Genomic DNA, 288358 nt, shown 5'->3' on the forward strand with positions numbered 1-288358 from the left:
GTGACATTTCTGTACAATGAACCAGTGGTAGAGTTTGCAGAATATGCCACACTACTATGTGAATGACACAAAAACCTTGTCATGTTTTCCCCCAACCCAGCATATTCAATACGTGGTTTATGGTAATACAAACGTACACATAAACAAACATACAAAAAATGGCAAAACCAATGGTGTATCTGCCTTAGGAGAGTACATCATAGGGTACCATAGGTTTGTCGGAATGTGTAGAGTGCTTTCTGACACAAAAACCATGGTACTAATTTTTGACAAAATGAGTACCATGTGAAAGACGATGGATTTAACTATCTGTCCATACCCGATGCATACATTCAGGTATGGATGCTTTCAGTTGTTATTGTGACCCTTGGAATTACAATTTCACAAAGAATGTTGGATTGGTATTGGTCTCAATGGAACACTCACAACTCATGGTAAAATGGCTGGCTGGAAAGATGTTTGATTGACAGAAATGTCAGCACGATCATTCCCATGAAGAGGGTGTTCAAACTCTCTTCTATAACATTTATTAACAAAGTCCTCATCTGGAAAACCACTCTGAGCACCTCTTTAGTCAGACCTTTGAAATCATCTTCACAGGGAATCTAAATCTGGGAAACAGAAAGCAAAAGTAAACACAGTGAATAGGTTTACATTTTCTACTCAGTAAAACACGAACTAGACTTTGAGCTAAACATGAAATCATATTTTTATAGACCTTAATTAAAATTACCTTAAGAGACATACAAATGCTCATCAAATTATCGTCATGATATATTATACAATGACTACAATTCAGAAAATATCAACAGCCAACGTATTTTAACTGACCTTTATTATTAGTTCTGAAACCAACCAATGACATAGGAACAGATGCCTTGAAGTGACTGCCAACAATACTCTTGTGCAATCTTTTTGGCATTGCTCTTGACAGTGGGCTTGGTTGGTTTTGGAGTGGTTGGTTTGGGTGTCAGAAGCTTTTTCAGTACTGCTGTCTTGTTCACTGCTGGTTTTGCTCCTGCGGGTTTTGCTCCTGCTGGTTTTGCAGCTGCTGGTCTTGCCTGCTCTGGTTTTGCCTGCACAGGTCTGGATTGCACTGGCTTTGTAGGTGCTGGTCTTGCTTCTGGTTTTGCTGGCTCAGGTCTTGGCTGCTCAGGCTTGGTTGCGGCTGGCTTAGCCTGCTTGACGATCGGTGTCTTGGGGGTCTCTGGTTTCGCCTGGGTTGACTCTTGGGTTTTCTCCGGCTTTTGGGGGGTGGCTGCTGATGCTGCCTCTGGCGTGGAGGAAACGGAGAACAACATCTGGGCGTCTTCCGGTGCCCTCTTGCACATCTGAGGCTTGATAGCCTTGGGTGCCTGGCAGGCGTTCTGGAGTTTCCTCAGGTCCCACATGATCTGGGTGAAATAATGGCGAGGGTTGTTGTTGTAGGCACGGCACATCTGGGGCTTGCCCGTGTACTCGCACCAGTAGGTTCTCTCTGCACCCTGGCACGATATCCTCAGCCTGGTGACATCTCCCTGGCCGGTGACGCTCATGGTGCACAAGTCCTTTGCTTTGTTGTTGAACTGGATGGGGTCCTCCCAGACACTCTTCCTGTTCTCTGCAGTAGCAGCAGCACCACCACCATTGCCTGCCCTCGTGTTGCCATTGCCGTTTTCGTTCTGACCCTCCACTGCCCAGAGGCAGCAGGTGAGGAGCAGCAGTGCACTAGCCCGAGTCCACATTGTTATGCCAGATGATTAAGTGTGAGAGAGGGAGTGAGAGAGGGACTGCAGAAGCTGAGGGTCCCTCCTGCTATTTATGGGCTCAGCACACAAAGAGGGCATTCAGGTGAAAAAATCCTGGGTTACAAGAGCCATCCTGAAGAGGGGAGGAGTGTAGTGCAATGTAACTATAATTTATGGCTGTCTGGAAACTGTCAATGAAAGCCAGGACCACATGCGAAACCAATTGGGAGGGAGACGAAGGAAGTAGTCAGAGAACATTGATGCCCTCAAGTTTAACCAGGTGTTATATAATCGCCCATACTAGTATAGTATATAAGTGTTTCATTGACAAATATGTCAAGCACAACTTTGTGGATTTTATCGCTTTAAAAAAATTCCAGACTGCCATTCATTTTGAGAAGCTTGGCACACTGATGCCAACATAAGATTTCTGTAATGGTTCACCACGCCACTTACATTTTTTTCCTCAGTTTTACATACCGTTGGTATGTGTGGTAAGTACATTTCAATTCAATACCACAAAGTGTCTTAAAATGTTATTCTATAAGGACATGTCGAACTGTTCAAGGCTCACTGCTGTTTTAAAGTGAGACGTTTACAACCATACAGCACAGCCTATAATTTCCTTCCAAACTAAACACAATCAAATCTGAAACAGAAGTGTGGAGAAACTTGAGGAAATAAATCAGAGAAGAACAAGAATAACCCATAATAGAGTTGCTGACTCGAGACAACGGCATGTTTAGTATGTAACAGCGAGTGTGTGTCTGTGCGATAGAGAGGGGGGTAGCAGCACGTGCCTCTGGCAACTTTATTTTCCTAGCAATCAATCATAACGGGGGAGAAAGGGCTCCTTGTGAGTGACGCGGGATCTGTAATGTAAACTCCCGGAGCAGGTTCGCTTCGCTTTGTAGAATCAGGAATCGCACTCCGTGGACGCAAGCCAAACGAGGGGCCGGGCATTTTTTCCTCTCTCTCTCTCTCCCTGTGCATGTCAGTGGCTACACAGGGTTTGCAGGGAGTACAAAGAGCTGCAAAGGTGGTGAACCAAAATATATCACTGCAGACAGCCTGAGGAACGATGAGTTAAGAATCGAAATACAATTACCTAGGATTTGAAATAAAATCAGCTCTCTATAAAGTTTAAACTCATTACCCAATCTTCAACCAGTTGTACATTTAGGGTGAGGGAGAAGTGGTCATGTGCTATGTGCAGGTCAGAAAATGTCTATCTGGGCAGCACAGATGTGGGTGTGGGTGCCAAATGACTGTGGAAACCTAGCCCATAGCAAAATATAATCATCTCATATCCAAAACAGCAGGTACATAATGGGGTACGGCATGTTCTATGTCCGACAACGGCAACATTATATAAGACTATGTGGTCTTAAGGTAATAGCTAACACATCTGTAAGTCCACTGTCTCATGTCAAATGTTCCTGATCATGTGTAGATAATAATTTACATAAAACAAAGGACATGGTGTCCAAAATAGCGACCCCCTTGCCTTTGAAAACTTGTAACGATTGGTTTCTCCAGTGGTTTCTCCAGCTGTCACTGAGACACACCGCTAACAGGAACATGAATAAAAAAGATTTGTGTACAAGAATGCAACTGAAAGTTTATTCACATTTGTACACTTTCAAAAAAACATCATACAAGGACACACATTTCCAATGGGCACCATCAGTGTCCCCCCACTATCCAGTGCCACCATTACAGTTACACCCTTAAAACAACCAGTAAACATTGCACCCACTATCTAACCAGATGGTGCATATAAAATGTCTGTCATTAGATCTCAGTAAAATAGCGTGTTATGTGATAATTATACATTTCATAAGGTAAGCAGTCTGCAGGCATGGAGTACTTAAGTAGTAATAGTTATTGGGAAGTGACGTTTCTTTCCGAGACTCAATGGGCAAGATCAGTTATACCAATAAGATGTCCTCGCTCCTCTCATCAACAAGCCTCTATTGGATTGGCTTAATGCTATTTGATTGACAGCACATGGTAGTTAAGTAGGCTAATGTCCCCATCTTTGTGAGGCAAACAGTGGGGAAGAAGGAACATGTAAACAAGTGAGAACAGATGGGTTATATTATTGGGGGTGGCACATTTTTACAGTATGTTAACGTTGTTCAGCATAGTCCACACGGGTGTCATAATTCACTTTAAGCAATACATCTCTTATATACAAATGACTATTCAATACATTCACCCTTCCATAGTTCCATAGGTACCAAAAGCTACTGTGGGATTAAATAAAAAATTGAAACAATATATTATGCATAACTGTTATACAACTAAAGACCTGAGACCTACAGTAAAAATAGGAGTTGGCTTCAAATAGCAGTTCTCCAATTGAAAGTTTGACCACTACAATAGCCCCGAAAATATCTTTATTAACGTGCCGTGTTAGTATACTCAACATGATACTTTGCATTTACTGTTAATCAATTAATCAACTAAGGAATGTTATGGTCTCTTGACATTTCTGTCCAGGTTCATGTGACATTCCACCTGTTATACACTGATATGAGATACAGTATTTCCTCATATCCAACAAGATGGTGGACACCAGTCAAAATGCTACGGTAAAACTGGTCTGAAAGGCAACCGTCTGTAGTTTGCCTCAACCCTGTTTGTTTCACGTGATACGTCTCGAACGGCTCTCCTCGTCAGTTCGTAAAACATCATTGCAAAAGACCCCTCAAATATGAGCAGCAATGGCAATGTTTTAGTAGCAGCTCTACATGACATTTCAAAAGATCTTTTCAGTCACCGTTTAGACAACGCGAAAGACGTACAAACGGTTTGAGAGTACACAGCCATGTAACTGTTGCTGTGTCCTCAATTTGAACTCAGCCTCGGCTCTGATATTGTGGCCAGACTAATGTAAACACATTAGACAGCTGTGTGAGGTGACGGATGAAGGTCGACCGACACTGGCTCAGATGTATGGCTTCCGTAGAGTTTCCCCGGGGAAGATCAAAGAAAGGGTTGATGGCCAGCGCCTTCTGTAGTGTCTGAGGGGGGTCCTATTGGACAGCAGATATCCAGAACAGGCTGTGACTGGTCATTAAGATCTTGTCAGTAAAATGATCCGTGCAGACAGACGAAGAGAGGACCAGCTGAACACACACAAAATACATCAGGTAAGGACCTCTTTTTGGAACTTTGTCTTGTCCAAGGGGTGGGAAATTGATGGTGTCCTAAACATAGACGAAATGCAATTTAACACCGCATTCAACATCTGAGTAATAACGCACTGATGTTAAATAGTCTAAGTGGAAAGCATATAAGTGGTATATTTCTATGCTAAAATGCATCATAGAAAATAGAAACAGTATCTACAAGTATAGTGGAAACTCACAATCTGGTGTTTCAGTTCCAGTTTCCGATGGCACTGTAGAAAAGACGATACTGCATCAGAAAATATTGACATTTAATTGCATCAGATTTGATTAGATATTTCAGAAGCTTATTGCGTTTGCTATTGTGAGACTCAGGGGGGAAATGAAAGCAATGAAATGTGAGTTTTGAAATGAGAGAAGGAAGACTTTCATCTTAAACTGTATAAGTCATTAGTAATAGCAAACACACACAGCGGGCCTGGTCTATTGTAAATTTATAGAGCAGTTACACGTGGTTAGACACAAATACCATCGAACCATTTACGGTTTATTAGTGATTCCAAAAACAGCAATCCTCCCCGTGAAGACTTTCTACAAAGTCATTGAAGCAGACATGCAAGTGCTAAAACAAGCTGTTGAAGAAGGGTGAATTGGGGGGGTTACATAAGAAAATACGGTGTCAAGCAAAGGATGAGACAAGAGAGAAAAGACTGTCGCAGTTCTGGAGGTTTTTCAGTGTGGCAATGGCATGCAGACAAACAGCAGGAGAAGATGGCATGTAGGCACGGAAATGGCATGAAGAGAGAACAAAGGAAGGGAAGACAACGCTGATGAGGCGGAGGGAGAGATGTCGTCCTGAGTATTCAGTGGTTCTCAGTACCTTTCTGGAGTCGGTCAAAAAGCCTGGGCCTCTCTCACCAGTCAATATGCCTGGGGGGAGCTGAGGCCCGTGGGAACCTAGTCATAGTGTCATAGGCAAGGATGCTACTGGCACAGGGGTACAGAAAGGGGGACAACATCAATGTCAGGAAAAGGGAACATTCGAGGGTCAACCATTTTGTTAGTCCAGTCTCTTGCGTTCAGATCCTGCACTTGAAGGGAGCAGCAGGCGTTTTCCCAAAACACAGAGAGCAGAACCACTCCATCGACACTCGCTGAGGGCTTGAGGCCAACAAGGGATGGTATGATGCCAGGGTGAATGTATGCAGTACATTTGTCTGTGTGTAACCATACACATGTTGCATATGCACAGAACTGAGAGAATAATATCCACTCTATCCAAACTGATTTTCTATTGACTTTTAGAGGGAAGTAGAGGGTGACACCATGGTCAAGGTGAATTGACGACGATAGATTGTAATGAAAGACAAGCCATAGGTGGTAGTCTTAGCATGTTTGTTATTGTCATGTTCCCTTGTCTGTCATTCTGCGGTGATGCGCTCTGTGTTTGGTTCACATTGCTTGGCCGTCCAAATGCACATTTCAACGAAAAACATGCAGTTAGAGGTCGTTAGAAGTTAGTCACATGAGCAGTTGTCTCAGTAGCACCACACCAAAGCAGACATGCTTGCCTCTCTTTTTGCCTCTCTCTGAGCAAAATGATCACGTGTACATTCACAGCAGTTTGCCCAATTCTAAAGAAGAGGAGACATGCAAGGAGTTTCATTTCACTTGGTCAAGTCATTGTGCACAGAGCATGCAGTGGGTTAGTAACGCTCCAAAGATCATGTGAAACCCAAACCCAAAACACACAAGCGGTAAACAGTGGACTAGCTGGCTTGTGTGCGACCTCCCAATGCTGGAGCAGCAACCAGTGTAGCCTCCAGCGGAAAAATCCAGCTGACCTCCAGATGTGTCTGAGGGGCTAGCCAACCCCTTGGGCATGCACGGTGTCCCAGCCACCTTATTTAACCACCCCACTGAGTGACTGACTGCCCCCTAGCCAACATGCCGCACCTGCCCCAATCCCTCCCTGAAACAGGCCATGCAAATTGATTATTTCCGTCCGTCGGGCTGCTTTATATCTTGTTAATTACCTTGTCATTACAGGGTTTTGGATACCTTGTAAATGCTCAATATGATAACCATTATTACCAATTTCCATACTGAAACAAAACATTGCATACCAAAAAAACATGATGTAAAAATATGACGTGAGTGACATGGCATGCTATCAACCCTCGGCAATAAAAGTGTTTCTCTAAATAGGAAAACGTGGGAAAATGCTAGCGTCTATTCTAAACGTAAACAAATGTATGGTTCTATATAGAAAGTCTAGAATGCATAAACCACAGTATTTTATCTTACACCTTAACTTACAAAAACAAAGGTGGGCTGTAAGAATCAAATCAAAGTGTATTAGTCGCATTAGTCGCAGTTTAGCAGATGTTATAGCATCGTCCAGGTTTGGTCGGGGTAGGCCGTCATTGTAAATAAGAATTTGCTTTTTACTGACTTGCCTAGTTAGGTTAAATGAAAATAAAATAAAATAGCGGGTGCAGTGAAATGCTTGTGTTACTAGCTCCTAACGGCGCAGTAAAATGTCAAACAAGTACACAAATACACAAAACAAGAAATCAGAGCCCTTAATGATCAACAAGGGGCACTTTTTCAAGATCGCACGCAAAGGAAAGCCAAAACGATAAACCAATAGATGCATTTCAAAGCTACAAAAACACCAAGAACCAGCACCAAGAAATCAGCAATTCAATCTATGTACAAAATCCACAGCAAAGCGCAGATGTACGGATGAGTTATACTGGAAGGAGAAAGGAGAGGTAAAATGGGTCAAATTGATCTTACGTTTTCATGGGAATTGTCTCAATGCTACAAAGATAGAAAAAAGAAAAAAAATGTATGAAATGCTCGGCAATAGAAATGCACCAGAAGGTTTCGGGCACCGATCAGATTACGTCGATACACGTCTTTGATCAAGACACTTGGTGACTTCGTCTATCGCATTCATTCACTACTCTAAGTGCATGGGAGAGGTGAGGGCTACTGAAGGATGCATAAAACAATAGGAATAGTACTTAATACGCTGTTTTTTTCCCTTCTACATAAAGTGCAAAGTGCTCGACAGAGAGAAATTAAATGAAAAGTAAGGATGGAAGAAGATGGAAATAGTAGGAATGGTTATCACAAAGTAAAATGCCAAGTCCCAGAAACAGAGGAACTGAAAAGAGAGAGAGAGAAAGAGAATTAAGTAGAAAGAGTTAAGTTACTGTTGCTTACAACGAGTTACTACTGCAAATGAACTGTAATAGACAGAAGAGGGGAAGGCAGAGATAGGGGAAGGACAGTAAAGGCAAGATAGAAAAAGGGCAGGAATGAAGCAATGCTATTACCTCATACTGAACTTGTCTGTTGTGGATTGAGTCAAATTGTGTTAATTACCATTTTGTAATCCTGGCACATGAGAACTAATCAGACTCAGACCCAATTTCAGTCGTGTTAATGCATATCATAGGGTCTAATAAGGAAGTGTTCCCCAAGATGACTTTCCAGTCTCAAATCAACATCGACTGTATGGCCTCTTTAACCAAATAGGCACGGGGAAAGCGCTAGGTGGGGTAGACCAATTGTAGGGGTAAATTTGTAAGCAGGATCACCATACATCAAACTAATCACTGGGTTGCACTACAAATTCACAGTAGGGGACGTCCAAACCTCAGCTATAGTTCACTTAAGAGGATGATCAAAGGACCGGCTCGATTCGGTCTTATGTAGCAAAATTTGAAATTGTGTTTTTTACAATGGATAAAAGTAGACTCAGAGCTAGAAAATGGTATATCATACACTACAATTGAGGAACACTGGGAAAGTAATTCTGCTTTGAAAGTTGATAAACTTGTAACCACACTTTTGAGAAAATGGCCCTTGAATGTTTTGGTAAACCTACTGGAGAGCTCTTCTTTGTCTACACCCATTCAGCATCCTTCACACCCTCTTAAGCCTTAGCTCCACCCATCTCTTTAACGATTCAAATGTAAGGCAATGTGCTAAACAGAGTGAGTACGACGGTCCTGTACTAAACAACCAAAGACATCAAGACTAAAGGCTGGTTTATACTACGTCTAGCGACATGTCTGTAGACAGTTGTTGCAGTGACATCATGAACATTCTATTGTCGTCCGACATCAAACTTGCTGTCGTTATCAAAAAGTATAAACACTAAAACAACAGGCTGCATGACTTCAGCAACCTGGTGGTCCAAAACAGCATAACTGGTGTATTTTTAACACCAATAAACCCACCCGTTTAAAAATGAATTTAGTTTATGTCAATCGAGCAAACCAGGCAACTAAAAGCAACTTTCTAAACAATGTTTTGGTTCGTTTCTAGCTTGTTAGCTAGCTAGCTAATGTTAAGTTAGCTGGCTAACGAGTTCAAATAATGACAATATCATATAGCTGACAACGTCTTAATTTGAGCTAATTTGTATTCAATACTACAGGAAAATAAACTCACAACAAGATCATTATTTATAAGTTAATGGCGAGCTAATTACAGAAAATAGCTTACGGTTGTGTGTGTGACGAAATAAAAACAGGCCATTCTACTGGAGAATTTAAGAACTGAGATACTGTCTCGTTGGCCTAACGTTATATCCTAATTTGACTTTGGTGCAGGTCATGTTCTTCACATTACTGTCTCTGGTAAACACAAACTAGATCAAATATTATCAAAGTTTACAGGATACAGAAGGTGTAAACGGTACAGTGAAATGGTTACTTGCATAGTGGAATCTTATGTTTAGACATTTAGCTAGCTAGCTAAACAGTTAACCATAATCCTAACTTATAACGTTATTACCCTGCATGAATCTGAAGGTAGCTAAAGCTAACCAACTAAGTTTGACGTTCGCTAACTAGACAGGTGTTTTATACAACAGCCTTCTGTGTGTTCTCTTTGCAATCAAACGCCAGAATTTTCTCCATCTCCTTAGATGCTTCCACTGGACATTCCACTGATTTCAAAACTCGGTCCTCCAGAAAGTGGAGAGCATTACAAACACTTTTGCAGTTCTTCGTGATATCTTTCAAAATAGCCGCGTTAGAAAGGATTATCTACACATACTGAGCAGCTCATGTTATAGACAGAAGCATGCTACATGGCAGACCAATCCAAACGAATTTCTCGGCATGTCCAGCCCAACCATTATCTCAGCCAATCATGGCTAGCTGGAAGTTTCCTGTCTTTTTCCGTGGCTAAACAAACTAGGCACGTAATTCAACAATTTTATTCGTAATTACAGATGCACACACATTTGTTATTAAGGTACATAAAAGTTCACATGCTCCAGAAGGCATTTCTGCCAAAAAAACTAATTTTGATTAAAAAAAAATCTGTTTACGTTCAAATGCCTCTCCTGTGAAGTAGTGACATACGACTAGTTTCCTGAAAGGAGTGACATATGACAAACTGTATGTGACGACATAGTATTTAAAGTAACTGTTCAGTGTTCATAGGTTTCTATGAAAGATGACCTATAATTAATTCCAATATGAGTTAAATAGTTTTCCTTTCAAAAAATGGTAATTAAGTATGTTAAATAGCATGTGTGGGCACACACCAACAACAGAATGGTGTGGGCGTATACCGTCATTAAAATACTAATGCGAGTAGACTGCTGATTGGCCAGCTCAGCCAATGAGCCAACATGACATCATGCTCTATGAGGAAATAACAAGCATTTTTTAAGATATAAGATATGTTTAAGATATAAGTTTGAGGTGGTTTTTTTAAAGTGTTTTTTCCCCCTACAATTTATGCTTTGGCCACAAATACTAGTACAGGACGAGTCAACAACATCTGGGTATGAGTTAACAGAATATGAACTTTTAAAAGCGAGATTTTCACTGGACAGTTTAAGATTAGAGATACTCACTCATCGTAAACATCCTCTGTGTCCATTCTACGGTAGAACTTTGCCAGTTTTACTGACAGGATGATGCTAGGAAGGAGGAATAGGGCACAGCAGCCTAGGCCAAACCAGAATGTGTTCTGAGAGACAGGGAAAACAGAGAGAATGCAGTAATCAGTCAAAAGCAGTCCTAGGTTTGGTATACTTTCTCTTGATCATACATTTTTTAATACATGATATATATATATTTTAAAAAATTACATGATAAATATATTTATGGTTTTATGACAGATAGCCATGGAAAATAGCCATGGAACATAATATATAATTTAATATCTCATTACTGGGACGTTTTTCAACACTGGAACCTGAGGTATGAAGTATAGCACCATAAACTGGCTACACTTCTCTGCACTGTCAACCGTGCATATTTATCTTTCGTAGAGGACTTTCCATCAAGTTGGACACAAAGTTCTGCACAGTATCTGTACCTGTTTGTGACTGTGCATGTTCTTGCAGAGGGGCCAGCACAGTTTACCCAAATCTAAAGGTGGAAAACACTGAGTCATAAAGTCTACATGAAGCAGAGTATGTGAGCGGAGTGGAGCTGGAGCTTTGACTGGAGCGTGGAGCGAGATTCCCAGAGGCTGGGGCGTCGGCCTTATCGACTGCTCCATTTTCGCTCCAATAGCCTTCCAGTAGCACTGACTTCACGAGCTTAGTCGCATGCCCGGCCCAGCATGCATTTGTAGTCTACTTGTGTGCTGCTATCTATAGGCCCTTGCTTTAGTTATTGTCATGGAGTTCGCTAACTATTTTCATGAAGAAATTAATAAAACACACAGGTGATAAATCAAGGTGACTTATAAAGATGAGGACCAAAGAGCAAGAGAGGGATCCAGTGTCCACAACTAAAGAACAACTGTGGAATCTGAAAAGACACGTATCCCAAAAGCATGCTACATGCACATGCTAAAGGAAAGGAATGAGGTGGGTAGATAGGTAAATGTGTCATTGTAGCAAAGTATTTATAAACCAAAAATCTGATCTCCTAAACGTTTAGTTCATTTTCATTATATTATCTATACAATAGACCAATAAGCCTGGCATATTCACACGTTCAAGGAGCTTTCTGTTTTGACTGGGTTATTTTGCCTAAAAACCTTTAGGCCTACTGTACCCATATAAAAATTAAACATCTCTGCCCAGCCTGGCAAGAGTGGCTAAAAGTGTGTTTAGCATCCCCAGTGGCTCTGCAAGTGTGGAGAGGGTATTTTTCGCTGCTGGCCGGCTCTCCAGGCTCTCGCATGAGCCTTAAGCCACAGACTGGCCAAACTCGTGTTTCTAAAAATGGATTTTAAAAATGGATTCAAAGGCACTAATAAGTCATTTTTTTGTCTAATTTGCATTTAATTATAAGTAAGTCACAGCCTATATGTGCAATTTATAGACTATAACGATTTAATACAATGACCAACTGTCACGGATCCCTCCGGAACTTTCATTACGCACACCTGTCCCCTACTCCCACTGATTAGTACTTGTATAAGTGTGTCCTTTGGTTTCCATGGTGCTGTCCATTATTGTTACAATGTCTGTTGGTGCGTGTGAGTACCTGTGCTGTGTTTTGGGCTTTCGTGCCCTTGTGGATTGCGCAGATGATTACGGGTCTCGTCCCGTGTGCTAATCATTGTGCGCGTATGTTATTTATTCGAGGTACTCCTCGCTCTTTTGTTTTGGGTTTCTACCCTGTGTTTTGTATAGTGTTTGTTTGGTCTTCGTCCCCGTGCCTTTACACGGCACGCCGTATTTTGGGTACAAAAAAAATACTATTAAGCATTCCTGTGTCTGTCTCCCGAATCATTTATACCAGCGTGACACCAGCCTACTGTGTCACACTCGCAAATGCTTCACAATGCATTTTTTTGTAGGCTATAGCCTTGAAATAATAAAAAACCCTAAATAATTCATTTTCATTCCTTCTTAGGCTCCCTGTTTGGCTCCTGACCTATTAAGAGTGTGTATATGCTGTTTAATATGACATGTAGTCTATTTGAAATGATGTTTGCTTCTTACAATCACCTTTTCATGTTCATTCAAATACTTTTCATTAAAATCCATATGGTTAGGTTTCAATGCGTAAAAAACAATTGCTAGGTCCAGGTAGTCAAAGAAATAGATAGGTGTTGGTTAAATTGTTTGATTTGAATGAATGGAGTGAATTTGGAGCGGCAGTTTCTTTTCTTGTGAGCACAGGGCGGTTTTTAGGGGAGCGGTAGGAAAGCACCGGGAGCGGTGAGCGAGATTTCTAACCACTCAACTCTGCTCACATGATCTGACATGAAGTAATCATAGCCGTGGCATAACAGCCCGTAACAGCCCTGCGGTCCGTTTACGAGAATGAACACTGTCGTGATTAATTCAATCACACTGATAGTCCAAGTGCCACAGCTGTACTCTGTCACCATGTTAGGTAAGTAGTTCCATTCCTCCATCCCTGCCAGACACACTGTGCTGTTGACCCTTCTCTACTGTATCAACTTTTAGTGTGGAAACCCAGTTGTGTGTAGCTACTGTACAGAGGAAAGCCTAGAAGCACTATTGGAGCACTTACAGGCTCTTTCCTGTGTTGCTGCACCTTTGCTCTGTTGCTCCGGGACACTAGTAAAATTACCCATTGAGCTTTAACAAGCGCTTTGGTCCGTACGGTGTGTCCAGAAACATCCTGTTAGCAGTCCAAGTCAATTAGCTGACGCTGGAACCTATGTGGGCTCTAAGTGGCGGAGGGGGGGGCTAGTTGTTTCATTTAATAAAGATGGCTTCCTGCCATTGGGACCGTGTTGGTAACAAGGCCCCATGCGGACTGGACAGATGGGCAGATGTCGAGATTATGTAAGGCTGGCTTTCATCTCCTTCTAGTCTCTTCGTCTCTCTCTCTCTCATTCTGGACTCTTCGTCTTTGCAGCACTCTGTAGGGTGCCTCACTGTGCACTGCCGGGTCTAACTACCTCTCACTGATCATGTGCTGGATTCCAGGGCCTGACTTGTATGTTCTAAATCAGGCGAGGTTGGGGGTGACGTGTCTATGAGTGTGATTGGAGGGGTTTGATGGGGTGATCAGGGGGGGGAAAGAGGGCCTCATTTGTCTGATGGAGCTCTGTTGAGGGTCACGGCACCCCACTTACCTCCCAAACCCCCAAACTCCCTACCCCCACCCATCTCCACTACAGACCCTTCACCTTACACACACATAGACCCTGTATCTCTCCCGAGCCTTCATTATATCATGCCATTAGAGTCCGCTAAAACCTGGGGCCCTCAGAAAGAACCCGCCTTGTCTTCTGGGCCTGGCGGGCTAGGGGGTTTTGGAGGAGAACACTGAGGGAGCTGTGTGAACCCATGCCAGTAGAATGTACCGTGTGTGCCCCTACACATCACATATTTTAGCAGAGTGCAGCACATGGCTGTGTGAACACACTGTACTGGTACAATGACACGTGAACCCTCTCAAGAGACCAACCTCCAACCCCCTCACCCCTTTCAAGTTAGGCTCTGCATGCCTTCCTGTCTGCAACCCAACGGCCCAACAGACGTTTCAGGCATGTTTTAAAAGGATCCCTTATATTGCGTTTTTAGTTACCAGCGAGTCAACCAAGAAGCTGCAGGCTACAATCTCCACTGTGTCCACGATGTTGCTGAAGGGTTTGCAGGCCGCTACCTCCATGGTCAGCTGGGTAAATCATGCAAACCAAGAGCACATGTTACAGTTATACCATTGGCAAAACAATTATGAGAGTTGTCGGTTGGAATTTCTGGGAAATGAAGGGACGTTATAGCTTTACACTTGGACAATTCGCGATTGATGACTAAGTTGATTGAAAACGAGTCAGCAGCACGGTCACTTTTGGCACAATTCAATTAAGTTGTGAAAAGCATTCTGTTCAAACAGTAAGACTGTAATTTACGACAAGAGATGCAATATTTCTGCTATATCTAATTTCCTTCTTATGCTACAGGGGGGAAAACCAAGGCATTAACAAACTGTTGAGACACAAATACTTACAGAAGTCCTGACCCACTCTATGTATTGTCTGAAATAACCAACAATGGTTTGCTTGTACTTTTCCGTTTCCTAATGGAGAGAGGAATAATATGTTAGCTACTGAGTTTTATTGTAGCATTGAAATGTAAACAATTACTGGGAAGCCATAGTAATCACCTGGTTGACGACATGTGTTGCATTCTGGGAGATGAGATACTGCGCTGCTTCGATGGTCGCCAGTACATCGGCGACTTTGTTCTGGAAAAGAACAGAGCAAAAATAATGCTCAAGAAGCTTTCATAAGAGTCTATGGAGCTGCTACGGAGTCGTTGTTGAGTGTTTATAGGTGTACTACGAATGCTTGATGTTGATTGAGTCAGCGCGAACTGTTGGGGTACGTGGTTCGCAGGAGGCCCACTTACCGGTAGGTCTGAGGCCGTCCTCTCCAGTAGTCTGATGGTCTGGTTCAGCATACTCTTTAAAGGGGAAATGCACAACACATGTTAACACCCCAGAGGTTTAAAGGTCAGGGTTTAGAGACATGAGGTCATTAATAACCCCTAAAACACACACCACTGAAACACGAGACAGGCACAAGCATCACCGTGATGCTTGACAATATGGTTCTGCTGTTACAACACACATGGGGGGGGGGGGGGGGGGAGAAGAGCAGCATGCTTCCCACTGGGAGGATACTCCCAACAACGCCATCTCATGTGGATTTTGGTCATGAGAAATGTGCTGCAAAACATGTCAAAACCCCAATTAAAGTGCTTTCACATGAATTCGTAATACATTTTTTCAATACTATTTCAACACGTGAAGACCACTCGTGATGACTGATACTGTACGTGCAACACGTAAAAAGTGACAAACTCCATGCTGGTCCCAGTATACAGTACGTACATTGTCATTAGTCAGCACATGCACCAGAATATTGAAGAATAATTACAGGATTAACAATTACAGACAGACTAATCTACATATCCTGAAGACTGATTCATTTTTTAGGCATGTAACGGACCCAATCTTGCTCATGCTAAATCAATCATGTCCTACAGGTCTGAATCAGCATGCTGTACTACATATCCTGACCTGAAAAGAGAATGAACGTTCATGGTAATGGTCAGGGCATGCAGGGAAAGCCCCTTGGATTCGAGGTACAAGGAACATGGACAACTCACACTAGTGGTGGGCACCAATATCAATTATTCGATATGATATCAATAATTTGATATGATGTCGATATGAGCAAGGCATGTCATCAACCTCAACATTACAAGACGAACACAGGTCCCATTGTGGAGACACACGCTTACCCTCGCTCTAACATATTTCTTGGTAGCCATTAGTTGAAGTAAAAAGAGTTAAAGGGGAAATATAAAAAAAAAAAGATAAGACAGACCTCTAAAACTCAGCCTTTCTTGGTAACAAGATTGCAGTTCGTGGAATTACTTTGAAGTACACTGACTATTAATGGGTATATTATCATATTCTGGGAAAAGCACATTATATGTGGCCTACAGTGATGTCATGTAAGTATATGTTGTTGGGTCCTTTTAACATATGCCTTTTAAAGAGTAAAATACTTGTGTGAGGTGTAGCAAAATATATGATTGATTTGCCCATGTGAATGTAACAGTCAACTACTTCAATATTCTAGCTTTGCGTGTCGTTCAGGGTTCTAATATCCTGACTGCACAACCATTGATACCTGGGTCAAATACATATGTCAGATGTGCTGCACTTGGTTTGGATTGCCCGTTACAATGCAACCAATGGAATAGTCCCAAAAGAGCAAACCATTTTATACGTACTCCCAAAAGCGTACAAATAAATCAAGCTCACCGCATACATTTTCAACTATTTGAAAGTATCTGACCTACGTGTTTGACCCGGGTCTGATTCTTGTAGGTCAATAATACCTATATGTCTCTCTAGCTCTATAGTCTACAGAATTTGAGTGATATAGTCAATACAGACCCACAGAATAACCCTTTTTGGTTCCAGGTAGAAACCTTTGTGGAAAGGATTCTACATGGAACCCAAAAGGGTTCTACCTGAAACAAAAAAGGGTTCTTCAAAGGGTTCACCTATGAGGACAGCCGAAGAAACGTATTACGTTCTAGATATAGCACCTTTTTGTCTAAAAGGGTAGATAGAGCACGACTACGGGCCATGGCCATTTCTGCCAGTCTAGCGAAGCCGAGCACTGATGGGCCCAGACTTGGATGTTAATCTAAAAAAAAATGGATTGAAGATAGATTGTTGATTACCATGGCCTGCTCCATAGGGATGACCTGCTGACTGTGGATCTGCCGGAGACTGTTGGCGTGGCCCTTTAGAGAGGTCTGGAGGGGCCCCTTGGGCTGTGGACACACACACAGACAAAGGTTAAGAGTAGACACACATAAACACATACAAAGAGGTAATAATAATAGTACCCGAAAGGTCACCATTGTTCAGCACCCCTAGACAATGTGCCTTGCTCAAGGGCACAGCAACAGATTCTTCACTTTGTTGGCTCCAGGACTCAAACCAGTGACTTTTCGGATACTGTCCCAATGCTCTAACCTCGAGGCTACCTACTCATTCAAGGGTTTTTCTTAATTTTTATTAGACATCAAAACTGAAATAACACATATGGAATCATGTAGTAACCAAAAAAAGTGTTAAGCAAATCAAAATATATTTTATGTTTGAGATTCTTCAAAGTAGCCACCCCTTGTCTTGATGACAGCTTTGCACACTCTTGGCATTCTCACATCTCAACATCAACTTTTCAGAGGAGACTGCGTGAATCAGGCCTTCGTGGTCGAATTGCTGCAAATAAACCACTACTAAAGGACACCAATAATAAGAAGAGACTTGCTTGGGCCAAGAAACACGAGTAATGGACATTAGAAAATCAGTCTTTTGGTCTGATGAGTCCAAATAGTATTTTGTTTTGTAGTTTTTTTTATTTTTATATTTAAAACATACAACATACTTGCAGTGAAGCTGCTCAACAACTACATCACACTAGTCATCTAACAGACTCCCATCCAGAGCGACACACAGAAGCAACCAGGGTCAACGCCCTGCTCAAGGGCACGTCGACAGATCTCCCACAAGGTCAAAAACAGGGACCCGAACCATCGATCCACCAGCCACCGGCCCAAGCTTCCAACCACCAGGCCACCAGCCCTCCAAGATCCCCCCCACAGTTCCCCAAGAGCTGCCCCTCAACCATCCGAAACCCCCACAGAAAATAAATAATAATAATCCCGCCCCAGACACCCCCGCCATGCACCAAAACCAACAAAATGAACAAAAGAGAAAAAATATAAAGACAAAGGAAAACAGAAAACAACCATGTAAAAAAACAAAAGACATGAAGGACAACAAAAATCATAACAGCAAGGCCAACTGAATATGTTCGAGTGCATGTATGGCACTATTTACGCATTTGTCCATGTATGTGCACGTGTGTGCATTTGAATGAGAGTGTGTGTATATGCACGTGTACAAACACTTGTACGGCATCAACCTCAGGCAAACCAGCATTAACTGTAACAACACTGCCCCTCAGTGTCATTCAAAGTTTTATTTGGGCTTTTTTTTAAACTTTGATCTGTCATTCTATCCCCCGCCCAGCAACTCCACTCCCACTTGTCTCCAATTCCACATCCCAACCCTCAGCTTCCCTCAGCCCATCCCACCTCCCATCCCATCTCTACTGACAACCCTCTTCAGTTTTCTACGCACCACACATCTTTCAACTGTGCTGTGATGTTTAACATACAATTTGTATCTATCTAATCGAATAGAATCCACAGATTGCAAGTTGAAGATAAATACTTTTACTAAGAGTATTAGTATATTAGTAATTGACTGACCCGGTCTCTCCAGATCTCCCAACAGTACTATTTCAAGGGTGAATTTTAGACCAATGCTATGCATTTTCAGCTAATCCTGAACCTGAACCTGAGACCAGAAACAGGCTATCTGAGAGCAATAGCAAAATAAATGGTCTATTGATTCTGTATCATCACAACAACAACATCTGCAGAGATTCGATGATTGTATGCCCCAAATATTCAACATTTTGTTGGTGGCAAGAATTCAATATAATAATTTTCGCTGACAAGCACAAAGCCTTGAATCTTTTTTCTTTTTTACCCCTTTTTCATGGTATCCAATTGGTTACAGTCTTGTCTCATCGCTACAACTCCTGTACAGACTCGGGAGAAGCAAAGGTCAAGAGCCGTGCGTCCTCCAAAACACAACCCAACTGCTTCTTGACACAATGCCCACTTTACCCAGAAGCCAGCCGCACCAATGTGTCAGAGGAAACACTGTACACCTGGCGGGCGTCTCAGCATGCACTGCGCCTGGCCCGCCACAGGAGTCGCTAGTGCGCGGTGGGACAAGGACATGCCAGCCAAACCCTCCTCTAACCCGGACGACACTGGGCCAATTGTGCACCGCCCCGTGGGTCTCCCGGTTGCCTCCTGTTGCGACAGAGCCTGGACTCTAACCCAGAATCTCTAGTGGCACAGCTAGCACTGCGATGCAGTGCCTTAGACCACTGCGCCACCCGGGAGGCCCTGAAGTCTTGAATCTTGCATCGTTTTATATATCAACTCATACACCCTGTGTCATGGCATCGGTTCATCAAAAATCTCTTCCCAACTATTTTGCAATCAGTATGGCACCGCTGTCAACATCCTGGTCCTCAAATGAAACTGGTATACTTTCCTATTTATGCTATTTTCATTCCCCCACCAGTTTTGATCCTTTATATTGGGCAGACAGACCAGTTCCCTACCTCCTCCCGCTGCGACCCGCCTCCTCCATTTTTGGGGTAATGCTGTATTCAATTGTTTGTAATCTTGGATTGAGCAGACCTTCCCATACAATTCTGATAACTCCATGAAAGACATAACTCTACCATTCTAATTTACAATATAATTTAAAAACAAAATGCCCTTTCCAAACATCTTTCCCATAAATACAGGTGTTTTATCAACCAGCACATTTGAGTTCAGCCATAATATTTGTTGTAATATTTGTTCTATCTTTTCAGGGGGATGAAATTGAAATTGTAGCCAGATCTGCAATGCTTGTTTGAAAAAGAGAGATACTTTGAAAATAGTATCATTTTCAATTAATTGAAAATGAGACATGGCAATCTGCACAAAAGCAAAAAGGCAATTTTTAAACAATAGATGAGCTTTTCTTAGTAATCTACTTGAGAACCATTTAGGGTTCAAGTAAAACTTTTGAATAAGTGAAGCTTTTAGAGATATGACTAGGGCAATTTTTCCATAAATAGACAGGTATTTACCTCTCCGTGGTTGCAGGATCTTGTCTATTTTTTACAAGTTTTCTATTGAAATTCATTGTGGAGAGCTCATTTATATATTTTGTGATATAAATACCAAGAATGTCTACTTCACCGTCAGCCCATTTTACAGGTAAACTGCAGGGTAATGTAAAAGTTCTATTTTTTTAAAGATCCAATACGCAATATTGTACACTTATCATAAATAGGTTTTAGTCCAGAGAGTCCAGAAAAGTTATCTAGATCTTCAATGAGACATTGCAGGGATCTAGCTTGCGGACTTAATATAAAACTTGAGACATCGGCGTACATTGACACCTTTGTTTTTAAGCTTAAACCTTGGATTTTTAATCCACTAATGTTGTTATTTGATCTGATTTTAATAGCTAGCATTTCGATGGCCATAACGAATAGATATGGTGACCACGGACACCCTTGTTTAACTCCTCTTGATAATTCAAAACTCTCTGAGAAGTAGCTGCTATGTACTATTTTACACTGGGGTTGCTATACATTACTTTTACCCATTTTATAAGATAATCACCGAAATTGAAAAAAATCCAGGCATTTATGAATAATATACAGTCTTACTTAATCAAAGGCCTTTTAAAAATCTGCTATAAATACCAGGCCTGGCTTCTTAAATGTTTCATGATGCATTATTTCTAGTAGTTGTCGTATATTATCTCCAATGTATCGTCCATGTAAAAAACCTGTCTAATCAGGATGAACAATACCTGGTAAAACCTTTTTAATTATGAGTGCTATGCATTTCGCATCACAACATTGAAGAGAAAGAGGCCTCCAGTTTTTAAGATAGACTGGATCTTTATATTTACCATCTGGGTCTTGTTTTAACAATAGTGAAATCAGACCATCCTGCTGAGTACCCGACAGACTACCATTTCTATAGGAGTAGTTCAAACAAGCTAACAATTGAGCTTTGAGTATATCAAAAAAGGCTTGATATACCTCTACCGGTAAGCCATCAAGCCCTGGGGGTTTTCCAGACTGAAAGGATTTAATTGCCTCAAAAAGTTATTCCTCCTTAATTTGTCCTTCGCACTGAGCTTTCTGTACTGGTTAAAATATTTAGCTTCCTCTTTTAAAATGTGTTCCTGTGTTGGAGATTCTGGAAGAATTTGATGCATTGTTCTCCATATTCCATCCAGTTTGCTTTATTTTTGTAATAGATTACATTAGATCATTCTTGAATAAGTTCCTCCAGTTGTTTTTGTTTTTCCACTAAGTTATTTTGTATCTCTGTGGTATCATTTTTATTCCTATCTAACTGTATTAGTTCATGTATTTCCCTTGTTAGTCTTGTTTGTTTAGTCAGAAACTGCTCTTTTATTATTGATGAACATTGAATTGAATGACCTCTGATATCCCAAACAATAAGGGGATTTGCTGAACCTATTATGACTCCAAATTTGAGACTTTTGGTTCCAACCGCCGTGTCTTTGTGAGACGCAGAGTAGGTGAACGGATGATCTCAACATGTGTGGTTCCCACCGTGAAGCATGGGGGAGGAGGTGAGATGGTGTGTGGGTTCTTTGCTGGTGACACTGTCAGTGATTTATTTAGAATTCAAGGGACACTTAACCAGCATGGCTACCACATCATTCTGCAGCGATACGCCATCCCATCTGGTTTGCGCTTAGTGGGACTATCATTTGTTTTTCAACAGGACAATGACCCAACACACCTCCAGGCTGTGTAAGGGCTATTTTACCAAGAAGAAGAGTGATGGAGTGCTGCATCAGATCACCTGGCCTCCACAATCACCCGACCTCATCCCAATTGAGATGGTTTGGGATGAGTTTGACTGCAGAGTGAAAAAAAAGGGAAGGGAAAAGCAGCCAACAAGTGCTCAGCATATGTGGGAACTCCTTCAAGACTGTTGGAAAAGCATTCCAGGTGAAGCTGGTTGAGAGAATGCCAAGAGTGTGCAAAGCTGTCATCAAGGGAAAGGGTGGCTACTTTGAAGAATCTAAAATCTAAAATATATTTTGATTTAACACTTTTTTGGTTACTACATGATTCCATGTGTGTTATTTCAGTTTTGATGTCTAATAAAAATAAAGAAAAACCCTTGAATGAGTAGGTATGTCCAAACCTTTGACTGGTACTGTATATAAACACACAGGTTCCCGATAAACAAACACATACGCACACACACACGTGCTCACACACAGATGTTGTCATTCATGTACGTATAGATTTATAAATATTTAGAGCAATATGCAATCTGCGCAAAACTCTACAATACACAGACCTACACAGACCTACTTAGCATAAGAGACTGCCTAAATCAATGAATGAAATGCAGCATAAAAACTACATAGTCAACCCACAGAATTACATACAGAATCAAGTAATTTATAGGATCTCTATGGGTGAACCATTCTCAGTGTCCAGCGAGTGTGTGTTTTCTATGCCAACAGGAAAAACGAGTACCAGAATAGATGGGCACCAAATGAATACTAGGGGGCACAGGCATAAGCACATATCACCCCACAGAACACCACTTTACACTAGCTCCATTGCCCCCGAGCACATGGCAGGCATAGGAGGACCCAGAGTTGGACTCGGCAACATTTTGGGCCATGAATGGGAAGCTTGTGTGAGCCTCCAACCCCTCAAAGGCAAGGCAGAACATTAAAAAGTGCTTCCACAGACTGCTTCAGTGTGTGTGTGTGTTTGTCGACAGCAAACCGCCCGCGAGCCTGTGCCGTTGATAAAGACACATGGAGCTTTCACAGTTTTAGATCTGAACTTCCATTCCATTTGATCCCGGTCTTGGGTCGTGGCGTAAAATCAAATGAAGTGCCTTGCAACTGGTACACTGAGAAAATATTGTGCGGATGGTTGGAGCCGTGTTGATTTTTTGGCAGTGTGTTGTATGTTCCTCTCACCATAAGGTCTGTTTGTGCCTCGAGCTCATTGGCGTACGACAGTAGGTCCACCTGAGTCACCCCTTTGTTAACCTGCAAATGAACAGACATAGGATTATAATGCATTATGATGCTGTTATTATGCATAATAACACTTGCCATAAACATGTATGACCCCCCCCCTTATAATGTATTCTCGTCTTACAATTGCATAACAGGCATATAGAGTCAGTTGTGCAACATAGAGATGCATAACATGTTACAAGCCTGATAATAACGCACTATAAAAGGCTCATGCACGCTTATAACAAGTCATAAAGCATTATAGCTGTCGGTTTTAAGTAAAGAGTTAGACATGCTGCAGTAAGAGGCCATAAGGCCATAAGACGACTGTGTTCCTTGGTAACTTAATGTTCTCCTGAATTCAACAGATTATTCAACAGATTCTGATAGAGAAGACATATACTGAACAAAAATAGAAACGCAAAGTGTTGGTCCCATGTTTCATAAAAGGCCACTCTAAAATGTACAGTTTTGTCACGCAACACAATGCCACAGATGTCTCAAGTTTTGAGGGAAATGCAATTGGCATGCTGACTGCAGGATTGTCCACCAGGGCTGTTGCCAGGGAGTGTAATGTTTATTCCTACCATAAGCCACCTCCAACATAATTTTTGAGAATTTGTCAGTACGTCCAACCGGCTTCACAACACATGTGTATGGTGTCGTGTGGGCGAGCGGTTTGCTGATGTCAACGTTGTGAACAGAGTGCCCCATGGTGGCGGTGGTGTTATGGTAGGGGCAGTCAGAAGCTACAGACAACGAACACAATTGCATTTTATCGATGGCAATTTTAATGCACAGAGAAACCGTGACGAGATCCTGAGGCCCATTGTCGTGCCATTCATCCACCTCCATCACCTCATGTTTCAGCATGACATGATCCTTGTCACAAGGATCTGTATACAATTCCTAGAAGCTGAAAATGTCCCAATTCTTCCATGGCCTGCATACTCACTAGTCATGTCACCCATCGAGCATGTTTGGGATGCTCTGGATCGACGTGTACGACTGCGTGTTCCAGTTCCCGACAATATCCAGCAACTTTGCACAGCCATTGAAGAGGAGTGGGACAACATTCCACAATCAACAGCTTGATCAACTCTATGCAAAGGAGATGTGTCGCGCTGCACGAGGCAAATGGTGGTCACACCAGATACCGACTGGTGTTCTGATCCACACCCTTACCTTTTTTTAAGGTATCTGTGACCAACAGATGCACATCTGTATTCCCAGTCATGTGAAATTCATAGATTAGGGCCTAATGAATTTATTTCAATCGACTGATTTCCTTACACGAACTGTAACTCAGTAAAATCGTTGAAAATGTTGCATGTTGCGTTTATATTTTTGTTCGGTATAAATAGTCTGAGGTATAGGGGTGGAAAACTGCCAAGTCTATAGATTATGTAACACTGATTTTGGCAAGTGTAGCTATAAACTATTCAATCTCTAGAGATACATCAGTATTTCCACAATATTCCCTTAACAGCCGCTGTGAAATCGTTGCCTTCACCGCTAAATAAATACAAAAATGATTACCTAGCTTGTAATCCTGGAAATGTAGCCAACTCTATTAACAGATGTAAAGCTGTATGTCCAAGCAAGACCCCAGGAAGACCCCAGTTGCCGCCCGCTCCCTGGTAAAAGATCCCAAATCTGTATCTGCATATGTAGTGTCTTGGCCCTCATTCGGTACTGTACAGCCAAGAAGGGATGTCTGTAGTATGTTACATGAAGTCATTGGAGCAGTAATACAGTATAACCACAGAGGCAGATTGTAAATGAGTACATCAGACTTTTTAAACCATCTTGCTGGTGTTCCTCGCAATTCATCATACTCTTTGCATTTGTGTTATTTAAACCTGTTAGATATCACCATAATCAAAGTCAGGGGCGTATTACAGAACAAAACCCTGTCATTCTTATCTTATCTCAAAAGTAAAAGATGGGATAAATCCTAGTTTCCCATTACAGATGCAAAATCCTAAATCCATTCTGTTATCCCGTCGTAAATGTACGTCCTAAAATGAGATAAGACATGATTTGACAGTTAAGTTAGGATGTTTCTGTAATACCTACCGTGGTTACTATTTTATAAATTCTTCTTGCATTCGGGAACTTAAGTTTTCTTGCCAAGATAAGTCACTACTGTAGGATGCTTTTAAGCAGGTTAGCATCTGAAATGATAACTATCTTTCGGTTGAGTTGTGTGTTGTACGAGTACGCTAGTGGGCCTCTTGAAGGTACAGTGCCCTCGAAAAGTATTCAGACCACTTGACTTTTTCCACATTTTGTTACGTTACAGCCTTATTCTAAAATGGATAAAATACAAAAATGTACCTTATTTAAGTATTCAGACCCTTTGCTATGAGACTTGAAATTGAGCTCAGGTGCATCCTGTTTCCATTGACCACTTCTATATGTTGACATACCCTACATTACTCATCTCATATGTATATACTCTACTCGATACCATCTACTGCATCTCGCCTATGCTGTTCTGTACCATCACTCATTCATATATTTTTATGTACATATTCTTCATCCCTTTACACTTAGTAGTTGATGTGAATTGTTAGGTAAGATTACTTGTTGGTTATTACTGCATTGTCGGAACTAGAAGCACAAGCATTTCGTTACACTTGCATTAACATCTGCTAACCATGTGAATGTGACAAATACAATTTGATTTGATTTGATCCTTCAGATGTTTCTACAACTTGATTGGAGTCCACCAGTGGTAAATTCAATTGATTGAACATGATTTAGAGGCACGCACCTGTTTATATAAGGTCCCACAGTTGACAGTGCATTTCAGAGCGGCGGCCTCCATCATTCTTAAATGGAAGAAGTTTGGAACCACCAAGACTCTTCCTAGAGCTGGCCGCCCGGCCACACTGAGCAAATGGGGGAGTAGGGCCTTGGTCAGGGAGGTGACCAAGAACCTGATGGTCACTCTGACAGTGCTCTTGAAGCCACTCCTCAGTAAAATGCACATGACAGCCCACTTGGAGTTTGCCAAAAGACACCTAAAGACTCTCAGACCACGAGAAACAAGATTCTCTGGTCTGATGAAACCAAGATCGAACTCTTTGGCCTGAATGCCTACGGTGAAGTGTGGAGGTGGTAGCATGATGCTGTGGGGATGTTTTTCAGCAGCAGGGACTGGGAGACTAGTCAGGATCAAGGCAAAGATGAAGGGAGAAAAGTACAGAGAGATCCTTGATGAAAACCTGCTCCAAAGCACTCAGGACCTCAGACTGGGGCGAAGATTCACCTTCCAACAGGACAACGACCCTAAGCACACAGCCAAGACAACACAGGAGTGGCTTCGGGACAGGTCTCTGAATGTCCTTGAGTGGCCCAGCTAGAGCCCGGACTTGAACCCGATCGAACATCTCTGGAGAGACCTGAAAATAGCTGTGCAGCAACGCTCCCCATCCAACCTGACAGAGCTTGAGAGGATCTGCAGAGTGTGCCAAGCTTGTAGCGTAATTTCCCAAGAAGACTCGAGGCTGTAATTGCTGCCAAAGGTACTTCAACAAAGTACTGAATAAAGGGTCTGAATACTTATGTAAATATGATATTTAAATTTTTTTAGGAGAGGAAGCCAAAGTAGACTATTATTTATTTACCCTTATTTTACTAGGTAAGTTGACTGAGAACATAATATATTTTACAGCAACGACCTGGGGAAGAGTAACAGGGGGAGGAGAGGGGTGAGCCAATTAGAAGCTGGGGATGATTAGGTGGCCATGATGGTATGAGGGCCAGATAGCCAGGACACGATAAGTGTCATGGGATCTTTACTGACCACAGAGAGTCAGGACACCCATTTAACGTCCCACCCGAAAGACGGCACCTTACGCAGGGCAATGTCCCCTTCACTGCCCTGGGGCATTGGGATGTCCTTAGACCAGAGGGAAGAGTGCCCCTCCCTGGCCCTCCAACACCACTCACTATTAAGACGAAAGAGAGGAGGACACCATACTTTTGACATAAAGGAGAGTGGAGGAAGCCACGTTCAACGATAGAAATGAATGCTAGGAGACCAGGAAAGAAAGTCATTTTAGATTGAGATGCCCCCCCAATGCCAGTATAATACCTCCTCCAGATAGGCTGCGTAGTTGATCCTGTCGACGCCCGTCTCAGAGAAGCCAATGAGGTTCTGCTTCCCTTCAGACTCCAGCAGGACGATAACTCTCAGGTCAATCTTCACACCGTTAAACATCTTCCCCACCTCCTTGGTGTACTGGAAACAGAGAGGGAGAACAGTCAGTTTACAAAAAGGATAAGCAATAGCTATGAATGCAGTATGTATTGGCGACACGTGTTATGAAGCAGGCGCTAGTCTGTTTGTTTACGCCATATAAATAGACCATAGAAATTGAATAGAAATAGACTTCTATGGTCGAGACCACTATTTCAGAGACAAGCCTAGAACAAAATGGTGCTAAAAACAAACTTGTTTACACGTTAGACCAGCCAGTGTCACGCAAACCCCTTTGTTTTTGATTTGTGTGTGTTGGGGTAAAGGACTCTGTTACTCTGGCAACATAAACTTTACATTGAGCCCCATTCAAATTCTTAATTCGCAGAGGGTCCTCCTAGGCAACCCCATTCATTGATACAGAGTACAGATTAGGACGGCCTGTTTTCGTTTCATTTTGTTTTTTAAACTGGTATAATTGGACCCAAAAAATACAGTGAGGAGTTGTTTTTTAGCCACAAGCGACACAAATCTTCAGCAGCAAAGAACCTCATTAAAAACCAGAGGGTGTAGCATTCACATAGAAAAATATGTGCTCTATGTAAAAATATGCAAGTGAAATCAGTTTTAAAAAAAGACACGAAAATGAACATAGGGAGAACTGTAAATACAGCCAATTTGTGCAATGTACTGTAACTTAGGCTACACTAGCCAGCTCTGTTAGGCTACACTAGCCAGCTCTGTTAGGCTACACTAGCCAGCTCTGTTAGGCTACACTAGCCAGCTCTGTTAGGCTACACTAGCCAGCTCTGTTAGGCTACACTAGCCAGCTCTGTTAGGCTACACTAGCCAGCTCTGTTAGGCTACACTAGCCAGCTCTGTTAGGCTACACTAGCCAGCTCTGTTAGGCTACACTAGCCAGCTCTGTTAGGCTACACTAGCCAGCTCTGTTAGGCTACACTAGCCAGCTATGTTAGGCTACACTAGCCAACTCTGTTAGGCTACACTAGCCAACTCTGTTAGGCTACACTAGCCAACTCTGTTAGGCTACACTAGCCAACTCTGTTAGGCTACACTAGCCAACTCAGCTCTATTGCTAGTCCGTACAATAACAGAAGAAAGATAATCCTGCCAGCTGGCTGACTAATACAGAATGGTCCGCTTGGTTGACACTAGACAGGACTGGCATCACGTCAAGGAAGTCCAATGATACAAGCTGAGGTAATGGTGAAGGAATCCTAACGCTACAGATCACTAGCCTGCTCTTCGTTTTGGCAAGGATAACTCATTTAGCTAATGTTAATGAATCACCATTAGGAAATAGAGAGTGTTAGCCTGTTTGTAATCGCCTGGGTCTGCTGCACACCGCAAGACTGCGTTTGCCTGCTGAGCTAAAGCCTAGGCATTGAATTCACTCAACGAGCTGACATAACTCTTCAGGCCTCAGTGTTTTCATTTTGACTATTGCGTTGGTGTACATTGTACCCGGCAAGCTAAACCAAGCGCAAGTATTAGAAAGTATTTAAACCCAGGGCGGACTATGTGTGAGTTTGACTATAGTGCGTGGCTTTCATGCACAGGTATATAGAATACAGTACAGTGAGTGCACACTGCATGTGAATACTGACCAGGCTAGAGTTTAGGAAGGTTGTGACATTGAAGACTTTGTCCAGGCGCATGGCAGAGTAAATGCCTCTGTTCTCCTTGCAATTACTGAGAGAGGAGAACGAGAGAGGGAGAAAAGAGAGAGAATTCAACATCATCACATGTCCATTCATTCATACATTTTTTTTGGTTAGCTTGCTCTCTCGGCCGCCATCCGGTGAATACGTTTGGAACCTCATACACTCTCCTTAACTCTGTATTGCTGCCTTCCAGTCATGTTATAAGCAGTGTACTCACAAGTCACTCATAGTGTCACGCCCTGATTTTTGTTATATTTGCTTTCTTTATTATTTGGTTAGGTCAGGGAGTGACAAGGGGTGGTTTGTTTAGTTTTTGTATTGTCTAGGGGGTTTTGTCTTGTCTAGGGTTTTTTGTTATCTATGGGGATTTTGTATTGTCTAGGGGTTGTAGGTTTATGGTGGCCTGAGTGGGTTCCCAATCAGAGACATTACATATTTACATTTAAGTCATTTAGCAGACGCTCTTATCCAGAGCGACTTACAAATTGGTGCATTCACCTTATGATATCCAGTGGAACAACCACTTTACAATAGTGCATCTAACTCTTTTAAGGGGGGGGGGGTTAGAAGGATTACTTTATCCTATCCTAGGTATTCCTTAAAGAGGTGGGGTTTCAGGTGTCTCCGGAAGGTGGTGATTGACTCCGCTGACCTGGCGTCGTGAGGGAGTTTGTTCCACCATTGGGGTGCCAGAGCAGCGAACAGTTTTGACTGGGCTGAGCGGGAACTGTACTTCCTCAGAGGTAGGGAGGCGAGCAGGCCAGAGGTGGATGAACGCAGTGCCCTTGTTTGGGTGTAGGGCCTGATCAGAGCCTGAAGGTACGGAGGTGCCGTTCCCCTCACAGCTCCGTAGGCAAGCACCATGGTCTTGTAGCGGATGCGAGCTTCAACTGGAAGCCAGTGGAGAGAGCGGAGGAGCGGGGTGACGTGAGAGAACTTGGGAAAGTTGAACACCAGACGGGCTGCGGCGTTCTGGATGAGTTGTAGGGGTTTAATGGCACAGGCAGGGAGCCCAGCCAACAGCGAGTTGCAGTAATCCAGACGGGAGATGACTGATGATGAGATGAGCTGTTTATCATTGTCTCTGATTGGGGAGCCTATTTAGGTTGACATTTTCCATGTTGGTTTGGTGGGTAGTTGTCCATGTTTAGTTGTCTGTGAGCACTGCGTTGGCGGGACGTTTCGTTTGTTCATTTGTTAGTTTGTTAAGTGTTCTTCGTTGAATTAAATGATGTATTCCAATCGCGCTACACCTTGGTCCACTCCTTTAAACGGCCGTGACACATAGAGAGCTTTTCCATAGCAATAAATCAAGTCAGCATGGCCAACGTTTCCCATTTGTACACATTCAAGTGTCACACGCAAGGGTAAAGTAAGAGTAAAGGAATTTCTAAGGTCATGTCTGTACACATTATCTCATGGGTCACTTTTTGACTAGGCAGGAGTAGCTGAGGCAACTATACTATATTTAAGCAAATATAGTATAGTAAGTATATACAGTAGTATAGAACAAGGCAGTTAACCGACTGTTCCTAAGCCATAATTGAAAATAAGAATTTGTTCTTAACTGACTTGCCTCAAATAAATATTGTCATATATCCTATGGCTTTCAGCCAATCGGCAACTTGGGCTCGAACAACCCTGTTTCTAATAGAGAATACAACGTGATGCTCTTACAACACAGATTTGCTGCCTGTTCTAATCGAGAGATGATGAAAGTTGATGAAATCATTAAATCCCTCTCCCTAGTTTCAATCTTCTAAATCATTTACCAAGCAATGTCAGAGAGAATGTGAGGAGACAGAATATTGACACGGGCATCCTGTGACATTTATTCCAGTCAAACAATACCACAAAACAGAAATAGCTAGTGTTATCATCTAGTTCTATTCATAAGTAATCAATATAGTTCTCCAGCAGGTCTACGTAAAACATAAACCATCACTAGAACACACAGATGAATCCTCAACAGGAAGTGGCACATACATCCTGTAAAGTATTACCTGTAGAGACTCTCCACTGTGAGATCCAGGTCTGAGTCGTTGTACATGTACCCTGGGATGAAGTTCCTCCACTCAGGGTTCACCAGGTGAGGAGTGTCCAAAACCTGGGACACAAATGACTAGTAAGACCATCATTCAGTTTCTCAACCATTATTATACAGCAATACAATACCTAGACAGTCTCACATGAAGAGTTATCACATCATAACTTGCCTTGAAGAGCTGCTTGGTGTGGAAGGGCTCGCAGACCAGCTTCTCCACGTTGCCCCCGACCAGAAAGGTGGCGGTCACCACTCCCATCAGTATCCAGGAGAAGAGGAAGCTGAAGCCCACACCGCTGTGGAGAGACACGCACAGATATAGATAGACAGATACATAGGCAACCAGCCAGTCAGCCAGCCAGCCAGAGACAGCCTGTCAGCTGGCCAGAATTTAAATGTATTTTTATTTTACCAAGTAAGTTAACTGAGAACACATTCTCATTTACAGCAACGACCTGGGGAATAGTTACAGGGGAGAGGAGGGTGGATGAATGAGCCAATTGTACAGCCTGCCAGCCTACTACTCACGCCATGAGCAGGGTGCCGCCGGTGTTGGAGACACAGCCCCGTGTGGTGGGGGAGGCGTGCTTGTCATATCCTATGGTGCCACACAGTATGGCCAGGAAGTTGAAGGCAAGGATGAGAACCACCATGCAGCACAGGCCAATACAGCAAATCCACCTGTAGAGGAACCCTGGAGTCAGTACACCATAACAAGTAACAACCAACCACTACATTAGGATAACGATGGAGCTACAGACTATGTCTATGTCGCCGGGTAGAGGTCTGCACGGGACTGATTTCTTCATCCCGCTCCAGAAGCTTTTCATACCGCACCTGCCGGCTCCTGCTAACTTCTTGTCCGACTCCCATCCGCTCCCACAAGAGCTGGTCCCAAACCTGACCGTAGTCCCGCAATGTTATTTTAGGTGTATGTGATGCTGCGAGCTTTGCAGCCCCGGTCTCAGCAATTTTGCCACCTTAAGCCAGATCAAAATGCAAAAATTGCCTAATAAATAGGTTAAATTACCAGAGATTCACACTAGGCCAATTATATTACGCTATTGGTATTATTGGGCGATATCAGCCAATAGGCTAGACCTACAGTAGTTTGAAAGAGAGCAGAGTTGGGGTGAAATAAGAATAGGAGCGCACCAGACTTAAGCATAACTTTTAGGAGCGGCACGATTTGCAGACAGAGTAAAAATAAATGTGTTGTCAATGTTTATTTCCAGTCAATGTCGGAGCATAAACTATAGCCTATCCTATTTAGGAAGGTCATTTCCTTGGAACGACAACTGCCCCGTGGCCCGTACTTCTCCGGCCCATGCAGCCTACAGGCTATTTATTGAGACCACACATTGGGTATACACGCAGTTGATCTCGCACACACAACAAAAGAGAGGAGGGGTAGGCTATTGAACTTGAAGCAACAAAAATTTGACTATTAATTTGTGAATATTGCGACCAATAGGTGCTCTTAATATGCTACATTGCCAACAAAGGGTATATAACAAAGTATTGAGATAAACTTTTGTTATTGACCAAATACTTATTTTCCACCATAATTTGCAAATAAATTCATAAAAAATCCTACAATGTGATTTTCTGGATTTTTTTTTCTCATTTTGTCTGTCATATTTGAAGTGTACCTATGATGAAAATTACAGGCCTCTCTCATCTTTTTAAGTGGGAGAACTTGCACAATTGGTGGCTGACTAAATACTTTTTTGCCCCACTGTATACAGATTTGCAGGAATAGACAAATGTGTTATCAATAGGGTATTTATTTCCAGTCAACGTCGGACCTACAGCCTACGATTAGGAAGTACATTTCTCCGCACATGCAGCCTACTTCATTGGTACCACACATAGGCACATTCCATCTCGCACGCCCAACAAAAGAGAGGAGAGGTAGGCTGAACTTGAAGCAGCAACAAAAATATTTTCATCCCTAGTTGTCTGTCTGACCGCCCGCGGCATGAAAAACGCTGGCTGCATCACAATGCTCTCTGTCGCGGCCTGAAGGTTCCACGGGCAACCCGCGGCAGCGCGGCTCCCTATCTCAGGGCTCAATCAAATGTAAAGTGTGTAATAATCACAGCTGGTCAAAGAGGGCAACACAGGAGGCCATGTATGGGTGGCCAGGTCCAGAGTATACTTAACAGATAACTGACTGAACAAACTCCTGACTCATTATTACATTATGTCACAGTGACCTCTGCTGCTTGAAATTATGAAATAACCCCAAATGATAATCAGTAAAAACAGACCTTTATTTGTTCTAAACTCTTGAGCACATCATGGGCCCTGGCCAAAAGTAGTACACTATATAGGGAATAGGGTGCCGATTGGGACACCCAGTTTGTGAATCGAGGCCCAGTTCCTGATTGTACCTGTAGAAGTCCATCTGGTCGATCTCGGGGTAGGAGTCTTCTATCTTGGAGTGTGTGTGACTAATGAAGTTGGTGAAGTTGGCCATAGTGCTGTGTACAGGGAACACCTTGGAGAAGCTGCTGATGTTGGTGCCGATGATGTCCAACATGCCCCGGGCTCCTGGGAGAGAGGGAGGGAGAGGCATTGGTGTAATAATGGAGTAATACAACCTTATATTTTGGGGTACTGGGGTAAGACAGTTCAGGTGTAGGTCATTAATTGGAATATGGCAATTGGTCTTATTGGGCTTTACCTTCAATGAGTATTCATACCATACTGAACATGACTGACTTGGTAATGCAAAGTTGAACACTCAAAATTATATAACCCTTAATTATAGTGCACTACTTTGACCAGGGCCCCATAGGGTTAGAAAAGTTAGAAACTTTTTTAGGAGCATTACATGAGGTTAAAGAGATGCCACTCACCCTCGACTACGTTCCTCATCTGGTCACTCACCATGCCTGGAGTGTCATTGAATGAGGAGTAGCCCTGTTTGGAGAAGAAAGTACAGGTGTGGGATCTTAATTTGATGAAAAATGCAAACTTGTAGTGTATTTGAGGTTTAAAAAGGCTTCTAAAGTTTGTAATTTCCACTTTAAAATGTTAGACTTGACTTGCCCTAACTAAAAATGTATCAACCCCAACAAAAATGTAAATTCATTATAATCCACACAATACTTCACATTTCCTGTTGCTGCAGGATTATTTTCCTGCTGTGAGAAACTGGTCATTAAGATCCCCCATCCATAGAAAGGCACCTTTGCGTTGATGATACAGTATCACAAATACTATTTAAAAAACTTCAAATTTTAACCGAAAGCTTTTTGCGACATTTCTAGGCTCACCTTTTGAATGATATTGCTGAGGTCCGTTTTCATCAATTGATTCACACTTTCCAGCTGATTGTTCACATCAGGTAACTGCAGCACATCACAGACAGCACACGCTTACAACGTGATTTTCCTCAGGCAGCGCAGCACACACAATGCGCAAAAACACATTTTAAATAGACCGGATGGCAAATTGTATATTGCTATATAAATCAAAATATTACTGTATGACTATTATTATCGTCTTCAATAAAGTGTGCCAGCATACCCGGGTGAAGTTGGCGCTGACGTGGAGCTGTGCCAGGGAGCTGCGGATGGAGCGGCAGAGCTGGGCGGTGGTGGCGTCTGAGTCCTCGTCGCTGCAGCCCGGGTCGTTGAGGGTTCTATTGAGGCTGAAGCGCACCAGGCTCAGGTTGAAGTGGAGCTTCCCTGTCGCCTCCTGGAGAACCTCCAGAGACATACTCACGTTCTCCAGGGCGTCTTTGGTCTCCCGCATGGCTTGGGATGGGGTAGGATGGAGAGGTGGTAAGTGTGTGTGACAGTGCAGTATAGACACACACAAATGTACATGGCATATTCACAAAAACACTCAATGTACGCACACGCAAGTACACACACACAAACCAAATACACACACACATGCACAGCCATACCCTAGCCGTGATTATACACAACAAAACACACACACATTCACACAGGGGCAGCAATTACAATTGAACAGCTGAACAATAGTTGCAGGTTCAATCCACTGTTGGAGCAAGATTGGAACTTGGAAGGCCATAAACTTAATATATTCATATTGAGTCATAATTAAGATGGCACGCAAGGTAAGTTTGTACAGTTCCAAATACAGTGGCAAGAAAAAGTATGTGAACACTTTGGAAATACTTGGATTTCTGCATAAATTGGTCATAACATTGGATCTGATCTTCATCTAGGTCACAACAATAGACAAACAGTGTCTGCTTAAACTAATAACACACAAACAATTATAAGTTGTCATGTCTTTATTGAACACACTGTGTAAACATTCACAGTGCAGGGTGGGAAAAGTATGTGAACCCTTTATTTAATAATTAATAACTGGTTGATCCTCCTTTGGCAGCAATAACCTCAACCAAACGTTTTCTGTAGTTGAGGATCAGACCTGCACAACGATCAGGAGGAATTTTGGACCATTCCTCTTTACAAAACTGTTTCAGTTCAGCAATATTCTTGGGATGCCTGGTGTGAACTGCTCTCTTGAGATCATGCCACAGCATCTCAAATCGGGTTGAGGTCAGGACTCTTGACTGGGCCACCACTCCAGAAGGCGTATTTTCTTCTGTTGAAGCCATTCTGTTGTTGTTTTACTTCTGTGTTTTGGGTCGTTGTCCTGTTGCATCACCCAACTTCTGTTGAGCTTCAATTGGCGGACAGATAGCCTAACATTCTCCTGCAAAATGTCTTGAAAAGCTTGGGAATTTATTTTTCCGTCGATGATAGCAAGCTGTCCAGGCCCTGAGGCAGCAAAGCAGCCCCAAACCATGATGCTCCCTCCACCATACTTTATAGTTGGGATGAGGTTTTGATGTTGGAGTACTGTGCCTTTTTTCTCCACACATAGTGTTGTGTGATCCTTCCAAACAACTCAACTGTAGTTTCATCTGTGCACAGAATAGTTTGCCAGTAGCCCTGTGGAACATCCAGGTGCACTTTTGCAAACTTCAGACTTTTTTTGGACAGCAGTGGCTTCTTCCATGGTGTCCTCCCATGAACACAATTCTTGTTTAGTGTTTTACGTATCGTAAATCCGTCAATAGAGATGTTAGCATGTTCCTGAGATTTCTGTAAGTCTTTAGCTGACACTAGGATTTTTCTTAACCTCATTGAGCATTCTGCGCTGTGCTCTTGCAGTCATCTTTGCAGGACGACCACTCCTAGGGAGAGTAGCAACAGTGCTGAACTTTCTCCATTTGTAGACAATTTGTCTTACCGTGGACTGATGAACATCAAGGCTTTTAGAGATACTTTTGTAACCCTTTCCAGTTTTATGCAAGTCAACAATTTTTCTGAGATCTCTTTTGTTCGAGGCATGGTTCACATCAGGCAATGCTTCTTGTGAATAGCAAACTCAAATTTTGTGAGTGTTTTTTATAGGGCTCTAAACAAACAATATCTCCAATCTCATCTCATTGATTGGACTCCAGGTTAGCTGACCCCTGACTCCAATTAGCTTTTGGAGAAGTCATTAGCCTATGGGTTCACATACTTTTTCCAACTTACACTGTGAATGTTTAAATGATATATTCAATAAAGACAAGAAAAATACAATAATGCGTGTGTTATTAGTTTAAGCACACTATGTTTGTCTATTGTTGTGACTTAGATGAAGATCAGTTCAAATTTGATGACCAATTTATGCAGAAATCCAGGTAATTCCAAACTTTTTCTTGGCACTGTACACAGGCTTGGCACAGGCTAAATCACAAGGATGTCTTGTGATTTAGCCTGGTCCCAGATCTGTTTGTGCTGTCTTGCCATCTCCTATGGCCATTGTCATACCAATGGTACAAACTGATCTTGGACCAGGCTACAATTGGCTCAAGAGCCAGGAATACCACAAGGGGACCAATCACAAGAGTGACACCAGGTCGACGACTCAAGGTTACAAGGTCAGGGATCACAAGGTCAGGGTTTATTTACTGTTACCTTTAATGGCCCTCTCCACTTTGACTTTATGACAAAAAGTAAAAAGGAAAGAAAAGGATGTCTACTTAAGCGATTAAAGTCGTAGTACGCCATGTTACGAGCTAAGTAACAAGATCTTTCTATAAGAACTACAATACTACTCTATATTGTATATATACAGTGCATTCGGAAAGTATTCAGACACCTTGATTTTTTCTGTTACAGCCTTATTCTAAAATGGATTTTTTTAAATTACCCTCAATCTAAACACAATACCCCATAATGACGAAACGAAAACAGGTTTTTAGAAACTTCTGCAAATATATTAAAAATAAAAAACAGAAATACCTTATTTGCACAAGTACTCAGACTCTTTGCTATGAGACTCGAAATTGAGCTCAGGTGCATCCTGTTTCCATTGATCATCTTTGAGATGTTTCTACAACTTAATTGGAGTCCACTTGTGGTAAATTCAATTGAATGGACATGATTTGGAAAGGCACACACTTGTCTATATAAGTCCCAAAGTTGACAGTGCATGTCAGAGCAAAAACCAAGCCATGAGGTCGAAGGAATTGTCCGTAGAACTCAGAGACAGGATTGTGTCGAGGCACAGATCTGGGGAAGGGTACCAAAACATTTCAGCAGCATTGAAGGTCCCCAAGAACACAGTGTCCTCCATCATTCTTAAATGGAAGAAGTTTGGAACCACCAAGACTCTTCCTAGAGCTGGCCGCCCGGCCAGACTGAGCAATCGTGACCGGTCACTCTGACAGATCTTCAGAGTTCCTCTGTGGAGATGAGAAAACCTTCCAGAAGGACAACCATCTCTGCAGCACTCCATCAATCATGCCTTTATGGTAGAGTGGCCAGACAGTAAAAGGCACATGACAGCCCACTTGGAGTTTGCCAAAAGGCACCTAAAGGACTCTCAGACCATGAGAAACAAGATTCTCTGGTCTTATGAAACCAAGATTGAACTCTTTGGCCTGAATGCCAAGCGTCACATCTGGAGGAAACCTGGCATCATCCCTACGGTGAAGCATGGTCATGGCAGCATCATGCTGTGGGGATGTTTTTCAGCGGCATGGTCTGGGAGACTAGTCAGGTTTGAGGGAAAGATGAACAGAGTGATCCTTGTCTGAAGAGATCTGAAAACAGCTGTGCAGTGACACTCCCCATCCAACCTGACAGAGCTTGAGAGAACCTGCAGAGAAGAATGGGAGAAACTCCCCAAATAAAGGTGTGCCAAGCTTGTAGCGTCATACCCAATAAGACTCAAGGCTGTAATCGCTGCCAAACGTGATTCAACAAAGTACTGAGTAAAGGGTCAGAATACTTATGTAAATGTGATAATTCATTTTTTTTGTTTTTTTGTAATACATTTAAAAATTAAAACGCTGTTTTTGCTTTGTCATTATGGGGTATTGTGTGTAGATTGATGAGGGGGAAAAACAAATTAATCAATTTTAGAATAAGGCTGTAACATAACAAAATGTGGAAAAAGTCAAGGGGTCTGCATACTTTCCGAATACACTGTATATATACACTGAGTGTACAAAACCTTAGGAACACCTTCCTAATACTGAGTTGCACCCCCTTTTGCCCTCAGAACAGCCTCAGTTCGTCAGGGCATGTCCTCTAAAATGTGTCGAAAGCGTTCCACAGGGATGCTGGATTTCTTTATAATAACAGCTTCATCTCAATTCTAGTCAGGTTTTAGAGCCAAGCATAGTACAATTACTGTGGTAACTAAAGCTGTAGGTGATATTGTAGATGCTCAGGACTGTGTTTCCCTTTTTATTGATTTGTCGAAGGTCTTCGACACTGTTGACCATGCCCTGCTGTTGTATAGACTAAGAACGGTTGGTTTACGTGTTGAAGCATTGGATTGGTTCTGACAGAACACAATGTGTAGCACAGCAGGGTATGAAAGGAGATTACGAAAGGAGTTGTCCAGGGCTCAATTTGTGGTCCGATCCTTTTTACGGTGTATATCAATTATATAGGGAAGACTGTTGACTGCATTGATAACTTGACCAAGAAACGGAAGTTGAAATTAGATTTTTATTTTAGGAACAAATCTTGTTCTTTAATGTCAGGCAGAAATGATCTTGTTCAGAGCATTTTTATATTGGTGCTGGGTTATGGTGATATTGTCTATACGCAGGCATCAGCAAGTACCTTAAAAACTCTGGACACAGTGTATCATGGTGCTTTAGATCACTCACCCATCACTGTGAATTGCATGCTATGGTGCAATGGACCTTTCTCTCCACCAGGAGGCTAAAGCCCTGGTGTACCTTTGTATACAGACCATTGATGGGACAACTCCCTTTGTATCTCTGTTCCTTACTGACCAGATCAGTCACTCGATACAGTCTTTGTTCACAGTCGCTGTTGTCCTTGTCTGTTCCTAAGGCTAGAACTGAGACGAGGAAGCCTTATTTTTCCCATAATGCCCCTTCATCCTGGCGCATGCTTCAAAAGATATTCAAGTTAAGGAGTTAGTGTCCTTGCCTGTTTTTAAGACTCTGATCGAAGCGACTTGTTTTTGATAGTTGCAGTTATTTTGAATCTTCTACAGTATCTGCAACTTGTGACACTTTGTCTTCTGTGTGTATTTGCATTTTTTTGTAATATTTTATGTACATGCTGCTATTTCCCTGTTTGGCTTTCTTGCATGTCGCCCTCGCAAAATAGTTTTTTTTAACCTCAATTGGTCTTACCTGGTTAAATAAAGGTTAAATAATATAAAATAAAATTATGTTTTGTACACTCAGGCTATTCTTAAAAGATCCTCATAACTTGTGTCCAATTAGAGGACAGCATTTTCAGTGTGGTAGAGAATAACAACAATTACAGCATCGGTCTGAAAGAGGAAATGATATCATAAGTACAGGACGTACCACCAGCCATTCTGAACGCTCCGTCCATTGCAGGAGAGACCTCTTTACCCAATTCCTCATGAATCTTCCCTCCAAGCAGAGGACCCACATCTGAGGATGGGGAAATAGAATCATTATGTATTAGGGTTAGGGTCAATTCCATTTTAATTCAGGAAGTAAATAGAAGTTAAAATTCCAATTTCTCTCACAGAAAAGCAACGGAGAAGAATTGGAATTGCAGTTGACTTCCTCAATCGACAGAATTGAAATGAAATTGACCACAACTCTGTTATGCATCTACTTCACGTTCAATATGTTGTTAACTTGATATGGCCATAGATTCATCGTTTTGTGCTGTAGACTGAACAGAGACAATATGGAGACGTGGCCTCAGGCACTGTACTTACTATCTAAGTCAGAAATGACTTTGTTCTTGGCAGTGGCGTATTGTGCTATTAGGTAATCAATTTGCTGTGAAAAGAAGAGCAGAATAAAGTTACAGAAATTGAGACACATGAGTCTCAACATTTTTTGTCTGAGATTATGTGTTGTTTTTTTGGCCGAGATTGTGTTACTCTGTCAGTCTCTCTCTATCTCACACATACACATGCACATATTACTGTATGTACGCACGCACCCCTTGAGAAGCATACAATATACATTTAATATAATCATCTCTTACATTCTCTACTTTGTGTGCACACCTACAGAAATACTGTCATTGCAGCTATGGTAAAAAAGCTGTACCGTTGGCGTCTCGTTGGTAAAACTCTGCAGGTCCCTCAGGTTGCTACTGACCAATCTCCTCATGCCTTTGAGCTGAGAGCTCAGGTTCTGGTTAGCTGCATATGCACACAGTACTCCAGCCCTGCGGACAAACAACAAATACAACCACACAGAATGTTAAAAGAGATATAGGCTAGCACACAGTAAAATAAGAGCGTTTTAAATATTGTAATCCAGATATTCTAAGCTTTATGGCTGCAATTAAATCTAGAATCGGCTTCCTATTTCGCAACAAAGCCTCCTTCACTCATGCTGCCAAACATACCCTTGTAAAACTGACCATCCTACCGATCCTCGACTTCGGCGATGTCATTTACAAAATAGCCTCCAACACTCTACTTAGCAAATTGGATGTAGTCTACCACAGTGCCATCTGTTTTGTCACCAAAGCCCCATATACTGCCAACCACTGCGATCTGGATGCTCTCGTTGGCTGGCCCTCACTACATATTCGTCGCCAAACCCACTGGCTCCAGGTCATCTATAAGTCTATGCTAGGTAAAGCCCCACCTTATCTCAGCTCACTGGTCACCACAGAAACACCCACCTGTAGCACGCGCTCCAGCAGGTATATTTCACTGGTCACCCCCAAAGCCAACACTTCCTTTGGCCGCCTTTCCCTCCAGTTCTCTGCTGCCAATGACAGGAACGAATTGCAAAAATCACTGAAACTGGAGTCTTATATCTCCCTCTTTAACTTTAAGCATCAGCTGTCAGAGCAGCTTACCGATCACTGTACCTGTACACAGCCAATCTGTAAGTAGCACACCCAACTACCTCATCCCCATATTGTTACTTATCCTCTTGCTCTTTTGCACCCCAGTATCTCTACTTGCATATCATCATCTGCACTCCAGTGTTAATGCTAAATTGTAATTATTTAGCCTATTTATGGCCTATTCGCCTATTCATGGCCTATACATGTACATCGATTTTTATATTGTGTTATTGACTGTACGTTTGTTTATGTGTAACTCTGTGTTGTTGTTTTTGTCAAACTGCTTTGCTTTATCTTGGCCAGGTCGCAGTTGTAAATGAGAACTTGTTCTCAACTGGCCTACCTGGTTAAATAAAGGTGAAATAAATTAAAAAGAATAAAAAAAGAATAAAAAATTACACACATTATATTTTTCCACTAATTGGTCTTTCGTCCCATCAGATCAGCTCTTTTTCCATTAATTGGGCAAAAGATCAGAATTGGGTTGCCTGTGTAAACGCAGTCTTCATATGCGTATGATTTTAAGGCAATTCATGTCAAACTTTTGTTCACACCTTCTGTCTATACAGTTATGAATCCTGTACAGACCTCTAATCAGTTTACAAATACCACAAATAATCAATGGAGTTGAAACATACTTTGAACTAGGGCATGGAGCCAGCTAATGACTGTACATGATGTCCTGTCATCTATTGCCTTTATTGCTTATGATTATTTGTATGTGTTTTATTGTATGCACCACTCCACACAGAAGTTTGAGGGTGGGGGGCAATTAAGTTGTTTGGATATGAATGTCCATCTCTCCTTGGCCACATAGCCAACCATTATGACATCACCTGCTTCAGAATGCCGGTTCGCCAAATCAAGCTTCGTTCGCCATAGAAACCATCAATAACATTCTAAAATCCACAACATTCTAGAAACAGAATCAACATTCCCCCCATAAACACTTTCACCTTCTGAGAAGACAGGTCGTTTTGAGACAATCTGTGTAACTTTTTATTGCTAAAATGTCGCTGCATCTGTATAATGATGGCTACGAGTCTGACTCCAACTATCAGTCTGACCAGGGCTACGACTCAGGCTTTGAATCTGAATTGGAGTCAGAAGACGCGTTAGAAGAGTCCAGACAAGTGGGCCTCTTCATAGAGCCCACACCCTCCTCATCCTCAGATCCAGATCAGGTCCGTGAAGTCCCAGTGGCCAGGACCCATGCCCTGAGGGCTGAGGTGGACCAGGCAGTGGCCCTGCCCACAGCCCCTGTGGACCTGGAGGTCATGGTGGGTGAGCACAATGAGAGTCTCCAGAGCTCCAGCCCTGAGATCACCAGAGCACCTGTCTGTCTCATACTTGCCCCTCAGGTGGTTCCATCATGGGTCACCTGGTTTAGAAGCAGAGAGGCAGAACCAGAAAGCACTCACTCAGCCAGTTCTTTGAGTAAGGGTGAGTATCAAATTCCAAGTTTATTAGGAAAACATCATCACATAGAACGTTTTTGAAGACAAATGGTGTCTTTTAGTGTTTTACTGATTGTGTGTATTGTCTTTCATTTCGTAGATTATAATGGTTTAGACGTGAAGCATCAAGAGTCTCCCATAAGTAATCCAGAGGACCAGAGGGTCCCGCTCACCAAGAGAATGAGAGGATCAGAGGACTCTGACAGTTTCCTGATCCCTAGGTTGCCACCATGGGTCACATTTAAGAGGACCAGGGAGTCCGGCCCTTCTAGCAGCCCAGGCTGTTTCCAGCTAGAAGGCTCATCATGGAAGAAATGGAAGAGGTAGTCTATCTTTTGATCTCTTTATTTTTTTATCTTGTGTTTTTTTATTTTATATAAACAGTACCAGTCAAATGTTTGGACACACCTACTCATTCAAGGGGTTTTCTTCATTGTTCTATTTTCTACATTGTAGAAAAACTATCAAAACTATGAAATAGCACATATGGAATCATGTAGTAACCAAGAAAGTGTTAAACAAATAAAAATATATTTAATATTTTAGATTCTTCAAAGTAGCCACCCTTTGCCTTGGTGACAGCTTTGCACACTCTTGGCATTCACTCAACGAGCTTCACCTAGAAAGATTTTCCAACAGTCTTGAAGGAGTTCCCACATATGCTGAGCACTTGTTGGCTGCTTTTCCTTCACTCTGCGGTCCAACTCATCCCAAACCATCTCAATTGGGTTGAGGTCGGGTGATTGTGGAGGCCAGGTCATCTGATGCAGCACTCCATCATTCGCCTTCTTGGTCAAATAGCCCTTACACAGCCTGGAGGTGTGTTTCAGATCATTGTCCTGTTGAAAAACAAATGATAGTCCCACTAAGCGCGAACCAGATGGGATGGCGTATATCGCTGCAGAATGGTGTGGTAGCCATGCTGGTTAAGTATGCCTTGAATTCTAAATAAATCACTGACAGTGTCACCAGCAAAGCACTTCATACTTCACGGTAGGAACTACACATGTTGAGATCATCCGTTCACCTACTCTGCATCTCACAAAGGCACGTCGGTTGGAACCAAAAATGTTGGACTCATCAGACCAAAGGACAGGTTTCCACCGGTCTAATGTCCATATTGCTCATTCCATTGCTAATTTCTTGGCCCAAGCTGTCATGGTTCCACCGGGGCCCTAGAGAATTTCTTTGTTACTCAGGTGTTGCTTATCATTTCATTTCAGCACCTGGGTCCAACCCCACCTCATCACAGCATGTTTCTGCCACAACATTGACCCAGCAGAGATCAACCAGATTAGAGGTCATAACCTATCAAGGAGCACTGTTGGGAAGACGGCAAGAACACATCTACGAGACCCTCCGGGCACTCACCGATTCATTCCGTCCACGGCACGCCCCCAATTCAGGAGGAGCCAATGCCCAAGTCTCATCGCCCAGTGCTACAGGCGTCGCCGTAGTTCCTCCAGGGAACCTGCACCAGGAACCCAAGATCCCAACCCCCGAGCGGTATGACGGCCACCCGGGAGGATGCAAGGGGTTCCTCACTCAGTGCTCTCTGGTGTTCGAGCTACAGTCCTCCTCGTTCCAAACTGATCCGGCCATGATTGCCTACATCATCTCTCTGCTCTCGAGCACGGCCCTGGCGTGGGCAACAGCTTTGTGGGAACAGCAGCCACCATCCTGCAGCTACATATTAGCCTTTACTGCCGAGCTGCGTCAAGTCTTTGACCACCCAGTAGATGGACGAGAAGCAGCAAGGCGACTGTTCAGACTCTGCCAAGGGGCCCGATCTCCATTCAAGAAGCCAAGAGGTTGAACGCTCGCCAGGCTAGGTGGGCTCTGTTTTTTAACCAGTTCGATTTCACACTAGCCTATCGCCCGGGATCCAAGAATCATAAAGCAGACGCCCTGTCCCGCCAACACGATGTCTCTAATGAGGAGAGGGACCCCGATAACCTGACCCTGGCGGGGGACACACTAACAGACTTTACATTCCGCGATCAACCTGGTCCCGACTACTACAATGGGGACACTCCTCTAAATTAACTGGGCATCCAGGGGTTAATCGGACACTGGAGTTCCTGAGGTGAAAATTCTGGTGGCCCAACATGATTGAGGATGTGAGATCCTTTGCAGCCTTTTCCATCTGTGCCCAAAGCAAGTCTTCACATCAGCAACCAGCCGGGTTGCTCCAACCTCTACCCATCCCCAGCCGCTCCTGGTCTCATCTGTTGGTAGACTTTATCATTGGCCTACCTCCATCTCAGGGGCTTACCACTATCCTGATGGTCGTCAATCAGTTCTCCAAGGCAGCCCATTTCATCATCTTACCCAAGTTGCCATCAGCGAAAGAGACCGCTGATCATATGATTAACCATGTCTTTCGACTACACAGACTTCCCCAGGATATTGTCTCAGGTCGGGGGCCCCATTTAGTCGCACGGTATTGGAAGGCCTTCTGCTCTCTGTTGGGGGCATCAGTGAATCTCTCCCCGGGGTTCACCCACAGTCAAACTGAGTGGGCCAACCAGGAGCTCGGGAAGTTCTTTCGCTGCTTCGTCTCCACTCAGGCCAGCAACTAGAGCAGGTTCCTTGTCTGGACAGAGTATGCTCATAACCCCCCCCGAACAAGAAGCTGAAGAGGGGGTACCATCAGCCGAGGCGTTCCTTCGATGATGTCGTCGCACCTGGATCAGAGCGCGATCCTCCCTGCTCCACTCCTCTGCCCGACATCATCAGGCAAACTGGCATGAAGACCTTTTCGGCTCCTCCGACCAGGTCAACGGGTGTGGCTGTCCACCCGTGATCTTCCCTTAAACGTGGATTCGCAGAAGCTCGCTCCTCGCTACATAGGACCCTTCAAAATCCTGAGTCGCATCAACTTGGTTACCTATCGTCTCCAGCTTCCCAGGTCCATGAGGGTCTGTCCGTCCTTCCATCTCAAGCTGGGAATGACTAATCTTCTCCTCTCACACCTGCTCCTCCGCCACCTCGACTTGTAGATGGCCCCCCGGCCTACACTGTCCGGCGTCTGTTGGAGGCTCGCCGGGTCCAGCGGACCCTGCAGTACCTGGTGGACTGGGAGGGCTACGGTCCCGAGGAGCAGGCGTGGGTGCCGTCCCGGGACATCCTGGATCCGGGTCTGGTGATTACGTGGAGGTCGTCAGGGCTCCGCGGCTGGAGCCACTCCTAGAGGGGGCGGGTGTACTGTCATGATTCCTCCTGGGTGCAGAGACCGCCCTAGATACTTCGCTACTCAGGTGTTGCTTATCATTTCATTATGATTTCCCTTTTAAAAGAGGTGTGTTTTCTGTCCTTGTTTACAGAAGCTTGATTTTGGTTGCCCTGTGTGTTTGTCGCCTGAGTAAGTTTCTAGTCCTAGTGTTTGTTGTTTTTTCAGTATTAATGTGATCCTTCTGTTACCTTATTTTTTTTCAGTAAAGTATGTACGTTATCCTAAACCATTGATTCCTTGTCTGGTCCATTTGCTGCACCTGGGTCCAACCCCACCTCATCACACAAGCAAGTCTCTTTATTATTGGTGTCCTTTAGTAGTGGTTTCTTTGCAGCAATTCGACCATGAAGGCCTCCTCTGAACAGTTGATGTTGATGTGTCTGTTACTTGAACTGTGACGCATTTATTTGGGCTGCAATTTCTCAGGCTGGTAACTCTAATGAACTTATCATCTGCAGCAGAGGTAACTTTGGGTCTTCCTTTCCTGTGGCGGTCCTCATGAGAGCCAGTTCCATCATAGCGCTTGATGGTTTTTGCGACTGCACTTGAAGAAACTTTCAAAGTTCTTGACATTTTCTGGATTGACTGACCTTCATGTCTTAAAGTAATGATGGGCTGTCATTTCTCTTTATATTTGAGCTGTTCTTGCCATAATATGGACTTGGTCATTTATCAAATAGGGCTATCTTCTGTATACCACCCTTACCTTGTCACAACACAACTGATTGGCTCAAATGCGTTAAGAAGGAAATAAATCCCACAAATTAACTTTTAATTGAAATGCATTCCAGGTGACTACCTCATGAAGCTGGTTGAGAGAATGCCAAGCGTGTGCAAAGCTGTCATCAAGGCAAAGGGTGGCTATTTTGAAGAATCTCAAATCTCAAATATATTTTTATTTGTTTAACACTTTTTTGGGTTACATGAATCCATATGTGTTATTTCATAGTTTTGATGTCTTCACTATTCTACAATGTAGAAAATAGTAAAAATAAAGAAACCCTTGAATGAGTAGGTGTGTCCACTTTCGACTGGTACTGTATATCTTTTTTTGTGTCCTAGGGAGACTTGAAAGGTACTTAAAATCAAATGTATTATTAGGTCAGTTGAGGAGAGTGACATTGCCATTGTCCCAAATGTGACAAGGCCCAAGTATAGGAGAACATGGGAATCAAACCTTTGTCCAGGACGTTCTGAGTCCGAGGGAACCAATCAGAAGAGACAGAGGGTCTGATGAGGACACTGACTCAACTCAACTGATGTCAACCAATCTCAACTGACCTTTAATTGCATTTTGTATCAGTTATAAAATAAATGTACTGTTTTTTTCTATATTAATAGAAAATAAAAATGTTTTAGATCTGCGATCTGATTTGTCCTTATCTGTCTTATCTGTCTTACTTAAGATTTCAAAACATATATAAACAACATGTAAAGTGTTGGTCTCATGTTTCAAGACCTGAAAGAAAAAATCCCAGAAATGTTCCATATGCACAAAAAGCTTATTTTTCTTCAATTCTGTGCAAAAATGTGTTTACATCCCTGTTATTGAGCATTTCTCCTTTGCCAAGATTATCCATCCACCTGACAGGTGTGGCATATCAAGAAGCTGATTAAACAACATGATCGTAACACAGGTACACCTTGTGCTGGGGACAATAAAAGGCCACTCTAAAATGTGCCGTTTTTTCACAGCCATTGAGTGGGACAACATTACACAGGCCACAATCAACAGCCTGATAAAGTCGATGCGAAGGAGATGTGTTGCGCTGCATGAGGCAAATGGTGGTCACACCAGATACTGACTGGTCTTCTGATCCACGCCCCTACCTTTTCTTTTAAGGTATATGTGACCAACAGATGCATATTTGTATTCCCAGTCATATGACATCCATAGATTAGGGCCTAATACATTTATTTCAATCGACTGATTTCCTCATATTAACTCAGTAAAATCTTTGAAATTGTTGCATGTTGCGTTTATATTTCTGTACAGTGTAAACAACACCAAATTGTACCTAATAAATGTATCTTTATACTTGAGCTGTTCTTGCCATAATATGGAATGCATTCCAGGTGACGACGATCTGCCCATCTCTGCCAATTCACGAAAATGGTTCGCTCCTACAGACAAATCATATTCAAATCAAATCAAGCTTTATTTATACAGCACATTTTAGACTTGGAATGCAACGCCATGTGCTTTACAGGAAAAAACAAAAAAACAATGAAAATAAAAGCTGAAATATTGACTACACAAAAAACACAAAATAAAAAACTAAAGAATGACAAACTGAACAACTAAAAAGCACTCTAAGGAAAAGCAAAGCTAGAAATGTGTTTTAAGATAAACATTTTAAATATGTCCACAGTTTCAGCCCCCCTCAGGTTCTCTGGCAGGCTATTCCAGAGGCTGGGGGCATAATAACTAAAGGTTGCCTCTCCATGCCTCTTGGTCCTAGGCTTTGGGACAGTTAAAAGGCCAGCGCCAGAGGACCTGAGTGAGTCACGTGGCCGTGGCTTGCTATATAAAGCAGGCAGACAAGCATCAAGGCATTCAGTTACTGTTCGATTAAACGTTAGAATGGGCAAAACCAGTGACCTAAGCGACTTTGAGTGTGGTATGATCGTCGGTGCCAGGTGCACCGGTTCCAGTATCTCAGAAACGGCCGTCCTCGTAGTCTTTTAACGAAAGAGAGTGTCTAGGGTTTACCGAGAATGGTGCGACAAACAAAAAACATAAAGTCAGGGGCAGTCCTGTGGGCGAAAACAGCTCTTTGACAAGAGGTCGAAGGAGAATGGCAAGAATTGTGCAAGCTAACAGGCGGGCCACAAACAGGCAAATAACGGCAACAGTGGTGTGCAGAACGGCATCTCGGAACGCACAACTGGTCGGTTCTTGTCACGGATGGTCTATTGCAACTCCTATCAGCCAAAAAAAGAAGAAGCGGCTCCAGTGGGCACGCGATCACCAACGCTGGACAATTGAGGAGTGGAAAAACATTTCCTGGTCCAACGAATCTCGGTTCCTGTTGCGTCATGCTGATGATGGCAGAGTCAGGATTTGGCCAAAGCAAAACAGGCAAACTGCCTGGTGGCGGTGGTATAATGGTGTAGGGAATGTTTTCTTGGCACACGTTAGGTCCCTTGATATCAATTGAGCAACATTTCCATGACCTGAAGAATTCAGGCTGTTCTGGAGGAACTAGATGGGTGTACCTAATAAATAAACATTTTCAGATAATTGACAAAAATTGAATCCTTGTATAAGCACAGCAATAACATATAAATGCCAGCAGGTGGCAGTACAAGTCCTTACAGCAAAACCACTACCTGTTCCACCATCATTATAGGAATAGTGTACAGGGCCTACAACTGAATACAGTAACTGACCAACATAATCTGCTTATGTCCCCCCCCCTCCTCTGGGAAAGTTAACTCATTTAATATGAAAAATACATACTTGAAATGGTTGAAGGTGATATGCTGTGGCTCACTCAACTGAAATGATTTGAGATCTAGGCTTTACACTCTGTCATGTAACCTTTCAGGCAGTAAACATTCTGTAAAGTACATGCTAAACACATTACTGCATATTGTGAATAACTTACACATCTAAAAGAGTCACTTCCGTACTTAAAACAGTCCATACTGTGGCTCTGTGTGTTGTGCTTCTAGTGTTAATTAGCTCCAGGAACATCAAGGGGAACCTTGTCCATATATTACGTTTTAATTTCCATGATTCCTTCTATCCCTCCTGAATAGTAACCCTAGTTTCTAAAATGGTCCGAATTGCTAGGTCAGGGGTTCCCAAACTTTCTTGGCCCACGACCCCATTTTGAAATTAGAAAATTATTGCGACGTAAAATTATTATTATTTTTTATTTCCCCAAAATATTTTACCCCCTTTTTTGATCATGTCTCATCGCTGCAACTCCCCAACGGGCTCGGGAGGCGAAGGTCTAGTCATGCGTCCTCTGTTAAACATGACCCGCCTTTACTGCCCTTCTTTACACCCGCCCGCTTAACGCGGAAGCCAGCCGCACCAATGTGTCGGAGTAAACACAGTTCAACTGACGACAGCCTGCAGGCGCCCGGCACGCCACAAGGAGTCGCTATAGCATGATGAGCCAAGTAAAGCCCCCCTGGCCAAACCCTCCCCTAACCCGGACAATGCTGGGCCAATTGTGTGCCGCCCAATGGGACTCCCGATCACAGCCGGATCAAACCTGGGTCTGTAGTGATGCCTCTATCGCTGCGATGCAGTGCCTTAGAAGGCTGTGCCACTCGGGAGGCCCCCTAATGTTTACTTTTAATGTGGGGATATGGCAGTCAATTGCAAATTATTCTGACATAATGTCTCTTCTGGGTGTGCTTGATGCATGGCGTGTCAGAGCTTCTCAAAGTCAAGGGGCGTGGTCGACAGTGCGCACCTCATCTCTGCTGTCACATCCAACCTGGGTCGATATTTGGTTTTAGTGCCGATGAGAGCACCGAATCCAGCTTCACACAGATATGTGATGGCAAAGGGTAGCCTACCATGAGTTTCATGGTGCTTTCAAGACAACTGGGACCTCTGAAAAATACGAGGTCAAATCATGACGTCAGTGATCTTCAGGTTGGAATGTCAGAGCTCTAGAAAGAGGCCCGAGTTCCCGAGTTGGAATTCCGAGTTTAATGACCATTCAAAACAATTTTTCCCAGTTGGAGCTTGTTTTTTCCCCAGTTTCCAGTTGTCTTGAACATACTGAAGTCAGAAGTCAGAGATTTCCGAGTCCCCAGTTGTTTTGAACGCAACATTAATGCTCAGAGGGCGACGGCAGGGTATTCCCTTTGAGTCAGGAACCAAAACCCCTCCGTAGTGACCCGTGAACGTATTGTCTGTAGCATTAGGTCACATGACAGCTCGATCAGCTGTTCGATTTCACTTACCGGCATGTCACCTGAGCCAGGATCACAGTCAAACGGATTGGGAAGTAGGTCCCAAAGTGTTCTTCCAAGCGTTGGAGGTGAGCAGTCATCACTCGTGTGGGACACTTACTGATGCTGTTTCCTGTTATTTTATTTGACATCCATTGTGAATGACAACAGTTCCTCTCTCAATGCAAAAAATCTTTCCAACACTCCCCCTCGATACCCAGCAAGCCTCGGTGTGAAATAGAAGATTGTCATGATCAGATCCCATATCTCCACATAGTTTTGTGAACAGGCGCGAGCGCAGTGGATGTGGTTTGATGTAGTTTAAAATCAAAGTTACCTGCATCTCTGATATCTGTGGCTCAGCTCTTTTTCGGCCAGTTGCTCTCGGCCGAAACAATGCGCCTATATGGCTGAGGGAGACACATTCATAACTAGAGTGAAGAGGCTTTCCCGCCGTCCCGCCAAAGACGGAGCCCCATCTGTGCAAAAGCCCACCATTCAATCCCATACGGAATCTGTTTTTCATCAATATAGCCACGCTGCACACTGAACATCCCAAAGCCGTTTCATGCTTGGGAATCACGAGACAGAACAATATGTCCTCAGGAATAGCATCCCCTGACATCTATAGTGAACAAAAGTCAACGCGTGGGCATCTCGGCCCTCACAGCTAACGTCCATTTGGAGAGTTGTCTGAGTCGATCAGTCAGAGTTTCCTCTTGAGGCTAGCAATAGCATAAATTCTTCGTTTAACAGTGTTATCTGACAAAGATATTGATGTGAGTTTCTGTGCCTCTGCCTCCCCACACATTGTTTTCACCATATCAGTTGCGGCCGGTAATATCAAAGTCTCTGCAATAGCGTGTGGTTTCATAGCGAAGCGAGCCTAGCCATTCACTGTGGGAATTATTCAAGTGCAACTGAGCCAGAAATTATATAATTCTTTTCAGGATTTTGGAAATGATCCGCGACCCCATGTTCATATCAGGCGACCCCACAGGGGGTCGCGACCCCTAGTTTGGGAACCGCCCTGCTAGGTACGGTAGTGAGAGAGGGGCTTATAAGTAAAGGATTTGAGAAAAGACGGTGGAAGTGTCTATGGAGGTTGAGGTACGCAACCAGCAGTATGTGCTTTTGGGCAAAATGTTAACATTGGTTATGTCCCAAATGGCACTCTATTCCCTATATACTGTAGTGCAAAGTAGTGCACTGTATAGAGAATAGGGTGCATTTGGGATGCCTGGTCAAAGTGCAGTACACAAACAATATTGTACTGCATTTGTCATCTATAGAAATATGAAATGTTTTTAAATAGTTAGCAAGCAGTTAAATAAAGAGATAGGATGACTCACTATAAGAATGAGTCAGAATGTCTGTTTTCCTATGGGGTTTTGAATGTTTTGATCAATTGAGATGGAGTGTGTGCATTTGGAGTGTGTGCTTTATGTCTGTGTTAGGAAAATGAGGTAAATTATTATTAGCATGGATTCCGATCTATTTTGAGTCACTCATGAGTCATTCATCCCAGATGTGTGTGTCTGTGTGTGTGGGGAGGGGGGGGGGGGGGGAGTACTATGTACTGTACAGTGTGTTTGTGTGTGTGCATGTGTCTTCTGTGTGTGTGTGTATGAACAGTGTCAGCCTCGCAGGGGCATCGTGGAGATAAAGTGGAGAGACGTGACCTGGGTAGGTGAATATAATGAGCGTTGCCATTCATGCTCACTCCATCACTCTCCCGCTTATGCTAACGGAATGTTAGCTCTAACGCTTGAGTGTTTACCACCGATGAGAGATACCCAGCTGTCTCTCTGCTCTGTCTCTCAGGCTGCTGTTCATTCATACTGCACCCTGGGACTGGAGCTGGTCTCACAGTGTGTGAGAGTGCTCTGTGTGCTCAATGTGTGTGTGTGTGTGTGCGTGCTCAGTGTGTGCTCATCATGCATTGAAATTATGAATCATCATGTGTATGTCATTGGCAGCTGTATCAGAAAGCATGCAGCCCTAACTGAGATTGCCCGTTTGTGTGTGGTATGTGTGCCTAGTCCTGAGGTTTTGTGCTGATGCTCATATAGATACAAGCTCTTGGGAGAGCAAAATGGAAATCATTATGGTGGCTATTGGCTGACATGTATGTTGCATGGACATGATGCTACTTAAGCTAGGCAGTAGGCACTGAGGCAGGCGGATCAAGGGAGATTCAAAATGGCTACCAGACGACAAAGGCCTTTTGTGCAACTATCTCCCTCTCCCTCATTCTCTCACTTTAATGTCCCATCTCCCATAATTTTTTCTCTCTCTCTCTTTCTGTACCTAACCCATTCATTCTTTCATTCTAATTATTTCTCTCTCCCTCTCTCCCTCTGTGTCAGCATTGTCCAGCAAGGTCAGCGGAATCTCTACCGAACAAAGGGGCTTGGAAGATGGCAGGAACTGTGGAAGAGAATGTACCCTGATCTAGTGACTACATTCTGATCTGAAACCGTAGCTCTCACCTGAGCAGGGAAACTGTCAACAGACTACAGCGTGTGCTACCCCCATTCAACGAGTCAACAAAACAAAATGTTTCAGTCGGAACGAGAAAAACAGCGACTCATCTTGCGATAGTATAGCAACTTGACGAAATACGCTGTATGAAATGAAGACCTACAAGAGCAACAAAGTCAATGAGACATGATATCATAACTCGATAACAAGTCATGATAACTGTAAACACAGTGTATCACAAACTGTTGGCCTATAGCAAATAATATAGGCCAGTACTGCAGTGTAGCATTACACGGTCTAGTGGCTCCATGGCTTTGCTTGGGCTAACAATGGCCTGTATTCAGCTGTGTTGTGCTAGGACAGGACAGTGCTTTCCCAGTCCTCCTCGCTTTCACTCTCTCCAGTCTCTAGAGAGCCCCGTTTCTGTTTTCTATGAATGACAGGAGGGGGGGTCAACACTCTATTCAGGGTATGCAGGACTATTACAGCCCTGCTCCAACACACCCGATTCAGCCAAACAAGATACGAAAGATACTGACGAGTAGCTGATCAACAGAATCAGGTGTATTAGAGCAGGGCTGGAGCAAAAGACTGCATACCCGGTAGCTTTACAGGAGGAGGGTTGGCCATTGCTACTCTAGATGTACAACTTCCTAACAGGAACTGACCCACAGTCTCACAATCTGGTCTGCAAGATGCAGCACGCAGTAAGATGGAGCCTTATATATTTTGCTCAAAGGTAGAGTACCCACTAATTATAGGCCTTTAAATAACAGCTGTGTAACGCAACACAAGCTAGATTGAAATCAACAGGTCTTGGTTTTGTTGACGGAGTGATGCCTGGTATTTTGAAGCCGGATCACATGTATAATAAATGGACAATAAAGTATGCTTCTCCTTTCACGTCACATTCACTGATATGATCTTTAGCACCATGCTTTGTGCGAAGACTGAACAATGCCATGAGTGTACGGTCTAAAATTAGGTGTAAAATGTAAAGTAAATGGATATTAAGATACACATGTAGCCTACATACCACAGAACTGTTTTTAGCACTGAGGCTAAGGAAAGAAAACGACTGCCATCATCTTTCTAACCATTTAACATACAGGATTATTTTCATCTGGCGGTAAGGCGGCGCTTTTGTCAAACTCACACTCATTGGCAATTTCAACTTGCAAAAGCTCTGCTATTTTCCAACTCTGGCGCCAGGATTGGTCATTTACCTGTCTTATGTTAGCTCACTTGGGCTGAGGAGAGGTGGAAATATTTGAGGTGTGTACTGTGTCCTTAAGACTCACCAAAAAGATGGCCTTAGCGGTAACGCATTAGATTATGGCATCGATTTGGCCAGCGGAGGCACACGGTAGCCTAATCAGTAGCCTATAACCAATGCTATATTAAAATATCAGAAGCAGCAAAACAGTCAACAGAAACTCTGTTTCTGTCCCTTCCCTTAAAACGTCCCTTTTTCAGGACCCTGTCATTCAAAGATCATTCGTAAAAATCCCAAAACTTCACAGATCTTCATGTTAAAGGGTTTAAACACTGTTTCCCACGCTTGTTCAATGAACCGTAAACAATTCATGAACGGTCGTTAAGACACTAACAGCTTACAGACGGTAGGCAACTAAGGTCACAGTTGTAAAAACTTAGGACACTAGAGGCCTTTCTGCGTCTGTCTCCCGATCCTTCATGCCAACGTGACACCCCGCGAACCTATAACGCTACCGCCGACGCTAAGATTTACCATCACGTTACGTTGGTTAAAATAGAGCCCATAATGTCATTATTCATTTTCTTTTCAAGCATACAGCATACTACTTGAAAAGTGGTAATATACTTCAAGAGCACAGCAAAGCTTGTGAATGACACGGTATGTCACTATTCTTACTAAAGACAACTATTAAGGCAACAACCACACACACAATATAAACTACATCAAAAACATTTAGAAAACATTCATCCATTTATTCTCAGGATATAACTTTGGAAGGATTCTCCCATTTTTCAAATCACAGACGGTCACGCTCAAAACCTGAATTTAGCTCAGCAACATCTCCCATGAAGAATGAACCAAAGTGAATACATAATTCAGTGCTACGCTAACTAAAAGGGCTTTGGCATTGCGAGACACTAACACACGACTTAGCCCCCCAGGGTCCTGTCGTGTAAGGACACGGTGTCAGTTCCGAGCACCTAACACAAAGCACACAGTAACATAGCCCTTCCCCTCCAAGTTAGCTGTACGATGGAGGACAACAGGTATTTTTGTGTTTGTGGGTGTATGTGTGTGTTTGTGGGTGCGTGTGTGTGTGTGTGTTTGTGGGTGCGTGTGCGCGTGTGTGTGTGTGTGTGTTTGTTTGTGGGTGCGTGTGTTTGTGGGTGCGTGTGTGTGTGTGTTTGTGGTGTGTGTGTGTGTGTGTGTGTTTGTGGGTGCGTGTGTTTGTGGGTGCGTGTGTGTGTGTGTTTGTGGGTGCGTGCGTGCGTGCGTGCGTGCGTGCGTGCGTGCGTGCAGTGCACCTACAGGAAACAGCACAGTCCTTCCCCTCCATGAACCCTGGGTAGTCATACTGTATGTATGTAGACAACAGGCGTTTCAGACCTTGATTTGTTGCCTTACGACTGCAAGACTGACAACAATGCTAGCGTCATTGACTCCATGACAAGTAACCATGGTGGTTGGCTGCTCAGGGTTGTATAAACTACTCAGGGTTTGCCATATCAACTCCGGTCCTAATTAAGAACCCAATATTGCATATTGGCACCATCATAAGCATACCTTGATAGATTTGTCATAAGCACCTATGGTCCCCTTGTAATGTCTTACTATCATAGTGAAAAAGGACGTTACACGGAACCCAAACCGGCCAAACTGGCAATTTAGCTAGCTAGCTTGCACTTGCCAGCTAATTTGTCTTATTTAGCTAGCTTGCTGTTGCTGTTTACCTGAAATGCACAAGGTCCTCTACTCCACCAATTAATCCACACATAAAACGGTCAACCGAATCGTTTCTAGTCATCTCTCATCCTTCCAGGTTTTTTCTCCTCTTGACTTTATATTGCGATTGGCAACTTTCATAAATTAGGTGCATTACCGCCACTGACCTCGTCCGTCTTTCAGTCACCCATGTGGGTATAACCAATGAGGAGATGGCACGTGGGTATCTGCTTCTATAAACCAATGAGGAGATGGGAGAGGCAGGACTTGCAGCGCGATCTGCGTCAGAAATAGAACTGATTCTATTTTAGCCCTTGGCAAAGTAGCCACCCTTTGCCTTGATGACAGCTTTGCACACTCTTGGCATTCTCTCAACCAGCTTAATGAGGTAGTCACCAATTTCTTTCTTTCTTAATGCGTTTGAGCCAATCAGTTGTGTGTGACAAGGTAGGGGTGGTATACAGAAGATAGCCCTATTTGGTAAAAGACCAAGTCCATATTATGACAAGAACAGCTCAAATAAGCAAAGAGAAATGGCAGTCCATCATAAACTTAAGACATGAAGGTCAGTCAATCTGGAAAATTTCAAGAACTTTTCAAGAAAGGTTTTTCAAGTGCAGTCTCAAAAACCATCAAGCGCTATGACGAAACTGGATCTCATGAGGACTGCCAGAGGAAAGTAAGACCCAGAATTACAAGTGCTGCAGAGGATAAGTTCATTAGAGTTAACTGCACCTCAGATTGCAGCCCAAATAAATGCTTCACAGAGTTCAAGTAACAGACACAGCTCAACATCAACTGTTCAGAGGAGACTGCGTGAATCAGGCCTTCATGGTCGAATTGCTGCAAAGAAACCACTACTAAAGGACACCAATAAGAAGAAGATACTTATTTGGGCCAAGAAACATGAGCAATGGACGACATTAAACCGGTGGAAATCTGTACTTTGGTCTGATGAGTCTAAATTGGAGATTTTTGGTTCCAACCGCCGTGTCTTTGTGAGACGCAGAGTAGGTGAACGGATGATCTCCACATGTGTGGTTCCCGTGCATGGAGGAGGAGGTGTGATGTGTGGGGGTGCGTTGCTGGTGACACTGTCTGTGATTCTTTTTGAATTCATGGCATACTTAACCAGCATGGCTACGACAGCATTCTGCAGCGATACGCCATCCCATCTGGTTTGCGCTTAGTGGGACTATAATTTGTTTTTCAACAGGAGAATGACCCAAAACACACCTCCAGGCTGTGTAAGGGTTATTTAACCAAGGAGAGTAATGCCCACCCGTTTAACTAGCTAAAAGGCTGCTCTTAGTGAAACTATGTTTGGAGTCACTTTTTGTAGCTAATAGGATATGTTAAGAGTTAATGTGGCGAGGTCAAAATAATGAAATAAAACCCAAATCTATTCCTTTAAAAATGTTGCTTACTACTCCTTGCCATTATTTCTTACCTGATGATAAGACAACATACTGTACATTTGTTTATTTCTATATGCTATGGTATGATGGGGTCCTTAGCCATCTAACCAACGCTCAAGACAATTCTATTGCTGTGATTTCAGGGTCCCTTAGATTCTCTCTCTCCAGTGAGAAGTCCCTCCAAGCTGCCACTGGACACAAATATCCCCAGTCAAGCGGAGGACTGGCATCACTGTGATGTTGCCTATGGTCATTCACTGGGCCAGCCAGTGCCCAGTGTAGCTGCACGCAACCACACACACACACGCAACCACACACACACACACGCAACCACACACACACACACGCAACCACACACACACACACGCAACCACACACACACACACACAGGGGAACATGCAGGTTTGTAAACATAATACATTAAAGTCAGGAAATTCCTAACACGTGTTTGTGTGTGCATGCATGCATATGTGTGTGTGTGTGTGTGTGTGTGTGTGTGTGTGGTGTTGTGTGGTGTCTTGTCTGTGTGCAATAATGTGTGTGTAACACATTCATGTCAGGGAATTGCTGCCACATGTTTGTTTGTGCATGTGCATGAATGTGTCCATTCACATGTGTGAGTGTATGTGCCGGTGTCTGCGTGTGCGTGACATAGCTTTTCTATCTCCTAACCAGAAAGATAACGCCGTTCCCCCCTATAGGGCCTGACCTATAGCCTATCATATTCACGTTAATAAATTGGGGGGGGGGGGTGGTATGGTTGGAGAGTAATAAAGGAAATATATAAAAATAAAACATTTGGTTATAACAAACTCCAAACACAGTAATGTTGACAGTAAAACGGAAGCGGAGGATATGAAAAATAAACTCGAAACGGGCAAATATTTACTGGTTGCTCAGGAGGGAAAGGGGAAGTCAGATTTGTCGAAGACATTTGACTTAGTTGTGGAAACTACTGGAGATCTAGAAAAAGAAGGGTATAGGAGCAAGCGTTGCGTGAATATTGTGTGCCAAACAGTTGCTGTTAGATTACAATATTTCTTCTGACCATTTGGAACAGTGTAAACAACACTAATTAAATAAGTGTACCAGAGTCTGTTCTATATAAAGCCTTTATTACAGCAGACTAAAAACAGTTGAATGCATTCGTGAATTGCGGTTTATTTATTGTTTACGCTAATTATTCAAAGCTCCATTTGTTATTGAATTAAAAGTCAAATGCGTGATTGCATTTCAAAGCAGGAATGTCTCGTGTGGCATGAACAAATGAATGGTTGATTGATTGATTCAGTAGCCTAAACATAGGCCTTAGTAAATGACGGTAGACTAAACAGGACACACTCTTAGGCCTACTACAGCTTAATGGTGGTTATACACGATTACTATACAAAGCCTACTAATGATATTGACATGATTTATTATTATAATGATGATCATAACAATAACTCTAATAATAACAATAAGAAGGAGATTTTAAAAAATGCAGCGAGAGCTGCGTGTATATTATATGTGACAAACAGGTGCTGCTAGATTACAATATCATTTTTCTGCCTGTTTACAGTGTAAACAACAATACATAAATAATAAGTAATACCCCATCTGTTTGAACAAAAAAACAATCGTAAAGGCTTTGTTACAGCATGGCAAAGATGAAAAACAGCCAAATCTGTGAAATTGCTTCATCCGACATTTGGCCATCGCATGAGGCTTGGTGGTCACAGAATCAGTAGGCTATTAAACAAACACTCAAACAGGCAACAGAAGCAAGATCTGGCACATTTATCCAGGCACATTTAACAGTTAGGCTATTGATTATAGACCTAATTAAGTTCGAGTCTGCTCCGTCAATTTTCAAAGACAATTAGGCTAAGCCCTATTTGCACGGTACTATAATTACTAGAGAACGTTGGTTATGTAATTATGACCACAGAACGTCCGTTATTCCAGAGGACGATTCGGACGATCCAAACTTCCCCCTGTAATTCTTAATTTTTTTCAAATGGATTGACAGATATGACATAAGGCTGGAATACAGGCGATAACAGGGCTACACTGATAACACGAGCTTGGGTTCCCAAGTTTCTAAACCATACCAAACCATTTTGGTATAGTGTCGCCATAATATTTGAATTGAGGAAGTGTGATCATAATCATTAGGATGTTTTAGCGATCCGCAGTAGACGCCCTAAATGCCCCCAAGCCTTCAGATGTGAGCTAAACAGTGCACTTGCACTTGGGAGGAGTTTTAAGGCTATGGATGCGAAAGTGAACTTATAATTTCCAAATCTTTAGGTCAGTTGTATGCTGCTTTGCGATCTATTAACAGCAGAGGGTTACATTAAATAGGCGTAATATTTTTTTACTGATGCATTTGGCAATATTCAATTCATACACACAAAACATATGAACACAAGCATTCGCTGTGAAAGTTAATATGCAGTGCATTTGAAAAGTGTTCAGACCACTTTACTTTTCCCACTTTGTTACGTTACAGCCTTATTCTAAAATGGATTAAATAGTTTTCCCCCCTCATCACACAATACCCCATAATGACAAAGCAAAAAATGATTTTTGTATTAAAAATACAAAACTCAAATATACCATTTACATAAGTATTCAGACCCTTTGCTCAGTACTTTGTTGAAGCACCTTTGGCAGTGATTACAACCTTGAGTCCACTTGGGTATAACACTACAAGCTTGTCACACCTGTATTTGGGGAGTTTCTCACATTCTTCTCTGCAGATCCTCTCAAGCTCTGTCAGGTTGGATGGGGAGCGTCGCTGCACAGCTATTTTCAGGTCTCTCCAGAGATGTTTAATCGGGTTCAAGTCCGGGCTCTGGCTGGGCAACTCAAGGACATTCAGAGACCCGAAGCCACTCCTGTGTTGTCTTGGCTGTGTGCTTAGAGTCGTTGTCCTGTTGGAAGGTGAACATTCACCCCAGTCTGCGGTCCTGAGCGCTCTGTGGCAGGTTTTCATCAAGGATCTTTCTGTACTTTGCTCCGTTCATCTTTCCCTCAATCCTGACTAGTCTCCCAGTCTCTGCCCCTGAAAAACATCCCCATAGCATGCTTCACAGTAGGGATGGTGCCAGGTTCCCTCCAGACGTGCCGCTTGGCATTCAGACCAAAGAGTTGAATACTGGTTTCACAGACCAGAGAATTTTGTTTCTCATGGTCTGAGAGTCTTTAGTTGCCTTTTAGCTACAAGCCGGCTGTCATGTGCCTTTTACTGAGAAGTGGTTTCCACTCTACCATAAAGGCCTGATTGGTGGAGTGCTGCAGAGATGGTTGTCCTTCTGGAACGTTCTCCCATCTCCACAGAGGAACTTTGGAGCTCTGTCAGAGTGACCATTGGGTTCTTGGTCACCTCCCTGACCAAGGCCTTTTTACTACGATTGCTCAGTTTGGCCAGGCGGCCAGCTCTAGGAAGAGTCTTGGTGGTTCCAAACTTCTTCCATTTAAGAATGATGGAGGCCACTATGTTCTTGGGGACCGTCAATGGTGCAGACATTCTGTGCCTCGAAACTATCCTGTCTCGGAGCTCTACGGTCAATTCCTTCGACCTCATGGCTTGGTTTTTGCTCTGACATGCACTGTCAACCGTTGTACCTTATATAAACAGGTGTATGCCTTTCCAAACCATGTCCAATCAATTGAATTTACCACAGACAAACTCCAACCAAGTTGTAGAAACATCTCAAGGATGATCAATGGAAACAGTATGCACCTGAGCTCAATTTCGAGTCTCAGAGGAAAGGGTCTGAATACTTAACCTGTTGGGGATGAGGGCGCTGTTGTGGCTATTTATGCTAATCGTGTAATTTTTTGAAACGGCTTCCCACAAAGTTCTTGATCGTACAATATGCATATTATTATTATTATTGGATAGAAAACAGTCTATAGTTTCTATAGGAGTTGAAATTTTGTCTCTAAGTGGAACAGAGCCCATTCTACAGCAATTTCCCTGACATGGAGTCAGATTCCAGAAATTTTGGCCACTGATCTGGAGTCAGTTAAAAGGCCACTGTTATTGCTATGACTATACGGACACTGCTTACGTCTTCCCCTGGATGTCTTTACGTGATGACGATTTGAATCGGGTCGATTGCACGTTCACAGGCACTATAAATTAAAAAACCCTGAGGCTAGTCAGTCTTTTGGAGCTGCGTCATGCGCATAGAGGGCACCGACCCGCACCTGTTCCAAGCATTAGTGGAGGGAGTAATATTACTCGGGTCATGTTTCTACTCGTTATGGGAGTTAAAAACATCATAAGGTAGTTAATTTAAAGCGTTTTATAGCAATTTATATCCGTTTAGTGCGATTTTGGGACATTTATTTCTGAAAGGCTGTGAATTGCTGGGCACGCTTCCAGTTCATCCCGAACGCAGTTGGCATTTCCACATGGCAAGAGGACAGCTTTCCACCAAAAGACGATTGGACCCAAGAAAGGATCCTTTGCCCAAGATACCGATGGAAGAACAGCTCAAAGTAGGACATTTTTATTATGATAAATCGTGTTTCTGTCGAAAAGTTTTAGTGGCTTCGGACGCCATGTTTTTTGACGTAGCTTCGCTCGGCGCAAGCTGTATTGAAAAGTAAGGATAATTTAAAAAATGTAATTCCGCGATTGTATTAAGAATTAAATTGTCTATCAATCCCTGTCCACCCTATATTTTTTAGTCACGTTTATGAGTATTTATGTATAAGAGTAGATCACTGTCTAAGTGGCGCACAGACTTTTTCTGACCAGCTGAGCTACATTCCACATTGTCTAACCATGATTTTGGTGGCTAAATATAAACATTTTCGATCAAACTCTATATGGATTGTGTAATATGATGTTACAGGAGTGTCATCTGAAGAATTCTGAGAAGGTTAGTGAAAAAATTAATATATTTTGGCGATGTTTACTTTTATCGCTCACTTTGGCTAGAATCAATGCTGGGCTGCTATGTGCTATGTGCTATGCTAATATAACGATTTATTGTGTTTTCGCTGTAAGACACTTAGAAAATCTGAAATATTGTCTGTATTCACAGGATCTGTGTCTTTCGATTCGTGTATGCTGTGTATTTTTACGAAATGTTTGATGATTAGTAAGTAGGTAAACACGTTGCTCTAAGTAGTTTTTCTATTCCATTTGTGACGGTGGGTGCAGTTGTAACCTATGCCATCTACCTGAAATATGCACTTTTCTCTAACAAAACCTATCCCATACCATAAATATGTTATCAGACTGTCATCTGATGAGTTTTTTTATTGGTTAGGGGCTATAAATATCTTAGTTTAGCCGAATTGGTGATAGCTACTGGTGTTGGTGGACAAATAAAAGATGGTGGATTATGCTAATGTGTTTTTAGGTAATAGATGTACATCTTTACATATTGTGTCTTCCCTGTAAAACATTTAAAAAATCGGACATGTTGACTGGATTCACAAGATCTGTGTCTTTCATTAGCTGTATTGGACTTTAATGTGTGAAAGTTAAATATTTAAAAAAAAAATTTTTTTTGAATTTCGCGGCACTGGTTTTTCAGTGGGGGTGGGGGGGGAGTGCCGCTAGCGCCACTCTCATCCTAGACAGGTTAAGTAAATAAGGTATTTCTGTTTTTTATTTGTAGTACATTTGCAAAAATTTATAAAAACCTGTTTAGCTTTGTCATTATGGGGTATTGTGTGTAGATTGCGCCTCCCGGGTGGCGCAGTGGTCTAGGGCACTGCATCGCAGTGCTAGCTGCGCCACCAGAGTCTCTGGGTTCGCGCCCAGGCTCTGTCGCAGCCGGCCGCAACCGGGAGATCCGTGGGGCGACGCACAATTGGCATAGCGTCGTCCGGGTTAGGGAGGGTTTGGCCGGTAGGGGTAGGGATCCTTGTCTCAGTATGTAAAAAAAAAAAAAAAATGTAATAAAATGTATGCACTCTACTGTAAGTCGCTCTGGATAAGAGCGTCTGCTAAATGACTAAAATGTAAATGTAAAATGATTGACGAAGAAAAACATGTATTTAATCAATTTTAGAATAAGGCTGTAACGTACCAAAATGTGGAAAGGTCAAGGGGTCTGAATACTTCCTGAATGCACTGTATGTAGGCCCTTCATATATAGGTCATGAGCAGCACTTCGTTACATTTATGTAGAATCAGTTATTCCACGGGACTAGCATTATCAGAGGACCTTGGAGTTCGCCAAAAAACATTATTCTGGCTGGAATTCTTACTCTCCTGCCATGTACAAATTACTGACATGGCAGATTCAGACTGGACAAAAATTACAGAGGTGCTGTTTTTTGTGCTTGTGCACATAATTACATTACCTGACCACCCCCAGTAAAACTAATCCCGTCCGAATAGGGCTTAAGGCCAGGGCTGTTTCCTCGTCTCTGCAGCTGCTGCCTCCGCTGCATTGTTCTCAATCCCAATATGCTGGTTCATTTTGCTATTATGCACACAGCAACATAGGGAAAGGCACCAATTCTACGGCGCACTGAAGATTATGTTTCAGAACAGCGGACAGCGACCATATCCAAAGCGCATTTGTTATAAAATAATATTCAGTTTATTAGTGTTGCACCATTATTTTTACATAATATAACCAAATACAATGTCAGTATCACATGTCTTAGAGTGATGGACTGTGCCATCCCCGTGGCCTCCGCAACTGATTAGTCCGCTGAGACGAATCAGACAGGTGTCTTGTGCACCATGAAAAAACAAATTATTGCGACTGCTCGACAAAAGAAATCTCAGTCAACCAAACAATCAGTCGACTAAATGGAGTCAGCCCTACAATCATCTATAATGTTCAGCCCTTTTTCTCCATTCCCTCAACTTAAGATTGTAAACGAGCGAACATTAAGCCACAATGCTTTTTAAAACCCGCAAAAATTTGTCAGGGCGTGACTGCCTCATTACTGAATTTACCCTGAGAAAGTTCAATAGTTCAACAGCTAATGATGCTACAGTAATCATCATTTACACCATAGTACGCTTTCATTAACAGGGGTAATAATATCTCTCCTCAGTCACCTGTCTGGGGCTCATCTTTTCAGAGAGCCTGATATTATTAGCTTGGGCTTCGATGACTCAAAATCTGCGCTAAGATGTAAGATGGGCCCTCCCCTGTCTGTCTGTGGGACGGTCGATCTGTCTCCCCCGTCAGTCGGTCGGTCTGTATTGTCTGTCTGTGTGGTCTGTCTGTCTGTGTGCCCGCTTGCCAGTTTGTACTGTCCCTCCGTCCGTTCGTCCATCTGCCGTCCGTCTGTCCGTCCCTCTGCCTCTGTCTTGTCTATCTGTATCGTGCTAAAGCAGATGCTTTGCTCTCAGAGCTACAGTACAGCGGTGCCACCCTTTCATATCGCTCTCAAATGACAACAAGGCCCAACGGCAGGAGTTTAGTGCCTTGGCAACAGCTTCTGGGGAGCTCACTGTTGGCTGAGAGAGGTGGCTGTGGAGGGATATAATCATCTGACAATAATGATGTGCAGGGAAAGGTAGTGTGTGTAAGATCCATACAGTATTCATATACAGGTTAAGTACTGTATGGCTCTATACTGTAGTGTGTGCTTATGTGAAGAAGCAAAAACAATCCATCTCATATGTCTCATACATCACATTATATTAAGGTCAGCTCAGCCAAAATGCCACGAATGGTGTATTATTTGTGAACAAGAGTGTAAGACAAGTACCAGCTTGTGAGGTGATAACAATGTAATACCTGGAAGATTAAAGGTTGATTTGAAGGTTTCATCTGATACAGTAACACATGCAGAGTATACAAAGTCGAAGTCAAAACAATACAGCCCCCAAGTCTACTGATTGAAGAATACCATGGCTATTCCTTTAAATCCTACAACTCTCTGAAGTCATTTCTGATTCCTTTGTGACAGATTTAACTTAATACTCAACCCAATATCAAAGGAATCTACTAAAAATAGCAATGCGCATGATGTGTCCCTGTGGTGTGCGAGTGTGTGTTGAGGTGTGTGAGAGCGTGTGAAAGTGTGTGTGTCTATGTGTTTGTATGTAGGCATGTGCCTGAGTTTGTGTGCGTGCATTTGTGCATGCGCTTATGCGTCTATGTGTGAGTCTGCGCCTATGAGTGTGTATGTGTGTTCAGCTCACCATGGCGTGTAACACCACACTGACAGTGTTCTGTGCACCCGGAGAAAGCAGGGCAGTGATGAGAATTTGTTTCAACACACTAATTGGGTCACGTCGTTAATTATTAATCAAGCACATCTTGTGTTGTTAAAGACATAAGGCAGAACGGAGCCCCCAATACATCATACAGTGCCTTCAGAAAGTACTCATACCTCTTGACATTTTCCATATTTTGTTGTGTTACAAACTGGGATTCAAATGTAGTTAATTGTAATTTTTTGATCAATGAGCAACAGAAAATACTCTGTAATGTCAAAGCGGAAGAAATATTCTAACATTTGTACAAAAAAATAAAAGTAAAAAAAAAGCAAAAAAAAGTATATATATACTGTATATATCTTGATTACATAAGTATTCAACCCCTGAGTCAATACATATTAGAATCACATTTGGCAGGGATTACAGTTGAGTCTTTCAGGGTAAGTCTCTAAGAGCTTTGCACACCTGGATTGTACAATATTTGCACATTATTCTTTTTTAAATTCTTCAAACTGTGAAGTTGGTTGTTGAGCATTGCTAGACAGCCATTTTCATGTCTTGCCATAGATTTTCAAGCCGATTTAAGTCAAAGCTGTAACTAGGCCACTCAGGAACATCCAATAGGCGCTTTCACACTGCGCCTTAGCCCTGGGCTAAGGGAGACTTTAGCCTGGGGCTAAGCGAGTGTTCACACTTGCACATTGTAAAGTGGGCTAGCACCAACTTTAGCCCAGGGCTAGCTGGCCCTGCTCCGGAGCAGGGTCGGCACCTGCTTTTCAGGGTTAGCCCCAGAAACACGGTGCCAAAATAGCCCGTTGTGAAACGGATTCAAGAACAACGCCTACAATGCTCACTGTCCATCACAAAAGCGGCACTTTCATGCTCGTGACGCCTGTAATGTACATTTATACTATTTAAACCAAAATAATTTAATCCGTGCAAAAACATTGGTTGCTCTGCCTAACAAAAATGTTTGCTATGCAGGCTGCCTAACCTCTTCTCACTTAGCCAACTAAAGCTACAAACTCTACAGCTGGAAGGGCAGCAAACGCTACATTTCCCTCTGTTTTCATTGCTTTTCTATTGACATTTAATTGCATATATCCATGCTAATAATATTGTTGCCTGATTTCGCCTGGATCAGAAAAGTTGATGTATTGATCGTTTGCACGCATTTGCTGTACAGGGGTGAGATCGAATTTCAAAAGTTAAACATTGTTCCCCATCAAATGCTGGGCTAGAAGCAAGAGGAAATAATGTGTTAATAAATGTCGTATTGCTTATAACATTGGTCGTGTGTCAGAGGTAGAATGTCGGTCGCATGTGTTTGTCCGCGTTATCCCTGGGATTTGGAATACAAGTGTGAATCCTTAGCTCAGGGCTAAAGCACAGACCAGGGTTAGCCTGTGTGAACACAGGCTAAGCTAGCACAGGGACAGTCTAGCCTGGAGCTAAGATAGCCCAGGACTAAAAACAATGCCATTGTGAAAAGGCCTAATGTAGACCTGGTAAGCAACTACAGTGTATATTTGGCATGTGTTTTAGGTTATTGTCCGGCTGAAATGTGAATTTGTCTCCCGGTGTCTGTTGGAAAGCAGACTGAACCAGGTTTTCCTCTAGAATTTTGCCTGTGCTTAGATCAATTCTGTTTCTTTTAATACCCCCAAAAACATATTCATAACATGATGCAGCCACCACCATGCTTGAAAATATATTGAGTGGTACTCAGTGATGTGTTGTGTTGGATTTGCCCCAAACATAACACTTTGTATTCAGGACATGAAGTTAATTTATTTGCCCCATTTTTTTGCAGTTTTACTTTAGTGCCTTAACGCAAACAGGATGCATGTTTTGGAATATTTCCATTCTGCACAGGCTTCCTTCTTTTCACTCTGTCATTTATGTTAGTATTGTGGATTAACTACAATGTCGTCGATCCATTCTAAATGTCCTCCTATCACAGCCATTAAACTCTGCAACTTTTTTAAAGTCACCATTGGCCTCATGGTGAAATTCCTGAACGGTTTCCTTCCTCTCTGGCAAATGAGTAAAGAAGGACACCTGTATCTTGGTAGTGACTTTGTGTATTGATACACCATCCAAAGTGTAATTAATAACTTCACCATGCTCAAAGGGATTTATTCAATGTCTGTTATTATAATTTTTTTACCCATCTACCAATAGGTGCCCTTCTTTGCGAGGCATTGGAAAATCTCTCTGGTCTTTGTGGTTGAATGTGTGTTTGAAATTCACTGCTTGACGGAGGGTCCTTACAGATTACTGTATGTGTGGGATACAGAGATGAGGGAGTCATTCACACAGAGTTTATGCAACTTATGTGACATGTTAAGCACATTTTTACGCGTTAACTTATTTAGGCTTGGCATAACATAGGGGTTGAAAACGTATTGACTCAAGACATTTTAGCTTTTCATCTTTAATAAATTTGTAAGTAACATAATTCCACTTCGACATTATGGGATATTGTGTGTAGGCCAGTGACAAAAAAATCGAAATGTACTCAATTTGAAATTGAGGCTGTAACACAACAAAATGTGGAAAAATGGGTGTGAATATTTTCTGAAGGCACTGTATATTTGTATACCTTTTCTGTATCTCATGTTAATACTTCTAGACAGGGACAGATATAACATACTTGGGTCAACTACATTGGCAAATACTAGTTTGCAACTTGGTTCTGTAGTACTGGGCAAACTAAATGGTCTAGAAATAGACTGGTCTGGAAATTGACCAGTGGATCACATCATGGGTCCATTACGAGACAAGGGAACCTCTACTTACTGCAAGCCATATAGGTCTAGCATGTCGTGATACTGATTATTCTACTGTGGTCCAAACATAATCAGTAGTACCCATCCATTTTTTGAAGAATTGTATTTATTTGTTTTTTAGTATCTTGCATCAATCAGAGAATAAATGTATTCATTCAAAAACATTAGAAAGTCATGTGGTGGCTGGGACTGACATTTACAAAGTGATTAAGAATGTATGGTGAAGGCTTGACTGTGCTGCTCTATTTCAAGCCTGAGCTAAATATGAAATGGATGAGAGAGTACAGAGAGGACAAGCTGTCTTATCTTCCCTATCCTCTAGCATCTTTACCTCGACTGCAGTCAGTGCACCTGTCTGTCTGGTCAGATGTGTGACTTTAGACGAGACATTCAGCTCACTGTCCCTTCAAATATTTTATATCTAAAAGTGTTGTTTTTTCCGAGGGGTTCTGAACCAGTCGAACCTCATATCAGTGACACAACTAAAGGCAAATAGGACATACCTTAAAAAACACGATTTCATGCTACACCAGCTTTTCAAAGACATCTTTGGCATACCAACCTACAATACGTGTACAAAACATTAAGAACACATTCCCCTTTGCCCTCAGAACACCCTGGAAGAACCAGTGACTCGGTCAATAAAAAAGTAGTCAGATGAAGCAGATGCTAAGCTACAGGACTGTTTTGCTAGCACAGACTGGAATAGGTTCTGGGATTCTTCCGATGGCATACAACAGCTCATCAGGCATTGGCTTCATCAATAAGTGCATCGATGACGTCGTCCCCAGTGACAGTACGTGCATACCTCAACCAGAAGCCATGGATTACAGGCAACATCCGCACTGAGCTAAAGGCTGCCGCTTTCAAGGAGCAGAACTCTAACCCGGAAGCTTGCAAGAAATCCTGCTATTCCCTGCGACAAACCATCAAACAGGCAAAGCGTCAATAAAGGACTAAGATTGAATGGTACTACACCGGCTCCGAAGCTCATCGGATGTGGCAGGGCTTGTAAACCATTACAGATTACAAAGGGAAGCACAGCTGAAAGCTGCCCAGTGACATGAGCCTACGAGACAAGCTAAACTACTTATACGCTCGCTTTGAGGCAAATAACACTGAAACATGCATGAGAGCACCAGCTGTTCTGGACGACTGTGTGATCACGCTCTCCGCAGCCGATGTAAGTAAGACCTTTAAACAGGTCAACATTTACCAGGCCGCAGGGCCAGACGGATTACCAGGACGTGTCAAGCGAGCATGCGTTGACCAACTGGCAAGTGTCTTCACTGACATTATCAACCTCTCCCTGTCCGAGTCTGTAATAGCAACATGTTTTAAGCAGACCACCATAGTCCCTGTGCCCAAGAACACCAAGGTAACCTGCCTAAATAACTTCTGACTTGTAGCACTCACATCTGAAGTTCTTCGAAAGGCTGGTCATAGCTCACATCAATACCATTATCCCAGAAACCCTAGACCCACTCCAATTTGCATACCGCCCTAACAGATCCACAGATGATTCAACCTCTATTGCACTCCACATGGCCCTTTCCCACCTGGACAAAAGGAACACATATGTGAGAATGCTATTCATTGACTACAGCTCAGCGTTCAACACCATAGTGTCCTCAAAGCTCATCAATAAGCTAAGAACCCTGGGACTAAACACCTCCCTCTGCAACAGCATCCTGGACTTCCTGACGGGCCCCCCAACACACATCCGCCATGCTGATCCTCAACACAGGGGCCCCTCGGGCTGTGTGCTCAGTCCCCTCCTGTACTCCCTGTTCACTCATGACTGTATGGCAAGGCACGACTCCTACACCATCATTAAGTTTGCCGATGACACAACAGTGGTAGGCCTGATCACCGACAACGACAAGACAGCCTATAGGGAGGAGATCAGAGACCTGGTCGTGTGGTGCCAGGACAACAACCTCTCCCTCAACGTGATCAAGAAAAAGGAGATGATTGTGGACTACAGGAAAAGGAGGACCGGGGACGCCCCCATTCTAATCGACGGGGCTGTAGTGGAGCAGGTTGAGAGCTTCAAGTTCCTTGGTGTCCACATTCCCAAGAAACTAACATGGGGACATTAAAGACAGTCGTGAAGAGGGCACAACAAAACCTATTCCCCCTCAGGAAACTGAAAAGGTTTGGCATGGGGCCTCAGATCCTCAAAATGTTCTACAGCATCACCATCGAGAGCATCCTGACAGGTTGCATCACTGCCTGGTATGGCAACTGCTCGGCCTCCGACAGACGGTAGTGCGTACGGCCCAGTACATCACTGGGGCCAAGCTTCCTGCCATTCAGGACCTCTATACCAGGCGGTGTCAGAGGAAGGCCCTAAAATTTTTCAAAGACTCCAGCCACCCTAGTCATAGACTGTTCTCTCTTCTCCCGCATGGTAAGAGGTACCGGAGCACCACGTCTAGGTCCAAGATGCTTCTAAACAGCTGCTACCCCCAAGCCATAAGACTCCTGAACATCTAATCAAATGGCTACCCCCCCCCCCCACACACACACACACACACTCTTTTACGAGCTACTCTCTGTTATTATCTATGCATAGTCACTTTAATAACTCTACCAACATGTACATATTACCTCAATTACCTAGACTAACCGGTACCCCCGCACATTGACTCTGTACCGGTACACCCTGTATATAGTCTTGCTATTTTTATTTTACTGCTGCTCTTTATCTACTTGTTACTTTTATTTCTTATTCATATTTTTTAAACTGCATTGTTGGTTAGGGTCCTGTAAGTAAGCATTTCACTGTAAGGTCTACACCTGTTGTATTTGGCGCATGTGACTAATACAATTAGATTTGATTTGATTTGAATGGCAGACATACACAATCCATGTCTCAGTCTCAAGGCGTAAATATCTTTCTTTAACCTGTCTCCTCCCCTTCATCTACACTGATTGAAGTGGATTTAACAAGTGACATCGATAAGGGATCAGAGCTCTCACCTGGATTCACCTGGTCAGTCTATGTCATGGAAGGAGCAGGTGTTCTTAATGTTTTGTACACTCAGCGTATACTCCACACCTGAAAGCCTTATAGGCCTACACCTTCAAATAAGCATTTCACATTCAATCAAACAGTTCTTGGAAATAATGTAAAATACACCACCCCTGTCCTTTTTTATGCCTCATCCTCGCTCTCCCTCTCTAGTAATATTCCTGCAAGCCTTACACAAATCAAAACTCTTCTTGGAAATACCACCCCCCTGTCCTCAATGTAAAACATCCCTCAGCTCGAGAGGCAGTGTCCTCCTTCCTGTGCCCAGTGTAATTGCTTCATTAGAATCGGCGAGGAGTCTTTGTCTGGTGGCCCGGGGAGATTTAATACGGGCTCTGGGTGGTTTTTCTCTCTCAGACACTTGTCTCTGGGCAGCTAGGATTCCACTCTGGAATTTCTAATCATGCCCGCACTCTCTCTCTCCAAGTCAAGAACATCAAACAGAGAAAAGAAGCCTGGTGAATCCTCTCTCCTCCACCGTAGAGCCAGAGGCAAGCCACAGATACTGTCTGTATTGTTTCCATATTTGGCTATTTCTACTGCCTAGGCAATAATGTGCTGCAAGTACATTTGGCCGTTTGTTTCTCACAATCACCACTGGATATCTCATGTTCTGAGGTTTTTAAGGTGATGCAAGCCACTAGGTGATGTACTGTGTTCGCAAAAGCTTGTGAGGGAGAGCACTGAAGCAGGAAATGCACAAATGAGGTCAAAAGACTGTTGAGAATGAGACTGAGTGAGAACGAGAACGAGTAAAAATGTGTAGTATATCTCCATGTAAAATGTCAAACTCTACCTTGCTTATAAATGCAGTAGTGGGCCTTTTGAGGAAGATTTCCAGGGGGTCTCTTGATGTAAGCCATTATTAATATAAGACATGATTAATGTGTGGTATTATAGTGTTACATTTACAGCACTGAGGTAGACCAGGTGGCTTCAAACCTTCTAGAGCAGCCTTCAAAGTTACCCAGTGTTTTCCCTAGATTATAATCCAGACGAGGCACAAAATACCCCCTAAAACAACACCCAGGGCCTGTTTAAATAACATTTTCAATTTAAACCCATTGAAGTCAAATGCTTTTCAGCAGAAGGAGAATAGAACTAAGTGAACCCTCCTCGCCTATACAAAGGCAGGGGAAACGCTTTGAGTTGACTGCCGCCAGTGATGCATGGCGTGAAGATATCAACGCATGTGGACTCACGTGATGACGAGCGAGGTGGCGAAGAGCAGTGTGGTGAGCAGGCCCCGTTGGCAGTCTGCGTTCTTCCGTTGGCGCTGGTGCATCTCGCCGCCACAGTTGTCGCAGCAGCGGCACAGGCAGAAGAAGAGGCCGACCAGGGGCAGCAGGACAGCGAAGAGCAGGCCGAGCACGGCGCACACCACGAAACCTGTCTCGTAGTAGATGGCCTGGAGAGAAAAGGAGGAGTGGAGGGGGAGAGAGGGGGATGAGGGGAGAGGGGGAAGGAGAGAGAGGGAGTGAGGAGAGGGGTAGAAGTAGAGAGGGAGGAGTAGATGAGTCTAGAATGATGATGAGAGGCCACAGGTGGCATTGACAACACTTTACATGACTGCTAAGATGAACGTTTTTTAAATCTATATTAATTAACACAGTACATAGAACTCCGTAGCCTTGTTTGACAGTTTTTGCAATTTGGCCACAAAGCTGGACAACAGCGACGGCTGTGGAGATGTTATCCTCAAAATCAATGCCAAATGTGTGACGTGTCAAGCCAGTGGACACAGCACAGTGATGCCATTTGACGTAATTTCTGCGTCAGTGTGATTTGGATACTATTACATTCTATGCAGCAAACATGCAAATGATAGCAGGAATAATGCCATAAACAATGTCAAATCAATAGAAACATAAATTGAATTACATTTAGCATCAAAACAGCTTTAAATGAGGGCAGATCAACACAAAGGACACGCATTTAATCCAAAATAAAAAGGAGACAGAAATCTTTAGTTCAATAGGTACAATTTGTCTAAGGAATTTGGGACAAATTCTAGTGAAGGGGAAACTAAGAATTAGTGCTACTAATGCTACTTCAGAAGTAGCAATGCTTCTTCGGTTAGCTAGGGGTGGGTTAGCTAGGTGAGATGGGATAGGGGTAATGACCATATGTGACCTGATTCATGAAACTAGGCGTATGTCGCAAGTCACGATTTCACAGGAGAGCCGTTTGAACCTAAAAAATATTTTTTTATCAAAATGCGTTTTTTTTGGCAGAAATGCCTTCTAGAACATGTGAACTTTCATGTGCCTTAATAACAAACCTGTATGCCATCTGTAAATACGAAGAAAACTGTTAAGTTACGAGTCTTGTTGGTTAAGCCAGAGAAAAAGTGGGGCAACCTTCCTACTAGCCATGATTGGCTGAGATAATGAGTGGGCTGGAGTTCGGATTGGTCTGCCATATTGAAGGCTTCTGTCTATTTGTGCTCGTCAATCTGTGTTGGTAATCCTGTCGAGCGCGGCTTTTTTAAAATTGTATTGTGTAGTGGAGCTGTTTAAGTGTTGCTCTCCACTATGTAGAGGATCAAGTTTTGAAATCAGTGGAATTAGAGTATGATAGCTAAAGAGATGGAGAAAAAACCTGTCTCAGGATTACATCTTCAAACTAAGGGCAACTGTGGTATGGCATTCCTGACAGGGAAACGCGTCCATCATGCATGATGATGTATACAGGTACGATAGTCTAGCGTTAGCTAGCTACATTTTCAGATATTTCACGTGTCTAATTTTGACAAAGTGGTTTCATTTCAAGCTAAAGTGAACTGTTAGCTAGCTAGCTAACGTTAGCTGGCTGGCTCCCTAGCTGACGTCATTATTTGTTTCCCAGTTTGCTTCTCTAGTTAGAGCCTAATGTTAGCTAGCTAACATTGGACCTGGTTGGTTAGCTCCCAGCACTGTGGTATTGTTGGCACTTTGTTCATTGTTGTTTAACTAGCTAACGTTAGCTGGCTGGCTCATTAGCTAACGTTACGTGATGTGTGGGATCTTAAACGCTGTTTACCTAGCTAGGTTCATTGTTTACCTAGCCAGCTAGCTATATGTCTTAAGCTAAAGTGTACTGTTAGCTAGCTAGCTAACGTTAGCTGACTGGCTCCCTAGCAGACGTTATTATAAATTTCCCAGAGCTGTTTGCTTTTCTAGTTAGAGCCTAATGTTAGGCATTGTTGGCACTTTGTTCATTGTTGTTTAACTAGCTAACGTTAGCTGGCTGGCTCGTTAGCTAACGTTACGTGACGTGTGTACAACACCCGTTGAATATTGCTGGTGTCAGTAAACATCTGCAAAAATGCATAATGAAATTGTTACCAGCTGAGCTGGTTAGGCTGTTTTCATGTAATCGGGAGGTAAACAAATCATCGGCCAGAGCGTCAAGTGTGCCCTCCGAGAGCGAAACGAGATGGGTGGGGATAAAGCTTAAGAGGGTGTGAACGGTGCTGAATGGGTGTAGACAAAGAAGAGCTCTTCACTAAATACCAAAACATTCAAAGGTGATTTCTTCAAAAGTGAGGTTACAATTTGATCAACTTTCATAGCAGAATTACTTCCCCATTGTTCCTCAAATGCAGTGTATGATATACCATTTTGTAGCTCTGAGTCTCTACTTTAATCCAATGTATAAAACATAATTTCACATTTTGTTACCTGAGACCGAATCCAGGTGGTGAGTCACATATAGGCTTGAGCACATGGGCCGAACTTGAGAGCACTCAAATGATCCCGTTGGTTATCGTGAAACACTGTCTCCCATCTCCCCTTGTTATGTAAGGCTGCCGTCCCACTGATCTCCTCCTATGTCAACTGAAGTAAGCTAGGGCTTTGAAAATTGGAAAAATCAATAGGGATCTGTAGTTCCTGCACCGTATGTAACTTGTCACAATGATGTTCAATGGGTTGCTTCGTTATGAAAGGATCAAAGGGGCCGCTATCAAAACGTCTGAATGACTTGGCCTCTTCTCATGGCTTTCCCTACTGATTCACTCTAATCTTAATATTTTTAAAGGGCAACTGCACTTCCTGATTTGGTTTATTAAGAAATGCTAGTGGCCAACACTGAAATCAAACGCGAGTTGGTTTTGGGGTGTGGTTTGATGTGGGTGTCTCTTGTGTGTGTTCACAGGTGGGAAGTGTTAGCCAGATTATTCTACCAATTAGCTTCAGATAGGCGACTGAGGCAAAGTAGGTTTGACTTTGGATAGCCAATCTCCGGGGCTTGTTAGACACAATGTAAATTAGACAATATTTTCATGTAGCACAACTTTTAGTTTTCTCATTAAATGCTTTCAATATTTGTTCCCGTATACGGGTTGAAAATGGCAAATTTAGACACTAATAGGCATCTAAATTGGAACATAGTGGCTGTACAGTAACCTGCTAAACATGACATTAGAGCTCTGGCTGTGCGCTTCTCAGTGCTGTATGGGTTTTGACTGACAGACGTTCAGAACTTGAGCACTGCGCGCAACAAGAAGTCCCCCCCCCCCCATCTCTACCGATAATCTGTGCAATTTAAGCAAATGTTTTGTTGTCTGAGTGAGGGAAGTGCTGTAAATGAAGATGACTCAATGTACTGTACTTTGAAAGATGAGATTATAATAAGGATTATAATAAATACCGCATTGATGTCATACAAGTATGCCAAACACGTCATATTACCAAATCATAAAAGTCATGTCATATACAGTGTCAACGTTTATGATCACTATGTTTGATGTACAGTTACAAGATGACATGGCGTCATACCCTGGCTTGTTCTGAACAGAATGAGCCTATGTTTGTTTATTGAGAAGAAAATGTGCCATGGCACACACACCTGAATGCACTCATGTCTCCATTCTATGCCCACCAAAATCAACATCCGTTTCTCTGAATTGCCTTGTAAAAGCCTAACACTTTAAGATCATATTTTATAACTTAGCTAGTCATGTTGGCAATAGAACAAGCTTTCAAATCATGCCCACCTGAACCAGATTGGGATTGATAATGGACAGTTTTTGAATTGCGAAAACAACAACAGTAATTGTGTGATGGCGGGGATGCAGAGTTGTGTTCCAAAGTAAACAACTATAGGTGTGTTTGCTCTAGTTCATCAACGGCACAGCTAGGAGAGCTCAAAAAAAGTACCTCATAGTTGGAGACACTTCTTTGAGTCATAAAAGTGCATTGAAATTGCTTACGTACTGTGCAAGCTTTGGAGAGGTGTGTGGCCACTTGGAGACACCAGTTAGTCCTCTCACTCAAACCCTTGTAATTGTTTTGTCTTATCTTGCATCTACCCCACATTTGACATGAATAATCTTATCATGTTACAGAATGTAAAATCTATTTTTAGATGTTGTTATCAACAAATGCGGTGAAAAGTACAAATTTTACGTGTAAAATGCACGTAAAATAAACAGTGTAATGTTTGGACTCAGTCTTGTGTCAGGTGAACTGTTGTGTACAGTCGTGGCCAGAGGTTTTGAGAATGACACAAATAATAATTTCCACAACGTTTGCTGCTTCAGTGTCTTTAGATATTTTTGTCAGATGTTACTATGGAATACTGAAGTATAATTACAAGCATTTCATAAGTGTCAAACACTTTTATTGACAATTACATGAAGTTGATGCAAAGAGTCAATATTTTCAGTGTTGACCCTTCTTTTTCAAGACCTCTGCTATGCTGTCAATTAACTTCTGGGCCACATCCTGACTGATGGTAGCCCATTCTTGCATAATCAATGCTTGGAGTTTGTCAGAATTTGTTCTCAATGGGATTAAGGTCTGGGGAGTTTCCTGGACATGGACCCAAAATATTGATGTTTTGTTCCCCGAGCCACTTAGTTATCACTTTTGGTGCTCCATCATGCTGGAAAAGGCATTGTTTGTCACCAAACTGTTCCTGGATGGTTGGAAGAAGTTGCTCTCGGAGGATGTGTTGGTACCATTCTTTATTCATGGCTGTGTTCTTAGGCAAAATTGTGAGTGAGCCCACTCCCTTGGCTGAGAAGCAACCCCACACATGAATGGTCTCAGGATTCTTTACTGTTGGCATGACACAGGACTGATGGTAGCACTCACCTTGTCTTCTCCGGACAAGCTTTTTTCCGGATGCCCCAAACAATCAGAGAAAATGACTTTACCCCAGTCCTCAGCAGTCCAATCCCTGTACTTTTTGCAGAATATCAGTCTGTCACTGATGTTTTTCCTAGAGAGAAGTAGCTTCTTTGCTGCCCTTCTTGACACCAGGCCATCCTCCAAAAGTCTTTGCATCACTGTGCGTGCAGATGCACTCACACCTGCCTGCTGCCATTCCTGAGCAAGCTCTGTACTGGTGGTGCCCCGATCCCGCAGCTGAATCAACTTTAGGAGACGGTCCTGGCGCTTGCTGGACTTTCTTGGGCACCCTTAAGCATTCTTCACAACAATTGAACCGCTCTCCTTGAAGTTCTTGATGATCCGATAAATGGTTGATTTAGGTGCAATCTTATCCTTGCCTGTGAAGCCCTTTTTGTGCAAAGCAATGATGACGGCACGTGTTTCCTTACAGGTAACCATGGATGACAGAGGAAGAACAATGATTCCAAGCACCACCCTCCTTTTGAAGCTTCCAGTCTGTTATTCGAACTCAATCAGCATGACAGAGTGAGTTCCAGCGTTGTCCTCGTCAACACTCACACCTGTGTTAACGAGAGAATCACTGACATGATGTCAGCTGGTCCTTTTGTGACAGGGCTGAAATGTAGTGGAAATGGGTATTTTGGGATTCAGTTCATTTGCATGGCAAAGAGGGACATTGCAATTAATTGCAATTCATCTGATCACTCTTCATAACATTCTGGAATATATGCAAATTGCCATCATACAAACTGATGCAGCAGACTTTGTGAAAATTAATATTTGTGTCATTCTCAAAACATTTGGCCATGACTGTACTCACCTTCGGTCTAATAATTTTCCCATTATCTCCAAACTGTTCCATTTCAATTGCTACCATGGTTATGCATATTTTTGGGATATTTCTTCTGTATTAAACATTTCAATTGAACTCTACCCATATAGGCAAATTCGCCACGTGGTTTACACCTGACTTGAAAATGGAGTTGCGAGAAAAGAAATAAGCAATTGCACTTGTTTGATAGAACCGGTGTTGCGTCAGTAACCTCCATTAGCCACTAGATGCGGTTATAATGAACAGATTGGTTTCTGTTTTCTTCCTACAAATGTGACTATTCTTTGGAAAAAATATTACGACCCCGTCACTGAAAGATAACAATCTCAGCAACACGTATGTGTCTTCTGTTTCCCTCAAGCCGCACAGGACTCATTAGACCAGAGTGAACAAGACCAGGCACTAAAATCAGACTGGTGGGAAAAGAACATCGTCAATTATGATGTTATTTTCTACACAGAATATAATAACAAATTATTGCCTGATGATCTTCTGAAATTCCCAATAACTTTCTGATGCATTTCAGTCACTTCAAACCATACTTCCTTCAGATTGAAATTCTGTCAAAAGTACTCTCAGACTGATTTGTAATTGACTGTCATAGCCCCAATTAAAAAAGTAAACATTCGGCTTTGATTACAGTGATCCCTCGCCACTTCGCGGTTCACTTATCGCGGATTCGCTATTTCGCGGATTTTCATAATGCATTTTTTATTTTTTTTTGGTGCATTGTGCTCTGCATTCTGATTCGCTAAAAACTCACTCCCGCTTCTTGTATCAAAACATGCTACGAATTGTGCTATCATTTTGTCGTCTCGTGCAGTTATGTGTACGTACATAAAACAGCTTGGCAAATTTACATTAAGTTGGCCAGGAAGGAAGGAAGGACTAACGCTTGGTCGCTTAGCAACCATGGTGCGAATGGCCACTGAACTTAAGCGAGTAGCTGAGGAATGGGACCCTTTGATGAGCCGTTCATTACAGTTCTCAAACGTAATCGATGGTGGCATGTCGGTGTACAAGGATCTTTTTGCAAAGAAGAAAAAAGAGCGACAACAGCTGCCTATCACTATGCTCTTCTCCCGAACAAACACACCTGCACCGCGGGCTTCAGAAGAAGAGAACACTGCAGAGCGCAGTCAGGATGCAGCGGCCCAGTCTGAAGAGCAGTGAAACGGCCTACACGTGAGTCACTGTATTTGTATACATGTAATAGTTGCTAATTGTAAAAAAAAAAAGAAGTTTTCTATTTCGCGGATTTCACTTATCGCGGGTCATTTTCGGAACGTAACCCCCGCGATAAACGAGGGATTACTGTACATCCATTTTTTTTTTTACACGGTGGATCGCAATTTTTTGTAAAAATCTAAATGGGTCGCTGATCCCAAAAAGTTGGGGTACCCCTGGGTGAACATATTGTCCCATGTACATTGTGTAATTTACCGATGGTCCCTAACTAGCCCCATAGGGATATCCAAAGTCAACCCAAATTGACCACGAGCATTACGATTGGGTTGCGTGTAGCTGCCTCTGAATTGATAATGACTTGTGTGCTGCCAGATGTGGGCAGGGTTGAAACAAACCCAACCTTCATTTACACTGTGATGCAGTCACGGCCACAAGTTTCACAAAATTCCAAAATGATCCTAATTACATTTTGTAGTCAATTTTGACAGTAGAATAAATGTTTTTCTGACTCATATCAAATGCCACATTGGCTGTTTTCTAAATGAGAAGTTGTATTTTTAGTGGCAGTTGCTTGCTGCTTTGCCATTTAGCGCTTGGGCTCAAATCTATTCGGAACTTTTTCCACCTCTTCTCCTTTCCTCTTCTGCTAATTTCGAAATCTTTGGGGACAGTTTCTAAATCTCCAGCTGCTCAGTTAATCCAACTTCCAAAGCCACTATTTGGCTGAGTAAGGCTCACTGGGTATCAGTCAGGTAGTTCCTGGAGGCTATGGATAAAGAAAAATCCTGTCTTACCTAAAGCCCCCTTCGCCCTGGCTTCTTTTTCTCCACATTATCAGACGTGGTAAATCTCAGAGCTGGAGGGAATGTGTGACTTTTACTATAATGAACGAAGCAGCCACGTCTGACCAGCTCTGACGGTTTGGCCTCATCATTTGCCCATGGACGGTTTTGTTTGTCTTTGTTGAGGGTTCTGCACGTCCACTACAGTCGCGTTTAGATGGATTTTTCTGTCAAATGCTTCCCACGGCTGTTTGAACTGGGTGGCAACTGGCAAGGGCACTTTGTGTTACTCAACGCTATGTGATCTGATTCATTTTCAAGGTTAAGATCCCAGGTGGGCTGTCCGCTACTCACTTGCTACTGGCATTTGTCCAATTAGGGATGAAAACACACACACAGCCATTCTCTCAGTGCATAACAAGGAGAGAAAAAGTGACTTAGACAAATGTTCTCTCCAGAATAACTGTCCGATTGCGAGAGAGTGTATCACAGGATGGTAATGGTAGCAGTAAACTGTCATCTCTGTCCGATCCTTACCAACAACCCTTTACATGGTTAAACCGGCGCTCTAAAGACTGCCCTTGACATAATGGTAAGAGATATGATGATAAGCGTCACCTAACCTCTCCAGTCTCCAGCAGGTTCGCCTACCGCATGGGAATGTGATATATGAGGGTCTTTATGGACTAGGACTGTACTGAATATGGGGTGGAGGGGGGTCAGTGTCTTAGGAATTAACTGGAGTTCTGGCCACATCAGCACATCTAGGGCTCAAGTGAGGCTCGGCATGGCAATGGTTTGACTGGCTGTCTGGGAGAGACGAGGGAAAAACACACTGCGGAGGATTCAGGAAACTACACGGCCTGACTGAATGGTTGCCATCGAAATCCCTGGTCCGAAACAAATCTGACTCTTTAGGAAATTGCTCGTACACAGATATGAATTGTGCCTGTTATTGTATGACTTGCATGATCATATTAATGAAGGCACTTAACATGGTATAGTACAAACCCATATAAACCCATTGGGTATACAGTGACTGTCATATAACTTTGAATGGATTTCCAATGATGAACATAACCAAAGGTAGTTTCCAAGACCCCCAGCCCAGCTGGCAAAATTTGTCATGGGAAGTGCCAAGTAATGACATCATTTTCTAATTGAAATCTGTTTTTCTGGTTGAAGAGATGCCAGATAACCACATCACAATCAGTTAAAGAGGTATTAGTCTAGTATGCTAAAAAGACGTGTGAACAAAATGTCCTTTTGCCACAAGTGTACAACCTGACGTTAATCGTTGCAAAGTCTGACGTCATTGCAACCAGTTTTGCCCGCTGGGTCAGTTCAACAGATGGGAGAGCTAAAGGGATGCTAGATGGGTGAGGGGTAGGTGGGGAAGGACATGGCCCATACAGGTGAATGAAGGTAAAGGTAGCTAGGTAGTGTGCAGACTTTACCTGGAGCGTCAGAACAATGTTCTCTGGCTGAGGGTTGCCAAGTCAGATGAAGAAGGCATGCAGAAGACAAAGCCAACACAGAGTCAAAGAAAGGGCAAAGCCATACAAACCAAATAATGAAGCAGAAAAACAAACTTAAAATTGACATGCATATCCAGACATTTGCACACAGACAAAGAGCACCGATAGACTTCAATATATTGTACACTCCATCTTTGAAGTCGTTTCAACATTTTGGCACGCCATTGACTGTGGGGGCTTCAAAACAGTTTAATCCTGATTAATAAATAAATCATTAAAGTTCTGTCTGGAAACTTTCTAACACTTTTCTTCTGAAGATTCAGGAGAAACCTAGATCTTCAAAGAAAACAAGTTGTTAATTAAAGCTATTTATTAGACAAAAACACAACTGATTTCTCCCTCTGTTTGTTTTCATACACAGTGCCAGAGGCAATTACTGTTTTTCCAGTGTACTAACACAAAGGACGGCCATACCTTGGCTTCCACAAGCAATTAACACATTGCTTTAGAACAGAAAGGGAGGTGCCATTTTCGCAACATCTGAAATATGCGTAATTTCCGTATTATAAGAAAAACTGTGACACTAATGTGAAATCATAACAACGTATAAACAACCACAGGCAAACATAAAACAGAGTGTGTGTACACAAACACACACTTACCTTCTGATACTCCGACTGAATGGCTCCAAATTTATCCTTGGCGACTTTGATGACGAGATCTGAAACAACATGGAGGAAACAGACACAGCGTGAAGCCCTATTGTCACAGCTCAGCACTGGCATAGTTGGTAACGCAACATCATGTTCCCCCCATAAGTACAGTACAGAAACGTTTACAACACAACCCCCTGAGGACCACCTTCACCCTCTAAATTGTACAGTAGTAAATGATATATCATATCCATAGGGGTTCAGCCAAAAAGATACAAAATAATAGTGTTCTATTTAATTATGTGTGTTCAGCAAAGCTATCCACTGATCTAGAAAACAAAAGGCTATTGCATCTTCACTAGCGGTGGATGAAACCTTATAGTAAGTGTAGAAATCCACTTTTACTATGGACATGTTGAAGTAAAAATGTATTGTGCAGGTCAAATCTAAACACCTAACAAAGCTATAAAAAAATATATAAAAAACATACGAAAGCTGTTCAGATTACGAAGCAAAAAAATCCAAAAGAACCCTTCAGTTCAATGTGAGGACAACATAGCCACTGATGTTATTTTGTTAGGAGTCAAACTGACATGAGGCGGAATCAAAGTCATGGGGTGAAGGGGTCAAGCACCACGCTTTCGTGAAGTGAAAGGGTCAAGCACCACGCTTTCGTGAAGTGAAAGGGTCAAGCACAACGCTTTCGTGAAGTGAAAGGGTCAAGCACCACACTTTCCGCGGACGTCATATTACTGAGACACACTGCTGAGGACAAAAATACTGCGACAACATTCTCCAAGATTGCCTCTCCTCCAACCCACTCGATGCCCTCTCTATGTGGCATATTGGGGGCATGAGCTTGATAGAGCATGGAGTGGGGTACTCTTCCCACAGCTATTTGACCTGCAGCGGGGTTGTTCATTTCTCACAAATGATGACAGCGTAGAGCAATGCTTCTCAGAGGCTTAAAGCGCCCTGGAATGAGATGGAAAAAGAAAGACAAGGGGCTTTCCTTTGCTGCAATGCAGGGTTTTTATCACAGGCAGAAATGGACAAAAATGCTAATAAAGACACGCTAAGGAAGGGAGGGAATCGTTGACAGGCACTTTTTTAGCAAAGATGGGCCATCTATTATTCAAAGGATGGGCTGTGTTTTAAGAGAGGAGGTCGCTTCGGGCTTCTCTTTCACCCAATTATTCTTGCTTTTATGAAGATCTGAGTGGCAAACTAACACGTGTTCCATGGAAAACCTACTTCATTGTCTTTGTCTTGACATTAAATTGTGTTGAAATTAGGACGTGTTCGCATATGATTGGCGCGTACATCCCTGTCCTTTCCAGAAAATAGTCATTAGTAAAAATTATTTTGACACATTGCTCACGTTTCCCCCACTGGTTTCCCCCCAGGGTTGAAAAGTGAATCTAAGAAAGACCTCTGGTTTCACTTTTCTGACCGTTCAATTTGACATTGAATCGACCACTGTCAATATCCCCTCACATTCTGATAAAGGGGGAAATCCATTAACCAGGTCAGTGGGTTTGCTCATCAGAAGATAACTTACACGCTGACCAAACCGGCCGCGTTGCGAGTGTTGCAAAAAAAAATTACAGACGTTTTTCCATTTTAGAGCTTGATGCGATGCAAGTCTCGCCTCTCCCATCTACTGATTGTTTTTTACGAACATATACCCTCGTGGGTGACTGAAAGATGAACGAGGTCCACCAATTTGTAAGTCGCTCTGGATAAGAGCGTCTGCTAAATGACTTAAATGTAAATGTAATGTCCACACTCCACTCCAGTTCACTTCACTCCAGTTGCACCTTAAAGTCGGTTGCCAACCGCCATATCAAATCCACAGAAAAAGAAAGATGAACGAGGAGAGATTAAGAAAATTAACAAAAAACTAACTAGGTTTCCCCTTTTTATCTTTAGATTAATTGTCGGAGTAGGGAACACACAATTTTGTATGACTCAAAATGGGTAAAAATTCTAAAAAGATCCAGCTAAAAAAAGGACCATATGCATTTCAGGTAAAACAACCCAATGTTTACCTCCCTGGACAAATTAGCTAGGAATGTTATTAATATAGTTGGTTCACAGTTGATTTTGGTATCTTAACCTGCGTGTCATGAATGTGTCTGGTGGGGTAGACAGAGCCGGTTTGGTCAGCCTGTTACAGATACCTTCTGTGTAATCACATTAGCTAGCTACCTACAGTACATATCAGGGTAGAGGGGCTGGCCTGCATAGCAAGCAGCAGCAGCTTAAAAGTAGTAATCTTATGGAGAAAAAAATGAATCTTAAAATATATATTTTTTATATACTTTTTTTTTTTGGATTCATGTGAAATATAAAAAGAAATTGGCCAAATAAGGTATTTCAAAAACATTTTAAATACATTCCAACATATACTACAGAATGTATATAGAAATGTATGTAACATGAAACTCACAATATATGTTAAATGCATTGGGAGAAGTATTTAATGTATTTCAAAATACATTCTGAAATAAATTAAACAATATTTTCACATGTATTTATCAATATATTTAGAAAATAAATGTTAAAATGCATTTGGAAATGTTTTGTGAAATATATTACATTTGATTGTATTTGTAAGAAATGCAGTATATGTTTACATAAAATGTATGGCTAATAAAACACATTTGGCAAATCATATTGTAATGAAATGGTGACTGTCTTAACAATGGAGCTCTTTAGTATCACATGCATTGGATGTCAGTCTCATTAAGACTGTAGTACTGGCAGTGTACAAGCTCAAACTTCATTGACAGAGTACCACATAGCACATGAACTGGGATGACACTTTTGCCCATGGGTGGCAAAAAGAAAGCTAACCCAAGGCCACAACTCCAACAAGCCATGCCTCCAGATCCTCTAATAGGCTGCAATATACAGTGCATTCGGTTAGAATTCAGACACGTTGACATTTTCCAATTTATTTTACGCTACAGCCTTATTCTAAATTGATTAAATGTTTCCCCCCCATCAAACTACACACAATACACCATAATGACAAATGAAAGAAATAAAAATGAAATAAATCATTCTCTCTACTATTATTCTGACATTTCACATTCTTAAAATAAAGTGGTGATCCTAACTGACCTAAGACAGATAATTCTTACTAGGACTAAATGTCAGGAATTGTGAAAAACTGAGTTTAAATGTATTTGGCTAAGGTGTATGTATGTAAACTTCTGACTTCAACTGTACATGATGAGATTATTATGGATAACGGTGAGATTATTTTATTTGTCAAAAGGCAGCCGAGCATTGATCATCATGTCACCAGAATAAGACCCTCAATATTTATTGGAAAGGAACATCAAGCCAATCACAGTGCACTTTCACCACCTTGTGCTTTCCTGAGTCATTGCGTGACTCCAAGTTTACTTCGATATAACGGTTATTATATAAATATTTGTCCATAAAGGTGTTTCCACTGCCATATCTGGCATAATTAATTTTACAGACACAAAAATATCCCACCATGTCGAACGGACAAATTGTCTGTCAGCATTTATTCATTTGTAGCGGCATTTCCTGTTTCCATCAGCCCGGTCGTGACTTTTTCCATGCATCAGGTAATTCATCCGCATGAAATGGTTGGATGGTTAACCTGGGTATTGATCAATACGTAATGGGTAATTTAAGTGCCGCCCGAGTAGCGCACCAGTCTAAGACACTCGATCCCAGGCTGTGTCACAGCCGGGCCACAACCAGGAGACTCATGAGACGGTGCACAATTGGCCCAGCGTCATCCGGGTTAGGGGAGGGTTTGGCCGGTCGGGATGTCCTTATCCCATCGTACGCTAGCGACTCCTTGTGGCGGGCCGGGGCGCATGCATGCTGACTTCGGTAGCCAGTTGTACGTTGTTTCCTCCGACACATTGGTGCAGCAGGCGTTAACTGTCATAACAGTTTACGCCTGTCACTCCAAATGAACGCTGCCATTATCTGCCACACGGGTTGCTACTAGCTACCTACAGTCGACATGATTTGACTGAAAATCTGAGTCAAGTGTTACTATTATCCCTGTGCTTCATTGAAACTCATGCTGTGTGGAGAAGAGGAGGCAAGCAATGAACAAAGGTGAGATTACTATTATGTTCACACAATTAATTCCAATTAGCATGTGTACACCCATGTCAGCTGCCGTGCTGCTAGCTGATTTGCTAATGGGATTAGCCCGAGGAGACTCTCTCACGCTAATGGAGAGAAACTGGCCTGCGACCTTTACCTCACTAACAGTGTTGTTAAGCGAATGAGACACAGGGCCATCTGTCCCAACTATGTGACAGTTCTTAATTTATTTCCTGTTCCACTTTGTGTGATGGACAATAGCCTCTTTTGGCAATCCACACAGAGACAGGCAGGTATTGGAGGGCCTTGTATGAGATTCTCTTGTCTTCATTTTGAGCTAATAACATTGTACTGGTCTGCTCTGTACTTAATACTGAGTTGGAGTTTAATTTTAGGATGTAAACCCCTTGTGTAACAATAGTTGTTTTTTTGGTCAGTCAAAGATGGCGGGTGGGTGAGAGAAGAGTGAGAGAGAGACTTCACTTCAAAGCTGGAAAGCCTCACGGCATAGGTAACACATTCTGCAGCTAGTGTTGACAGTGGTAGTGACAACCTCAAACTGACCACTCAGAAGTGATACAGTCTGCCCCGACCTCCCACTGAACCCAAAAAGAGTTAGACGCTTTGTAAACGCAAAAACGTAAACTCACAGCACATGGTACCGCAGCTGTTTGAAAAGCTTACATCTACATTGGAATTGTTATGTCTGGTTAAATATCCCAAAGCAACATCGTTTTTTAAAAATACAATAATTAGGCATAATTGGGTTTTATTTCATTCATGCTTATAATAAGCCAAAGCAAAAATTGTCGGCAAGCTAGTTCACTGACCTAAAACGCTGCTCGTGTGTCAGTACCTGCACTCACCATAATCTGACTCATGACGACATCAAATTGTGCCCGACTTACTGTGACAACAATTATAAAGGCTGAAATGTAGATGACATGCAGTCGTAATATTCAGGGTAAAGCATAGCCGGGAGAAGAGATCCAATGGGTTTTGGAGTCAGGGGGGGATATAGTGATAGTAGGGCTTTAGAAACAGACACACAATGGAGGTCAGACGTTTGCTGTGCTATCACCCTCCTATTCTGCCAGCCCTAAACCCAGCTGACATGGTTTGAATATGGTGCATGAATTCCCATTCCTCAGGCGGATGTAAACAGTCCCTTAGGCCCAGTGGTAAACAAAAGAGCCGTGTCTCTTACTGTGTGACTCCAAGAGGTAGTAGAGCAAGGGGGGGGGGGGGTTAAATTACATAATAAGACAGGTAGGACTCAATGCCAGTGGGAGACTAGATACTGTAACAGTACGGTAGGGTTCCCCATCCACTACTTCTGTACTAGCCTGGGCAGCTACTAGTGATCTTTATGGATGGATCTCCACTATAGTCTGGGCTTGATCCACACAAGTCCCCTGGCGAACGGTTCGTACATAAAACATTCTCCATTCAGGCTGGATTTCATGGCGAGAAGGCAAAAAAAAACAAAGGAAAATATGGCTACTTTCATTGTGAAACACCATTTTCCAACACCATGCTAGTGTGGCTAATGCCTAGGAATGTTAGCCTTCTCGCCATTAAATCTAGTTAAGGAGGACATCGAAGCCTTTTCCAGCCTGAGTGGAGAATGTTTTATGTAAGACCCGGGTCACCAGGGGACACGAGTGTATTACCGGCTGTGCACATCAAGCCCAGGCGACAGTGGAGATCCATAAAGTGGCTGCCCAAGCTACTTCTCTGCCGGCCTAAACTCGGAACTCAATGTGCTTCTGATTCATCTGATGGCTGACACCTACTCTGGGTCTGATATCACCTGACTCGAGACAGGGGTTGCTCCTTTTGATTTCAAAAGATCTGAAGGAATATAATAAATCAGTGATGGGAAAACACAGCAACGCAGGTCTCTTTTGATAGCAAGATGATACCCAACTCTATGGTATTCACGTAATCGTGTAAGCCCAAGCAATGTTTTCTACACAAACAAATGTTCTGAAATCTCATCCGAACACTCAGGTGCGTTTCACAGTTTGTTCCATGTACTGGAAAACTTCCTTTGCTGTCTCCCAGAGGACTTAAGACTGCTTTGATGTGACAAGGCGGAGGAGGTATTTGGACAACCTGTTGTGTCTTTGAGATGGATGGGATCCCCTGTGGGTATCGACCTCACTATTTTCAGAGGCGAAGGAAAATGTTTTACGGAGGCATAGATTAGAAGCACCTGTACAAAGGCAAACATTCCAGTGAATTACTCGCCTGATGACTAACCTTTCCTTCGACCTGAGGACGAGGCATCTAGGAGAGGTTTATGAATGTGTAGGTCTGAGGAGTGAATGAGTGAGTGTATGTGAGTGCGCTTGTGTATCGGGAGGCACTAATGACGAGCAGCTCTGGAAGGAGAGAAAGAAAAGAGAGTGCGAGAGAGATATGGACGTGGATGGGATCCAAGCTCGGGCTCAGTGAATAGAATCGTCTAATCCTCCTCCATCAATGGCAGCGCAGCTCACATTTGCCTCTGATTAGGTTTCCCACCCACGCCACTTCTCTCCGTCTCCGTAACTCTATCTGTGGTAGCGTGGGGGAGCCAGCTAGCATCTCACCACCTCCGAGCCTGAGTGGTGGATTTTACCGCAGCAGCATCTATATTCTCTATACCAGCCTTTGAGTGGAGATAAAGAAGAAAGAAGAAAAACCTTGCTTGATAAATATTTCATTGGAGTTTTCCCAGAGGTAGCCCATTTTGCTTAGGACGGGTGTGCAGCATCAACTGATTAGATAGATACCCACTGGGCACAGAAGTCAGTTCAACGTCTAGTTTTGATTTACATTTGGTTGAGTTGTCGACTAACGTGAATTCAACATGAAATTAATAAACAAATTCACCATGTCATTGGACATAAAAAGAAATGCCTTTACTTTGAGGGCTTTTTGCAAATCCAATTCGTTTCCACGTTGATTCAACGTCACTACATAGATTTGGGGGTTTAAATGACATGGAAACAATGTTGATTCAACCAGTTTTGCCCAGTAGGTAGGCTCTTACGAACAAAGAGCCCCTATAGGTTTCTACTGCATCCATATCTTTGCCTGTGTTAAACAGGATATCCTGCCTGCAGCACACCCTGCAAGAAAGTAGCAAGTGGGCAACCTCTGGGGTTGAGTTACCTGGGCTAATTCAAGTTCAAGTTTATTACTTTTCCTAAGAGGAAAAGAGGAAACAGAACTGATGAATGGGTGAGATTTTCATATACTGCCCATCATTGACAGATTTATATGGAAGTACTTCCATATATACTTTGAGAACAGGCTACCTTCAGAAGAGTCTTGTGAGGCATGTGGGCGTCCTAGAGCAAAACAACCGACATGTAGGCCTATGTGTCCGTGAGAGTCTCACCTTTCGATGGTGGGTGGAATCAGTGTGTAGCCCAAACTGTTTGGACAGATTGGAGGTTGTCAGATTGGCGGTACCGACTTCAGACAAGTTCCATGACACTTGTGGGGATCGTAGAGTAAAACGGAGGACACAATCGTGTCCGTAAGAGTCTCATCTTTCCATAAAGGGGTCATATTAGTTTGTAGTTGGATGCTACAGACATTTTCTTGGGATGTCTCCTTGTCTGACAAACACCGCTGTAGCTCTGCCACCTTCTACCGCAGATGCGGAAGGCCAACATTGGCAGATGTTTTATTTTAAATGTAACCTTTATTTAACAAGACAAGTCAGTTAAGAACAAATTCTTATTTACAATGACGGCCTACCCCTGTCAAACCAGGACGACGCTGGGCCAATTGTGCGCCACCCTATGGGACTCCCAATCACAGCCGAATGTGATGCAGCCTGGATTCGAGCCAGGTACTGCAGTGACGACTCTTGCGCTGAGATGCAGTGTCTTAGACCACTGCGCCACTCGGGAGCCCGATGGATGCAGTGGATTGAGACGCAGCCCATCCCAAAACGATAACTCTTGCTTAAACATAAATATTTTTGTATTATGCTAATTAAATTTCCATGGGGGCACGAACATTTAATCTAGGGATTAACGAGATACTGTCTAATGCAGGGGTGGGCAACTACAGTCCTCAAGGGCCTGAATGGTGTCACACTTTTTCTCCATCCCTAGCAAACACAGCTGATTAATAAAATTGCATTCTAAACTGAAGATCATGATTAGGTGATTATTGGAGTCAGGTGTGTTAGCTGGGGCTGGGGAAAAACTGTGACACCAATCAGGCTCTCGAGGATTGGAATTGCCCACCCCTGGTCTAATGGTACCAATAGAGGATGACTATGCCATCTAAACTATAATCACAACTTTTTTATATATACATACCGGATAGGTGCAGTGAAATGTGTTGTTTTACAGGGTCAGCTATAGTACTACGGCACCCCTGGAGCAAATTAGGGTTAAGTGCCTTGCTCAAGGACACACCGCAGGTTTTTCACCTTGACGGCTCGGGTAATCAAACCAGCAACCTTTCGATTTCTTGCCCAATGCTCCAACCACTACGCTACCTCCCGCCCTACATCTCTCCAAACACCCACAGTGTGATGCTAATCCTCAGTCTTAGCCCCCTGGGTGTCCATGTAAAACAAGAGTGATTAGCACAGCACTTTAATTGATTTGAGTGAACGTCTAAGCCCACTCACTGGGGCACACAATACATGTACCCAGTTCAGTGGCGCATTAATCATCTCTAAAGATGATCTGAATCTGAAGGGAGCCTAGGTTGGTGATACAAAGAATGACGTAAACACTCATTCCTAATCAGTCTTTCTCATTTGAATGAACTGTAATAACCATGGGGAGTGTCCACAAAATGGACTCCGAATATCACCCAACTGTGAACCATAAGGTGAGTGAACCTTGTAATTATGCACTTTGGGATGCAAGGCACTGGATCGACACAGTATTATCTTCATCATCATGATCACTGCTGTAGGATATTTTGAGGGATTTTCCTATAGCAGTATTTTTTATGCCATTGAAATCCTTGGGCGGGACAGTGTATGGTTTTAATTTTTTTCGGGATGGAAAAGTGCTTTCAGTGTACACTTAAACGACTAAAACCAGACAGAGTATGTACAAAAGATAATGGACTTTTTAAAAAGTATTTTTAAAATAATATGATCTTTGAGAACTAACATTCACCGAAATAAAAGCTAATAAAAGCTAAAAACAATGATTTTGTGTAATGTGTATAATTGCAGGAAATTGGCTTAAAAATGCAAACATTTCTCTACACCGCCAAGATGGGGGCCTCTAAAATATTATCTTAAATTCAACCAAGCCGACGGGCAGACCGCACCCCCTGTCACACCCCTTCCATGCCCCCTGCCACCCCTGCCACGCCTACCACCTAAACCCCTTTAAGATCCAGAAGAAACCCCGTATAGTCTAAATTATAATGAGGAGAGTAGCAAAAATGAAAGTGAAACACATTCTGTGGTAGTTTCTGCAGTCCAAAATGTTATACGATTCCTATACAACCTAGTATTAGCGCAGCATGCCATTTTTTCTTTTACAACTGTGCAAGACCCGGGCCTTGGCCACCAAAATGAGGTGATAATCCAAAATCTGTTATTCTGTAGCTGCTCAACTGAGCAGAGTATAACTGAAGAGGCAGGAGGCCGACACAGATATTTAAAAAAAAAATGCATCGCTTCATCAATGTCTCAGAGAAGCGTACCCAGGTAAAGTGTGTGAGAGGTAGGGAGAGAAAGAGAGAGGGACATATTGTGTGTGTCTGTTTGGGAGAGAGGGAGGGAGAGAAAGAGACTGTTAAGTCAAGCCCCATGCACTCATTCTTCCTTCACTCGCATTTACCCATGAAGGCACTGTGACTGATGAGACCTTGGGTTGGAATGAAAAATACTAATCAACGGGCAAAAGAAAAAAAGCCAGTGGCACCGTCAAAATTCGAATATCACCCCAGCTTAAACCTTCTCACCCGTATAGGGGGACATCCATATAACAGGCTTACTGGTGGAAACGGTATAAAAACTGCATATCTTTGAGATACATTTCCAAGGTATTGTTCAATTCACTCAACCCCTCCCTGCTTGTAAAGGCAGAGTAGAATGCAATGTTATTTTCTGGGTCAGGGATTGCATTGACAAACTTCTGCGTTTTCCCCAACAAAGCTACTCTATCTGTGGAAAAGCAGAGCCCAGTTCAGTGAAGTAAGCACAACCTGACGAGTGTTGAATGGGGATCATCTTGGCAGGGACTGTCACAAAATGGGATTTTATTTGAAGTCTGGTATAACGATGTCACTTCATCTTCCTCTGAGGAAATGGAGATATAGTCTGTGAAATTAAATATTATTGACATAGCGAAATTTGGTCACTAATAGATGGGTTAGCGAACAACTTCACGAAAACGGTGAGCACGCTTCAAAGATGCAGAAGGCCATGTGTTGTTGTGATTCTGGATTGCTATATAGCTAGCAATAATGGCAAGAAGCTGCCATGTTGGGAATCATGGCGGCTCGTTTGAGCTAATTTTATCTTGTTCTTGATAACATGCCTTGTTTTGAGGTGTTGACTAGAGGTCGACCGATTAATCGGCATGGCCGATTTAATTAGGGCCGATTTCAAGTTTTCATAACAATCGGAAATCGGTATTTTTGGACACCGATATTTTTTTACACCTTTATTTAACTAGGCAAGTCAGTTAAGAACACATTCTTATTTTCAATGACGGCCTAGGAACGGTGGGTTAACTGCCTTGTTCAGGGGCAGAACGACAGATTTTTACCATGTCAGCTCGGGGATTCGTTTTTGCAACCTTCCGGTTACCAGTCCAACGCTCTAACCACCTGCCTTACATTGCACTCCACGAGGAGCCTGTGTGGCAGGCTGACTACCTGTTACGCAGCAAGAAGCCAAGGTAAGTTGCTAGCTAGCATTAAACTTATCTTATAAAAAACAATCAATCTTAACATAATCACTAGTTAACTACACATGGTTGATGATATTACTAGTTTATCTAGCATGTCCTGCGTTGCATATAATCGATGCGGTGCCTGTTAATTTCTCATCGAATCACAGCCTACTTCGCCAAACGGGTGATGATTTAGCACTGTCGTTGCACCAAACCTAACCATAAACATCAATGCCTTTCTTTAAAATCAATACACAAGTATATATTTTTTAAACCTGCATATTTTGTTAATATTGCCTGCTAACATGAATTTCTTATAATTAGGGAAATTGTGTCACTTCTCTTGCGTTCCATGCAAGCAGTCAGGGTATATGCAGCAGTTTGGGCCGCCTGGCTCGTTGCGAACTGTGTGAAGTTCATTTATTCCTAACAAAGACCATGATTAATTTGCCAGAATTGTACATAATTATGATATAACATTGAAGGTTGTACAATGTAACAGCAATATTTAGACTTAGGGATGCCACCCGTTAGATAAAATACGGAACGGTTCCGTATTTCACTGAAAGAATAAACGTTTTGTTTTCGAAATGATAGTTTCCGGATTCGACCATATTAATGACCAAAGGCTCGTATTTATGTGTGTTATTATGTTATAATTAAGTCTATGATTTGATATTTGATAGAGCAGTCTGACTGAGCGATGGTAGGTAGCAGCAGGCTCGTAAGCATTCATACAAACAGCACTTTCGTGCGTTTGCATGCAGCTCTTCGCTGTGCTTCAAGCATTGAGCTGTTTATGACTTCAAGCCTATCAACTCCCGAGATTAGGCTGGTGTAACCGATGTGAAATGGCTAGCTAGTTAGCGGGGTGCGCGCTAATAGCGTTTCAATCGGTGACGTCACTCGCTCTGAGACTTGGAGTAGTTGTTCCCCTTGCTCTGCAAGGGCCGCGGCTTTTGTGGAGCGATGTGTAACGCTGCTTCGAGGGTGGCTGTTGTCGATGTGTCCCTGGTTCGAGCCCAGGCAGGAGCGAGGAGAGGGACGGAAGCTATACTGTTACACTGGCAATACTAAAGTGCCTATAAGAACATCCAATAGTCAAAGGTATATGAAATACAAATGGTATAGAGAGAGATAGTCCTATAATTTCTATTATAACTACAACCTAAAACTTCTTACCTGGGAATATTGAAGCCTCATGTTAAAAAGAACCACCAGCTTTCATATGTTCTCATGTTCTGAGCAAGGAACTTAAACGTTAGCTTTTTTACATGGCACATATTGCACTTTTACTTTCTTCTTCAAAACTTTGTTTTTGCATTATTTAAACCAAATTGAACATGTTTCATTATTTATTTGAGGCTAAATTGATTTTATTGATGTATTATATTAAGTTAAAATAAGTGTTCATTCAGTATTGTTGTAATTGTCATTATTAAAATATATTTTTTTAAATCGGACGATTAATCGGTATCGGCTTTTTTTGGTCCTCCAATAATCGGTATCGGTATCGGCGTTGAAAAATCATAATCGGTCGACCTCTAGTTTTGACTGATGTCATGTCTATGATAATATGACAAAAATTCACTAGCTTCCTAACCAACAACTGTAACAATGCATTTCAGAGACTGTGCTCATTTAGCAAATGTATTTATGTTTTCAATAAACATTGGAGACGAATGTTGTCAACAATCTTAGCCAATTACCCTAAAGCTGAGCACTTGTCGGTTTTGTTGCTTAACAACAAACCCGTCTTTTGTGCATTAATGAAATAATACATAAAAGGCTATATACAGTATTACATTTTTAATTAACCTACAACATAAACATTTATAAACGCATAGGTAATCCTGCAGTAGTAAATACTGATGGTTTACGTGGTGGTTATGAGCTATGAATTCCATTCGTTTTTCAACAGAACAATGATCCAAAAGACACCTCCAGGATGTACAAGGGCTATTTGACCCCGAAGGAGAGTGATGGAGTGCTGCATCAGATGACCTGACTTCCAAATGATAGACATCCTAAGAGCAAACCAGATGGGATGGCGTATCGCTGCAGAATGCTGTGGTAGCCATACTGGTTAAGTGTGCCTTGAATTCTAAATAAATCACAGACAGTGTCACCAGCAAAACACCCCCACACCATCACACCTCCTCCTCCATGCTTCACGTTTGGAACCACACATGCAGAGATCATCCGTTCACCTACTCTGCGTCTCACAAAGACACGGCGCTTGAACCAAAATTCTCAAATTTGGACTCATCAGACCAAAGGACATATTTCCATTGGTCTAATGTCCATGGCTTGTCCTCTGCAGTAGAGGTAACTCTAGGTCTTCCTTTCCTGTGGTGGTCCTCATGAGAGCCAGATTCATTATAGCACCTGAAGAAACTTTCAAAGTTCTTGACATTTTCTGGGTTGACTGACATGTCTTTTTATTATTATATTTTTTTTTAGTGGGTAGATCAGCTTTAATATTGCAGATAGATTTAAGCTTCCATCAATGTAATTGGCTGCATCACTTCCAATCACCCATATATTTTTGGCATATATACAGTCACGCCCTGACCTTATAGAGGTTTTTATGTCTCTATTTTGGTTTGGTCAGGGTGTGATTTGGGTGGGTATTCTATGTTCATTTTTCTATGTTTTGTATTTCTTTGTTTTGGCCGGGTGTGGTTCTCAAATCAGGGACAGCTGTCTATCGTTGTCTGAGATTGGGAACCATACTTAGGTAGCCTTTTCCCACCTGTGTTTTGTGGGTAGTTATTTTCTGTTTTGTGTTTCTGCACCTGACAGAACTGTTCGTTGTCGTTTTGCTCTTTGTTATTTTGTTCAAGTGTTTTTTGAGAATAAATCATGAACACTTACCACGCTGTGCTTTGGTCCACTTCTTCATGCAACGATGACCGTGACACATACATACACATACCCTTCATATACAGTGGGGAGAACAAGTATTTGATACACTGCCGATTTTGCAGGTTTTCCTACTTACAAAGCATGTAGAGGTCTGTAATTTTTATCATAGGTACACTTTAACTGTGAGAGACGGAATCTAAAACAAAAATCCAGAAAATCACATTGTATGATTTTTAAGTAATTAATTTGCATTTTATTGCATGACATAAGTATTTGATCACCTACCAACCAGTAAGAATTCCGGCTCTCACAGACCTGTTAGTTTTTCTTTAAGAAGCCCTCCTGTTCTCCACTCATTACCTGTATTAACTGCAACTGTTTGAACTCGTTACCTGTATAAAAGACACCTGTCCACACACTCAATCAAACAGACTCCAACCTCTCCACAATGGCCAAGACCAGAGAGCTGTGTAAGGACATCAGGGATAAAATTGTAGACCTACACAAGGCTGGGATGGGCTACAGGACAATAGGCAAGCAGCTTGGTGAGAAGGCAACAACTGTTGGTGCAATTATTAGAAAATGGAAGAAGTTCAAGATGACGGTCAATCACCCTCGGTCTGGGGCTCCATGCAAGATCTCACCTCGTGGGGCATCAATGATCATGAGGAAGGTGAGGGATCAGCCCAGAACTACACGGCAGGACCTGGTCAATGACCGGAAGAGAGCTGGGACCACAGTCTCAAAGAAAACCATTAGTAACACACTACGCCGTCATGGATTAAAATCCTGCAGCGCACGCAAGGTCCCCCTGCTCAAGCCAGCGCATGTCCAGGCCCGTCTGAAGTTTGCCAATGACCATCTGGATGATCCAGAGGAGGAATGGGAGAAGGTCATGTGGTCTGATGAGACAAAAATAGAGCTTTTTGGTCTAAACTCCACTCGCCGTGTTTGGAGGAAGAAGAAGGATGAGTACAACCCCAAGAACACCATCCCAACCGTGAAGCATGGAGGTGGAAACATCATTCTTTGGGGATGCTTTTCTGCAAAGGGGACAGGACGACTGCACCGTATTGAGGGGAGGATGGATGGGGCCATGTATCGCGAGATCTTGGCCAACAACCTCCTTCCCTCAGTAAGAGCATTGAAGATGGGTCGTGGCTGGGTCTTCCAGCATGACAACGACTCGAAACAGACAGCCAGGGCAACTAAGGAGTGCCTCCGTAAGAAGCATCTCAAGGTCCTGGAGTGGCCTAGCCAGTCTCCAGACCTGAACCCAATAGAAAATCTTTGGAGGGAGCTGAAAGTCCGTATTGCCCAGCGACAGCTCCGAAACCTGAAAGATCTGGAGAAGGTCTGTATGGAGGAGTGGGCCAAAATCCCTGCTGCAGTGTGTGCAAACCTGGTCAAGAACTACAGGAAACGTATGATCTCTGTAATTGCAAACAAAGGTTTCTGTACCAAATATTAAGTTCTGCTTTTCTGATGTATCAAATACTTATGTCATGCAATAAAATGCAAATTAATTACTTAAAAATCATACAATTTGATTTTCTGGATTTTTGTTTTAGATTCCGTCTCTCACAGTAGAAGTGTACCTATGATAAAAATGACAGACCTCTACGTGCTTTGTAAGTAGGAAAACCTGCAAAATCGGCAGTGTATCAAATACTTGTTCTCCCCACTGTATATAAACATGCATACATATATACATATATAAACATACATACAAATACACACATATATATATATATATACACACACACACACACACACACACACACACACACACACACACACACACACACACACACACACACACACACACACACACACACACATCTTTAAAATATATTTTCCTTTATCATTCCCCGCAAACCCTACCACCCCTCCCCTAATTGGAGTAAACAAATAAACAATAACACTTAGGCTTCTACTTCCAGCTTATCAAATCAATTGTTATTAGTCACATGCGCTGAATACAACAGGAGTAGATCTTACAGTGAAATGCTTACTTACAAGACCCTAACCAACAATGCAGTTTAAAAAATATGAATAAGAATAAGAAATAAAAGGAACAAGTAATTAAAGATCAGCAGTAAAATAACAATAGCGAGACTACATACATGGGGTACCAGTACAAAGTCAATGTGCGGGGGCACCGGTTAGTCGAGGTAATTGTGGTAATCTGTACATGTAGGTAGAGTTATTAAAGTGACTATGTATAGATAATAACAAAGAGTAGCAGCAGCGTAAAAGAGGGGTTGGGGGGGGGTGGGCAATGCAAATAGTCTGGGAAGCCATTTGATTAGATGTTCAGGAGTCTTATGGCTTGGGGGTAGAAGCTGTTTAGAAGCCTCTTGGACCCAGACTTGGCGCTCCTGACCGCTTGCCGTGCGGTAGCAGAGAGAACACTCTATGACTAGGGTGGCTGGAGTCCTTGATCATTTTTAGGGCATTCCTCTGACACCGCCTGGTATAGAGATCCTGGATGGCAGGAAGCTTGGCCCCAGTGATGTACTGGGCCGTGCGCACTACCCTCTGTAGTGCCTTGCAGTCGGATGCTGAGCAGTTGCCATACCAGGCAGTGATGCAACAAGTCAGGATGCTCTAGATGGTGCTGCTGTAGAAACTTTTGAGGATCTGAGTACCCATGCTACATCTTTTCAGTCTCCTGAGGGGGAATAGGTTTTGTCGTGCCCTCTTCACGACTGTCTTGGTGTGCTTGGACCATATTAGATTGTTGGTGATGTGGATACCAAGGAACTTGAAGCTCTCAACCTGCTTCACTACAGCCCAGTCGATGAGAATGGGGGCGTGCTCGGCCTACTTTTCCTGTAGTCCACAATGATCTCCTTTGTCTTGATCACGTTGAGGAAGAGGTTGTTGTCCTGGCACCACACAATGTTTTTAGGCGCACTGGTGCTCCTAAATTAAAGTTCCAGGTCGCACAGCTAAATATTTAGACGCATATGCGAGCAAAATGGTCACACTGTAAAGCCCTCATAGATCCAGTCGCTAGGGAGAACAGGATTCGTCTTGACAAACAGAGCCAACGGGTCTGTCTGAGGAAGAGATGGAGAGAATGTCTTGTCTTTCAGGATGTGCATCACAGGAGGTTGGCGGCACCTTAATTGGGGAGGACGGACCTGTGGTAATGGCTGGAGTGAAATAAGTGGAATGGTATCAAACACATGCCATTCTATTTGCTCTGTTCCAGCCATTATTGTGAGGCGTCCTCCCCTCAGCAGCCTTCACTGACGTGCATCCATAGTGGAGTGCTAATAAAAAAGGTATTAAGTGGTTTATAAGGTCATAACCGACTGCAAGAAACTTAACGCACTTATTTCAATTAGAAAGCTGGGAGACGAGGCAAATTAGTTTAAGATTAAGCTATATTTCAATTGCTGTTTTTATTAGACAGATACAGGTGTAGGATCTTAATTTGAGCCAGTTTTCTACAGTAGGAAAGATTATCCTGCAGCAACAGGAAATGTGCATTATTATGTGGATTATAATATACATTTTTGTAGGGGTTCATACATTTTTCGTTAGTGCAAATCAAGTCTGAGTTTTCAAAGTAATAATTACAAACTTTAGAAGCCTTTTTAAAACTCAAATACACTCCACGTTTGCATTTCCTGTTGTAACAGTGGATCAGGAGCGCATATGTGAAGCTGCAGGCAAACAGAGATGTTAGCGAGGCAGTTGAGGCTCTTGTGTGAAGCTGCAAGCAAACAGAGGTCTTATTGTGGCAGTTGAGGCTTTTGTGTGAAGCTGCAGGCAAACAGAGGTCTTATCGAGGCAGCTGAAGCTCTTGTGTGAAGCTGCAAACAAATAGAGGTCTTATTGTGGCAGTTTAGGCTCTTGTGTGAAGCTGCAGGCAAACAGAGGTCTTATCGAGGCAGCTGAAGCTCTTGGCTGCATCTGCCAAGTCCACACTAATACTGTCCATGTGCCAACACAGAGTATTACTCAGGCATACAAACACAAACACATAGGCAGGGTTAAGCATACACACGTACAGTATGTCAGAATAGTGACAGACAGTGTGCAGCTGAAAGCACATCAGAGAGAACTCAAAGAGATAAGACACATGGACAAGTTGAGAAAAACACACAAATACAGACAGACAGACAGACAGGCAAGCACGCATACACAGTAAGATGCTAGAATGAATGCAGAGGCCATAAAGTTACTAGTTGGCAAGACTGAAAGCAAGGCATATACACATTTTTTCACCATGCAGATGCATTCATGCATACAGTATTTAAAGCAGGGGTTCTCAAACTTTTTGGGGCTTAGGACGCCTTTTGTGACAGCAAATTCAGTAGGGACCCCCTCATCATCAGAACAGAACTCGAGTGAGATAGAAATAGCATACAAGGAGTTTTACTACGACTTCGGCAGTGCATGGACAGACGAGCCAAGTCTTGGGCCCTGGGAAGGAACATTTTAAAGGCCGCCTCTTGGCATCGGAGAGAAAATGTGGCCGTTTCCAGCTAATTTCCTGTATTTTTTTTTATTTTTTTTGCAGTTTTAAAGCTTAAGTTGGAGTGTATTTATTTATTTTAAATATTGAAATTAAAAAATGATAATTGGTGGACTATGAGCCATGTTTCCCAGGGTTAAGAACATAAACAATATTATATTTTATTGTCTTTTATAGTCTAAACTTATTCCTCGGATTCCTTGGCCAAAATTAGTTTAACCTGTTGTTGTTAGTCATTTTCCTTAAAAACAAAAAAATCCACAAGAGGGACACATTTCTTCCACATAGCTCATCAAATGGCTCGTCTTGTTGGGGCTTTGGTTGATAAAGACAATGTTTTCCTTCATGTTTTCCTCTTCATTGATTTGAGTCTTTTCACCCCGAAGGCAGCATCATAGACATCATTTCCCCTTCTTTACATCCTTATTAAGAGTAATCATTATTATTCCCTGTGGCGGGCGGAAAGAAGAGTAACAGGCCACATAGCACAGAGCTCGGAAAAAGGGGAATGGTTTCAGTCTAGTTTTCGTTCGGGGTTATGACCTCCTGATTGCTGCCGCTTTGGTTGCTGCATGATTCACTCAAAGCACTTAAGTAAAACCCAAGGGAGAGAAATTGTCATGGAGAATTGGATGAAAGACCATCAAATGTGTAAAACTAGCGTGAGCTCATTGTTACACTACATGACCACACGTTGTTCTGTTGAGATTGGAACCACATCCAAGTGTTAGGCACAGTACGGTACGGTACAAGTTTTAGGCCTAGGCCTACTGCAAGGTGTGGAGCATCACACATTCCAAGTTTAGCCTAGTTTTCAGGATTTTCACATAGTAAACCAAGAAATGCCTTGCCAACAGACACTTTTTTTCTTAATTCCCCCCTAAACACATTATTTCCCCCCCAAACTCATGGGTTTACCCATTAGGAACTTTATGCCCTACTTATTGCCAACTTTTTATGAATTTGTCAGTATTATTTTAGTTCCATGTTCAAGGTTACTAACTAGGCCAGAAAAACTGTTGTCCTGAAAATCTTACACATTTCACAAATAGGGATTTGGGAAGGTGGGAAACCGTCACTCCCAGTGGCTAACTGTGGTTAGCCCAACTGCTAATTGGCTCACACAAAAAAAGTTAAAGTGGAAAGGTCATCTGAATCAGTATCCCACTATATATTTATTTTTTAGGATCTCCATTAGCTGTTGCGAAAGCAGCAGCTACTCTTCCTGGGGTCCACACAAAACATGAATTATGACATTATACAGAACATTAATAGACAAGAACAGCTCAAGGACAGCTAGGCTAACGGTTGTAAAGCAGTGGGTGGCTGAGGATTGGCTATGCACGTCAGAGGTGCAGGTAGACACAATCCCTGATTAACATCAGTTTACAGGAGCTAAACCAGTGTCATGGCAACAATGAAGGACAGACAACTCTAACTACAGAGGGCGGGTGCCTATTGATCAGAGAAGGAAACCTAAATCCACCCCACACACTGTCAATCAAACAGATAGAGCTGTGATATCATGTGTTGTTTGCTATCAGGAGCACGGGTCTTAAACATGCGGCACATGGGCAATTTTCAGTCCGCCATCTGATTTAAAGTAGACCCTACTTGTGGTCCCATCAGTAGGCTAACCTTTTTTGATTATTTGACATTCTGTGTTGGGGAAAAACTATTCACATGCAAAGAGGTACTACACTCAGTGTCTGTGTGAAAAAGTAATTGAAGGATAATTAGGGTGCGCCCTAAACCAATTAGCATTAGCATTGGTTTGAGAGAGATAATTGATATATCCCTGACACCAACCAATCCCAGTCCTCAAGAGCTAAATTATACACTCTTAACCTCACTTCTTCATTGTGACACAGACCATCAAGTGATACATTTAACTGAGGGCCTCCTGTCTCTTAAACGCAGTACGGCTAAAAGAATACTCTAAAGGAGCACTGAAGCTGATGCCACGCAGAGTGGGTCGTCCGAGTAGTCATCTCAGGCGTTGGCAGGTTGACCCTTACTGTAGCACATCTGCAACTACAACTCACCACGTCCCCAGTGCCAGCTCCCAGAGGGCACGGCTGCGCCCGCCAATGAAGCTGAACTAAAGGATGGAGAGGATGCATGACTTGCCGTCCATTCACCAGGACAGCGGCTTGCTCGCCTGCTCGGCTTCCCAGGGCTGACCCATATATGACGTGCCCGAGCGAGACATGGCCGCAACAGCCGCTTCATGATGTGGCAGCACTCTCTCGATTTCATTCTTTCTCCCTCTCCTTCTTTCACCGCTTCTCTTGATCTTTTATATTGTTCTTCCTCTTTTCTCTCTTTGTCTTCCTGTTTGGATCTTTGACTGTTTTGCTTCCTATCTCTAGGTGGATTTCCTGCTTCTTCCCTCTGTTTTCTCTGTGGTTCATCACATTCCTTTCTTTCTTTGGCAGATTGAACCTATGCTAGATTGAAGCGATGTTGGTGACATTATGCGAATAGCATTACCTGAAAGGCTCAAAGTCCCAGGACATCTTAATGCCATATCTCTTATCATATGTTCCATCCTCGCTCTGCCAATATGCCAGCCTAGTGTTTGGTAAGGCGAGCTTCAATTAATGAGACACAGCGCTTGCCTCTTGGATCAGAATTACAGGAAATACCTTATGTCCAATTTGTTTCACCCCGTTGAAGAGCATACTCCTACATACAGATTTGCTGGCATACTGAATGATCCTTCACTTTACAGAGAAAAAAAGCGGGCAATTAGGAGCCTTTCAGCACTCTTAACTCTCAGAATTCTTTGTCTTGCAGCTCGGGCGAAATCCCATCCAAAGCTATGTGAAGGAAAGTAGCTCCACTAAAATTAAGCATTTCATTCAGCACTAGTGATTTGGCTGCCATCCCCTTGGCGGAATCGAGTACCTGCAGGGTTACCAAGTTATTTTCTTTATTACTGCACTAACGTGGAACACTATGCAAAGGTATTTTTCTGGGGGGTTTAAATGCAAATGAAACCATCACAAAGGGGGTGGCATGAGCTCATATGACAGACTTAATCTTGGATTCTCTAGCGTTGGCTTAAAGTCGAGGAGAAATGAATGTGTAGGCCTAGTTAGTTATAAACTGCACGGAAGAGAAGAGCTCTGCCTTCAAACTGCTTTGAAAAGTTGAGAGCCGTCTGAACAAATTGCGTCTGCAAAAAGGAGTGGATTTTGTTTCCAGCGTTATTTCTGAACGTGACGAGGAAATTCACTCAACCTTCATCTGTAATCTTTACGAGTGTTTTTTCACTTGAGTGAGAGGAGTGACAGAGAGTTGATTTCAGGCAATATTGTAGCTCATGCATATCAACTGTTGGCAGACTGTGCACATGAATCTATGCTCCATTGCTGCTGGCCTCAAGACAGTGCAACATAGTTAAGCTATAAGACGTTGTGGTGAGAGAAACGACAGCCTGGCAGAACAGGATTAACGGTTATAGGTTAGCCTACATCATCAATTCTTCATCGGATAATGCTTTATCCCAACGGACACAAATGACATGATATCATTACATAAAACGGCATAAATGGTACACTCGTATGACATTTCGTAGCCTAGCGTAAATTAACAAAAAGGCATCACTTGCTTCAAATAATCAAACCAGTACCGTGGTATTTGTTTTGTATAGTAGGAACAAAATACGGTGCATTCAGAAAGTATTCAGACCCCTTCACTTTTTCCAGATTTTGTTATGTTACAGCCTTATTCTAAAATAGATTAAATACAAAATATGTACTCATCAATCTACACACAATACCTCTTAATGGCAATATGAAAACAGGTTTTTGTAAATTTTTGCAAATGTATTAAAAATAAAAACCAGAAATACCTTATAAGTATTCAGACCCTTTGCGATGAGACTCGAAATTGAGCTCAGGTGCATCCTGTGTCCATTGATCATCCTTGAGATGTTTCTACAACTTGATTGGAGTCCACCTGTGGTCAATTCAATTGATTGGACATGATTTGGAAAGGCCCACACATGTCTATATAAAGGTCCCACAGTTGACAGTGCATGTCAGAGCAAAAACCAAGCCATAAGGTCAAAGGAATTGTCGGTAGAGCTCAGAGACAAGATTGTGTCGAGGCACAGATCTTGGGAAGGGCTCCAAAACATTTCTGCAGCATTGAAGGTCCCCAAGAACACAGTGGCCTCCATCATTCTTAAATGGAAGAAGTTTGGAACCACCAAGACTCTTCCTACAGCTGACTGCCCGGCCAAACTAAGCAATCGGAGTAGGGCCTTGGTCAGGGAGGTGAGCAAGAACCCGATGGTCACTCTGACAGAGCACCATAGTTTCTCTGTGGAGATGGGAAAACCTTCCAGAAGGACAACCATCTCTGCAGCACTCCACCAATCAGGCCTTATAGTAGAGTGGCCAGACGGAATCCACTCTTCAGTAAAAGGCACAAGATAGCCTGCTTGGAGTTTGCCAAAAGGCACCTAAAGACTCTCAGACAATGTGAAACAAGATTATCTGGTCTGATGAAACCAAGATTCAACTCTTTGGTCTGAATGCCAAACGTCACATCTGGAGGAAACCTGGCACACTCCATACGGTGAAGCATAGTGGTGGCAGCATCATACTCTGGGGATGTTTTTCATTGGCAGGGACTGGAGACGAGTCAGGATAGAGGGAAAGATGAACGGAGCAAAGTACAGAGTGATCCTTAATGAAAACCTGCTGCAGACCGCGAAGGACCTGATAATGGCGGCGACGAACAGGGCTGCCATGCTTCGAGCGCTTAGGACATTTTTTGTGTTATTACATACAGCCGGGAAGAACTTTTGGATATCAGAGCGGCGGTAACTAAGCATTTCGCTACACCCGCAATAAGATCTGCTAAGCACATGTATGTGACAAATAAAATGTCATTTAATTTAATTTGAGGTTCACCATCCAACAGGACAACAATCCTAAGCACACAGCCAAGACAACACAGGAGTGGCTTCGGGACGAGTCTCTGAATGTCTTTGAGTGGCCCAGCCAGAGCCTGGACTTGAACCTAATCGAGCATCTCTGGAGAGACCTGAAATTAGCTGTGCAGCGACTCTCCCCATCCAGCCTGACAGAGCTTGAGAGGATCTGCAGAGAAGAATGGGAGAAACTCCCCGAATACAGGTGTGCCAAGCTTGTAGCATCATAGAAGACTCAAGGCTTTAATCGCTGCCAAAGGTGCTTCAACAAAGTACTGAGTAAAAGGTCTGAATACTTATGTAAATGTGATATTTACATTCTTTTTTTATACATTTGAAAAAAATTCGGGAAACTTTTTTGTCATTAAAAACTGCTTTGTCATTATGGGGTATTGTGTGTAGATTGAGGGGGGGATGAAATACATTTTAGAATAAGGCTGTAACGTAACAAAATGTGGATAAGTCAAGGGGCCTGGATACTTTCCAAATGCATTGTAGCTCCTGCTTGGCTATTATTGATGGTCCGCGACCCCGTTTTGTCACGTTCCTGACCTTATTTTCCTTTGTTTAACTTTGTTTAGTTGGTCAGGACGTGAGCTGGGTGGGTAGTCTATGTTATGTGTTTCTATGTGGGGTTAAATGTGTTGCCTGATATGGTTCTCAATTAGAGGCAGGTGTTTGACGTTTCCTCTGATTGAGAACCATATTAAGGTAGGCTGTTCTCACTGTTTGTTTGTGGGTGATTGTTGCTGTGTCTGTGTTTGTTGCACCACACGGTACTGTCTCGTCTCGTTCGTTCGTTCTTTCCTGTTCGTGCGTTCATTGTTTTTTATGTTCACAAGTTCAGGTCTGTTTAACGTCGTTTGTTGTTTTGTAGTTTATTCAAGTGTTCTTCGTGTTTCGTCTTCATTTAATAAATCATTATGTCTACATACCTCTCTGCGTGTTGGTCCGATCCAGGCTCCTCCTCGTCTGAGGAGGAGAACGAATATGACAGCCGTTACACGTTTGCAATCAATTTATGTCCAATGCATCATTACAAATAAATGCCGTCTGTGCTGTAACACACACAAAGCAAGTAGCTCATGAAAACAAAATTATCACTAATACCTCAATAAAAGTAGAATCAATGTAACGGGCCACCATTTAGGACAGCTCTTCTGTTTGTGCTGTATCCAGTTGCCTTTAAATATATCACACAAAGCAGTATGTATAATGACTCCAAGCACCTGTCCCAGCCATTGTTGGTGTATGAGTGACTCATTTCCATGCCTCACACTAGTCTGTATATTATATCATTTTTTTAATCATTACATTCTTGAAGTGATTTCGTCTTTTGGTTTGGCAGTAGGTTATATCAGGATCGCGGTAAAAAAATTGTGTTATTTTGATATCGACAATGAACAGTGAGTGGGCCATAGTTAGCCTAGTCGCAACTGTTGCTACACAATGGAGTAGCAAACACTAAACAACCCATAATGATAGGCTCTGAATGACAGATTCATGTTGATTTATTTGCTTATATTACATAGTATGCAATTTGAGCCCATTGTACACTATGTCCAGCTAGCTACACTTTGTCATACTCTTTGTCAGTCTATTTCAAGACGTTAGCCTATAGCCTACATCACATGGGCTAAAAGTACATTAAGTCTATAAACAAAGCCTAAATAATGAAAACATACGGAAGGAAATGACTCAATATGGTGCAGGCGAATGCATAGGCCTACTTAGCTACGTGACAGAGTGCCACTTTGCCACAGGCGTTCAGCTGGCATTATGTTAGGCAAGTAAGTCTATGCCCATGGCTGTCTTGAAGCATTACCACACTACGGGCACCACAGTCACTACAGTGACATGACTGTGTGTGACAGGCACGGATACACACCAAGAAACTGCGTCATACATCCAGCCCACTCACATTTTCACGTCCTGTTACAGTAACAGTAAGGCTGAGCTCTAGACACAGATATGCTTCCATGTATTGGGTTGACAAGCAAGTGATAGCTGTTTTTGATTGCGTCCCACTCACGAGGAGTGTTATCGGAATGTGACAAGCAACCAATTGAAATGGACAGGATGTCATGCTCATTTCACTGTGTACCATAGCGGGAATTTGATGAACAGCACTCGGGAAGTGTATCGCAATTTCAGACCCACAATGCAATGCAACTGGAAAAAGGGGCCGTGTTCAGTCAGGGGGAAAAAACAAATAGGGATAGACAATGACACATACTCCTGCTCCATATGTATGGCTGAGTCAGTCATAGGCTCATATTTATAGCTTACTGTATACATTTTCACAAAACGGTGTGTTATGAATACTGTTCCTACACTTTTAGTAAAGAGTACATAGCAGGGACATTCAGACACAGCCATGTTGTCCTGAGAGGACCCAGCAGAGCTAAGGAGGGAGACCGTTGTGATTTAGAAGTGACCACAGATGATGCCCGCTGCTGATGCGATCTACGACAAGCTGACCAATCCCTGCCCCATCATCCCACCGCTGCCTTTCGCATTCCACAAAAACATAGGTATCAACATATTCATATCATAATGGACATTTCAGACACCGTGCCTTGTAGTACACTGCAGAAACATAACATAGGCCATCTACAGTGTAGCGTATCATGTGTGACTGTTGAGCTTCCGTAGTATGCTGTATTTCAATGGCTAGGGTCTACTAAAATGTAACGCTTTCTCCTGTCATGCGTTAAACAAAAAAAAACATCATGTCCGTGAAAACAATGTATTTTAGTACTAGATACACTCAATACTGGGTCTGAAAGGAGCTGCGTCTGTCAGCGAAGCACCTGCAGCACAGTGGAAATATGAGTTGCTAAAACCGCAAGAATGCTGCAGTTGCCTCCAAACTCTGTCTCAGTTCACCCTTTTTTATCAAATGAGCGCATTGCAGACATGCAATGCCTTCAGAAAGTATTCACACCCCTTTAAAAACATAATTTGACATGATGGAATATTGTGTAGTAGATCTGTGACACAAAATCTCAATTGAACCCATTCTAAATTCCGGCTGTAACACAACAAAATGTGGAAAAAGTCAAGGGGTGTGAATATTTTCTGAAAGCCCTGTATGTAGAGCAAAATCAGGGGAATTAAAATACATTGGCGACTGCCAGTGTGTGTGTGTGTTTCCCTGGCAACTGTTACCTAGCCTTAACTAATTCCTGTTTCTCGCCGAATTGCTGTGTCCAGTCCACGGAGTCAATATTACACCTGTCATAGCTACTTCTGGGAGAGGGGAAATCAAACATACTTTGCGAATTGTGCCGTTAATGAGAGAACCTTCCATTTGTCACAGAGCACTTTCCAACCAGGATTCGCATGGCTGTAGTTAGCATAATCCCCCTAGCCTAGTCTCACACCGACAGATTCGGAATGACAGTAGAAACTGCATGAGAAGACCTAATTCACATCTTGTCTTAAGTTTAGAGTGACCTATGTTACAGAACAGTTCTACTAAAATAAGTAAAAATGGTTTGAAACGACAGCAAATGGAGGCACCTTTATAGGATGACAGAAATGTGACAACATGAATGAGACATTTACTGTACAGGTTCTATTGCGGTGTGATTTATGTGTGGGTGATGTGCATGGGTATGGCCGTATGTGTCAGATAGCACTACGGTTGCATGAGTGGGTGGAAGTGACAGACAAGTTGACAAATGTTGCTAGATTGCTAATAACAGCTCTTACAGGTTGGCGGGTAGTGGAGAGAAGGTGTCATTAACAACAGCATGGTATCATATCGCAGTTCAGCTGTGTGATGTCGGCTACTCCCGTAAATCGTAACAACATGATGGATGTTATGGACATAAGCATTATCGTCTATAACAGTACTCACGGCACCAGTTTGTGATGACGTAACCAAGAGAAAATACTGTGCCATAGTCATGATGGTTTACTCTAATGTGCTGGGGAGGAGAACACCCTTTAACCACCTCTGCCAGTGCAAGAAGTGTTTCCCCTATCATTACTTAGGCGTGGTGAGCTCCATCCCAACCACTGCGCAAAATGGCCTGTTTCCGAGTGCGTACATGTAAGTCGGAATATCTTTAATGATAAGAAGCAGTATTGAGAAGTCAGAAGTAAAAACAGAGCTCGACCAGTCTTGATTTGCCGGCTCTAGGAGGTCAAAGATCTTAAGCCATGAAAAAGTTGGCGACCTTCCCACTAGCCATGATTGGCTGAGATAATGGATGGGCTGGACATGCCGAGAGATGAGTTCAGATTGGTCTGCCATGTAGCAGGCTTCTGTCTATAATATGAGCTGGTCAGTATGTGTAGGTAATCCTTTCTAACGCAACTTTTTTGAAAGATATCACGTAGTAGAACTGCAAGTGTTGCTCTCCACTTTCTGGAGGACCGCGTTTTGAAATCAGTTGAATGCCCAGTGGAATTAGAGCATGATCGGCATAAGTCGTCGGACACCCCGGACAGAGCAAAGGACATCAAAAAGCAAAGGCGGCGTCGCCAGAGACAGGTTCGTTTATAAATGTAAACCAATCCATACATTTTGAAGTGCAGTACTGAATTTTGAAAAGTTGAGACTTGTTCCACAGCTTTTAGTGTGTGTACTTCTTTAGGCTTTTTTTTTATATTATCATTCCAGAGTTGAAGACCATTTGTTAATTAGGCAGAATAACTTATTGTCGTCTGTAATTTCACAGGCTCTGGCCAGTCAGTCAAAATAAGTCTCTGCTGAAGAGAAGCAGTGATTTGCGGGGGGCAACTGAAGACATGATGTCTGATGTGGAGACAGACTCAGAGGATCCCGACGCATTTTTAATAATCTCCCCTGAGTTTGAGGACCTGATTGTGTCAGCAGACCGGAGAACGGCCAAGCATGCTTATGGGGAGAAAAGGCGCCGTCAGAACTAAAACCGCAGCAACCATGCACATCCAGCGCAGACCTACCCAGAACAAATGATTGTGCAATACACCACAGACAGCCTGAAAAGTTCCTCGGTGTACACATCCCTACGGAATTAACATGGTCCACACACCCACACAGTTGTGAAGAGGGCACGACAGCACCTCTTCCCCCGCAGGAAGCTGAAAAGATTTGGCATGGGTCAGAAATAGTCAGACTCCAAACACCCAAGCCATAAACTGCTATCTCTACTACTGCACGGCAAGCGGTGCCAGTGCACCAAGTATGGAACCAACAGGACCCTGAACAGCTTCTACCCCCAAGCCATAAGACTACGAAAGACTGCTAAATAGCTAATCAAATGGCTACCTGGACTACCTGCATTGACCCTTTTTTACACTAACTCTCTTGTACTGACTCTATGCACACACAAAGAACACAACACACTTTCACTCACCACATTTGCTGCTGCTACTGACTATTCTCTATCCTAGTCATTTTGCCCCTATGTGTACATAACTACCTCAATTACCTCGTAACCCTGCACATCGACTTGGTACTGGTACTCCCTGTATATAGCCATGTTATTTTTTTACTTTGTTCTTGTTCGTTATTCACTGTATATCTACTCCTTATGTCACTTTCATTTTATAACTCTGCATTGTTGCAAAAGGACCTGTAAGTAAACATTTCACTGTTAGTCTACACCTGTTTTTGCGTCATCTCCCACACGTAGCTGTGGGTATTGTCTTGCTAGGGCAATTGAATTTAAGCGCTGTCTTTTACCTAGTAGTCTATAAACTGTCTGATTGCTCAGTACTTGTGACTGTCGTTGTGGACTTGGATTAGTTATAGGCCTACTTGTGTAACAGTCTTGCTGATTTGTAGGAGTGTTGTATTGTAGGGAGTGTTTTCTTCAGCTCTGCCAGGCAATCAGCATTCAGTGCTGGGAGGTGTGTCTTCACCTCTGCTAGGCATTTAGTGCTAGTACTAAAAGTGGCTGTATTGTTAAGTGGCAGTGTTGTTGCCAAAACAAAGACATTCTGCCGAGTTGTTTGAGGAAGGCTCCCAGGCTCCCACCACACTCTCACTTGAGTATCTTACCTAGTTATTTTCTGATGATCTCATTTTGCTCTTTTGTAGCTTTGGCAAGTTTGTGTTTCCCATCTCAGTTTGCTCCTGGCTGCAACCCTTCTAATTTAGTGTTACCTGCGCGCACAACCCATCTGGAATTCCTAGTCTCCGGTAGCGTTTGGAACTCATTTGATCCTTTGAGTTCATCTTAGCCTATGTTGCTCTTCGGTCCCTTGACTTCTTGGCCGTGACGGCGACATGGTTCTCCCAAGAGAACACTGCTACTCCAGCTGCTCTCTCGTCATCTGACTATGTGTTCTGTCATAGTCCGAGAGCATCTGGTGGTCGGGGTGGTGGCACAGGGCTAGGGCTGGGCGATATGGCCACAATATTATATCACTGTATTTTTTTTATTTAAATTGGAGGTATTTGACGTTATTTTTAGTTTTTGAATAATAAAAGTTCTACATTTGCTTTATGAGTAGTGAGGAACCCTAGGGTGGCAACACATACATTCTAAGTGATTTCAATGAGTCTTTCTCCATTCTGATTGCTTTATTTGTTTTATACTGTTCAATTCAACTTCAACCAAAACAAATTTCAGCACTTTTAACATTTCTGCATTTCCTGCACTCAAGCATCTCTTGACAAGCATCTCTGCGTGACTGGCAGACATCTCAGCTTGGATGTCGGCCCACCTCCTCGCATCATCTTCAAGACCCTGGTTCTTGCCTACGGGGCAGCAAGGGGAACTGCACCTCCTTACCTTCAGGCTACGCTCAAACCCTACATCCCAACCAGAGCACTTCATTCCACCACCTCTTGGTCTCTTGGCCCTCGGACCCCTGTGGGAAGGCAGCTCCCACTCAGCCCAGTCAAAACTCTGCTCTGTCCTGGCTGGGCGATATGGCCAAAATATCATATGACAGTATTTAAAAAAAAATGTGACTTATGACGTATCTTATGTTTTTTAATAATAAAAGTTTTAAATTTGCTTTGAGTAGTGCGTGACTCTACGGTGGCAACACATGCATTTCAATGGGCCTTTCTCCATTCTGATTGTTTTACACTGTTCAATGAAACTTAAAATTAAAATAATTTCCTGCATTTCCATCAATTTCTGCATTTCCTGCACTCATTTGAGATCACTTACACACTGCCACGTAGTAGTTTGCAATAGCAAACGTTGCAATTGCAATTTGACTTGCGATTTAGATCAATACACTTGGGTGAACTGTTGGAATCATGGAAATAGAATATGTCATGGTCAGTTTTTCCTAGCGGATCCTATAATCTTTGGCTACATTAAATGTTTCTTCATGTAGCGAACATATTCATGCTTTGCTTATTCCTCTTTGATTTAGCAGATACTGTTGAACGATCAACATGCTGATTTAGGCCGACACCTGCACTGGTATCAGGCTGTATTAGCTAGCTATGTTTGCTCTGTGTTAGCCAGCTAACTAGCAATTAGCAATTAGCATTAGCTGATAACACGATTTAGCTAAAACTTGCCAAGAAAAGACAAACTAGCTGATTTCAGATGTAAGAAACAAACTAATAGTGTAATTATAGAATGCTTGTGGATTTATATTAAGAAGTGGAAACAATATCGTCATCAACATTGTTGCATGTGCTGCATTGACCATGCAGACTGAACGCAAGGGGAACTGCACCTCCTTGGCAAGTTTTGTGGTCAAGCAACAACAAATGCGCTCCTTGAGTGACGGGACGGGGCTAGGTCTGTGTGGAAAGCGGCATGGAGAGAGGAAATGGAAAGGGGGATACCTAGTCAGTTGAACAACAAATGTATCTTCCGCATTTATCCCAACCACACTGAATCAGAGAGGTGCGGGGGGGCTGCTTTAATAGGAATGACACAAGTAGCGGTGTAAACTATAAAAAATGAACGTTACACACGGCATATCACATTTAACAAACCAACCATTCAAATAAAACCCAAACCGGTCCATGCATCAATACCGGTATATAGTAAAATACAGTGTACCGCCTAGCCCTAATCCCCCTAAAGTCAGGACAAGCAGAGTCTCTGCCCATCTTTCGAAAACTTCTGAAACCCTACCTCTTTGAAGAGTATCTTAACTAACTCTCACCTTGCCCATGACCCCCCCCCCCCCCCATTTGTAATTTCCTACTAGCACTGACTTTGCAGATAAATAATTTGTTGGGGGGAAATGTACATGATACGATTGTGATGTGTTGTTGTCTCGCCTAGCTAACTTAAGATGAATGCACTAATTGTAAGTCACTCTGCATAAGAGCGTCTTCGAAATCTACTAAAATATTAAAATGTATACGACGCAAATACGAAGTATTTGCCCAAATACTTTTCAAAAACTCTTCACACCTGCTTCTCAACTTGTTGCACCAACTCCAACTCACCCACCGTTACATACTGTATACACACACACACAGAACATTACCCTCTTGTTTTCACAACCCTTTATAACTTTAATATAAATGTCTTGATATTGTGTATTTTTACTATGAATGTGTGTTGATTGCACTGTTAGAGCTGGCCATTTTTATTGTTTTGTTATTTCATTACTTATTTTTTTGCAGGGGGTTTGGGAATATTTTTTTGTTTATTTATGCATAATGTTGCACACTTTACATATTTGTTACTTCATTCGATGTTGTATTTTATAATTTGCTTGACTTTTGAACACGTGTTCTTTTTGGGGTTGGTGGGCAATGCAGTGAAAATGTATTTTAATTGTTTATTTATTTAACTGATTTCATTACTTATTTTTGGGGGGGCGGCAATGGTGAGGTGTGAGTGTCAGGATAACTTAATGGCATGTATCAGGCTGGACACATTGGCAGTCAGGATCTCTGGTATCCACCGAGTGCTGTTAACATCCCATGGTTCCTCTTATCCCATTGTCGGTGGAAAAACTAGCTTTTGAGTGTTCAGAGATAAAACACTTAAATTCTTCCGACTGGCAAGGAAGTGGCTAGAGTCTTCAGAGGTGTAAGGATAATTAGAAGTCTGAATTAGGGATTTTGGTGCAGTTGCCTGTAATTCTGTTGCCTCCCACCTGAACTAATTATTTGGCCTCTATTGGTTTCAAATGGGATATTTTGGGAGTTTACAGCCCTGATTGTTGATTTGGGGGCCGTGGTACACCAATAAATGAATCTAGGGGAACAGGTATATCATACATTTTATATGAATGCATTAAGAAATCAGAAATCAAGCTGAATTTTTCTTTGAAAATTGTCCACTGCCACACTTAAGTATGATAATTTACGGCAGTGTTATGGGGAAGCATTAGGGGCTGGTACAGCCTGTCCCGTCCAATCAAAATAGGCCTGACAAGATCACTGGATTATCATGCTAAATCTCCATGTGTGCATTTTAATGTCCCAATTAATTGGCAGACATGTGACTGTACAGCTGAGGCTATCTGGTTTCAATTAAGCATAGGATTCATTTGAAATAATAATGAAACCCCCTACAGTAATATGGATAAAATATATTGCCTAATAATAATAATAATGGTCTAATAATGGTCATAATTAATTTCGGTGTTCATTTTTTTTTTAGCATTCATGGAACATTTTTAAGGCACTGTCCAGAAGAATTCCTATAGCCAGTTTATACAATACAAACCCCACTGTCTCTAACATGGGATTTCAACTTTACTTATAGATGTGTAATAGAACCCAACAATGATATCCAATGAACAAATTGAACATCCATTGTGTAAGTGAGTTTGAGCCATACATCAACGAATGCCTCTGACAACCCTTGAAACTAAAAGCACAGCAACATATGGCATTCCAGATTATGGGATTACCTAGTTAAATCTGTGACACAGGGAGACACTCCTAATCTCCAGATTTACTAATTGATTATGAACACTGAGATGGGGGCGGTCTTGTCTACCAACCCCTCAATTCAAGTGACCACACAATACTTACTTCAAAGACACCTTATTTGAGTATATGGAAAGTTAGGCCTAATTGCATTCAATTGGACCAACGGTCCACCGTCCAACCCATTCCATCCCCATTGGGTCTTGGCATTTTCTCGTGAATTGTGTGCCCAGACTATTTAGTGACCAGTGACCACATGATGCACAGTCAATAAGGGGTCGGTTTAAGTGTAATTATGTTGACCCAGGCAGGCAGCACACTGTAGGCAAAATACTCTCTTCAAGTATACTGTCGGCTGTGGACACGTACATGTGCATGGGTGAATTTAAATCACAACAAGAATGTAGAAATCTGATGCAAATAAACACAATTTTACGCATTGGATGGGCATGTTTTGCATACACCTGTGACATATTCACAGCTGCCAAATAAAAAGTAAAGTGTTTCCTGCGATGATTTAAAAATCTCTGCACGCATGTGTCATACAGAATAACTTCTCTTGCCATTGGCAAACTTTGTAAACGAAAATGACGGTGTTGACGCTAAACGTGGACGAAGTGCTTCACTGTGTGGCGCTTATCATGGGTTGAAGCTAGATAGCTAGTTACCTACGGTGTATTCTCATGAAATGTTATTGGACAGCTCAATGGCCATCAAAACAACATTGCACTAACGATGACTTACCTTCCGGGAACGGGTTGGGCTGCACGACGTATAGAAACGCGTGCACCATGTGGAACAGTAACCCTATTACTCCAGGTTCGTAATAGGCGAGGGTTTGGTAAACTCCCTGAGGCACATAACCAAAATCCAACTTTCCCGACGGTGGCAGACTTCGGCGCTCTGGCTCCGTTTCTTCTTGCTGGAGTTCACCAGACGTTAATAGTCCCCAAAAGAGGAGAAGAAGACCGGTTTTCCACATCGTCCCAAGACACTGTCAGCTCAATGTACGCGTTTAAAATTGGCTACAACAAGGGAGATGGTACAAAAATGTCGCTAGGTTCGTATCTCTACTAAAATGTGGAAATAAAAGGGAAGGGTTGAGCAGTGGGACTGCAGGTTTTAAGTCCTGCTGTCCGGGGAAGGATTCGTGATTATCATCGTTCCCACGGTCAGTGGCTCCTTATATGGACGCAAACCGGGTGTTTATTTTCTCCGGTCCTCCAACCGCTCAGTTCCTCAGAGATGATATCAGACCGACTGTCAAATTGGCTGGAGCATCTGTGCAGTGTGCTAGAGGAACGGGAAGGGTTGGATGGCTGCGCGAGAGAATGCGTGCGCATTCATTCACTCTACTGGCTGTGGGAGGCTCGGGCAGGGGCGGACTGGGACAATAATTCGGCCTTGGCATTTCATCCACACCAGCCCATATCAATGCGCAAACCCAGTGACTGGCGAGTGATGGTCCTCCTCATCTTTTTTAACCAATTCATGTTTAAAACAAATACAATATGTAAAAACACCACTGGGTTGTTCCACCTCAAAAAGAACAAGAAAGAGGATTTTGACACCCACCATCTCAGATTGTTCTGAAATTGTTTATGTTGTTAGTAGCAGATACGATTAGCATTCCTGAAACATTATTTTGTTGAAATATAATTTGATCTCTTAGAAATGAAACTAATTGATTGCTCAAAAAATTGGCAGTTTTAGTTGATATGATTCAGATAATATTAAATAAATATAGTACCCATCACCCACGTAGGCTTGGGCGATATCCAGATGTTTATATTGTTGTGAAAGGGCCTAGTCAATATTTCTTGTTGACTCCCCCAGTCCCCAGACAAGACTCTGGTAACACTGAAACAAGAAAAAAGAAGAAGAAGTGGAAGAAGAGGCCTCAACCACAAGCATCTGCAGCCAGAGAGCGGCAGGACCAAGTCAAAGGAAGAGAAGAGATGACGGGTGTGGGTGGACTGTATGCAGATGTTCCTCTGCCGGAGGGCGGAGGTTCGTCGTATATGGCGACACCCCTGTCAGATCTCGGCCCTGCGATGGAGATGGTAGAGTTGCTTGATAGGACGTGGGCCATGAAGCAGATGAAACCACGGATTGTCGTCACCTACGAAGGAACCAATGTGTTCCCAATGGCAAAATGTAATATTCATAAATGTAAAATCACTAATAAAAAAAACACTCTTCCGTGTTTTCTATAAGGAATTCGAGCATTACATTAAGACCATTCTACATTCTTCTGAATAGAAAGCTGTGAAAACAATCAATACCTGAGAATCTCTTAAGGATCTACGGGATTGGGGTCCCTATAACGGAACAGTTGTTACTAATGTGCGCTATTGTGACTAGAATGACATTGTAAGTAACAGCAAACTTTCCAGGACATAGACATGTGGGCAAAAAGCTTAAATTCTTGTTAATCTAAATGCACTGTCCAATTTACAGTACATTACAGTGAATTACAGTGAAAAAATACCATGCTATTGTTTGAGGAGAGTACACAACAGCAAAAAACTTTTATCATGGCAACTGGTTTGATACATTCACCTCTGAAAGGAAGATTATGTACTTACATTCAGTAATCTCTATATATATATATATATACACAATTGAAGTCAGAAGTTTACATACACCTTAGCCAAACACATTTAAACTCAGTATTTCACCATTCCTGACATTTAATCCTAGTAAAAAGTCCCTGTCTTAGGGCAGTTAGGATCACCACTTTATTTTAAGAATGTGAAATGTCAGAATAATAGTAGAGAGAATTATTTATTTCAGGTTTCATTTCTTTCATCACATTCCCAGTGGGTCAGAAGTTTACATACACTCAATTAGTATTTGGTAGCATTGCCATTAAATTGTTTAACTTGGGTCAAACGTTTCCTGGTAGCCTTCCACAAGCTTCCACAATAAGTTGGGTGAATTTTGGCCCATTCCTCCTGACAGAGCTGGTGTAACTGAGTCAAGTTTGTAGGCCTCATGCTCGCACATGCTTATTCAGTTCTGCCCACAAATATTCTATAGGATTGAGGTAAGGGCTTTGTGATGGTCACTCCAATACCTTGACTTTGTTGTCCTTAAGCCATTTTGCCACAACTTTGGAAGTATGCTTGGGGTCATTGTCTATTTGGAAGACCCATTTGCGACCAAGCTTTAATTTCCTGACTGATGTCTTGAGATGTTGCTTCAATATATCCACATAATTTTCCATCCTCATGATGCCATCTATTTTGTGAAGTGCACCAGTCCCTCCTGCAGCAATGCACCCCCACAACATGATGCTGCCACCATGGTGTTCTTCGGCTTGCAAGCCTCCCCCTTTTTCCTCCAAACATAACGATGGTCATTATGGCCAAACAGTTCTATTTTTGTTTCATCAGACCAGAGGACATTTCTCCAAAAAGAACGATCTTTGTCCCCATGTGCAGTTGCAAACCGTAGTCTGGCTTTTTTTATGGCAGTGTTGGAGCAGTGGCTTCTTCCTTGCTGAGCAGCTTTTCAGGTTATGTCGACATAGGACTCGTTTTACTGTGGATATAGATACTTTTGTACTTGATTCCTCCAGCATCTTCACAAGGTCCTCCGCTGTTGTTCTGGGATTGATTTGCACTTTTCGCACCGAAGTACATTCATGTCTAGGAGACAGAACGCGTCTCCTTCCTGAGCGGTATGACGGCTGTGTGGTCCCATGGTGTTTATACTTGCGTGCTATTGTTTGTACAGATGAACGTGGTACCTTCATGCGTTTGGAAATTGCTCCCAGGGATGAACCAGACTTGTGGAGGTCTACAATTTTTCTTCTGAAGTCTTGGCTGGTTTCTTTCGATTTTCCCATGATGTCAAGCAAAGAGGCACTGAATTTGAAGGTAGGCATTGAAATACATCCACAGGTACACCTCCAATTGACTCAAATGATGTCAATTAGCCTATCAGAAGCTTTTAAAGCCATGACATCATTTTCGGGAATTTTCCAAGCTGTTTAAAGGCACAGTCAACTTAGTGTATGTAAACTTCTGACCCACTGGAATTGTGATACAGTGAAATAATCTGTCTGTAAACAATTGTTGGAAAAATGACTTGTGTCATGCACAAAGTAGATGTCCTAACCCACTTGCCAAAATTATAGTTAACACGAAATTTGTTGAGTGGTTGAAAAACGAGTTTTAATGACTCCAACTTAGTGTATGTAAACTTCTGACCCACTGGAATTGTGATACAGTGAAATAATCTGTCTGTAAACAATTGTTGGAAAAATTACTTGTGTCATGCACAAAGTAGATGTCCTAACCCACTTGCCAAAATTATAGTTAACACGAAATTTGTTGAGTGGTTGAAAAACGAGTTTTAATGACTCCAACTTATGTGTATGTAAACTTCCGACTTATATATATATATATATATAAAAAATAAACAAAAATAGAACCGATTTGTTACCTGACTCTGTCTGAACATCACATGTAAAGGAGACAATGTGTTTGCTCAAATGTCATGTGTAAGTGGGAGGATTTCTTGTGTGTCTGTAGTCAAAGGAGGCTTGGGCAGTTAAGGGGTATAAAAACCCCATGTAAAAGATAGGGAAAGCGGAGCGGAGATTCTGGGTGAAGACAGATCAGGAGCTGAATGATGTATTAGAAGTTAGAAGACTTTTGGGGTAAGGTAAGAACAGATCTTGATTGTTATTGTTAGACGCTTTTACATTATAATTGCTATATTTAAAAATCTGTAAAATCCATCAGTTGTGAAACTGTGGTACCGAAAGAGAAGTGTTACTTGTTTTCATTAACTTGTTCAATTATTTGTTGAATAAAGTGCTGAAGAAGAAGAGAAGCATTGTAACAACTACAGGCTCAGTGGGTTCACCTTAGGTGTCTGCGGCCAGACTATATTGTGGGCTCGAACCACAGGGGAGCTCAAGGGTAGTTGTGTAAAAGACACACAAAAGGAGCACTGGGTATTTATAGTTTGTCTTTACTCAGACGAAGTGTCGAACAGTATAACCCCGGGGTTGAACATATCCTTGGTGAAAGGTGAGACACACTACACTGCCAAAAGCATGTGGACACCTGCTCATTGAACATCTCATTCCAAAATCATGAGCATTAATATGGAGTTGGTTCCCCCCTTTGCTGCTATAACAGCCTCCACTCTTCTGGGAAGGCTTTCCACTAGATGTTGGAACACTGCTGCGGGGACTTATTTCCATTCAGCCACAAGAGCATTAGTGAGGTCAGGAACTGATGTTGGGCGATTAGGCCTGGCTCACAGTCGGCATTCAATTCATCCCAAAGGTGTTCGATGGGGTTGAGGTCAGGGCTCTGTGCAGGCCAGTCAAGTTCTTCCACACCAATATCGACAAACCATTTCTGTATGGAACTCGCTTTGTGCACAGGGGCATTGTCATGCTACAACAGGAAAGGACCTTCCCCAAACTGTTGCAACAATGTTGGAAACAGAATCGTCTAGAACGTCATTGTATGATGTAGCGTTCAGATTTCCCTTCACCCAAACCATTATTCCTCCTCCATCAAACTTTACAGTTGGCACAATGTATTCGGGCAGGTAACGTTCTCCTGGCATCCGCCAAACCCAGATTTGTCTGTCGGACTGCCAGATGGTGAAGCGTGATTCATCACTCCAAAGAACGCGTTTCCATTACTCCAGAGTCCAATGGCGATGGGATTTACACCACTCCAGCCGACGCTTGGCATTGCTCATGGTGATCTTAGGCTTGTGTGCGGCAGCTCGACCATGTAAACCCATTACATGAAGCTTACGACAAACAGTTATTGTGCTGACGTTGCTTTCAGAGGCAGTTTGGAACTCGAGTGTTGCAACCGAGGACAGAAGATTTTTACACAGTACGCTCTTCAGCACTTGGCGGTCCAGTTCTTTGAGCTTGTGTGGTCTACTACTTCGTGGCTGAGCCATTGCTGCTCCTAGACGTTTCCATGTTTCCACTTCACAATAACAGCACAGTTGACCGGGGCAGCTCTAGCAGGGCAGAAATTTGAGGAACTGACTTGTTGGAAAGGTGGCATCCTATGACGGTGCCACATTGAAAGTCACTGAGCTCTTCAGTGAAGGCCCTTCAACTGCCAATGTTTGTCTATGGAGATTGCATGGCTGTGTGCTCAACACCTGTCAGCAACAGGTGTGACTGAAATAGCTGAATCCACTCATTTGAAGGGGAGTCCACATACTGTTGGCCATGTAGTGTAACACGTAGTAAGAGCTGACCCACGTTAAAATAGTGCAGAGCTGACTATAAATAAATATTGGATTGCTCATTGGTGTTGTACACAAAAATAGTCACGCTGACGCGTAGTATACTGCGTCACAAACTACCTGTGAAGTGTTAACAGTAGGAAGGAGTGAGCTAACCTCTGTGGCAAGCAAGAGATGGACCAAGAGGGGTGACCCAGGTTGATAAAGCTAACTCAGCCTGGGGTAGAAAGACAGGGAGGCCCCCTCGCCAGCAAAGAAGCTCATACCGCGGGTAATCCAGGCCTACCGGCGCGCGGTGGTAGTTGACCCACCCTGTGTGGTCAAGAGAAGATCCACAGGTAAGACTACCTGCGTAGTAGTGAAGGCGGCCATACTAGTCACTTCGACATTCTTGACACCCAAGGTGGGGCCCTAAATAGTTAAACATTTATAGAGTAACCTAAAGTAACTGGTTAACAGATTTAAAGGCGAAGCGCCACACTAGAAGGGGCCCTGTGAAAAACAGTAAAACTCTAAGTGTCTTAACTAATTCAATCCAATTAGGGACAACCGGTCTATAACCCTAGATTGGTAAATGGTTACGTTTTATGACCTAAAGTAACTGTGCAGGATAGCCATGGTGGATATACCTGGTAGCAGATAAAGCAACTTAAAGTAACTAGTGAAGAAAAGGCCTTTTAATTTTGGATAAGATATAAGTAAAAGGAATCAAAATGGTTCAAACGAAGGCTCAGCAATACCAGTGACCCTAATACCCGTCCTAGAAGTGTGGGATAATTTGCCAGAAAAAGAAAAAGGGATGTTAATAATGAGAGGAGAAATTAACTGTAAAAAATGGGTTAAGGTAATGTTAGAGCTGAAAGGAGGGCAATTCTACTGGAATCCGTTTATAAGGCAGCATGGACTGATACTGACCAGAGCCCCTCTCTCCGGTGTACTGGCAGAAGCAACACTGGAGAATTGGGTGGCCTGGCAAAAAAATGTAAGAAGGAGGGAAATTTAGGGAAAATGGACAGATGGTTGATGGCGTTTGGTAAGTATGATCCCACCTTGATTGTACGGACATGTGAGTATGTGGATCCAGAGAATGTCATGAACGTCACACCCCCAATAGTAACACAAGCAGTCCATAAATTCAGCTTACACTATGAGAGGGGAGTGTCGAGTGCAGTGTGTGGGTTTAGTAACTTAAGAAGGTAGAAATGGTGAACGAGGGGCCCTGGGGAAGCGACGGGTGGGAGAGGGGCAAGCAGTAATGCAGTGTCCCCTATGACGTCAACACCGATGGTGTCCTCAGAAACGGGATGGCACGCACACTATTTACAGCTGCGTGAGAAGAGGGACAGACAGGACCAGTTACCTGAAGGGAGACGTTCTAGGCCATAGACCTGGCAGGGTTGGCTCCTCAAAATCTACCTTCACCTCCCTCTTAGCAAAAAGCGTTTTCTTACGGACACCCTTCGACTTCCCTTCCAAAGGAAGTAGGGATACATGGGACTCGAAGGGAAGAAAGTAGACATGCCCAGAGTTGCGAAACGAACATCCTGAGATTTGACGGGTCCCCTCAGGAGGAAAAGGGGGGATCTGGCGCCGAAGGGGTGGAGTACGTTTCTGGGACAGATGAAGGTGAGAGTATGGGTGGATGTTGAGTCAGAAGAGGAGGAGAGACACGAAACGCTAGACGCCAGTCCGGGGAGGACACTGCCATGGCATTGGTCCTGGATTGAAAGGACTGGTGATAGCAGAGTAGTAGTTGCCTCCTCTAAACCCAGAGTGTTTAGAGAAAACTAATGAGCCAGTACGAGTGGCTAGAACCTCACCCAGGGCAACCCAGAGAGAGATGGTTGCAGATAAAACCTCTATGATTACAGAACCTAGAGAACAAAAGGAAATGAGCAGGGGTGGCACATCCACAGGGGTCCGAGACCAAAGTGAGCCTGGGTCAGGCGGGGGAAATAGCAAAAGGAAAAGGGAGGCGAATGGAGATGGGTCAGCTCCTAAGCAACATCCCGCCACTATGCCCCTGGAAATAAAGATAATTATAGTGTCTCCCTGCCAACCCGAAATAAGGATCACTCTGGCGGAAGGCAACATCTGCGGGGCACACACTCAGGCCATTACCAATGCCGCCAATGATTATCTGAATAATGCAGGAGGTTTAGCGCAGGAAATTAGTTATTGGGCAGGATCTCGATTAGATATTTGGGGGTACCATAGAGGAATCTGCAAAAGCCAGAATAGAGGGACTGAAATGGTACTTGGACAGGTACCATAATGAGCCCTCAGGGTTGAGATGCATAATGATTGTGGCCTACTCCCAAGGTGACTATCAGCGGGGAATTAGAATTGATTAATATGGTCCAGGAATGGGGGTGAACGGATCATGTGGAACCACATACATAGGAAATGAAATGACCACACGGGTGGGGAGTGGGAGCCCACAGACATACGGTCAGGACAGAGGACAAGATCAAGGGGACACTCCAGGACACCTCCAGGCACCCACCACACCCAGTGTGTACATAGGCCCACCCACTGTGGATCAGGCCCAGCCAATCAGAAGGAGTTTTTCCCCACTAAAGGGCTTTATTACAGACAGAAATACTCCTCAGTTTCATCAGCTGTCCGGGTGGAGGTCATGGGCTGGAGTGGTTAGACGTGGTCTGCGGTTTTTAGTCCGTACTGCCAAATTCACTAAAACAACGTTGGAGGTGGCTTATGGTAGAGAAATGAATATTAAATTATCTGGCAACAGCTCTGGTGGACATTCCTGCAGTCAGCATGCCAATTCCACGCTCCCTCAACTTGAGACATCTGTGGCATTGTGTTGTGTCACAAAATTGCACATTTTAGAGTGGCCTTTTATTGTCCCCAGCACAAGGTGCACCTGTGTAATGATCATGCTGTTTAATCATCTTCTTGATATGCCACACCTGTCAGGTGGATGGATTATCTTGGCAAATGATAAATTCTCACTAACAGGGATGTGAACAAATTTGTGTACAACATTTGAAAGAAATAAGCTTTTTGTGCATATAGAACCTTCCTGGGATTTTTTTATTTCAGCTCATGAAACATGTTGCGTTTATATTTTTGTTAAGTATATGTACTTAGGACAGAACAGCCCATTGTTACCCCTCCTAGATCATGGGTGGATAAGATGGATGAGGGAACACGTGAGACACGGTTCACTTATAGGGATTATGGAAATTTTGCCAACCACCCCTCCACTAAGCACTTAATATTAGCTCAGGGCCTCATTCTCCCTCTCAAAAAGTATTTAATGGAAGTGCCGCATGATGTCATGTTGCAGGAACTTAGGAGAAAGATAAAAAATAATAATTAAAGTTGAAACTTAAAAGAAAAGAAGCGTTAGAAGAATCAGATGGAGATGACTCTAGCTCTGAGATGTTAAACAGCAACAGCACCTGGGCTCGCAGTGCTTCCTCGAGAGGAAGTGCTGGCAGTTTTGATCTGAACTCCAACAGATTGCTACCGGAAGCTGGGTTATGCAAACACAGGCGGTACCCGTGACAACCTTGCTTCAGTCTGATGAACATATTACATATAAACAGTGTTGCCTAAGAGAGACAACATATAGACTTCTTGGCTAGAGATAAACATCTACTAGACACTTATGGCTTTTGTGGGTAACCTCAGACAGCTGAAGTAACAGCGATACTGGAAGGAGTATTGAAAGCTAAAGACAAACACATACACAACTTGATGATAATAACTGAGAGTGACTACTACCGTAGAGCCCTAAAAGAAGACTTAGGGATATGGGAACAAAATGGCTATGAAGGAGCCAAGAGAAAGCAGTTTGCTAACCAGTTGTATAGGCTAAGATAGCTGAGTTGCTAATGGACCTGCAACGTTAAATAATACACCGGAAAGCTCATGTGAAGTAAGGAAAGTACTGGCAGGGAAATGAGGAAGTGGACGCTATTGCTCAGATGAGCAGTATAATAGCGGTAGGGGCGGGGTGGAGCTGGGAAAATACTTCTGATGGGCAAATGGTTACTGAGGAAGCCGCTGTTGAGCTGATCTCTGGTGTCCCTATGGGTTTAAGACACCAAGGGATCAAATGAACTAGGGAAATGCTGAAAGCAATGGGATATACAGTGAAAAGTAAAACATTGGCTAATACAGTGGAAGACCGTGCTACATGTCAAACGTATAACCCTAGTAAAACAGGAAAACGGCAACCTGGTCTAACCATAAAAAGGATATGATGGGACCGTTGCCAGTGAAAGGCCAGAAGGGGGAGGATTATGCATGTGCTCTTGCTGACTCCTGTACATGCAATAGTGAGGCCAATAAGAAAAGCTACTGGCAGGGAAGCAAGCATTGGCCACCTTACAATTAGGGTGCCAACATTTAGGAATAACTAGGGAATTAAGAACGACAATGGTTCCCGTTTTAAAAAGAAATTGATAGATAAATGGTGTGAGGAAAATGGGATAGTATGAGTTCCGTCCCCCGTAAACAATTGAAGGGCCTGGTAGAGAGATCTATTGCACTCGTAAAAAATTGGAATAGCGAAAGATCTGAATGATGAACACTGGAGTGACAAAATAGTAGAATTAGGATCATTTATAAACAATAGAATCCAAGATAATAGAAATATGCCTGCGTACGAACTACATGGGGGGCCATTTGAGACTCCAGAAATATCCAGGAAAGGTACCGTTGGGGATACCACACTGTCCTCTCTCCATAGGGCAAGAAGTGTAGATTAAGACATAGGAAAGGGACACAGGTGGCAGACCTATTCAATGAAAATACGACCAAAAGGATAAGGTAATACAAGTCCTAGACGCTAACATGGCCTTGTCTGAAAAAGTAGGAATACAGTGCGCAGATCAATTAAAACCCATTGTGATTAGCTAATAACCTAGTATCGGAAAAGTGGGCTAAATCAGCACTCCATGACCGAACCTAGAGCCCAAGTAGCATTTCCTCTGTTGGTGGAAGTAATGAATGTGAAGGGCCTAGTGCTTGTAAGAAGGGGACACACCCACATATGGCTCAGAAAAGCCTTACCGCTACTAGAGCTTGCGAAGGACGGCATGGTGTCTGAAGGTCTGAAGTGGCTGTCGACTGCAAGTGGGCCACCTGCCCCGGGACGCCGTTGCCAGTAGTCTGGAAGGGTCCTGGGAAGGAAAGGCCAAGAAGGATACTGGGCGGGAACGATGCCCTGATAAGATTAGATGGATAGTATTTAACCTACTCCCTAGACTGAAAATAGCTGAGGAGTGGGAAAATAAGGGTAATAAAGTAATGATGCCCACTGACTGTACCTGTAAGTGGGATGGTGCCCAGTTGTTTAAGTGTGAAAAATGCAGAGAGAAAAGGGTGACCATTAGAGCTAGGAGGGGGACTAACGCAATTCAGGGTCACTTGATGATCTCAGGGAATAGGAAGCCCCTCCCAGAGGGGAGCAGCCAGACAATTGTTTGAAATAACTATTAAGGTGTGGTGCCACGCAAAGGTGTTTTTTCACTCTTTATGCAGGTAGCACCAGGAAGACCGAAACTGAAACCACCTAAAGTAAGCGGTAAAAACGGTAAACAAAGTGCCCCAAAGAAGGAGGCCAGAGATCCTGAGAAAAGGGTGAGTATAGACGATGGAGAAGGAGGAAGAGCTGGGCATGGTGGGGAGCCTTCCAGGAAGCGTTCGCTCTTCTTTAGACTCCCTAACGTTCTCAGACGATGAACCTCTCGTAAAGCAGGGTCGTCAAACAAAGTGTAAATACTGTTACCATGGGAGCATGGGCATGCTGTTTCTAGTACTGACGGAGGTGACTCTGTACTTGATTGGGGAGCCAGGCTGGGAACGAATGCATGGTAGAGCAGGGATAAAAACAACGGAAAGATTAAACCAGACTGACTACATTCCACTGTTTGAGACCCATGCCCTCCCGAGGATATGTGAATGGGGGCTGGGAAGGAACTCCATTAAAAGGGGTTCGCTATTCAGGAACTGGAATTTCAGTAGAAATATTTTGAGGGAAGTAGGGAAAGAGTTCAATGAAACTCGAGCTGGATGCGCGCAGAGACTTGTGAATTGGACAGTGGACGGTTGACGGTTGACTGTCACTTAAATGATGAGGTTGGTTACTGGGTTTTGGATTTGAACTGGGACTGTAAATACTTATACTGGGTCACAGTGCACTGGGCTAGAAAATAAAGCCATACAAGTGAACTGGATTAAAAAGGAGGGAGAACAACCAAGGCTGTACTCAGATTGGTGTCTTCATTATTTTAAAGGGGACCTGGACACTCCTTTATGGGAAAAGGAGTGTGTAAAAAACAGTGAATCAAGGGCTGGAGGAGTGTAAGGCTAACATACCGTGTGGTCACTTAAATCTGACATTCCCCAGAACAGAGAATTCGGTTAATGCAAAACGGACCCAGAGCGAACCTCTTGAAGGAAAATCACGAGGCCGTAGACAGACTAAGGTAGACCCAGTCCTTTATCCGTACTGAATAAAGGACTGTAGGTGAATGGACAACCATACCCCTCATGGGGGTGTGGCCCCAATAACTGTAACCATTTATCCTATGGGTGGGAGTAATTGGCCAGGCTGTCACAGTATAATGAGGGTAGGGTTGGATAGTGAGATTAATAAGACTCTACCCTGGGTGTGGAAAATACCTGTTACCTTATACCTGCTCCCCCATAGAAGAATGTGAGAAAGTGAAAGACAAGATGTGCGTGCAACGCCAGACTAGTCCTGGGGACTTGGAGGGGGTTAACAAAACACCTTTTAGAGAGCTGGATAAGTGTGTGAGTAAGACAATTGCAGAGGTGCTGGAGGGAAGGGACTTCACCGTAGATTCATTTAAAAAGGAATTAATCAGGAACTCCTAGAAGCCCAATATGTCAAACAAGACCAATGGAAGAGGGATACTGGTTATATAGTTGCACAGGGCTTCAGCGGTCAGGTACTGTTAAAAGTGCTTTAAGGTCTTACACACTGGTCTTTACTACGGATCGGGGTAGAGTATGGTGGGGATTACAAACTACAGAAGTGTTGAAATAATTATGTGAAACCATGTTTGGGTAAGTTAGACTGGCGAAACAATTACTGGCCTAGCTACCAGTACCTCGCTACGGGCCCGGTTCCGTGGTTAATGTCTAAGATATTAAAAGAGGTGGTTATAGAACGGGCCAGAGGGAGCCTGGACCGTTTTGGGTTAAGAGATGTAAGAAATGGATTCCAGCAAAGATTAGATGGGAGCAATTGAAAGATAAGAAATGGTTAGAATAGTAAGTAGGCAGTTGTCTTGCAGGAGTTATGTAAGTGGGGGAATTATGGGACAGGCTTTTTCATCAGGAATGGTCGTTTGAATGGCTTAATAATCTTTTATTGGGTAGTTAGGAAAAAATAGGAATTTAAACATCCAGCCATGCATGTAGAGAATCCGCTGTTGAACGGACATAGAGTTCATGAATGGCGGAGAGATTTGTGTCATGGAAAAGTGCAGAAAGGATTAGATTGGGTTGGGAGTAACAAAATGTACCGTATACCAACGCTAAGTGGAGGAAGCAGTATAGGAATGGCTCCAGTGTGAGGATCGTGACTGTACTATCGCAGAGTTATGGGGGCAAGCAGCAGTGGAGGGAGAGAGAGAGGTAGTGGAGACGGTTGTGGAAGGAGTAACAGTAGGTTGGGACTCGTTGAAGTATATGCTGCGGGAATGGGCTAGAGTGTTTTTAACAATAGTGGGTGCACTAGCTGGAAGGCTACTATTGTCGATGATAGGAAAGTGCTGTGTGAGTGCAGCAATAAACAGGATGTGCGCCCGGAAATAAGATTAAGTGGAGCTGCTTAGAGAGGTTAAAAAAGTAGCAGAGAATGAAGAGGGAGAAGGCGTATACTGACTGCCATCCTTTTGAATTCAAAACAACCATATAAGGAGTAGGAAATTGTGTAGAAATTGTGCACCTTTAAATAAAGGGGGGTGATGAGTTGTTTTGAACGGGAGGGGAGGTAATGGCATCTAGTAATTTATAGATCAGGGTGATAATCCTACAACTTCCAAACTACTTGATACTAACATGGATGATGTTCTATGGAACTGTGTTCACAGACACCCCCAGATGGCAAGAAAACCTTGGTGTCCTACCCATACAGATATGAATCCATCCCATTGTCACCAATGCCCAAAATATGTAGAGGGGGTTAGGATTGCAGTGATCCTGGGAGGAATTGTGGCTGTGTGCTGGCAATGTTATGAAGGGAAACGTGACTACAGAGTACTAGGCAGAGCAAGTACTCCAGGATGCACGGTAAAGGGCCCAAAGCTGACAGTGACAGGAGTAAACGGGGAAGACATGTTTACGGGCAAATATTGAATGGTGGGAGGATATAAAATTCAAATAGAGGGACGAAGACCACAGGTTGCAGAAAAGAAAAAGCCAACACCAATGCAGAAAGAGTGTGTGGAAATTGGTGGAAGGCACCGATTATTCAAACTAAATGGCCGGTAGATGGGAAAGTACGGAATATACAATGCATTCGGGAAGGTATTCAGACCCTTTACTTTTCCCACATTTTGATACGTTACAGCCTTATTCTAAAATTGATGACATTGTTTTTTCCTCATGAATCTACACACAGTACCGCATAATGACGAAGCAAAAACAGATTTTTCGAAATTGTAGAAAATATATATTAAACATAAGTATTCAGACTCTTTACTCGGTACGTTGTTGAAGCACCTTTGGCAGAGATTACAGCCTCTAAATTTCTTGGTTATGACGCTACAAGCTTGGCACACCTGTATTTGAGGAGTTTCTCCAATTCTTCTCTGCAGATCCTCTCAAACTCTGTTAGGTTGGATGGGGAGCGTCGCTGCACAGCTATTTTCAGGTCTCTCCAGAGATGTTTGATCGGGTTCAAGTCTGGGCTCTGGCTGGGCCACTCAAGGACATTCAGAGACTTGTCCCGAAGCCACTCCTGTGTTGTCTTGGCTGTGTGCTTAGGGTCATTGTCACATTTGAAGATGAACATTTGCCCCAGTCTGAGGTCCTAAGCACTCTGGAACAGGTTTTCATCAAGGATCTCTGTACTATGCTCCCTTCATCTTTCCCTCGATCCTGATTAGTCTCCCAGTCCCTGCCGCTGAAAAACATCCCAAATCAAATTTTATTGGTCACATACACGTGTTTAGCAGATGTTATTGCGGGTGTAGCGAAATGCTTGTGCTTCTAGTTCCGACAGTGCAGCAATATCTAACAAGTAATATCTAACAATTTCACAACAAATATCTAATACACTTTCTTCATAACACGCTAGAATGGACGTCATTGTACACAATGTGGCTGGTTTTTCTTTTGTAGTCCGTGATTGTCTGTAGACCCTGCCACATACATCTTGTGTCTGAGCCATTGAATTGCGACTCCACTTTGTCTCTATACTGACGTTTTGCCTGTTTGATTGCTTTCTGGAGGGAATGACTACTCTGTTTGTATTCTGCCATATTCCCAGTCATGGTTAAATGCAGTGGTTCGGGCTTTCAATATTGTGCGAATGCTGCCACCTATTCTCGGTTTCTGGTTAGGGTAGGTTTTAATAGTCACAGTGGGTACAACATCTCCTATACACGTCTTGATAAACTCAGTAACCGTCACAGTATATACATCGATATTATTCTCTGAAGCTACCCGGAACATATTTCCAGTCCGCGTGATCAAAACAATCTTGAAGCGTGGATTGCGATTGGTCAGACCAGCGTTGAAAAGTCCTTAGCACAGGTGCTTCCTGTTTGAGTTTCTGCCTATAGGAAGGGAGGAGCAAAATGGAGTTGTCGTCAGATTTGCCAAAAGGGGGGCCTTGTATGCATCCCAGAAGTTGGAATAACAATGGTTGCGTGTTTTTTCCGGCGCAAGTACTACAGTCAATATGCTGATAGAATTTAGGTAGCCTTTTCCTCAAATTTACCTTGTTAAAGTCCCCAGCTACAATAAATGCAGCCTCCGGATATATGGTTTCCAGTTTGCATAAAGTCTAGTGAAGTTCCTTGAGGGCAGTCGTGGTATCGGCTTGAGGGGGGATATACACAGCTGTGACAATAACCGAAGATAATTATCTTGGGAGATAATACGGTCGGCATTTGATTGTGAGGAATTCTAGGTCGGTTGAACAAAAGGACTTGAGTGCATGTATGTTATTACAATTACACCACCAGATGGCTGGACCGACTCTGACAGTATATCCCGAGTGAGCCATGTTTCCTTGAAACAGAGTGTGTTACAATCCCTGATGTCTCTCTCGAAAGAAACCATTGCCCTGATCTCGTCAACTTTGTTATTCAGGGACTGAACATTAGCAAGAAATATACTCGGAAGAGATGTGTGGTGTGCGCGCCTCCTAAGTCTGACCAGAAGACCGTTCCGAATCCCTCTTCTCCGCCGGCGTTGTTTTGGGTCGGCCTCTGTAATCAGTTCAATTGCCCTGGGTGGTGCGAACAAAGGATCCGCTTCAGGAAGGTTGTATTCCTGGTCGTAATGCTGGTAGTGCTGGTGAGTTTCCACCGTTCTGATATCCAATAGTTCTGGCCGGCTGTATGTGATAACACAAACAATTTTCTGGGCTAACAATGTAAGAAATAATACATAAAAAAACTAAATACTGCCAAGTTTCCTAAGAACTAGAAGCGAGGCAGCCCTCTCTGTCGGCGCCATTTTGTAGAGTGTCAGTGTAATGCTGCCACCAACATGCTTCACCGTAGTGATGGTGCCAGGTTTCCTCCAGACGTGACCCTTGGCATTTAGGCCAAAGAGTTCAATCTTGGTTTGATCAGACCTGAGAATCTTGTTTCTCATGGTTAGTCCTTTAGGTGCCTTTTAGCAAACTCCAAGCGTGCTGTCATGTGCCTTTTACTGAGGAGTGTCTTCCATCTGGCCACTCTACTATAAAGACCTGATTGGTGGAGTGCTGCAGAGATGATTGTCCTTCTGGAAGGTTCTACCATTTCCACAGAGAAACTCTGGAGCTCTATCAGAGTGACGATCGGGTTTTTGGTCACCTCCCTGACCAAGGCCCTTCTCCCCCGATTGCTCAAATTGGCCCTCTTTCTGGGACTCACCCCGAAACAGGACCAAGCCTAGCCTGCTGAGGAGTGACGGACTTCATACTAGTTGGAGGGTGCTCTCAACTTATCTATGAACATAGACAGGGCTCTAACTCCTCTAGCTCCACAATAAAGATATCCTCCATTCCTGTCACTATTGAAAGAGATTGTGATATCTCACATCTCAAAATAGGGCTACTTAATGTTAGATCCCTCACTTCCAAGGCAGTTATTAGTCGATGAACTAATCACTGATCATAATCAGTCTAAGCTTGATGCCCTCAATCTCACACAAATTATCAATGAACCTACCAGGTACAACCCCAAATCCGTAAACATGGGCACCCTCATAGATATCATCCTAATCAACCTACCCTCCAAATACACCTTTGCTGTCTTCAACCAGGATCTTAGTGATCACTGCCTCATTACCTGCGTCCATAATGGGTCTGCAGTCAAACGACCACCCCTCATCACTGTCAAACGCTCCCTAAAACACTTCAGCAAGCAGGCTTTTCTAATCACCTGGCCCGGGTATCCTGGAAGGATATTGACCTCATCCCGTCAGTAGAAGATGCCTGGTTATTCTTTAAAAGTGCTTTCCACACCATCTTAAATAAGCATGCCCCATTCAAAAAATGTAGAACCAGGAACAGATATAGCCCTTGGTTCACTCCAGACCTGACTGCCCTTGACCAGCACAAAAACATCCTGTGGCATACTGCAATCAAATTAGCATCGATGGGGAAGTTAGGAACCAATATACACAAGCAGTTTGAAAATCTAGCCTTTGCATCCTGTAGCACAAACTCTAAAAAGTTCTGGGACACTGTAAAGTCCATGGAGAATAAGAGCACCTCCTCCCAGCTGCCCACTGCACTGAGGCTAGGAAACACTGTCACCACCGATAAATCCACTATAATTGAGAATTCCAATAAGCATTTCTCTATGGCTGGCCATGCTTTCCACCTGGCTACCCCTACCCCGGTCAACAGCCCTGCGCCCCCCACAGCAACTTGCCCTAGCCTCCCCCATTTCTCCTTCACCCAAATCCAGATAGCTGATGTTCTGAAAGAACTGCAAAATCTGGACCCCTACAAATCAGCCGGGCTAGACAATCTGGACCCTCTCTTTCTAAAATTATCAGCCAAAATAGTTGAAACCCCTATTACTAGCCTGTTCAACCTCTCTTTCGTATCGTCTGAGATCCCCAAAGATTGGAAGGCTGCCGCGGTCATCCGCCTCTTCAAAGGGGGAGACACTCTAGACCCAAACTGCTACAGTCCTATATCTATCCTACCCTTCCTTTCTAAGGTCTCCGAAAGCCAAGTTAACAAACAGATCACCGACCATTTCGAATCCCACCGTACCTTCTCCGCTATCCAATCTGGTTTTTGAGCTGGTCATGGGTGCACCTCAGCCACGCTCAAGGTCCTAAACAATATCATAACCGCCATCGATAAGAGACAATACTGTGCAGCTGTATTCATCGACCTTTCGACTCTGTCAATCACCACATTCTTATCGGCAGACTCAACAGCCTTGGTTTCTCAAATGACTGCCTCGCCTGGTTCACCAACTACTTCTCAGACAGAGTTCAGTGTGTCAAATCGGAGGGCCTGTTGTCCGGACCTCTGGCAGTCTCTATGGGGGTGCCACAGGGTTCAATCCTCGGGCCGACTCTCTTCTCTGTATACATCAATGATGTCACTCTTGCTGCTGGTGATTCTCTGATCCACCTCTACGCAGACAACACCCTTCTGTATACTTCTGGCCCTTCACACTGTGTTAACTAACCTCCAGATGAGCTTCAATGCCATACAACTCTCCTTCCTTGGCCTCCAACTGCTCCTAAATGCAAGTAAAACTAAATGCATGCTCTTCAACCGATCGCTGCCCACACCAGCCCGCCCGTCCAGCATCACTACTCTGGACATTTCTGACTTAGAATATGTGGACAACTACACATACCTAGGTGTCTGGTTAGACTGTAAACTCTCCTTCCAGACTCACATTAAGCATGTCCAATCCAAAATTAAATCTAGAATCGGCTTCCTATTTGGCAACAAAGCATAAGTCACTCATGCTGCCAAACATACCCTCGTAAAACTGACTATCCTATCGATCCTCGACTTCGGCGATGTCATTTACAAAATAGCCTCCAACACTCTACTCAGCAAATTGGATGCAGTCTATCACAGTGTCATCTATTTTGTCACCAAAGCCCCATATACTACCCACCACTGCGACCTGTATGCTCTCGTTGGCTGGCCCTCGCTTCATATTCGTCGCCAAACCCACTGGCTCCAGGTCATCTATAAGTCTTTGCTAGGTAAAGCCCCGCCTTATCTCCACTCACTGGTCACCATAGCAGCACCCACCCGTAGCACGCGCTCCAGCAGGTATATTTCACTGGTCACCCCCAAAGCCAATTCCTCGTTCTTTCCTTCTAGTTCTCTGCTGCCAAATACTGGAATGAACTGCAAAAATCACTGAAGCTGGAGACTCATATCTCCCTCACTAGCTTTAAGCACCAGCTGTCAGAGCAGCTCACAGATCACTGCACATGTACATAGCTCATCTGTAAATAATCCATCCAACTACCTCATCCCCATACTATTTATTTTATTTATTTTGCTCCTTTGCACCCCAGTATCTCTACTTGCACACTCATCTTCTTCAGATCTATCCCTCCAGTGTATAATTGTTATAGTTGTAAATTATTCGCCACTATGGCATATTTATTGGCTTACCTCCCTTGTCCTACCTCAACTGAGGAACTACATTTTACTTTGCGTAATACACTAGAAGCAATTGCGCCCCTAAAAACAAAAAACATTCTTCATAAGAAATTAGCTCCCTGGTATACAGAAAATACCCGAGCCATGAAGCAAGCTTCCAGAAAATTGGAACGGAAATGGCGCTCCACCATACTGGAAAGCTTCCAACTAGCTTGGAAAGACAGTACCCTGCAAGAGCCCTCACTGCTGCTCGATCATCCTATTTTTCTAACTTAGTTGAGGAGAATAAGAACAATCCTAAATGTATTATTGATACTGTCACAAAGCTAACTAAAAAGCAGCATTCCCCAAGAGAGGATGGCTTTCACTTCAGCAGTGATAAATTCATGAACCTTTGACGAAAAGATCATGATCATTAGAAAGCAAATTTGAATCTGCATATTTCTCCAAAGCTCAGTTGTAGAGTCTGCACAACACTGCCAGGACCTAGGATCAAGGGAGACACTCAAGTTTTTTAATCCTATATCTCTTGACACATTGATGAAAATAGTCATGGCCTCTAAACCTTCAAGCTGCATAATGGACCCGATTCCAACTAAACTACTGAAAGAGCTGCTTCCTGTGCTTAGCCCTCCTATGTTGAACATAATAAACAGCTCCCTATCCACCGGATGTGTACCAAACTCACTAAAAGTGGCAGTAATGAAGCCTGTCTTGAAAAAGCCAAACCTTGACCCAGAAATATAAAAAACTATCGGCCTATATCGAATCTCCCCTTCCTCTGAAAACATTTAGAAAAAGCTGTAGCACAGCAACTCACTGACTTTCTGAAGACAAACAATGTATAATACATGCTCCACTCTGGTTTTAGACACCATCATAGCACTGAGATTGCACTCGTGAAGGTGGTCAATAATGACGTCAGACCAAGGCTCTGCATCTGTCCTCGTGCTCCTAGACATTAGTGCTGCTTTTGACATCGATCACCACATTCTTTTGGAGAGATTGGAAACCCAAATTGGCCTACACGGACAAGTTCTGGCCTGGGTTAGATCTTATCTGTCGGAAAGATATCAGTTTGTCTCTGTGGTTGGTTTGTCCTCTGACAAATCAATTGTAAGTTTCAGTGTTCCTCAAGGTTCCGTTTTAGAACCACTATTGTTTTCACTATATATTTGACGTCTTAGTGATGTCATTCGGAAACATAATGTTAACTTTCACTGCTATGCAGATGACACACTGCTGTACATTTCGATGAAACATGGTGAAGCCCCAAAATTACTTTCCCTGGAAGCCTGTGTTTCAGACATAAGGAAGTGGATGGCGGCAAATGTTTTACTTTTAAACTCGGACAAAACAGAAATGCTAGTTCTAGGTCCCAAGAAACAAAGAGATCTTCTGTTGGATCTGACAATTAATCTTCATGGTTGTACAGTCGTCTCAAATAAATCTGTGAAGGACCTCGGCGTTACTATGGACGCTATTCTCTCTTTTGACGAACATATCAAGAATATTTTAAAGATAGCTTTTTTCCATCATCGTAACATTGCAAAAATCAGAAACTTTCTGTCCAAAAATGATGCAGAAAAGTTAATCCATGCTTTTGTCCCTTCTAGACTAGAATACTGCAATGCTCTACTTTCCGGCTACCCGGATAAAGCACTAAATAAACTTCAGCTAGTGCTAAACATGGCTGCTAGAATCTTCACTAGAACCAAACAATTTGATCATATTACTCCAGTGCTAGCCTCTCTACACGGGCTTCCTGTTAAGGCTAGGGCTGATTTTAAGGTTTTACTGCAAAGCATTACATGGGCATGCTCCTACCTATTCTCCCATTTGGTCCTGCTGTACATACCTACACGTATGCTATGGTCACAAGACGCAGGCCTCCTTATTGTCCCTAGAATTTCTAAGCAAACAGCTGGAGGCAGGGCTTTCTCCTACATAGCTACATTTTTATGGAATGGTCTGCCTATCCATGTGAGAGACGCAGACTCAGTCTCGACCTATAAGTCTTTATTGAAGACTCATCTATGATTGGGTGTAGTCTGGCCCAGGGGGGTGAAGGTGAACGGAAAGGCACTGGAGCAACGAACCGCCCTTGCTGTCTCTGCCTGGCCGGTTCCCCTTTCTTCACTGGGATTCTTTGCCTCTAACCCTTTTACGGGGGCTGAGTCACTGGCTTACCGGTTTGTCACTTGAGTGGGCTGAGTCACTGACGTGATCTTTCTGTTCGGGTTGGCGCTACTCAGCCTTGTCTCAGGGTAGTAAGCTGGTGGTTTGAAGATATCCCTCTAGTGGAGTGGAGGCTGTGCTTTGGCAAAGTGGGTGGGGTTATTTCCTGCCTGGTTGGCCCTGTCCGGGGGTATCGTTGGATGGGGCCACAGTGTCTCCCGACCCCTCCTGTCTCAGCCTCCAGTATTTATGCTGCAATAGTTTATGTGTCGGGGGGCTAGGGTCAGTCTGTTATATCTGGAGTATTTCTCCTTTATTATCCAGTGTCCTGTGTGAATTTAAGTATGCTCCCTCTAATTCTCTCTCTCCCTGTCCCTCCCCTCCCAGAGGACCTGAGCCCTGGGACCATGCCTCAGGACTATCTGGCCTGATGACGCCTTGCTGTCTCCAGCACACCTGGTCGTGCTGCTGCTCCAGTTTCAAATGTTCTGCCTGCGGCTATGGAACCCTGACCTGTTCACCGGACGTGCTACCTTGTCCCGGACCTGCTGTTTTCGACTCTCTCTCTACTACACCTACTGTCTCTACCTCTGAATGCTCGGCTATGAAAAGCCAACTGACATTTACTCCTGAGGTGCTGACCTGTTGCACCCTCTACAACCACTGTGATTCTTTTTATTTGACCCTGCTGGTCATCTATGAACGTTTCAACATCTTGGCCATGTACTGTTATAATCTCCACCCGGCACAGCCAGAAGAGGACTGGCCACCCCTCAGAGCCTGGTTCCTCTCTAGGTTTCTTCCTAGGTTCCTGCCTTTCCAGGGAGTTTTTCCTAGCCACCGTGCTTCTACATCTGCATTGCTTGCTGTTTGGGGTTTTAGGCTGCGTTTCTGTATAGCACTTTGTGACACCGGCTGATGTAAATGAAATTTGATTGATTGATTGATTGATTGATTTGATTGGTTTTTGCTCTGACATGCACTGTCGACTGTGGGACCTTATATAGACAGGTGTGTGCCTTTCCAAATCATGTCCAAACAATTGAATTTACCACAGGTGGACTCCAATCAAGTTGTAGAAACATCTCAAGGATGATCAATGGACACAGGATGCACCTGAGCTCAATTTTGAGTCTCAAAGCAAAGGGTCTGAATATTTATGTAAATAAGGTATTTCTGTTGTTTATTTGTAATACATTTGCAACAGTTTCTAAAAACCTGTTTTCACTTCGTCATTATGGGGTATTGTGTGTAGATCGATGAAAAAAATATATTTAATCCATTTTAGAATAAGGCTGTAAAGCAACAAAATGTGAATAAAGTCAAGAGGTCTGAGTACTTTCTGAATGCACTGGACATCTTAATGTGCACTAACTAATATCATAGGCTTATTCATTTGGGGTTCAACACCTGTGGAAGTGGAAACTCAACACACATGAACTAGATTGCTAACTCTAAATACACTTGAGTTTACAAAACTTTAGGATCACCTGCTCTTTCCATGATATGATATCCGGCTTCCACACGGTTACGCAACCCTGCACTTTAGAGGCTGCTGCCCTCTATATGTACATAGACTCGGAATCACTGGCTACTTTAATAGGGGAACCTTAGTCACTTTTAATAATGTTGAAATCATGTTTACATCCTGCTTTACTCATCTCATATGTCTATACTGTATTCTATTCTACTCTATTTTAGTCAATGTCACTCTAACATTGCTCAGTCTAATATTTATATATTCCTTAATTCCCTTCTTTTACTTTTAGATTTGTGTGTTTTGTTGTGAATTGTTTTTAGTTACTACTGCACTGTTGGAGCTAGGAACACAAGCATTTCGCTACACCTGCAATAACATCTGCTAAATATGTGTATGTGACCATTACAATTTGATTGATTTGATATAGACTGACCAGGTGAATCCAGGTGAAAGCTTTGATCCCTTATTGATGTCACTAGTTAAATCCACTGCAATCAGTGCAGATGAAGGGAAGACAGGTTAATTAAAGAAGGATTTTTAAGCCCTGAGACATTTGAGACATGGATTGTGTGCCATTCAGACGGTGAATGGGCAAGACAAAAGATTTAAAGTGCCTTTGAACGGGGTATGGTAGTAGGTGTCAGGCGCACCAGTTTGAGTGTGTCAAGAACTGCAACACAATTGAGGCTGCTCTGAGGGCAAAAGGGTGCAACTCAATATTAGGCAAGTGTTCCTAATGTTTTGTACACTCAGTGTAGGGGCGGCAGGTAGCCTGGTGGGTAGAAGCGTTGGGCCAGTAAGCCAATGACGTGGATGTCGATTAAGGCAGCCTCTCGCACCTCTCTGATTCAGAGGGGTTGAGTTAAATGCGGAAGACATATTTCAATTGAATGCATTCCATTGTACAATTGACTAGGTATCCCCCTTTTCCTTAACACCTCTTTGGGCTGCAGGAGCAGTATTGAGTAGCCTGGATAAAAGGTGCCCATTTCAAACGGCCTCGTACTCAAATCTTGCTCGTACAATATGCATATTATCATTACTATTGGATAGAAAACACTCTCTAGTTTCTAAAACCGTTTGAATTATATCTGTGAGTAAAACAGAACTCATTTTGCAGCAAACTTCCTGACAGGAAGTGGAAAATCTGAAATCGATGCTCTGTTCTAGGGGCTGCCTATAAATGTGCTTGATATTTATTAGTATACATGCACTTCATACGCCTTCCACTAGATGTCAACAGGCAGTGAGAGAAGAAATGGAGTGTATAACATGATCTGAGGTCGAATAACAGCTCTTGGCATGACGTGACCCCAATTTTCTGGAACGCGCGAGAAGGGACCTGGTATTGCCTTCTGTAAAGCTGTCGTTATAGACGACTAATATCTCCGGCTTTGATTTTATTTGATACATGTGACAATATCATCGTAAAGCATGTTTTTTCAATATAGTTTTATTAGATTATTGAAATTTTGTTGCTTTGTCTGCGTTTGTTCAGGAAGGAGAGCTTCGCGCCACTTTGCTAGCTTTCCGTGCTAATTGACTGGAGAAGAGGACATTCTAAATCCAAACAACGATTGTTCTGGACAAAGGACCCCTTGTACAACATTCTGATGGAAGATCATCAAAAGTAGGACCCATTTTATGATGCTATTTCATATATCTGTCGAACATGTGAACTAGTAGTTTGCGCCCAGATTTTGGGCACGCTCTCGCCATAACGTAAACTGCATGTCGTAATGAAGTTATTTTTAGAATTCTAACACGGCGATTGCATTAAGAACTAGTGTATCTATCATTTCCTATACAACATGTATTTTTTAGTAATGTTTATGAATAGTTATTTGGTCAGAATATGTGAGTGTCAGAAAAATATCCGGACGTTGTGGGAAAAAGATGCTACGTTAGCACAATGTATAACCACTGATTTCAGCTCTAAATATGCACATTTTCGAACAAAACATAAGTGTATGTATAACCTGATGTTATAGGACTGTCATCTGATGAAGCTTATCAAGGTTAGTCAAAAATTATATATCTTTTGCTGGTTTGTTACGATCGCTAACTTTTGCTGCTGGTAAATGGCTTGTGTTTCTGGCTATCGTGGTAAGCTAATATAATGCTATATTGTGTTTTCGCTGTAAAACACTTAAGAAATCGGAAATATTGGCTGGAATCACAAGATGCCTGTCTTTCATTTGCTGTACACCATGTATTTTTCAGAAATGTTTTATGATGAGTATTAAGGTATTTGACGTTGGTGTCTGTAATTACTCTGGCTGCTTCGGTGCTATTTCTGACGGTAGCTGTGATGGTAGCTGCAATGTAAAACTGATTTATAGCTCAAATATGCACATTTTTCGAACAAAACATAGATTTATTGAATAACATGTTATAAGACTGTCATCTGATGAAGTTGTTTCTTGGTTAGTTTGGTTGGTTCTTGGTTAGTTAGGTTGGTTTTGTGCATGCTACCTGTGCTGTGAAAAATGTCTGTCCTTTTTTGTATTTGGTGGTGAGCTAAACATAAATATACGTGGTGTTTTCGCTGTAAAACATGTTGACATGTTGGCTGGATTCACAAGATGTTTATCTTTCATTTGCTGTATTGGACTTGTTAATGTGTGAAAGTTAAATATTTCAAAAAAATATATTTTGAATTTCGCGCCCTGCACTTGAGCTGGCTGTTGTCATAAGTGTACCGACATCGGGCTTGCAGCCCAAATAAGTTTTAATACCCACTGCTAGTAGCCATGTATTCATCTAACAGTAAATGTGTAAATGTAATGTCCTAAAGTTTGTAGGCTACTACCCATGAGACATATGGCCAGTGCGCATTTTGCCTGCACGTCGCTCCATATCTCAGTCATATCTAATATCTTGGTTGTACAATAGTTGCTATTGAGCTGAATATTTAGAGTTAAAAAGTATACCTACAGAAAGTTAAGACCCTCCTCTCTTTGACGGGGACAAGGGGACGACGCTTCCAAAGCTGTGCTTTCCTGCAATTGCATTTGGAAATGTTACACGATCAGAACGCACATCACTCTCGAGCACATGGGGGAAGAGGAGAGTGGCTCGCTCATCACAGCAGCAGGCCCCAACACGGACTCAGGGGCAGGGCAGACACTTTCATTAAAGGAATGGGGATAATGTACTTTACTGTTTGACCAAATCATGGTTTGAGCCGCCCCCAAAAATTGGACGTTTTGAGTGTGGTGACAATGTAGAACAGGGATCATTAACTAGGTTCAGCCGCGGGCCAATTTTTTTCTTGAGCGGATGGTCGGGAACATAATTACAAATAATTTGTAGATGGCAAATTGAACGCAAGAAGCCCAAACAGATATAATTTCAAACCTTCTCTTTACAATGCAACGACCTTAGGCATGGGAGCCTACAAACCGGCTGAGGCCTCCCAGGTAGCTCCGGCTCCAACACCCAGACATCTCCTCCAACACAAAAACACACCAAAATAAACACTCCCTGATGCTTCCCTTTGTTGAGTCTCATTCTGTAACGAGTACGCTGAGAGTCGGGGAGGAAGTTCAGGGAGTGAATATATTTAATAAATACCCAAAACAAGAAACACAAGCGGCGCACCAACATGAAACATGAACAGAAACCATGACGCCTGGGGAAGAAACCAAAGGGAGTGACATATAAAGGGCAGGTAATCAAGGAGGTGATGGAGTCCAGGTGAGTGTGAGTCTATTATGTTCAACAATTTTTTTTAAAGCCCACCAAAACAAAATATTGTCCAGCCCATCTAGCATTTGCCATAATTGCCAGATGGCCAATCTGCCCCTGGTCCCAGTAAACAATTGGTCCAATTCCAATGGGAAGCAGTCCTCATTAGGTTAGGGAAGGAAGATACACTGGAAGATTATCATTAAAAAGATGGAACATGAAGATAGGCAGAGGTGTCATGCCCATAGTGGGAACAGGGGCACGTGCCCCCTGAGATTTCTCCTGTTTACATACATAATAGTGAAGTCATCAAAACTACAAAATAACACATATGGAATCATGTCGTAACCAAACAACTGTAAAACAAACCAAAATATATTTTATATTTGAGATTCTTCAAAGTAGCCACCCTTTGCACACAAGTTTGCACACTCTTCACTATTATTCTGCAATGTAGAAAATAGTCAAAATAAAGAAAAACCCTTGAATGAGTAGGTGTGTCCAAACTTTTGACTGGTACTGTATATATTAAACATTTTTGTTGTTGCTTCTCTGTAATACTACTAGCCACCTAGCAATTTGAAGTTGCCCAAACTCCCAACCTCATAACTAACTACCAAGAAGCCATTTCAGGCTATCAATGAAGTTTGAGTGGCTAGCTTGTTTTACCATCTTAGCTGGCATGCCTGCTGGCAAGGTTCGTAGACTTTAGAAAAGTAAGCAATTACTAAATTCATTGAATAAGACTCACATTCCTTTAAATCTTTTACCCATATTTTTTTGCAGAGATGCAGATTTAGCGTCTTAAAAATGTAGCGTCTTAAAAAAAGAATAACTACCAGTCAGACACAGACAACTCAAGAGGTACGCTTAGATATGCAGAAAAGTAAACATATATATATTTTTTTTTACATAGATTTAATCATAAGGATTATGGCTCTAGATTGCAGGAAAAAAAGCTGTTTCAGGTATATGAAAGTTTATCCAATTTACGGATAGGTGGCCTATCCCCCCTCAGGATCACCCTCCAGCCATTCTCACGTTACGTACTTTGTGCCCCCTCAGATTTATGGGGTGCATGATTTTCCTGAATATAGGCCTATAATTTGTTTTGAGATGTACAGTAGCCTGCCATACTGCTGTGGCACACTGGGTGTAAAATGGGCGCTCTTCCGTTCCTTTAGTCAGTTACCCTTCTTTCAGATAAACAGATGCCAAACTGTCTTGACCCCCCCAACCCCGCATCACAGGTGTTCAATGTCCTCCCGAACTCTGACCCTGCCCCCCACCTCCAGAGGGTAGACACAAGATACTTTGGGACCACAACCTCTGCTGATCTAGAAGCACCCAGCATTGCCATGCACAATACGGTCCTTGTTGATTTCCAAGAATGTGGCGGGCCAGGGCCCCTCTGGACAGGCTTCCTGTGGGAAGGCCTTTCATCAGGGCTACAGAACGCCTTCCTTCAGCGCATTCACAACACATTAGACCCACACTGAGGGAGGCAAACCAGATCAGGTGAATGGAAAAACCCTTTGAATAGGGATATGCGTTCTATTTTAAATGTGGTCCCAGAGTAGCCAAACACAAGGGGTCAATGTTGACCAACTACAGTCACAATATTTTTGCTTCACTGGTTTTTGCTTCACAGGTAAATGTGGACATTTTTTCAGTGCTTTCCTTTCCTCTGCTGCATATGATCTGTCGATGGGGGAAAAAAGGAAATGCACAACATGCCCATGCTTATTAAATGAGATTGCGTACAGTAGCTGGTTTCCTCCTAGGTGTTTGAGGGAGACCCTGCCAGAAGACTCCCGTTGGGATGAGAAACAGTTCAGCCTTTGATCAGATAAATGTACGTGCATCCTTTCAAGTCGTTTAGGCAACATTTCTATGCATCTTTATTCACCGCCACTCAGACTATGTTCCCTGACAATTATGCCTTATAAGACGTCAACACACAGTGCTACATTCAATCAAAAATCATACGGAGGACATTCCCAAACAGCCATCATATAAATGGCACGGCAACACGGTCTGGGAAAAGAAACTAAAGCCTTTTTTTCAGTTTTATGCCGAACCCCTGTTAAACCATTAGCCTTCAAGGGTCATTAGAATACAAAAAGGTAATCTAAGCAGCTGTTGAGACCAAAGACAGCTGTTGTCAAGATAAATCAAAGCAACAAACAGAGTGGAGGGGATGCACTTTGTATACCTGATGCTATTCTGACGATTCTTCTCTTAATAAGTGAGCATAAAGGCCTATTAAATACAATATTTAGGCTATATCGATGCATAATTAACACGGCACAAGTTATTTTTTGTCACAACAGAAGTGGTGCATGTTGACACCTGTTTTGTTGTATTTCTGAACATATACACACACCTTACTAATGTTAACAGGGTTCATAGGGGTCACTCGACCCAGATGCCACATGAGTGGAAGTGGGAATAAAAGTAGGAAGTGGAAATAGCATATATGCTTTCTCTTTACCCAGTCCAGACAGAATGATGTGACTGTGTGGATTTGTGTGTGCTAGAGGTCTTCACGGATCCACCCGACTCAGGATACACCCAAACTTTTCCCTCGGGTCCTGCATAGCCTATCGCCTATTTATTTTACGCTAATAATGTGAATTTATTGACTTATAGAAGACATAGCCAACATACAAAGACCTATTAGTTAACCAGAAGAGCAACTGGGCTGATAAACCACATTTTTTTGTCACTCGGGTCTGGTCTAGATCCTGACCCACTAGGGTATGGGTCAGGTCTAGTTGTCGTTGCGTCCATTTGGTTTTGGGTCTGATTGTCCTCGGTTCCGGATCAAACTTTTTGGACGCAAAAATACTGTGTGTGCGTGTATGAACAAAAACTTAAGGAATATGTTATTTTAATTGACATATACTGAACATAAATATAAATCCAACATGTAAAGTGTTGGTCCCATGTTTCATAAGCTGAAATAAAAGATCCCAGAAGTGTACCATTTGCACAAAAATCTTATTTCTCTCAAATGTTTTGCACAAATTTGTTTACATCCCTGTTAGTGAGCATTTCTCCTTTGTCAAGATAATCCATCCACCTGACAGGTGTGGCATGTGAAGAAATTGATTAAACAGCATGACCATTACTCAGGTGCACCTTGTTCTGGGGACAATAAAAAGCTAATCTAAAATGTGCAGTTTTGTCACAACACAATGCCACAGATGTTTCACGTTTTGAGGGAGCGTGCAATTGGCATGCTGACTGCAGGAATGTCCCCCAGAGCTGTTGGCAGAGAATTACATTTTCATTTCTCTACCATAAGCTGCCTCCTACGCCGTTTTACAGAATTTGGCAGTATGTCCAACTGGCCTCACAACTGCAGATGACGTGTAACCACAACAGCCCATGACCTCCCATCCAGCTTCGTCACCATCCAGCTTGTCCGCAATGAAGCCCTTTTGTGGGAAAAACTAATTCTGATTGGCTGGGCCTGGCTCCCATGTGCCCCTGCCAAGTCATGTCAAATCCATAGATTAGGGCCTAATGAATTTATTTAAACAGACCGATTTCCTTATATGAACTGTAACTTGTTGAAATTGTACATGTTGCGTTTATATTTTTGTTCAGTATATATGGTTAGGGTAGGAGTTACGTGAACGAACGTTAGTTGTTAAAATACAACCCGTAGAGTGAGCCTATACATTTAATGCTTTGTGTCACTGGACAGGCTCCAGCCAGACTACTTCTACCAGGGAACGGCTTCATGGAAGCCTGAGAGAGGAGAGAGGCTCAGCCTTCGAGGTAAGACGCTTAGCCCTCTAAGACGTGCTTGGCTGGGGGTGGATTTACACTACCTGAGTCATCGCCCCGTCTGTAGAAGGTGAGGTCATCCATGGTGTGTGTGTGACCGTCAGATCACCTCAACTGTAAAATAACATCTACTCTACAAGGGTCTCCCCATGTTCATTCATCAATGGTAAAATCATTATTCCAATAGTGAGGGCGGGGGAAGGGGTGGGCTGGCTGGTGACAGAGAAGAAGGGGATAGAGGTGCAGGAGGGGGTGGAGGGGCTTCACCTGGGAGCACCTGAGGAGACAATTGACCGAGAGAGATTCCCCTCTCACTCGGTTCTTGTTGGATATTGACACCACAATTTCAAAATAACTTTTATTTATCATCATCATCATCCCAAAAAGAGGGCCATTTCATATCATGGTGAAGTTATGAACCAAACATGAAATTAAGTGGACAGATTTCCATCATTGCTTGCATAAGAACAGTACAAAAAGTGACCCTTGGAAGAGGGTTCAGTGGACGTTCCATGCGCAAAAATACTATAAAATATTACAACTGGCAGCTCCAAAAATAGATCCTTATTACAATAGTAATTAAAACATTGCATGAGCGTCAAATGAAGAGAAATAGCTCCAAACCCTGTCATCTGTAGCATATTTAAGACAATACGGTAACGTTTCATCAGCGCAAACTAGGGATTCTTGCCATCATAAAATGCTAGTATGAACTTTTCCCAAAAGCATGTATTATGAGTAATACGTGCGGTACTGGCAAACATATAACCATCAAACATGCCAATGAAGGGTACCTTCGGTTCTTTTAAATCAAATTAGATTAAAATATCTGTAAAAGAAAGCTCTCTAAAAAAAATCTCACTTCTGTGGAGATGTTCTTTACACTACCAAATGGAGCTCATACCAGTAGTGATATTTTATACCTCAAAATGCCAATAAACTGGGTAAAGCTTTTTGATTAGCAAATAGCTGATCCTTTCCAGTAATTTTGATCCAATATGTCCAAATAAAACAGTAGAACATTGACAGATAACTTTGTTCCTCTTTTGCTGTGTAGCTGAGAAGAGGCACCGATTTCTCATGTTCAACGTTTGTGCGCACACACACACACACGTGATGTGTATCTAGCACCCTGGATGACTGACATGGGGTACTGTACTGAAGCCATCGTGCAGCCATCTTGGTACTCCTCCTCCATTGTAAAATAGATTTTAGAAGCTATAGAAATACATTTATTAATGACTACATTCGTTTTTTGACACATTTATTCTATTAGACATCTAAATGCATACTTGTATTATACTATTAAAACATTTATTACTAAATGTTATTGTACCCACTATAACAACAAAACACTTATATACATGTTATTTTGTCATTGAAACATTTAATTGTAATACTGGGGAGTGCCAAGATGGCCGACCGGTGGCTTCAAAGCTTCTCAAAGGCCAATACATAGCATCAGCAATCCAGGGTTTATATACATCATTGGTACAGACAACTAGGTTGCTATGAAAACAACAATTCCTCTGGCAGTCTTCCGTTGCTCAACCAACTGTAGTTCTCTTTGTCGAGCCCCATACCCCGCAGGCGAAAAACAACAAGTACACTTAAATTAAGCAGCCTGTCCCAGAGTCCACAATAACTTACTGTATGTCTAACTTAATAAATATACCCTGCTTCCGCTGGATTTTGCTAAGAGAGCAGAAGTGCTGAGGAGCGTCTTGCTCACCGCCTCTCCTGAGTGGTTATCACTTCTTTTTGGGGGGGGGGGTCAAAGGTCAATGGAAGGGCTCAGAGGGGTCAATCAATGCGGTTCCCGCATATCGTGAAGCGGTCTACATCCAGCAGGTCGTTTTTAGGGGTCCTGTGCTTGAGCTCTGTGCCTTCCGTCCCATCCCCCTCGGGAGTGGCAGGGGGAGAGGGGGTGAGGGGGTCAGGGTCCGGTTCTGGGCTGGTGGAGGGTCTGGTTGGGGAAGTGGCGGGAGGGGCCATAGTCTCTGCCTGTGGTGTGGGGATGACGGTGGGGGTAGGCTGGGTGGTGACAGTGGAGGGGGGGGTGGAGGTGCAGGAAGGAGTGGATGGGGACCGCTCAGACCACGGATCCCCTGACAGATCACCTGATGAGGCAAATGACACATAGAGAGAGAGGTAGATTTAACACAAACAAACATACTGACAAGCATTACTTGGTAATTTGAGAAAAGTTAGCAACACTAACGGTAAGTAACACTCACACATAGATAGTAAGCAACTAAACATCATCATCATAAACTTCCTTTTTGATTAGATTTGACTTCAGAGTGACCAAATAAACTGGACAACCAACAACATTGACTTATAGAAATAGAAACGTACCTATATCGAAGGATCAAATAGACAAATCTACAGTAATACCAGTAGACTCCTCAAGTCCACCCATCATGGCCTTAAATGCCAGTATGCAGTATAAATGGCATTACATTACACGAGTTAGGTCAGGCAAATAGAATAATTCATACCCTTCGATATTTATCAATATATCCTCCAAACACCAGCTTCTCAGGCATTATCACTTTTCTACAACGGGTTACCAACATATTCAAATAATGATCGATATGTTTTCATAAAAAACGTTATGTTGATTCATTTATTCATCCTTCCACAAGCTATAGTCCCGACACAAATCTAGGGTTGCTAGAGACACGACCCAGTCGTTCAGTCTTTTTGTTCGGTATCTATGGACGCGACCCAGTCGTTCAGTCCTTTTGTATCTACTGCATCTACCAGTCGCGACCCCGTCTACTGTATGGACACGACCCAGTCGTTCGTGCCATACTGACTGGAAACATTCTTATCCCTTGCTTGCTAGCTAGCCAACTACGGCTAATTTACAGTCACGCCAAAAAGTGCAGCCAGAATAACAGCAAAGTAGCTGCATTTGCATAAGCTGTTTTCTAGTGACATTTATTTGGATACATCCATACCAATGATCTAATGAGGCGCGATTTCACCTGGTATAGCAAATGTGCTCTCTCGTCAGGACACTGTTGTTCAGAGGAGCTAGCGAACAACACAGCTAACATAATCACTTCAAACTGAAGCTGGAAAGACTGCAAACTAGCTGCACCTTTTTTTTGTATATATCCATAAAAATGATGCCAGCTGATTCATGATTTCAACTGCCTGAGAACCGCTGCCTGCCACTCCCTCTCGTCCTGACTCCCGACCCCTACACATTCATTACTATGTGACAGTTGAAGATTGAATTTAAAATGTAGAAACAATGTTGCAAATATCTGAGAGACAGACAGTAAAGGTTTATACAAATCTCCACGGTTGAAAACAAAATGTTAGTCTAAAAGAAATGTGATATCATGTCTAGATGCTTTTTATAGTGGAGATCAAGTGTATAACTTCCCTGCCTGGGCTGATGAGACGGTGGATTGCGCAGTCAGATGGAACAGAGCAAATAGGCATTTAACCGTCATAGATTTAGCCGGTGGTAACTTGTGGAATAGACACCAGCTGGAATGCGCTTTTAACCAAATCAGCATTCAGGATTAGACCCACCCGTTGTATAAATTCAAATAAAAGTCGAGTGAAGTAGAAGAAGCATATCAGCACATGGGTTACTACTCTATGGAGAAAGCCATTTGCCTAAGGCGCCGACATGCTTCACTTGCATATAAAAGAGTGTGTTGCAAATTAGACTTTACCAGGCGGGCAGCAAATCGTGTGTGTATTCCCCAGACTGCATGAAATAAATGTGTGTTCCTCTAAAGGCAACAACACATGAGCAGGGGATACAGCAGGCCTACTTTAGAAAATGCATTGTGGTACTGAACCAGTGGTATAACCATATAAATTAGGAATTGGGGTCTGGGGAAGGGTACCAAAAAATGTCTGCAGCATTGAAGGTCCCCAAGAACACAGTGGCATCCATCATTCTTAAATGGAAGAAGTTTGGAAACCCAAGACTCTTCCTAGAGCTGGCCGCCCGGCCAAACTGAGCAATCGGGAGAAAAGGTCCTTGGTCAGGGAGGTGACCAAGAAACCGATGGTCACTCTGACAGAGCTCCTCTGTGGAGATGGGAGAGCTTTCCAGAAGGACAACCATCTCTGCAGCACTCCACCAATCATGCCTTTATAGTAGAGTGGCCAGACAGAAGCAACTCCTCAGTAAAACGCACATGACAGCCCGCTTGGAGTTTACCAAAAGGCACCAGGATTCAACTCTTTGGCCTGAATGCTAAGCATCACGTCTGGAGAAAACCTGGCACCATCCCTGACGCATGGTTGTGGCAGCATCCTGCTGTGGGGGTGTTTTTCAGCGGCAGGGACTGGAAGACTAGTTAGGATCGAGGCAAAGATGAACGGAGCAAAATACAGAGAGATCCTTGATGAAAACCTGCTTCAGAACACTGGAAGGTTCACCTTCCAACAAGACAAGTCTCTGAATGTCCTTGAGTGGCCCAGCCAGAGCCCGGACTTGAACCCGATCAAACATCTCTGGAGAGACCTGAAAATAGCTGTGCATCGAAGCTCCCCATCCAACCTGACAGAGCTTGAGAGGATCTGCAGAGAAGAATGGGAGAAACTCCCCAAATACAGGTGTGCCAAGCTTGTAGCGTCATAACCATGAAAATTAGAGGCTGTAATCTCTGCCAAAGGTGCTTCAACAAAGTACAGAGTAAAAGGTCTGAATACTTTTGTGAATGTGATTTCTGTTTTTTAAATAAAATAACAAACATTTCTAAACTTATTTTTGCTTTGTCATTATGGGGTATTGTGTGTGTAGACTGATGAAAAAAACACACATTTTTATCAAATTTTAGAATAAGGCTGTAACTTTATAACATGTGGAAAAGGTCTAGGGGTCTGAAAACTTTCCATAGGCACCTTAAACATATGGCACCTCCAATTAGAACCAAATCGTTATGAAGAACGAGGCAAACTAGTCTGTTAGTATAGTAAGGAATCCATTGGAATCAGGGGGCTAAAAGTAACCTGTTTCACCAGGGCGGTATTCAATAGGCACCATCCAGAATGAAACGGACTAAAACAGGGTGTGACTACCTGAACTCGTCCAATAAGAGACGCTCATATCCATTTTCCGACGCAAAACGTTTTGCTACGGTGTGCACTGATGGACGCAGCCCAGAAGAGACAGCTGGGTTGGGTACAGTACAGTTATAGATGGGCTAATTAAGAATAGCAACGCAAGCGTTCAGTGACTTTCTAACCCACGTGATATGCATTGGCACTTTAACATTTCACGTACTATACTGCTGATTATTTTGCCGGAAAACTGTGGTTCTGTAAAAACACAGGAGTGAGAAAAGCTTTGATGTGACGTGGTGTCACTTGTCGCGCTAATGCTCTCAGCGGGCTTGTCTGCCATGCTGGAGAAAAAATACTGAAGCTCTACACACACACACAACTGACAATTTATCTCGGTCATCCGCATCGAGCAGCAGTTTCAGTTTTGAATTTCAGTAGCAGTTTCGATGTGGATGAAGGAGAGGCGCGTGCGCGTGTGGAGATGCGGGAGGTCAATTACCCGAGTCGGAACACGCATCTGCTTGCTTGAGGCTGGGTTTGGCAAGCTGGGATTGCTAAGAAGAATGAGTAATTGAATGGAACCGAGTGTCTTATTGAGGCTGTATGTGACTGACTGGGTTCAAATCTGGGTCTTCTTCATGCCTTCAGATTGTGTTAGCCCGCTGAGCGAAAGGCTCAGGGAGGTAACACAAATCTTCATGGTCTCATGCAAGGTTTTTACCTGTTCCCTAGTCATTATTATAAAAGAGAAGATGTTCCCTCGCCTGGTAAAATGACGGTAAATGAATATAAATACTAGGGTATTTGTCTGTCACTGGGTACCTGAGGGGGCAGTACACCTGGATGTCTTGCTGGTTCGACTGGGCGTCTTCCCGGGGGCGGCTGTGGGGGGCTTCTCAAACAGCTTGTCCTCCATGTTGGCTCTCTTCACGTACACACACGACTTCCCCAGCAGCACAATACTGTTAAGCACTTTCAGGGTCACCATTCTACACAGGGAAAAGACAAGTAATGATATCCAAGGTGAAAGTGAGAAGAGAAGCAGACTACAGTATAGTCATGTGTGTTTGTTTCCCCATTGTGAACAGGTCTACATTTGATTCTATATGGAAATACAGATAAGGTATACTGGTATGGCACATATTTGATATAAAATTTAAAAAAAATTGCCAATTCAAAAGTTTCTCAATCTCACCATATCAGGGCTCTACTGTGCGACCATTTTACACACATATGCGCTTAAATATTTAGCTGCGCGACCTGTAATTTTTATTTAGTAACACCAGTGGGCCTACAAAAATTAAGGATTCTAGTTTTAATACCTCAAATGTTTTTCATTGTGCTCCTAAATTTCTTAGTGTTCGCCTTTTTTAAATGTATTTTTTTACTTAGGCGCACACATGCTCCTTGTAGAAAAGGTCTGTGTAGAGCCCTGCGTATTAGGGAATAGCAACACCACCCACAAAACAGCCATATACCTCACACTGAGTATGAAGGGTTTTTACAGTGGAAAATTAAAGTTAGGCTTTACAACGCTAAGTTCATGGACAGAAAACAGCTCCGGGACGCACTAGGCTTCTGCATATCTGAAGCTTATGATGCATTTGAAATACGATCGAGAGAGACAGCCACATCTAGGTCTGTGGACCAAATGCCCTCCGAGGGCTTTTGCAAGCCGTACTGTGGTCTTTTCACAGATACCAGGGTCTGTTGGGAATACAGCTATTTAAAAAAAAAATAGCACTGGAGATAACAACATTGTATTTCACCTCAGGCTAACTCTTCAGTGGTTTATACCCACAGGGTGAAAAAAAAGAAGAAAAGTTCAAAAAATAAAAGCCCTAACTAAGCCAAGCAGAGGGCTAACGTGAAGACTCATGCTAAAGTAACTCAATGGGAACAGACTGGCACGGACATCATCGAGGCGCCCCATTTAAATGCGCCTAGGACATAGCGTGAATGCTATGCTCACAAATAACGCTAGCCGTATTGCGGGACTGACGCGTCGGGTTTGTCTACGAAACTCGCGGAAGGGGTGCTATGTAACTGCAAATCATCAAACACGACAGAGAATAAGAACTGGATTTGAGTCTTACCCCATGTAAAAGAGGAACACACAGGAGCAGGACAGGGCTCCCTGTACATTCACTGAACTCATCACCACTCGGATTAGCTGTCAATTACAACATCGAGAAGCTTCAGCAGAAACGTTGTTGCACGTTACAGCTAATCAGAATTAAAATCAATCCAACAAAATGTAGTTACGTCAACCACATTGTCGTGCAACTAATAAACAACGTTATACAAGACGGAACTGTTAGTTGATCGACATCAATACAAACACAATCAAAAGCATATAATTAGTGCCCACTTAAACACACTGGCCATCTACATATAATGGAAGGGGAACCACTGCATTGGACTGGTGTACAAGGCTGATCTTACCAGGACTGCAAGAGGAAGAGGAATGAAGCCCATTCTTCTGGCTACGGAATCGCTGTAGTCTGTGCAGGCCTGCCCATTGACAAAAAACAAGCCTCAGCCACACATCGACTACAGCAGTGAACAAAACCCATTGATTGAAACTGTAGGGATAGTGGAGCTGGATGCCTAAATCACTGTGTTCGAGAGATGCTACGTACGTTTTTCTGCCGACAGCTGATGAGATCGAAGGCCAGGCTGGCTCTGTATTCACTGTATACCTGCGGATACAGAACAGTCATGTTATTATCACAGAGACGAACAGAACACATAGTTTGTTATTATAATGTATCACTGTGGTTTGATATGAAGCTTGTAACCATCTGCTATGGCTCTGAGAAAAACACTTGATACCAATAGACTAGACCACAAGTGAGTACGACCGACTGGATTTGAAGACCGTGTTAGCCGGCTGAGCTAAAGCCCGGGCAGTTTTCAGGTCTCAGCGAAGGTTACTTGTCACGTGAGAACGGTTCACCAAACCTGCTGCCATTACACTCCTCCCCCCTATGACCAACTCCTCCTCGCGGAATCACGGCACCAACGATTCCGACTGAATTCAAACCCGCATCTCCTATTCGCCACAAGACTGTGTGGGCCCTTCGATCTGAAGCCTTCGGGTCTTAGGCAAGGTTTCTCACCACACAAGAGCTGGGGATGGGTCATGATTGACAGTGGGATAGCTCGTTGTTGAGGCTGAGGATGAGAACGTTGCTAGCCCAGTAGCCCTATTGGGGCATAATGTGATGTGTTGTGATTTAGAAATAGGGCAGAGGGGAGCGGAGGGACTCATGGCACGCTACAGAGATTGAGGCACACAGCAGTGTGGGCGGCTAGCTAAACAACAGTACCACGCTGTACATAAAAACAGGGCCAACCGCTGTGTAATCCTTCAAACATGAACGAAGCAGACCCTCTCCAGTGAACATATATTTCACAGTCACACACCCAGAGGGAAATGTGTTTTCTTAATCAATTTATTCAGTAGATTAATTGAAATTCTTATTCAAGACATTCAAAAGCGCAATGTATTCCTAATGGGGATTGTTGTATTTGTGAACTGTGAATTTCAATTAATTCCTTGAAGTGGGTGAATTAAAAATGGGATTTGACCTCAAAATACACCGCTCCCTCTTGGTGTGCGACTGTGTGCAACATGAAAGCTTTTCAGTTCCTTTAACTCCAACTCATCGTTATCATCCGTGTGACCCATCCTTACATCTGCCGTGATCTCGTTGAACTTGGTGATGAAGGCGTGTTTGATGACGTCCACTGCGATCTCTGAGGCGATCACCATGATGACATCAGGTAACAACACCCAGAGATGATCTGGAGACAAGACAACTGACTTGTGAAGTGAATTTCTAAAATCTACACCGTTCTTTCTTTACCTTACCGAAAATCTGGTCTTTTTTTATTTATTTTTTATTGACTCAAATTGTACATTTAATGATTTCTTGGTTTAATCATATATTGTTTTAGGCTTAGTACAATAAGTTAAACAGTAGTGGATTTGACTTGAACAAAAGATAAAACACAATCTTCATATCCATGTGGTGCAGCAAGTCTGCCCAAAATGGTTGTGGATGAGGTCTAGGTTATGCCATAAGGCTCAGATCCTGTCAGAGTACGACTTGAGCATCATCACCGTTGCTGACATCCCAAATCTGTCAGGGCCAGCTGACTTTATTAAGAGAGCTGTCAGATAGCGCGGCCTTACTCTCATCACCTCTGTCCTATCAACATCACAATGTCTTTGGGGGTTGAATGGAACAGCTTAAAAAAAGGGCACCAAGGATCAGGGTGATTTCTTTTTCAACGGTAGCAGTAGCAACAAACTGTGGGCCTCCTGAGAAGCGGTCTAAGGCAGGGCATCGCAGCGCTAGAGACGTCACTACAGACCCGGGTTCGATCACGGGCTGTATCACAACCGGCTGTGATCGGGGGTCCCATAGGGATTAGCCCAGTGTCGTCCGGGTTAGGGGAGGGATTTGGCCGGGGGGGGGGGGGGGGCTTTACTTGGTTCATTGCGCTCTAGCGACTCCTTGTGGCGGGCCGGGTGCCTGCACGCTTTCCCAGGTGCACAGTGTTTCCTCCAACACGTCGACCTTCGCCTCCTGAGCCCGTCGGGGAGTTGCAGCGATGAGACAAGATCGAAATTGGGGAGAAAACGGGGGTAAAATAAAAAATAAAAAAATCTAAAAATCACCCGTTCCTGTGAACATAATAAAATGGATCCAAGAATTCCCTTTGCATGTTTAGCTGTAGTGTGTGTGAAATGGTTACCTGGGCTCCATGAGAACTGCTCCATGTTCCTGAGGCAAACGATGAGAAGGAGCACGTAGCTGGTGAACCGTTCCTTGATATCTAAAATGCAAATACATACATATTCGTTACTACCTAATACTTAGAATCATGTACCAACATCACTATGTAATATCAACAAAAAAGGGCAGCCATTTTTCCCCATGTACTTTCAAAGCTACATACATCATTTGGCATAAATATCCTATTCGTCGCGATCCTGTGTGGTTTGGAAGCAAGTGTAACTTGCTAAACAGACTGGATCTTCAAAGACGCAAGCAAATTGCAAGAGGGGGGGGGAAATAGGAAATGATTAAAGCTTATTTTCGGGTCCTTGCGTTCCTGCAGAATGACAGCAACAAAGATGAAAACATGCAGCCTGCAGGCACAAAGAGGAAGAGTTCAGGATGCATTTAAATCTATGGCGCATTTCTTTCGTGTTATCAAAGCTGAATAAACAGCTCTGATTGCCGCTTCAAAAGGACGAGAGAGAGAGAGAGAGAGAGAGAGAGAGAGAGAGAGAGAGAGAAGGCTTAACCCATCGCATAGAGAAAAAAAAAGACTCAGAGCGAAGAAAATGTCTAACATGTAGAGCGTTTTGAATCAGAGAAATAGTGTTAGAAATAATGTCCGTAGCACAATTAAAATGTACAGTGTAATGCCCATGGCACAAGTTACAGTAACTTACCACTGTTGGACATCTGAAAGAGGTTGTTCTTCTCAAACTTCTTGAACACACTTCCTTTGATCTCCACAAACTGTACATGCAGGAAATACAGGAACATGTATTTGAGTGTCCTCTACATTTTAGGATTACGTGTGTGTGTGTGTGTGTCTGAGTGCGTGCACACTCACGTTGTTGGACATCATGATGGTGAGCAGGGACTTATTGTGGGAGTTGAAAGCCACGTTGAGCGTTGACGCCTGGACCATGATGAGGATGGCATGCAGGACTGAGACAGAGGCTCAGGAAAACACTGAACATGGTGACAATAGCATCGGCTGCAGTAAGGGGTGGGTGTTTGAGTGAGCGTGTGTGCACTCAGATTATTGACATATCATCAAAAAAACAACAACGCTAACTGAAAGGTGACGCCTGTAAGATGATAGAAGTCGAGGTGTTACAAATTCCTACAGTAGAGTTCTTCCTGTGTGCATTTCCTAGTATCCATGAAGGATACAGACGTAGAATACAGCCATGATGAAATGGGGGATGACCCCAATGCTGTCTCTCTTCCTCTCTTTGGGCTCTGTGGCCGTCCAGTAGAGAGCGTCAAGGATGTCTTGGCCAAACGACGAGAACAGCCTGTCGGCTACCTAAACAGGGAAGGCAAGTAGTTCAAGTCAAGTTAAGCATGGGTTAATGATGTGACTTGCGACGTGTAAGTGATACAACGGGTGACAGACTATGACAGATTACCAGCGCTTAACTGTATGTCACTTCTCAAATCAAATTTTGCGCCGAATACAACAGGTGTTGTGGGACATCTTGAAGGGACTGATAATGGTGAAATGCTTACTTACATGCCCTTAACCAACAGTGCAGTTGAAGAAATAGAGTTAAGAAAATAATTTACTAGATAAAATAAAGTTTAAATAAATAAACACAGTAGAATTACATAACAATAACGAGGCTATATACAGGGGTTACCGGTACCGAGTAAATGTGCGGGGGTACAGGTTAGTCAAGGTAATTTGTACATGTAGGTAGGGGTAAAGTGACTATGCATAGATGATAAAGAGCGAGTAGCAGCAGTGTAAAAACAAAGGGGGGGTGGTCAATGTAAATAGTCCGGGTGGCCATTTGATTAATTGTTCAGCAGTATTATGGCTTGGGAGCAGAAGCTGTCAAGGAGCAGTTTGGACCTAGACATGGCGCTCCAGTACCGCTTGTCGTGCGGTAGCAGAGAGAACGGTCTGACTTACGTGACTTGAGTCTATGACAATTTTTTTGTATGGTTTATAAATCGGCACACCCTTAGTTACCAACAACCGGATGCATCCAGTTCAGGGATACAGCTAATTCAACCTAGCTTCCTTTATCGCTGAAAACAGGATGTGGGAACTCCACTCAGACGTCTTTTTACGCCAGCTACAACAATTTTTTCCCTAATAACATTTTCCCTAATAACAACCATTTCAGATGAAACAGGGTATCCGAGGCCCTAATCAAATACTTCAGCCAACAATAATAGATTTTCCTTGACGTAGCCCTACTCACTGACCTAACGCGACTGGACCAGTGAAAGCTATAGAGTGGAACCATTTGATCACATTCCTACAACAGCTCTAAATCCAACCCATTGTACCTCCAGCATGTTGTAGATGATGTAGAGTTTGATGACGGACTGTCCCCGGATCAGGTGGTACATCATGCTGTAGTCCACGTAGTGCATCATGGAGTAGCACAGCACCATTATCAGTCCCTTCAAGATGTCACACACCTGGGCCGGCTGCAGCAGGCGAGAGCCACTGGCAGAACACACACACACACGTTACAAATAGAACCTTGACATACATCTGCATGTACACACACAGCCTAGTCATACATCTGCATGTACTGTATGCATGTACACTACCGGTCAAACGTTTTAGAACACCTACTCATTCAAGGGTTTTTCTTTATTTTTACTATTTTCCACATTGTAGAATAATAGTGAAGACATTGAAACGATGAAATAACACACATGGAATCATGTAGTAACCAAAAAAGTGTTAAATCAAAATACATGTTATATTTGAGATTCTTCAAATAGCCACCATTTGCCTTGATGACAGCTTTGCACACGCTGGGCATTCTCTCAACCAGCTTCACCTGGAATGCTTTTCCAGCAGTCGTGAAGGCGCTCCCACAAATGCTCAGCACTTGTTGGCTGCTTTTCCTTAAGTCTGTGGGACGACTCATCCCAAACCATCTCAATTTGGTTGATGTCGGGAGATTGTGGAGGCCAGGTCATCTGATGCAGCACTCCATCGCTCTCCTCCTTGGTAAAATAGCCCTTACACAGCCTGGAGGTGTGTTGGGTCATTGTCCTGTTGAAAAACAAATGATCGTCCCACTAAGCGCAAACCAGATGGGATGGCGTATCACTGCAGAATGCTGTGGATGCCATGCTGATTAAAATAAATACAATCAGACAGTGTCACCAGCAGAGCACCCCCACACCATAACACCTCCTCCTCCATGCTTTACGGTGGGAAATACACATGCGGATATCATCCGTTCAACCACACCACGTCTCACAAAGACACAGCGGATAGAACCAAACATATCCATTTTGGACTCCAGAGCAAAAGACACATTTCCACCGGTCTAATGTTCATTGCTCGTGTTTCTTTGCCCAAGCAAGTCTCTTCTTATTGGTGTCCTTTAGTAGTGGTTTCTTTGCAGCAATTCGACCATGAAGGCCTGATTCACCCAGTCTCCTCTGAACAGTCAATATTGAGATGTGTCTGTTATTTATTTGGGCTGCAATTTCTGAGGCTGGTAACTCGAATGAACTTATCCTCTGCAGCAGAGGTAACTCTGGGTCTTTCATTCCTTTGGCGATCCTCATGAGAGCCAGTTTCATCATTGCGCTTGATGGTTTTTGTGACTGAACTTGAAGAAAATCTGGATTGACTGACCTTCACATCTTAAAATAATGATGGACTGCCATTTCTCTTGGCTTATTTGAGCTGTTCTTGCCATAATATGGACTTGGTCTTTTACCAAATAGGGCCAGCTTCTGTATACCACCCCTACCTTGTCACAACACAACTGATTGGCTCAAACGCATTCAGAAGGAAAGAAATTCCACAAATTAACTTAAGGCACACATGTTAATTGAAATGCATTCCAGGTGACTACCTCATGAAGCTACAGTTGAAGTCGGAAGTTTACATACACTTAGGTTGGAGTCATTAAAACTCGTTTTTCAACCACTCCACACATTTCTTGTTATCAAACTATAGTCTTGGCAAGTCGGTTAGGACATCTACTTTGTGCATGACACAAGTCATTTTTCCAACAATTGTTTACAGCCAGATTATTTCACTTATAATTCACTATCACAATTCCAGTGGGTCAGAAGTTTACATACACTAAGTTGACTGTGCCCTTAAACAGCTTGGAAAATTCCATAAAATTATGTCATGGCTTTAGAAGCTTCTGATAGGTTAATTTACATAATTTGAGTAAATTGGAGGTGTACCTGTGGATGTATTTCAAGGCCTACCTTCAAGCTCAGCCCCTTAATGCATGACATCATGAGAAAATCTAAAGAAATCAGCCAAGACCTCAGAAAAACAATTGTAGACCTACACAAGTTTGGTTCATCCTTGGGAGCAATTTCCAAACGCCTGAAGGTACCACATTCATCTGTACAAACAATAGTACGCAAGTATAAACACCATGGGACCACGCAGCCGTCATACCGCTCAGGAAGGAGACACGTTCCGTCTCCTAGAGATGAACGTACTTTGGTGCGAAAAGTGCAAATCAATCCCAGAACAACAGCAAAAGGACCTTGTGAAGATTCTGGAGGAAACAGGTACAAAAGTATCTATATCCACAGTAAAACGAGTCCTCTATCAACATAACCTGAAAGGCCGCTCAGCAAGGAAGAAGCCACTGCTCCAAAACCACCATATAAAGCCAGACTACGGTTTGCAAATGCACATGGGGACAAAGATCGTACTTTTTGGAGAAATGTCCTCTGGTCTGATGAAACAAAAAAATAACTGTTTGGCCATAATGACCATTATCATGTTTGGAGGAAAAAGGGGGAGGCTTGCAGGCCAAAGAACACCATCCCAACCGTGAAGCACGGGGGTGGCAGCATCATGTTGTGGGGGTGCTTTGCTGCAGGAGGGACTGGTGCACTTCACAAAATAGATGGCATAATGTGGAAGGAAAATTATGTGGATATATTGAAGCAACATCTCAAGACATCAGTCAGGAAGTTAAAACTTGGTCGCAAATGGGTCTTCCAAATGGACAATGACCCCAAGCATACTTCCAAAGTTGTGGCAAAATGGCTTAAGGACAACAAAGTCAAGGTATTGGAGTGGCCATCACAAAGCCCTTACCTCAATCCTATAGAACATTTGTCAGCAGAACTGAAAAAGAATGTGTGAGCAAGGAGGCCTAAGAACCTCACTCAGTTACACAAGCTCTGTCAGGAGGAATGGGCCGAAATTCACCAAACTTACTGTGGGAAGCTTGTGGAAGGCTACACAAAATGTTCGACCTAAGTTAAACAATTTAAAGGCAATGCTACCAAATACTAATTGAGTGTAAGTAAACTTCTGACCCACTGGGAATGTGATGAAAGAAATCATTCTCTCTACTATAATTCTGACATTTCACATTCTTAAAATAAAGTGGTGGTCCTAACTGACCTAAAACAGGGAACTTTTGTAGGATTAAATGTCAGGAATTGCGAAAGACTGAGTTTAAATGTACTTGGCTAAGGTGTATGTCAACTTCTGACTTCAAATGTAGTTGAGAGAATGCCAAGAGTGTGCAAAGCTGTCATGAAGGCAAAGGGTGGCTATTTGAAGAATCTCAAATCTAAATTATATTTTGATTTGTTTAAAACTTTTTGGGTTACTACATGATTCTGTATGTGTTATTTCATAGTTATGTCTTCACTATTATTCTACAATGCAGAAAATAGTAAAAATAAAGAAAACCCTTGAATGAGTAGGTGTTCTAAAACTTTTGACAAGTAGTGTACACACACACACCCTAGTCATACATCTGCATGTACACACACACACAGCCTAGCCACACATCTGCATGTACACACACACACACACAGCCTAGTCATACATCTGCACGTACTGTATGCACACGTACACACACAGAGCCTAGTCATACATATGTACGCATGTACACACACAATCTAATTACATTAGTGTGCCACAATTTAGTAGGCCTAGTGCTTGTGATCACACTGTTGTGAGATATGACACAGTGAACATTGGGATCTTGGTTGGCTGTTAGCTTCATGCACTATTAGGCTATAAGGTCAATGTCAGGACAGGAGTCATGTGTGCCGTGTTGAAGTGGTTTAATACCCACAGGGGTTGTCAAGGCACCAGTAGAACGACTGTGTCTAGGTCTTTTGAGCATCCGGGACTATATGTTATTGGCTGATGTTAATGGTGCTCGTTATAAACATTATAAATAGAAACTTTTGTGAACTCGGGGTTGATCGGGGTTGGATGGAACATTGAACACATTCAACCGATGATGAGTTGGGGGGGGGGTGAATAAAGTAGCTAACCAAATCTGTTACATTAACACATATGTAATGTAAGCTACACCAATAATAAGTAGGAGAATCGAAAGTTAAATGGCGCGCAGCATGAGAGCATGCTAGGGGAAGACCGACAAATCCATAGGGCTTTTGAGTCTCTGTTGGGGAGTAGAAGGTCAAGACATGGAGCTAGTTATGTGAAAGGCTACTAAATAGACGGATCTACCGTAGATCTAAGCTAGTATAACTACTGCATACTAGCACCTTAGTCCTTTGCATGCCCACCACTTTACTACGTATTACTCAAACTAAGGCCAGATTTCAAATCGATTGCAGACGGTGGATTTCTGGATAGTGCTTTCAAGCGTGTGTTTCATTTGTACAGCAGCCCGTCCCGAATGGATGGAGCTGACTTTGCGGTATTCAAGAATCCACTACCTGCAATAGATTGAATAACGGCATAAAACCCCACAAATGAGACTATCCATCAAATACCCTCACCTTGGTGAACTTAAAGAAGACGTTGCCAAAAAAGCTTCCTAAAAGGGAGTGGGAGGGGGAGAAAAAAAAACAACACACCTTTTAAGATTTCTCAATGCCTGCGGTAAGACTTAGAATAACCATTCACAAGGGGATCGGCCGGGGAGGTGCAAAACGTCGCAGTAGCTCAGTCTGTCTGTCTGTCGGGAGGTTATTTGGGGAAGGTGGCAGTGACGCTGGGGTGAGAGAGAGGGGCTTGAGTTCAAAAAGTGCAAATTAGAATGCTTTAAAATCAGGTGTCTGATCTACTTCCCAAATTGTGTGCAGTGAGCATTGAAGTATGAAGGGACGCAAACAGCTTCATAATCTTCGTTATCATAAAAGTTATGGCAAGATGGACTTCGGGTCACTGTTGATTGTTGATAAATACTGGGGGGCCTGGAAGATTTCTTTCACTTATTCAATCATTTAGAGATCAGTGATAACCTCAAAAGAGAGGAAGAAGGAAGCATATGCTATATCATATGCCAATTCATACTGGGGCATAAACAAGAAGAATTCACTGCTGGTGCTCTGGCACCCTCTACTGGCCGCACTCACACAGCACTTTGGCACATTCTAGTGGACCTTTGCAGAGGAGTGACCAGTGAATGACCCATAACATGACACTGCTTAGGCTATTAAAGTAAAATGCACGATGAGAGAGAGTGTACTCTCTGTCGTGCCAGTGTATGTTAGTGAATGCCAGGCCCTGTGTAACGCTGTTCCCCTGGCACAGGCACCAGGCACCAGCCATCACCATGAATCTGATAGCCCCCTAGCTGACTAACTGCAGCTCAGGCCAACAACAGAGGTGTGTGTGTGTATAAAGGTCAGTCATGCTTCGCTGCCATGCAGACAGACACAAAAGGGCATGCTGCATCATCAAACGGCTCTCACAAAGGCCACAGCCATCAGCGCTGAGCTGTGCTGTGTGAGAGGAACAGTTTTTCAGGACAAAGTACTGGAATACGTGTTATTAGCGGAGGTGTGGAGTTTTGGCTAAGCCTCTCTTGGGGCATCTCAGATCTGAAAGATTGAGTGTGCCGACAGCTGTTCGTCAGTTAAGACATCGTTTTAACTATTGAAATTACAATACATCATCTTTGGCCTTACACGACTTCCAAAAAAATGACAGGGTAAGGTCAAAACACCCCCAAAAAATGACACTCAAAGATATAGGAGTGGACTTCGCAAATAACCTTTGCAATTCATACTCATTTTCTGTATAGAGAGTGGATAAGGTACATTAAAATGTTTTCAAGCTAAGGAATTCAAAACAGCACATCTTGAACTCTGGAGTGCCATTTGAGGTGTGGTCAAACATATCACTTATCAGTTCATTTTTTGTGGTATGTTTACCTTAGAAAATACCTCAGTAAAGCTAGTAGTCAGTCACAGTGCCTGAATACGGCTTCTGTGTCCGTGTGGGGATTGAGAGAGAGTGAGGGTGCTGAAACTCGAGGCGTAGCGAGCTCAAGCCATCTGTCGACGCAATGCCTTTTACTGAGCATCTGCAGCGCACAGCTATCGCCCATCCACTACCACAGGCCCCCGCAAGCTGCAGGCCTCCATACAAATAAATCAGCTACTGCTTTCCCTTCAGTTAGGCCTACATACTCTGACATTATGCATACCGTACACACTCTGGAGAGAGATTGTTCAGACAGGAGTCCTCAAGCAAGCAGGGAGAACGGCACATTGTTGGTGTGTTGTAATTTGATGTTAAGCATTTCAACAAGACTGTGGGAAATCGGTTTGGTGGGCCAGTCTTGAAGAAACCATGTCCACTATGTATATGAGCCCTTGCAGGGAAAGCGTACAGTTTAGTATACGTGTTGCCGTGGCGAGCACAGCCCCGTTTGTGAACACTACTTAATCCAAAATGGCGCCTCGGTGGCTTTAGCATGGAGCATGAAGAACACAGCACAAAGCTGCATATCAGGACAAACAAGATGGAGAAACTCTATTTAATATAAATGTTATAAAGCTGTGGCAGACGTGAGACTAGCGTACCTGCTCCGATTGCAGTAGGGGCATACGTTTGCCCTGCAGGGAAAGAAGGCAAGGGAAGAAAGTGACCTTGGTACAGACCAGTCACAGGCAAACCGAGTGATTACAATACTTACTGTAAAGTATACATAAACCTAGCTTACGTATGTATCCGTCTTCTGAAGGGCCAAATTCTAACTAGATATACTACATGCAAATCTCACTGATATCAGGGCGTGATTTACATGAAAGTTTGAGTGACACACTCAAATCAAAGTTAGGATTATGCCCAAAGTGCAATTCACTTGGGGACCTAGGTCTATTTTCTGGGAAAGCTGGGTGATATCAAATCAAATCAAATCAAATTTTATTAGTCACATACACATGGTTAGCAGATGTTAATGCGAGTGTAGCGAAATGCTTGTGCTTCTAGTTCCGACAATGCAGTAATAACCAACAGTAATCTAACCTAACAATTCCACACTACTACCTTACACACACACACAAGTGTAAAGGGATAAAGAATATGTACATAAAGATATATGAATGAGTGGTGGTACAGAACGGCATGGCAGATGCAGTAGATGGTATAGAGTACGGTATATACGTATGAGATGAGTACTGTAGGGTATGTAAACATAAAGTGGCATAGTTTAAAGTGGCTAGTGGTACATGTATTGCATAAAGATGGCAAGATGCAGTAGATGATATAGAGTACAGTATATATACATAAGAGATGGGTAATGTAGGGTATGTAAACATTGTATTAAGTGGCATTGCTTAAAGTGGCTAGTGGTACATTTTTACATAATTTCCATCAATTCCCATTTTTAAAGTGGCTGGAGTTGAGTCAGTATGTTGGCAGCGGCCGCTAAATGTTAGTGGTGGCTGTTTAACAGTCTGATGGCCTTGAGATAGAAGCTGTTTTTCAGTCTCTCGGTCCCTGCTTTGATGCACCTGTACTGACCTCGCCTTCTGGATGATAGCGGGGTGAACAGGCAGTGGCTTGGGTGGTTGTTGTCCTTGATGATCTTTATGGCCTTCCTATATTGCCCTATACATGTTTCCCCATTTACCACTCCTGTTGTAAACTTAAATTCCAAGAACATAGTGCAAAGTGCAAAGAACATAGTGCAAAGAATCATCTGTCATAGATAGATATGGTAGTGGTCACAAAACAGGGATATTTACAATCGAATCATGCAGTGTTTCTTTGTCAGTGCCAGAGCTGCGTTCAGCAGGGCACCACTTTGCGGAACGTTCAGATAGAAACACATCTGGTAGAACAGACACGCATTTCAGATCCATTCACGGCATTTCTATCTGCAACGTTCAGTACGGAGCACCCAGTGAAACGTGACCCAGAGTGTGTGTGTGTGTGTGTGTGGGCTCACCCGAGGCTGCAGCAGGGCAGGGTGAGGAGGTGTAGCAGGGCCAGCAGCACCCGGAGGGGAAGCAGCGTGAACACGTAGAGGAAGGCATCCAGACACAGGAAGAAGCCAAAGATCATCAGCTGTAGGGTAGAACACAACACACACAGGTAAAACATGGCTGCTTGATCCCACCTACAAATAGAGCCAGTGTCTACGTGTGTGACTACGAAGGCAACGTTTAAGTTTAGAGCGTCAGTGTCTCTCTATCTCTACAGAATGGCATGTTTTTGTGTTGACAGGGCAAGCCGTATATACAGATCAAAAATATAAAACGCAACAATTTCAAAGATTTTACTGAGTTACAGTTCATATATAAAAGGAAATCAGTCAATTTAAATAATTCAATTAGACCCTAATCTAGGGATTTCACATGACTGGGAATACAGATATGCATCTGTCGGTCACAGATACCTTAAAAAAAAGGTAAGGGTGTGGATCAGAAAACCAGTCAGTATCTGGTGTGACCACCATTTACCTCGTGCAGCGCGACACGTCACCTTTGCATAAAGTTGATCATGCTGTTGATTGTGGCCTTTGGAATGTTGTCCCACTCTTTTTCAATGGCTGTGCGAAGTTGCTGGATATTGGCAGGAACTGGAACACACTGTCATACATCGATCCAGAGCATTCCAAACATGCTCAATGGGTGACATGTCTGGTGAGTATGCAGGCCATGGAAGATCTGGGACATTTTCAGCTTCCAGGAATTGTGTACAGATCCTTGCGACATGGGGCCGTGTAATATCACGCTGAAACATGAGGATGGCGGATGAATGGCATGGCAATGGGCTTCAGAATCTCGTCAGGGTATCTCTGTGCATTCAAATTGACATAGATAAAAATGCAATTGTGTTCGGTGTGTGTAGCTCATGCCTGCCCATACCCCCACCGCCACTATGGGGCACTCGGTTCCCAGCGTTGACAACAGCAAAACGCTTGCCCGCACAACGCCATACACGGGGTCTGTCATCTGCCCAGTGCAGTTTAAACCAAGATTCATCTGTGAAGAGCACACTTCTCCAACGTGCCAGTGGCCATCGAAGGTGAGAATTTTGCCCACTGAAGTCAGTTACGATGCCGAACTGCAGTCAGGTCAAGACCCTGGTGAGGATGACGAGCCCGCAGGTCAGCTTCTCTGAGACGGTTTCTGACAGTTTGCGCAGAAATTCTTCAGTTGTGCAAACCCACAAACATCAGCTGTCCAGGTGACAATCCCGCAGGTGAAGAAGCCGGATGTGGAGGTCCTGGGCTGGCGTTGTTACACGTGGTCTGCAGTTGTGAGGCCGGTTGGACATACTGCCAAATTCTCTAAAATGATGTTGTAGGCACTTATGGTTGAGAAATGAAGATTCAATTTGCTGGCAACAGCTCTGGTGGACAATTCTGCAGTCAGCATTCCAATTGCAAACTCCTTCAAAACTTGAGGAATCTGTGGCCTTGTGTTGTGTTACAAAACTGCATATTGTCCCCAGCACAAGGTGCACCTGTGTGTAATGATCATGTTGTTTAATCATGATCAGGTGGATGGATAATCTTGGCAAAGGCAAGATGTATCATCTTTGACCTTCTGTTACTTTCGCACTCATCATTATTCACGATTCATTCAGGATTATATGTAATCACAGTACAGTAGCATCCACATTAATGTAGAAGTGTTTAGAAAAAAATATTCTTATTTACAATAAAGGTTACACCAAAATGACACAATACATTATTTACCTGACAAAATGACTACCGACCCATAGCATTCACATCTGTAGCCATGAAGTGCTTTGAAAGGCTGGTCATGGCTCACATCAACACCATTATCCCAGAAACCCTAGACCCACTCCAATTTGCATACCACCCTAACAGATCCACAGATGATGCAATCTCAATTGCACTCCACACTGCCCTTTCCCACCTGGACAAAAGGAACACATATGTGAGAATGCTATTCATTGACTACAGCTCAGCGTTCAACCCCATAGTGCCCTCAAAGCTCATCAATGAGCTAAGGACCCTGGGACTAAACATCTCCCTCTGCAACTGGATCCTGGACTTTGACGGGCCGCCCCCCCAGGTGGGTAGGTAACAACACATCAGCCACGCTGATCCTCAACATAGGGGCCCCTCAGGGGTGCGTGTTCCGTCCCCTCCTGTACTCCCTGTTCACTCATGACTGCACAGCCAGGCACGGCTCCAACACCACAATTAAGTTTGCTGATGACAACAGTGGTAGGCCTGATCACCGACAACGATGAGACAGCCTATAGGGAGGTCAGAGGCCTGGCCGTGTGGTGCCAGGACAACCTCTCCCACAACGCGATCAAGAAAAAAGAGATGATTGTGGACTACAGGAAAAGGAGTACAGAGCACGCCCCCATTCTCATCAACGGGGCTGTAGTGGGAGCAGGTTGGGAGCTCCGCCATCCCCCAAAAAACTATTATTATCTATTCATAGTCACTTTAATAACTCTACTTACATGTACAGTTGAAGTCAGAAGTTTACATACACTTATGTTGGAGTCATTAAAACTTGTTTTGCAACCACTCCACACATTTCTTGTTAACAAACTATAGTTTGGGCAAGTTGGTTAGGACATCTACTTTGTGCATGACATAAGTCATTTTTCCAACAATTGTTTACAGACAGATTATTTCAGTTATAATTCACTGTATCACAATTCCAGTGGGTCAGAAGTTTACATACACTAAGTTGACTGTGCCCTTAAACAGCTTGGAAAATTCCAGAAAACGATGACATGGTTTTAAAAGCTTCTGATAGGCTAATTGACATAATGAGTCAATTGGAGGTGTACCTGTGGATGTATTTCAAGGCCTACCTTCAAACTCAGTGCCTCTTTGCTTGACATCATGGGAAAATCAAAAGAAAAAATTGTAGACCTTGACAAGTCTGGTTCATCTTTGGGAGCAATTTCCAAACGCTTGAAGGTACCACGTTCATCTGTACAAACAATAGTATGCAAGTATAAACACCATGGGACCACTCAGGCGTCATACCGCTCAGGAAGGAGACGCGTTCTGTCTCCTAGAGATGAACGTACTTTGCTGCGAAAAGTGCAAATCAATCCCAGAACAGCAGCAAAGGACCTTGTGAAGATGCTGGAGGAAACAGGTACAAAAGTATCAAGATCCACTGTAAAACGAGTCCTATATCGACATAACCTGAAAGGCCGCTCAGCAAGGAAGAAGCCACTGCTCTAAAACCACCATAGAAAAGCCAGACTATGGTTTGCAACTGCACATGGGGACAAAGATCGTACTTTTTGGAGAAATATCCTCTGGTCTGATGAAACAAAAATAGAACTGTTTGGCCATAATGACCATCATGTTTGGAGGAAAAAGGGGGAGGCTTGCAAGCCGAAGAACACCATCCCAACCGTGAAGCACGGGGGTGGTAGCATCATGTTGTGGGGGTGTTTTACTGCAGGAGGGACTGGTGCACTTCACAAAATAGATGGCGTCATGAGGAAGGAAAATTATGTGGATATATTGAAGCAACATCTCAAGACATCCGTCAGGCAGTTAAAGCTTGGTCGCAAATGCGTCTTCCAAATGGACAATGACCCCAAGCATACTTCCAAAGTTGTGGCAAAATGGCTTAAGGACAACAAAGTCAAGGTATTAGAGTGGCCATCACAAAGCCCTGACCTCAACCCTATAGAACATCTGTGGGCAGAACTGAAAAATTGTGTGTGAGCAAGGAGGCCTATAAACCTGACTCAGTTACACCAGCTCTGTCAGGAGGATTGGGCCAAAATTCACCCAACTTATTGTGGGAAGCTTGTGGAAGGGTACCCGAAACGTTTGACCCAAGTTAAACAATTTAAAGGCAATGCTACCAAATACAAACTGAGTGTAAACTTCTGACCCACTGGGAATGTGATGAAAGAAATAAAAGCCGAAATAAAATCATTCTATCTACTATTATTCTGACATTTCACATTCTTAAAATAAAGTGGTGACCCTCACTGACCTAAAACAGGTAATTTTTACGAGGATTAAATGTCAGGAATTGTGAAAAACTGAGTTTAAATGTATTTGGCTAAGGGGTAAGTAAACTTCCGACTTCTTCAACTGTACATATTACCTCAATTACCTCGACTAACCGGTGCCCCCACACATTGAATCTGTACTGGTACCCCCTGTATATAGCCTAGCCTCTCTATTGTCATTTTACTGCTGCTCTTTAACTACTTGTTACTTTTACTTCTTATTCATATTTTTTAAACTGCATTGTTGGTTAGGGGTTTGTAAGTACGCATTTCACTGTCTACACCTGTTGTGTTCGGCGCGTGTGACTAATAACATTATTTGATTCTATTGGGAACAAAATAATCTGAAACCCCACCAAAACGAACTGCGAAGGCATCCAACATGTTTGTAGAGTCACAAGCTTGATGTAGTCATTGCTTGCTGGGAATATGAGACTGAATACTAAACCTTTGACTACTTTATTTATACGAATTCAATATGTTTTGTATTACTTTCTCTGAGCAATTGTATTAGTATAAAATCATTTCCCAATTTTTCTTGCATACAATGTAGCTCAGTATTTGAATGATTTATTTTATACTGTCATTATTGCTCATCTTTATCAAGGCCAAGGGTGACAATAATTTCAGACCCCACGGTACCTTCTCAAAAGGCAAATGCCATATCATCTCATGATGAGAGGGAGGGAAGTGCGTGAGCTCCAGTGTGTCCTGCATTAGCCTCACAAACACCAGCAGTCAGGGGGTTGCAACACTTCCTGTTTCCCACCAGGAAGTAGGTAGTGGCAGTTGGGTTGGCTAACAGAGTCACAAGTCATCCTTTCATTGGCCTGTCACTTGCTGGGGGAACTTCAGCTACTCCAGGCAGAGCTTCTAGAGCCAGAAGGTCACAATGCTCGGTTTACACACATTCCTCAGTTGCCAAAGACTTGGAATGATATAGCTAACCAATGAGGGTTAGAGTGGGGACGTAGATTAGGCTAGGTGACGACTGATCTTCACTGACGTTCACTGTCTCAATGTGAATGTCTGTAGGAGCACTCTTGCCCAAGGGCAAAATCGAAAATGAAAAATTGCAAATGTGATGGTTGAGGTCCATTTGACATCCATATTAACAGTAGTCCCAGAATAGTACCTCAAGGCACATACAAGGGTGGTATCAATGTTTGAGGAGACTGAGATGTAGGCGAGTCAGGCTGCCTCTTTCTGGGATCAGACTCTAGTGCAGAGGTTTATTAATCCCAGATGAGTTTAGGGGAATGTTTGTTTATATTCTCAATGGAATGTGTTACAACATCACCATCTAGTGGTAGTATAGAGACACTAAATCAGCCGTATTACGGCTATGACAGCATACTGAAAAACATTGTGTTGCAATAGGCAATACATCATGCAAGTGACGTGGCAAGTAGCCTTGTAGTTTTTGAATTTTGTAGGTCTACACACTATTCTTTGTAGATCAATACAAATGACCGATTTGTGTCAACTGTATAACAAACGCTATGTGAACATCAATACAAAAATAGAATAAGAATAACTTACTTTCACTGCTCTTGGAAATGTACCAGGACATTATCAAGGGCAACGCTGAACAAACACTGCTGAACTGACCTTTGTGTGTGGTTATACCTCTGGGTCTCTGTTTGTGTGTGTGTGTGAGTGTGTGAGTGTGTATATAGGTGCCTGAGCAACGGAGAAAACAGAAGCAGCTGCATCACCACTTTCAAAATAGGGGTGAAAACATGTTTTTGCACCCCCACTTTTTTACCAGAATATTACAAAGATCCATTGGGTAATTTGTCGTTTTCATTGATTAATATTGTTTTGAGCTGGTCTGTATTAAAATAGATATGTCCATTTTATATATGATATAATTAATTATATATATATAATTATATCAAAAAGATGAATGGTTTTGACCTTGCTTTGCTCCTGCGCACACCGTTTACAGTGCACTTAAAAAGCACTAGTTGCACCACTGAGGTGTAAAATGAAAAAGAGCAACTGCAAAATAAAATAGCTTTTCTATTTCGTTGTGCTGTTACATTTGTATCGTTGATTCATGTCCGAAGGTGTTGGTCCAATGGTGTTGTCACATATAATTTGAGCTGCGTGCACCATGAGCAAATTCATTGTATTATCTCACTTTGCCTGTTAAAACCATTATGAGCACATGCATGTCTGATTAGGTTTTGTTGTAGCGCAGACTGACTCGGAGTAACCTTCCATTGACCTACCTAAGGTTGCACCCTTAGCAGAAAACTGCATGTCCGGTAGCTCGTGGGCTGTTAATGAGTAGCTCGCAAGTAGATAGTGAGAAATAATCAGTAGGCCTAATAATTTAACCCCATTCTGCATTTTTGTCATCTATACCCCAACTTAAAATAAGTTAAATCACATTGTTCAAAAAAAGTAAAAATTATTGAGTGACAGGTTGGCGCAAAATCGGTATCTCTGCGGTGCTGCACCAGCACCATGGACAGAGCACGCCACGGAGTGCGTGCGAGTTTGTGTGTAGGGGGACTATAGAAAGCCACTGGGTGGTTAGGTACGACTCCTTTGGGTCTCCATAAACATTTTTTTTTATAACTTTGCTCATCTGTGGTGGGCTACGTGAATAACGTGGAAGGGTACGTGAATAACATGGAAGGCTACGTGAATAACGTGATACGCCTCCGCCTGTAATATTTCATTTATAAAGGACGGGTCAAGTTTACAGTTGAAGTTGCTTCACTCAACTCTGCCTTACGCCCCACCACTACAGAGTTTAGTTAGCTTCTTAGCTAGCTATAAAAGGCATTCGTGTTATTAGCCTATTTAAAAGCTCTAACCAGCTAATCTGACACTGCCAATACTTATGTAAATGTGATATCAGTTTATTTTGTATACATTTGCAAAAAAACATTTAAAACCTGTTTTGCTTTGTCAGTAAGGGGTATTGTGTGTAGATTGATGAGGAAAATAACTATATACACTGCTCAAAAAAATAAAGGGAACACTTAAACAACACAATGTAACTCCAAGTCAATCACACTTCTGTGAAATCAAACTGTCCACTTAGGAAACAACACTGATTGACAATAAATTTCACATGCTGTTATGCAAATGGAATAGACAAAAGGTGGAAATTATAGGCAATTAGCAAGACACCCCCAATAAAGGAGTGATTCTGCAGGTGGTGACCACAGACCACTTCTCAGTTCCTATGCTTCCTGGCTGATGTTTTGGTCACTTTTGAATGCTGGCGGTGCTTTCGCTCTAGTGGTAGCATGAGACGGAGTCTACAACCCACACAAGTGGCTCAGGTAGTGCAGCTCATCCAGGATGGCACATCAATGCAAGCTGTGGCAAGATGGTTTGCTGTGTCTGTCAGCGTAGTGTCCAGAGCATGGAGGCACTACCAGGAGACAGGCCAGTACATCAGGAGACGTGGAGGAGGCCGTAGGAGGGCAACAACCCAGCAGCAGGACCGCTACCTCCGCCTTTGTGCAAGGAGGAGCACTGCCAGAGCCCTGCAAAATGACCTCCAGCAGGCCACAAATGTGCATGTGTCAGCATATGATCTCACAAGGGCTCTGAGGATCTCATCTCAGTGAATTACCCTATGTACCTTGTAGCCTATATTCATTGCAAATTGGCCTTGCTTCAGTGTGTAGGGTGCCGTCCATCATGCGGATACAGTGCAGCGGAGATGGGCGCCGTATTTCGCACCTTACCTACCACTTCAAAAGCACTCAGTGGTCTCGGAGTCTCTGCGTTTTAACTTTGTTTATTGCGGTAGTGTGATATAACTCCCCTAGCTACACAATGAGATAGCCAGCCTGACAGCTTAGTGGAGTCTGCCACTAGCGCAGTCAGCTCAGCTATCCCCATTGATCGGTGTCTGTGCCTCAATCTAGGATGGGCAAAACTAAACATGGCAGTGTTCGCCTTACCAATCTCACTGAAATAAACACCTCCTCCAATCCTGTCATAATTGAAAGAGATTGTGATATCTCACATCTCAAAATAGGGCTACTTAATGTTAGATCCCTCACTTCCAAGGCAGTTATAGTCAATGAACTAAGCACTGATCATAATCTTGATGTGATTGGCATGACTGAAACATGGCTTAAGCCTGATGAATTTGCTGTGTTAAATGAGGCCTGTCCTCCTGGTTACACTAGTGACCATATCCCCGCACATCCCGCAAAGGCAGAGGTGTTGCTAACATTTACGATAGCAAATTTCAATCTACAAAAAAAACAACTTGCGTTTTCATCTTTTGAGCTTCTAGTCATGAAATCTATGCAGGCTACTCAATCACTTTTTACAGCTACTGTTTACAGGCCTCCTGGGCCGTATACAGTGATCCCTCGCCACTTCGCGGTTCACTTATCGCGGATTCGCTATTTCGCGGATTTTCATAATGCATTTTTTTTTTTTTTGGTGCATTGTGCTCTGCATTCTGATTCGCTAAAAACTCACTCCCGCTTCTTGTATCAAAACATGCTACGAATTGTGCTATCATTTTGTCGTCTCGTGCAGTTATGTGTACGTACATAAAACAGCTTGGCAAATTTACATTAAGTTGGCCAAATTATCTTGTAATTTCGAACATCTCCTAAACCCATAATGTCGACGAAACGGCCTACACGTGAGTCACTGTATTTGTATACATGTAATAGTTGCTAATTGTAAAAAAAAAAAAAGTTTTCTATTTCGCGGATTTCACTTATCGCGGGTCATTTTCGGAACGTAACCCCCGCGATAAACGAGGGATTACTGTACAGCGTTCCTCACTGAGTTCCCTGAATTCCTATCGGATCTTGTAGTCATTCAAATTTTTGGTGACTTTTATATTCACATGGAAAAGTCCACAGACCCACTCCAAAAGGCTTTCGGAGCAATCATCGACTCTGTGGGTTTTCTCCAACATGTCTCCGGACTCACTGCCACAGTCATACTCTGGACCTAGTTTTGTCCCGTGGAATAAATGTTGTGGCTCTTAATGTTTTTCCTCATAATCCTGGACTATCGGACCACCATTTTATTGCGTTTGCAATCGCAACAAATAATCTGCTCAGACCCCACCCAAGGTATAAATATAAATTCTGCTTTAAAATTCTGCTATAAATTCTCGGACAACGCAAAGATTCCGAGATGCCCATCCACCTACCCAAGGATGTCAGAGTACAAAAATGAGTTAACCACCTAACTGAGGAACTCAATTTAACCTTGCGTAATACCCTAGACACAAATCGGCACCCCTAAACACAAAAAATATTTGTCATGAGAAACTAGCTACCTGGTATACAGAAAATACCTGAGCCCTGAAGCAAGCTTCCAGAAAATTGGAACGGAAATGGCGCTACATCAAACTGGAAGTCTTCCGACTAGCTTGGAAAGACAGTACCGTACAGTATCGAAGAGCCCTCACTGCCACTCGATCATCCTATTTTTCCAACTTAATTGAGGAAAATAAGAACAATCCAAAATGTATTTTTGATACTGTCGCAAAGCTAACTAAAAAGCAGCATTCCCTAAGAGAAGATGGCTTTCACTTCAGCAGTGATAAATTCATGAAATTCATTAACGAAAAGATCATGATCATTAGAAAGAAAATTACGGACTCCTCTTTAAATCAGAGTATTTCTATAAAGTTCAGTTGTCCTGAGTCTGCACAACACTGCCAGGACCTAGGATCAAGAGAGACACTCAAGTTCTTTAATCCTATATACCTTGACACGTTGATGAAAATAGTCATGGCCTCTAAACCTTCAAGCTGCATACTGGACCCTATTCCAACTAAACTACTGAAAGAGCTGCTTCCTGTGCTTGGCCCTCCTATGTTGAACATAATAAACGGCTCCCTGTCCACCGGATGTGTACCAAACTCACTAAAAGTGGCAGATCCTCTCTTGAAACATTTTGAAAAAGCTGTTGCGCAGCAACTCAATGCCTTCCTGAAGACAAACAATGTATACAAAACGCTTCAGTCTGGTTTCAGACCCCATCATAGTACTGAGACTACACCTGTGAAGGTGGTAAATGATTCCGGAACTTAATGTTAACTTTCACTGCTATGCGGACGACACACAGCTGTACATTTCGATGAAACATGGTGAAGCCCCAAAATTACTTTCCCTGGAAGCCTGTGTTTCAGACATAAGGAAGTGGATAGCGGCACATGTTCTACTTTTAAACTCGGACAAAACAGAGATGCTAGTTCTAGGTCCCAAGAAACAAAGAGATCCTCTGTTGAATCTGATAATTAATCTTGATGGTTGTACAGTTGTCTCAAATAAAACTGTGAAGGACCTCGGCGTTACTCTGGACCCAGATCTCTCTTTTGACGAACATATCAAGACTGTTTCAAGGACAGCTTTTTACATCTACGTAACATTGCAAAAATCTATAACTTTCTGTCCAAAAATGCAGAAAAATGAATCCATGCTTTTGTCACTTCTAGATTAGACTACTGCAATGCTCTACTTTCCGGCTACCCGGTTAAAGCACTAAATAAACTTCAGTTAGTGCTAAACACGGCTGCTAGAATCTTGACTAGAACCAAACATTTGTATCATATTACTCCAGTGCTAGCCTCTCTACACGGGATTCCTGTTAAGGCTAGGGCTGATTTCAAGGTTTTAGTGCTAACCTACAAAGCATTACATGGGCTTGCTCCTACCCATCTTTCCGATTTGGTCCTGGCGTAGACGCTGCCGTACAGTAAAAGTGGTCAAAGTGGTCACAGGCCTCCTTACTGTCCCTAGAATTTCTTAACAAACAGCTGGAGGCAGGGCTTTCTCCAATAGAGCTCCATTTTTATGGAATGTTCTGCCTATCCATGTGAAAGACACAGACTCGGTCTCGACCATTCAATCTTTATTGAAGACTCACCTCTTCAGTAGGTCCTATTATTGAGTGTAGTCTGCCCCAGGAGTGTGAAGGTGAACGGAAAGACAATGGAGCAACGAACCGCCCTTGCTGTCTCTGCCTGGCCGGTTCTCCTCTCTCCACTGGGATTCTCTGCCTCAAACCCTATTACAGGGACTGAGTAACTGGCTTACTGGTGCTCTTTCATGCCGTCCCTAGGAGGGGTGTGTCTCTTGAGTGGCGTGAGTCACTGACGTGATCAACCTGTCTGGGTTGGCGCCCCCCTCGGGTTCGTGCCGTGGGGGAGATCTTCATGGGCTGTACTCGGCCTTGTCTCAGGATAATAAGTTGGTGGTTGAAGATATATCTCTAGTGGTGTGGGGGCTAGCTTTGGCAAAGTGGGTGGGGTTATACCCTGCCTGTTTGGCCCTGTCTGGGGGGTTTCGTTGGATGGGGCCACAGTGTCTCCCGACCCCTCCAGTCTCAGCCTCCAGTATTTATGCTGCAATAGTTTGTGTCGGGGGGCTAGGGTCAGTCTGTTATATCTGGAGTATTTCTGTGTGAATTGAAGTCTCTCGCTCTCTCTCTCAGGAACTGATTCCCTGGGACCATGCCTCAGGACTACCTGGCCTGATGACTCCTTGCTGTTCCCTGTCCACCTGGTCGTACTGCTGCTCCAGTTTCAACTGTTCTGCCTGCGGCTATGGAACCCTGACCCGTTCACCGGACGTGCTTCCTTGTCCCAGACCTCCTGTTTTCAACTCTCTAGAGACAGCAGGTGCGGTAAAGATACTCTGAATGATCGGCTATGAAAAGCCACCTGACATTTACTCCTGAGGTGCTGACCTGTTGCACCCTCTACAACCACTGTGATTATTATCTGACCCTACTGGTCATCTATGAACATCTGTTATAATCTCCAGCCCTCATAGCCTAGTTCCTCTCTAGGTTTCTTCCTAGGTTCCGGCCTTTCTAGGGAGTTTTTCGTAGCCACCGTGCTTCTACACCTGCATTTCTTGCTGTTTGGGGTTTTAGGCTGGGTTTCTGTACAGCACTTTGTGACATCGGCTGATGTAAGAAGGGCTTTATAAATACATTTGATTGATATAAGCAGAATTCAAGATAATTCATATGCAAGAACCCACCAAAATTGTTCCCCCTCACCGATTTCAACTGCCCCCTTAGTCACTTTATCCTGGCGCCGGTTCTGTCTGGTTGGCTTGGTAATTAATATTGACCAAATTAGTCATTTCTACCCTCTTTCGCATCAAATATGCATGCTGCTGAGACAAGTAAAATTGTAAACATTCATGGTGACAGTGCTTCAAACAACAGTGTGAAAAAAAGTCAAGGGGGTCTCTACTGTACCTACCTTTTCCAGTTCTCTGGGAATGCGCATGCATGTGTACACTCGCTCTCTGCGCTCGGTGTATTTCGCTTCGTTGTGCTCCAGGAAGTAGCCACGGGTCAGCTCAGCACACATGAAGCGAGCCAGCGACGGATCTGGAATAACACGATGACAACACTTAGCGCTATGTTACAACAAGGCTATTGTCGCTCCAGTTTGCATTACTGTATTTTGGTAAGATAGCTGTGTGTACGCATGGTTATCAACATAATGGCCAAAATACACAGTACCAGTCAAAAGTTTGGACACACCTACTCATTCAAGGGTTTTTCTTTATTTTTTTACTATTTTCTACATTGTAGCATAATAGTGAAGACATCAAAACTATGAAATAACACATATGGAATCATGTAGTAACCAATATATATTTTATATTCTTCAAAAGTAGCCACCCTTTGCCTTGACAGCTTTGCACTCTTGGCCTTCTCTCAACCAGCTTCACCTGGAATGCTATTCCAAAAGTCTTGGGAGTTCCCACATATGCTGAGCACTTGTTGGCTGCTTTTCCTTCACTCTGCAGTCCAACTCACCCCAAACCATCTCAATTGAGTTGAGGTCGGGTGATTGTGGCCAGGTCATCTGATGCAGCACTCCATCACTCTCCTTCTTGGTCAAATAGCCCTTACACAGCCTGGAGGTGTGTTTTGGGTCATTGTCCTGTTAAAAAACAAATGATATTCCCACTATGCCCAAACCAGATGGGATGGCGTATCGCTGCAGAATGCTGTGGTAGCCATGCTGATTAAGTGTGCCTTGAATTCTAAATAAATCAGAGAGTGTCACCAGAAAAGAACCCCACACTATCACACCTCCTCCTCCATGCTTCATGGTGGGAACCACACATGCGGAGATCATCCAATCACATACTCTGTGTCTGACAAAGACATGGAAGTTGGAACCCAAAATCTCAAATTTGGACTCATCAGACCAAAGGACAGATTTCTACCGGTCTAATGTCCATTGCTCGTGTTTCTTGGCCCATGCAAGTCTCTTCTTCTTATTCGTGTCCTTTAGTAGTGGTTAATTTGATTCACGCAGTCTTCTCTGAACAGTTGATGTTGAGGTGTGTCTGTTACTTGAACTCTGTGAAGCATTTATTTAGGCTGCAATTTCTGAGACTGGTAACTCAAATGAACTTATCCTCTGCAGCAGAGGTAACTATGGGTCTTCCATTCCTGTAGCAGTCCTCATGAGAGCCAGTTTCATCATAGCACTTGATGGTTTTTGCGACTGCACTTAAAAGAAACTTTCAAAGTTCGTAGTGACTGACCTTCATGTCTTAAAGTAATGATGGACTGTCTTTTCTCTTTGCTTATTTTAGCTGTTCTTGCCATAATATGGACTTGGTCTTTTACTAAATTGGGCTATCTTTTGTATACCACCCCTACCTTGTCACAACACAAATGATTGGCTCAAACGCAATAAGAAGGAAATACATTCCACAAACTAACTTAACAAGGCACACCTGTTTATTGAAATGCATTCCAGGTGACTACCTCAAGAAGCTGGTTGAGAGAATGCCAAGAGTGTGCAAAGCTGACATCAAGGCAAAGGGTGGCTACTTTGAAGAATCTCAAATATATTTTGATTTGTTTAACACTTTTTTTGCTTACTACATGATTTCATATGTTATTTCATAGTTTTCATGTCGTCACTATTATTCTACAATGCGGAAAATAGTAAAAATAAAGATTAATCCTGGAATGAGTTGGTGTGTCCAAAGTTGACTAGTACTGTATGTGTGCCAACTGTGGGAAGCTCGACACAGAAAACAAAATATGTCCTAAAAAATAAGCATAATGTAGCCAAATAAGTATTCATATAAGAACAGAGCCAACTGAATTAAAATGCCACTTTATCCCTCATGCTTATCTAACATACTTGCGAAGGCTTTCGGTATGAGGAAAACTGAGCTACAGTGGCAGTCTCATTAATTACCATTCCACTTAGTAAGTTATGAAGTAAAGTACACAGCCTACTGGTATGCTGCACTTTTAAATAACACTTTTAAAGAACATAATACTTATGTTATGCAATAAAATGCAAATTAATTACTTAAAAATCATACAATGTCATTTTCTGGATTTTTGTTTAGATTCCGTCTCTCTGTACCTATGATAAAAATTACAGACCTCTACATGCTTTGTAAGTAGGAAAACCTGCAAAATCGGCAGTGTATCAAATACTTGTTCTCCCCACTGTATGTATGCATGTATGTATGTATATACAGTATATCACAAAAGTGAGTACACCCCTCACATTTTTGTAAATATTTGAGTATATCTTTTCATGTGACAACACTGAAGAAATGACACTTTGCTACAATGTAAAGTAGTGAGTGTACAGCTTGTATAACAGTGTAAATTTGCTGTCCCCTCAAAATAACTCAACACACAGCCATTAATGTCTAAACCGCTGGCAACAAAAGTGAGTACACCCCTAAGTGAAAGTGTCCAAATTGGGCACAAAGTGTCAATATTTTGTGTGGCCACCATCATCTTCCAGCACTGCCTTAACCCTCTTGGGCATGGAGTTCACCAGAGCTTCACAGGTTGCCACTGGAGTCCTCTTCCACTCCTCCATGACGACATCACGGAGCTGGTGGATGTTAGAGACCTTGCACTCCTCCACCTTCCGTTTGAGGATGCCCCACAGATGCTTAATAGGGTTTAGGTCTGGAGACATGCTTGGCCAGTCCATCACCTTTACCCTCAGCTTCTTTAGCAAGGCAGTAGTCGTCTTGGAGGTGTGTTTAGGGTCGTTATCATGTTGGAATACTGCTCTGCGGCCCAGTCTCCGAAGGGAGGGGATCATGCTCTGCTTCAGTATGTCACAGGACATGTTGGCATTCATGGTTCCCTCAATGAACTGTAGCTCCCCAGTGCCGGCAGTTCTCATGCAGCCCCAGACCATGACGCTCCCACCACCATTCTTGACTGTAGGCAAGACACACTTGTCTTTGTACTCCTCACCTGGTTGCCGCCACACACGCTTGACACCATCTGAACCAAATAAGTTTATCTTGGTCTCATCAGACCACAGGACATGGTTCCAGTAATCCATGTCCTTAGTCTGCTTGTCTTCAGCAAACTGTTTGCGGGCTTTCTTGTGCATCATCTTTAGAAGAGGCTTCCTTCTGGGACGACAGCTATGCAGACCAATTTGATGCAGTGTATGGCGTATGGTCTGAGCACTGACAGGCTGACCCCCCACCCCTTCAACCTCTGCAGCAATGCTGGCAGCACTCATACGTCTATTTCCCAAAGACAACCTCTGGATATGACGCTGAGAACGTGCACTCAACTTCTTTGGTCGACCATGGCGAGGCCTGTTCTGAGTGGAACATTTCCAGTTAAACCGCTGTATGGTCTTGGTCACCGTGCTGCAGCTCAGTTTCAGGGTCTTGGCAATCTTCTTATAGCCCAAGCCATCTTTATGTAGAGCAACAATTATTTTTTCAGATCCTCAGAGTTCTTTGCCATGAGGTGCCATGTTGAACTTCCAGTGACCAGTCAGTATGAGGGAGTGTGAGAGCGATGACACCAAATTTAACACACCTGCTCCCCATTCACACCTGAGACCTTGTAACACTAACAAGTGACATGACACCTGGGAGGGACAATGGCTAAATTGGGCCCAATTTGGACACTTTCACTTAGGGGTGTACTCACTTTTGTTGCCAGCGGTTTAGACATTAATGGCTGTGTGTTGAGTTATTTTGAGGGGACAGCAAATTTACACTGTTATACAAGCTGTACACTCACTACTTTACATTGTAGCAAAGTGTCATTTCTTCAGTGTTGTCACATTAAAAGATATACTCAAATATTTGACAGGTTCTCACAATTTCCAACAGAAATAACTGTCTATTTTGACTGATAGTGCGATGATGACCTGATTTCACTACTTTTTGTAACAGCTCGGCGTAATTGTTACAGTACTGTATGCATACAAACTAGGCGCTCTCCGCACATAAGCTAGAGCAGAAGGCAGCAAGCTAGACTTTTCATCTTCTTTGACACACATTGGCATGACAGGTAACGTTAGCATTAACATTAAACCGTACTGAGCAAATAGCGTAGCTAACTAATGTTATTGTAGTTCACTATATTGTCATTGATCAAAACATCCGTGACTGTTGCCCCCTCCACGTAGGCTAGACGTCTCCTGCCTTGGCTAGGTGCGGTTCGTGACATCACGTGTACGCGAATTAAAACGTTGAAGGAATTAGTAGACACATTTAAAATATTTGTAATGATCAGTTAGTTAGAATATATTATCACATGCTACTAATACAAAAGGTGAGAAAGACTTACTGAAAGCGAAGTATTATTATTTTTTTTTTTACAAACAAACAACTCGCAAGACAACACCGTTAAAATTGACAGCTCGAAAATCCAATGACATGCTTTGGTTGGTTGTGCATTCAGTCGGGACAGCCCCAATGACTGTGGGCCAGCCCAAAGATAGCTAAATAATAGAAAAATTGTTGAGCCTCTATGACATGTATTTTACAATGATTTTCATGCAATCGTCAGCTTCCAAGGCATTATTTCTAGACATATAGAGAGGTCGGTTAATCAGATAAAATGATCGTTAAAGACACCGTTTAAACCTGCGCGCGAGCCAGGGAAACCCACCTGAGTTATCACGTTCACGTTGCTCCCGTCTGACAGCATTTATATCGTAAAAGCCCAATGTTTCCGCCAGATCTGGAGTTTTACCGATTTCCCTCGACCTTGGTATATCATCCCATGGCCGTTTCTCCTTCTTCTTGTCCTTATTTTCGGTTTCTTTTTCATCTGACGGCACAGTCCCCAACAAGTCCGCCATCTTCAATTTGCAGCCGCGTTGATAGCAACGTTCATGGACCAACCATAGAGATAGATAGAGGACTCAACTTTATACATGTGCCTTTAAAGCGTTTGTGACAGCATGGGCAGCGCCATTGAGGCTACAACCCATACTGATCCCCACCAAATCGGCGAGTTGACTACTTTGACTACTTTAAAATGGTGGAAGCCCTCAATGGCACTGCTAATGCAACAATAGCCCTTTGGCCACTAGAGGCCTCTATCATTCTCTATGGGACAAACACAACTGTCATCACATTGTCGCCAAGGAGTTGATACTTAAAATAAACATACATACACTGCTCGTCGAACATCTCATTCCAAAATCATGGGAATTTATATGGAGTTAGTTCCCCTTTGCTGCTATAATAGCCTCCACTCTTCTGGGAAGGCTTCCCACTAGATGTTGGAACATTGATGCAGGGACTTCCATTCAGCCACAAGAGCATTAGTGAGCTTGGGCACTGATGTTGGGCGAATAGGCCTGGCTCATAGTCGGCGTTCCAATTCACCCCAAAGGTGTTCAATGGAGTTAAGGTAAGTGCTCTGTGCAGGCCAGTCAAGTTCTTCCACACCGATCTCGACAAACCAATTCTCTATGGACCTCGCTTTGTGCACGGGGGCATTGTCATGCTGAAACAAGAAAGGGCCTTCCCCAAACGGTTGCCACAACGTTTGAAGCACAGAATCGTCTGGAATGTATGCTATAGTGTTAAGATTTCCCTTCACCGGAACTAAGGGGCTTAGCCGGAACCATGAAAAACAGCCTCAGATCATTATTCCTCCTCCACCAAACGTTCCAGTTGGCACTATGCATTCAGGCAGGTAGCGTTCTCCTGGCAGATGGTGTGCGTGATTCATCACTCCAGAGATCACGTTTCCACTGCTCCAGAGTCCAATGGCGGCGAGCTTTACACCACTCCAGCCGACACTTGGCATTGCTCGGCCATGAAAACCCATTTCATGAAGCCCCGGACGAATGTTGCTTCCAGAGGCAGAAGTCAGTAGTGAGTGTTGCAAACGAGGACAGACGGTTTTTACGCGCTACGCACTTCAGCACTTGGTCCCGTTCGGTGAGATTGTGTGGCCTACCACTTCGCGGCTGAGCTGTTGTTGCTCCTAGACATTTTCACTTCACAATAACAGCACTTACAGTTGCCCGGGGCAAGTCTAGGAGGGCAGAAATTTGACTTCTTGGAAAGGTGGCATCCTATGACGGTGCCATGTTGAAAGTCACAGCTCTTCAGTAAGGCCATTCTAATGTTTGTCTATGGAGATTGCATGGCTGTGTGCTCGATTTTATACACTTGTCATCAACGGGTGTGGCTGAAATAGCCAAATCCACTAATTTGAAGGGTGTATTAATATTGATCAAACAAACATTATCAACACCGATTGTTGACACAACAATCCACCACAGATATGTACACAAGGTATGGGATTTGTATTTCATCTGACATCAATTAAATGTCTTTCCTTAGCCAAAAGACTTATCACATAATCATAGACTTTTGCAAAGAAATAAGGTGATAATTTCAATCAAATGTCAATTAATTTCATCCCAATATCCCATCAATGTGAATAATAATAATGTGAATGATACATAAAATATTTGGATGTAATTCTTCTAATTGGATATTCAGATGTCCTTTCAATACCGCAAGATGATGTCAAAGATCCATCCAAATATTTCACACTTGATATCCTGCTGCTGCTTCCCTGCGTTTAGTAGCCTGATGCCTGAATGATTCATTGCTGACTAAAATCCTGTTCAAAGAGAAACAATTGGATCTATACATCTTAAATGCGCAATTGGTCTATTGATGAACCTGTTGACCCCCTGACCCTAAATAACGCATCATATTGATCAAGAAACTAAGAAGTGGTGGCTGACATTAGCCAATTTGTCATATTGGGAATACATAAGCACACAGCACAGTTATGCTGTAGTAACAGCATTTCAAATTGGCTACCTATTGCTAGACAAGAGGACAGGCAGACTAGAATAAAGGTATAGGAAAACAGATTGAGAAACAGACAAGCAAGGGCAGTTAATGCACAGTAATCCATACACAATGTCTGCAATAACCCAATCGGACCAATCTGCAAGCACAGTTTATTGGCACACATAATGGCAAAGCATATATACCAGACATCAGATATGACACAAAACATCTCTGCGATATAATGTACAAATTGTGCAGAGTTCTAATAATACCAGGTTCAGACAGCTTCAGAAATGTGTTAGCTTCCTTACAAATGCACAAATAAATACACAAAAGATCTTATAATAAAGACATCCACAGTTGTCTTCTTGTCATTTTGAAACAAAATCCAACATGAGGAGAGGAATTCAAGGAAGAATAGTCAATTAAAGAACAACTGGTAACACAAAAACAGGGGTTTTCAAACTGCAATTCTGTAGGGCCTTGAGTATGCTGTTTTTTCTGGATTTGCGTCTAATAATGAATGTATTTTTTAATCTCTACAATGAATCAATTTAGGAAATGTTCAAATGTTAACAATTTGAAACATTTCTAAAACATTATAGTTTAATATCTGATCTGTGCACTAATTCATTGACTGGATATAAACATGTCAAAATGATCAATGAGCTTCTTATAGCTGCAAAAATCTGTCGGACAGACAACAGAATCCGAAAGGCCCTATAGAAATGTGAAACTAATGCAAATAAAAAGAGAGAGTGCGAAACAGCCGCCATGTACAAAATGGTTTCAAAATGGTGGGTAATCTTAAATGAATAAAGTTGTATGTCACACCTCTATGTACAGAGCTATAAACCTTGTAACAGTGTTCCCAAATGGATGAACCCCCCCCCCCCCAAATGGCTGACCAACTCAAAAAAGTACATATATCAAACAAAAAAAGTTAAATCATGCAGGAAAAAGCTTTAAAGGCCCATTGCAGTCAAAAATGTGATGTGCCTGTGTTTTATATATATTTCCACACTATGAGGTTGGAATAATACTGTGAAATTGAGAATATTATGATGATTCCCTTTTTGTGTAAAAGCTGTTAGAAAAAAGTCTTGCTTGAGGAATTGCTTTTTGCTAAGAAGCTAATTTTGTTTCTTTTTGACATTTTAATTAAAAACAATCACAATGAGGTACTTAATTGTTACCCAGAAATGATTTGATATTGAGATGAAAACGACTGCATTAGAACTTTAATATCAGTTTGGAATAGGTCAGTCATTAAAGGGAAAGAACAAAGACAAATTCCAAAATAAGAAAAAAAACATTAATGCATTGGTGTATGTCAGAAAAGTTTACATACTGATTGGCAACGCACAAATCTGATTGCAAAGTATTTTGGGGAGAAGCAAAAGAACACCAATAGACTACAAACACGATCGAACAGGTTTGCGTGAAATAACAATCGGCGACGACTGCTGTAATTCTGGAAAGGAAATCCTGGAACACGAGTATCCCACTTGAAGCTGTCCATAGTGGTGAAACAGAGTCACTTTCCTTTTAATTGGAAATCGGTAAAAAACAAAAACAACGTAAACAAACCAACAGCCAAATGAATTTCCAATAAAGATGAAAATGCTCAAGACGACGACGTCTCGGCCGTGGTGGATGCAGTTTTGGTGGCTGAGTAAAACCTTGCCGGTTCGTTCTCATTGAGGCTGATGCTCTTAAAAGAGACATTTTGTTTTAGATGTTATGTTTTGACTTCTACTGTCAACTGTCCCAGAGGGGTCGCAACCTGCAGATCAAAGGTCAAAAGGGCAACAACCACAGAATCCCACTACAGTTAAAGCTCAAGGACTGAGAAGGTGTCCATGAAGGAGAATTCAAATGAAGACACTGGCCTTGTGTCATTCCCAGAGCAATCCCAACTTCCCTTACACTGGGAATTCCCACCAAATCCAAACAAAGGAATTCTAGGAAAAGTTGAAAAAAGAAAACCCACTATTGTTTTATGTCATCATTGCAATGCATACAACCTGTATGCATTTAGATGGAAAAGTAGTCTTTATCGTATGGATATTGCTGTGCAATGTCAGTCAGTTCTCTGTCTCAGTCTCTCTTCAGGATGTTACAGTGAAGTCGGAGAAGAATTGTTCTGGTATTTGGTGGAGATGATTGACCATGATGAGTGATAGTGACACCGTTGACCATGACGTGGAAACATTTGCCACGGGGTTCAATTCAGTACGATTTGAGGTTTTGGAGGGCGCTGCCCTAGTGGGCCAAATAGGTACAGTTTTTCAAATAGATATTGTCCCTCTGTGTTTTACTGTGAGGACAACATGGTATCATTAGAATATGTCCAAAAGAGTGACATTTAACCATTGGAGTTAAATGTCACCCAATTGTACATATGAGAGTTGGGGCACTGACTGTGCTCTTGGTATCCGTGCGTTTTACTGTGACGCCTGCGGCGCTGTGCTCTCGGCCTTGCTGTCCTGGTTGTTGGGCGGCTTGCTGCCCCACGGGCTGTTATTGCCGAGCGCGGGCGAGCCGTTGAAGTCGTCCTCGTCGTCCAATCCGTTGGCGGCATCGTACTGCGTGTTCTCCAGACGCGTGATTAGACGCTCGTCCTCGTCCCCGAACTCCCCGCCCATCAGGGTGGGCTCGCCCACCACCATTACGTCCTGGAAGGCAAATGAGAGAGGTCAAAGGTTAAAGGTCAGACATTTAAAGATACACATTGTTGCATGTGTGAGATGTATGGAATTCTGAGAGATGATATGTGATATATCGAATTGATTATATATTGATTATACTATATTGATCATAAACATTTTATGGTGTGATCTGCATGTTATACTAACTCTAAATCTTTGTCACAAATCATGTCGATAACTACATGAAATGTACAGGTAACTGCCAAAATAAAGGAAACACCAACATAAAGTGTCTTAATAGGGCTTTGGGCCAACACAAGCCAGAACAGCTTAAATGCACCTTGGCATAGATTCTACAAGTGTCTGGAACTCTAAATCAAATCAAATTTTATTGGTCACATACACATGGTTAGCAGATTTTAATGCGAGTGTAGCCAAATACTTGTAATGACAGTACAGTAATATCTAGCAAGTAATCTAACAATTTCCCAACAACTACCTAATACACAAAATGTGAAATGTTAGAATAATAGTAGAGAGAATGATTTATTTAAGCTTTATTTCTTTCATCACACTCCCAGTGGGTCAGAAGTTTACATACACTCATTTAGTACTTGGTAGCATTGCCTTGAAATTGTTTAACTTGGGTCAAACGTTTCAGGTAGCCTTCCACAACCGTCCTACAATAAGTTGGGTGAATTTTGGCCCATTCCTCCTGACAGAGCTTGTGTAACTGAATCAAGTTTGTAGGCCTCCTTGCTCGCACAAGCTTTTTCAGTTCTGCCCACAAATTTTCTATAGGATTAAGGTCAGGGCTTTGTGATGGCCATTCCAATACCTTGACTTTGTTGTCCTTAAGTCATATTGCCACAACTTTGGATGTATGCTTGGGGTCATTGTCCATTTGGAAGACCCATTTGCGACCAAGCTTTAACTTCCTGACTGATGTTTTTAGATGTTGCTTAAATATATCCACATAATTTTCCTTCCTCATGATGCCATCTATTTTGTGAAGCGCACCAGTCCCTCCTGCAGCAAAGCACCCCCACAACATGATGCTACCACCCCCGTGCTTCACGGTTGGGATGGTGTTCTTCGGCTTGCAAGCCTCCCCCTTTTTCCTCCAAACATGATGGTCATTATGGCCAAACAGTTCTATTTTTGTTTCATCAGACCAGAGGACATTTCTCCAAAAAGTACGATCTTTGTCCCCATGTGCAGTTGCAAACCATAGTCTGGTTTTTCTATGGTGGTTTTAGAGCAGTGGCTTCTTCCTTGCTGAGCGGCCTTTCAGGTTATGTCGATATAGGACTCGTTTTACAGTGGATCTTGATACGTTTGTACCTGTTTCCTCCAGCATCTTCACAAGGTCCTTTGCTGCTGTTCTGGGATTGATTTGCACTTTTCGCACCAAAGTACGTTCATCTCTAGGAGACAGAATGCATCTCCTTCCTGAGCAGTATGACGACTGCGTGGTCCCATGGTGTTTATACTTGCGTACTATTGTTTGTATAGATGAACTTGGGACCTTCAGGCATTTGGAAATTGCTCCCAAGGATGAACCAGACTTTTTTTTTCTGAGTTCTTGGCTGATTTCCCGATGATGTCAAGCAAAGAGGCACTGAGGTTGAAGGTAGGCCTTGAAATACATCCACAGTTACACCTCCAATTGACTCAAATGATGTCAAATAGCCTATCAGAAGCTTCTAAAGCCATGACATCATTTTCTGGAATTTTCCAAGCTGTTTAAAGGCACAGTCAACTTAGTGTATGTAAACTTCTGACCCACTGAAATTGTGATACAGTGAATTAGAAGTGGAATAATCTGTCTGTAAACAATTGTTGGAAAAATGACTTGTGTCATGCACAAAGTAGATGTCCTAACCGACTTGCCAAAACTATAGTTTGTTAACAAGAAATTTGTGGAGTGGTTGAAAAACTAGTTTTAATGACTCCAACCTAAGTGTATGTAAACTTCCGTCTTCAACTGTACATGTGATATGAGTAATGTAAGATATGTTAACGTTATTAAAGTGGCATTATTTAAAGTGGCATTGTTTAAAGTGACTAGTGATCAATTTATTAAAGAGGCCAATTATTGGGTCTCAATGTAGGCAGCAGCATCTCTGAGTTAGTGATTGCTGTTAAGCAGTGTGATGGCCTTGAGATAGAAGCTGTTTTTCAATCTCTCGGTCCCAGCTTTGATGCACCTGTACTGGCCTCGCCTTCTGGATGGTAGCGGTGTGAACAGGCAGTGGCTCGGGTGGTTGTTGTCCTTGATTATCTTTTTGGCCTTCCTGTGACATCGGGTGCTGTAGGTGTCATGGAGGGCAGGTAGTTTGCCCCCGGTGATGCGTTGTGCAGACCGCACCACCCTCTGGAGAGCCTTGCGGTTGCCATACCAGGCTGTGATGCAGCCCGACAGGATGCTCTCGATTGTGCATCTGTAAAAGTTTGTCAGGGTTTTGTTGCGCCTTCTTCACCACACTGTCTGTGTGGGTGGACCATTTCAGTTTATCTGTGATGTGTACGCCGAGGAACTTAAAACTTTCCACCTTCTCCACTGCTGTCCCTTCAATGTGGAAAGGGGGGTGCTCCCCCTGAAGTCCACGATCATCTCCTTTGTTTTGTTGACGTTGAGTGAGAGGTTGTTTTCCTAACACCACACTTCGAGTGCCCTCACCTCCTCCCTGTAGGCTGTCTTGCCGTTGTTGGTAATCAAGCCCACTACTGTTGTGTCGTCTGCAAACTTGATGATTGAGTTGACGATGTGTGTGTGTGTGATGATGGTACCCTCACTGTGATGATGAGCTTGGAGGGTACTATGGTGTTGAATGCTGAGTTGTAGTCAATGAACAGCATTCTTACATAGGTATTATTTTTGTCCAGATGGGGATAGGGCAGTGTGCAGTGTGATGGCGATTGCATCATCAGTGGACCTGTTGGGGCAGTATGCAAACTGAAGTGGGTCTAGGGTGGCTGATAAGGTGGAGGTGATATGATCCTTGACTAGTCTCTCAAAGCACTTTATGATGACAGAAGTGAGTGCTCTTGGGTACAGGAACAATGGTGGCCATCTTTTACTCACGTCAGCCTCTGAGAAGGAGAGGGGGGCAGTCCTTGTTAGCGAGCCTCGACGGTGGCACTGTATTATCCTCAAAGCGGGCAAAGAGTCTGGAAGCGTGACGTGGCTGGTTTTCTTTTTGTAGTCTGTGATTTCCTGTAAACCCTGCCAGATATGTCTCGTGTCTGAGCCGTTGAATTACGACTCCACCTTGCCCCTGTACCGGCATTTTGCTTGTTTGATTGCCTTGCGGAGAGAATAACTACACTGTTTATATTCAGACATATTTCCAGACCTCTTTCCATGGTTTAATGCGGTGGTTCGCGCTTTCAGTTTTGCACGAATGCCTTCATCCATCCACGGTTTCTGGTTAATGTAGGTTTTAATAGTCACAGTGGGTACAACATCTCCAATGCGCTTCTTTATGAACTCACTCACCGTGTCAGTGTTTAGGTCGATGGAACATATTCCAAGACGGTAGAAGCAAGATGGCGTCATGGTCGGATTTGCCGAAGGGAGGGCGGGGGAGTTCTTTGTATGCATCGCGGAAGTTAGAGTAGTGGTGGTCGAGAGTATTACCCCTGCGTGTAGTGCAATCAATATGCTGATAGAATTTAGGTAGCCTTGTTCTCAAATTTGCTTTGTTAAAATCCCTAGCAACAATAAATGTAGCCTCAGGATATAGGATTTCCAGTTTACATAGAGTCCAGTGAACTTCCTTGAGGATCGACTTGGTGTCTGCTTGAAGAGGGATGTACACAGCTGTGACTATAACTGACGAGAATTCTCTTGTTAGGTAAAATGGCCGGCATTTGATTGTAAGGAATTCTAGGTCGGGTGAGCAGAAGGACTTGAGTTCCTGTATGTTGTTATGATTACACCATGAGTCGTAATCATAAAGCATACACCCCCGCCCTTCCTCTTCCCAGAGAGGTGTTTATCTCTGTCGGCGCGATTCATGGAGAAGCCCGATGGCTGAACCGATTCCGACAACATATCCCAAGAGAGCCATGTTTCCGTGAAACAGAGAATGTTACAATCTCTGATGAGAGAAAAAAAAAGAGATTTGGAAGGCAACCCTTACTTTCGTCTACCTTGTTGTCAAGAGACTGGACATTGGCGAGTAGTATACTTGGGAGCGGTGGGCAATGTGCACGTCTACGTAGCCTGACCAGGAGGCCGCTCCATCTGTCCCTTTTGAGGCGCCGTTGTTTTGGATCAGCTACTGGGATTAGATCCATTGTCCTGGGTGGTGGTCTGAAGAGAGGATCCGCTTCGGGAAAGTCGTATTCCTGGTCGTAATGTTGGTAAGTTGATGTTGTTCTTATATCCAATATTTCTTCCCGGCTGTATGTAATAAGACTTAAGATTTTCTGGGGTAGCAATGTAAGAAATAATACATAAAAAAACAAAATACTGCATAGTTTCCTAAGAACTCGAAGCGAGGCGACCATCTCTGTCAGTGCCATTTTGCATCTTCTATTGGGGGGATGCAACATCTTTCTTTGACAAGAAATTTCATAATTTGGTGTTTTGTTGATGTCGCTGGAAAACGCTGTCTTAGGCGCCACTCCAGAATCTCCCATAAGTGTTCAATTGGGTCAAGATCTGGTGACTGAGACGGCCATGGCATATGGTTTACATCGTTTTCATGCTCATCAAACCATTCAGTGACCACTTCTTCCCTGTGGATGGGAACATTGTCATCCTATTGGGGCATAGCCATGGTAGCCAAAATAATGTCCTGCCCAGAGTTTTTATACATGACCCTAAGCATGATGGGATGTTAGTCACTTAAAGGTGCACTATGCAGAAATCCCTCAGGGATTTCCTGTTTGCTAAAATTCTAATAGATTGACAAATTTCTGTTTATGTGACAAAACAAGCAAGTATAGTGTAGAAATAATCATTGTACCATCTAAACTGCTGTGAAACATCTTGTCCATAACCAAAATTAGTGTATTTTCAGCTGTTGAAGCTGATGTACAAAACCGAAAGTAAAAGACGCAAAAACTAAACTTAAGAACGGGAAGCATAGAAATAGTGCACATAGAAGAGATCCACCGCTTCTTAGACATGCTTTCAATGAGAATGACAGACCTATAACTCACATTTCTATGTGAATTTGGTCTGGTTGCCCACAAAAGTTACATATTGCAGCTTTAAGGCTTTCTGTGTTCCTGCTTGTTGCTGAATAATTTGTGTCTCTATGCATGATATTCCACCCAAAGCAATTAAGGGTCAAAAGTGCCCTAAAGTGGTCAAAAGCTAAAACACTAGAGGACATTGAGGCTCATCAAGACCCGTAGCCTTCACAAGTAGCCTACCCCTGAGCTTCTAATTCTAACCCAGAATGGAGGCGTGGGTTCAGATCTTACTTTTGACACCATATGTTGGTAAGGCGACGAGACACCATTCTATTATAGCTACAAGGACATCTTTACTAAGGCTGTGATTCAATTCATTGCGCAGCGCGCTAGACAGCTGGCCATGCAGATTTTAAAGGCATTTTCCCCGACGTTAGCGAAGATCGCATTCACGGTAAACGCTGCAGATGTCGGCTCAATTGGAAGTTATCTTTAAATGTAAAGTGCTGCAACACAAATTGAACGCTGATCCGATTGAATCCCAACCTAGAATAAAACCTGTATAGAACATTATGCTACAACCCATAAGCTGCCCATGCTATCACAGTCTTCTGTGGCAAGTGAGTCCTCTATCCATTTCTATGACAACTACTCATGAGCTTCTAACCCGTCTAATTTATAAGCTGGTGTGCTTCAACTGCTGAAGATGTGTGTGTGTGTTGCTTCACCAAAGGGGTAAATCCCGGAGCATTACCCTTGGCTGTGTGTTTACCTTGTTTTGACACAACCCCCTGCCGCTCCTGCAATAACAGTTGGTGCATGGGGGGGATTTTCAGGAGTGTGTGTATGGCTGGTGTGTATGGCGAAGCACCGTGAAACTGGTGAACCCGCATGTACAGGGTCGACCCCGCTCTGAGCACTCTGTAGAAATGAACCCCCCCCCCCCCCCACTGATGAAGTGGAATATCCTCCCCTTCCCGCCCCTCGCAGACCAATCAATAGTAATCATGTAGGACATATTTAAAGGAGATGACCCCTTGTGTTGAGGTCACAGATGAAAACATAGGGAGATGTATTCTTTGGATGATTCTTTATTTGCAATGTGAAGGAACTGGGTGATGCTAACTCTCTATTTTGATATGTACAGGTCTAAAAATAAGTAACAGTATTTAGGAGATGCAATTCAGTACTTCAAGCAATATTCGATTATTGATTACCGGTAGTTATAAATATGTGATCAAATGGACTATGTTAGGACGGTGTTAGTTGTTCTATGAAGGCTGAGTTGTATATCTCATCTCCCCCTGGTCGGCTAAAGCTTCTCTCTCCTCAGCAGCCCACAACCTCCTGCTGCATCTCGGAAGGCAGCCGCACAGTTAAATGGAGCACATGCTTCACTGCCCATGTGTGTCGACGCGGCGTGGCATGGGAGCTCTCGCTCCCCTCCTCTGATGCGCACGCACACACACAAACACCGACACACACATACACACACATAATTGCACCAAAGAGGCTCCGTATGGGGTGGGGGGTAGTTTGTTTATCCGAGACGCAACACAAGCCTCTTTTCAAAAACTTCTCTCAAAACCCCCCTAGCGACCGCCACTACGCCTTAAATCGTGCTAATTAATTTAGGTGAGCTTTTTGACTAAATTACAATATCCACACAGATTTTTTTCATTTGTATAGCTAATTAAGTCATTAGCTCCAAACATGCTGATTGCCAACAAGCCTTGAATTCACCATCTGTTCCTGTGAAGTTGGCTGTCAACCTACCTCTGCTCTGCCCCCCCACCAATGACAACAGCTGGTAGTCAGACTGGGAATGGGGGGAGTGTTAATTGTGATCTAATTAATAACGTTTTATATACTCATCTCATTACTTTTCGCGTTAGCTAGCCCTGAATGGAGCAATGGGCTGTTAAGACAGCTAATAATGCTCATTGTCTGATTGTCAGTTACTTTATTAGCATCCTTTTTGAGGGATCAGACAACCCCCCTTGGCCCCCTACTCCTTCTGTGTTTGCAGGTCTGAAGGAACTGGACAGGTGTAAGCAATATGGTGGATGCTCCCCTATGCCCATTGAAGGGCTGGGCCTTCAGCATAAGCCTATCTAGTCCCTTAACTACGGGATTGGTGTTCCCCCCCCCCCACGGGACAGTTGAGCTAACTTAGGCTAATGCGATTAGCATGAGGTTGTAAGTTACAAGAACATTTCCCAGAACATAGACATATCTGATATGGGCAGAAAGCTTAAATTCTTGTTAATCGAACTGCACTGTCCAATTTACAGTAGCTATTACAGTGAAATAATACCATGCTATTGTTTGAGGAGAGTGCACAGTTATGAACTTGAAAATGTATTAATAAACCAATTAGGCATATTTGGGCAGTACTGATACAACATTTTGAATAGTAATGCAATGGTTCATTGAATCAGTCTAAAACGTTGCACGTACACTGATGCCATCTAGTGGCCAAAATCGAAATTACGCCTACCCTGGAATAGTACATTGTGACCTTTCTCTTGCAGTTCAAAGATTATGAAAAAAATATATTTTACCAGATCTAATATGTTATATTCTCCTACATTAATTTCACATTTCCAAAAACTTCAAAGTGTTTCCTTTCAAATGGTATCAAGAATATGCATGTCATTGCTTCAGGTCCTGAGCTACAGGCAGTTAGATTTTGGTATGTCATTTTATGTGAAAATGTATAAAAAGGGTTAGATCCTTAAGAGGTTTTTAAGATCTGCAAACACAGAATGTGTAGGTAAGGGCTCAGGATTATTTTCAGGGGTATATTCCTTGAGGTGAAATGTTCAGAGGGATGAATATAGCAATTCATCAAATAAAGCTAACACACAATCATATCTGTTCTACGCAATCCATTTCTATCTGAATGTTCCAAAAGAATCCATCAGCAAACACATAGTAGCACTCTGCATGGTTTTCAATGTCATTTCAGCCTAGCAACCAGTAGAGGTCACTGTTGAACAACACAACAACCCACTCCCCCTCACTTCCCTATGCCCCCCCCATTCACCCCCTCCCTCCCTTTCCTCGCCAGGGTCCACTTCTTATTGTCATTGGGCTCACGTAGGGCCTGTGCTCAGCCAACGAACGAACAACTTCTCAGACAAAGCTAGCTGGCGTGCAACATATGTAACCAGCATGTTTCCGCCGCTGCTCTTAAAGACGCGCGTCAACGTTAGCCATAGGAAGTGTGCGTTTCAGGATTGGGGAGTAGGGAGAGAGGGGTGTATACAGATATGTGATAATGAGAGATGGCGCAGAGCCAAACAGCAATCCACCGAGAAAACAATTGTGTGTGTGGGTGCGCATGTTTGTGTATGTGTGGTTGAGTAAGAGATAGAAGGGGAGGGGCTGTGAAAGAGAGTGAGAGGGAGTTAGAGTTGGAGAAGGTGGGCGTCTATGTGTGTGTGAGAAAGAGCGAAAGAAGAAGAGAGAGCGAGTGAGAGGCAGATCCAGAAAGAGCAAGAGAGAGGGGGAGCTTGAGTTGGAGAGGGTGTGTGTCTATGTGAGTGTGTGTGTGAGAGAGAGAGAGAGAAAATATATACATAGAGAAAGAGAGAGAAAAAAGAGAGATGCATTGTGGATGAAAAGCATGACCTGCAAAGCACCATGTGGAACAACCCAACCCAAAACAAAGAGAGTTCACAGTTCCCCAGTCTCCCTGCCCCCCTCCCTCCTAAAAACACCCCCAGCCAGAGGGACTACAGTACTAAACGGTCAGTATGACTCCTTACAGTCCATACATACTGTACGTCTAGCAAACCCAGTGAGTGATAATGAGAGAGTACTATAGCCTGTGCAAACAACTGAAGCGCAATAGCACTTTATACCCCGGAGCGATGTGAAGCGTGAGGTGCAACACTCAGTGGTTTAAGTAGGTGTTTAACCTCAAACTGTGTCGAGTGGCCCCGTTCTATTGACATGTCGAGGAAGCAAATGCGGGATAGACTAGAGCCATGGAGCGCCGGTTGATAAAGAAATCCCCAGAGCAGAGGGTGTAAATGAAGCAACAAAGATAATTCTCGATTCCAGATGAATACTTAAATAAACATATTATGATGGTAGATTGATAGTCCTATAAATGAATTGTTGCGTTTCAGTACATGTCTTCCTGCCTGTGCATCTATAGTAGTTGTGTATAAGGGTGGTATGTGGTGTATAGGGGTGTAAGAGAGGGCCAAACCGGTAGAGCTGATGCTTACAGGTACCTGACTGGAGAGGCTGAAGTTGCTGGCAGGGCTTCTCTTCTTACTGTTGGCATTGCCCACGCTGCTGTTGGCGCTGCTGGCAGAGTTCTTCCTTTTCCTCCTCTTCGTCGTTGTCTGTCTCGTTGGCTCAGCTTTGGCACGACCAGCAAAGGAAACAAGAGCCATGGCGGACAACATAATGCATATACCAAGGTAGGGCTAACACATAAAGAATACACAATGTATACACACACACGTGTATATAGACATGCACACACACCTATGCAAGCATCCACAGACAGACAGACAGACACACTCAAGCACACACACACAATACGCACAATACGCAACAAGTCAAAAATGATCCATGCTTTGTTAACATCAGAGGTGAAATCAAAAGGCGTTAAGATCTCCCAAGACATGCACTAGTAAGAAAGAACCCCTGTTTCATTTGCATAATTGCTCAACAATAGACCGTGCTGCTTGACTTAATGTGAATGCCGTAATGACCTTGGTGTTGTACAGTTCTCGATAGCCTCTCTACATTAAAATGACTCTACTGGGATAGATAACATCACCTTTTATCCTACTGTATCTACAGTATATCTGTAGTTGTACAGGCTTCTGTAGCCATTTATATCTTTGTTTTGCTGTGAGTTGCCTTTGTGAGTCGGATTGTATGTTTGTGTGCATCATCACATGAAGTAGTGATGCACAGTGTGGTGTTTAAGCAAACAATTTCCAAGTGGTGTAGAATGAAAAATATGACATGCAGTCATCAAATTTCGTCTTCGTGTTCCGAACAGGTGTTGAGCATTCATGAGGAAAACACAAAGTACACGACAATGTATTTCATGGCATTCCGTTCAGAGAGAATAGAATGCAGCTCCCCTAGACTACTTCTATCTCTATTGAAAACTATACGAAGACAGAAAAGGTACCTTTTTTGTGATTTGTGGGGAATATTTCCGTTTTGAAGTTCTGTGGGTGTCCAGCTAAAACCGGAGCCAAAATTAGTTTTGTTTTATTGAAGTGATTAATTATTTTATGTAATTAAATGCCAGACAGAGAGAGAAAGAGAGAAATGAAAACAGAGAGAATGAAGGAGAAAAAAAGTACATTCCCTGCAACAAAGATATTGCCTAAACATTATTACTGTAGAAGACTTGCAATTATGAAAAGCAATTTTTTTATGAGCTAGACATTTAATGAATAAATTAATAAAATATGCAATTAAAAAGCATGTATATCCTTGATCATTCATCTTGTGTAAAGTATTGAAATAGGTTAAGTAGAGATCTTAACAGTACTTATATCTCCAAAATATTGTTTCTGAAAAACATAATTTATTAATACATTTATTTAGCCATTTTCACCAAGTGTTTGTAAGATAATGTTATTCCTCTGAATCTCGTTTATATATATATGTATATACAGTATATATATAATCTGTGCTCTTCAAAAAGATGTCTGGAAATGAAATACATTTTTAGAGGTTCTTATACTAATCACACCAAGGGAGATGCTTTAGTATTCAAAGGCAACCAGCAACATACACTGAGTGGACAAAACATTAAGAACACCTGCTCTTTCCATTACATAGACTGACCAGGTGAATCCAGGTCACTTATTAAATTCACTTCAATCAGTGTAGATGAAGACAGGTTAAAGATGGATTTTTAAGCCTTGAGACAGTTGAGACATGGATTGTGTGAATGGGCAAGATAAAAGATTGAAGTGCCTTTGAACGGGGTATGGTAGTAAGTGCCAGGCGCACCGATTTGCATCAAGAACTGCAACGCTACTGGGTTTTTCACGCTCAACAGTTTCCTGTGTGTATCAATAATGGTTAACCATCCAAAGGACATCCAGCCAACTCGAAACAACTGTGGGAAGCATTGGAGTCAACATGGGCCAGCATCCCTGTGGAACGCTTTGAACACCTTGTAGAGTCCATGCCTCAACGAATTTAGGCTGTTCTGAGGGCAACAGGGGGGCGGGGGGGTGTGCAAATCAATATTAGGAAGGTGTTCTTAATGTTTTGTATACTTAGTGTATCATTTATCTGAGTAGATAACATAACTGAGGAGCATACACACATTTTTTATAAAAACTATCATGTCTGCAACTAGAACCAAATCAAATTCTCTATTACTACTACATTTGAATGTTTATGGTTGTCACGAAAAACTATCAAAATGAAGTCTATTACCAATTCCCATCCACTACTTTGACAAACCTGGGTACAGGAACATGAAATCCTTTTCTGGCATCACAACTGTTTACTTTTATGTTGAACAAAAAACGCACTAAAACTCAAATCCATTTCCACAAAAAATACTTATCAGCGCATAAATGCATCTGTGCTTCCTTCCTCGCTAAAACAGAACCATTTTCCTGGTCCGAGAAGAATTGGAGGAAAGATGAAAAACTTGACTAATGAGGAAACTACAATTACAGTAGACCGGCATTGTTCAGTTTGGTTTCGTTTAAAAACACAGCTGGACGGTCGAGCTGTAGTGGCACACGAATAATGTATGACCAGCAAAACTGATCCAAGATCTGTTTCGAATTACAAAAGCTACCATTTTAATAACCTGGCTATACAACCAATACAATGTTAAGTATAAAGTCCCTAAGTCTGGAAACCAGCAATGAGTCAAGGCAACATGTAACACATACAGTGCCTTCGGAAAGTATTCAGACCCATTGCCTTTTTCCACATTTTGTTACATTACAGCCTTATTCTAAAATTGATTTTAAAAAATCCCCAGCAATCTACACACAATGCTCCATAATGACAAAGCAAAAGCAAGTTTTGCAAATGTATTAAAAATAAAAAACAGAAATAACTTATTTACATAAGTATTCAGACCCTTTGCTATGACACTCTAAATTGAGCTCAGGTGCATCCTGTTTCCATTGATCATCCATGAGATGTTTATACAACTTGATTTGAGTCCACCTGTGGTAAATTCAATTGATTGGAAATTATTTGGAAAGGCACACACCTGTCTATGTAAGGTCCCACAGTTGACAGTGCATTCTAGAGCTAAAACCAAGCCATGATGTCGAAGAAATTGTCCATAGAGCGCCGAGATAGGAATGTGTCGCGGCACAGATCTGGGGAAGGGTACCAAAACATTTATGCAGCATTGAAGGTCCCCAAGAACACAGTGGCCTCCATCATTCTTAAATGGAAGGAGTTTGGAACCACCAAGACTCTTCCTAGAGCTGGCCGATTGGCCAAACTGAGCAATCGGGGGAGAAGGTCCTTGGTCAGGGAGGTGACCAAGAACCCGATGGACACTCTGACAGTGCTCTATAGTTCCTGTGTGGAGATTCCAGAAGAACAACTATCTCTGCAGCACTCCACCAATCAGGCTTTTATGGTAGAGTGGCCAGACGGAAGCCAGCCCTCAGTAAAAGGCACATGACAGCCCGCTTGGAGTTTGCCAAAAGGCACCTAATGACTCGCAGACCATGAGAAACAAGATTTTCTGGTCTAATGAAACCAAGATTGAACTCTTTGGCCTGAATGCCAAGCGTCACGTCTGGAAGAAACCTGGCACCATCCCTACGGTGAAGCATGGTGGTCACAGCATCATGCTGCGGGGATGTTTTTCAGCGGCAGGGACTGGGAGACTAGTTAGGATCGAGGCATAGATGAACAGAGCAAAGTACAGAGAGATCCTTGATGAAAACCTGCTCCAGAGAGCTCAGGACCTCAGACTGGGGTGAAGGTTCACCTTCCAACAGGACAACGACCCTAAGCACACAGCCAAGACAATGCAGGAGTGGCTTTGGGACAAGTCTCTGAATGTCCTTGAGTGGCCCAGCCAGAGCCTGGACTTGAACACCATTGAACATCTCTGGAGAGACTTGAAAATAGCTGTGCAGCAACGCTCCCCATCCAACCTGACAGCGCTTGAGAGGATCTGCAGAGAAGAATGGGAGAAACTCCTCAAATACAGGTGTTCCAAGCTTGTAGCGTTATACCCAAGAAGACTTGAGGCTGTAATCACTGCCAAAGGTGCTTCAACAAAGTATTGAGTAAAGGGTCTGAATATTTATGTAAATGTGATATTTCATTTTTTTCTCAATTTAATATAAATTAGCAAAAAATTCTAAAAACCTGTTTTTGCTTTGTCGTTATGGGGTATTGTGTGTATATTGATGAAGAAAAAAAACGATTTAATACATTTTACAATAAGCTTGTAACCTAACAAAATGTGGAAAAAGTCAAGGGGTCTGAATCCTTTCCGAAGGCACTGTACACTATACAACATGCAATTGAACAAAGGTTTATCCCCTTGTGCACAATTAGACAGTGACAGTTCAACCTCTCCTTTTTCAAAGGGTCTGTTCAAGAAGATTCTACGCTCAATGACAGTGAAAACTTTAAAAAAAATTCAAAAGTAAGAATTCAAACCTCTGGGGAGCTATCAGCGAGGGAGTTGGATCTTGTAGTTTGATTACACCAGCCACCCTTAATTAAAGTTCAGAAGCCTTGCACATTACACAGATCTGAGTCAAAGGGTTTCTACTGGTGTTGCTTTTTAAAGACGTCTTGTCATGCCCTGGCGAACATTGCAGTAATTTGCAGGCCTCAAATATGTCCAAAACACCTGCTCATTTCTACTCCAGCTTTAACACTGCACAGCCAATTTAAGCCAACTATTTTTCAAGAACCACCCTTCAAACATCAATCATAAAACCTTGAAATGTCTGGTTACAGTCTATTCAAATAGAAATTGTCTGTCTCTGGAATTGCTGATAAATTTCCCGATTCCTGACAGGGAGAATACATTATAAGCATACGCAATATAATAGATATTTACCTTCTCTGTTCTTCAACATGCTCTCATTAGAAATTAGACAATCCAACCATTGTCATTATGTCACCTCAGCTCTCCTATTACTTATAAGTCACTATAACAACATTGTCTGCGTCCCATAGGTCTCTGGTGAAAAGTAGTGCACTATAAAGAGAATATGGTGCCATTTGGTACACTGCCATTGACAGCTGCAGACAAGTGTGTTTGGTTATTAAGGCAGCACAAACGTTACCTGGCGGGGCCACCATTCTCTGCCACTTCTGGAACAGGCATGTCTTCAGACAGTCCCTAGGGCTGAGGTTGTAGGTCTTGTGCCTAGACATGAGCTCCTGCATGGGCTCCAGGATGACACACAGCTGCAGATGGAGAACAAGAACACACACACACACACGCAAATGTTAGATTCGGAAGTATTAAAACGCACACGCATATAGAGTGCATGTTTTCCATGCTGGTGAAGATGGATCTTTAATCACTATGTGAGCTTTGCTCCAGAGGGTATCACCTATACATGCTGAATCTGAAACTCTGTGTACAATTTGAGAATCCAACAAGGAGCATCATCAAGTGACCTATGACGTCATCACAAAGAGGACATGCGGGCCAGTTTGGCAGTTTGAATAGGACAGGCTTTCGCATGTGGCAAACAACCTCCCTCAACAGTTCTCTTAACCAGCCAATTCACATACTCATAGGCCTATTAAAACAGACCTGGGCCTGTATTCAAAGTAGGAGTGCTGATATAGGATCAGTTTCGGCTTTTAGATCATAAGGAATACGATTATATGTAAGGGGGACGGGACCTCATCCTAAATCAGCACTCCTACTCTGAGACGTTTAAAAAAAATACCCGACCAGCGAGTCACAGGGTCCACCAACGCCATTCACTCTATTACTACAGAGCTATTTTATAATGGCATTGGACTGTCTGCAGGCAAAGTGAACATGCATGTAGCCCACTAAACCCATGTTTGTTCTTTCTCTGATACCATCCTCTTGACACGACTATATCCCCCCTAGCTCAGGGAACAATCCCTGGATTTGAGCCTGAAAACTAGTGCTATTTTCAGGTTGAATGGTAGGAAGCCTGCTTTACGGCTCTAATACATGGAAAGGCTTAAATACACTGACCCCGCAAAAAAAAGCCGGTTTTGACCCTTGGCCAGGAAAGCGTCAGTCTCTTTGGGAAGAACTGATAAATGATGGGAAACACACGAGTGCCTTTCGAAAGACAATAAAGACTCCATTTATGTGAGGAAAGGGCGTATTTTATCTGAACAGCGACACTAAGATAGCGAGATAGAAATCGCTATGGCTCACTGTGACGTGAGGAAGACTGATGATGTTTACTCAAAAGTACAGTAGGAAATTAACCCCACGTCGACCTCCAAAAGTCGACCAATTCCTAATTCGCCTCAGAGCCAAGGATAGGATTTGTTGGTGAAAAATTACAGGGGGTGTTTTTATTTGGATAAATGAGGTAGGTTGTGCGGAAGGGTGCCATTTAAAAAAACGAACCAACCCTCAAAGGAATAGCCTAGTAGTTCTAGACTAACGGCCGATGGATAAATGTCCTATAGGTAATGGATGATATGCTGTCAATAACTGAAAAGCAAGGCGTAATTCGATATTTATCAGAAATAAAAGAGAGGTTTTTAAATTCAAAATAAAAAGGTGCGATATATATATATATATATTATAAATGACGATAATATAGGTGTGTTATGATGACACAAACATCTCCAAAACTGCACTCAACATATTCCATATGATTATCCCATATGCATTCCATAATCATTTTCACGGTAAGCTGCTATGGATCTCGAGAAGACAAAAACAACAATAACGAGGACAAAAAAAACAAGAAGTCCAACAAAATGGTAAGAATGGTTGTTCAAAAAATCAACCCCCCCCAAGCCCTCTTTCTCTGTCGCTCTCTCTCCTCCTCCCCTCTCTCTCTCTCTCTCTCTCTCCACAGTCTTCTAAATAAACAGTGGCTAGGCACTTCGCCGTCTCTCCGCCCGGCATTTCACAATTATGAGTCTCAACAGGGAGCGTTCATTAATGTTATGCTAATTTTCTCGATCCAATTAATTCGCTCCCTCTCTCTTTTCTCCCTCGTTCTTCCTCTCTTGTTCTCCCATTTGGAAATCGGAGCTGTCACTCAGTCTTGGAATGAAAGGCACAAACAAAAGAGAGCTGAAATACTGACTAATGTATTCTGGTGCAGGCTGCTGAGACTTTTACTAAGTATATGTTATAAATACAGTGAGGAATGGACCTAAAAAGTAAGCAAGGATATACATATAGGGATATATGCCAGCTATATTGTGATAGCTGGCAGTCTGTCAATGTTATTTTGTATATTCCATCTTGAAATTCTTAAAATATCCTGAAAAATAATCTTCAGGTAGGCATACCTAATTAAAATTGTGGTTGGCATGGCATGGTACCTATATCAAGGTGATTGATATATTGAGTAGTGGCGGCGTGTGAGTGTGTTTGTGCGTGGGTGCATGTTTGTGCCTGTCTTTGTGTGTGTCTTTATGCGAGCGTGAAAGGAAGAGAGAGAGAGCAACAGACCCACACAGACACAGACAGAGGAGAGAGAGAAAAAGGGTGATTGAATTAAAGTGTGTGTGTGTGTGAGAAAGAGCGAGCGAGAGAGACAGAGATACAGAGAGAGGCAGATAGACAAAGAGGAGAGAGAGAGAGGGCGATTGAATTAAAGTGAGAGCGAGAGAGAGAGAGAGCTCTTACCCTGAGGTAGTTGAGGGTGAAGTTGGTGAGCCCCATGCGAGTGATGTTTTTGGAGAGCTGCTCCAAAACCTGGGGGTCTTGTGCCTACGGGTTGGGGAAGGGGGAGTGGGGGGTAATGAAATTGAGAGAGGCAACATACAGTATTCATTTATATTAACTACTAATATTAACTTGTTAGCACTCTTTCATATAGTATAAGTCTTCAGTCTGAAAATGCAGTGTATTAACAAACCAAGAGACAGCTTGGCCTGGCGCATGCTTCCATTTCGAAGCTTATGAAAAATGCATAGTCTCATCTCCAGTTGTATCTTTGTGTGGAGAAAGTCAGGAAGGAAAATACCAAGTCGTTCTGTATTGTCCAAGAGGAGAGAAAGACAGAACTATGCTTTGCTTCTGCTCTAGCATTGGCTAGGTCGCTATTGAACCAACGACTACCATAAAGTTGCGTCTGAGTATGTGGATAAAGGACGATTGAGAAAAAAAAACATTTAAAAAAAAATGGCTTCATCTTAGACTATGATTTTAAATTGGAAATTAAATATCAATGCCAACTAGCCACCTCATTACAGCTTATTATTGTGAGAACCTGTGACTCCAAGAGGTGTCAAATGCTTTTTCAACCGTGGTTATCAATAACTACATTGAACACCATTTGAAAAAAATAATCATTGTCAGAATAGTCTAACCTTGACGTACCCACAAAACTGTGAGACTACGAAATACCCACAACATTCCAAAATGTGTGCTTTTACAAGAAATTAATGCTCGAGCAAAAAACAGAATGTTTAAAATGTTATAACAAAGCCTGCGATGTGTGTGTGTGTGTGTGTGTGTGCGCACATGTGTGTATGTACATGTTTGTGTATTGTCTGCGTTTGTGTCTATGTTGGTGTGTGCATGTCTGTGTGCACACGCACAAGCACAATTGTGTCTGTCTAAATTCAGTCTTCTCATTTCCAGACCAAGCTCTCTCTACCTTTTTCATTAGTCGAGGCTATGATCAAAAGAGCTAACTCACTTTTACACATCACTCCCATGCCTGTGAAATATCAGGCCAGGCCCCACAATACCCTACTCTCCTGGAATTAGTGGGAATACCCACAGGGGCCAATTTAATGGTGTGTGAATTTCATATGAAGATTTGGCAAGAAGGAGGCTGGCTATACGTGGAAAACTACTTCTTAAATATAACTGTAGGCTCACACGGCTGAAGAAAATAGACTGTTTCTATCAGTCATCGTTGCACACTTCAAGGTAGGCTATGCGTTTAGGTTATATGCATATGGGTAATGTATTTGATGCATACACATTCATGATACTAGAGTATGCCAAGAGTATGACAGTGCACTACTGAATATAATATACTATGTCTAACGTATGGAATTATGACAATTTATAAGTTGCTCACTTCACTGGGCTTCCTTCCGTGTGACTATTATGTTGAATACACTTACTGGAATTAAACAGATTATTAATTTGACCTTTTTTTTGTTGTTGCTCAGGCTAGGGCCCTCTTTGATCCAAGCCTTCCTTTGATGTCTGCAAATAAATTGGGTTTATAAAATCCCTCCAAATTGGGACACTTTCCAAACTGCTTTGTATGGCTTTTACATTCATATGCTATGAATAGCATTGAAGTGTCTTGGTGGAGTTGAGGCACTTTAGACACTGTGGAGTAGGACTCGCATTACATGTTGAGAATAGGATACACCTGAATGGAAAATGGGCAGGTGACATATAGTTAGAGGACTCATCTTTGTATTGTGCCATTATAGCGTCTGTGAGAGCACGGGCAGCGCCATTGAGGCCATCTCCATTTTCAAGTTGTAAATGTTCTTCTTCTTTTGTTTGAAAAAAAGCATAAAGCTAATATTGGTGACTTACCGCCACCTGCATTGCTGGAGCCATGAAGCAAATCCTGCGTGTCATTCATTTATTGTGGCCACTATATGGCGGTGATATAGCTTAAAGCCATTTACAAACCATGCAACCAATTGGCCCCAGGTTAAAATTCACTACTTTGATTCATCTGCTTTCTATGCCCTCATATTTAGCCTCACATTGAAGTGTTTTACCAGTTTATTTTTAGGACAATCATGGCTACAAGAACACAAAACAATTTGAAATGAACAGTTGCATTAATGAGTTTTATTGACAAATGTCAAAGAACAAATAATGCTCGCCACGCAAAAAAATTGTAAAAAATTATGCTGTAAGTACAGCAATTGTTTGCTCAGTGGGACATGAATATCCAACTAGTCAGTGACTACTGTGTGGAGTTTGGAATTTGTGACAGCAACTATGTGAGCTTATTACAGTATTATAGACACTATGTCCTGGGATTTCCTATGATCTTCTATGTAGAAGACCCTGACCTTCTAACGACTGTTGTGTGGCTTGTGAGCATCATAGAACAAAACATTACATTTGCGTTTTCGTGTTCGTGAGAGTCTCAGCTTTTCATAGTGGGTTTATAATACTTTGTAGCTCAAACCGTTTTCGAGATTCACCCTTGTCTCACAAACACATCTCTAGTACAACTGTCAAACCAAGATGTTTTTACACCAACTTTAGCATCCCGCTAACTTTTTGCTGCCTTTCCTTTATATCTGAAAGGTATTGCAGGCGACAAAGCCTGTACTTTTATTTCCTAGTCATTATTGCCGTAATGTATTTAAATGTCCCGCCAACCCGTCAGTATAAACGTTACCTTACATCTTACCATCATTGGCAAATGGCACAAATTTAATCATAGCCTGGTCCAAATAGAAACATTACTTGCTCTATTTTGTGGACAAAGCATGTCAATCAAGCAAGCCAGGCAACTAAAAACAACTATCTCTAGTTTTGACTTGGTTTGTTGCTAACATTAGCTAGCTGTTTGCTATCTCCAACATTTTGGGTTTAACTGTAGCCTCCTTTTTATTCATAGCATGAAAATCAACACATTATCGTACAAATGGTTTACAAGTATGGTGAGCTGCTAACTGACTGAACTTACTATTGTGAATGTGAAGAAATGAAAGCAGTACATTGAAAGCAGCATTTCTGTCGGATTTAGAGCTTGCTCTCTCACATCAGGTTAATATGACAACGATCGCAACAACAGAGTCAAAGTTGAATGTCTCTTGCTCAGTTGTGGCAAGCAATGGCGATATAAAAGGTGAATGCCGACAAGAATGTGGAAAATATTTGGCTGTTTGAAAGGGGACCATATATACATTGCCCAATTATTTGTTCTGTCAACATACCGCAAATCCTATGTCAATAAGGTATACTTCAGCCTCCGTCAATCGCACAGGCTAATGGTGGAAGAAATAGACGAATCCAATGCAAAAAAACAGAAGTCTGTAGCAAACACACAATGTTTAAAAGGGGTTAGAAGCACTAAATTATGCCGGCGTGAGTGTGGGACTCAAGAGGTTGAAGAAGACAATGCTCTGATCATTGGTTGATTGCTCCCAACCCATCCTCACCCAGTTTACTACTTTAAAATGGTGGAAGCCCTCAATGGCAATGTCCATGCAAAACTGAGTATATCCATGATGACTTCCTCAACATTCTCTATGGTTCTCACCATTATAATACTTCTCTATCATTCTCTATGGCGTGTGGGTGGCACATGTTGATGATGTCAAAGCATAGAGTTGAATATAGGGCACATCTCTGCATCTTGCTATAATGGCTTCGGTGACAGCATGGGCAGTGCCCTCTATCCAACTCTATGTGTTACATTTGTATGGGTGTGCAGTCAGCGCATGTTGATGATGTCACACTACTCACGTGCATGGCTAGGATGCTGCGGGGGATGAGTTCTCGGTTCTGCCGGATGGTGAAGTGCCAGGTCTTGATCCTCATGAGGTCGTCAAAGGCAAATTCAAGAATCAGGCGGCCCTCTGTGCATACCTGTCCCAACAACAAAGATGGGGTAACACTTTCTTAGAAGGGGGTATACATAAGGCATGCATAACACCTTCATGAGACCAAGCATGACACATTTATGAGTGTTGCAGTGTCATCCATAACAACCTTTGTAACAAATGCAAGCCTACTCAGCTTCATTCAATATAGGTTTTCAAAATCCCTTAGTACACAGTAGGCTACAGTTTACGTCCCCTTTGACATCATTCCCCATACTAATGTACAGTGCATTCAGAAAGTATTCAGACCCCTTCACTTTTTCCACATTTTGTTACGTTGCAGCCTTATTCTAAAATGGATTAAACATTCCCTCATCAATCTACACACAATACGCTATAATGACAAACCGAAAACGCAAATGTATTACAAATAAAAAACAGAAATACCTTATTTACATAAGTAATGCACAGTATTTATTTTACAATCAGACATTTTTAATTCGCTGGCATGCAGACATCTGTTTATTGGGTTATCACAACAGGGATCGATTTTTATGAGCAAGGAATGATTGTCATAAAACTCAGCGTGTCCTTCAGTTTCAAATTTGTTCAAGTTGTTTGGAATTGGGCAGACTATTATTTACTCTGTCCTTATTCAGCAGGTCTGTCCTTGTTCCTCTCATCCCTCACACTCTCTTGAAGATGACGTTGAGAGGAGTGTGTTTACGGCAGAGACAAAATAAGTTTGGGTCAGAGAGAGTTGCCAATTAAGAGACAAGAGAGAGAATGAGAGAGGGAGAGTGTGCAAGAGAGAGAGAGAGCGCAAGAGAAAGAGAGACAGTATGAGTGAGAGAGAGACAGGAAAAAAACACATTTGCCCCTTTAGCCGAATTCAGTGTTGTAGGGGCCCTTGCAGTTCCCGATGTTTCGTTGCTGTGGCAACCGGAGGGAGGGAGAGAGCGGGCAAAAAAAAGAAGAAGAAATCAGCTGATTAGTTGGCATGGCAACCGAAAAGATGTAATCCCACCAGACACACTCTAATCAATGCCCCCAGCACAGATGGTCTCTAGAGGATCAACAAGAAAGAGGCTGGCGGGCATACAGGCCTGGTCACGTGGTATCACTCCGCAACCCTGGAAAAAAATGAAAAAGTAGAGAAAAAGGGATTTTTTTCCCCTCTGCTATCTCCTACCATTGAATATATGATTTAACCCATTCTGGTGATGTAGTTTAGTCTATGCTACTTGGCTACAATGTGAGGATGTTTCTCTATGCAGTATGCACTGTCTGGATTTTGTAGTCATAAGTTATTCTGGCCAATGAGATTACATTTCGGGAACTACTTTCTGATAGTTAGCAAGTTAGTCGTTGGATATCTAACAATGTGGTTGTCTTTAGATCTGTGCAGATTAGACAGAAGAAATATTTGAAAATAATCCTAACTGTTTAATGGACAATGGAAAGGGCTTTCATTCTAGTTTGATTATCATTCCAACTGTTTCTTAGACTAGTGCACTCTGGCCACAGGGCAAAAGTATGAGTTTAACGATACTGGCTACAGATGTAAATGAAATTCTGTAACGCTTCCATTGGTATTAACACAAAGACCCACACATGCTAAAATATATTTTTTGTACATTGTGAAACATTCTATTCAGAAACTCCATGAAGCGTTATCAGGAAGTTAAGCAGAATATAAAGGGGCCAATAAATGTACAGAAATATTGTCCAGAAAGAAAGACATTTTATCATATGTGTACTGTACACTACCGGTCAAAGTTTTAGAACACCTACTCATTCAAGGGTTTTTCTTTATTTTGACTATTTTCTACATTGTAGAATAATAGTGACGACACCAAAACTAGCAGTTGGAACCAAAAATCACCAATTTGGACTCCAGACCAAAGGACACATTTCTACCGTCTACCGGTCTAATGTCCATTGCTCATGTTTCTTGGCCCAAGCAAGTCTGTTCTCCTTATTCGTGTCCTTTAGTAGTAGTTTCTTTGCAGCAATTCGACCATGAAGGCCTCATTCACACAGTCTCCTCTGAACAGTTGATGTTGAGATGTGTTTGTTACTTGAACTCTGTGAAGCATTTATTTGTGCTGCAATTTCTGAGGCTGGTAACTCGAATGAACTTATCCTCTGCAGCAGAGGTAACTCTGGGTCTTCCATTCCTGTTGCGGTCCTCATGAAAGCGAGTTTCATCATAGCGCTTGATGGTTTTTGCAACTGCACTTGAAGAAACTTTCAAAGTTCTTGAAATTTTCCATATTGACTGACCTTTATGTCTTAAAGTAATGATGGACTGTCGTTTCTCTTATTTGAGCTGTTCTTGCCATAATATGGACTTGGTATTTTACCAAATAGGGCTATCTTCTGTATCCCCCCTAATGATTGGCTCAAACGCATGAACATTTAAGAAGGCACACCTGTTAATTGAAATGCATTCCAGGTGACTACCTCATGAAGCTGGTTGAGAGAATGCCAAGAGTGTGCAAAGCTGTCATCAAGGCGTGGCTATTTGACGAAATATCTTTGATTTGTTTAACACTTTTTTGATTACTACATGATTCCATATGTGTTATTTCATAGCTTTGATGTCTTCACTATTATTCTACAATGTAGAAAATAGTCAAAATAAAGAAAAACCCTTGAATGAGTAGGTGTTCTAAAACTTTTCACGGGTAGTGTATATAAACTGTACAGCCAAAATTCAGCCAAAATTTGTTGTAGCAACTACAACATAGTGAAGATTCTTTATTGGTTGGCTATTATTCAAAATCTTTACCAATAAAATGGCTTTACAAAACCTTTACTCTTACAATACTACACTTCATGGGACTGTATGAAAAGTGCAGGCAGTTGATAAAAATTGTAGTGAATACAAACAGTGGTCATAAAAAGGTAAGGACCCTTGGAGAGTCCCAATTGATTTAAGAAGCCTGTAATAAATCTTCTCCACATTTGCTTTGCTAAGGGATCTCAGTCACATATTCTGGGAGGAGAGAGTAAAACAGCATCACAAGCTTGCTCAAGAGACACCATTCTCTACTGTATAAAGTGCTACTGTATTCCTAGAGCCTCCTTCATAATAGATTAGGTTCATATATAAATATTATTTAAATATACACATTCATTATAAATAAGGGTGTAATTGAGCATTAATAATACATTTGTAACATATAGTAACATTATAAAACATCATCATATACATTCATTATGTATTAGTCTGTAATCGGGTGGCTTGGGGTTAAACACCCCCAGGGTTAAATGCCCCCCCCCTCCTGTAATTCTCATAGAAACCACTTTATGTCACCAAAACATTTTTCAACACTTTCCCTGGATGCCACTAGTCTTGCTCAACTAAACATGTAATCTGTCTCATCTTAACGTTTTAAGTCACTCCAACAAAACGATTTAGAGGTACATTGATCTAATATTTTGTGCTTTAGAAAAAGTTAAATGTATAACTTAATGGAGTTACATCTATATGTTTATATATATATATATATATATATATATATATATATATATATATATATATATATATATATATATATATATATATATATATACACCAGTAGGGGAGCCTAAAGATAAATAATCCACTTGGTCAGAGAGAAAAATGGTTATCAGTTTCTAATAAAGTAGTACAATTTAAAGTGAGTATGTTTGGGGCAAAACCTCCTGGGCAATCAATGCAAGTCAATGGTAGCTATATTAGCATTTTCAAATCATATCCAAATCATCTATAAGTACCCTCTTTGATTTACACAATCAATTTTGAGATACAGTCATTTAATGATGATTTGAACGGGAAGGATGAAAATAAAAAGAGGGGCCATACATCAAAACATCATTATATTGAAGATATTAATAGTGAGATGTGCAATGTAATTTCGATATCGGGGCAAAACACCCCCCTTTCTAAAGTTTCTGTTTTTATTAAATAACAAAAATATGTATAATTCTGCCAATTTATTTCCCTTCAAAATGTGTTTGCCTATGGATAGCCTGTAAGCACATATCTAAATCTTACCAAATGTAGCTTTTTTTGGTCAGAAAATAGATATTTCCCTTAAGAGGGGGGGTGGGAAACACATTCTGTAGTCAAGTGTTACCCTATTCATTGTATTAGGCTGTAATATACCATTATTACACTGTATTTACATTCCAATTCAACAACCTTATCAAATCAATTCAAATTGGCTTTTGCTTAAACAGTTTACTCAATACATGAGAATTAAACAGCGAGAGATAGAATCATTGACTGTCCCCACAGTTAGGGATGGCCCACCATGCTACAGTAACAAGGGCTTTGGTCCCGATGCTACATCCACAGATCTCCCGTCTGGTTTCTCCATCCCCCACAGGAAGTCCTGGCAACTGGGCTACAGTAACAAGGGCTTTGCCCCAATGCTTCATCCACAGAGCCTAGGTATAGTGGGGCCTGCTGGGTGTTGAATCGAGGTTCTGGGATACCATAGGGGTGCAGCGGGGGGTACCATCGTGCAAAAACCGACACCCTCGCCTCACACACACACACTTCCACACACGAACACGTACACACACATGAACATGCACACATGCCGGGTTTACACATCCAGATTACTCCCAGCGGGATGGTCGGGGCTTTTCCCTCTGGGATAGGGAAGGAGCCAGGAATAATTTCTCCAGGGATGAGGAATGGGGGGCTGGAGGAAGGAGGGTGGAAGGGTGGAGGTGAGAGAAGAGGGGAACGAGGCAGAGCTCATTGAGATTCAGCGCTCCAGAGCCAGAAGCCTGGATGGGAGCTCCCGGAACGTGCTCTGCTAGTGGAATTTCTTTTAATGAATTAATTTTTCCACTTCCTGATTTTGTAAAAGCTTAAATGGGGCGGTTGAGAAAATATTTTTCATTTACCGTGTTTGTGTGTACTGTTATTGTTCTTCATCTGTTGCGGTTGACATTTTCCTCTCTTCTCAAGCTATGGTATACCCCTAACATGGTGACTAGGTTTTATGATAACACTGCATTGTGGGTAATTTTATGGAGGCAAATTGTGTGAGTGCTTCACTGCAGTGTTCATTCATGGAACAAGGAATCCCTGTAGCTATCTTCACTAGCATGAGCCTCACTTTAAATTCAAAAGACAGTCTGCAGTTGACCATCTGAATCATGCTGCTAGATACTCCTTTTAGGAGCCACACCCACCATACTTTTACTCTCTTCAGCTTTGTGGAAAATAATTTTATAAATGTAAAAAACTGTCATGGATACGAAGTTGAAATAAATCATTTCAATTTGATAGTAAATTAAATAAAATCTCATAAGATCTTGGTGTTTTGGTAAGTCACAATGACAGCCTTGCATTTCTTGCAGGGGTTACGATCTTACCTTTGTAAACATTGGTTTACCGTGCTGAGTGACCATGGTGCACTGATCACAGTCCACAGTGATGCAGGAGTTGTGGAAGGACTCCTTGGAGTGTTTGAGGATGTAGTACAGGTCAGTGACGCCGCCCTCAAACACTGTGCTGAAGTAGCGTGGGATGAGCGTTCGTCCGATAGCTGAGAAAAAAGAAAAGAAAGAGCGGGGAAGTTATTAATAATTGAAATATGGGACTAAAGTAGTGAAGGGTGAGTGTATGTCCAATTTAAAACAGGGAAAACAGAGGAAAAATACATAATTCACTCATTAAACTTCTTAGGGATCAAATCCCGCACTCCATCAAACAAACACAGACAATCATATTTCATCCCGCCAGGCGCGACACATAAGTCAGAAATAACGATATAATTAATGCCTTACCTTTGAAGAGCTTCTTCTGTTGGCACTCCAATATGTCCCATAAACATCACAAATGGTCCTTTTGTTCGATTAATTCCGTCGTTATATCTCCAAAATGTCCATTTATTTGGCGCGTTTGATCCAGAAAAACACCGGTTCCAACTCGCGCAACATGCCTACAAAATATCTAATAAGTTTCCTGTAATCTTTGTCCAAACATTTCAAACAACTTTTCTAATACAACTTTAGGTATTTTTTTACGTAAATAATCGATCAAATTTAAGACGGGATAAACTGCGTTCAATAGCGGATAAAAAACAAAGTGGAGCGAGCTTTCAGGTCGTGTGCCCCTAACAAACAGTACACTAGACTCGACCCTCGTTCTGAACAGCCCTACTTCTTCATTACACAAAGGAAAAACATCAACCAATTTCTAGAGACTGTTGACATCCAGTGGAAGCGATAGGAACTGCAAGCAAGTGCCTTAGAAATCTAGATCCCCATAGAAACCCCATTGAAAAGAGAGTGACCTCAAAAACCAAAATTCCAGGATGGTTTGTCCTCTGGGTTTCGCCTAAGTTCTGTTATACTCACAGACATAATTTTATATGCATATCCTAGCTTCTGGGCCTGAGTAGCAGGCAGTTTACTTTGGGCACGCTTTTCATCTGGACGTGAAAATACCGCCCCCTAGCCCGAAGAGGTAATTAATTCATTTGTAGACTCAAGTTTTTACCAAACTAGCCTTTGTAGGCTAGTTATGGTCTATTATAATGTGTAGGTATGTGAAGGTACCTGACAAAGACCTACAGTATAGATGGATAGACAGTTTTACACCATGTGTGCTACCCAATTTTAGCCATTACTGATCTGCTTTTCTTTGCTTAATGTGAAGTATCCACACTGTAGAAAGCAAACCATTTGTTTTGAAAAATACAGGCTCGTTCACTTGTTTGCCGGTTTAGTGAGGGAATTATTCCAAGCAAGCAAAGTAAAACTTCGACAGTCTGGTTTGAAAGTTACAGGAAAGCTGTGAAAGGTTACTAGAGAACGCTAAAAGTACTCAAAGCGGAGGAACGGCGTGGATTTAGTGTTTGACAAAATCAAGAGAGCGAGAGAGAGAGAGTGGGGGAGGGGAAAGTATGCTAGTGTCTTTTGCCCTCAGGCTTTCTTGTTCTTTCTCCTCTTCCCTCTATTCTCTTTCAGCTAGATCTCTGTTTAAATTAATATAATGAATGATACAAAAGGATCATGCTTTAGGATACACTGTGACATTATGCAAAACAGAAAAGATATCTCTTCATCACATTATCAGCTTATGTCGGGGTAGTGTATTTGTAACAAGGGAAGGAGACACTATCAAATCAAATCAAATGGTATCAGTCACATGCGCCGAATACAACAGGTTGTCACGGCCGTCGTAGGAAGGAGACCAAGGCGCAGTGTGGTAAGCGTACATTCTTCTTTATTAAAGAACGAAACACTGAACAAAACGAACAAAATAACAAAACGAACCGTGAAGCTAATATGGATAGTGCAGACAGGCAACTAAACATAGAACAAGAATCCACAAACCAAAAGGGTAAATGGCAACCTAAAGAGAGACTTCCTTAGATGTCGTGCACCAGCTGTTGTTTACATAGATGCATAGTCCGCTCCCCCTTGTCTTACCAGACGCCACTGTTCTATCCTGCCGATACAGCGTATAACCAGCCAGCTGTATGTTGATAATGTCGTCGTTCAGCCACGCTCCGTGAAGCATAAGATATTACAGTTTTTAATCAAATCAAATCAAATCAAGTTTATTTTATATAGCCCTTCGTACATCAGCTAATATCTCGAAGTGCTGTACAGACACCCAGCCTAAAACCCCAAACAGCAAGCAATGCAGGTGTAGAAGCACGGTGGCTAGGAAAAACTCCCTAGAAAGGCCAAAACCTAGGAAGAAACCTAGAGAGGAACCAGGCTATGAGGGGTGGCCAGTCCTCTTCTGGCTGTGCTGGGTGGAGATTTAATGTCCCATTGGTAGTTCAATCTTGCTCGTAGTTCGTCGATTTTATTTTCCAGTGATTGCACGTTAGCTAGAAGAACAGAAGGCAAGGGGGGTTCATCTGATCGCCAACGAATTCTCAGAAGGCACCCTGACCTTCGTCCTCTTTTTCTCCGTCGTTTCTTCACTCAAATGACGGGGATTTGGGCCTGTTCCCAGGAAAGCAGTATGTCTTTCACGTCGGACTCGTCAGACTCATTAAAGGAAAAAAAGCTTCTGCCAGTTCGTGGTGAGTACTCGCTGTTCTGATCTCCAGAAGTTATTTTCGGTCATAAGAGATGGTAGCAGCAACATTATGTACAAAATGTAAAAAAATAAGTTACAAACAACGCAGAAAAACGAACATAAAAAAAGTCAGTTAGGAGCACGTATAACATCAGCCATCTTCTCCGGCGCCATCAGCCATCTAGTCCTGTTAGAAGAACAGGTTTGTGAGCCCCAGGACCAGCTCTCTCTCCTCTCTCCTCTCTCCAATATATCTACAATACAGTGTAAACTGAATTCTTGTTTGTGTTTGGGTTCCGAAGCAGCCGTGGATTGGAAAAGCCAAAAAAAACTGTCAAAAAAAGAATAATAATAATTTCCACTTGTGTTTTGAATCAAAAGAAGCCACGCATATTGGAAATCCCTCATCCTACTCTCTCTCCCTCTGAAACAAGCTCCATTATCCAGCAAGACTCCTGATTCCGAGCAGAAATAATACATTTTAGAGGCAACACACTGTTGGGTGGAATTATGTTCCACTGTTCCCCTGAGGGAGCAAAGCTAGGGAAATAAAACTTCATTTAGAAATGTCCCCCAAAGACAGTAGTGGCTATGGCTCCCGAGGTTATGACTGCAGAGAGAGAGAGAGGACGAGAGAGAGAGAGACACACACACCTATTGTACTAGAATTTACTTGTTCAATGAATAGGAATATTTATATATATAACAGAAAGAATGTTAGCTGTTATCCTGTTAATCTCACTCTTAACAACTTATTAGTTAGTAGTTACTGTATTTCTGACTGCTATTCTTTCGTTTTGCAACATGAAATCACTATCAGTTAGCATGTGGAACATTCATGGCCTAAACTCATCAACCTTTGGACTGAAGAGTTTAGCACTGGAGTTCAACAAAAATCTTAAAGATGTTGACGTCATCATTCTGCAGGAGACATGGTGTAAGGCTGACATTGTCACTCACTGTCCCACAGGCTACAGAGAGGTAATTGTGCCATCACAGAAACACAGCTCTGTCATTAGAGGCAGAGACTCTGGAGGATTGATCATTTGGTACAAATCCGAACTACAAAATGTAATTGATCCCCTCAAAATTGGTAAATATCACATTTGGTTAAAACTGAAAAAATAACTTGTACTGACAGAAAAAGATGTGTTCCTTTGCGCAATATATATCCCCCCCTCAGAATCCCCATGTTATTCATAGGAGATCTTCTCCACCCTTGAGGAAGAGACGTGCCATTTCCAGGCCCAGGGAAATGTGCTCATCTGTGGGGACACAAATGCGTGCACAGGAACACTACCTGATCTAACGAGCACACAAGGGGACAGCTTTATTACAGGCCATACTGTTTCTAACTGTCTTAATAGAAACAACAGTGACAGCACCGTCAACAAAAACGGAAGGGATCTGTTGCAGCTCTGTAGAAGCCTGGGTCTGTACTTTGTCAATGGTAGGTTACGGGTGGACTCTTTGGGGAGATTCACCTACTGCTCACCTCTTGGCCACAGTACAGTAGACTATATGATCACAGACATTGACCCCTTCTCTCTCAGCTCATTCACTGTCAAGCCACTAACACCTCTGTCTGATCACAGCCAAATTACGTTGTTCCTCAAAAGAACAGACATGGAAACAACCACACATTCACAGCCCAGTAAGCTGTACAACATCAGAAATTCATACAGATGGGCCCAAAACAGCACAGAAGAATACCAGAAAGCAACCTGTAACCAAAATATCCAAATACTCTTAGATAACTTTCTGGATAGCACATTCACTCACAGTAAAGAAGGCATCAATCTAGCAGTAAAAAACATCAACTATATATTCAGGCAAACGGCAAAAGAAGCACAATTGAAATTGATAAAAAACAAAACAAAAAAAGATCACAGATGACAACTGGTTTGATGCAGATTGTAAAATTACAAGGAAAAAACTTTTAACACTATCCAACCAAAAGCACAGACCCAAATAATGGTGAATTACGCCTTCATTACTGTGAGACTTTAAAACTCTATAAATGTACACTCAGAAACAAAAAAGCACAGTACAACAGCAAGCAGCTGACACTAATTGAGGAGTCCATAAACACAAACAACTTCTGGCAAAATTTGAAAAAAAATAAAAAATCTAAACAAGAGGAATTAGCGATACAAAATGGTGACATATGGACAACCCATTTTAAAACACTCTACAACACCGTTCAAATTGACACAAACGCAGAACAACGCCAAATTCACGAGAAGTTGAATGGATTAGAAAAAGCTATAAAGGACAATCAAAATCCATTGGACTCCCCAATTACTGACCAGGAGCTCTATAAGAAACTTCAAACCCTCAAATTTAAAAAAGCATGCGAACCTGATGACATCCTAAATGAGATGCTCAAACTCACTAGTGCAAAATTTCAATTGGCTACAGTATATTAAAACTTTTAACTTTGATCCTGAGTGTAGGTTATTTCCCTGACATCTGGAATCAAGGACTCATAACCCCAATCTTTAAAAACGGAGACAAATTTGACCCTAACAATTACAGAGGCATTTGTGTGAACAGTAACCTGGGGAAGGTTTTCTGTAGTATTATAAATGTAAGAGTTCTAAACTTCCTTAATAAGCACAATGTCTTGAGTAAAAGCCAAATTGGATTTATACCAAAACATCGCACAACTGATCATATTTACACCTTACACACCCTGATAGATAAACATGTCCCCCAAATAAATACCAAAATATATGCTTGCTTTATCGACTTCCAAAAAGCATTTGATTCTATTTGGCATTCAGGACTGTTCTACAAAGTTATTGAAAGTGGTGTAGGGGGTAAAACATATGACATAATTAAATCAATGTATACTGGCAATACGTGCAGCATTAAAATTGGCAAAAAAAGAACAGACCTCTTTAACCAGGGCCTTCGTCAGGGTTGCAATCTGAGCCCTGCACTCTTCAATAATTACATCAACGAATTGGCAGCTATTCTAGAAAAATCATCAGCCCCTGGTGTTAGTCTCCACAATTCAGAAGTTAAATGCCTACTCTTCGCAGATGACCTATTTCTGCTGTTACCCACAGCACATGGCCTACAGCAGAGCCTGGACCTGCTAGAGCAGTACTGCCAGACCTGGGCCCTGGCAGTAAACCCCAAAAAGACTAAAATAATGATTTTCCAGAGAAGATCTGTCACACCCTGACCTTAGAGATCCTTTTTATGTCTCTATTTTGGTTGGTCAGGGCGTGAGTTGGGGTGGGCATTCTATGTTTTGTTCTATGTTGTCTATTTCTATGTGTTTGGCCGGGTGTGGTTCTCAATCAGAGGCAGCTGTCTATCGTTGTCTCTGATTGAGAACGATACTTAGGTAGCCTTTTCCCACCTGTGTTTTGTGGGTAGTTGTTTTTTGTTTTTGTGTCTGCACCAGACAGAACTGTTTCGCTTTCGTTCTCCTGTTTGTTGTTTTTGTTCGATTTGGTTTTTGGATTAAATTATGAACACTTTAAACGCTGCACCTTGGTCCACTCTTCCTTCAGCCCACGATAATCGTTACAAGATCCAGATCTCAGGGAATTAGACCAAAGTTCTCAATTGGTACAAAATATATAGAGTACTGCACACATTACAATTACTTAGGTTGAAAAATAAGCTCAACTGGACACCTTAATGAGGCAGTGAATGAACTGAGAGAGAAAGCACGCAGGGCATTCTACGCCATTAAAAAGCAAATTCAAATTGAAATACCTATTAAAATTTGGCTAAAACGAATTGAATATGTCATTGAACCAATTGCACTTTATGGCTGTGAGGTGTGGGGTCCACTTGCAAAACAAGATTTCATAAAATGGGACAAACACCCCATTGAAACCCTGCATACAGAGTTCTGTAAGATTATCCTACATGTCCAGAGGAAAACTACAAACCATGCATGCAGGGCAGAATTAGGCCAATATCCACTAATAATAAAAACTCAAAAAAGAGCAATTAAGTTTTGGAAACATCTCAAATACAGTGACCTCCTCTCATATCATTACCAAGCCCTGCAATGCCAAGAGCTGAGCAAAGAAAAGAGTCCCCTCATCCAGCTGGTCCTGAGTTCACAAACCTGTTCTACTAACAGACTGAAGCCTCAGGACCAGAACATCCAATCAATCGGGATAAACCAAATTACAACACAGTCAAAACAAAACTATATTGCTTATTGGGAAACACAAGCACAAACACAAAGCAAAATGCAGTGCTATCTGGCCCTAAATCGACAGTACACTGTGGCTAAATATTTGACCATGGTTACTGATCAAAACCTTAGAAAAACCTTGACAAAGTATAGGCTCAGTGAGCACAGCCTTGCCATTGAGAAGGGTAGACAGGAAAACCTGGGTCCCTGTAGAGGAAAGGCTGTGCAACCACTGCACAACAGCAGAACGTAGCTGCATTTCCTGACAAAATGTAAAAGAATATGTAAAACAATTAGAGAGTGTCATTTCCCCAAATTTGAAACCCTTATTCAAGTTTTCAAAGACCTCTCTGATGAGAGTAGGCTACCCGTCCTGTCGGGGGAGGACGCAGAGAGCTGTGGGCTGGCAGCGCACTACATTGCTGCCTGCCATAAATTGAGGGACAGTGTCTGACAGACCAATCAACCTGCACATGTACTCTACTGTATGCGTATTGTTATTGTTGAATGTATGGTTATTTTGACACTTGGTTATTGTTGTTACTGTTGTCCCGTTGACAATTTTGATTCTCATTTTTATGTTTTATATTGTAAATATCCAAAATAAGCTTTGGCAATATGTATATTGTTACGTCATGCCAATAAAGCAAATTGAATTGAATTGAATTGAGAGAGAGAGAGAGAGAGAGAGGATAGAGGAGAGAAGAGAGAGGAGAGAGAGCTGGTCCTGGGGCTCACAAACCTGTTCTACTAACACACTGAAGCCTCAGGACCAGAACATCCAATCAATCAGAATGAACCAAATTACTAACTATTTGACCAAGTTTACCGATCAAAATCTTAGAAAACCCCTTGACAAAGTACAGGCTCAATGAGCACAGCCTTGCATTGAAAAGGGTAGACACAGGAAAGCCTGGCTCCCTGTAAAAGAAAGGCTGTGCAACCACCGCACCACAGTAGAACCTGAGACAGAGCTGACTGACAAAATGTTAAAAATAAATAAATAATTGACAGTGTAATTTCCCCACATTTTAAACCCTTAATCAAGGTTTTAAAGACCTCTCTGATGAGAATAGGCTACCCGTTCTGTTGTGGGAGGATGCAGAGAGCTGTGGGTTGGCAGCGCACTACATTGCTGCCTGCCATAAAATGAGGGACAGTGTCTGACAGACCAACCAACCTGCACATGTCCTCTATGCCACTGTTATTGTTCAATGTGTGGTTATTTTGACCCTTGATTGTTGTTGTTACTGTTGTCCCGTTGACAATATTGATTAGTATTATTTTAATTATGTTAATATTCTAAATGTATTACCTAATCTCCAAAGTACGCTTTGACAATATGTACATTGTTATGTCATGCCAATAAAGCAAATTGAATTGAATTGAGAGAGAGAGAGAGCGAGAGGGAGAGAAAGAGAGAGCCCGTGACTGGCATGTTTTTTCAAATTCGATAAAGTCGGGCATGACTAAATAAACACGTACAAAAAAGGGTGAGCAGTGGAGGGAGGGAGGGAGAGAGAGGTAGAAGAGAGAGATACACAGATATGCTTCTCGCACACCTGACCAACCCATAAGCTTCAGTAGAAGCCTCGCATGAGGAGACTCAACCAAAACATATCCCACAAAATAACACTGCACACCCCACCAAAAACACACTGATAGAATGGGTAATGGCAGGTAAATATTGTACCATTTCAAGCTCCACAGTCCAGTGTTTCCCCTACATTGTTTTCTAGGTGGGGTGCAAAGAGATCCAAAGCATATTGGGGTATGGTGGGGTGGCGGGTGGCAACAGAGCTAGGATGTACACTCTTAGACAAAAAAAGGTGCTATCTAGAACCTAAAAGGGTTATTTGGCTGTCCCCATAGGAGAAACCTTTGAATAACCCCTTTTGGTTCCAGGTAAAACCATTTTGGTTATTTGGTAGAAACTTTTGAGTTCCATGTAAAACCCTTTCCACAGATGGTTATACATGGAACCCAACAGGGTTCTACCTGGAACCAAAAAGGGTTATCCTATGGGGACAGCCAAACAACCCTTTTGGAACCCTTTTTTCTAAGAGTGTATGTGTGTGTGTGTGTGTGTGTGTGTGTGTGTGTGTGTGTGTAGGTGTGTGTGTGTGTGTGTGTGTGTGTGTGTGTGTGTGTGTGTGTGTGTGTGTGTGTGTGTAGGTGCGTACGTATTGATTTTTGTTACTATTAAAAAGTAATGGGTCAGGGACGTGATGAGTCTTAACGAGCCCCAAGGTTATTCAAATGATTTCCACTTACAATTAACACCACTAGAGTAACAGAAACCTCAAGCTCACAAACAAACATTCATTTGTTTTGAAAATGTCTATCCTTCCCCCTTCCCCTCTGTCTCCCTCCCTCTCTTTCTCTCTCTCTCTCTCCCTCTCTCTCTCTCTCATTCTCTCTCTATCATTCTCTCTCATCTCTCTCGTTCCCATCTCTTTTTTTTACCACCAAGTTGATTGGCCCATCTTCAGACGCGGGCACTCGAGAGATAGGATTAACCGCCACTTGTTTGGGTGAACACGACGCGCAACATATGCTTCTCAAGTAATGTGTACCCAAACATGCAATTTACAAACAATTAACGCTGTGTTAATTAACCACATTAATTCATGCCACTTTGTGGAATTGTTCCCCTTGCGAGTCCCTAGGACCGCTGCCAGCAGCCCGAGCCAAAAAGACGTGTGAGAAACAGTTTGGGCTCCGAGCAGAACGAGGGGTTCCTAGAGGAAAGGGGCCGCTGTCTGCCTTTCTACTAGTTTTCTAGTGAGTGAGTGCACACACACACACACACGTATGCATATCTGTGTGGATATGTGTGTGTGTGGGGGGGGGAGTTGGGGTTGAGGGTGTGCGTGTGTGGTGGGGGAGGGGTTTGAGGGTGTGTGTATGTGTGTCTGTAGGTTTGTGTGTATGTGTGTGAGTGATGGTGGGGGAGGGGGGATGAGGGTGTGCTGTATGTGTGTCTGTAGGTTTGTGTGTGTGTGTGTGTGTGTGAGTGATGGTGGGGGAGGGAGAATGAGGGTGTGCTGTATGTGTGTGTGTATCTTTGGGTGTGTTGTGTGTCTGTGGGTGTATGTTGGTGAGAGGGATGTGTGGAAGGTTGTGAGAGGGATGGTGGTTAGAGGAAAGGAGAAAGGCAATATCCACTGTGCAACATATAACGAGGCACAGAGGGACTGTAGTAGGAGCATGCTATATGCCCAGGAATTCATATAGACACACACTCAATGTACACTCACCCACACATACATTACAAGAGTCATGTTGAGTATCTGATAGTCTATACTGTATATGATACAGGTAAAATGAAATTTATTCTGTATTTATTTTGCAAACAAATAATTTATGATTTATTAACCATTAACCATATGACCATTAACCATAATAAAATTGACTAACTGGTCATTGAGTTCAGTTAGTCACAGCTGAATTTTCAAAAGTAAGGGCAGGGTTATGGACAGTCGAGTTGACTTGTGGAGAGTCCGCCAATAACATTAGTACAGATTCTAGTTTAGTGCTTTGTTTACACAGTTAACAGTATGGTAACTAAGCCATTCATTTTACTTTTCACCCAGTAACCAGTTACGACAAATACAACAAACTATCATAAACTTGACTGAACTTCACTTTAGTTTCAGGGTTGTCACCAGTGGTCATCTCATTCCTATGAGCTGCAGGAACACGGACAGAAAAGTGATGATGAGACAAAATTCATAGGAGGAGTATCCCACAGAATCAGGGTAAATTAAAAAGGGGGAAAAGGCGAGAAAGTAGAGAGATACTCAGTGAGTGAATATGCAGCAAATGCAGCTTTCCGCACTGCAGACAAGAACGCATGGAAATTAGGGAGGAAGGGAGAAATGGTAGACATATGAAAAACTCTATAGAGTGTCATGTGCAATTTCTGTTAGAATCGTTGATAGGATTGCATACAGGGCCGGTCCTGGCCGTTCTGCTGCCCTAGGGGAGACAAAAAATTGCCGCTCCTACAAGAATAGTATGCAAAATTACGTTTAAAAGATGTCTAAAATATGTATTTTCCCCCTAAAAATAAGTACTTTTTTGACATTAAGTTCAATTTTATTTCTGAATGGAATGTGAAAATATGTATTTTCCAGACATTGAAATCGGGTTCATTTTTGGATATGAATGAAAGTTGAAAATATTTAATTTATAAACTTTTAAGTTTGGACCAAATCAAGGCTGGTCCAGACCGGACAAAATCTGAACCAAACACAGACGTCTATGATTGGTTCAGATTTGGTCCGGACTGGACAGAACCAAAAAAAGACATCCAAAAGGCATCGGTCCATGCTTACTGAGTTATAGCCTACAGCAGGGATGGGCAACTCCAGTCCTCAGGGTCAGAGTGGTGTGACACTTTTCCCCCATCCCTAGTCAACACAGCTGATGAAACAAATTGCATTCTAAACTGAAGATCATGATTAGTTGATTACTGGTGTCAGATGTGTTCGCTGGGCCTGGGGCAAAAGTGTGACACCAATCAGTCCCCAGTTGCCCATCCCTGGCTTACAGTGTTGCCATAAATGTAATTTTAGGAATGCCCATCTATGTGCTACTGTAAGGCCTACCATTTGTAAAACACCCCAAAAAAAGACTTCCCAAAATATGTCCAAAAAACGTTGCAGTTGGTCCGTGCTTACTGAGGTGTAGCCTACCATGTCAGCCAGCAATGGAATTTTATGAATGCCCATCCATGCGGTAGGCCCACCGTTTGTAAAACAGGCTGTTTCATTGGCTTTATTAGTCTTGATTCCTGTGACTAATCAATTTGGCTATTTAAGCTCCGCAGCCTATTTGCAATGTGTTTACACAGCAGGACATGCAGTATTTTCGCTTTCACTTTGATCAGCTCGTAAAAAAAGTACAAATACAAACTTGAAACCACTGATCATGACAATTTAGCCCACAGGATGAAACTCCTGGACGGCAGTTATAAGTCGCCTGATTGTCCATTCTATATTGTCCATTTTACTTTAACCTGTTCTGTTTTTAGGATATGTTGTTTGTTAACATGTCAGCACATTTTTTATTTGATTGGGCGCCATTTAGGTCAGCCTATTTGATTGGAGAAACAACATTGTCATACATTTTATCTCCAGCCCGTAGGCTACAGAAAAGGCAACATACTCTTTCTACCATATGGTATATCTGATACATGATTTATGTTAGATTATTTTTTTAAATGAAATGTTAGTGGAGCGCCGCACCACCATAAAACCTCTCTCAACCAGTGGCATGAGCGCTAATGCCGCCCTATGTTACATCTTCAAAATAAGTGGATGTTATAGATAAATATCTTCAAACTAAGGGCAACCATGGCATCCGTGACAGAGAGGGAGAACCGTCCATCCATGTATAAGAGAGCCTAGCTAACTATATTTTCAGACATTAAACGTTTCTAATTTTGTCAGAAAGTCATTTTCATTTCAAGCTAAAGTGTACTGTTAGCGAGCTAGCTAACGTTAGCTAGCTAGCTAGCGTTACGTGTATGATCTGTGTAGTAATATTATTCGTATCTCAGAGCCATTTGCATTGCTAGTTATAGCCTAATGTTAGCTAACATTGAACCTGGTTGGTTAGCTACCTGCTGAATCATGCAGGGTAGTAACATTATGATTTGGAATTATGGTTCATTGGTTAGCTAACTAGCTACATGTCTAAACAAGACTCCATTATGAAAGCAACTATTTTCATGGAATGTTTATGATGCCACTGCGACAACTGTCGATCGACGTAGCTGATAAATTCGTTCTGGATATCTACTCCAATTTCAGAGCACTCTTGTCTAAGTGTGCCAGAGCGCAGAATAACTGTCGAATTTACGAACAATCAACACCCGTTGAATACGGCCGGTGTCAGTAAACGTTGGCAAAAAAGCGTAATAAAATGTTTGCCAGCAGCAGCAGTTGCAGTCACCAACGCTCTAGATAACATAAAAACAGCCTAACCACCTTTGCTAGGGCGAGTAAAATGGTCAGAGTGAGCTGTTCTCTCATTTGTGTCTGGAAGTAGCTAGCAAGATAGCCAACGTTAGCCAGTTAGCGTGGGTGCTTGACTGCTGTTGTTAGGGTCAGAACGTGCGGATCAGCCCTACTCCTCGGCCAGAGCGTCCAGTTACAAACAAACAATCTGACAACACTCTGAGTTTACGAACGCCCAGAGCACACTCTGGCACTAAAAATGTATGAACACACCCGTAGTATAAGCCAGCCTTTAGTCTTGAGATCTACGTTTGTTTACTACATAGCCTCACATGTGAATCCTTAAAGAGATGGGTAGGGCTAAATCTTCAGAGGGTGTGAACGATGCTGAATGGGAGTAGACAAAGAAGAGCTCTCCAGTAGGTACCAAAACATTCAAGGGGCATTCAAACACAATTACTTTCCCATTGTTCCTCAACTGTAGTGTAAGATATACCATTTTCTAGCTCCGAGTCTCTACTTTTATTTCAAATTTTGCTACATAAGACCAAATCGAGCCGGTCGGTCACATATATGATGTAATTTTTTTGTTGCATTTCGTTGCGATAATAAGGTAGGAAACAACATGTGAAAATTGTTTTGGAAACCTGTTGGAGCTCAAGTCGACTACAAAACCCACAATACAATGCTCTCTCTGGACAGGCTTGTTGGCTAGCTAGGAATCAGCATGTGAAGTAGCTAGCTAGCTGTAAAATCCTTGAAACAAAATGCACTATCAATTTAGGCGTTACAATCGCACCATTTTAAAGCTGGTAGAGATCCTGTGTCCAGCTCAAAAACACGAGTTGGTGATGTTGCTATGGCAACGCGCAGAGCGATCAGGGAACAAGTGGCCAGTGTTCCGGTGTAAAAGCACGGTTTCGATTGCTCCTACAGTTTTGCTTCGGTACTACAGTTTAACTGATGCCCGACTCAGAAAGACAATTTCCATACACGGCCAAGTCAGATTTGAAAATTCCTAATAAGACACTTTAGTCATCACCTTCGTGCAAAAAACATCCATTGAATGATTCAAATAATTGTCGCTGAGGCCGATTTTTTTTCATTACTCACAGCCAAAGATATTAATTCACATTTTATATTCATCCAATGTCTGCCATGTTTTTGGATGATGTGATGACGTCGTCGCTGCTCACGCTGCTCCCTGTGCTCGTCCGCATGTGAAGTAGTGCCGTATAAACCGGATGTAACCTGTACAGTATTTAGATGGTCCATGAATAGGCATATGTGAACTTGAGTAGATTACCTTGAAAACGACAGTCGGACATCTTGGACGCAGTCTCCAGTTCTTATTATACCTCAGTGTTAGGGAGATGATAGGAGAAAACTTATTTTCGTCACGGGAGTTGAAGGAAGAAAGGATAGAGGTACTTTTGAGGAGATGGGAAACTCCATTGGAATCGTATTATAACGCCCATTGTGGATGTTGCCCATGTGTCGTCAATGGGCCGTGCGGTACATTCTGCACGATTGCTTCAAGGAGTGAATGGGAGTCAATTGGGTGCTACAGTAGCTCAAAAACCCAACATTAGCATGAATTTCATGAACAAGAAGTACAACATTACAAATATTTTCAGAGATATAAGATAATTATCGTATAGCTTTGGAATTGTGACGTTACATACTTTTGAGGAAAAGAGGCAGGTTTCTCGAGTCATACCTTGACTTGGAGAAGGGATTGTGTGACGATTAGCTTCATGACGCAGCATGACAACGTGAATGCGATTGGTCGACAGTCTGCTGGGTGCGGCGTTATACAGTACGTACCTCCGTTCCGTTCCTCCATTCATTGCCATTCAATGGGATTCCTATCTCCTCCTTTCTCTAATATCTCTGGAAATTATATTAATCTGTCAGTGCACTATTTGCTTTGCGGACATTTTAATTAAATATATACTTTTGTCATCATGACGATATAGATGGATAGACCCAGTCGGTATTAGATAGAACGGAGTGGCCACGCCCGCCTGTGGGGAAAACAACCTGTGGTTACCTAGGTTAATCCATTGGCTCACAGCAAATACTTGATTACAAATACAAATCCAATTACAAAACTACATTTCAGAAAAGTACAACGTCTAAAGATTGCTTTTAAACATTGCCTGCTCCCGAGCGTTCTCACTACTTAGAATCAGGTAATATTGTACAGCTTCCCTCATCCCCCTTTTCATGACGGTGTTAGCAGCCACGTGAGTGAGTGAGTGATTGCGACTGGAACATTAAGCTAGCCAAGACCAAAAACACGAACAAACGGACTATACAGCTACAAGTAGTGAGTGGAGTTACAAAAGGACTATACTAAACAAGTTAAATGTCTTACCTGTGATTAAATGTTTTCCACACACACAGCTACGTGTAGTCTACTCGGACACGTCCCAACATTTCCCACTCTCCCACGCCAAATAGCCTGAAGCCACAGGGCTCTTCTCGCAGGCTCTATTTCCCTACATGGGAGCATTGTGAACTGTAGGTTGGGATTTTTGGCCTGGTTACATGTACATTGAACAACACAGTGGCTTTTCAGCATATTTCTCTATAATTAAAAAGCGACAATGAATTTGGCTCTTTACACGGGTTCAATAGGAAATCATGCTTCTTTTCCCCAATTTGTGAGCGGGGTCAAGGGGAATTCCTTAATATTATGTGAATATCGACTCGGCGTATGGGTGTGTTCAAACCTTCACAAAATATTTTTGGGGATGTCATTCAAATCACTACAGGGTTTATTATTTCAACTGTTCAGAGTTATGAGGCAGAGATCAGCTACAGCAACATGGTTTAGAAGAGACTGAATCAAGTGAGAAAGGTAAACGGATGGGGAGTGTGAGCAGTAGCTACGTAGCGTGTGTAAAATAACACATGCCCAGAACTCTGATCCAGATCCATAGCTTTGAGAAAGAGGTTTCCAGAGGGGCGGAGGCAGCCAATAAAATAACATTAGAGTACTATACAGGATCTTCAAGTCAGGAGGTTTGAAAGTACAACTCCTTCCAACAATCCGAGTTGTTCTAGACAAGTATGCCCATACCATCTATTGGTGTAACGGGTTTCGTCCTCTTCGTCTGACGAGGAGTAGCAAGGATCGGACCAATACGCAGCGTAGTAAGTGTCCATATTGATATATTTAATCAATCAAACAGAACACTGAATGAAATAACAAAAGTACAAACAAACCCGAAACAGTCCCGTATGGTGAAAACACTAACACAGGATACAACCACCCACAAAACACAAATGAAAAACAGGCTACCTTAATATGGCTCCCAATCAGAGACAACGACTGACACCTGCCTCTGATTGAGAACCATACTAGGCCAAACACATAGAAACAGACAACCTAGACATACAACATAGAATGGCCACCCACATCACACCCTGACCAAACAAAACATACAAACATACAAAGCAATCTATGGTCAGGGCGTGACAATTGGCTGATTTGGCGTGCACGTAATTGTTTAAAAAGCATTATGAAAAGTGACATTGGATTATCCCTTATCTCCAGCGACGAAAGCCTTATAATTATGACAAGCAACTACACAATGTCATGCCCTGACCTTAGAGAGCCTTTTTATGTCTCTATTTGGTTTGGTTACGGTGTGATTTGGGGTGGGCATTCTATGTTTGTTTTCTATGTTTCTCTATTTCTATGTTTTGTCCGGGTATGGTTCTCAATCAGGGACAGCTGTCTCTCGTTGTCCCTGATTGGGAACCATACTTAGGTAGCCCTTTTCCCTCCTTTCAGTGTGGGAAGTTAACTTTGTTTGTGGCACTATAGCCCTGTAAGCTTCACGGTTGTTTCTTTCGTTTGTTGTTTTGTTGGCGACATTCTAAATAAAAGGAAAATGTACGCTCACCACGCTGCGCTTTGGTGCACTTCTTTTGACGGCCGTGACAGAACTAGCCACCACAAAAGACCAAGCAGCGTGGTAAAAAGGAGGACTGGACATGGGATGACATCCTGGACGGCAAAGGATCCTGGACATGGGAGGAGATCCTGGCCGGAAGGGATCGCCTTCCATGGGAACAGGTGGAAGCAGCCAGGAAGGCGGAGGCAGCTGGTAAAGGGGCCCATCGTTACAAGGGAACACGGCTAGCAAGGAAGCCCGAGAGGCAGCCCCCAAAATTTCGGGGAGAGGCACACGGGGAGATTGGCGGAGTCGGGTTATAGACCTGAGCCAACTCCCCGTGCTTACCGTGGCGAGCGTCGTACTGGTCAGGCACCGTGTTATCCGGTGCGCTACCTTTCAGCTCCCCGAATCGGCCGGGCTAGAGTGGGCATCCAGCCAGGTCGGAGGGTGCCGGCTCAGCGCATCTGGCCGCCAGTACGTCTCTACGGCCCAAGATATCCTGCGCCGGCTCTGCGCACTGTGACTCCGGTGCGTCTGCACAGCCCAGTGCGTCCTGTGCCTGTGCCCTGCACGAGCCGGGCCAAAGTAACCATCCAGCCAGGACGGGTTGTGAAGGCTCTACGCTCGAGACCTCCAGTGCGCCTCCACGGCCCAGTGTATCCTGTGCCCGCTCCCAGAACCAGGCATCCTGTATGTCTTCCCAGCCTGGTGAGTCCTGTGCCTGCTCCCAGAGCCACGGCCTCCCGTGTGTCCCTCCAGTCCGCAGCCTCCAGTGATGATCCATGGCAAGAAGCCTCCAGTGATGATCCATGGCACGAAGCCTCCAGTGATGATCCATGGCACGAAGCCTCCAGTGATGATCCATGGCACGAAGCCTCCAGTGATGATCCATGGCACGAAGCCTCCAGTGATGATCCATGGCAAGAAGCCTCCAGTGATGATCCATGGCAAGAAGCCTCCAGTGATGATCCATGGCAAGAAGCCTCCAGTGATGATCTATGGCACGAAGCCTCCAGTGAGGAGTCATGGCACGAAGCTTCCAACGACGGCCTCCAGTCCGGAACCTCCAGCGACGGTCCCCTGTCCGGAGCCTCCAGCGACGTTCTCCAGTCCGGAGCCTCCAGCGACGGTCTCCTGTCCGGAGCCTCCAGCGACGTTCTCCAGTCCGGAACCTCCAGCGACGGTCTCCAGTCCGGAGTCTCCAGCGATGGTCTCCAGTCCGGAACCTCCAGCGATGGTCTCCAGTCTGGAGCCTCCAACGACGGTCCCCAATCCGGGGCCTGCAACGAGGGTGCACAGTCCGGGGCCCCCAACGAGGGTGCCCAGTCTGGGGCCCGCAACGAGGGTGCCCAGTCCGGGGCCCGCAACGAGGGTGCTCAGTCCGCAACGAGGGTGCCCAGTCCGGGGCCCGCAACGAGGGTGCCCAGTCCGGGGCCCGCAACGAGGGTGCCCAGTCCGGGGCCCGCAACGAGGGTGCCCAGTCCGGGGCCCGCAGCGAGGGTGCCCAGTCCGGGGCCAGCAACGAGGGTGCCCAGTCCGGGGCCAGCTGCGAGGATCCCCAGTCCGGGGTCGGAGACGAGGGTCCCCGCACCAGAGGTGCCACCAAAGTGAGGTGAGCCAGAGGTGGAGCGGGGTCTGCGTCCCGCACCTGATGCGTCCCGCATCTGGGGGTGAATTATCCCTTGAAGATATCGACACACACACATATAAAAAAAATCATTGATGTATTGATCTTTTCTGAGTGTGTGATCAATGATTGAAGAGATTCATGCTAGCCTATTTAACAAAACAAACAAACTGGTCTTGCTATCGACCTGTGTCTTTGCTTACTGTATCTCCAGGGGCAAGTAATGCTTAAGATAATACAACGGATGGCCGAGTGTACACGCCAATATAACCTGTTACTGCCGTTACTGTTGGGTCAAAGGTTAAGGTCCATGGAGGAAAAAGAAGCGAACACCATGTGACAAACAGCTGACTTTGGCCAAGTAACGTCAATTAATCATTTGTAAAAATGTATTTTTTATATATCCCTTTTTACAGTAACATTTGTCACAAAGATATTTAAAGTAACTAGACCTCTGAAGAGCAAGCAGCAGCACAGTGGCAAGGAAAAACACTTTAGAACAAAGAAACTTAAAGAGGAACCAGACATCCTCTGGTATTACCGCGTAGATGTTTGGAGTACATGTGAAAGGACAGCAGATATGATGTATTGTATATGTATATGATATGATGTATATAAAATTATGTAATAGTGTCTTGTTTGTAGTTGAACTCTTGTCTGTATAAATAGAGCAGGGACGAATAGGTTAAAGACACACATACTGTAAATTACAGTACGTAAGATCAACCACACACACATATAAATTTGCAAACACACACACACGCACACACACACACACACACACACACACACACACACACACACACACACACACACACACACACACACACACACACACACACACACACACACACACACACACACACACACACACACACACGATGATGACGATAATGGCGCCGGAGGGGATGGCTGTGCTGTTTTGTTTGTTTTTTCCCATTGTTTGTAACTCATTTTGTACATAATGTTGCTGCTACCATCTCTTATGACCGAAAAGAGCTTTTGGTCATCAGAACAGCGATTACTCACCTCGAATTGGACAAAGATTTTTTTTCTTTAATGAGTCGGACGAGAAGGATATACTGCTTTGTCGAGACAAGGCCCAAATCCCGTCATCAGCATAAAGAAAAGACAGAGAAAAAGGGGGAGGAGGGCGGGGTGCCTTGTAAGAATTTGCAGACGAGTATGTAAACCACCACTTCCATCCGTATTATAGGCCAATGTGCAATCATTGGAAAACAAAATGGATGATCTACGATTAAGACTATCCTACCACGGGATGTTAAAAACTGTAATATCTTATGTTTCACTGAGATTTGGCTGAACGATGACACGGATAATATAGAGCTGGCTGGCTTCTGCCTGTTTCGGCAGGACGGAGCAGCACCGTCTGGTAAGACGAGGGGTGGGGGTGTCTGTCTATTTGTTAATAACTTCTGGTCTAATTTTAAAGAAGTCTTGAGTTATTGCTCGCCTGAGGTAGAATACCTCTTGATAAGCTGTAGACCACACTGTCTACCAAGAGAGTTCTCATCTATATTATTCGTAGCCGTCTATTTACCACCACAAACCGATGCTGGCACTAAGACCACACTCAACGAGCTGTATAAGGCCATAAGCAAACAAGAAAATGCTTGAGCTCCTAGTGGCCAGGGACTTTAATGCAGGCAAACATAAATCCATTTTACCTCATTTCTACCAGCATGTCACATATGCAACCAGAGGAAAAACAACTCTATACCACCTTTACTCCACACACAGAGACGCATACAAAGCTCTCCCTGGCCCTCCATTTGGCATATCTGACCATAATTCCAATGAGGAGTATACCACCTCAGTCACCGGGTTCATCAATAAGTGCATTGACGAATTCGTCCCTACAGTGACCGTACATACATTGCACAACCAGAAGCCATGGATTACAGGCAACATCCGCACCGAGCTAAAGGCTAGAGCTGCCGCTTTCAAGGAGCGGGACACAAATCCAGATGCTTATAAGAAATTCAGCTATGCCCTCAGATGAACCATCAAACAGGCAAAGTGTCAATACAGGACTAAGATTGAATCCTACTACACTGGCTCTTGATGCTCGTCGTATGTGGCAGGGCTTGAAAACTATTACGGACTACAAAGGGAAACCCAGACGTGAGCCTACGAGATGAGCTAAATGCCTTTTATGCTCGCTTCGAGGCAAGCAACACTGAAGCATGCATGAGAGCACCAGCTGTTCCGGACGAATGTGTGATCGTGCTCTCCGTAGCCGATGAGAGCGAGACCTTTAAACAGGTCAACATTCACAAAGCCACGGGGCCAGACGGATTACAACGACATGTACTCAAAGCATGTGCGAACCAACTGGCAAGTGTCTTCACTGACATTTTCAACCTCTCCCTGGCTGTAATACCTACATGTTTCAAACAGACCATCATAGTCCCTGTGCCCAAAAAGCGAAGGTAACTCGCATAAATTATTACTGCCCCATAGCACTCACGTCGGTAGCCATGAAGTGCTTTGAAAGGCTGGTCATGGCTCACATCAACACCATCATGCCAGAAACCCGAGACCCACTCCAAATCGCATACCGCCCAAACAGATCCAAAGATGACGCAACCTCAATCACACTCCACACTGCCCTTTCCCACCTGGACAAAAGGAACACCTATGTGAGAATGCTGTTCATTGACTACAGCTTAGCGTTCAACACCATAGTACCCACAAAGCTCATCACTAAGCTAAGGACCCTGGGACTAAACACCTCCCTCTGCAACTGGATCCTGGACTTCCTGACGGGCTGTCCCCAGGTGGTAAGGGTAGACACTGATCCTCAACCCTGGGGCCCCTCAGGGTTGCGTTCTTAGTCCTCTCCTGTACTCCCTGTTCACCCACGACTGTTCACCCACGACTCCAACACCATCATTAAGTTTGGTGATGACACAACAGTGGTAGGCCTGATCCCCAACAACGAGACAGCTTATAGGGAGGAGGTCAGAGACCTGGCAGTGTGGTGGCAGGACAACAACCTCTCTCTCAATGTGAGCAAGACAAAGGAACTGATCGTGGACTATCGGAAAAGGAGGGCCGAAGAGCGGGTCGAGAGTTTCAATTTCCTTAGAGTCCACATCACCAACAAACTGTCATGGTCCAAACACACCAAGACAGTTGTGAAGAGGGCACGACAACACCTTTTCCCCCTCAGGAGACTGAAAAGATTTGGCATAGGTCCCCAGATCCTCAAAAAGTTATACAGCTACACCATCGAGAGCATCCTGACCGGTTGCATCACCACCTGGTATGGCAACTGCTCGGCATCTGACTGTAAGGTGTTACAGAGGGTAGTGCGTACGGCCCAGTACATCCACTGGGGCAAAGCTTCCTGACATCCAGGACCTATATACTAGGCGGTGTCAGAGGAAGGCCCAAAAAATGGTCACATTTTCACCCAAGTCATAGACTGTTCTCTCTGCTACCGCACGGCAAGCGGTACCGGAGCACCAAGTCTAGGTCCAAAAGACACCTTAACAGCTTCTACCCCCAAGCCACAAGACTGCTGAACAACTAATTAAATGGCCACCTGGACTATTTACATTTGTTTTTACTCTGCTGCTACTCACTGTTTATTATCTATGTATAGTCACTTTACAAATTACCTCGACTATCCTGTACCCCCACACACACTGACTCGGTACCGGTATCCCCTATATATAGCCACGTCATTGTTATGTACATTTCTTGTGTTACTTTTTAATTTATAGATTTTTTTTACTTGGTAAATATTTTAGCAACTATTTCTTGAACTGCATTGTTGGTTAAGGGCTTGTAAGTAAGCATTTCACGGTAAAGTCTACACCTGTTGTATTTGGCGCATGTGACAAATAAGATTTGATTTGACACACCCATCTAGAATATGGGAATCACTGCACAGAACATTAAATATCAATCAGTCATAAAACTTTGATTAAAACTCTCTCTGTGCTCTCTCTCTCTCTCTGTGTGCTCTCTCTCTCTCTGTGCTCTATCTCTCTCTGTGCTCTCTCTCTTTCTCTGTGCTACATCTCTCTCTGTTCTCTCTATCTCTGTGCTCTCTCTCTCTCTCCATCTCTCTCTCGCTCTCTCTTTTGCTATCGCTCTCTCTTTTGCTGTCGCTCTCTCTGTGCTCTCTCTGTGCTCTCTCTCTGTGCTCTCTATCTCTCTTTGTGCTCTATCTGTGTGTGCTCTCTCTGTGCTCTCTCTCTGGCTCTCTCTGTGCTCGCTCTCTGTGATCTCTCTCTCTCTCTCTCTCTGTTCTCTCTCTCTGTGCTCTCTCTGTGCTCTCTATCTTTCTCTTTGCTCTCTCTCTGTACTCTATTTCTGCTCTCTCTTTGCGCTCTCTCTTTCTCTCTCTCTTTCTCTCTCTCCAGTTTCATCTCTCTCTGCCCGTTTGGGTGTTTGAACTGTACGACTCTGTCTGTTTCTTTTTGTGTCGAACACTTCTCCGAAAGGCACTCAGATAGTGGCAATTAGCGAATTCATTAAGATCCTAACACAAATTGTCAAAACACATTAGCAAAGGAGCATCATTAAAAAGTTTAGTACATTTTAGAGAGAGGTAACCGAATATAAAAGGCAAAGAGCCATCTAACTGAATAGTGAGTATTCTTTAAATTTGAATGCTAAATTCAGGGCTGAGTTGTAGTGGTTTGCTATTTTCCGTAACTCAAATGTTGTATTTAGACATGGACAAAAAAAGGCTTTTGGGCAAACCTACCAAGCCTGAAGTATGAAAAAGAACGAGATGTTGCTAAGACCTGTCTTCTATTTATTATTAAAAAAGTAGCTTTCCAATATAAAGTCTTTGGCAATACAACACAACTCGGTAAAAAACATTTCAGTTATCATTTAAGGTGAGGGGGATGAGCGCAATAAATCTGACATAGACTATGAAAATCCCCCTTAAATGCAAACACATACTGAGCAAATGAACACAAAAGGTAAGTATGCAAGTGCAGCCTTGTATTTTCTGTCATTTTGCTACCTAAAGAGTGAACTAATTATCAATTACGAGAGAGCATCATGTTTTTTTATTATTATTGTTAACTTTTTTTTAGGGGGTAGATCAGCTTTAATATTGCAGATAGATTGTGGCTTCTATCATGTGTTTACAATCCGCTTCATTGCAGCTTTAAACTGTTGCATCAACAATCAACACAGCCTTCAATGGTGGGTCGAAACTCTCAAATCTTTAAAAATCTTTTCACTGTGTAGGCATTCTTCCTGTGCTGTGCGTCAACCTAAGAATTTCATTATCCAAAACATCATTTATTGATGGATGCAAAAAGAAACTCAACAATATATTGATGAAAGATGAATTTCCACAGTCATGGAAGACCTCTCTTTTTTGCCTCTCTCCATCAGCATATGGATTCTGGTTTTGATTGAATATAACCCTTAGTGTTTGGAGAGAGCAATTATTTTACTACCTCAGCTACGAACAGACAGAGCGGGAAGAGACAGAGAGAGAGAGAGAGCGAGAGAGAGAGAGAGAGAGAGACGCATCTCCAGTCACCCTCATCCAACCCTCCGCCATGCCTGAATGCCGCCGGGGGTGGGGGGAAGAAGAGCAGGCGGCGGGAGGACTGGGGGGAGGAGGAGAGGGAGGAAGAAGGGGGGGATGAGGAGGGGGTATACATCCCCCCATCCCCTGGAGGCCAGTCCTCCTCTCCTCTTCACCTCCATCCATAATTCAGGAGGGGCTGCTGGAGGCCGGGCCTCTCTCTCTACTCTCCCAGCCCCAGAACAGGGCCCCGTGGGGAGGCAAGAGCACGCACCGAGAGCCCCTTGGGCTACAACCACCACAATCACCATCACTGCCTTAGTGCTTAGACTACCCCCAACACCAGCACAACTAAGTCTTGTATCAGCACTCGTTAGCTTGGTCAAAAATCTGGATGAAGATTTTATATTGAAATACATTGCTTTTAATAAAGCAGTGATTTAGATATGATTGAACGCGTACAGTGCTTTTAAAAAAGAGCTTCATGTTCATTTCCTCAGTCTAACTGTGAAGTGTCACTATAACTCAATGGCAGAAATGAAGGTCTAAGAATATGATTGGAACATGACCAGCCGAGTTAATGAAATGAGCAAAGACACAATTTTTTGGTGTAAGTTTATCAAAATCATTAAAGATTACTATTACCATACAGTATTATTTAATAAATATTCTGTTCATCACAGCAATCAGTTCAGTTCACTTTCCTCAAAGAAATACCTTGCTTCGTTTGGCTAAACGATCATTTCAAACACTACCGAGTCTCTGTGTACTAGCCACATACACACACAAACGCACACAAGCGGTGTGGGAGTGAGTCTCACTTATACACACAAGCAGCATCTTGCCATCCAGCTGTGTTTCTTTAAACAACTCCAATTCTCCTGCGTGGCTTTCCTCTGGCGTTACTCTCAGGACGGTGGGGATTCGCCCCAGGTAGGTGATTGTAAGCCCAGCGGGACAGGGTAAGATGCTATCAGAGCATGTTTCAGATCCAGCCTGGATTATCAGAGGCCATGCAGAGAGCACAGAGTACCGGTCATTACCATTGATTTGGCCACGCCGGGAGTCAAAGACAGACAACGGGAGTGGAATGGGCCCAGTCAAATAGAGTGTGTGAGTGAGTAAGAGGAAAAAGCGGCACATAAAAACTTAATACCTTAAGTGAGGCCTTTCATAGGCTGAGAGCGGGGCAGAGGAGTCTAATGCAGATCCACTGTTTGTAGTACTGGTTGATGTGTCTTGACCCATATGTGTTATCTATAAAGATATGGATTTATGTATGAAAGAGTGTGTCTCTGTGTGTGTGTGTGTGTGTGTGTGTGTGAGTGTGTGTGTGAGTGAGTGTGAGTGAGTGTGAGTGAGTGTGAGTGAGTGTGAGTGAGTGAGTGAGTGAGTGAGTGAGTGAGTGTGAGTGAGTGAGTGAGTGAGTGAATGAGTGAGTGAGTGAGTGAGTGAGAAAGCATGTATGCATGTCCCAGTGTGTGTGTGTATGCATGTTCTAGTGTGTGTGTGTTTGTGTGTGTACGTATGTATGCAATTATTCTGTGTACGTAATCCAGGTGGATTTCTTGTATTTTCCCCTGTGGAGATGAGAATCTTTTTTATTGTTGATAATATTGAATCCTCTCTCCCCTTTCACAGCGCGAGGCTTGTTGACTTCTCTAGGCGGTTCAGAATTTAAAAGTTCATTTTTTCATGACTTGCATGTTTGTCATTTCCATTGTAACCTGATTTCGCAAATGGAAGAAAACAAATACAATATGCTTAACAAAGTACTTTGTGAACAAGACTTTTGATTTATGTCAAACTACGTTTCAGAGTCTTTTTGATATGCAAAATACAGAATTTTTCTAATAAACTGTGGCTTGAGGATATGAAGGCACTGTATTTACCATGAAAATGCTGTTGACACGTAACAGCACTGTGTTTGAGTTCCCAGCCAATACAAATATAACATTTTCAATTTAGAATATTCAATATATATATACCCCCCCACACACACACACAAATACACCAACCACACGCGCGCGCGCGCACGCACGCACGCACGCACGCACGCACGCACGCACGCACGCACACACACACACACACACACACACACACACACACACACACACACACACACACACACACACACACACACACACAGACACAGAGAGAGAGAGAGAGAGACAGCCAAGCCAAATGAGGAAGCAGCTCTGAAACCAGCAAACACAATTGCTTTGCAGAGGCAATGCGATAGAGGAGGAGAGGGAGGGGCCTGCTGTTTGCGAAAGCTATTGTTTCCCAACTGGGAAGGGAAGCCTGGTTTGTTAGGTTTGTTTTTGTACGGGGCACAGAAAGTGGTGAGAAAGCAGGAAGATAAGAGACTTGCCCATCCTTTATGACAGCTGGTGCCCTTGGATAGGTCTCCCCCTTTTCCTGTTGCCCTGTGCTCAATGGTTCCCACCGTGATCTGATCATGACAACCTGGCTGAAAAGCTACGGACCACTCCCCAAGTTGAACAGACTGAAACAGACCTCAATCTGCTGCTATGTGTTGAGTGGTGTCTGCATCATTGTCTGAGTCTTGCGTTGAAGTGAAATATGTATATTGTACAAATTAGCAGTACACATAATGTTGACCCTAACCACAGATCTAGGATCAGTTTACCCAATCCAGACCTTGAGCCTGAATCAGTTTGTAGTAGAAACTTCTATTTACTCCTAATGTTTTCAACAGACATTTTCTCTTACTCACCAATACAATCTGTGACGCATGATATACTGTCATACTCCCACACACCTACACTCTCAATTGAATTCAAATCAATTATAATATGTTTCACTGACATGACTGTTCAGGGTGGAATAATGGTGCCAAAGCAGTTGATAGGGGTATTTTCGCTCTCTTTCTCTCTCTACTCTCCCTCCCCTTACTCCTACTGCAACTCTTCATCCAAAGGATTCATTTATCTGTCTCATACACCGACAGACAGACACGCACAAGCACACACACACACACACACCTACTGCTTCTCTTCCTCCCTCTATCATTTTCTCGCTCTCTCTGTCGCTTTGCCTCTGTGCCCGATCCGTCGTCGCCGTGGTTCCCAGGCCTGCGCGGCTGTCAATCAAACGGACCAGGCATCTTCGCTCTGCAGCTGAGCCAAGGCCACATCAGCCCACCTGTCAATCACTCTGCTCAACATCCCTTCTCCCCCTACCGATCCCCCTGTCCACCTCTCACTCAGATACCCCCCAACATCAGCATCAACACCCTTACACCCCTCACACAGCTCCCACCAAAACCATGTTTATCGCCCCCCCCCCATATCACCATCAACAGCCCCGACCCCCTCGCCGCACCCCCCAAAACCCTGCTAATTTCTCAACCACCCCATATCAAAATCAACCCCCCACCCCTCATCGCCACCCCACACCCATGTAATAATGCAATATCTCCTCTTCCTTTGCTGTGGCGTCAGAGGATTCTTCTCTCTGATAGCACACAGTGTCTGTTACAACACGGGTACGACCTGTTATGACAGGATAATGACGTGTTATGATGCCATTACGATGCATTATAACGGTTATCTGTAGGCTATTCTAATTTGGATTGTACAATATGATGGAATGCATAGTAATGAGCTACTGCAAAGTCAGATGATAACATATTTTTTTCTTATTCATAAAAAAAAGAAGAAAAATCTCTCTTCGAGCTGCTTACGGTGAGATTTTACTGCGATCCGATGTAAAAAATACTTTTTTTAGTAATTGCTGTGAGATTGCGTCATGTTGTTGAACTTTCATCACGTCCTATATATTGCAAGAGTCTAAGATATTTTAGGTGATTTTTAGGTCATGGGAAGGGAGCACCAATTCAGGAAGTTTACTGAAAACATACTCTGTATGGCAACAAAGAAAACCAACAAGGCATCTACTAAACCATGAAAAGGATACTGTGGTAAAGCTGCATTTTGGTAACATTTGCACAAACAAATATCTATAATACCATTGATCTAAGCAATCTTCATACTGTATATGTACATTATCCTTATATGATTATGCAATCCTTTTAGGATCCTTATACATAATGCTTATCAGGAACATGTTAGAACTAGCAGTTCACTTGTAATCGGTGTCCAATGTCATAATTCTGACAATCTATGCAAAAAAACACTAAAGGAAGCTTAATAAACTAGATCAGTAGCCAGGTATGAAAAAGTCTGTTCTTTGAGGGTGGAAGCTGGAATGAGAACGAGAGAGAGGAAAAACACAAATGGTGGGGGGATGGGCAGGGAGAGGAGACGAGACGAGAAAGAGGCAGAGGGCGAGAGAAAAACTGAGAGAGCGCAAGAGAGAAAGTAGAGCGAGCTGGGAGAGAGAGAGAGAGAGCAAGTCATAGGGCGAGATAGAAGGGAGAGAGAGAGACATGTCCATCTCAAAAACATTTTCTTCCCTTAAAAACCTATGGCAGAATGAAAAAATACATACTGCTAGAAGAAACGCCGTATAGAACCACCAATGCTATATAGAAGCACCCTTATTTTAAGCAGTAGAGGCTATAGGTTCAGTACTGCATTCAACAACAGGCCAATCTAACTTGCCTATGAATGCTATACAAACAATTTGTCTCAGGCATGTCCTTCATTTGCAATAAATCAAATGCAAACACATTTTTTTTGTCCCGAAATCAAATTCAACATAACGTGCTCGTCTCACACCGAACAAAAACGACAAAACATGGTTTCTTTTTTTTTCTGATAGCTTTCATGGGAATATAGGCCTCAAGCTGAAGACTGCTCACTCACTCATCACACAGTAACTACTGATTACTGTTATTACCAGGAGATCAAACTCAACCATTTCTGTGTTTCGAGAGAATGCTTGAGGCTGAGATTGGATAGAGTTGAAAGTACGTGCCGTTTAGACAGTGCAGTTCAGGTGACGATGGGCATTGTAGTCCGACGTGGGACTAATAGACAGCCATCAACCACGGGAGCTACTTGTTGAACTACATATCAATTACACCTTACCAACATACTTATAAAGCATCTATTATGCATTAGTAAGGCGTACTAATGCATTAAGCAGTCGTGCATGAATGATGGTTCAGTCAGTGTGGCATGAAACACACTAAGTATTTCAGTGTAACGCAGTTAACCAGTCACAACTCCAATACATTATTTTACCATAAGACACATCATATATCTACATGCACTGGTTTAGTGTACACTTTCACAATAGGTTGTTATCAATAAAACGTCCCAGTAAGTTGCAGAGCGTTCAATTTGCCTGCTGGGCGGCAAGGAGAACCAAGCTCCTCTAAACCCATTGACAACTGCTTGCCGTTTTCCAAGGGATTGTTAAATACATTTGAACTATTTTGGTGGCAATATCATCACCTCTTTGAAGAGCATAGTCACAACTACACATTTCTGATTATTCCATGCGCACATTTAGCTCTATCCCCATGAGTTATTTCATGATCCGAAAACATCAATTGATCATGTGATTTCAGATACGTGAGGGTAGCCTCTCTCTCACTCAATATTGGCCACCATTAATTGGATATTTGAGGGATTTGAACTACAATTGACGAGTGGTTTAGGTTAATTTCCCATCCTTTTTGGGCTCTGCCTGTCAAGCAGCAGAAGGGTACATTTGCCGATGTACTGTTAGCTGATAATGTTTACTTTGCAAGCTACCAATAGAAACTTTGTACAGTTGGCTAGACCTAATGTACTTTTCTCTCCAACCAACGTAGGCCTACCTAGCGAAGTTAGCTAACATTATCCTCTTTTCAACATTGTTTTTCAGAGTGTTTAATCACGCTTGCGTCTGACAGACATGATAGGCTACATTGATTGATGGACCACGTCAAATTGGCTAGCTAGCTAATAGATCTCGTCAATATGGCTAGTTAACAAGCCAACTTTCAGGGGATAAACTAGATGGCTATGTTCAAATATTGTTTGATTTGCTTGCCATCTATAGAGGTGATGACAATAGTCCGACTGACCATTTTATCAGGAAGAGGACTTGCCAATGTCAAGCTCTTTCCAAAAGCCTAATATCCGATGAAGCAAGCTAAATGACACACGGATCTGGAATTACATGATCAGTTGATGTTTACTGATCTTGAAAATCATGCAGTTGCCTGCTGTATAACTCAGATGATAGAGCTAAATGTGGAGTAATCTGAAATATTTAGTTCTGGCTATGCTCTTCAAAAGGTGATGATATTAAAACCAAATAGGTATAACCTTTATTGGTCCCACTTTAATTGAAATTAAGCTTATAAAGGCTTCCTAAAGCCTTCATAATGCCTTCATAAGCACTACATAAATGTGTTACAAAGCATTGATAACCGTATGTCATGCATTATAAATGGTTCATAAATGTGGCATAACTGTGTGACATAATCACCAATGTCAAATGACTTGATCAGACTTGCCTAGTTAAATAAAGTTGAAATAAAAAAGGGACATAACCCACTTATGTTATATATGATATAAACATGTGCTTTATAAAGGGTGACACGTTGTGCTGAAGGATGGCACACGCTCTAAAGTGAAGTCATGTTGGTCACATTACACCTAATCTCATTCCCAAACACTTCTGGCCAAATGTGCAGAAGGTCTAGCGGACCAACGCATCAAACTTGTCCTTCATTAGTTAGGGTTAGGTTTAAAATCAAATTTTAAGAAGAGACATTTTGGAGATAGGCAGGGTTTAGACTTAATTATGACTTTGTGGCTGTCCTTTACAAATCAGCAGAATGTTAATAACGTATTTATTGACACTTTAAGTAGTGTCGTTTAATACTTAGTTTGAAGTGAGACACCTTCAGTCATTCATAACACATCCATAAAGAATCTATATCGCATAACGCTGTACTTACGTGAAAGTCAGACACCTTTGGTCATTTATAACACATACATAATGCCTTATATCATATCACGATGTACTTACTATAAAGTCAGACACCCTTGCAGTGGCGATTTTAGCATGTAAATCTTGGCGGGGGAAAAAACAAGGTCGAATCATGATGACGTCAGTGATCTTCACGTCGTAGTTCTAGAAAGGGGTCCGAGTTCCCGACTTACAATTCCAAGTTGGATGACCGTTCAAAAGGTATTTTGCCAGTCGGAGCTCGTTGATTCCAGACTTCCCAGTTGTCTTGAACTCACTGAAGTCAGATTTCTCAGCTCCGAGTTAAACAGTTGTTTTGAGTAAGGCAGAAATCATGCTGGATTGGCAGCATGGCCAATGTTGAGTGTTTATCATTTTAAACTAGGAAAAGAGACCCTTAAACCCAGAATTGGGACCACACACCCACTCCACTGAATAGCAGGGTAGTGATTGCTTTGCAATGCTTTGCAGTTAGCCACTGATTCCTTCCAAACCACTCAGTGTTGAATTTGCAATTTCCAACTTGTTGTGTAATGTTTATGTCCAATGGCCGATGAGCACCAATGCATTTTATTTATAATATCTATTTATTATTTATCTTTATATGACAAGGATTAAAAAGGATTTGCCAGTAGATTGTTGACTTGATTCATGATGATGACTGCTAGCTAAGATTTTGAAAGTGTGATGTTGACATGAACAGTCCAATCATAGCTACTGTAGATATAACGTGATTTGACCTAATTTTATCTGTGGCCAATGACCTTGAGTCTTCTTGGATGGGCACTTCTAATGTAACTCTATGGCAGCACCCAATTGGCTTGAATTGTCTAGCCATACCCTTAGATTTGGCAGTGACGTAGTGTCCCCATGAGTGACCGAACACTTAGCAGATCACGGCGCAACTAGAGAACATTACCAACCCCGGCGCTCCGTATTTTCCGCTGGCTGCCTCACCACCACAGAAAGCACCGAGCTAGGCTGAAACACCTGCATTTTGGAGCTGCCTTACTCAAGAAAGCAAAAAAGAGACCATGTTTGTATGGAGGCTTTATTAACTAAATTATATATATATATATATATTTTTTTTTTACATTTACAAACTGATATGTGATACGTATTATTGCCAAAATAACAACATCCTTTTTTCCCCTTTACCTGCCATGAATGACGGGTCGCCACTGCTACCAACGTATTTTGCTCTGCATGACTGCACTTTAGACTGTGTCATCCTGCAGCACAGCATTTGGGGGGAAGTTGAGGTCCTGTCCAATATTGACTATGCACCCAAGAGGGAAAGAGGTTGGGCCATCCTAGAAATGTTTTAGAGTCATATAATATAACATACACAGAGTGTTGAAACACGAGGAGCACTCTTTCCATAACAGACTGACCAGGTGAATCCAGGTGAAAGCTATGATCCCTTATTTAGTCCATTTGAATCAGTGTAGTTGAAGAGGAGGTTGACAGGTTGAAAGGAGGATTTTTAAGCCTTGAGACAATTGAGACATGGATGTTGTATGTGTGCCATTCAGAGGGTGAATGGGCAAGACAAAAGATTGAAGTGCCTTTGAACGGGGTATGGTAGTAGGTGCCAGGCGCACCAGTTTGAGTGTGTCAAGAACTGCAACGCTGCTGGGGTTTTCACGCTCAACAGTTTCCTGTGTGTATCAAGAATGGTCCACCACCCAAAGGACATCCAGCCAACTTGACACAACTATGGGAACAATTGGAGTTAACATGGGCCAGCATCCCTGTGGAACTCTTTCGACACCTTGTAGAGTCCATGCCCCGATAAATTGAGACTGTTCTGAGGGCAAAAAGGGGTGCAACTCACTATTAGGAAGGTGTTCCTAATGTTTTGTGCACTCAGTGTATACAATTTAGCAGCCACTTTTATCCAATGCATCTTAGAGTCATGCATGCATACATTTTTAAGTAAGGTTGGTCCAGGGAATCGTGCCTACTTTCCTGGGATTGCAACGCTCTACCAAGATGCATGGCAAGGTTATAAATGCTTTGTGAAGCCTCAATTTAATATAATTTATAAAGCCTTTATTAAGAGGTGATTATTCTACCCTTTTTTTGTCATATTTGACCTAGTGGGTTATGTCACATTTTACATTGGTGGATATATCACACAGTTATGCCACATTTATGAACCCTTTAAAAAGCATGACATTATGATTTGTGACACATTTATGTAGTGTTTCTGAGGGCTTATTGAAGGCTTTATGAAGCCTTTATAAGCTGCACATAACTTTAAGCGGTGCCCTTTTGGGTCAACAATTCCTTGAAAACAGCAAGCGTGTGTGTGTGTGTGTGTGTGTGTGTGTGTGTGTGTGTGTGTGTGTGTGTGTGTGTGTGTGTGTGTGTGTGTGTGTGTGTGTGTGTGTGTGTGTGTGTGTGTGTGTGTGTGTGTGTGTGTGTGTGTGTGTGTGTGTGTGTACAGTGTCTTCAGAAAGTAAGGCCTTTTTCCACATTTTGTTGTGTTACAGCCTGACTTTAAAATTGATTACATTTAGATTGTTTTGTCACTGGCCTACAGATAATACCCCATAAGTGAAATAATCTTTTTCAGAAATGTAACAAATTAATTTCAAATCAAAACATGAAATGTATTTAGTCAATAAGTATTCAACCACTTTGTTATGGCAAGCCTAAATAAGTTCAGGAGTAAAAATGTGCTTAACAAGTCACATAATAAGTTGCATGGACTCACTCTGTGTGCAATAATAGTGTTTAACATGATTTTTAAATGACTACCTTACAGTATATCTGTACCCCACACATACAATTATCTGTATGGTCCCTCAGCCGAGCAGTGAATTTCAAACGCAGATTCAACCACAAAGACCAGGGAGGTTTTCCAGTGCCTCACAAAGAAGGACACCTATTGGTAGATGGGTAAAAAATAAAAAATCAGACATTGAATATCCCTTTGAGCATGGTGAAGTTATTAATTACACTTTGGGTGGTGAATCAATACACCCAGTCACTACAAAGATACAAGCATCCTTCCTAACTCGGTTGCCAGAGATTAAGGAAGCTGCTCAGGGATTTCAGAATGAAGCCAATGGTGACTTTAAAACAGTTACAGAGTTTAATGGCTGTGATAGGAGAAAACTGAGGATGGATCAACAACATTGTAGTTACTCCACAATACTAACCAAATTGACAGAGTGAAAAGAAGGAAGTCTGTACAGAATTAAAATATTCAAAAACATACATCCTATTTGGGGCAGCAGGGTAGCCTAGTGGTTAGAGCGTTGGACTAGTAACCGAAAAGGTTGCAAGTTCAAATCCCGAGCTGACAAGGTACAAATCTGTCGTTCTGCCCCTGAACAGGCAGTTAACCCACTGTTCCTAGGCCGTCATTGAAAATAAGAATTTGTTCTTAACTGACTTGCCTAGTTAAATAAAGGTAAAATTAAAAAAAAAAAATTACATTTGTAACAAGGCATTAAAGTAATACTGCAAAAAATGTGGCAAAGCAATTAACTTTTTGTCCTGAATACAAAGTCCTATGTTTGGGGCAAATCCAATACAACACATCACTGAGTAACGCTCTCCATATTTTCAAGCATAGTGGTGGCTGCATCATGTTATGTGTATGCTTGTAATCGTTAAAGACTGGGGAGTTTTCAGGATAAAAAATAAACGGAATGGAGCCTAGCACAAGCAAAATCCTACAGGAAAACCTGCTTCAGTCTGCTTTCTAGCAAACGCTGGGAGATGAATTTACCTTTCAGCAAGACAATAACCTAAAACACAAGGCCAAATATACACTGGAGTTGCTTGCCAAGAAGACAGTTACAGTTTTGAGTTAAATCTACTTGAAAATCTAAGGCAAGACCTGAAAATTGTTGTCTAGAAATGATCAACAAAAATTGGTTGTTGATCATTTCTAGACAACCATTCTCAGGTCCTGACAGAGCTTGGAGGATTTTGAAAAGAATAATGGACAAATGTTGCACAATCCAGTTGTGGAAAGCTGTTAGAGACTTACCCAGAAAGACTCACAGCTGTAATCGCTGCCAAAGGTGCTTTTACAAAGTATTGACTCAGGGGTGTGAATACTTATGTAAATGAGATATTTCTGAACTTCATTTTCAATAAATCTGCAACAACTTCTAAAATAACGTTTTCACTGTCATTATAAGGTATTGGGTGTTGATGGTTGAAAAAAAATAAAATAATGTATATTCAGGCTGTAACAAAACAAAATGTGGAATAAGTCAAGGGGTATGAATACTTTCTGAAGGCACTGTATGTCTGTGTGTCAGTCTGAAAACCTGAAATTAGAACGACTCTGACTGGCGGTGAGTCATCGTCGTCATGGCGTTTAGCTGTCCGTTCCCGAGGGAACCGGGTTACCGTCTCAACACTGAGGGGATTTTCTATTTTTCTATTTGAAAAGAAAAAGGCTGTGTACACACATATACACGCGCATGCACCCATACACACACAATCTCTAGGTTGAATTACACACATGTATTTGTACACGGCAACGTATTTCAAACCAACAGTAAACATACATGCCAATATCTATGCCTGTCTGATATTCAATGAGCTGATGCTATCAAAAGGCAGGCTATGTAGATGAGCATAAATGACAATACTGCAAACCCCACTAGCAACTACCTACGTGATATGATGTGGCGTGATCTACTGTAAACTGTCGTTCTACGTAGAGTACCAATACTGACAATACTCTAGTGATGATGTCAAAAGCATGTTGTTACTCAAACACATTTCTGAAGCGGGTACAAGTCAACCTTTTTAAGTTCTTTTAGAAATTAAATTAATCTGGTTGCTCTGGCCCGGTCACTCCCTAGCTCTCTGGGGTGACGTTGTCCCTAGGTACAGATCTAGGATCAGCTTCCCCTTCCTGAATCTGTGATCAGAAATGTTTGTAACTTGTAACTAGGAAACTGTTTATAGTTTAAAAGCCTAGTTTTCTCAATTCCAAGTGAGAACAGTCCGAATGACTTGTTTAAGGGATATTGTGTTGATTGTCAAGATACACTACATTTCCTCTGTGGATTATAGCTTCTACTGCAAGTTTGGAAGGCGTACTTTCTAAGGCCTACGTTTTCCGTCTGTGGAAAACATTCATTTGGATTATTACACAGACTAACAATTGAACAGGTAACATCAATCCTTATTTAATTTATTGTGGCTGGATAATTTGGAGTTTAAATAAAGTGTAAGGTCACGCCAGAAAAAGGCATTACAGCAGAGGGGTATCTCATGAATCAGGTTTGAGGAGTTAGAGAGGTAACTTTGGTCAACGCTGAGTTCAACTCGGGAAAACCAGTCAAACGAACGTGGCTCACCTTTTAGCCTGGTACATTTCTATGGCAGCAAATCCTTCAGAACTAACCCGAGGGGCATTCTACAAAGCCAGCTAGATCTACTCAGGGTTTTCTAAAGCTAACCAGCTTCAGTTAGCTTCACATTCCAGCTCAGGCTTCATCCATACTACGAAGGTGGATATTGCTCGTCTGCCTGCCGCTAACTCTAGCAAGCTTGTAACAGCATGTCGCACATGGCTAGTCGAACACCGAACTCTTCATTGAGACAATGTTGAAACATCAATCCATGGGCTGGTCAGTGCCCCATTTTCATGTGTGCCGAAATCAAAACGGAAGGAAAGTTATCTTTCAAATTCACCAGGCTATGGTGTGAAATAGGCTTTTAGAAGTGGCGTCTTTATTACATGACTTATCGTTAATGCCGTCTTTGGTGTGCCTATGAATGGATGCGCACCTTTTCCCCCACCCCTATCGATAAAATAATTTCATCATAATAACAACCATTTTATTTGTCATGCAAAAGTTTTACTGTGCATTCTGTCATTACGAAATAATGTGATAGTTATTTTACAATTTCACCACGTTTTAACACAACCATTTTCAAATATATACAGTATATGCATGTATATTTAATCAGTCTTCTTCCTCAAATACAGGGGATGATGATGCAATTTTAACAACCACTGTCATAGTATGAATGAAGCCTGAGCTGGAATGTGAAGCTAACTGAAGCTGGTTAGCTTTAGAAAACTCTGAGTAGATCTAGCTTGCTTCGTAGGATAACCCCTCAGGTAGGCCGTGAGCTACTGAAACAGAGGACAGCTTGGTAAACCGGGTGAATTGCGGGTAGTGCAGTCTTACTGTATCTCTTTGGTCCATCCTCCAGGCAGAAGGAGAGGGTCAGGGTGGCGTCCTCCTCAAAGAACTCTGTGGCAAACGCATCCCACCACAGACTGTCACTCTCCTGAACGAGAGAAAACGAGAGAAAGTTGATCAATAATTCAAATACTTCTAATATTATCGTCTCATTTTCATCGTTGCACAGAACATATTTGATCAAAACAACAGATTGCAGACTATTTACGCATTCCCACAATCTCATTGCTCCACGGTAAGTACAAAAACGTCAATTTTCCACATCCGACAACCAACACATGTCACGAATCAACCCAGGACATCCGCCACTGTATACAACATCATGGTATTGAAATCACTTTGTAAATACGAACAGGCTAAATGTTGCAGCCTTTCACCTGCCACTCTCGGAGAAATGACACTGTCATTTACCAGATAATGTACCTTAACCCGGGGACGACCCCAGCGTGACAAGTGATGTTGATTTCACCCGACATGTTATGACAGACCGAGAGGCTTTCATTCGTCCCTCCACCGAGGGACCGCCAGACCCTCCCAGATGTTTACAATTATCCATGTCAACATCGTCTAGTGTCAAGTCCAATAAGTGCTGACCCCACGGGACTTAATGTGCTTCATATCTGCAGGTCTAGGGCTAGGTGTGTGTGTGTGTTTGTGGTATTTATTTTTTATTTTTATTTATTTTACCGTTATTTTACCAGGTAAGTTGACTGAGAACACGTTCTCATTTGCAGCAACGACCTGGGGAATAGTTACAGGGGAGAGGAGGGGGATGAATGAGCCAATTATAAACTGGGGATTATTAGGTGACCAAGATGGTTTGAGGGCCAGATTGGGAATTTAGCCAGGACACCGGGGTTAACACCCCTACTCTTACGATAAGTGCCATGGGATCTTTAATGACCTCAGAGAGTCAGGACACCCGTTTAACGTCCCATCCGAAAGACGGCACCCTACACAGGGCAGTGTCCCCAATCACTGCCCTGGGGCATTGGGATATTTTTTAGACCAGAGGAAAGAGTGCCTCCTACTGGCCCTCCAACACCACTTCCAGCAGCATCTGGTCTCCCATCCAGGGACTGACCAGGACCGACCCTGCTTAGCTTCAGAAGCAAGCCAACAGTGGTATGCAGGGTGGTATGCTGCTGGCAAGGAGGGAGGGCTAAGTGGGAAGGGAGCGGAGGAGGGAAGGGACTAGACCACCTGCAGTTCATTTAGGAGGTGAATCAATATGTGCTCATGACCTGGGAAGAGCGTTACACCGAGGCCTGTACTCTGGAGCGGGATCGATTTGGAGGTGGAGGGTCCGTCATGGTGTGGGGCGGTGTGTCACAGCCTCATGGGACTGAGCTTGTTGTCATTGCAGTCAATCTCAACGCTGTGCGTTACAGGGAAGACATCCTCCTCCCTCATGTGGTACCCTTCCTGCAGGCTCATCCTGACATGACCCTCCAGCATGACAATGCCACCAGCTATACTGCTCGTTCTGTGTGTGATTTCCTGCAAGATAGGAATGTCAGTGTTCTGCCATGGCCAGCGAAGAGCCTGGATCTCAATCCCATTGAGCACGTCTGGGAACTGTTAGATCGGAGCGTGAGGGCTAAGGCCATTCCCCCCAAAAATGTCCGGGAACTTGCAGGTGCCTTGGCGGAATAGTGGGGTAACATCTCACAGCAAGAACTGGCTAATCTGACGCAGTCCATGAGAAGGGCACTGCAGTACTTAATGCATCTGGTGTACACAGCAGATACTGACTGTTACTTTTGATTTTGACCCTCCCCCCCCTTTGTTCAGGGACACATTATTACATTTCTGTTAGTCACATGTCCGTGGAACTTATTCAGTTTATGTCTCAGTTGTTGAATCTTGTTATGTTCATACAAATATTTACAAATACAAATATTTTTATGTTAAGTTTGCTGAAAATAAACACAGTTGACAGTGAGAGGAAGTTTCTTTTTTTTGCTGAGTTTATGAAAAATGATACTCATCTTCCAATTTCAAATCAAATCAAAGTTTATTGGTCGAGTGCACAGTTTAGCAGGTGTTATAGCGGGTGCAGCGGAATGCTTATGTTACTAGCTCCTAACAATGCAGTAAAATGTCAAGTACACAAATAATACAAAAAGATATAATAATCTTGAAATGCCGGAACAACATCGGATTAGCAGTAATTCAAATGCAATCTACTGTATACCTATACACACCGGATGAATTTACACCAGATATACTAAGAATGATATGTACAGCAGTAGATATATTAGAGTGAGCTATGTCAAGAATGCAGTGTATACATATGCAGTGTTTATAAACAGTGTAACTAAAAATGTAATGTACAATTCCCGCACGGTCACATATTTGCACCACTGCCGCCCAAATTTAGAGCAAGCAAACTGTGTCTCTTCATTTTGACCCAGATACCCCCACTGCTGCACCATCATTGCATTTTATCAGCACACATCAAAAGCTCAATGAGTCATGAACTGGGACTGTTGGTGGTGATTATTAACTCAACAGGAGTCTGCGTTGTGTGTAACTGGGCTAGTACCAGGCAACTGACAGTGGATGGACTCTGCCAGGGGACAGGAGGACACCCAATGGGCACAGTTCAACATCCAGTTTGGATTTACATTTGGTTTGGTTGTACAACTAACCTGAATGCAACATGAAATCAACAAAAACATTTCGGGTTGATTCAATGTCATCGCATTGCTTTTTTTCTGTTGAAATGACGTGGAAGCAACGTTGATTCAACCGGTTCTTGCCCAGTGGGCAGGGTGGTATGGTGGTGGGATGGGGGGAGAAGCTAACATTTTCTGGGACATGGATGCCTTAGTGCAGCAGCGTTTCCCTAGCGGATAATCAACAACAATGGTCACACACGCGACTGACGAGACCTCCACTGGGACAGCACTGGATGAGCTGGTTGAGAAGTGTGTGTGCATGTGTGAGGAATGTGTGTACGTGAGAGAGCGCGAGAGAGAGACAGAGACAGAGAGATATCTGCATGCCTGTCTATATCGTTGTGCATTTCTTTTCTTGTATTGTTATGTGTGTGTGTGTAAGTGCATGAGTACATGCATGTGTTTGTGTGTGTATGTGTGAGACATTCTGATTAGTCACACTCACCAGGCTGAATGACCTCAGCAGATAATCCTGTCCTGTGAGGGGCCTCCAGGGAGTGACAGTAAAGCCAAGGGGCAACAAGGCTCTCTCTCTCTCTCTCTCTCTCTCTCTCTCTCTCTCTCTCTCTCTCTCTCTCTCTCTCTCTCTCTCTCTCTCTCTCTCTCTCTCTCTCTCTCTCTCTCTCTCTCTCTCTCTCTCACTCTCTCTCTCTTTCTCTCTCTCTCTCTCCCTCTCTCTCTCTCTCTCTCCCTCTCTCTCTCTCTCTCTCTTTCATTCATTCACCTTCTCTCCCTCTCTCTGTCTTCACTTCCTCTCTCTCTCATTCTGTCTCGCTCCCTCTCTCGCTTTCCATCTCTCTCTCTCCACGACAAGCCCCTCCATTCAATAACACTTTCAGTATGGTCGGCTGCTTTAACTTGAACTTTATTGCCATTCAACAACTTTTATCGTTTTCGTGTTGTAAATGGCTAAACATTGTATCACATTTCCATATACAGTTGAAGTCGGAAGTTTACATACAGTTAGGTTGGAGTCATTAAAACTCGTTTTTCAACCACTCCACAAATGTATTGTTAACAAACAATAGTTTTGGCAAGTCAGATAGGACATCTACTTTGTGCATGACACAAGTATTTTTCCAACAATTGTTTACAGACAGATTATTTCACTTATAATTCACAGTAAAACCAGTCCTATATCGACATAACCTGAAAAAGCCCCTCTGCTAGGAAGAAGCCACTGCTTCAAAACCGTCATAAAAAAGCCCCACAACGGTTTGCGACTCTACATGGGGACAAAGATCATACTTTTTGAGGAAATTTCCTCTGGTCCTCTTGACTGCCATACTGTGTTCGATCTTGTCTAGCCATCTTGTCTCCAGAGGACCACAATGGAAATAAGTCCCAGACTTTATTGTGTGTTGTCCTCGATGATTTTATTCATGTGCATGTATGGCTTTTAAGATTTGTGTGCTTGTTTTTTTTTTATCGTCGAATTAATAAACTAAACTAAAAAAACTAAAGGTCTGATGAAACACAAATAGAACTGTTTGGCCATAATGACCATCGGTATGTTTGGAGGAAAAAGGGGGAGGCTTGCAAGCCGAAGAACACCATCCCAACCCTGAAGCACAGGGGTGGTAGCATCATGTTGTGGGGGTGCTTGCTGCAGGAGGGTCTGGTGCACTTCACAAATTAGACGGCATCATGAGGTAGGACAATTATGTGGATATATTGAAGCAACATCTCAAGACATCAGTCAGGAAGTTGAAGCTTGGTTGCAAATGGGTCTTCCAAATGGAAGACTGCTCGCGCAGTGTGGGTGCAAGATGCCAATCACCATATAAGTTCAAAGACGAAAAAGCCTGGAAGGAGGAGAGATGACTAGAAACCATTCGGTTTACCGTTTTATGTGTGGATTAATTGTCGGAGTAGAGGACCTTGTGCATTTCATGTAAAATAACAACTCAATGTTTATATCCCAGGACAAATTAGCTAGCAACAGCAAGCTAGCTAAATAGGACAAATTAGCTAGCAAGTGCAAGCTAACTAGCTAAATTGCCATACATGTTTAATGCTTTTCGACCTGTCCCCAAATTAATGTCATTGGTTCAGAGTTTGTTTTGATATTTAACCTGCGTGTCGTGATCGTGATTGGTGTGGGGGGGCAAAATAAATTTATGCACGAGAGTGTGCGATGGCGCACGCGCAGCCGGTTTGGGTTCCGTGTAAGCGTAAACTTCCGACTTCAACTGTAGAAGGTAAATATTTTGTTAGTAGTAAAATGAAGTAGGAGTAGAACACATAGACAATTGTGTTTTCCTGTAGTGTGTCGATGAAAGGCATTACTTAGTCTGTCTTCAGAACTTTTTCCTTTTGTCAAATAACAGGTGAGGGGATTTAATACATGTCAGATGTCCTATTCCATATAAACTTGTGGGATTACTAGTGGAAACATCCCTTCAACATCCTCTTACTTAAGCTCCTGCTACTTTACAGAATGGATTTCTATGTTAGTGAGTCAGTTTCGACTCAATATGTTCCATTCAGGAGGTCCAGTGACATTTTGCTCTGGCATTCAACCATACAAACAGGGCCTCTGTTTCAAGAAAGAGCAGAGTTGAGAAGGAGATACAGAACAGTGGTCTATCTTTGATTCATTCGGCTGATGCTTACATCACAGTAAGTACTGTACTGTATGTGCATGGCAGTGTTTCCCCTAGTTTGATTTCAAGGTGGGGCGCAAAGGCCTCCAAAGCAACATATAGGCCTTCTGGTATCAAAATGTTGAATTGGAACCAATAGATTAATTTTTGCTGAAGATATATTCAATTGCAATCCTCGTGTGTATTGGTATAATACTTAGACTGTGTTTTACTCTATACTGTAGTTCTGATTTCTGTTAGATAGATACACTACCCAGTCAGGTCAGCTGCCTGTATGCAAATAAAACATTTATATTTACATTTTAGCAGACACTCTTATCCAGAGCGACTTACAGGAGCAATTAGGGTTCCTTGCTCAAGGGCACATCGACAGATTTTTCACCTAGTCAGCTAAGGGATACGAACCAGCAACCTTTCACTTAATGGCCCAACCCCTTAACTGCTAGGCTATCTAGGCTAGGCCAGCTGCCACCCGAACCAAATGTATATAAAACAATCAGTACTTGACAACTCTGCCACACTTCCCTCTTTCTCTTTAACATCTCATCCAAATCTATCCCATGCAACAGCTATCCAGACCAGCTTCCTCCTTCTCCACCTCCATGCATCGCTGGACAGGAGGGGATACTCTCCACACACTCGTGTCATGCTTTCATTTACGCTACCTGAATTCCTGACTAGCTGACAAGCCAGCGGTGCTATGCTAGCTGGTGTCAACCACCACAGATCAGTGGCAAGCTGCAGAGACCTCAGGTGAACTAACACAGCAGGTTATCCTCTCTGACACCTGCCACTGCCAGCCAATAAAGCCCTATTGATTTGAACAGATAGTTCCCGTCTAGAGGGATTTATCAAATTTGTCAATTGGAGTGGGTGATAGTGTGTGTGTCTGTTTATTTAATTTCTTTAATTAACTAGGCAAGTCAATTAAGAACAAATTCTTATTTACAATGACGGCCTACCAAAAGGCAAAAGGTCTCCTGCGGGGACAGGGGCTGCGATAAAAATAATAATATATTAATATAGGACAAAACACACATCACGACAAGAGAGACACCATAACACTACATAAAGAGAGACCTAAGACAACAACACAACATGGTAGCAACACAACATGTTAGCAGCACAAAACATGGTACAAAAATTATTGGCCACAGACAACAGCACAAAGGGCAAGAAGGTGTGTGTGTGTGTGTGTGTGTCTGTGTGGTGGGGGGTAGTGTGTGTGTGTGTGTGTGGTGGTGGGGTGTGTGTGTGTGTGTGTGCGTGTGTGTGTGTGTGTGTGTGTGTGTGTGTGTGTGTGTGTGTGTGTGTGTGTGTGTGTGTGTGTGTGTGTGTGTGTGTGTGTGTGTGTGTGTGTGTGTGTGTGTGTGTGTGTGTGTGTGTGTGTGTGTGTGTGTGTGAAGCGACTCATCACATCACAGCGGGCCAAGCGGGCATGGATTTATGGGATAGCTAAAAGATTAGTGGGACACCATAGCGAGGATTGTCTGTAAATAACAGTAGACCTGAGGCTCCTATTCACACACACTTATAAATAGATGACGCACACGCACACACACACACACACACACACACACAGTCCTGTACACACAAAGTCACAAACACATAATGAGCGCATACACACACTCAATAACAGTAACACAGAAATTAGCACACACACACGCACACTTACAACACTCCATGAATTGAGGCACAATGTCAATACATTTCAATCTGACGCAATAATATTCCCAGCATGCTTTAGTTACGGGGTATTTTCGCCTTCTTCCGCTAGTCTATTGCACGAGAGTGGCCTCCTAGAGAGTGGGTGTGTCTGGGGCCTAACCTTGGTGAATTAACAACCTCTGCAATCCCATTCAAATAGTGAATGGATCAGACCCTGCATCTTTGACAATGAGAATTATACTGTCGAAGGCCCTGGGGTTACGAAGCATAATGGCTTAAGTGTCTGAAAGACACAGTCATGATGCATAGAGAGCTTTTCAAGGTAGTGTACATACTGTATGTAAAGTGCATATGAGTGTAGGTGTGAAGAGATACATACTATTCAAACTATGCATTATAATGCACAATTTAAGTACATTAAATTCAGTATGCTATGCTAGCAATGCTGATATATTTTTCTAAAGCTGTTTACTGTGGTACAAAGCAGTAAGCAAACATTAGGGATACCACCCTTGCATTATGCAAATGACTGGAGGTGAACGAAAGAAAAGCTGTGTCCTTGAAAAGCTACTGCCTTAACATGGCCACTACCCACGATGCACCAGTGGGTCCTAGACAACACAACAGCATGCACTAATTGGACCAATAAACATGCAGCTGTTTGCCTCATCAAACTCAATGCCAGTTTTACTCATAATGCTTTGTGAGTATTGTGGTATCATTGGTATAGTGTATAGTTCATCAGCTAATTTCCTTAAACGAGAGTACTTTTTCTTTCATCAGTGAAGACGAGCGTAGTTGTTATGCCGATAGATTTAACTCCAGCTGTAACCTGTCTTCCGAAGTCTTCCCTATGTTTCTGGTGGGAATAGTCAACAATGTGGTTTTCTGCCATTTTGAGAATTATAGCACCTGTACATTATATGGCCATTTGACATAATTGTTATCGGTATTTATCACCTACTCATCTAATATGTCAGAGAGAATAATTAGCATTATAAAATTGTATGCCATTAGCTAAAATTCAAAAATGTATACAAAAATTGTAGCTAAAAGCATAGCGCATAGAATTAGAAAGGTATTGTCAGATATTATTCATACAAATCAGACAGGTTTTTTACATGGATGATACATTGGAGATAATATAAGACAAGTACTGGAAACAATAGAACACTATGAAAAATCTGGTAAAACAGGCCTGGTATACATAGCTGACTTTGAAAAGGCTTTTGATTAAGTACAACTGGAATGTATATATAAATGCCTCGAATATTTCAATTTTGGAGAAACTGTTATAAAATGGGTTAAAGTTATGTATAGTGACCCTAGGTGTAAAATAGTAAAAAATGGCTACTTCTCAGAAAGGATTAAACTGTAAAGAGGAGTAAAACAAGGTTGTCTACTATCGGCATATCTATTTATTATGGCCATCGAAATGTTAGCTATTAAAATCAGATCCAACAACAATATCAAGGGGTTAGAAATCCAGGGCTTAATAACAAAGGTGTCATTGTATGGTGATGGCACTCTAATGTACTTGTCCTCTTGCTCAGTTGTGCACCGGGGCCTCCCACTCCTCTTTCTATTCTGGTTAAAGACAGTTTGCGTTGTTCTGTGAAGGGAGTAGTACACAGTGTTGTACCAGATATTCCGTTTCTTGGCAATTTCTCACATGGAATAGCCTTCATTTCTCAGAAGAAGAATAGACTGACGTGTTTCAGAAGAAAGTTCTTTGTTTCTAGCCATTTTGAGCCTGTAATCGAACCCACAATTGCTGATGCTCCAGATACTCAACTAGTCTAAAGAAGGCCAGTTTCATTGCTTCTTTAATCAGCACAACAGTTTTCAGATGTGCTAACATAATTGCAAAAGGGTTTTCTAATGATCAATTAGCCTTTCAAAATGATAAACTTGGATTAGCTAACACAACGTGCCATTGGAACACAGGAGTGATGGTTGCTGATAATGGGCCTCTGTACGCCTACGGAGGCCCATTCTTTCAATAACATGGACATTTCTAAGTGACCCTAAACTTTTGAACGGTTGTATATATATATATTTACAAAAAAATATATGGGGAATTGGAAATGATGCAGACAATTACATTGATGGAAGCCACAATGTATCTGCAATATTTAAAAAAACACACAATAATGGTATGCCATTATTAATGAACTAACAATTTCTTTATTAAATACATAGAAGGAATCAATTAGGGACAGCTATGTCTGTGGGCTGTGGCATCAGCAATACAAGCCATGATAATAAAACATCCATATTCACTATGATCATGAAGAACAGAAATTCATAAATATATATTTTTTTTAAATAACATGAACAGGAAGTGAATGGATAAGTTCCTGTGTCTTATCAGTTATCTGTGCAACACTGTACCCTGGAAGGAACTATGGGAACTGTGGGAAAGTGGCAGGAAAAAGGTGGGACCATTGTCCAAGCTTCCTGCTGGCCGGACCAACACCTCATTGTTTGGGCCAAATATGTTTTTTTTTTGGAGTTAGACATGTGAACATCCTCTAACAACATCTGATGATAACTAAATTGATTAGCATCAGACCTGGGTTCAAATAATTGCAAACACTTTATCTGTGCTTATTTGAGCTTGCCTGGCTTAAAGAACCAATAGAATAGTCCCAATTCGGCAAACACCACCCATCTAGCACTTCAGGCAGGCTAAAGCAAACGGCCAAAGTATTTGAAAGATTTTAAATAGTATTTGAACCCAGGTCTGATTGATTAGCACAATTGATGGACACAGAGCAAATCAAGTTTGATAGGCACTGTCTATAATGAAATAACTGTCACAATTGTCTGTGTTATTTGGCCATTTCAGGCCAGGTGCAGATGTAGGATCTTAATTTGATCACTCTTTTGACTGAAAACCCACACTAACACACAGTATTGCACTTTTCATGTAGTCTACTTTTGACCAGCTAATAGCCTAACCACCAATCAACCAACATTATGGACTAAATGTTAAAATCCTGTTGCTGTAGGATTATTTTTCTGGGACAATATAGGTCAAAGGAAGATGCAACACCTGTAGGTACTGTAGGACCTATCTAGGATGGGATTTTGTGTCTGTTTTATGCACTGCTTAAATCACGGAGTAAGTTTTCCACATACTGGTGATTCTCTTGCATGGCTGAGGATGAAGGGATCTAACTCTGATAAAAGGTGGAATGTCATTCCCAGATGGGGGCAGTGCAGTGTACAGTATCCTTAAGCAATGGACTGACAACAATCACTTAACGTTCAGTTCCACATTGACTCATATCCCCCACTCCTGGGCTCTTCATGTAGATCTGAGAAGTATAAGCAATATGGTAATAATCCCAATTTGCCCTCTGATAGACTGCGAGGGGTGGATTTTTGCCTTAACGCTTATACAGTAGCCAATCCGATCAGATCTACACAAATGCCTAGGGGTTGGGAAAAGGGGGGCTAGGGACAAGGGGTTGATTTTGGAACAGGCCACCTGATTACATACAAAATAGACAGTCAGTCAGTCAACCAGAGGTCAGTCAATGAAAGAGTAAATTATCAGATTTCACCAAACTAAACACAATCCACCTCAGGAGAGCTAAGGTTCAGGCACACTGGCTAAATCGAGGTGAATATTTTAACTTCCCATTACTGCTTTTCAACCTGAGCACATCAGATAACGCTGGCCGATATTAATCTACGTAACACCCTCCATTAAAGTGCTATTGTTTCCCCCTTTCTCTCTCTCTCTCTCTCTCTCTCTCTCTCTCTCTCTCTCTCTCTCTCTCTCTCTCTCTCTCTCTCTCTCTCTCTCTCCCTCTCTCTCTCTCTCTCTCTCTCTCTCTCTCAGCTTCTCGCTCGCAGCGTTACGCTTTATTCCTCGCTCTCCTGCTGAATATTAACAATGTTTATGCTAATGTGCTTACAGCGGCTGGGGTCGAGCAGGCCCCTCCTCTGAATGGTAATCCGACTCCTCATTTGCATATCCGCTTAAGTGTCAGATTCCCCCACAACCCCTAAATCACAGCAGAGGGGTGTGCGTATGTTTATGTGATGTGTGTAGAGGCTTCATACAGGGGTCGGTAGCCATAATCAATGCGGTCGAACCTCACGGTCCGTACGCATTCGGTCACATAACAATCAAAATCTGTTTTGATTGGTAGGTCAGAAGAGGTTCGCTGGGTAAAATGAAATGTAATAGGACAATGGCGCGCCGTGTGTTGAAAAGATATGGCATGTCAAGTGATGTGGTTTAATCGTTAGTGAACTTACAGTCATCTTTCATAGTGTATTCCTAGTACAGTACAGTTTACAGTTAGTGGTTCAAAGGTGATCATGATGAAGGCCATAAACAGAGTTTATGATTGTAAGATGATACAATATAAATTGTAAACTTACTATGGCTTGTTGATATTTATTCAAATCCAAGTATGTTTTATATGACTGAACGTGAAACGGATTACTGGGAAAATATCAGGGTTGAAAAACATCAATATTATAATGGCGATATACAGCATTGAACAGTTGGGGCAGAATGTATTAATTAAGAGTCATAACTGCTGTACGACAAGATGTAATGAGGATTGTCATCTAAAAAGGTGAACCTTCACAGGTTCATTTTTAATAGGCTAACAGTTTCAGCAACATGCTCGAGAAACTGAACTTTACTTAAAATATAACTTCAGGTGATAAATTGTTTATATGACCTTTAACATATAGCATAACCCAATGTTTACTCCATCAGTGACCTTAAAGTACGCATACAGTAACATCGATATTCATTCAGCAAAATGCCATCGTTTACCTAAAAACAACACAACAACTATTACTTGTTTAAAACCGCTTCATAACCTAAAACAGATTAGGTTTTAAGACTCAACCATTCCGACTTGCTTCCGGAACACAAAGTAACACTGCAGCATATGCTGTTCTCTGGGCCAAACTATTCTCATCAGCTGGACAGGGCATGGACATTAGTGACTCATATGAGTTGACTTGCCTGCCAACAACAACTTCATGTAAAAACTAGACTTGAGCTGATTCCCAGCTCCCGTGCTCAGTGTCTATTTTGCTGCTGTGTCTGGGGTTTGGTAACTCAACAACAAACATAAATACACATCCATAAACAAATGTAAATGCAGACCCATCAACATGGTTTCTGTCTGGTAGTGAAATATTTCAGATTTATATTTATTTCTAAATAGAAAAGGTAGTAGATAAGAAAAGGTACCTGATATTTTCCTACACAAGCCAATATATAGTCCTAGTATTGAATAGTGGTTGGCATGATTCAACAGCCATACACTTACTAATATAACTGACTGCTAGGAAAATGGCATACCTGTGCTGAAAAGTTAACCCGCCAAAAAATGAGCCCATCAAATGGGCCCCTATGGACCCTGGTCAAAAGTATTGCACTATGAAGGAAATATGGCATCATTTAGGATGCATAACAAGTCCAACACACCTATTCAGCTATTTTCATTTTATGGAGTCCAGGTTGCTCTTTTAAAAAAGTGACATTTTCTACGTCCTGTTTTGAAACAACACAGGATGATACGACGTTGTTACTTACAGTACCAGTCAAAAGTTCGGACAAACCTACTCATTGCAGGGTTTTTCTTTATTTGTAATATTTTCTACATTGTAGAATAACAGTGAAGACATCAAAACTGTGAAACAACACATATGGAATCATGTAGTAACCAAAAAACTGTTAAACAAATCAAAATATATTTTATATTTGAGATTCTTCAAAGTAGCCACCCTTTGCCTTGATGACAGCTTTGCACACTCTTGGCATTCTCTCAACTAGCTTCATGAGGTAGTCACCTGGAATGCATTTCAGTTAACAGGTGTGCCTTGTTAAAAGTTAATTTGTAGAATTTCTTTCCTTCTTAATCCGTTTGAACCAATCAGTTATGTTGTGACAAGGTAGCGGTGGTATACAGAAGATAGCCCTATTTGGTAAAAGACCACGTCCATAATATGCCAACAGCTCAAATAAGCAAAGAGAAACGACAATCCATCATTACTTTAAGACATGAAGGTCAGTCATTACGGAAAATTTCAAGAAAGTTTTTTTCAAGTGCAGTCGCAAAAACCATCAAGCGCTATGATAAAACTGGCTTTCATGAGGACCGCCACAGGAAAGGAAGACCCAGAGTTACCTCTGCTGCAGATGATAAGTTCATTAGAGTTATCAGCCTCAGAAATTGCTGCCCAAATAATTGCTACACAGAGTTCAAGTAACAGACACATCTCAACATCAACTGTTCAGAGGAGACTGTGTGAATCAGGCCTTCATGGTCGAATTGCTGCAAAGAAACCACTACTAAAGGACACCAATAATAAGAAGAGACTTGCTTGGGCCAAGAAATACGAGCAATGGACATTACACCGGTGGAAATTTGTCCTTTGCTATGATGAGTCCAGATTTGACATTTTTGGTTTAAACCGCCGTGTCTTTGTGAGACGCAGAGTAGGTGAACGGATGATCTTCACATGTGTGAGATCATGGAGGAGGAGGTGTGATGGTGTGGGGGTGCTTTGCTGGTGACACTGTCAGTGATTTATTTAGAAATCAAGGCACACTTAACCAACATGGCTTCCACAGCATTCTGCAGCAATACGCCATCCCATCAGGTTTGCGCATAGAGGGACTATCATTTGTTTTTCAACAGGACAATGATCCAACACACCTCCAGGCTATGTAAGGGCTATTTGACCAAGAAGGAGAGTGATGGAATGCTGCATCAGATGACCTGGCCTCCACGATCACCCAATCTCAACCCAATTGAGATGGTTTGGGATAAGTTGGTCCGCAGAATGAAGGAAAGGCAGCCAACAAGTGCTCAGCATATGTGCGAACTCCTTCAAGATTGTTGGAAAAGCATTCCTTATGAAGCTGGTTGAGAGAATGCCAAGAGCGTGCAAAGCTGTCATCAAGGCAAAGTGTGGCTACTTTCAATACATTTTGAACTGTTTAACACTTTTTTGGTTACTACATGATTCCATGTGTGTTATTTCATAGTTTTGATGTCTTCACTATTATTCTACAAGGTAGAAAATAGTACAAATAAAGAAAAACCCTTGAATGAATAGGTGGGTCCAAACTTTTGACTGGTATTGTATTTTGCATATGGATATTCTGGTGATCCTGCATTATATGGTCCTGTTTCTGCTGGTATTTACCTGATATTTACTCAGAAATGTATGGTTAAAGGCGGTGCTTTCTGTTACTTATTTCTACATAGTATCAACTGGTACCATTTTTTAACAAATACCAGGGAAATAACTGAATGAAAACAGAATTACCAATATAATTGTTATCTTCGCTGCAGTTCAATGATAGGGCCAATTGAACAGACTTTGGGACAACATCAAGTCAGCCAGGCACCAGTTCAATAATCAAAGGATTCACTGTGCTATTTGTTGTTGTGGATATTGTGGAGGACTCTTCCAAAGGCAGGATACCAAACACTAACAAGACTTGGGCTACGTTCCAAATGGCACCCTAGTTCTTATACAGTGCACCACTTTTGACCAGGGCACACAGACCTCTGGTCAAAAATAGTGCACTATAGGGTATAGGGTGCCATTTGGGATGCAAATTTGCTGTCTGCAATGTTTTTCTCAGACTACATAGCCAAGAATAGTTTTAAGGTAGATTGAATCCACAGTTTTCCACACGCTTTCATCACAGCCGGATGTCATTTACAACATGAATCGAATTTTCCGTTTTGATAGCCATGCGCTTTATGTATAATTAATTACAATATAATTTCTGTAGGCCAATGGAACATCTGGATGGGAACCAAACATGGAAAGGTTCCGTATTGAATTTCTATCAGATATAAGTTACCATTGCCAATATTTACAACGTTAACAATGCCCAGGTAACAATAGCGAAGATTCAATCTGTTCACATGGCTCATTCTATATATAAAAAAAAGACATTCAAGGCCAAACAATACTGAGATGAATATCATGAATAAAGTCCTTTTAGTTTTCATAAACAACCAAAACATTTTCTGCCTCTTTTTTTGGTGGCGGTTGAGAGATTCAAAAGAATAATTCCATCGTAAAAATGACTGAAAACAAAATGCTATTTACCACCGGCACGGCTGGAAGGATGGCTATAATGGCAGTAAATTGGTGGAGTGTATGGTCGGTTGCTGGGAGTTGTTGCCGGCATGGTATCGGCGGTACAGGAGTGGAAGTCCATAAGGGTTTGGACTACTCCTGTTGAATAATTAATGAATGTTGTGCCATTGCATCTCTGCAACATTGCCTTGGCCTTATACTGTACTGTACTAACTTCAAATCTACTGTACAGTACAGTAGAGTACTGTATTGTACTGATCTATCCTTTACTCTACTTTATTGTACTCTACTATACTGAACTATGCTGGCCAAATTTGTGAAACAGACGTGTATGATCGGTTCAGATTTGGAAGGACCAGATTTCAATGTCCATGGACGTCTGGTGTCGGTTGGTGCTCAATGGGTAAGAGGGCTGGTTACGGCAAAAGGAAAGAGAGGGGGCTCATGGGTAGGTGTCAGTAAGAGCCGGGTGAGTTACATTAACTGGAGAGAGAAAGAAGGAGGGGGGGGGCGAGAGAGGGAGGGGTTGCCCATTCTGTTTTCACACTCTTGCTATGACCACAACGCGACAGAAAGAGAAAGAACACAATTATGAGCAGAACATAACAGTATGCCAGTGGAAAGGAGGACCAACTGTGGTTTGCGACGACTATGTACTCCCATTGTAGCCAGTTCAGTTGCAGTCATTCTGTTACAGGTTTTTTAGGTCATTCTGTTACCGATTTGGTAACAGAATTATGTATTTAATCACTTAATAAATCATAAACCAAACTGTTATCAGTAAGAACACTATAGCTACATTAATTGGTAGGTCTACCTTTACGTGTTACTTCTGTGAACTTTCATTATCCTCCCTCCTCGTGAGGGAGAGAAATGAGAAAATACAGTATCTTAAAGACGTGGGTTTTTGATAACAGAATGACAAGACACTAAGCAATATTACAAAAAGGCAAATCATTTCTGCAAAACTAAATATAAATGTTGATATTAGTGGGCAGGGGTCTTCAACATTATTGTGTTTTAATGTATTTCTAATACCTTTTGAGACTTTTTCTGCAATCTAAGCCTTCGCTTATTCAACATTTTTAGGATGGAAAATGGTTGAAAAATGTATATATGCCTACGTTTCTCAAAAAGCGTTCATTTGATACGAAATTTGATGTGCTCCATTGAACTTCACATGTTGGTGCTTATGGGGCTTTTTACATGGAAATGCCCTATATCATTTTTTGTGGGATTACTGTGCCATAACCAAAAAATACACCTCACAGAAGTTCATCTTAAATAGTATTTTAAAACAGCACTGTTCACTGCGATTGTTCATAATCATTGGCAAACATCCCATGTATGATTCTTTTGAAACAAATTCCTACAATTGATAAAAACAACTATCTCTAAGTACATGTCTGTAACCATCGATCTGTATCAATCTGTCATGTTCAGGACACGAGAATGCAATAGACTGACCCAATCAGAAACCCAAGGTCACACACCTGATAGTCAAGTTACATCCTCCTCACATGTTTCGAAACACTGTTCTTTTTCCTGAATGCACTTAAATAGATTTACCTGACAAACTACAAACTAGATTTACCTGACAAACTACAAACTAGATTTACCTGACAAACGACAAACTAGATTTACCTGACAAACGACAAACTAGATTTACCTGACAAACGACAAACTAGATTTACCTGACAAACTACAAACTAGATTTACCTGACAAACGACAAACTAGATTTACCTGACAAACGACAAACTAGATTTACCTGACAAACTACAAACTAGATTTACCTGACAAACTACAAACTCGATTTACCTGACAAACTACAAACTAGATTTACCTGACAAACTACAAACTAGATTTACCTGACAAACTACAAACTAGATTTACCTGACAAACTACAAACTAGATTTACCTGACAAACTACAAACTCGATTTACCTGACAAACGACAAACTAGATTTACCTGACAAACTACAAACTAGATTTACCTGTCAAACGACAAACTAGATTTACCTGACAAACTACAAACTAGATTTACCTGACAAACTAAATAACAAACTTTTGTTGTTACTAATGATTTATAATTGTTTGTGTTCTAGGCTGGTATTTCAAACAAAGTATCTTTACAATGGCAATTAAACAAAAACTTACTGAACTGAACACATTTCCTTGCTCAGTCATGTTTTACATGATCGCATATCCAAACAATTAATCTTTCTTCTTGAAAATATATATGTTTTGGTCAAATGTTCTGTACTTTAATCATGTCATTTAGGAGGAAAAACAACTCCACTTAATATAGGCTATGACATACTGTACTTGGAAGGTTAGGCACATGTGTAACATGAACACATCTGTACTTACAAATGTAACCACTTTCCAGGTTAAACCACCGAGCCGACCCAAACACACATACATTTCTCCCTGAAAACAAACATCCTAACACCTTCAAATAACGGGGCAACCCCGTTCTTTGCCTGGACCCTGTGCCGTTACATAGGTCCTATACTGTGCAGAACTCACCTCAGTACGAGATTGTAGTCGTTTGTTCATCTCGTAGATCCTATACTCGGGTTGGACCATGTAGGGCGAGTGCCTTCTGTAGAAGGGTCCGAATGGGGAGGAATAGAACGGGTCGTGGGGAGGGTTCGACATGTTGAGTTCTTGCCGCGGTTACAAGCTGCAGAGCGCAATATCAACATCCACGCAACGCACATGGAGTGCGACGCTCTTAACGACGCCGTGGAACCAGCCGCTATACAAGGCTGAGCTACTCTGCACGTTGGGCTGACTAGTTCGCTGCTATAGCGGGGAGGTGACAGTGGGGAGGGGAGCAAGGGAAGGGGGACTGAAAGGCAGGGTAGGCGGGAGGGAGCGAATGTTCATTGGACGGGTTTGAGGGCTGCATGGTTCCAGTATAAGGGTCGTTTACTGCTTCTATCATTGTTTTGGAGTCGACCCAAGTTGTATTCGGCAGTTTTTGTTTTGGGGACTTTTCTTTGTTACCAGTATTTCAAGCCCTTATAAAGCCATGTCTGATTTAGAGCAGTTCATTTAATAATTGCACACTCACATCCAACAAATTCACCTCACTGACGATGTAACCCGAAGAGTTGTTCAACCTAAACTGCAAATGCATATCTCGATTAAGTAGGCAAATATGATAACGGAATAACCCACAATAGATGGAATCTGTGCAAAACAAAAATGCATCTTACATGTAACTGTGGATGACACACAAACGGCCTAGTAATGCAACAGCAATACAACAGATCAAATAAGCAACTGCTTCTGTGTCTAAAGAACGGTCCGTTTGATATGCAGACCTGTGTTACGACCTTTTATTGATTACATTGCTATCAATAATACTCAACCTGTACAGAATTCCAACAAACCCAGAAGAATAACTTGACTACACTTATTTGAATGGTCTACTGTGACTTCTGTCAAGTCGGCCAAAATGTCAACGTCATTATTAACAATAATGATCTGTTGATTGTTCCTCATCCAGACTATGAAGCCTATGTCCCTCTTGAATACTCAACTCAGTATGATCGAGTATACACCCTTCACTGCACTGATTCCTCAGCAAGATTACTTTAAGATTTCGTTCTTCTCTGATTCTTCTCTGATTAAAACACACTGTTTTGCAATAAAGGTCTGTCTAAAGCAGCCTTAACAGCAGTCTGTAGGGTAGCACCATGGTGTAGCTGGAGAACAGCTAGTTTCCATCCTCCTCTGGGTACATTGATTTCAATACAAAACCTAGGAGGCTCATGGTTCTCACCCCCTTCCATAGACTTACACAGTAATTATGGCAACTTTCGGAGGATGTCCTCCAACCTATCAGAACTCTCGCAGCATGATCTGACATTTTATTCACCCAATCAAAGGATCAGAGAATTAATCTAGTACTGAAAGCATAAGCTACAGCTAGCTAGCACTGCAGTGCATAAAATGTGGTGAGTAGTTGACTCAAAGAGAGAGAAAGACAATAGCTGAACAGTTTTGAACAAATACATTTATTCGAAAATGAAGCACTGTACTGGCCGCCACTGTGCTGTACTATACTGTACTGTGCTGTTCAAACTTGTGAAACATAGACGTCTATGAATAGTTCAAATTTGGTCCGGCCAGGGCGGACTAACCAAATTTCAACTACTTTTCAACATCCATGGATGTTCGGTGTCGGTCAGTAAATTAAAAGAGGGTAGGTGGTAGTTGTCATGGTAGGTGTCAGTAAGAGCTGGGAGAGGGAGAGAGAGAGAAGAGAGAGAGAGAGTGGCAAAGAGAGAGAGGGAGAGGGAGGGGTTGTCCAGACTATTTTCACAGTCTTGCTTTGACCACCAGATGACAGAAAGAGAAAAAAAACTTATGAGCTTAACATAACAGTATGCCAGTGGAAGGGAGGACAGTAGCAGGTGACCCAATTGTGGTTTGTGACTAACTATGATTTCCCATTGTAATTCAATTGCAGTAATTCCACTACAGACTTGGTAACAGAATTCCAAGTTTTAACCACTTAAGAGGGAAGATATGTGGGTTTTTGGTAATGGAATTACAAGGTACACGGCAATGTTTATTAAACTTACATAAGGCAAATAATTGACACAAAACTAAATACAAAAGTGTTTATATTAGTTGGCAGACCGTTTTTAAGTATGTCTAACACCTTTTAAGACTTTTTCTGGCAGATGTTGTCTAAGACCCCTTTTCCATCTTTTTGACCAGAAATCAAAGCCCTTGCTTATTCACAATTTTTATCATGGAAACATTTATATACGTCTAAAAAATATAGACTCTTAGCTTTCATTTGACATCCAATTGGATATGCTCCTCTGAACTTCACATGTTGGTGCTCATGGGTCCTTTTAAATGGAAATGCCCAGCAACATCATACCAAAAACAGAGACGGACAGAGAGGCAGAGCTACAGAGAGAGAGAGGGACAGACAGACAGAGAGAAAAACAGACAGACTGACAGGCTGGCAGGCCAGCAGGGAGATAGACAGACATGCAGACCTACCGACCATCATCCATTGCTCAAGATGGATGAATTCATTAATTGTATTCATAAGTCAGATGGCCGTCTAAGTCCGAGCAGTCTGAATCCATCCAGATAAAAGTTGTAATCCAAATGCCTCAGGCATCAAGTTGAATAATTTAAAAAAAGTTATACAAATCTATTAATATACCCTCAATTATAAACGACATTTTTTATCTCTCATCTAACAGGATTTGGTATCGCCTAAAGCGCAAACCATTGAAGTGTGGTTACAGTATATTGAATTGAGCGACTAACAGATTCCACTATTTACTATGTGCTCTTACAGATTGCGATAACTGTATATGTGGGGGGACTAGGAGAGAGAATCTACATGGTTTTAAGCCTCTTAATTGCGAATGGTGGAGTAGACGAAGAAGAGGAGACAAGAGAGAGAGGCGCCTCAGTTGGAAAATGCCAAGGTGAGCGTGACAAAACACTTCTGGATGAAAATCGAAATGGGTCAGGACACATATACTGTAGATAGACACTCTCCTTCGCTGGGTTCCCTTCTTAGCGTTACTATGGTAACATACCCTACTGCACAAAGTATAGCAAAAGCAGCCTCGCCACAGGTTCGCAACTGAACGCACCACTGCTGTTTTGTTCCTGTTGAGAAGAACAAAGCTTTTTCAGAACCTTACACTAACTAATTTACTATCATATAACAGAGGACGATGGAATACAGGATGGTCTTCATTTCAGATGTTGCGTGTTTGGCAAGTTTGTAACCAAGTTTGTCTTTTGCATCATGTCAAGTGCTGTTTTCCGTTTGAATTTCAGAAGCAGTTGTGTTTTGAAACGCATCTGATAGTACATTGATTATGTTTGTTATAAGTGCAACGGAAGTTTGGAAGGCGATTCACCATTTTACTCTTTAAGGGGTAACATTTGGGTACCTAGAAAGATGGTGGTCACTGATCTAACATTTGTGATAGAACCCTAAAGTAGACCCCTTAGGAAGAGTAAGTCTACAGATGATTTGAAAGAAAGGGAATTTTGATCCAATTGCTCAGATCTACACATGTGCCTAGGGGCTAGGGATAGTCTCTGGACTAGAGTTGTGGTTGAGAGCAATGAGGGAGAGTGGATGAAAGGCCTGGACGAGGACTAGGGAACTAGAAGGAGAGCACGAGACATGAGACATGCCGATGGTGGCCTCCATTCCGAGCCCACAAATGTTTTTCGAAATATGGATGAGGTATACCACGGATGCCGAAGCAGCACTAAGTTCTATGGCAGAATCTCATTACCATTCTAATAGCTTGCAGCTTAATTTGCATTTTGCCGTGAGTGATTTCTCCCCCCTTTCCTCGCCGCTGGATGGAATAATAAAGAAAAAAAAAACAGAAAACTTTGAAGCTCCATATTTTATTTCATTATTTAAGTTAAACAAATTGTAATTGAAAAGCGCTTTTCAATTATGCTTTTTGCTCATACTTGGAGACAAATTAGTATTGCGAACATGTTGAGCAATTACCGAAAGACACACAAAACTACAAACTAATATTTGCACATCCTGATTATGAATATCTCCAAATAGATTAATTCAGTAAGTTTAGCCTTTTATTCATATTTCAAAACATAAGGTTAACGCAGTCTGAATTGATAAAACGTTTGCTACTTAACATAAGGACTACTTGACAGGGGCACTGCCTGAAGTGCATGACATAGTGCATGAATCAGATTATGTCAACAACAGCAGTTAGAACATTTTATTAAAAGGAAATACATAACGTTACCATTCTGAGATTATTCTTGAGCATTATTGTTTAAATAAAGAGTGAGTTGTATCTCCCTAGTGGTTCAGCTAGGAAAGAGTTAATATTTTCAACCAGCTCTTACACACATATACATGTAAGCACACAAATACACACATACACCCCCACAACCCACCATCTCCACCACCTCCACCACCACCCTTGATCACACACACGCACACACGCACGCACGCACGCACGCACGCACGCACGCACGCACGCACGCACGCACGCACGCACGCACGCACACACGCACGCACACACACACACACACACACACACACACACACACACACACACACACACACACACACACACACACACACACACACACACACACACACACACACACACACACACACACACAAACACACACAAACCCATAACTCCTTGCTCACCCACCACCGACCACTCACTACCACCCCTCCACCCCCAAACTCTCGCTGCTCTCTCCTCTCTCCCCTTCCCTCTCCTTCCTCTCTCTGCACTCTCTCCTCCCTCCCTCCCCCCTCAGGTCAGTTAATAAGCGAGCCTGTGCCTGAGCCCGAGCCTGGCTGTCTGGAGGACATGCAGAGCAATGTCTCCTGGGAATTGGCTCATGCAGAATGTTGCTCCGCTGAGAGAATGGAATTTTACCCTCACTAGACTCCCAGTTTCACCGCTCAGTAGGAAACCTGACACACACACACACACACACAGGTTCTCCTCCCGTTTTCCTCCCATGTGTGTATTTGTGAAGACATCCCTGCTTTCCCGTAAGTAGAGTGCCCAACATCTTAGAACACCCATTATATCCCCTCACAATCATTAAAGCTTTGTCATTAAACTTCCTCGTTAAACTAATGAAGATGCTAGATCTTTGGGGACTTGTGATGGTGTTGCAAACTGCATCCATTTCAGCTTTGCTAACCCGAAACGCTCCCAGAGTCAAAAGCTACAGCAGTCTATACCATTCTAGCAGTTCATGTGCAAGAGGCAAGAATACATCTACAACAGTGCTCTTCCACATGTGTGCATCAAATTTAAGTGTTAAGAAATTAACTTTACTCCTTAAACCCACAGCTCCACCTATTGGTGTCTTGTATTAAAGTGAAAGGCAATGGGGAAGGATGTGAGCAAGAGAGTGAACGCTCTGGTATGAACGTGTGTGAAGGTGTTAATCACAGACATGCATGCACGGATGCAGGGATACACACGTACACACACACACATGTACACACACACACGCGCACACACGCACACACACACACACACACACACACACACACACACACACACACACACACACACACACACACACACACACACACACACACACACACACACACACACACACACACACACACACACACACACACACACACACACACACACACAATAACTATAACAGCTCAATAGAACTATCACAACAAACACACTCACTGTGTAGGGATAACATAAAATATACATTGAGTGTACAAAACATTTCCAAGACAGATTAACCAGGTAAATCCAGGTGAAAGCTATAATCCCTTATTGATGTCACTTGTTAAATCCACTTCAATCAATGTAGATGAAAGGGAGGAGACATATTAAATGATTTCTAAGCCTTGAAACAATTGAGACATTGACTGTGTATGTGTTACATTCAGAGGGTGAATGGACAAGACAAAGTATTTAAAGTGCATTTGAACGAGATAGGGTAGTAGGTGCCAGGCGCACCGGTTTGAGAGTGTCAAGAACTGCAACAATGCTGGGTTTTTCACGCTCAACAGTTTCCTGTGTGTGTGGGGGTGCAACTCAATATTAGGAAGGTGTTTCTAATGTTTTGTACACTCAGTGTAAGTTATAAGATTGTACTGTCTTTTCCCACAGAAACATGCATTGTTACAGTATGGTATATGAACTCATACACAGTGTTCCAAATAGGAATGATTGACAAGCCGTTCCAGTACTGTTTTGGCTCCAATCCCAATTCACTAGCAGCATCCCAATCCATGGTATATTACTGCATGGTGCTTCAGCCTGCGGTGGGAGTGGTGGGATACGGGATAAGACGACAGAGCAGCCATAGCCTCATGTGCAGATTATTCCTGCAGTTCAAATGGGATTACCATGTACGCAGATTGTAAACTTGTGTCGCCGCTCGATTGAATTGTGCACAGACAAGACCACATCCTGTCACATGGTTGTGGTAATTATGGTTGTCATGCAGTATGTTGAACAGGTTGGGGTCTGTTTAACACTGAACGAGGATCTCGTTATTAGCTCTGCTGTTGTTTGTTCGACGATTTGTCATTGTGGATGTTTGTATTTTTGTTTGCATTGCTTGTAGCGCACAAGGTTTTTCATTCAATCTTTTTAGTGATTTGACTTCTGAAGGGTAATTGTCTTGGTATTCCGCTCTGAGTATTAAAAAGGTTGCCTTGAGATGTTTTAAACCTTGAGATGTTAAGTATGTGCGCTAATCTTATACAATGGCAAAAGTACAACTATTTTCCATATGGCATCATAAATACAAATTTTTTAGGTAAAGAATATAGACATTTTAGTCACAGGGGTAGGTTTGGTTTGTTAGAACTACCTCTACCCACAGACAACCCTCTCCCTTCAGCTCCTATCCTTCCTGTTTGAAACAAGCAGAGGCTCCATCCGCTTTCCTTAGGATTTAAGCCTGTTTTGAAATTCCTCTTTGGATTTGCAGGCAGCGCAGACATAGCTTTTGCTTTCCGCCCCCACACCCACACCCCCCTCGCCCTCTCTACCCCCCCCACCTCCTCCATTTTCCTCACTCCCCTCCTCCACCCCCTCCTTCTCCTCCACTCCTCTCTCAGCCTACTCTGCAGATGTTTTGGATATTTCTCAGAAGGGGAACGGTGCCCGTTGCCAAGAACCAAAATGCTCCTCTGTGTTACAACAGCACCATGGCCCACTGGTGACAGAGTGGGAAAAGATGTTGCCACGACATTGGAGTGACACTAGAGCAACATTGGCCTATATCGCATCAACCAAGCATACATAACCATTTAAAAACATAGGCCATAGGTCCAATAAATGATCACTACATATTGGCTATGCTTGAATTGCCCTGCCAATGTTGTTCTTCTCCGACCGTTTTGAAATTATATTTTTAAGTTTAGGTATATGACCACACTGGGAATAGATAATTTGTTGTATTACTTGTGAGGCACAGCTGTGAGCATAATTATTAGCTTTTTTTACTGGACTGATGGCCTGCATCTGATGGCCAGTCTGAGGGGAGGGAGCAGCAGTGAGGCTCCTGCTCACCCGACTCACCGTCCCTCCGCTCTCCCTCCGCTGAGAAAAAGGGATACAATCTTCCAGCTGACGGTGAGACTCAAGTAGCACTGCATTATTTCTGCCTCTTGCACCAATTCATGTTGTTACTCCTATGACCAGAGAAAGTGAAATATTCCCTGCCGCTAATAATAACAACGCAAGCATATCAAAACATTTTTCTATATTCATTCATTGCAGCTGCAGTGCTGGTTGTAGCGTGAGTGAAAGTAGGGAGAACGCATGTTTCATGGCTTATAAAAGTGTTGAACAAAGTGTTGATAGTGCTGAATAACAACTTAAACAGGATCTTGCTCATAAAAAAAGCAGAGTTCTATCTTCAGATGCATGAAATGGTTCACAATGTGAAGGTGAAATTACAGAGGAGGAACTTCTTGATGCAATTAAAGCCTTTAAGTCCGGGAAAACTCCAGGGCAGGATGGCATACCAGTTGAGGTATACCAAACCTTTTTGATATACTCAGAGGACCGTTATTAGCATGTTTTAACCACTCCTATGTAAATGGTAGATTATCAGACACTCAACAAGAAGGTCTGATTTCATTATTACTGAAACAGGATACAAGTGGGAAATATAAAGATCCAGTCCATTCAAAAAATTGGAGGCCCCTTACACTTCAGTGTTGTGATGCAAACATTCTAGCAAGATGTATAGTGCATAGAATTGAGAAGGTATTGTCGGACATTATTCATTTTAATCAGACAGTTTTTTTACATGGACGATACATTGGAGATAATATAAGGCACTACTGGAAATAATAGAACACTATGAAAAATCAGGGAAACCATGCCTGCTATTCATAACGAACTTTGAAAAGGCTTTTGATAAAGTACGACTGGAGTTTATATATAAATGCCTGGAACATTTCAATTTAGGAGAATCTGTTATAAAATGGGTTAAAATCATGTATAGTAACCCTAAGTGTAAAATAGTAAATAATGTCTACTTCTCAGAAAGTTTTAAAATGTAAAGAGGAGTAAAACAAGGTTGTCCACTATTGGCATATCTATTTATTATGGCCACCGAAATGTTAGCTATTAAAATCAGATCCAACAATAATATCAAGGGATTAGAAATACAGGGCTTAAAAACAAAAGTGTCATTGTACGCTGATGATTCATGTTTTCTTTTAAATCCACAACTTGGATGCCTCCACAGCCTCATAGAGGATCTAGATAATTTTTCTTACCTCTCTGGATTACAACCAAATTATGATGAGTGTACTATATTACGTATTGGATCACAAAACAATATTACTTTTACATTACCGTGTAGTTTACCAATAAAATGGTCTGATGGTGATGTGGATATACTCAGTATACAATATCCCAAAATAAATAAATAATCTCACTCCAACTCATTTTTATAGAAAGTTAGCAAAAATAGATAAGCTCTTGCTACCATGGAAAGGTAAAAACCTTTCTATTTGTGGAAAAATCACCCCGATGAACTCTTTAGTCATATCCCAGTTTACCTATTTGCTTATGGTTTTGCCTACACCTAGTGAACAGTTTTTTTTTATTATATGAGAAAAAAATATTCAATTTTATTTTGAACGGCAAGCCAGACAAAATTAAACGGGCCTATTTATATAATGAATATGAATTCAGAGGGCAGAAATTATTAAATATTAAAGCATTAGACCTCTCACTAAAGGCTTCAGCCATACAAAAATTATACTTATATCCAAACGGGTTCTCTAGCCAATTAGTAAGAATGTCTCACCCTATGTTCAAGAAAGGCCTTTTTCCCATTATTCAGATTACAATCTCTCACTTTCAGTTATTTGAAAAGGAAATAATCTCCCAAATATCGCTATTTTTAAAACAAGTCATAGAAAGTTGTTTGCAATTTCAATTTAATCCACCAGAAAAGACAGAACAAATAATAGAACAAATATTGTGGTTAAACTCAAATGTACTCATTGAGCATCCTGACTGGTTGCATCATTGCCTGGTATGGCAACTGCTCGGCTTCTGACCGCAAGGCACTACAGAGGGTACGGCCCAATACATCACTGGGGCTAAGCTTCCTGCCATCCAAGACCTCTATACCAGGCGGTGTCAGAGGAAGGCCCTAAAAATTGTCAATGACTCCAGCCACCCAAGTCATAGACTGTTCTCTCTGCTACCGTATGGCAAGCTTTACCGGAGCGCCAAGTCTAGGTACTAGAGGCTTCTAAACAGCTTCTACCCCCAAGCCATAAGACTCCTAAACATCTAATCAAATATCTACCCAGACTATTTGCATTGCCCCTTCTTTTACGCTGCTGCTACTCTTTTTTTTATTATCTACGCATTGTCACTTCAATAACTCTACTTACATGTAAATATTACCTCAATTACCTCATCTAACCGGTGCCCTCACACATTAACTCTGTACTAGCACCCCCTGTATATAGCCTCGCTATTGTTATTTTACTGCTGCTCTTTAATTATTTATTTAATTATTTTTAATTATTAATTATTTGATTTGATAAAAAAAAACGTTTGAATAAAATTAAAAAGTGTCATCTTCGTAAATGATATCATAAATACAACTTGTGGAGTTGTCATACATCTAACTAAAACATATGGAAATGTCTGCTCTACCCAAAATTACAACCAACTAAGTGCAGCATTACCGCAAAAATGGAAGAGGAAAGTGGAAGGGGTAAAAAGTAAGGAACTTGTCTGTCGGCCCTGCGTTGAAGACCAAAATTGGTTAAAGAAAATTGTGATAAATAAAAAGGTATTCCAGTTTCATTTAAGGACCAAAAAATTGACAGCCGTGCCATATAGACTGCAAAATAGTTGGGAAAATATTTTTTACGTACCGATTCCATGGCACATGGTTTATGAACTGATATGCAAAACGACGCTGGATTCAAAACTTTGAATTTTTCAATTTAAATTATTATACAGAATTCTTGCAACCAACAGAATTGTATTTATATGGGGGATACAACCTTCCCAGCTCTGAAGATTTTGCTGCAAGGAGGCAGAATCATTAGATAATTTGTTTTGGTACTGTCCATATGTAGCTTGTTTTTTGGTCAGAGGTCCAGGAATGGCTGAAGAATTGCAACATTTACCTGGAGCTAACTCTGCAGATAGCACTACTGGGCGATCTGAAAAGTCATAGTCAATCGATCAATAATATAATAATACTTTAAGAAAAAATATATATTTTCATTATACAATCTGTAGAAACAATGAGAATAGAAAGGTTCAGTACTTATGTGAAACATCACAGCACAGTTGAAAGATAGATGGCAAATAGAAATCCAATATGAATGGTGTTAAGAGATAGATGGGAGGGGTTGAATGGAGCTGAAAATTGGGACTAATAAGCTACAATCTATCTGCAATATTAAAGCTGATCTACCCACTAAAAAAATATAAATAATAATAATTAAAACACAGCCTTCCTGGTGTTAGGGCTGCTGAATCAAGCGCACCTACCGCCAACAGCGCAAAACAGAAAAAAAGGGGTAAAAAAGGCTTTATCGTGTTTTTTTTTTACAGAAATGTTTGGTGATTGACTAGGAATGCCTCACTGGTTGGTGACCACTGACGTAGGGGTTGCCAGTAGTGTGAAATGGTGTGATTAGGGCAGAGCTACCTGGTGATATGGACCACCCTCTGCAGAAGTAAGCTCTTACCCCCAATTGTTTGTGAATTCAAATTCCATTAGGCACCAAACTGAAGGAAATTCAGGGGTAGTTCGACTAGTTCAACTGGGATTCAAACCCAGGTCTGTGAGAGTGTCTGCCCACCTCCATAGCCATTAAACCAAGAGTCTCTATCCTCTTGACGAGGTTGCTAGGTGATGCACTAAGGGGGCTACAATACTCCATCTATTTTTTTCATTGACCTTTATTTGACAAGCTAAATTGATTGAAAACACATTCTCATTTACAACAACAACCTAGGGATGAATAGAGGAGATACGGGTTGAATTATGAAGTAAATGATGGACAGCCCATTTTATAGACTGTAACTGACAGAAACTGTCTTTATGTTTAGTCAATATTTAGTTTTGGAGGGATGCCTTTGGAATTCAGAGATGCAGGGAGATGGGAATATTAAATCGGACAAGGTTGAAATCAAACCAAACTTCACATTCACAGAAAAAAAATGATATTTGCTCCCATCCTTCATCTCACAAGCATACAACAACTTTCTGCAGATGCATACATGCACACAAACGCACACGCACAAAAAACGACAACTCTCTCCTCTTTGACACTTGGACAGATACACGTACCACTCTTATCCATACTTACAACACAGATTCTCACATAGGATGTATAAACCATCAAATAATCACAACATTCTGTACTTGACAGCCCAATGACAAAGTCGTCATGCCCATTACCCCTGACTTAGTTCCCCCAATTTCATCCATTTGTATGATAATAATACAAGATGTAGTTAGAATTAATTCAAGGCCTTCAACCCCTCTTCAAGAAAATGTACCTTTGCGCCTCTGACATCATTGAGCTGCCAGTAGACCCTGCATTTTCTTGAACTCAGATCGGAGGTGGACCAACCAGCTTGTTGCTGCTGAGGTCTATTCCTAACAGTACCCAGGTGTGACATTGGAATGGATAGATGCTTGAATGGGAGCCAACAGCTTCCAGCAATCCACATCCAAATCAATGCATGAGCCGTAGCATTATAGAAATTGTTCTCCAGCCAGATCTCGATTCTCAGTGGGTTCCATCATGTACATATGTGAAGGTGGAGTGATTTTGTGTGCGTCCCAAAAGGCACCTAGTTCCCTATATAGTGCATTAGTTTTGACCAGGGCTCTGGTCAAAAGTAGTGCATTATAAATGGAATAGGGTGTCATTTGGGGCATATGCTTCTTCTCTAGCCTCTCTGGACTGATTTCCATTTCACTTTGACTGGTTTTTCTCCCAAACTGAAATGAGTGAAAAGTGCAACAAACTTGGGGGTTTCTTTCTGCTTTCCTAGTTCGCAACGAGCTGCTGTATCAGCCCGAATTTGCCTATTTATAAAAAGACCTCCCACAGAATATGAATACCAGCAAAAATGCAAATGAGCTCAACAGAATTTATTATTCTGCATATGCTCGGAAACAAAAGGCTTTGGAAAACGGAGAGAGACAGGGGGAAAAAAAGTGAAACGACGCTCCACTCCTCTCGCAGAAAAAAAGCAAGAGAGAGAAAGGGAGAGAAAAAAAGACAAGATTCCCGGGCCCTGGGTTTTCGCGATGGCATCCTGTGTTCTTGGATGTGTTGTTGCCATGGCAACTGTAACTTGGTGACCTCGTTATTTCTGCCTAATCCAGCGCTGAAATTATGGTTGCTCCACCCTTTTGCCTGGCTGACTTGATAACATAATCATTGCAAATGAGGAAGGGGAGGAGAAAAAAAGAAAAGGAAATGCAGCAAAAACATTTGGCCCAGCATTGACAGAGCTATATCATGCAATATCATAGACTACAGAGACGCCACATAATAACAGCATTCAAGCTCATCATTTTCCAAAAAAAACGTTGCAGCTAGTTATAATTGGAGGTTGTTTTGGCCTAATAATGTGTGGTACTGTATGATGCATGGTTTTTGCTTATTGTTGTGAGCAAAACACATAAATTGCTAGTGAAAGTCTAAACACCCCTTGCACAGTCTTCACATTTAGCTGCCTTTAAATTTTATCTAAAAAGGGATTACATTTGATTGTTTTTCCTATAGATCTACAAAACCTACTCCACATTTTCAAAGTGAAAGCAAAATTCAAAAAAATATTCCAAATGAATAAAAATATAACAATAATGTATTGTTCTTGTATGTCTTCCCATCCCAGAATTATGACTTGGTGGAAGGATCGTTGACAGCAATTACAGCTGGGAACCCTTTTCAATAAGATTCTAGCAACCTTACACAACTCTTATGGCATCATATATCTATTATTTTTTGTCAAACGGTTTTTAAATGGTTCTTTCTCAGATCTTAAGGTTCCTTGGAGAACTCTTGCCTGATAAAGAATCTTTGACTTAAGTGTGGAGGTCTGGACATGTCATCTACGGTTCTTCAGAGTTAAACAATTCTGCAGATGTGTCCCTTTCATAGCACACAGCAAATTGTCCAGTATTAGCTAGTGTTGAACATTTCTAGTGTTGATTCAATAGTTCATTAACACTGCAAAGAGTTAAATGAACACTCAGTGGTGTAAAAAAGAAACAGTGATGGTGTTAATAACCAGAGTTGAGGCAAAAACACGTCCATCATTATCATATTTCCCAGAATGCTCTATTGCAGGTTGATTTTCAACATAGTTTGTTTCAATATCATAAATAACATACATTTTTCAAAATTATTGCAATCTGTTACTTGGCCTTATTGAACCCGTTACTGAAATGGTTGTTCCAGTTTAGATGTTTAAGGTAGTCTCATATCTTAGTTTACCCCAACCCTGGCAGTCTGAATGCAGGTGATTTTTTTTCTCTGCAAAATGTTGGTTATCCACACTCTGGCTGGATTCTCATAGGAATTACACATCACTTTGCAAGCCAGCATAATGTGACTTGCAGGCCTGATGAGGCCTGTAAAACTATGTGGTTCAAGACACTGTAATAGGGTCAAATGAAGCCCTCAAAAGAAGGCTTTATGAAATATGTATTGTATTGTCTTAAATAATACAATTTTAATAACATTTTCTCTTAGGATCTCACTTGGTGAAGGCCAAAGGGCAAAAATTGAATGAATACAACAACCATATCTCTGTCACTAGCAACCACAGTCATGAGTGGTACTGGTAACTCTAAAATCCACTCATAAGGCACCCTGGGAAATATGCAAATAAGGCTTGAAGGCTTGGTTTTGGATTTTTGGAAGGTTCTTCAAAGAACCATCACATTTATGGTTCTTCAGAGACCCTAAAATGGTTCCCCTATGGCATCGTTCTCAATAACCTTATGGTTCCAACTTGCGCCTTTATTTGTAAGAGTGTGGGATATAGTTTTCTTTTTCACTGGGACAATTACACAAATTTGAATGGCAAAGACAGACCAGAATGGCTTTCCAAGAAGTGTTGAGTGTTCTTGAACTGTCCAGTCTCAGTTCTGATTTAACTTTGCTTGAAAATCTGAGACAAAGTTGAAATATTGCTGTCCATCAATGATTCCCAACCATATTTACTGAGACCTTGACCTTTTCCACATTTTGTTACGTTACAGTCTTATTCTAAAATGTATTAACTCATTTTTTCCCCCTCATCCATCTACACACAATACCCCATAACGACAAAGCAAAAACAGGTAAAAAAACTGAAATATCACATAAGTATTCAGACCCTTTACTCAGTACTTTGTTAAAGCCCCTTTGGTAGTGACTACACAGGGTAATGTCGCCAATCACTGCCATGGGACATCTAGGGACTGACCAGGACCAACCCTGCTTAGCTTCAGAGGCAAGTCAGCAGTGGGATATGCTGCTGGTTCTTGAGGACTTCAATGCTGCGGAAATGTTTTGATACCCTTCCGCAGATCTGTGGCTCCACACAATCCTTTCTCAGAGCTCTACGGACAATTCCTTCGACCTCATGGCTTGGTATTCACTCTGACATGCACTGTCAACTGTGGGACCTTATATATAGACAGGTGTGTGCCTTTCCAAATCATGTCCAATCAATTGAACTTACCACACATGGACTCCAAAAAATTGTAGAAACATCTCAAGGATGATCAATACAAACAGGATGCATCTGAGCTCAATTTCGAGTCTCATAGCAAAGGGTCGGAATACTTATGTAAATAAGGTATTTATGTTTTTCATTTTTAATACATTTGCAAACCTTTCTAACAACCTGTTTTCGCTTTGTCATTATGGGGTATTGTGTGTCGATTGCTGAGGAAATGTTTTTATATAATCCATTTTAGAATAAGGCTGTAACGTAACAAAATGTGGGAAAAGTCAAGGGGTCTGAATACTTTCCGAAGGCACTGTATGTTGCCCTAAGAGTTGTGCATAGTTGGTAGAATCTTATTCAAAATGATTCACAGTTGTAATGGCTGGCGAAGGTGCTTCCACCAAGTATTAACTCTGGGGTGTGAAGACATATGCATTGAAGACATCTTTGTTTTTGAATTTTTTTATTAAAAATATTGTATAATATTTGAAAATGTGGACTAGGTTGTGTAGACCTGTAGGAATAAAATCTAATGTAATCCCTTTTAGATGAGATTTTATGGCACCAAAATGTGAAGACTGTGCAAGGGGTGTGTAGACTTCCACTAGGCACTGTATACATTATTCATTTAGCTTGATGATGACTAGGTGAAACATGCAATTTGTTTAATATGAGTTGTGCCTCAAGCTGTAGGACACAAAGTTTGTAAGTTCGCAAAGTACTGCAGTTTCTTCTCACTTACACAATGTGGAAAATAATACATAGGCTTACTGTACACAGACGTGCGCGCACACACACTTAAATGATTAATTTAGACATTTGATTAGATTCAGTTATCAAATAGGCCATAGCGCGCGAGGAGTATTTTGAAAATGTTTTCTCCTTTGAAATAAACATGGAAACGAATATACAATCTTCAGTCATGCCTTTTTAATAATTCACCAAATATACATATTATTATTGGCATATCTCACTACTCCTGACCAAGACACACTTAAGCTACATATTCAAAACTATCATTATTCTGCTATTCTGCTGCATACATTTACATGAATAATGAAGGATGATGGCCCCTGAAGTCAAGATTTGAAGAAGTGCTATTGTTGTAGAATTCATGTATGAACATGAGGCTACATGTCTTTGAAAATGATATTAATGCCCATTAATTTAAGACAAAACATATTTTAAAACAACTACATAAAGGGCTAAAGCGTAAACAAAAAAATTCAGAAATTCATATTTATGGTTTTCCGTCCACTGGTGACATAGGAAAGCTACATTTAATTTTATATTCTATTTAAAATGGGTTGTACCAAGCATGTCTTGTAAAATAAAATGAACCATCTGTATCAAAAAATGACCTGTGTTTGAAAAAAGAGCAAAACTGTTATCCCATTCCCCAAACTAGCACCCCCTTTCTGAGACCTTACACACAGGACCTGAGTGCTTTGGAGAAGATCTAAATGAGAAACATATGTTAGGGTGTAGGTGTGTGTTTGTGCACATGAGCATGCGCATCTGTGTGTGTTGGTGTGTGTGTATGTCTGTGTGCGCATCCATGCTTGTGTGTGTGTTTGCATCCGCGCATGCTGGCGTGACGGGGCGGACATAACAGGGAAGTCTGTGCTTCCAAACTAACCTCTTTCAAAATGACCTCTTAGGGAACAAGGGAGACTCTTGGACCTCCAAAACATTCTGGACACTCCACTCCCATTCAATAGTAGGGGTCATGGTGGGAGAAAGATGGATGCCATAGCTAAGCCCTTTAGCAGACCAGAGAGGACCATGCACACAACTCCCAAGAGGCTTATCTTGGGTCCCATACTGTAGCTACTAGCTAGTCTCAATCCGGTCACAGCAGCATCAAATCACCCCCCCACACATGACCTGGATTCCACTGGCTTGTTGCTGTGCTGTTGGATAGATGGGCAGACAGCATCCCAAATGGCACCCTATTTTCGATATGGTGCACTACTTTTGACCAGAGCGCTATGGGCCCTGGTCAAAACCAGGGCACTACATAGGGAATAGAGTGTAATTAGGGATGCAACGCAGAGTTCAAGCTCTGAAAACAAAATGGCTACATCAGACTCCTATTTCGGTTGTATGGTTGTATTGTTGGTTGTATTCTTGGTTCATGGTTTATTGTTTGTTTTTTTGTCATTTTGAGACCACATTGTCACTACTAGCTACATTAAAAGGGTTGTGTACATTGCGCAAATGTTGTACAATGGTTGTTGTAGTGCTGGGTAGATTCTGTAACGGCGTTTCCATTTTCAAAGCCTATTGAGGTGTCATTATACATGTCGTATTGGTGGATGACTTCAACTCAAGAGGATTGAGTTACTGAGCGTTTCCACTTGTACAGAGTTTGCTCTTGATTGTGCCCAGTAGGAACAGAATGTAAAAAGTCGCGAAAAAAAAATCTATAATAAAGATTGCTAATGTTTTATTTATTGTCTATACGTTTTCCTCTGACGACGGTGCATCTGTAAATATGGCTCTTGTTAATTGCAGACCGCTGAACTGTCAGGTGAAAGCGCCCCCCTCCCACCCCTCCCTCACCCTCCCCCAGCTGAGCTTGTTATGACAGCCGTCCCCACCTTCTCCTTACCATCACCATATTAATAACAACTCCTATTGTCTCTAATGTCTTCATCCTCTTCACCCCTCCAGTAATGGGACCTGTCAATGTTCGGGAATCAAGTGGCGGTTTTGGTGGTCTTTTTTGACAGGGGTGTAAGTATTAACTTACTGCCTCAGGCATATTCTCTCCAAATGGCACTGTTATGTGAGCCAAGTGCCCTCCACATTTAGCTGGGCCAAGAGGGGTGCGGAGAACTAATGTCCTTAATTGTCTTAACTGCGTCTAGAGTCGTGTAGAACCTCTGAAAAACTGCAGTAGGAGATCTGACTGCAGTGACGGCTATTATAATCCAATTTCTAATTTAACTTAGGAAAACCTCAATATGAGGTGTGATTCAGTGCTTTTTTTTTTATTGCATACTGTCTTAGCTATATTAATAACTCAGATTTGTGTGTATTAGGTATTTGTTGTGAAATTGTTAGATATTACTTGTTAGACATTGCTGCATTGTTGGAAATAGAAGCGCAAGCATTTCGCAACACCCACAATAACATCTGCTAAACACGCGTATGTGACAAATGACATTTGATTTGATTTATATCTTCTGTTACAATGCATTATATGTCAATCCTATTTTTTTAATGGTACCTCAACCCAAAAAACGATATTTTCGTATTTATTTTATTAGTTGTCAATCCTATTTTTAATGGTAACTCAACTCAAAAACTATTTTTTTGTCATGTATTTTATTAGTCCATTGCAAAACACAGCATCATATGATGCAAAATGCATAATACGGGACAGATTTCTGTATTTTGAAAGTTACATATCTTGAAAACTTGATTGCTGACATGCAAAACATTTTGGGACTATGTCAACAACGGACTAATGAAACAAATACCAAAATATAGTTTTTGGGTAAA

The 288358-nt window shown here is 42.4% G+C and overlaps 4 protein-coding genes across 24 annotated transcripts in view; all 4 read right to left on the reverse strand.

The window, feature by feature from the left end:
• Positions 1–1788, reverse strand: part of LOC139581103 (fibroblast growth factor-binding protein 2-like) — a 1840-nt gene extending 52 nt beyond the window's left edge. The window contains exons 1-2 of the mRNA XM_071410518.1: positions 832–1788; positions 1–611 (exon numbers count right to left, since the gene is read on the reverse strand). The exon at positions 1–611 is cut by the window's left edge and continues 52 nt beyond it. Of these exons, the coding sequence (XP_071266619.1) occupies positions 840–1724 (885 nt within the window). The 5' untranslated portion in view covers positions 1725–1788 and the 3' untranslated portion in view covers positions 1–611; positions 832–839. The remainder of the gene's footprint in view (positions 612–831) is intronic.
• A 1540-nt stretch (positions 1789–3328) lies between these two features.
• LOC139581102 (prominin-1-A-like) lies at positions 3329–117252 on the reverse strand. 16 transcript variants are annotated; one of them, XM_071410502.1, is made up of 28 exons: positions 116659–117250; positions 82817–82875; positions 82134–82160; positions 72958–73163; positions 40572–40692; positions 40232–40295; positions 39846–39935; positions 34535–34764; positions 34282–34356; positions 33862–33925; positions 33394–33553; positions 31526–31678; positions 31170–31293; positions 30957–31060; positions 28897–28981; positions 27164–27310; positions 23017–23088; positions 17049–17141; positions 16092–16109; positions 15195–15248; positions 14950–15030; positions 14794–14862; positions 14371–14460; positions 10755–10870; positions 7667–7690; positions 5745–5851; positions 5104–5136; positions 3329–4942 (listed from the first exon to the last, which is right to left on the reverse strand). In XM_071410502.1, exons 1-26 carry the CDS (start codon positions 116894–116896, stop codon positions 5779–5781), a joined length of 2637 nt encoding a protein of 878 aa, XP_071266603.1. In that variant the 5' UTR covers positions 116897–117250; the 3' UTR covers positions 3329–4942; positions 5104–5136; positions 5745–5778. The 16 variants fall into 16 exon arrangements, with proteins under 16 accessions (XP_071266603.1, XP_071266606.1, XP_071266609.1 ...); XM_071410505.1 differs by having other exon boundaries at positions 5745–5848; positions 116659–117249; XM_071410508.1 differs by lacking the exon at positions 7667–7690 and having other exon boundaries at positions 5745–5848; positions 116659–117249.
• Positions 117253–147472: 30220 nt separating this feature from the next.
• On the reverse strand, positions 147473–184345 carry LOC139581105 (transmembrane anterior posterior transformation protein 1 homolog). Its single transcript, XM_071410520.1, has 14 exons — positions 184050–184345; positions 179374–179504; positions 167107–167225; positions 159266–159428; positions 158138–158273; positions 157812–157909; positions 157645–157714; positions 156939–157019; positions 155872–155981; positions 154814–154873; positions 154617–154685; positions 154268–154344; positions 152994–153160; positions 147473–149248 (listed from the first exon to the last, which is right to left on the reverse strand). Exons 1-14 carry the CDS (start codon positions 184240–184242, stop codon positions 148932–148934), a joined length of 1791 nt encoding a protein of 596 aa, XP_071266621.1. The 5' UTR covers positions 184243–184345; the 3' UTR covers positions 147473–148931.
• Positions 184346–186361: 2016 nt separating this feature from the next.
• LOC139581106 (LIM domain-binding protein 2) lies at positions 186362–269924 on the reverse strand. 6 transcript variants are annotated; one of them, XM_071410524.1, is made up of 9 exons: positions 269634–269924; positions 252023–252125; positions 215077–215249; positions 209618–209740; positions 205835–205918; positions 203307–203430; positions 199178–199231; positions 198258–198388; positions 186362–188886 (listed from the first exon to the last, which is right to left on the reverse strand). In XM_071410524.1, exons 1-9 carry the CDS (start codon positions 269763–269765, stop codon positions 188656–188658), a joined length of 1155 nt encoding a protein of 384 aa, XP_071266625.1. In that variant the 5' UTR covers positions 269766–269924; the 3' UTR covers positions 186362–188655. The 6 variants fall into 6 exon arrangements, with proteins under 6 accessions (XP_071266625.1, XP_071266624.1, XP_071266622.1 ...); XM_071410523.1 differs by having other exon boundaries at positions 198252–198388; XM_071410521.1 differs by having other exon boundaries at positions 198252–198398; positions 199176–199231.
• Positions 269925–288358: the final 18434 nt, after the last annotated feature.

Source organism: Salvelinus alpinus, chromosome 7 (genome assembly GCF_045679555.1).
Source record: "Salvelinus alpinus chromosome 7, SLU_Salpinus.1, whole genome shotgun sequence".
In the NCBI taxonomy this organism is placed as follows: domain Eukaryota; kingdom Metazoa; phylum Chordata; class Actinopteri; order Salmoniformes; family Salmonidae; genus Salvelinus; species Salvelinus alpinus.

What these genes read in the sequence shown, in the direction of transcription:
- LOC139581102 (XM_071410500.1), bottom strand. Translation starts at nt 116,896, where the DNA reads ATGTGGAAAACCGGTCTTCTTCTCCTCTTTTGGGGACTATTAACGTCT. An exon ending in AGCGTTCAGAATGGCTGGTG is followed by an intron (nt 34,765 to 39,845) that starts GTACGTCCTGTA and finishes CCCCATCCCAAG; the next exon opens with CCATGCGGGAGACCAAAGAC. An exon ending in CCTTCCTAAACTCTAGCCTG is followed by an intron (nt 27,311 to 28,896) that starts GTCAGTATTCAC and finishes CTCTGTTTCCAG; the next exon opens with TACACCAAGGAGGTGGGGAA.
- LOC139581105 (XM_071410520.1), bottom strand. Translation starts at nt 184,242, where the DNA reads ATGGCGGACTTGTTGGGGACTGTGCCGTCAGATGAAAAAGAAACCGAA. An exon ending in TCATCTACAACATGCTGGAG is followed by an intron (nt 158,274 to 159,265) that starts GTACAATGGGTT and finishes TTCCCTGTTTAG; the next exon opens with GTAGCCGACAGGCTGTTCTC. An exon ending in CATGGCTGTATTCTACGTCT is followed by an intron (nt 157,910 to 158,137) that starts GTATCCTTCATG and finishes CCTCTGTCTCAG; the next exon opens with TCCTGCATGCCATCCTCATC.
- LOC139581106 (XM_071410521.1), bottom strand. Translation starts at nt 269,765, where the DNA reads ATGTCGAACCCTCCCCACGACCCGTTCTATTCCTCCCCATTCGGACCC. An exon ending in GGATGGACCAAAGAGATACA is followed by an intron (nt 215,250 to 252,022) that starts GTAAGACTGCAC and finishes CTTTTTTCTCAG; the next exon opens with CTATCGGACGAACGCTCATC. An exon ending in GCAGCATCCTAGCCATGCAC is followed by an intron (nt 205,919 to 209,617) that starts GTGAGTAGTGTG and finishes CCCAACCCGTAG; the next exon opens with GCACAAGACCCCCAGGTTTT.